Genomic DNA, 288,358 nt, shown 5'->3' with positions numbered 1-288,358 from the left:
TCTCCCGCCATAGCTCGCGTGCAAGCTTCGATCCTTCTCACCTTTCAAAAGTGTCTAGGAACAAATGCCTACAAGATGCAACTCCCTACTAAATTGAAAGTACTTGTTCCTAACACAAACCATATACTTAACGACCAACAAATTGTAATGCCAAGTCAAGGAGTCCTCAAACTTCAATCAAAAAAGATACTTGACATGCAGGAGAAGAATCTAAGAAGCAAAACCCTTAGAGAGTATCTTATCCCAGTGGAAATACTACCTTGAAGAGGATGCCACTTGGGTTGACAAAAATCACTATGTAACCAATATCCCTAGCTTCATTTGAGATAAGGACATCTCAATTCCTCTAAGGGGAAGAGGTTGTGATATTCCAATCGACTTCTCACAATTAGATTTGAAGAACTCTACATCATTAAATAGAGAAAGTCTCGAGCAAAATGGTCCAAGGTTCATAACTTGACATTTTTCCGGATTAATAGGGATTGTAGCCATCTATCATGGAAGTCACCACACGAACACAAGTCACATACCATAAGTCAAAAGTAACCAAACCCATTTTAAACTTAGCAAAGCAAGGTAAGTTTTAAAGCTTTAATCTTTAAAGCTTTAAAGCTTAAGGAAATAAGAAGAAAAAGAAGAAAACAACAACGAACAGGCTGCTCTCCCCTCCCTCCCCCTTGGCTCCCTTTTTTACTTAAAAAATGGTGCATGATGCTCTCAAATTTGCAGATCTAGATTACTAAAGAAAAATCTTGAATTATCATCCTATATTATAGTAGATAACTCCAACAATCTCCCCTTCTTCTAAATTTGATGAGAGGCTTGGATTCAAGTAGTATCATCTGAGAGCCATGCGAATTAGTCATGGCATCTCTGGCAACCTCTCTGGACCTCAAAAATCAAATAGCCAATATCATATTGCATCTTGAAAGCTTCTAGATTACTGATTTGCCAAGATATCCTCCATAAAGAGATCTTCTTCTTGGCCACAATCCTTCTTTCAATTTAGCTATAAATACAAGGCATAAGGAGCTATTGGAGAGTAGCTTGAGCAAGAGAGGAGAGGCCCTTCTCAAAAGTATAAAGCAAAAGGGAGTGGGGCAAGAGAAGCGCAAGGACGAGAATTCTCATCACGAAGACAAGGAGGATACTTCAGGAGCTCTTGGAATCAAATCCTCCATTCCTTCTACTCTACTTCCCTATGGAATCAAGACTCTTCTCGATTTTTCCTAAATTATTAGCAATCACAACCCCCATCAATCAAATTCCCATCAATCCAATTATGACGACCCCAAGCTCTCTTGCCAAAAATCCCCTCCTACGATATTGTGTGAGATTAAAGACCATGGCCTCGAAGAGAAGAAAGTTATGAAGATTGCGAAGACAAGAGCTGCCAATAATGTTGCAAACACAATCACTACACACACAATGACAAGTACTGGGATTATAAACGAAGCTGTGAATACCATCAACCAAGCACTCGTCATGGATTCCCAGGTACTTTATTTTTATAATATAGACAGCTCTAGTAGGTCATCATCCCATGAATTGGCAACAAAAGCTACATTCGTAAAATAGAATTTTATTCATATTTTAAAGGGATTCTTAACCACAAGTTACAAGGGGTGACTTTGGGCTTATACAAGATGTACCAAAGAGAGTACAAGGAAGGTACTGTGTTCCTAATAGAATTAATATTTTTGATTTGTATTGATCTAACGAAACCTATAATGGGTAATTACAGACGCAAATCCTCGGTATATAAAAGACCTTGAGATGGAATTGTCAAAAGAATACTTTTCGTAATAAAAATAACCAAGATTTTTTTTTAATCGCAGACCCAAGACCCACGAAACTCCAAGGGAGTTATTCTCAAAAATAGAATTCTTGTTTAGATTTAGTCCAAACTAGATCCGGAGGAAGGAAAAATCGGAGAAGACTATTGGAAGGTATTACCTTATGTTAAGTTTTGCCATGATATTATTATTTTTGAAAAGAAAATATTTGCCTCAGAAATAAATTTGTTAAAATTTTATGCATAATGAATTCGAAATAAGATGTTCGTGATTGTAAGTTAGGTACTAATCTTTCCTAAAATCATCAAGCTAAAAGATGGATGATCAGGTGTATAGTTCCTCAACCGAGACAGTATCCTGACGAGCACAGAACACCGAAGACTGAGGCAATGTTCTGAATGGCGCTAGACCTCCCCAAGGCCAACGTGAATAAAACCTACTCCAAGGGTTTTTGTTTTTTGTTTCAAGTTAGTGAGTGTAGACCAATCATGACGCGAAAGGTCTTGTTATAGGGAACTCTAGTCGGCAAGAGAAGGTGAGGATACCAGGGGGACTCTGGTCATAAAATCCTTAGGCTCTTACGAATTGCCAACTACCCTTCAAATTCCAGATAGTATCCTAGAAGTTCCAATACTAGTTTAGGAACTGAACTTGGAGAGAATAATATCTTTGGGTTAACATCATTCTAGTTAGAACAGAAAACATTGTAAAAATTTATTTTTCTTAAGGGAACCTATACAAATTTGTATCAGGAGATAATTCAAAGAAGCTATTTTTATATGTTGAAACCAAGGTAGTAGGTAATTAAAAATACTCTTGAGAGAGAAGCAGGAGGATGGAACCTTGATAGATCCAGACCTATGGCTGATGGTCTCAGTAGGTCAAGAGCTTTCTTAATAAGGAATAAAAATCACATTTTTTATGAATTAGAGATCAAAAAGCTTGACTCGCATCACTTTAGAACCATGGGCAGAAGGGATTAAGGTGCTATACTTCCCTTCGTTTCCCATTTTCTTTGAACCTAGTGCAATGCAAGCCCGTTTTAGTAAGCAATTTCTATAAGGGATAGTAACTTGAACTGATAATACTAATAAACCCTTAGTAGTTGATTTGACCAAAAAGACTTAGATCGATCCTTGTGGGAATGGTTGGAACTTGAGAGCATATGCTCAAGCTTGTATCAATCCTCTCTTCTTGATACAAATTTTTTATGTGGCTTTGAGATAGGGCTTGAGCAAGCATACAAAGTTTCCTTAATGGTGTGCTTTAGTTATTTAATTGCCTACCATGCTTATTTTTCAATATGTAAAGGCAACTTCCTTAATTAGACTTTTAGGGCACTAGGTTCCTTCACATTAATTAATCCACAACACAAAGATAGTATTATTTATTATTTTAAAAATAATTTTAAAATAAGAATATTTATCCACACCTTCTCCAAGGTGCAATGCCAATCTAGCCTTTCATCACTTAATCTAGAACTCTTATCCAAATCTCATGGTATATGATCCACTAATCCATTCTTATCCATCATCATCAAGGCCTTCCAAGAAGTCCATCCTCTTGGGCTCATAGGATTTAGACCGACCCAAGGAATTTATAAACTAAGCCCCCCTAGCACCCTTGTTGCCTCCTTATCTAACATCCTCCCTATAAAGGGACCTCTTGCATATGGGGCTAGTCTTAGTCTTCTAGCGTGGTTGAACACTTTATCATGGATAGTTATTGCACAATTTTCTTCATTCTAATCCCATGAATAACCTTTACTTTAGTAAGTGGTTACTCTTTAATACCATTGGTAATTAACTAAATATAAGAATCATTTTTATAAAAGACAACTTGCTTCATTTACCTCTTAGGATCAACATTAGGAGGAACATGGACTCAAAAAGGGCCTCATAAGAAATTGATTAAGAATCCTTAATCTTGGATTAGTCTCTCTTCAATGGTCATCACTGCACGCATTTTTGTCCCTTGGCCCCTTACATTCCTAAGCTCCATCCACTTTTTGTGGTGGACCCTACCTAGAAAGGAGTGGGGCATCCCTTTCTTTTCACCTTAGTAAAAACTAGCCCTTTTCATTCTCACTCTTCCAAAAGTACCACATCAATAAGTCAATTTTTTTTTCCCAAAAATGAATTTTTATAGTTTTTTTATAAAAATTGAGTTTCTTTTCCTTAAAAGGTACCCAATCATATTACAAGTTCGAATACTTACTTTTTATATATATTTTTGCATTAAAGGCCCTCTACATCATCTCATCCTCCTAGAAGGAACCAACACTCTTTCAAAATTGCCACATCAGTAATTTGAATTTATTTTTTCTTTAAAAATAAAATTTTAAAATTTTTCTCAAAAAGTAAGTTTCTTTTTCTCAAAAGACACCCAATAATATTGCAAGTTGAAATACTCATTTTTTATACACTTTTTTGTATGAAGGCCCTCAAAATCAGTTCATATTTTTTAATACCCACACATGTGATATCTAAAATCTTGCAAAAATGTGTGTGTGTGTGTGTGTGTGTGTGTGTGTGTGTGTGTGTGTGTGTGTGTGTGTGTGTGTGTGTGTGTGTGTGTGTGTGTGTGTGTGTGTGTGTGTGTGTGTGTGTGTGTGTGTTCACTACTCCTTCTAATTGCCACATTAGTAAGGAACTAATTTTGATCCCCAAAAGTGATTTTTTTTTTCTTCTCAAAACATGATCTTTTCCATCTCTAGTGATGCCTAACCACATTATATATGCATCAAAGCATTTTTCATTGCTCTTTTTTTTCTTCTAGCCATTCCAAATCAATATTATCCTATGAAAACTTAATATACTCCATTTCCTCTCCTACTCTAATGGAACCACTTAGGGATATAAGCAATCATAAGAGAAAGATGGATTTGCATGTTTATGTAGATGAAGAGTATGCTATTGCAAAGTCCCCTTATAGGAAGTGTGGGGATACAATAACCACTTTCCAATAGAGAAAAAGAAAAATATTGATCTTTGTGTGGATGGTTCCTTGTATCCTAATGATCCTAGCACTAGGCTAAATCCATCTTTCAATTCCACTTCTTTGTTTCTTACATTTGTTGGGGATGGTGAAAATGTTCTACTAGATTATTGTAAATGCTTAGATGAAAATATTTATATACACCATCATTATTATTAATCAATGTTATATAGCAATCATCAATCTTTGTTACAATCCTAGGGTTCTTTAAATTTGTTGCAAAAAGCCCTACAAGATCAACAAATCATACTACAAAAACTTGAAGAAGAATTGAAGCAATATAAAGATAAGACACAATACATGGCAACAAAGACACAGAGAAATTCAACCTTGGGGCAGGAGAATGGTTCATTGAAATCACTTTTGGAGCAAATGGAGAAGGATAATAACATTGGAGAAGTATATTTGCAAAGGTGCAAGCAAAGGCACGTGGGTTATAAGGAAAGAAAATGTCAATTACTTCCAATGCTATTACTATCCTTAAATGGTGGAGCATGGAAAATATGTGTACAAGCATTAAGATTCATAATTTTCTATTAGATGGCAATTTGAATCTACTTTATTCCCTAAAAATGTCCATTCATTGTTAAAAACATTTTCGATGATGCTAGAGGCCAAGGTGAGAGTCAGCAAATGGAGCTTTTAAAGGCATTCTTAAAACACAAGTATCTTATTAGAATTTTGAGAGACCCTCGACATTGAACCCTATGGCTTGCTACTTTGAATGAGGTTTTTATAGATGTTCTTACTAGTTTATCCATAGAAGAATTTCAAATAGCATGTGATACAACTAGGGCTAGTTGGCAAGTCTATGTGTAATACCCCCTCCCCCCTTTCGTGTCCCATAAGATCCCCCCCCCCCCCCCCAAAAAAAAACCTCAATTATTTTTTATTTTCCCTCTATTGACGTCACCAAACGGCAGGAGGGAGGGGAAGTAGAAGTGGAAGAAGAAGTCGGCAGTGACATTGAAGACGATGAGGAGGAGGGGCACATGTGTGCCACCTCCCTCCCCTTACCCCCACTATCTCCTCCTCCCCCCCCCCCCCCCCCCCCAAACTGTTTAAATTTGTTGCAAAAAGCCCTACAAGATCAACAAATCATACTACAAAAACTTGAAGAAGAATTGAAGCAATATAAAGACAAGACACAAGACATGGCAACAAAGATACAAAGAAATTCAACCTTGGAGCAAGAGAATAGTTCATTGAAATCACTTTTGAAGCAAATGGAGAAGGATAATAACATTGGAGAAGCAAATTTGCAAAGGTGCAAGGAAAGTCACGTGGGTTATAAGGAAAGAAAACGTCAATTACTTCCAATGCTATTACTATCCTTAAATGGTGGAGCATGGAAAATATGTGTACAAGCATTAAGATTCGTCATTTTCTATTGGAGGGAAATTTGAATCTACTTTATTCCCTAAAAATGTCCATTCATTGTTAAAAACATTTTCGATGACGCTAGAGGCCAAGGTGAGAGTCAGCAAATGGAGCTTCTAAAGGCATTCTTAAAACACGTATCTTATCATAATTTTGAGAGACCCTTGACATTGAGCCCTTTGGCTTGCTACTTTGAATGAGGTTTTTATAGATGTTCTTACTAGTTTATCCATAGAAGAAGTTCAAATAGCATGTGATACAACTAGGGTTAGTTGACAAGTCTATGTGTAATACCCCCCCCCCCCCCCCCAAAATTTTTTTAAACTACTTCAATTATTTTTTACTTTCCCCTTGTTGACGCCACCAAATGGCGGGAGGGAGGGGAAGTAGAAGTGGAAGAAGAAGTCGGTAGTGACATTGAAGATGATGAGGAGGAGGGGCACATGTGTGCCACCTCCCTCCCCTTACCCCCACTATCTCCCCCCCCCCAAAAAACTTGCAACGACGACTACATGGTGGCACGCTGCTTTTGGCCGCCCAGGTGGAGGGTTGGGAGAAGACCACCATCACCCCCATACCGCCCCTCCTCACTATAAAGACCCCTAGGATGAAATGATACCTCCCCCACAATAAGCTACCTTGAGAGAGAGAGAGAGAGAGAGAGAGAGAGAGAGAGAGAGAGAGAGAGAGAGAGAGAGAGAGAGAGAGAGAGAGAGAGAGCGATCATAGAGACCCTTCACACACCTATCTTCCAAGTCTAATTTTGCCTATGGATATTAGGTGCTACTCACCCAACAATGCGTAAGGTCCATCATAGCGCTAGAAATTCTGCACTGCTTTGCAAAAATTTTCTACAAGCCAATAGCTACCTTGCAAGAGACTCATGTGACGGGGCAAAGACTGTCTTAGGTCCGTGAGCAAGCTTCCGTAATAGTCCATGCGCGCATCTATTGAAGAAGGCCCGAGCTAAATAATGGCTCCAATGCAAAATATAGTTCAAGCGAATGCTAATCCCGCATCAAATGATGGAGCTATGGGTCAAGGAACCACAACACTTAGTAACCATGTGTATTCAAATTAATTTTACTCTAGTAGAAATCATCTTAAAGGAACAATAAATGCAGATCTAAGGGTACACAAGCCTTGTGCTTGTGGACTGGCTCTTGAAATTGGAGATGAAGTTGGGGTGGGCCCTTCTTTGCTGCTGGTGTTGAGGGGATTTTTCCTTTGAAATTGAATATCATGTTGGATAGATCCTTGCATGGAGGGAGGCTGAAGACCGGATCTATTTTTGAAATTGAAGATGGTTTTAGATGGATCTATCTTTTGAAATTGAAGATAGTTTTGGATGGATCCATCTTTTGAAATTGAGGATGGTTTTAGATGGATCCATCTTTTAGTCCTCCCATGGTTGCCTTCTCCTGCAAGCACTGTTCCAAATGAGTGTTTTCATTCACTTTTTGACTGGGGCTGCCTGGGTCTATCTCTATTTTGTTTCGCCTGCATGGTGATATTATCACATAAGATGGCCCCGTTCTTAAGTGGGTGCTGGTTCCAAGACCCTTGATTTTTTGAGCTAGCGAAGGTTTGATGAGAAAGCGCAGACATGTGAGTCGATGTTGATGGGGTCTTAGGGGAATTGGGCTTAGGAAGAACATATAACCCGGTTAAGGTGGTGGAGGCATATTGCATGGATGATGGGGCCTGGTGTACTACCTAGGGGTGTTTGCTCTGCTATGTGGTGCATTGCACTTGTGCTAGTGGAATTAGGAGTTGGATTTGGGTGTTGTCCCCCACCTGAGGACCTAGTGTGTGCATAAGGGAGTGCAATGCGGGGTAGCTTAGGGTGACATGGACAGTTCGGTCAAAAAGGGCTAGGGGGTTAGGCATAAAGCCACCAGCCAACTGAGGCCACAGGATGAGCCTATCTTGAGAACCCCTAGGTGCATTGATTGTGATCGATGTGCAGCTTGTGATGTCTTGTGTGATGCCTCTTTCCATTTTCATCTTCTTTGTACCCCCCTTTTTTTGGTATTGAGTTACATAGTTATGATAGAAGCTAGTATTTGTCACTCATCAGAGTGAGGCAGAGAAGGAGGCTTAATAGACTTGTTAAGGAATTGGTGGCTTTGGAGATACCCCTTGAGGTCTAGGTAGACCTGAAGGGTGGTGGTGGAGAGGAACGGATGATTGCAATGGGTGAAGCAGTTATCATTCATGTTCTCTAGAAGAGCTAAGCAAAACCGAGGGTAGTAGAGTGGCTCGCATCATTAGTCCAACCATCGCGCAACTATCTATAGCATTAGGATCAAAATGGAGGACTGGGAGGCCGTGCTCTTGGGGAGTGGGGTCTTGCCTAAGGATTATCCTAAGTAATCTAAGGTAATTACATGTAGTAATAAAGGCGGGGTCAAAGCATGAAGAGAATTTGTTGATGGAGTGGATTAGGGTATCATACAAATTTTTTGATGTGAAAATGAGGGCATCTTCATATGTAGTACAATGCAGATTATAAATTATTGGGAAGTCATAGCGATTGTGGACACTAGAGTCAAAATCCACTCCCACCCTTCAAGGGTATGGCATGAAAGTTGGGTCGTTCTGCTTGAAGGGTTGAGTGTTGCAAAAGGCCATCCAAGTGTCCATGTTGGCATGGCAGATCCTCCTTCTTCATGTGGGTTGGCATTCATAACTAGGCACAGACCTTGGCACCTCAAAACTTTGTTTTGCCAAAATTTTTCATCTTCATTGCCCCATAGTGTGGGGTTCTGCTCTCTCTCCTTCAACCAATTTTCTTTGAGATTGCTTCTGATATCAATTACCTCTTCCACCACCTTGATTAGTAAACCCTACGCAAGTTAGTGGGGAACTAGAAGTTTAGGTCTCAAAGGGGTTTCTGGAGGTCTCATGTTGTTCCAAGATCACCAAATCAGCATGGAAGCTTCTTGCGACAGTATCATAGGCTCGGTGTGGAATAGGCATGGGTGGCACTTATATCGGTTTGGCATTTGGCCTTCCCCTTGCTTCCTCCACCATTTGTTTTCTTTTTTCCTTGAGTGCGGCTCTTCTTTCTTTGGAGATGTCCACCTGTTTTTGGTCTTCTAGCCGTGGTGGGGAGGGAGGTTGTGGGACTAATTCCTCTTCATGAGGTCCCATCTTGTAATAAAGCATAAGTCACCTTAGTCTAGACTAGGCTAGGGATTAAGTATAAAAGGGGGAGATGTAACTTGTGAGGGATCTTTTTGCCATTTCTCAAGTAATACATGCTTTGAGGTTCCTTCCTCCCACTACTTAAGAGGGTGCATGCTCTTAGCCACCAAGATATGGGGTACATACCATGTCCCACCTTGACATGAGGTGAGTATTCATGTTGCAGTTTACATCTATGATTCTCAGCATTCCATGGCAATACTATTTCGTGCCTAGCTACCTTGGCTATGGCTTCCTTGCAAACATGGTGTATTTCTTGTATTTCTTTGCAAGTATGGTGTATTTCATAAATTTCCAGTTATTTGACTTATTGTGAGAACTAGTATATTACATTGGTATTAGAGCATGGATTTTGATCCATATGGCAAGTCATTTTCGTGGTGGATATATCTAGTCACAGCATGGTTACAGGGTAATGGGAGGCCAAATTTTGGTCACAGGGTTTACACAGTTTAAACCGTGACTAGTGAAAGTGTTCTTCAGCAAGTCAAATAACTAGTAATTTATGAAATACACCATACTTGCAAAGAAATACACCATGTTTGCAAGGAAGCCATAGCCAAGGTAGCTAGGCATGAAATAGTATTGCCATGGAAGGCTGAGAATCATAGATGTAAGCTGCAACATGAATCCCCACTTCCACATGTTAAGGTGGGACATGGTATGCACCCCATATCTTGGTGGCTAAGAGCATGCACCCTCTTAGTTGATGGGAGGAAGAAACCTCAAAGCATGTATTGCTTGAAAATAGCAAAAAGATCCCTCACAAGTTACATCTCCCCCTTTTATACTTAATCCCTAACCTAGTCTAGACTAAGGTGACGTATGCTTTATTACAAGCCACCCCAACCTAAAAGAGCTTTGTCCTCAAAGCGTTGAATTGGGAACAAATTATAAAGATGATTACAAAGATGGCTTGAATAATTTGGAATCATACAAAATTGGCCATATCTTGAGCTAGAAGTGATCGATTTTCACATGCAAGATATAGAAATGTAAAGGACAACATGTAATATCTAGCCATGCCTTCAAAATCCAATTTTGATGCCAATGAAACAATTTACTTTCATGCAAAAATTTAATACAGCAAGTTGTTTACTGCCCTGTTTATGAACTATCCTCTTGCTTAAGCCATGGAAATTGTTCCAAATATGATGCTTGTTGCCATGAATACTCTTCAATAGGCAAATCCTTCCACTTAACTAGGTATTCCATAAGAATATGATTCCTTAGAACCTTCTCCCACTTGCCAATAATCTTCTCGGGCTCATATATGATCAAACCATCATCATCCAAGGGAGATAGTTCTTCAAGAACTTAAATTTGAGGACCCACATAGTTTTTAAGCTGAGATACATGAAAGAGATTATGGATTCTTGTGTTTGAAGGTAAATCTAGTTGATAAACAAGATCCCCAACTCGCTTAACAATACGATAAGGACCATAAAACCTATGAGCAAGTTTGTTGTGTCCTCCTATAAGAGAAGCATAACGTGAAATGGAAACCTTTAAAAATACCCATTCATCTTCCTCGAACTCCACACGTTTTCTTTTCTCATCCGATAGATCTTCATTGTCTCTTGAGCTTTGACAATGTTGTCCTTGCATTGCTTCATAAGGATCTCTCTCTTTTCCAACTTCTCACGGGCTTGTGGATTCACATCTTCATGAAACAATGTGGAGGGTACTTGTACGTTGTAGCCATATAAAGCTTCAAAAGGAGACATTCCAATGCTCATATGGTAAGTATTGTTGTAAATAAACCCCACAAGATGGAGCCATTGGTCCCATGCATTTTGTGTCTCATGGCAAAAGTGGCTCAAATAAACTTCTAACCATTTGTTAACTCTTTTGGTTTGCCCATCCGTTTGTGGGTGATATGCGGTACTAAGAGTCAAAAGAGTCCCCATTGAAGAGAACAAACTCCTCCAAAATCTTCCTATAAACTTAGTGTCGCAATCGAACACAATCTTCATTAGCAAACCATGAAGCTTGAAAATACATTTAATGAATTGTTGAGCTACTTGGTTTGAGTAAATTGGGCCTTAGTAGGGATGAAAGAAATCCCTACAAGCCTTTTCTAAGTCTATTTTCTCTTTTTTCTCCTCTCCTCTTCTCACTTTTCCTATGTAGTTTTCTTCTTCATCTCCTTTCACTGGACTATGCCTCTTGTTCCTAGTGAGGTGGCAATCTACTTGGTGTCTCATCCACTCCTTATCCTCCTTCTTGCCCTTGCCCCAAGACTTCTCTGATGATGGCATTAAGGACTCTACTAAATCCAATGGTTGAGGCCTTTGAAGATGAAGATTTCCTTTTAGCCTTTTTGGCAAGGAATTCTCCTCCGGCGGGCTATCCTCCTATTGCCAACGCCTTTGTCGAGATCTCGATGGTCTTCCTCACAAAACTGTCGAGGTTCACCTTATCCAGCGATCGTATTGCAATGCTATCTAACAAGGGGACATTAATGCGACTCATGATTGTGTTGTACCTCTGACTAGAGAACAACACGTGACCATCTTGGCTTGGAGTTGGATTTCGGGATCTCGAATATTTGCCAAGCTGACACCGTCATTGGTGTGGATCTTCACCTTGTCCATTCCTAGTAAGGCGTATACATCTCTCTTTGGCTTCCTCTCTACTTTGTGTGCCAAGTCCAATGCTTTTTGTACCAGCTCCAGGGTCAATTCAATCTACAATTGATTATTTTCCTCTCCCTCTCACATAATCACGATACTACGGTTCTTGTGAAAATTCTACAAGAACTCTGTTCAATAGATGTAGTCTACCCCTTGTCTTACTGCTTCCATGTATTTTTGCATGTTGCATTGCTCAACGATCTGCCTCATAGCCTGTTCTTCTATGGCCATGTCTTCTAGGTTGAAGACATGCTGGAACTTAAAGTGGTTAAAGGCCCGTGTTTCCACTGAAAGGCCATATTTTGCCTGCTCTTCTTTAGAAAAAGGCAATTTGCATGCCTTTTCTTGGCCTACCATGATGGGTGCCTGTTATGAAGCCATATTCACCATCATTAGTGTTTTTTAGAATAATTACAAGCAAAAGGAAATGACTACATGTTGAACTGAAATGCTTGAGTGTAGAAGTAGACTTTCCTCCAAGTAGTCTATCGATTTCAATTTTTATTGACATTTTCCTCAATCACAAGTTGTTTCATCCTACCATTGAGGTTTCTAATGTGTGCTTTTCCTTGATTTTTTTCCTTGTGTATTTGGTTTGATTCAACTTACCTCCTCCCCCTTTTGAAATGAGAAGAATCCTTCCTAGGATTAAAGGGTTAGAGGATGAAGGGCCTTCAACACATAATCTTAGTGTCTTACTTTCACATGAGCCAAGCATAGAAATTTGAATTATATTCTAAATTTTCATAGCTATCCATATCAAAAGGGTGGATGTCTACATGCGTAATGTAAGTGAGGACATCAAGTGAGAAGTCATTAGAGTCCACTCTGCTAGCAATGAGCAGCTCCTCCTCAGTAAGGAGACAATCTAAATAGGGATATTCCCTAATGTGTTCTTCTAGGGATTGATTATGGATCGTAGTCAACACACTATAGGAAGTTGGAGCTACATAGGTTAGGTTGTATCCTGATGCCTTGATTTCTCATTGCTGCTTAGCATTGGTCATTATTTAGCATCCTTGTAAGCTCCCATTGCAATTAAAGAGTGTACCATTTTCGCAAGAAAGAGGAGTCTTTGTTAGCAAGCTGATTAAACTTCTCAACTTCTTGGTCTGTGTGTGTGAATATATTCTTGTTATACGACGTAATGAGATGTTGTTTGATTGCAAAAGGCCATCCAAGTGTCCATGTTGGCGTGGCAGATTCTCCTTCTCCATGTAGATTGGCAAAGACATCCCACTCGATGAATGCGGTCTCATGCATATCATTAGGATACACTTGCACTTGATTGTATCCAGAGAAGTCATCCAGAAAACTATAGGCCTCTTTGCCAACCACTCTCTTGATGAGCATGTGCTTGGTGTACGGCAATGGATAGTTATCACTCATCATAGCGGGGTTTACCATCTCATAATTGATGCACACTCTAATCTTTCCAATCTTCTTCAATACGATGACTATGGGAGAAACCCAATCCGTGTGCTCAATTTCATAGATGAATCCTACTATCATGAGCTTGTTAATTTCTTCCTTCACGGCATGGGTGTGCCTTGGATTCATGAGATATGGTCATTGCTTGACTGGAATTATGTCAGGTGTCATGGATATATTGTGAGTCACTATACATCAAACAGATGTTGATATGGTCAATTGGGTATACTTTCATCTTCATGTCATGTACCCGCCTTTGATTACGTGACGAGGAACATTTTAATAGTTGCTTGTGGGAGTTTTCACTCAACCGCCAAGACCCAGGACCGCTTATTGTTTCAAGCGTTCCAAGCCGAGCACTAATGGCTACCTCTCACATAGCCGACACGCCATCCATATCTATAGGTGTAGTGAGCTTACCTCCATGCCGATTGAGTTATCTCCTCTCTTGCGCACTCCGGTAGCTCCACGATCCAAGTGCAAGCTTCAAGCAAGTTCCATCCTCAAGCTCCACGCTCCAAGCTCTATCGCCGTGAGCAAGACAAGAGAAGAAAACTTATTCGTCTTAGGGTTAACATTACCCCCCTCCTAGACGAGTGCCAGTCCCATGGCACTCACCGTCGTAGGTAGCAGCCTTTGGCATGCACTGAAGACGTGGGTGGAAGGGACATCGGTGGTTGCCGTAGAGGAGTGTTGGTGGTGGTGTGGAGGAAAGTCGTTGGGGCACATTGGTGGTAGGGTTGTTCTTTGTTGAGGATTGCACTAATGGCCAACACAAGTATTGGTTTGTTGGGGATTCTGCACATGACAATTCTTGGCGGGCTTGCAGGATGATAAAGGATAAGAATTCAGAGTTGGGTGTCGATAAAGAGCAAACGACACTTTCGTTAGAGCCTTCAATACCTGCAATTGAAAACCTCTCATAGGTGGTCTCTCCCTAGGGGTAGTGCTAGTCTTCTCTATCGTGTACAAGACATAGTTCAATTAGTTTGGGAGACAAGTCAAACTCTAAACAAGCTGAGAGTATTATCCTACACTTGAGGACCCAAACTGTGTATATATTTTGGTGCAGATATTAGATAAGTGCTCATGCATACTTAGACATTACATAGTTAGAAGATTGTGGGCTGGTTTCTCGTAACATTGTGTGGAGAAACCAAAGTTATCCATGTGGAGAAGAAGTACACGTGAAGGTGTATGAGACATCCTTTGCATTGTGACTGCACGATGTAGCATAATTGAACATAGGGACACCACACTTTCAATAGCTACGAGCTATTGGAATTTCTTGATGAGGATCGTGTACTTTTCATGGCCATTCGTGCGATGCTTACCACAATTGATTGCAATGGTATTAAGGCAGAGTGCAAGAGGGAATCGTGCGAATGGGTCAGGGTGACAGGTCTAACCATAGGCAAGACAAGCTCCCTAGGTATGTCCTGCCCTTGATGTGCCCTGAACAATTGTGGGTGATGCAAAAGGGCGAGGGGACTAGGGATGAAGCAAGCCGACCAAGGTCACTGGACGTACCTAATTTGAGGACCCCTAGGTGCTGTGCTGTGATTGTGGGTGCTTCTTCTCTTTTCATTCTTTTTTTTTTCCATTTTCTTTTTTGGTTCTTTTTCTTGTTCTTTTTGCTTTCTTTATTTCTTTCTTTCTTTCCCCTTTTTTTTTTTTGGACTTGTCTGAGTACAACCATTGGAATATGTTGAGGGTATCAGCCTTTCAGTGGGTTGGGAAATGTCAAGCTCCGAAGGCTCAGGAAATGGATATTACAGTGATGATTGTGCCCTAGCCTCCTTGTTAGAGAGGCAGTTGTTGAGATGGGGAGATACACTTGAGATATTGCAACCCTCTTTGGAATGTGTGATGTTGGTACAATTGTGGTAACAGCAACCGTGAGTGCCCAGCGTAGAGTGTAACCCAGAAAGAGGAAGTGGTTAAAATCATGCTTTGGGCCATGCAACATGGGCACTTGCAAGTATGATTTTCGCTTTTGACAACGTGGCTTTGTCGCGGCTCTTATGAGGTTGGTGGTCTTGCAGTGACTTGGGCATTGAACACGTTCGCACGAAGACCTACGTCATCCTGCATCCACTTGTCACTTCATGAGAGTATATGCAAGTCGCATGCATCAAGTACAACGAATAGATGCAATACTTTTTCAAAATCCTATGATGCTGATTGTGATGCCTATTTCGGTGTTTGTTAAAGACGTGGCATATATTAGCGATAGGTACGGAAAGTGTGTACAAGTGGGGAGCCTATGACTTTAACCACTTAAAGACAAAAAGTTATAGTAGAATGGCCTTTTTTAAGTTGCTTATATATCATAGGGGCTACTTGATTTGCACGAGGCAGGGTGAGTCCGGATGGTCAGGCGACTGAGGCTCTGCTTTGGTGAGGGGCTCCTGTGAGGTTGGGCAGGGAAGATGTCGGCTAGGACTTGAATGGTGTAGTCCCTGGCCGCAACTGTTTCTAAAATGCTTTTGAACAATGCATCAAATTCTTCCTTGTCTCGAGCTACCCTCTGCGCTTTCGAGCACCTGGTGCCCAAGTGTCTATTGGGGGCCCGCACAACTAGCATCGCCATGCCTCGTGTGCTCCCTTGAGCTCTTATTCCCCTGGCCTGGGGATTTTTCGGCCTACATCCAAGGCAATGTCGCTTGGGGCCTCATTTCTTTGCATACCTTTTGAGACTAGGCACGTAGCGTTCCGGCGGAGGAGCTTGTGCTGTATGCTCCCTTCGATGGCAGAGAGTGTCTTTGCAAGCTAGCTGCATTGGGTGATCCATATCTGCTACATAGGGGGACCTGCAAAAATGCAAACCAAGGATTAGGCCTTGAGACAGGATAAAACCATTCGCATGGAAGGGATCATACAGTGGGTTATCAAGCGCATATGATGAGGAGGGGAGAGGTGAGGCATGCAGTGTTTGTTGTAGAGGGATGGCCCCCATGATGATATTCGTTTTGCCTCTAGATCTTGGCTTATGCTAAGTTGCGTGGACTGGTTGTCATGGAGTGAAGTAGAGCTCATCCCTGGAAGGATAGACTGAAAAAGGGGAAAGGTGTATAGAAAGGGACGGTGTCCCATCGACACCATCATAGATGTTGGTCAAGGCTTCCTATGGCGATAATGAGGGTTGCATGCCCTCTAATTGGAGGCGGGAATGGTCACACGACTTCTAAATGTGTGGTGAGAGGACCTGAGGAGCTTAGTCTGTCAAACCCAACTCTTCTCCCTATGCTTGACTATCATTGCTTGCGTGTATTGATATTATCTATACAAGGTGACAAAATTCATTGTTTATTTATGTACATGTTTATGAATCCATGTCACTTCACAAGGATAAAAACCAATTGTAGAACTCAGAATTGTACTGGAGTGAGGCACTTGCATCCAGTACTCGTGGTAGCCTTCTTAATAACATCAGATATTTTGCAATGTCAAGTATCATGGTACCTTGTCCGAGTCTACTTGCAACATGTAGCTCCTCCTCAATGAGAACCTTATCATCCAAAGAGTTCTCTTGGCTAGTTCCAACTAAGTCCGTACCCTGAATGGCAGTTAGTACTCGAAAGGAAGTTGGCGCCACATAGGTTGGGTCTCTTTGAGACCGCCATTTGGCCAATCGCTCCTCTGAGATTGTCATAATCTGGGCTCCTAGTTCAACCATCACAACATGGCTTTCAAACCAACGTTGTTCAAATTGACTTTGACCCTCTGATTGTCGCTTTAGTTGCTCTATCTCTAAAAGATTTGGTTGGCAAAGCACATCATTGAATGTTACAGTTAAGCATAGTTTGTCGGCTTTCTCGTCAGAGATGAGTCGCATGCGTTCATGAAGGAGCCTGTCATAGTGCTTGTTAAGATATTCTTGCTCTTCCCAGGATAGGAAAAATGGCAATTATTCTCCAAGCTGCTCCTTAGGGAATGCACCCATGTCCACAAGGATGTAGACACGTGCAAACGCCTTGAGCTTAGCATCCAACTCAGTTAAGCATTCAATGATACTTCTATGTTCAACGAGGGCTTGCTCAGTTGCTATCTCATGCAAGGTTCTAGGAGTTTTCCTAGGCTTTAACATAGCTGGGGGCTCAGGCCTAAATGAGCAAGATTGGTCAATGCTAGGATTTCTTATTCTCTCGAGGTTTCCATGTTTCTCCTGAGGCTTTGTTATTGCATCATGGTTCTCCTTGGATGTGACTGGTACAAATTTGTCATCCTGTTGTGACATCATTGTATCCACTCTTGATTGGTCAATGCGAGTTCTATTGTTAGTGGATTGAGTGTTGAAAGCAACCATTGATGGTAACGGTTGCTTTGATTTTTCACAGCATATGGATGTCTCTGAGGTTTCACCACTATTAGGAGAGACATCAATGGGTTCATTAGTGGATGGACTCGATGCTTTATTCCCCAACTCTCCAGCGCTCTTGGTCTCAATGCTCTTGGGGTCCACAACCACATGTAGCTATTGTTGTTTTCGTTGTTTTCTCCTCTTTTTCTTGGTCAGTGAAGATGCATCTCTCAACGACTCAAGACCTTGGACTAGGTCAACCATTGACGTGCTTGGTTGGTCCTCGGCATTCTCTTTCTCTAGTGTGTCCTCATGGGACATAGCCGTGGCCTTCTGAATAAGCCTCGCTAGTTTGTGAGGGTACAATTGCCTCCCTTTTTGGAGAGTCTACCTCTTCAACCAATTCCCTTCTGTTTAACTCTTCCAGCCTAGGCTTTAAGCACTTTGGAAGTGCTGGAGTTGTCAAGGATGCTAGTTGCGGTACCTCCTCCATAGGTAAACTACTAAGGACACGTTCCGCAAGGGGTGTTGTCATGGTGAAGGGCCGTGATTGCTGTGATCCTTGATTGGAAGTAGTAGCAGCTAGTTCAGTGGACTTGCTACTATTGGTGGATCACGGTGTCAAGTCCTTAGGTCAATTGGAAGTGGCCATGTCTTTTGTTGCCTTAGAGCATTCACTTGTGTAGATTGAGTATCAGTTGAGCTAGCCACGGTGGATTGCACAGGCATATCCTTAGGTTGAGAGCTAAGGGTGGTGTCATGTCCTGCCTCTTGGACATTTGGAAGCTCTGATGTAGGTAGAGATTGGGATTGAGTAGCCGCACTTGACAACTATTGTGCTTCTTGTGTCCGTTTAGGGGAAGAGAGTGTAGGAGACTTGGGACTCCTAAGTGGCTTTGACACTGGCTGGAAGATTTGCTCGTGGCTGTTTAATGATTTCTCTATTTGCTTTGTTGAGCATTTAACCTTACCATGAGCAATGTTGTGCCTATGATGCCTACTATCCTCTTGGGGAATCAAAGGCTCCTTGGACACTAGTGGCTTTTGCATATCTGCTTGTCAAGCACTCTAGGTTGAGGATCTACCCTCCGATTGGTCCCATTTGGTTTCTTGATTTCGGCCATGAGGGGCTCGGTCACTCCACTGTTGTTGACTCGAGACTTGGTTTTTCATTTAGATCTCCTCCTATGCTTCTTTGCTCTTGATACGATCTAGGCCTTTAGTCGATAGAGGAGGTTTAGAAGGGGGTTTTGGCACCCAAATTCATCGGTTACTTGCGTAATATCCTTGAGCACATAGCAACACTTTGGATATCCATCGCGGCGTTGTGCTAACCCTCCATCGATGCCTTTGTTTATAAGGCTTGGGCTTCTTTTGGGGTCTTCTACGATATTTGTAAGTCCAAAGCCTGTCCTTGGCATTGTCTCTTGACCTTCTTGTTTCAAGCATGGCCTCACTGACTGGTTCTCGCTGTTCAACCTATGCTTGTATCAACTCTTCCAACAAGTCCTTGCTCTCATTGGCAGGCTTGACTATTATGTCAACACCTTCCTTGCCTTTCCCTCGAGGTTCGATGAGGTCACCCTTACTGAAGGTTGTGACTATCCTCACACCCGATAGTGTCAGGTGTATCCTCTGTGCTACATAGCCGGCCTCACACTTGGTCGCCCTTTTGAAAGGTCTTCCTAGGAAGGTTTCCTTATTGTAATTAGCACTATTTGGAGGAACATGAAATAGGATAGGCAAGCTTTCAGTTTCAATTGTCGCAAGGATTTTGCACTTTCCTATGAGTGCTTGTGGGTGTCTCCCGTAAGGGCTAAGAGTTGCATAGTCAGTGTGAGCTCTAGTTGGCCTAGTAAGGTCCATGATTCATAGGTCAAGATATTGAAATCTGCTTCTTCATCAATCAGAGCATTGATGGTATGCTCTCTTTTCACAGTGAGTTTGACCCTAAGATAAGCAGGTGGTACTATGTCTTCGTCTTTCGGGTCTTAGCTTGTAAAATTAAGCCTTCTGACAAATGTCCTTGAGTCTCCAACTGCACGACCAGATGTGAATTCTCCGCTGGTGTCTTGGATCATCTGTGCAGTGCTATTCAAGGAGCATCTATCGTCAGGACTGTCATATCTAGTCATTCTCGCTGTTGTAGCTTGATGTTGTTGCTTTCCACTTTGACCAGATGTAGTATGAATGCAACACGTATGTGTTTTTGCAGTGTGGCCTTTTTTCCCTTGTTGGCTAGATTGACCCATTGAGGTTTTAGGATATCTGTTTGTCTTTGTTTGGGTATGGGCTTTTGGTTGCTCTTTTGCAAGTGAGGATCCATGCTCGTGTAGAGCCATTACTACACTAGAGTCTATTTTGGAGAACCTGTCACGGCGCGCGTTTTCTCTCCGACCTACTCGGGGGAGGTAGCCCCTCTGCGGGGATCTAGGGGGGGCAGTCCCCCCTAGCCCGCAGGGCCATTACGGTAAACACCATGCGCAATTTGGAGGACCGTTTATAGTCAAATTTTGAATTACTTGCTCTAAGTTTCAGCCTAGTGATCGATCTATGATATGGTTTCGACTCTATATGGTCTCTCGATCAATTTCACTGTCTTTAGGTTAAAATTTGAAAAAAACTAAATTTGGCCCAACGGGTTTGAATTGCAGGGGCCGAATGTTCGATTCGGCCCGTCCGAGGGTCGAGTAGAAGGGCCGAATGTAAGTGGTCCGAATGTCGAATTTGGCCAGTTCGAGTCTGGTTGTCTAGGTGGTAGTGGGCCGAGACGGCAGGGTCGAGGGTCGAATTTCAAAGTTGGTCTGACTGGTCAATTCGGACGGGCCGAGTAGTGGGTGTCCGAGTGGTAGTGGGTCGCATGGTCCGAGGGCCGAGTCGAGTGGTCCAAGGGTCGAGTCAAGTGGTCCGAGGGCTGATTATGGTGGTCTGAGGGCCGACTCTGGGACTCGGCCCAAAATCACCATCACTCAGACACGCGGAGCACGGCGCATTTTTCACCGGACTTCACGAAATTCACCACGCCGAGATTGGAGGCCTTTCCCCTGGTCGAGAAACTCCAGATCCAACCTACTCATGTAGAGGAAGGTGTAGAATTACCTGGGCTGGCCAAATATCTCCCGGATGACAAGATCGAAGCAGATCCACTCAACAAAGCTTTCTTCTTCTCTCCTGCCCTCCTGAAACACTGCAATGCACAATGTTGCCTTTCTTGCCGCTCTTGGCCCCTTATCATCCTGTCCAGGCCTGCACTCACCTCAACATTGCCTCCCTTACTAACATTTAACCCAAAATTTTATTTATTGCCCTTCTTTTCCGTGTTTCAACCTGTTATATAGCAACAGAAAACCCTATTGTTTGCTCCAAGTTTTTCTCCTATCCTTCCTAAATGCAAGATAACATTATAAGAAAGATACCTATACTACTCCATTATGCTTTCCCAAGTCCAAAACAACAAAAACCTACTTGCTAAGGAGATCGAGTATCTCTTCAAACTCCCTCGCTTCCTACCTATCTACCTCAAGCACCAGTTCGGGGAAAACCCTACTTCAATGCTCGATTCGAAGCGCGCAAGCACTCAAGGCTTGAATCCGTTGGTCCCGGCAATGGAACCAAAATGTGGGAGTTTTCACTCAACCGCCAAGACCCACGGACCGCTTATTGTTTCAAGTGTTCCAAGCTGAGCACTAATGGCTACCTCTCACATAGCTGACGTGCCATCCATATCTATAGGTGTAGTGAGCTTACCTCCATGCCGATCGAGTTACCTCCTCTCTCGCGCACTCTGGTAGCTCCACGATCCAAGTGCAAGCTTCAAGAAAGCTCCATCCTCAAGCTCCATGCTTTAAGTTCCATTGCCGCGAGCAAGACAAGAGAAGAGAAGAGAAGAAAAGAAGAAAGGGAAAGATGGAGAGCTTCTCCTCCCCGGTCCCTCACCCTCACACACTCACTTCCTCACACTCTCACATTCCCTCTCTCAAGCACAAGCTCAAGCAAGCAAGAACAAGAAGAAGAGGAGACCCACTTTTGGCCACACACAAGAATGAGCTTCTCATTCACTTTTCAACTTTATATACAAAACCCTAAATCCCTTTGGGCGGTCATCCCCTTTTTTACATGGCCGACCGTGGCCTAGGCTCTTTTTCCCATTGTCATTCTATCTTCCTAGCTTCCTTTCCACTGCCCGTTTATATTTACAAATTGCATGGGTGAGAGCTCAGCGCTCCTTAAATTAAATCACGATGCGCTTGCGCTCTTTTACAAAAGTATTGACTTGCGCTTTTCCTTGTGCACCTTTTCCTTATTTAGGACTTTTCTATGCTTCTCGTGTTTCTAGATTTTTCTTGGCGCGCCTTCGTCTTCCATTTCACTTTGCCTTGGCCTTTGTCTTTTGCTTTAGCTTTTCTAAACTTTTCACCTTATTCGTCTGAGGGTTAACAGAATGATCGGATTTTGTTTGGCTAGTTAACCCTAGGTCTACCTCGCAAGGGAAGAGTCCAGCCATTACCCACAGAGGACTGACCTGAAGATTCCTAATTGACCTAACATCCACCTATCAATAGCTAACTCACATCCGGAGGTGTCCTTGAGATGCTTCTTGTCCGGAAGGAGCAACTGCCATTACCCAATATTGGTTCATGGAGTACAACGCTTTTTTCCAGTATTAGGCTAAGGATATATAAAATCCCTTGTAATGCTCTAGTATAACTGTCGTACCTTTCCCCTAAGATATCTTACATTTCGGGTTCTAAGAACAAACCCTAAGTAAGTCAACAAATCAGCCCTTCCTAGAGTTTATTCCTAGTGTTTGTTTCTAGGGAAATCTCTCGGCTAACCGAGACCACCCTGCCATAGGACTGGACTCATCAGGAATCCATCCACCTGCTTCCCTCTATGGAAGTTCTTAATTATCTAATTACCTAACACATTATGTGAAACATATAAAAATATCTTTATTAATTAATATCCTTATATGCACAGTTATTCGTTTACGTAATTTACTCATAGGCATACAATCAGAATAAAACAATTCATTGATTATTGAGAGCGGAATTTTGGTGCCAAGAAGTGCTTAAAAATAGCTAAAATTTATGAATATCAAGGGAAAAATATTCAACATCGAAGGTGGCGGCTCGATCTAAGACCATTTTAAGCGCCAAAGTGCTTTAAAGGCGCCCGAGCGACACTTGTTGATTTTTCATAATTTTTCAAACACTTGTGCAGGTTGATATGAGTTACTGGCCAATGCGGGATGCCAAGCCGGATGCCCAGGATTTTTCAGAGCTCAATTCGAAGTCCGGACGGGGAAATGGCCACAAAATGGTCAAGATATGAAAAGGTGGACACTTGGGAGGCCAAAATTGAGCATGCCTTTTGAGTTTGGACCCCCCCTCCCCCCCCCCCCCCCCCAAAAAAAAAATTATACCCCTTATGAAAAAAAAAACGTGGAGAGAGAATGAAGAGGGATGGAAAAAGTGGAGAAAACGTGGAGAAAGATGGCGCCCGAAATTTGCGCTTCTTGGATGGAGGAGGCATCATGGCTGTTGCAAACAACCCCCCCAATTGATCATGGGACTTGAATCCCCCCTATCTGTGGACTCTATTGTCGTGCTTCACTCCTCCAATGGCGGTCTCTATGAAGATCTCTGATTTCAGCCTTTCTCTCTCCTCCCTCTCTCTCCCCTAAAGGCAAATTCATGTGGTGAAGAGAAAGGAGAAGAATGGATGATGGATGCTTGCCCAATGAAGACCGGGTTGTTCCATGGTGTAAGAAGATTGAAGATTGCTGAATGTGGACTGTCATGAGCAGTAATGGTGGCTAGAAATCAGTCCCGAGATATGGCAAATAAAAACCTGCAACCCGCAAAGAATGGTAATCTCATTTTTACAAAGGAAAATGGTGTTTTTATGCAATTTGCTTCATGAATTCTTGTTCCCATGAGATGATTATGCATTATAATATTGTTTGCAATGTCTTTCAACTGTTTATGCTCAGAAAATCAGAAAATCATAAGTGTTGTGGATGAAATTAGTAGTGAAAAGCCCGTAAATATGCAAAATATGGGGAAATTGGGTGTGTTTGAGATATCAATGGAAAATATAATAAGACATACCAACTAAACTTGTCTTTTTGCTGCAAATGAACCTAAGGGCCACATCCCATAACTCATTTTGAATTTTCAGTCATTAAATATTGGAAAAATACAATGAAAAATAGGAAAAATAAGGAAAAAATAGGGAAAAATGGATTTTGAGTGCCGAAAATTAAGGAAAAATAAGATTCATGTTTGTGGATGTATAGGGGGTCTGAAGTATATGAGGTTTAGCCTCAGTTCAGCCCTAGATTTTTGTTTTAGTGAGTTTTATGGCTTTTTATGCAATAAAAATGTGAAAAATGAACCCTAAACCTATGCAATATGCACACTCTAAACGGGAGAGGGGGTAGAGTGTATGAAAAGTGTATAAATATTGAATGAAATGATAGAAAGTTTGCTAGTTTTTTTATGCATACCATATAGATCGGTTGATAATTAAAGATTAAGAACCTAGTAGTACGAGGGTTTCTCGATGCTAGGTTCATGAAACGCTGCATACGAGCGATAGTCAAAATCATTGAAAGAAATGTTTTCCACATGTGCACAAATGATGATTTTTTTAATTGTTTGAGCACATGGACATTCACCATTTGCATGAAGCATGAAATTTAAAAGTATAAGGTAATACCTCTTGGATGCATGGCAATTGCTTTCTAGAGACATGACCAATGTTGAGTGAGTAAGGTTGTCCTAAGCTGTAGGCTAGGCGTTGGGTCTAAGGGGAAAGAAAGTGAGAAAGCATGGTATATCTCCTGAAAATATGCGAATCATAAAAGAGAGAAGTTTGTGTGTGAAATGTGATATATGTTTAGTGACGCATCGAGGGGCCAATCCCCAAGGTGTAGGAGAGTCGCAGTGAGGTAGCGGCAGTCAGCTGTTGGAGGACCTCCTATGTTTGTACTTTGCGCTATTCGGCAATGTGTTGGGACTCCCTTTGGGGAGTGTTAATTGGGTTAGAGTTGGACTACAAGACATAGTACAAATGCAAGATGTTTAGGAAGATGATGTATGTGTCATCCATGCTCCTGGCCGCGAGGCCGTGGGGTTGTTGAGTGCATGATAGAGGTCCGGCTAGTGCATGAGCCAGTGTCGGCCCGTTTTAGGTCCCATCAGTGGTGCGTCTGCCGGGAGCTACCGATAAGTGGCGGTCTTCGAATCTTGGTCTCATAAGGGATTTGTTAGTTTTATTCTATTGGTTGATAGCCGCCTTGAAGTGGTGGATATTAAGTTAGTCTGATAAAAACCTTGGTCATCAGTATGACGATTAATCCAAGAAATCCCCAACACCCAAAGGATACTTTGTCTATCTTGAACAGTCTAGTGGGATCTTTGACACGTCGGGTGATTGACTATTTTACCCTTTGCCCTGAAAGTAATACCATGCTTGAGTTTGGGTCACTATGGGAAAACACCCATGGAGCTATCTCTAAGATTAACAGCCCATGGAGGTTAGAGAAAAGGGAAAGTGAAAGTAGTGCTAAGATGACATAGTCATCTATGATAATTCATGATGATAATGTCATAGAAAAGACTGTGACAATGATGGTTAATATGCACATAGGAGGACATGATGATTATGATCTAAAGATACATCCGATGCTAGTGCCCGATGTAGTTCGGTACCGTAGTGTGATTGCCAAGATCCATAAAGCATTGGATAATGTCCATGTGTGTGGAAAACCCTTGTTAGTAAGGAAGATTTCATTAGGACCTATCCTAAGTTCTAGCAAAGTGGTGGTAGATGAGAATAAACTTACTAGAACACCACTAACAGATGATGGGATAGATTCCCTATTGCATAGTGGTGGACTCCCTAAACCACTTTGTGAGTTGGCGAAAAGGGAAGTTCATGGAATTAGTGACTCTTCCACACCAGTAAAGGTGGAAATGGAAGAGATTAAAGACCCTAACACACTGATATTAGGCCAAGAGGAATACGAAGATTTTGATGGCCCAGTCTTGATCCAAAAGGAGAGGATTAAATGTCCTCCTCTTTATAGGGATCTCCCAATGTTTTATGGGTTGCCAAATGAGGATTCGATGATTCATTTAAGAGAATATGACCTAACTTGCATTGCAAGTGGGTTTGACGATATACATCGGATGCTTGTATTCCCAAGTACCCTAAAGGGAGAGGCAAGGAAGTGGTACTGGAGCCTCCCAAGAGGGTCGATCAAATCATTTGAGGAGTCTTGTGATAGATTTCTAGATGAGTATGAAAAGCAGCTCCCTATGATTCAGGTCTTAGGGCAGCTTATGCAGTTTAGACAGGAGTCTTATCCTTCTGTTAAAGAGTATGCTAGAGCCTTTAATAGTATTCTTAGGCTTTGGCCAAGAAGAGCCAGTGCACTACCAGATGATGTGCGATGTGAGCTCTTTCTGAATGGCCTAGAGATTAATACACAAATCCAAGTGGGACTGCGGAATCTTAAGTCGTTAAGGGAAGCAAAACTGCATGCCATTGATTATGAGGGGTATATTCAGAGATGTTGGAAAAACTTTTGGAGTTTACCCTGCTTAGTACAAGTGCATCCTAGCTTCCAACCATTTCTGCAACAAGAAGACAGCTCACTTGTTGATACCAAGGTAGCCTATGAGGGGAACCTTGGTGGCCAAAATTTCAAAGCAGAAAATGGCCATCTTATGAGTAGTAATGGCATGCCTCTCAGTGAACAGGTTCCAAGCCATGTAAGTCCCAGTAGGGCTTGCAACACTTCCACGAGAGATAGTTGTGATGGAAATATGGATCGCACCAATGGGCCTATGAGTGTTGATAAGAATTCTGTGTGTGGTTCTAATTTTGTTGCTAGTAAGGCTCTTGAGAGACCTTTGGTGTTGGAATCATGCTTCCGGGTGGATGTTGTTCCCTCCAGTGAAAGCATGGTTCTTATGGAAAAACATTTGCAGTATGGACGTAAACAAGTAAAAACATCTTTTGTAAAGAGGATGCAAAATGCTAAAAGTCCACCTATGCTTCATAAAGGTTATAAGGATGTGAGGCCATTTGGCCATGGGGATAAGTTTGCATTGAGTTCGTTAGACCAGTGCAGCAAATTGAGGGAATGCAAGAATATTAAGGGAAATGTGAGATGGGTTTGGAGACCCAAAATCTCCAAAAGTATGGCAGGAGTGTCGGATGTAAGGCCAAGGATCCCATCTAGATATATTCTGTTGAACCCCCAAGAGGATAAGACTGGATATACATTTGACAATATACACTGCCTTGGGATACACCCATGTGATGTCCCTAGGCTTGAAGCTCTACCTAGTTTGGGTTGTAGCACTGATTTATGTGAAAACCCAAATAGGGAAGGTTCGAATGAGTACAAAGCTATGATTCTTTCTCCCAAAAGAGCCACTCAGTCGCTTGAACGACCAGTTTATTCCGATTACAATAAATGTGGGACATGAGAGCCCACTAAGGTTGTTCATTCAGCTCATAGTGCCCAAGAAGGAATCGGTCTTATTGATGAGTTATTTGTGGAAAGGCTTGGACTTGTAGCTCTACAAGAAGAAAACCCTAAGATTTAAAAAAAAGAAAAAAAAAACAAGATCAAGCTTTTAGCTAACTTGCATGAGTAGCATGGGGCTAGTCGACTTATGATATGCTATCCTTGGCACCTTGGGTAGTTTGATAGGGAGTGATGTATATGCCAAGGACATCAGTATTACGTGGACTAAAATGACCTTTCTAATTTTAAGCTAGGAAGGCTAGATGCTTTGGAGATTACGTCCAGATCTCGTTAGGCCAAGAGGGCCAGTTTTCTGTTTAGTGCAGGTGCGGTTAATGGTTTCTTGTTGTAGTTCTGTGCTAGATAGGTTCGATGAAGAGCTTGGAAGGAGCCTTTTGTTGTGCGGAAGCTTCTCGAGGCCCTATCCAGGTGATATCCCTCCTTTATGAGTACTGTGGTTTTCATGCTATTTGTGTCTATGTACTTGTAGGGGATTTTCTTTTCTTGTTGGGGACCATCATCCAAGGCATGAAGTCCCAGGTTTAGGTTAAGTATGTTTAAGGGAGGTCTGAGTAGTTGTTGCCTCCTGTAAAGACATTGTCAAGCGTCAAAAGACCTGTTTTAGACGGAAGTCCTAGTGACCCTGTTTTGCTAGCCTACTAGGCAACCGTTCCGGAGTTCTTGTTAGTTGTGAGGCAGTTAGAGAAGCCTACCAGAAGAAAAATAATGATGATCAAGGGAAAGAAACCCTGAATATCTGACAAGAAAATAAATCTATATACAAAGGTGTGTAAAAAGGGGTTCTAACTCCTATAAAATAGAAAAGAAAAGAAATGAAAATGTATAAGCAGTTGATCATTGCCTAGCGAAGGCTTGGTAGGTTCTTGGGGACGAGTTAGACCCGGGGCCGATGCCTTGTCTTCCTAGGGGTGGCATCTTGCTGAAAGAGAAATTAAGGAAGGTTGGAGCGAAAATAAAAGTGAGCGTCAAAAAAGGATTAAGTGTTGCCTTGCGAGGGCTTGGTAGGTTCTTGGGTACCGAGACAGGTCTTGAGGCCGATGCCCTGTTCTCCTTGGGTCACTATGCTCAGCTCCCTCCTTTTTACATATCCGAGTATGTCACTCAAATAAAGCCCTAAAGAAAAAGGTGTTGCATGAAAATACTTCTTGATTAGGCTATAGGAGTCCTCGCCTAGTAGGAGCTCCTAGTTGTGTTGTCCTTAGTTAGGTAGGTAGTTCAGACCACCACTTAGGGCAACCTCTTTGATAGATCTTTTTAGTTTGGCCGTGTTGGAGCAGTTGGTTAGCGACTAGCTTCGGATTTTTATCAGATTATACTAGGCCTACTCCTTGTGGATGTCATGCCTTGGTTTTGTTAGGGGGTAGGGTGAGCATTGTGCTGAGTTTTATTATATATTTGTTTTGTATCGGCTTGATGCTTCTTTGGTTGTTTATGTGTAGATATGTTCGTGGATTCGATGGGCTGAGTCGCCCTATCCCGTGTTCGCCAATGAGAGCAAAATTTTGGCGCCCAGAAGTGCTTAAAAATAGCTAAAAATTATGAATATCAAGGGAAAAATATTCAACGTCGAAGGCGACGACTCGATCTAGGACGATTTTAAGCGCCAAAGTGCTTTAAAGGCACCTGAGCGACACTTGTTGATTTTTCATAATTTTTCAGACAGTCGTGCGGGTTGATACGGGTTACAGGCCAATGCGGGATACCAAGCCGAACGCCCAGGATTTTTCAGAGCTCAATTCAAAGTCCGGACAGGGAAATGGCCACAAAATGGTCAAGATATGAAAAGGTGGACACTTGGGAGGCCAAAATTGAGCATGCCTTTTGAGTTTGGACCCCCCCCCCCAAAAAAAAAAAAATTATATCCCTTATGAAAAAAAAACGTGGAGAGAGAATGAAGAGGGATGGAAAAACATGGAGAAAACGTGGAGAAAGATGGCGCTCGAAATTTGCACTTCTTGGATGGAGAAGGCATCATGGCTGTTGCAAACAACCCCCCCAATTGATCATGGGGCTTGAATCCCCCCTGTCTGTGGACTCTATCGCCGTGCTTCGCTCCTCCAATGGCGGTCTCTATGAAGATCTCTGATTTCAGTCTTTCTCTCTCCTCCCTCTCTCTCCCCTAAAGGCAGATTCATGTGGTGAAGAGGAAGAAGAAGAATGGATGATGGATGCTTGCCCAATGAAGACCGGGTTGTTCCATGGTGTAAGAAGATTGAAGATTGCTGAATGTGGACTGTCATGAGCAGTAATGGTGGCTGGTAATCAATCCCAAGATATGGCAAATAAAAACCCGCAACCCACAAAGAATGGTAATTTGCAATGTCTTTCAATTGTTTATGCTCAAAAAATCAGAAAATCATAAGTGTTGTGGATGAAATTAATAGTGAAAAACTCGTAAATATGCAAAATATGGGAAAATTGGGTGTTTTTGAGATATCAATGGAAAATATCATAAGACACACCAACTAAACTTGTCTTTTTGCTGCAAATGAACCTAAGGGCCACAGCCCATAACTCATTTTGAATTTTCAGTCATTAAATATTGGAAAAATACAATGAAAAATAGGAAAAATAAGAAAAAAATATGGAAAAAATAGATTTTGAGTGCCGAAAATTAAGGAAAAATAAAATTCATGTTTGTGGATGTATGGGGGGTCTGAAGTATGAGGTTTAGCCTCAGTTCAGCCCTACCTTTTTGTTTTAGTGAGTTTTATGGCTTTTTATGCAATAAAAATGTAGAAAATGAACCCTAAACCTATGCAATATGCACACTCTAAATGGGAGAGGGGGTGGAGTGTATGAAAAGTGTGTAAATGTTGAATGAAATGATAGAAAGTTTTATGGTTTTTTTATGCATGCCATATAGATCGGTTGATAATTAAAGATTAAGAACCTAGTAGCACGAGGGTCTCTCGGTGCTAGGTTCATGAAACGCTGCATACGAGCGATAGTCAAAATCATTGAAAGATATGTTTTCCACATGTGCACAAATGCTGATTTTCTTAATTGTTTGAGCACATGGACATTCACCATTTGCATGAAGCATGAAATTTAAAAGTATAAGGCAATACCTCCTGGATGCATGGCAATTGCTTTCTAGAGACATGACCAACGTTGAGTGAGTAAGGTTGTCCTAAGCTATAGGCTAGGCATTGGGTCTAAGGGGAAAGAAAGTGAGGAAGCATGGTATATCTCCTGGAAATATGCGAATCATAAAAGAGAGAAGTTTGTGTGCGAAATGTTATATATGTTTAGCGACGCATCGAGGGGCCAATCCCCAAGGTGTAGGAGAGCCGCAGTGAGGTAGCGGCAGTCAGCCGTTGGAGGACCTCCTATGTTTGTACTTTGCGCTATTCGGCAATGTGTTGGGACTCCCTTTGAGGAGTGTTAATTGGGTTAGAGTTGGACTACAAGACGTAGTACAAACGCAAGATGTTTAGGAAGATGATGTATGTGTCATCCACGCTCCTGGTCGCGAGGCCGTGGGGTTGTTGATTGCATGATAGAGGTCTGGCTAGTACATGAGCCAGTGCCGGCCCGTTTTAGGTCCCATCAATTATATTCCATAATGTGTGTTCTCCCGTCCATATATGGGAAAAATTACAATTTCACGTGCTGCCTCATCCGGCGTATCTGCACATCATGTGCTGCCTCATCCGGCACATCTGCACGTCACCAAGATCAAATCCACCTATAGCTAGCGTTCATAGGTGTCCCAAGTAGAACTCGGGCCATACAGGAAACCGAGTAGTTCCTAGGTACGAAAAAGGAATTTACTAGCCAGAGCCCCCCTGGCACCGTTCCACCTTCTACTTAATACAATCCCTGCTGAGAGACCTCTCGCCATCGGAGCCGGTCCATGCTTTTGCGGCGGTAAAAACATCCCCCCTTGGTATGGGGATTCATCAAGTATCCTTGGGGGAAGTAGGGTTCCTCAATTCTTATCTGTTCCAATACTTAATTCAATCAAGATCTAATTTAGAAAATCACAAACAAGATTGATGTTTGCAAGCAGTTATGACTTCAATCAATCATGCAGCTTTCAAGTTCAAGTGGTGCTTAATCTGGTAGCAATCGACACTTGAGTTTCAAAGTAATGAACTCTTTCCCTTGGAATTTGACTAGAGGTATCTAGAATTTGAGTCTCTAACTTCCCAATTCTTGTAACCAAGTTTCATGACCTTAAGTCACCATTTCTCAAGAGACTTATCTTATTTCTATTGAACTGCAAAACAATCCTATGGTATCGCGGTTGATAAAGGGACGTTATCCACGCATGTGACTCCGTTTGTGACTCATGTGCTTGCAACTCTAAATGTTGCTTCTACGTTAGTAGGGTTATTTGCGATTTTCGCTTCTGAATTCTTTTTCTTTGGGGCCATGATAGAATAGAGATGAGAGTAGAGGTATGATAGAATAGGATAGAGTTCTTCAGTGTTTTCTCTTCTCAGATCAGAGTAAAAGAGGATGAGAGACCTTCAGCATATCTCGAATAGAGTCTTCTCCTTCTCAATCAGCGTCTCGTCCTCGTCAAGATTGCTCTTGTTGCTCCTCCTTCTCGATCAGTGTCTTGCCCTCGTCAAGATTGCTCTTGTTGCTCACTGTGGTCATCCCCAAGCCCTCAATTTATAGTTTTTGTAGGGGGAGGGGGGGGGGGGGGGGTAAAGAGAGGGCGCCTGCTTTTTGGCATTTTTGATGACATCATCGATGACAAGATTTTGTTTTCTTTTTGTCCTACAACTTATTTGGATCATAACTTTGTCGTATGAACTCCAAATATAGACGTTTGGGTACTTAAAACAATCAAAACGCATGTGGTCAACAAGCTAGTGTGGGAAGAATTACGAAAATCCATCAAAATTAGGAAAAAATGATGATTTTTATAAATCACGTTACTTTTATCCATCTTTTGTCTTGGACGACTTATTCTCTTCAAAATAAGTCACATTATATATTTGAATCCATGTAAAGTGAAAATTAAGTAATCTAAACATGATACTAGAAAACTAATCCTGCTTCTTGTAAATCCTGTAGAGATTGTGCAGTTTTTTTTTCCAATGTGTGGACGTACAACATCATGTATACACACCTTAAAATAAACTAAGTAATGGGGACATTACATTCTTCCCTCCTTAAAGAAATCGAGATGTCCTCATCTCGAGAGAAACTGGGGGTATTCTTTCATAAGGATTACCTCATCGACCCAAGTGGCATCCTCTTCAGGATAATCCTTCCACTGGATGAGATATTCTCTAAGGATCCTATTCCTAAGGATTCTTTTTTTACATCTAAGATTTTATCAGGTTGAAGTTCAAGTAAACCTTGGCTTAGCATTACAACTTGTTGATCATCAAGAATATGATCACAATTAGGTATATAGGGCTTCAAGAGACTCACATGGAATACATCATGAACTTTTAGGGTTTCAGGAAGTTGCAGCTTATAAGCATTTGGTCCAAGAGTCTTTATGATTTTGTAAGGTCCACAGTATCTTGGGCTTAGCTTCTTGAATTTTCCCAAGGATAAGGAACTCCTCTTTCGGCGTACATACGGATAAAAACCTTGTCCCCTTCTTGGAAGATTCACTCTTTTCTCCCTAGGTTAGCATAGGCTTTCTGCCGCGATCGTTGGCAGCTTGTATGTCTTGCTTGATGGTTTTGACTTGTTCGTCCATTTCTTCAAGCATATTTTTAGAAGCTTCAACCTTTAAGGTAGGGTCGGAGAAGTTTAGCGGGGTTAGACATTCTTGCCCATATAGAGCTTGAAATGGGGTCATTTGGATGCTCTAATAATAGGATGCATTGTAAGAAAATTCCACCAAATGCAGATATTGTATCCACCTTGAAATGAGGGTTATCCAACTACAAAATCCATACTAATGAATTCCCATTTCATCTTAGGAATATCAAGTGGTTGTAGCTTTCCTGGCAACTTAACTCATTCGGCTTTTATTCGTTGGCAACTCAAGCATTCGATTACATATTTAAGTACGTCACTTTTGAGCTTTTTCCAATGATAGCTTTTCCTAACTACATTAAGAGTTTTGGCATAGCCAAGATGTCTTGCAAATGGGGAATCATGAGCTTCCCATAGTATCTTCTTCTTAAGATATTGACTTGAAGGAATACATAATCTTGTCCTAAAATAGGCAAGCCCTTCGTCAACGGAGAAGTTAAGATACTTTGTCTTAAGCTTAGAGTCTTGTTCTTTATTCTGAATTTCCTTCAGCATTTGTTGATATTTGGGATCATTATTCGCCTTCTCCTTGGCTGGCTCGATGATAGGATTGCTAGGCATTGATATCATTGTAGTTAGTGTTTGAGCTCTAAGAGGTTCTTCTGAGATAAGTGCATTGAGAAACGATTTGCGACTTAAAGCATCTGCAATTACATTCTCTTTGCTTGGTCTATACTTGATCTCAAAATCATACTCTTGCAAGACTTTGATCCACCGACATTGCCTCATATTTAGATTTGGTTGAGTGAAGATCCATTTAAGACTTTTATGGTCGGTTACCAGTGAGAATTTCTTCCCGAGTAGATAATGTCTCCATAACTTAAGAGTGTGGATAATTGCAAGTAATTCCAAGTCATGAGTAGCATAATTTCTTTCATGAGTCTTCAATTTTCTAGAGGAATATGCTACTGGATGTCCTTCTTGCATGAGTACGCATCCTAAAGCAAGAGAGCTCACATCGGTCACCACTTCGAATTATTTGCTAAGATTAGGTAGTTTGAGGATCGGGGCTATGACTAAACTTAGCTTGAGCCTGTCAAAGCTAGACTGTTCAACTTGGTTCCATTTAATGGCAACCTGCTTCTTGAGTAGGTCGGTGAGGGGTGTAGCAATTAAGGCATAATTCTTGATAAAGACCCGATACCATCCTGTTAAACCCAAAAAGCTACGAACTTCACTTACATTGGTTGGAGGCGGCCAGTCTTGTACATCCTTGACCTTGACCGTGACCTTGACCGGATCTATTGAAATTCCCTCTGCTAAAACTATAAACCCTAAATACTCGATTTGCTTCTTGAAGAACACACACTTCTTCTTCTTAGCATACAACTTGTGAGTCCGCATTGTCTCAAGAACTGTCCACAATTGTGACTCATGACTTCCTTCATCCTTGGAATATGTTAAGATATCATCAAAGAATACAAGGATGAAATCATCAAGATAAGGTCTGAATATATATTGCATTAATCTGTTGAAGGTAGCGGGGGCGTTGGTTAATCCAAATGACATTACGATAAACTCGTAATGACCGTACCTTGTGCTAAAAGTAGTTTTGGAATATCTTCTTGCTTGATTCTGTTCTGGTAATACCCTGATCTGAGATCAATCTTGGAGAAAATCTTCGCTCCTTGTAATCGATCAAGTAGTTCGTCGATCCTTGGAATCAGATACTTATTTTTTATTGCTATCTAATTTAGCCCTTGACAATCAATGCAGAGACGAAGAGTCCCATCCTTTTTTTGAAATAACACCGAAGCTCCCCAGGGTGAGTTATTGGGTCTAATTTATCCCTGATCTAAGAGCTGTTTGAGTTGTTCCTTTAGTTCTATGGCTTCTGGAATGGATATTCGATATGGTCATTTTGCAACTAGTGCACCTCCTAGTACTAGCTTGATTTCATAGTCAACTTCTCTTTGTGGTGGAAGTTTAGTTAATTCTTCAGGGAATATGTCAGCATATTCCTTAAGCCACCATGGTTCATCTTCGGCTTCTTTATCCTGCTCAGTTTTATTTAATTTGATGAGGTAGTGAGCCTTTTCTTAAACCTTTAGCGATTCGAGAAGCTTTCGCTAATTGAATCTTCGGTTTTCTAGCTTCTCCTTGTGTAGTCACTTGTTGTCCTATAAGATTCAAGAATGTGACTTGGCCCTTTTCACAATGAATATGAGCGTCATTGGGAATCAAACAGCCCATTCCTAACAGGCACTCATAGGTTCCTAGGTTCATCACTCTAAATTTCATGTTGGTCTGATTGCCACCCAGATTAAACTCCACCTTACTTGTTTGTTGTGTTGAGGAAACTTATTTTCCATTAACTAACTCAACTATCAGCCCAGGCGCATGCATTGTGTCTATGCCTAGTTTTCTAGCACACTTTGGTGATATGAATGAATGTGTGCTTCCACAATCAATCAAAATTTTAAAGGGTTTACTATTATAGGTTGATGGTATTTGAATCACTGAGAATTGTCGATTTTGTCCCTTCTTGTTGAGAGAGGCGTGAATTCTCGCTCTCTCCATGTTGGTTTCCAAGGTGGGACCTTCATCATCTTCTACTTCCTTGAGGGTTATGCCAGCAACTCTTCCTCTATCTATGGCTGTCCAGCTCTGGTTGTTATAGAACTTGCTTTGGCATTCATTCTGCCCGAGTTTTGGGCATCGCCTTTGGATGTGGCTAGGTTCATTACAATAATAGCACCTGAAAGTGTCTTTATTACCACTAGTAAAGTTCTCCACCACTGATGTCTTAGCCTTTTTGCTATTAGTAGATTGCAATTGACCTTGGACTCTTTTTGCATAGCCCCTAATTATATTTCTGTTTTGGAACTTATTATTCCAAGGCTTATCGTTTCTTGGTTTGGACTGGAGTTCCTGTCCAATCGGTCTTGCTCTTATCAATGCATCTTGGAGGTCGAATGGACGCATTGCTTCAAGCCGTGTGTTCAGGGGATCATCTAATCCGTGGCAAAACTTGGATACTTACTGCGCAATGTCCATGGATGGTACATACTTGAGAAGTGTTACAAACTTCGAGTAATAGGCTTCCAATGTCATTCCAAGTCGCTTTAGAACAAGAATTCATTCATCTGTTGTGTGTGGTATGTTGATGGAATATACCAGTGCATCCTTTAATACGTCCCAACTAACAGATGCTTTAGAGATTCCTTGGTCTTTATACCATTGTTTCCACCAAATTTGGGCTTCTCTTGTTAGCTTTAACTTGCCGATCATTGCTTGATTAGCTAGGGTAATTCCAGTAGCAATGAAATAATCTTCCACGGACTCGATCCATATTTCTGCTTTAGTTGCGACATTTTTACCTTGGCCAAGAAAAAAAACAACTCACATCTTAGGCTACAAAACCAAGCTTTTTTATATTTCTTTTCGCTCTGATACCACTTGTCACATACCCGACTTTGATTACATGACGAGTAACATTTCAGTAGTCGCCTAGAGTTTATCTTCTAGCCGTCGCCATCTGTACTCTAACCAGAATGATCGGATTTTGTCTGGCTAGTTAACCCTAGGTCTACCCCACAAGGGAAGCATCCTACCGTTACCCATAGAGGACTGACCTAAAGGTTCCTAATTGACCTAATAGTCACCTATTGATAACTAACTCACATCCGAGGTTTCCTTGAGAGGCTTCTTGTCCAGAAGGAGCAACTGCCATTACCCTTGGTTCATGGAGTACAACGCTTTTTTCCAGTAGTAGACGAAGGATTTATAAAATCCCTTGTAGTGCTCCGGCACAGCTGCCGTACCTTTCCCCTAAGATAATTTACAGTTCGAGTTCTGAGACAAAACCCTAAATAAGTCAACGAATCGGCCCTTCCTAGAGTTTCTTCCTAGTGTTTATTTTTGGAAAAACTTTTCGGCTAACCGAGACCACCCTGCCATAGGACTGGACTTGTCGGGAATCCATCCACCCGCTTCCCTCTATGGAAGTTCTTAGTTATCTAATTACCTACCACATTACGTGAAACATATAAAAATAGCTTTATTAATTAATATCCTTATATGCACAGTTGTTCATTTACGTAATTTACTCACGGACATACAATCAGAATAAAACAATTCAGTGATTATATTCCATAATGTGCGTTCTCCCGCCCATACAGGAGAAAAATTACAATTTCACGTGCTGCCTCATCCGGCGTATCTGCACATCATGTGCTGCCTCATCCAATGCATCTGCACATCACCAAGATCAAATCTACCTATAGCTAGCATTCATAGGTGTCCCAAGTAGAACTCGGGCCATACAGGGGACCAAGTAGTTCCTAGGTGCGAAAAATGGATTTACTAACCAAAGCCCCCCCTGGCACCCTTCCACCTTCTACTTAATACGATCCCTGCTGAGAGACCTCTCGCCATCGGAGCCGGTCCATGCTTCCGCGGTGGTAAAAACATCCCCTCTTGGTATTGGGATTCAGCACCTATCCTTGGGGGAGGTATAGGGCTCCTCAATTCTTATTTGTCCCAATACTTAATTCAATCAAGATCTAATCTAGAAAATCAAAAACAATATTGATGTCTGCAAGCAGTTATGACTTCAATCAATCATGCAACTTTCAAGTTCAAGTGATGCTTAATCTGGTAGCAATCGACACTTAAGTTTCAAAGTAATGAACTCTTCCCCTTGGAATTTGACTAGAGGTATCTAGAATTTGAGTCTCACCATTGATACCCAACATAAGACTTAAGAACTTGCCTCTAACTTGGTGGAATTGGAGGTTGTTGCAATAACATGTGCCAAGAAAAGAGAACCCATAGTTCCAAAAGAGAACGTTTCCTCTACCAAAATGGTGAAGTTGAATCTTTCAAAGGAGAGACAAAACAATATAGGATAGAACGATACAATATAGAGCTGTCGAGTAGTACAGAAGGATACAGAGATAATTACATAAACAAGACTAGAGGTCCAACAGATAGAGGATACAGAAGTACCTATAGTAGTAGAAGAAGTGCAGATGTTGCCACTTCTAGAGGAAAGAGAAAAGATGAAAGTGGGTGTTACCCCATTTTCTATCTGATTGGAGAAGCCCATGGATTCTATTAAAGAATATGACTTGGTCAAAGACCTAGAAACCTTCAAACCAAATCTAACATTTCGATAGTTTTTGCTAATGTTGTCTCCTAGATCTCGAAAGAAATTCAAAAGCATACTGACAAGAAGAAGAGGCCTAAGGGTTGCTCCCACTATTGTCTCTAAGTCCAACAAGGCCCTAGAGCCTGTGAAAGAAGTGGATGTAGCTAACATCTTCTTGGATCCTGGTACTCCAGATATCGACATGTGGGTTAAAGGATGTTTGATAGCAGATGCATTGATTAATGGAGGTTCATCAGTGAACATAATGACAGGTGTGACAATGAAGGAACTAGTCTTGCAAAGTATGTAGCCTACATAGTGGCTTATAAGACTGGCATACCAAAGCAGAATTAAGCCTTTGGGCATTCTCCCATATGTGAAGACAACCCTCGTAGGAAGAGATTATTGGTTGACCTATTTGGCGATAAAATCAAATTCCTATGGGACCTCATATACTTTGTTCCTGGGAAGACCATGGCTTTTTGAAGCAAGTTAAGGACAAATTGGTTCAAAGGAACCCTAACCCTAGGCAAAGGACTTAAAGTTCTATGGAACACAAAAAGATAATGGATCCACTTTCATTGAAGTTGTCACAAATTCTTCCAATGAAATAGTAGATGGCACATTAGGAGACAAAGAAGTTGTCAAATAGATCTTTTTCAAGAAAACAAAGGAACACTCCCTGATATTGGGCACTGTAAGCCAACTCCTGAAAAAAGGAAAGTCTTTGTCAATGGGTGAATATCTCCTATGTGAATCCAAAAGTACTTTTGAAATCAATTTTGACAGAGTGAGATAGAGGCATGGATGTATTGTTCTCCTTGTTACATGGCCATAATGGAGACAAAGATAGAAGTAGAGACAGATGTTGAAGTAGAGGTAGAGAACACAACATAGAATATCTTCTTCTCTTACATAGCCCCTATAGAGGCAGAAGTAGAGTCTGAAGAGGACAATAATGAAAATGCTGTAGAAGAAGATTATAAAAGTGCATTGAAAGGATCCATCTAGCTTGAAGAGGATAAAAATAAGTTTTAGAGGCTACAAAAGACAAATATCCCATGTTGTTAGATAGAATCATTATGGTATCCTTTGGATTGGCTAATGAGTCACATCATATGCAAAATATCCACAAAAAATGGATTAAGTAAAATAAGACTTCCTTCAGCAGTGGCCCTTGTCACTTGAAGTTACTCTTTTCAAGAGAAGATGATGATGATGCACCATGCTAACAACCACCAGCCTAGCAACCCAAGTAGAACTCCGAAGGGTCCTATTGTGTGATGTTCTTGGAGGTATCCTCAAAAGAAGAGTCCTCAAGACAAGAAGTAACTAATTTCCAAACCAAACTCGAAACAACAATGATACCATTTCAACATCCCAAGGAGTCAGCCCACCAACCCTCATTCAAAGAGAAAGTCAATTCTAGTGGAGCATCAAAAGAGGATACCACTCCCTTGAAGGAGTTGGATCTCTACCTAGAAGCATTCCGTGGGACCTTCATCCACAAAGCAGAAGGTGAATATAAATTAACATTCATGGATATTGATGGTACTAAATGTCACTTGTGATGGTGGGTATCAGTCTTCTAGAAGAGGACAGTTGTTGATCCTACATGACCTTCTAAAGGAGAACTTGGATGTGTTTGTATGGTCATACAAAGATCTAAAGGGGATTGATCCCATGGTGTGTCAACATCACATCAACCTAGAGCCAAGCCTGTGAGGCAAAGACAAAGGCGCATGAATCCAAATTATTCTACCCTTGTGAAAGTAGAATTTCTGAAGCTCCTTGAAGCTGAGTTTATTTATCTAGTGGCCAATAGTGAATGGATTTTTCCCATCGTGGTAATACCCAAGAAGAATGGAAAGCTATGAATATGGGTGGACTTCAAAAAGCTAAACTCCGAGACTAAGAAGGATCATTTCCCTACTCCTTCCACAGACCAACTATTGGACACGGTGGCAGGCCATGAGCTCTATTCCCCCTCTTGGATGGATTTGGTGGTGGATACAGCTAAGTACAGATCACATAAAAAAATCAATCCAAAACAACCTTCACAATAGAATGGGGAACCTATGCTTATAGAGTGATGCTATTTTGGGCTCTGTAATGCTCATGCTACATTCCAAACGAGTGATGATGGTTGCATTCCAAAACCATCTGTATGATTTCATTGAAGTATATCTAGATGACTTTTGCATCTATAGCCTAATCCGTGAACATTAGGGACACTTGGAGCAGTGCCTTGACAAGTATCGAGAGTATGGGATCTCTCTCAACCCTGACAAATGTGTCTTTGGAGTCTCTTCAAGAGTTCTGTTGGCCCACATTGTCTTTGCACAGGGGATAGCAATAGACCCCGCCAAGATTGAGAAGGTTGTAGCTCTAATAGCACCAACCAACCTTTAAAAATTGAGGGGATTCCTTGGCCATGTAGGTTATTATAGAAGGTTTATTGTACACTTTGCAATAAAGGTAATTCTATTGCATAAGCTCTTGAGAAAAGATGCAGAGTTTACCTGGACCATTGATTGTGATAAATCGTTTAACATCCTGAAGTAATGTTTAACTAAAGCACCCATCTTGCAGTCTCTTGATTGGATGAAGGAATTCCATGTGCATACTAATGCATTAGTTGAAGGACTAGGTATATTCTTATGCCAAAAAGACTCCTCAAAGTTAGATAAACCTATCTATTATGTAAGCCGAAAAGTAACCGACAAAGAATGGAACTACACAGTGATAGAGCTTGAGTGCTTGTGGCAATAATGTTTGCCTTAGAGAAGTTTCGATACTACCTACTATCGATGCACTTTAAAGAAGATGTGAAGGAAAGAATGATGAGATGGCTCATTCTGTTCCAAGAGTTTGATTTTGAAGTGGTTACTAAGCCTAGTCACTCCTATATCTTGGTTAATCATTTGTTGTGAATCCCTCAGAGTGACGACAAGGAGCAAGATGACCCACACCTTCCTGATGCTTCCCTCTTTCTAGTTGAAATTGTAACCTCATGGTATGCATAAATAGCCAACCTCTTGGCTACTCAACGGTATCCTCATGGTATCTCTAGCCATGAGAAGAAGAAGCTTCTATTGGATTTAGCCCCCTACACCTCGTTAGGCGGTGCTCTATACAAGAAAGTCAAGGATGAAGTACTACGAAGATGTATTGTAGGAGATGAGATTGGAATAGTGCTAAAAGCATGCCATAACAAGCCCTGTGGAGGACACTTTGTAGGAGAAGTGATAGCTAGAAAGGCCTTACTCAAAGGATATTGGTGGCGGAGTCTCCACAAGGATGCCTAAGATTAGTATAAATGTTGTGATGCTTGTCAATAGATAGAAAAGCCTACCAAGACTAGTGTTACGCCACTACATCCCATCCTTCCCCTAAAGCTGTTCGAGAAATGGAAAATTGACTTCATTGGCCCCATTGATCCTCCCACTAGAAGGAAGTAGAACAATAGATACATCATGGTATGCATTGATTATGTTACAAAGTTGTGAAGCCAAAGATCTGAAGTGACATGATGGCAACATTGTGGCTCTGTTCCTGTACAAGAACATCATCATGCATTTTGGCAGTCCCTTAGAGCTAGTAAGTGACAAAGATAGTCACTTCCTTAACAAGATTATGGAAGAATTGACATAGCTGTACAAGATCTACCATTGCCAGTCCACATCTTACTACCCAGAGCCAACGGCCAAGTTGAAGTTACCAATCACATCCTCTGTTTGATCCTGACAAGGATGATTGTTGCATACCACCATGATTGGGATGATCAACTTACAGAGGCCCTTTGGGTATATAAAACCTCCCATAAGGCTACTATAGGATAGTCCCCTTTCCAACTAGTGTATGGCACAAAGACTATCTTCCTCCCTGTTGAATTGGAATTGCCCTCTTTGCACGTGGCTATCAAAGAGTAGTTGGGAGATGACGAGTCCCTGGAGTACTATCTCTTGCACTTGGAATATTTGGATGAGACTTGCAAGATGGCCCTACAGTGTATGGAAGGCACACAATCTCGATGAAAGGCCTATCACGATAGCTTCATCAAGTAGGAGTTTAAGGAATGTGACTTAGTCCTAGCCTATGATTCATGTTTTGGCAAGTTTCTAGGCAAGCTTCAACAACGTTGGATGAGCCCCTATAAGGTACTTGTTGTTGTCAACCCTAATGGTTTTGTCCAAGTGCAAGCTATTGATACCTCTGATGATCCCTTCCTAATTAATGGCTATCACCTCAAGAATTATTTTCCTCATTGGAAATTGTGACAATCACAATCGACCAACCCTTTTCCCTTTGGGCATTGCACTATACTTATTCTCATGCTACTGCTGATAATCATCGTGCTCTTTTTGATAGGTCTCATTCTGCTAGCCCCTCACCATCACCATCACCTCCTACCCCTATTTTGTTCTCTTCTCATCTACTCCAGCGGAGGTGGCAAAGATGGTCCTGATACTCTGTATTCCTTCCATTATCCTTTTTAATAAAATGAAAAAAGAAAAGAAGATATATTAGTCATGAGAGAAAAGGATTTCGATCGGACTTTGGTCCCTATCATGCCGACTTATTCTCCAAGAAAATGTGAAAACATCCTTGAGAGTAGGAAAAATAGAAAAAAGAAAAACAAGAAAAAAAATCATAACTATTATGGGAGAAAATGAAGAAATTCCTTGTCATAACAAGCCTTGTTCCAAGAAAAGGTGGCACACAACCTTGAGCGGGAAGCTAGCTGCGGAAAAGGTGGCAACACCATATTCCAAGATAGTTGAATCACTAGCAAAACTCTTTTAGGATGTAGTGTTGAAGCCACCTCCCTTGGTGTGATGTATCCTACAACTCCATCAGTGCATCTGACTCCTATCGCAAATGATATTTCCAATATGCAATCCAAGTACCAAACTTGTTGGCTACCCCCTTGAATATGCCTCTACATCAAAACCAATACAAGTTGACATCATTAACCAAACAAAGCCAATCTTCATCGAAAATCCTTTGAGTGACGTGAGCTTTCATCCTAACTAGATGGAGATGTGAGTATGGATTGCCCTCTGTATTTATCAAAAGAGTGTGAGACAAAGGGTGGGGTGAGTGACCAATATTTACCCTTTAAATTTAAAAGAGAGATGCAATGTGTGAATGGAGCATTGCATGCATGGGATGGGCCTCTCAATGCACATAGCACGATCTATTCTTGTGGTGGATGGTACTATAACGCTCCCTAGCCTTCCTTCTCGCACTGTATGCCAGCATAGGGCAGGATGCATTACGGCACCATTGATTGCGCAACATAAGGTATACACATTCATATAAGTGGCATTAAGGATTACATCAATGGGTGTGAGAAACTCAGTTGCCCCCTTATATCTATCAACAGAGTGTAAGACAGAGGGGGGGCTAAAAGTAATTGATTTCCCTTCCATCAATTGTTGAGAGGTGAGGATTGAGGGATATTACGAAAATCGGTGTCAGGTACGTTCTCATTTTCCTATACACACATAGGATGGGCCTCCTGCATCATCACTACACATCACTTTTTGCGGTGCATTGCACTACAAGGCCCTCTGGCCTTCCTTCTTGTACCTATGCCAAATAGATTAGGATGCACTGATGCAACATCAATTGTGCATGCTCACATACTCCTTTTGAACCATCCCTCTTGTCGATTTCTAAACCGGGTGTGAGATTTTCGTTTCAATTCTTGTCCATCGAGTGATGTGAGGCATGGGGCGAGGGCCTGATCTATCATCTTCACATGAGTAATTGTTGAGATAAGTGTTGTATTCTTCGTTATTATTGACACCTGAATCGGAGCTTCATCAATAGTGCTCCCCTTGGATACTGCTACATGGTCCCTACCATGCTAGATGAGTGTGATGTGGTGATGAGCCGTGGTACCTCTCCTACTGAGACAACTAGGACACTTCACATGTCAGCAACAACTCACCTTGAACATCTACAAATCAAGCCAAGTTTTTCTAACCCTTACCCTTTTTCTTACAAGTGTCGGTCCCATTTTAAGTGTGGGGACATTAGAGTCATGTTTGTTTTCAAGTCTTAGGTTCCTATTGCTTAGTACTCCCTTATTGGTAAGATCTTAAGTGTGGGGATGCGTCCCTACGCGCCTGTTTTATTTGCCCTCATGAAAATGTCCCCTATCTAATCATTCATGTATATCATGTTCAAAATTTGCCTTGATGAGATCCCTTCCCCATCCAATCGTCCTCTTTTCACTTGTCCCCAGGGCCGTTTCTTACCTATTTGTCTTTACCCTTTCTTTTTCCAATTTTCTAGATGAATGCACCCTACCTTTACCAAAATTGAAATATGATCATACCAAAATGTTCATCCCTTAGAATTGGCCACTTTTCCTTTTTACGGTCCTCAGTTTCGAGCCACAATTCAGGAGCTATTAATTTTCTAAGAATTTTACATGAATAAATGAACACATCTTTTTTGCACCGGAACTGCAATTTAATGTGACAGTCATGATCTCTCCCACAACCCCTCTTTTTGATGCATAGATTGGCCATTATTTATTTTTTGTATTTGTAGCTTTATTTTTATATCGTTTTTCTCTTTTTTCTATGTGAACATGTCCTATTCTAGTTGAAATGACATTTTGTTTAGATATCTTTTGAGCTCTTAGCCTCCCCAGATGGCTTTCCTTTTTCCTCCCCCTTGTTTTGACCATCTAATTTTTTGTTCTTAAATTTTTGGATTTTCAGGGGTATTTTATCATTTTTTCCATATGAACGACGTCCTATTCTCTTCGGACCTGCATTTTGATGGCCACCCGACTCTTCATTATGGATGATTTTCCTTCTTTTCGCATTTCGTTCTGACTGAGGGATTTTGTGGAATTAAGTTTTGTGTGATTTTTCGTGGTCGATTTTTCATCTTTTTCCATGTGAATCCCCCTATTTGCTGCCAACTGTGATAGACACATTGTTCGTGCCATTTTTCCATCACCCTACCCTGTTTTGCTTTTTGCAACATCTTCATTTGATGCCCAGATCTCTTTGAATTAATTTTTCTGTTCAATTTTTCATTTTTGCCTCCCTGTATAGTATTGCATAAACTGTTAGTTTTTGTCTTGATATGCATGCCCAGCTTTTGCCATGTGGTGTTTTGTCCTCTGAATTCTCACCCGCCCCTAGCCATTCTTGTTGGTGCAAATTTTTTTACCCCCCCTTTTTTGTGCACAGGACAAGGGGCATGCTTTACATTGCTTTTTTTGTTTTTTAAAAAATAAATAATTATAAAAATAATTATTATTTAATTTAAAAAGAAAAACAAAATCCTCCCCTCCCAACCATATCATCCCATCCCTCCCCTCCTCTCTCTCTCTCTCTCTCTCTCTCTCTCTCTTTCCCCTCCTCCCTCCTGTCTACTTCTCTTTCCCCTCCCTACCTCCATTCCTTCCTCCCTCCCTCGCTCCCTCCTCCACCCTTTTCCCTCCTTTTCCCCTTCTCTGCCACCATTTCTAGATCACCATCATGTGCCATGTTGCTACTACTCGTCAATTTTCTGTACTGCCCCTGCTAGGCGCTCCTCCCTCCCTGCTACCCCACCAGCTTGCAGTAGCGCTCACCGGTCGCTCGTGTGCTATAGACACATTCTTAATTTATAATAAAATGCACATGCTATCACAAGTGCATGTACTAACAAAAAAAGTACTACATACACATTAATTTGTTTAAAAAAAGACCTTGCATTTAGAGACCCTGAGTTAGGACGTAGCACCGTAAAACTTAATTCGTTTTTTTAAATGAACAGCCATTTATGTAATAAAGTTTATCACCTAATAAAATTTTACTCCTTGTTAATTAATTTGTAAAATGAATATCCAATTAAATTTTCCATTTCCTCTCACATTGCACCATTCCCTTTTTCAATGAAGCGTTCCATGGGGTCGGTGATGTAGTTGCCAGTCTTAGCCCCTCTATTGACCGTCTTAGTCAATTGAGGTTTGGTTATCATATAGTTTTAGTTTGGTTTAGTCTAATTTTTCATTGGTCATTTAATTGGAGTTATAAATACCATGTGATTTGATTATATTTTAATTTGGATTGCTTCATACAAGGATAATGGGTGCCTATTTATATGCATAGCATGAAGCTTTCGGTCTTATAAGTGGAGAGGTCATGCCGAAAATTTTCTAAGACTTGTGTATATGCACCAACATTTGCATAATGATTAGAAGTCAATCCCAAAGTTACATATGAATGCAAATGTGAATATTGATCCCCAACAACTAAATATATTTTACTTCCATGCCCAAGTTTGCTTGCCTAGCCGATATCTTATATTGGTAGAAAGGATGTGTTGCATGCAGTTTTTCCAAAATCCTCCCAAGATTTTTGTAGATAAATCTCTATCCATGGATCGTTTCTGTAATCACCAAGCCTTTTAAGCGGGATCATCTTCATTGATGCCCATGGATATATTTTTTATGATTCATAATTATATGTGTCTTTTGGAGGTGCCATTCAGATGGTTTTTTTGTATTGAGAGAGAGAGAGAGAGAGAGAGAGAGAGAGAGAGAGAGAGAGAGAGAGAGAGAGAGAGAGAGAGAGAGAGAGAGAGAGAGAGAGAGAGAGAGAGAGAGAGAGAGAGAGAGAGAGAGAGAGAGAGAGAGAGTGTGTGTGTGTGTGTGTCGTGTTGTGTGTGATGGTTATTCTGTTCTATGATGGGGTTGTGGTGGTTGGATATTCAACTTATTCAAGAAGCTATCTTTTTGGAGATTCATAGTGATGATGATGGATGCATAGCTTAAGATTCAAAACCTCTTATATCCTTTGTAAGTCTGTCATGCTTTTTTGTTTTAAAGTTGTGTTAATGGATAAAGGTGTTTTCCTTTCATTACATTCTTTCTTAGATGTAGGTTATGAATTGGGGTTGTGTTTGGATGGTGTTTCGGAAGATCAAGCTGAGCTATATTTTGAAATTTTATTCTCTTTTTTTAAGGTTGTGAGAACGCTCCCTGATTAAGTGTGGGGATATGTTGACTACTGAAATGACTATGTTTTTGGTTGATTTTTGTTGCTTTTATGGACTAAATGGTTGATTTTTAATTGATTTTGTATATTGATTAGATGTCTTGGAAGTGTTTAGGAGATTTTTGGATAAGGTTGATTAGTTTTTAGAATCTTATGATAGTTTTTAGTGGAGATATGATGTTCTGACATGTTCTGTTGATGTCCTAATAGCGTCTGATAGGTTTTGTTTAGCTTCTATTTTGTTTTGTTTTCCTTTTGATGGATTTTGAGAGTTTTTGGAAGCTTATTGAATGTTTATTGATGGTTTTAGTTGAGCTAAATGCTTTCTGATGACCCTCTGTTGAGCTTCTAGTAGAGTGTCTCCCTCTATACTGTTTATGTTCTATAGTATGCCTCTGTAAGTGTTCTGTTAGATGAGTGTATAGCTTGGAGAAGTTTTCTAACCTTATAAAGACATGAATACAAGTTCAAAATAGATCAAAAAAGTGAAAAAATTAGTTGTTGAAGACTCAAGTGAAGATTGAAGTGATAGTGATATTGTTGAGCTACGAAAGGACACTATAGTGGCTTTGGTGACCTTTCATATTAGACATACCTCTTGGGAGGGGTATCCACAATCAAAAAGGGATTATGGATGATTATTCTTGATAATTCCAATGTACTATTGAGAGATCACATGTATTTGAGAAAGATAGAGAGTGAGAGAGTGCTAGTTTTTGATGCAAAACAATGTATCTATGAGTGAGAGATCATGAGAGAGACTATGAAACTATTGAAGTATGTGCTGATTTCCATTCAAAGAGGAGCATTCCTTTGTGTTCTCTTGTTCTTGTGATGAAGAATATGAAGAATGTGTTGAAGTTTTATTGTGATAAATCTGTGGAAGAATTGTTGTATGATGCTGCGTGAAGATTTGAGAAGATTGGTGTTGTTTTTCTTCTTGTGGTTGGTTCAATTATGAAGAACACTCTTGTTGATGATACAAGATAGATTTTCTTATAGTAGATTCCTTGTTTTTCTTGATGTTCCTCTTGGGGCCCCAATGATGATTGACATCGACAAAGATTAGCAACAACAACAAAGTACTTTCTCCAATCAGAAGCACTCATTTCGTAAGCTTCCAAAAAAATTGTTACTACAAATGAATAGTTGTGCATCAAAGAATAATAAAAGATATGTATTGGCATATCTCTCACTCTTGTTGCAAGGGGGGCTTTCGAAACTGTGCATCTTGGATTTTTTATGGTGGGTCATACACACAAGAATATAGATGTAATTTTTGGTTAATATTCAAAAGGCTTGAGAATGAAAATAATATACACATTTTTTCATTTGATGAAGGTACAATGAACATCTACATCATTAGCCCCAACCCCAATTTTACTCACACAAGTTTTCAACTTTAGTTTTTGTTGATGAATACCTTTTTTATGAACCCAATGCACTTGTTAGACACTCAAAGCCACTCTACTTTCAATTTTTTACGTAGGAAACTAGTCCAATCGTACAATATAAAGTGCATCCAAAAATAGTCGATTGGATGCCCAAGGATGGGGGTACAGAGTTATGGAAGAAGGATAACCAAGGTAATTTACTACTTCCAAGTGTATGTCTTAAATTGTTGTCAATGGCTAGTTTCGTCAAAGATCATGATTTAGTTATATTTGGAATAAAGATTCATATGAGGTTTTGGCAGAGCACAAGAAAGAGTTATGATATCCATTTTTACTTCAAGCATATTATTGACTATTGGGACAATTTTATCAAAGAGATGGAGAGTCCTATTAGTCAAGCAATGCAAAATTTGGTATCATATATGGACTTTTGGCCAAGGACATGTCAAATGGATGTTTTTAGAATCACACTAAAAAATGAAGACTCCAAAAAAGTGAGAAATGGTTAGGATTAGAGCAATGGAATTATCAGTATTATCGGCCACATTCTTTGAAACCAAAGGAAGAACTCAAGTCATGTATTGATGTGCAGCATGCAAACTTTCCTCCTAGTACGTCCAAACAACAACAACACCTATGCCATTTGGCTTGTAGTTTGCATCATGAATCAAATATTGAAGTGGATAGGACATCACCAAACTACCAAAAAAATTTCATCTAATATTGGGCACCATGTGCAAAAAGAAAGGTTATGAGTGATGCAAAGGTTTATCTTGTGATTGTTGGAATAAGTATTGGATGAAGAATAAGGTAAACCCAAAGTTATGGAAACATGTTAATTTAATTATTTAGGCATGGAAATCAAATGGGCAAGTTCAACATAAAAGAGAAAAGATACCAAAGACTGAGTGGAGAAGGCACAATCAAGATTACTAACCATGTAGCTTTAATCCACAAGCACATGAAGGGTAAGTAACAATGCAGAACCAAAAAGATTATCTCATATGTAGTCCTCTTGGGATAAATTTTAATTAGTAAATGTCATTTTTATTACATTATATTTTATTAATTAATTTTTAGCTACAAAGACTTTTAAATTTTATGGTGTACTTTAGTTTTCATTTAAATTTATTAGTTTCTTTTCCAGGTTCTATTTGATCTTTTGGCTCAAAAAGACTACATGAGTCTAGGAGTGCAACCCAAAACTAGTACTCCAAACTAATTGGAAGGAGTTTTAATAGTGTCTTGAAACACCACCCATTTTTCGTAAGACTTATTACTAAAAGATAGAGAAACGAGGTCTAGCTAGTCGTCCAACACACTTCTCATCATATAATATCATCATTGACCTTTCAATATTAATATTCACTGTAAATAAGAATATTAGCTATTAATAATAATCAAGTGGCACAACCATATTTAAGGCACAATGTAAGCTCTAGTCACATGGCTAAGCTCAAAATCAAAAGAGAGTAAGCACACTACAAATGATACTTCTCAAACTTATTATCCATTCCTAAACTCATAATACTAGTTGACAAATGTTGACCTTGGGCAATTTCAATTGTCCTATAACATGGGATTTTAGTCATTTTATCTAAAATACACTTAGAGCAAGTGCACTACTACTTTATTAATGAAATGGGCTCCTCAATCTCTCACAATTTCTATTGGGCATCCAAACCTTGATATTACTTGTTCCCACAAAAAATTGGTTGTTGTTCTCATATCTTTCTTCCTAGTAGCACATACCTAAGCCTTGTTATATAGTCAATGGCAACTATGATTATATATCTTGCTTGGGAATACTATGTGGCACAATTGATAGGTCCCATAAAATCAATTTGCCATTTTTGGAAGGGTTGGTGAGCGAGCACTGATACAAGCTCCATTCTATCCCTTTTTATGGACACTTTGGTGTGCTGACATTCATAACAATACTTTACAAATAGTTCCACATCCATGAATAGAGTTGACCACCATAGCTAGGATTATAAAACCTTCTCTATTGTGGTTATGGCATTGAAGTGGCCTCCAACTGTTCTTGCATGCAGCTCTTGTAGCATTTCTTTGAACCTTCTTTGTTGTGGTTATGGCATCGAAGTGGCCTCCAACTGTTCTTGCATGTAGTTCTTGTAGAATTTCTTTGATTTCATGCTTACATAACATCTCCTCAACAATCCACCTTGCCCTAGTCTATACAACTATCTTGTGATAAGTTGATAGGGCCTTGCGTTTATGAGTAGGTGTGCAAGGAGATCCTTTTCAATTGGTCATTCAAGTAGTCCATTTGTCAATATGTCAACAATGGTATTTGTCCAATAAGTTGTTAGGTCAACTTTGAAAAGCTTAGCCTCTTGCTAAAGAACAAACAATTGTAAATATAGGAGATTATTGTCAATTCCAACTTCTTCATCTCCACTTGTCACTCTTGACATGTGGTCTGCCATGTTAGTGTTTCTTGCCCTTAGTCAGAACAACATTAAAGTCAAACTCCAATAGCAATGATAGCCATTTAGCAATGTGTGTTGTGGCACATGGCTACCAAAGCATGGCTCCAATAGTGATTTTGGATGCATAAATGTGCACATGGAATGTTAGTCTCCAGTCAAGGCACATGGCTAGCAAAGCATGGCTCCAACAGTGATTTTGGATGCATCAATGTGCACATGGAATGTTAGTCTCCAGTCAAGGGCTCATAGGATAAGTGTAGTAATCAGAGCCTTCTTTAGAGCTTCATAGGGTTGTTGGCATTAATTGATCCACTCCCAATTTACCAAGAGTTTATACAATGGTCTTGTAATGGATGCATAGTTGAGCCTCAGTTGCACATGAAGCATCATAGCAACCTGTGTGTCCAAGTAAGCACAAAAATCCCTTAGTGTTATTTGGTAAAGGAGGTTCCAAAATGACTCAAATATTTGAGGTGTTAGTTGATATTCCATTTTTGGATATGATATGCTCTAGAATGATAACACATCTCATCCGAAACTAACACTTGAGTGGATGTGGGGACAAGTGATATTGCCTACACTTCTCAAAGACAGATCAAAGTTTCTCTAAGTGTTCATCTCATGAGGAATTAACACAAAATTCATTGAAAAAGACTTTGAGATATTTGTGAAGCATGTTCTTAAAAATGGTTCACTTTAAGCATTGGAAGGTCGTTGCCGCATTTGTCAAACCAAATGCAAATGTCCCCATTCAATGGCAAAGGCGGTTTTATGCTAGTCATCAAGATATACTTGCACCTAATTATAGCTTGAGAATCAATGGAGGAATTTTTATGCCTCATTGTCTACCACACACTCAATAGTGTATTCGGTGTATGGCAGTTGGGTCCCGGGGAGTCCACCTTATAGAACATGTAAGGCACCATGTGAGTTCAAAAGAAAGGGTATTATATTTAGTAAAATGTACAAGATTATATTCACAAAAGGGGCTTTCAATTTACAATTTGAAACAAATCTGTAAGTTTAGGAAAGTAAAAGGGGTCATTTTAAGGCCTTATAGCATGTAAAGAAAGGGTATTTCTTAATATCCTTTGAACACACATTATATATATGTTTTCTTATAGGTGGACTCCTCGGGAGTTGGATAATGATTCTTTTTAATGGACATTCACCTTTTTATAGTTGAGATACACTCAAATTTTCCATCTTTCTTGAGCACTTTCACAATGAGAGGTACTCAATCTATGTGCTCTATCTCATAAATGAACCCCACTTTGAGAAGCTTCTTCAACTCTTCTTGCGTGAGATGTCCATACCTTGGGTTCATTGGGTAAAACCTTTGTTTTTTGGGTTTGATATTTGGATCTCTTGGGATGGTGTGGGTGAGCATGTGTGGTGGCACTCCTTTAAGATTGGTCTAACTCCATGTGAACATGTCTTGAAATTCCTTAAGAAGTGTGATGAGTTTTGTCTCATCCTCTTTTGCAAGCTATTGGCAATATATTGAGGGCTTCAGAGGTTCTCCTTTCTCTAGCAAATTCACTTTCTTGAACTTTGTAGCTCCCTTAATCAATTCGCTAGATTTTCATTCATGTTTTGCTCCCAACAAAATGACCATACGGTCTCCCTTTCTGAAGCAAATGAGCCTCTTTGATCATATGGCTTTTTAAAATCATCATCATCATAGCCTCTATTTTTTGAGTTTCTCTTAGCTTTCTTTGCCTTAAATGTAACAAAAATTTCATACTCAATTGTTTGGCTAGAGCTGGTTGTGGGATCTCAGAATCAAAATCCGTGCCCTCGTCTGACTTTGAGCTTGCCTTGTCTAATTCTTCATGTGAACTTGCATTTTTGTTTTATGCTTTTGCAATCTTAGATACATCAAGAGCCCAAATAAAGTTTAAGGGCTAACATCCTAATTTTTCATGATTGAGCACCTCCAAATATTCCAACCATACTAGCTCAAACTTCACTTTCACAACTCTTGCATCATCCACAAGTAGTTCATCCACCTTCTTCAATTTAGGATCCACCATGATTTGTTCTATGGTTTTGCCATCCAAATCATATTCCCTAAACTTGACATCCTCATCATCTTTGCTTTCCTCACTAATGATTTTTTTTTCCAAACTCTCTTTCAACCTCTTAGCTCATTGTCCTTCATTAAGAATGCTACTAAATTGGCATGATAATTGAGCTAAGCCTGGTGCAACCTTGTCTACTTTCAATTGCACTATTGAAGTAGCTCTTTGAATATTAGCATGTTGGCTTTTATAGTCATCAATGATTGTTAGATGAAAATGCACAGTTTAAGTAGGAGGATGACTTCTCAAACTAGAATAGCCAATCCCAACAAGTCAATGTGAAACCTATTAAAGAAAACTCATCCATAAACCCATTAGCCTAAACTTGTCAATGTGAATGTGTTAACATGAACTTGTCAATGTGAACTTGTTAACATGAGCCTCTCAACCCAAAACTTGTCGATCCAATTCATTAAATCAAAATTGTCAATTCAAACCTACCCATCCCAATACACACTAGTTGATTGGCCAGCCAAGTTTAGTAGGTTGGATTGACAAGTTGTCATTGATAGGTTTACGTTCACAAGTTTGGGATCAACAAGCTAGGATTGATCAGTTGGGATTAATAAGTTTAAGTTGACAAGGTTTGGTTGACATGTTGAGGTTGATAAGTTAGATTGACGAGTTTGAGTTTATGAATAGATCGATGAGTTTGCTTTGAGAGGTTAAGGTTGACAACTTGAGATTGATTATTTTGGATTGATGAGTTTCAATTGGAGAGTTCTTGTTGACAAGTTGGGATTGATGGGTGCTAGTGGTGAAGATGCAAGACAACAGCTGTAGAAAAGTAAGATCAATTAAGGTCTATGTGGAGAGCTATGAAGGGCTACCCCGATGAGCTATGGACAGTAGTGAATCGGTAGTCAAAAAGACACATGCTCATATCTATAGATAATGTATGATGACAAATCATTCTATGTGACCCTACACATATGTCCTTTGTGTTACGCCTTCTTGCATACTCTCTACTCTTATGATTTTCTACACGATATCACTAGAAGGTCTTACCCTCGTGGATGGATTGCTGATTCGGCATATCATTCCTTTGACACAAGTTCTTTTGACACAAGTTCGCCAATTCTCTTGCAAACAACATCATTTCATACCCCACCTTGTGCAAAGGAGATTGATGATCACAAAAACACAGGTTCCTCACTAGAGATACCTCACAATCAACCCCTTTTAGCATCATCTTATATGTTGAAGTGTTGGTGGACACTCTCTCTACCAACGTCCTTCCAAGTTCAATTCAAGCCGCCACAATTCCTTTTGACATGACCTTTTTCCATCACCCCACTCTCAATTTTGGCACAACCCAACAAGTGGAAGTTATAGCTGGCATCAATCACTTGGATGTCTGTTTTTATGACAAAGTCATGCTTGAAGTCAATGTTGATGCCACTCTCCAAACCCAGATTGTTGAATGCCACCTTGAACCTACACACCTCATCAACAAGCATGTTACCAACCCGCCTCAATTTGACTTTTCTAACTTGGGAAGTACTTACTCTAGTTTCTTTAAATCGGTTTCTTTTTATACTAATATACCACCACACTATTCTTACAGTCAAGTTGTCATTAGTAGCATCATATATACTCACCACCCATTGCACTAATTCATGATCAGACCCATTTATTTTTAATAATACACACTCTACTAACTTTTATCCTTTTACTCTCTTGAGGGGGAGAAATGTAGGTCAAGCTTGTAAAATGAGAAAATGGTTGGGAGGCAAACAAGTGCTCATAGAAGCTTTCAAAGGAAGTCTATCAAAAGCAGAGAGAAAGATAATCAAGGAGCGAAAACGAAATCAAGCAATAGTGAAAATGAAGACAACAACTAAGCCTTAAGATTGCAAACCAGGAGTGAAGATGAAGACAATTGATACAAATGCACAATTCCACAATATCCCCCCTTATGATCTGGGATAATTCATAATGCACAATCAGTTATGCACTTGTACCACAAGAATGGATGTAAAAATAAAAATTTGTAATTGTAACATTGTCCTTTAGTGACCTTAATGGTCTTAAGGGGGAGTGTAAAAAAGTTAGACCGATCAAGGTCTATGTGACGAGCTACGAAGAGCTGTATACAGCCTACACCGATAATGAGTATTACGAACAGTGGCGAATCGGTAGTCGAAAAGGCGCATGCTCATATTTATACATAATGTATCCAATGCTAAAAGTAATGATAACGAATCATTCTATTGTGTTTGTCCTTTATGTTAGGCCTTCCTGCATATTCTCCACTATTATGATCTTCTACAGTGGAGCTCTATGGTGTGCTAGTGACGGAGTTCAAGGGCGATCGGTGGCATTGAAACTAGCAGTTGGCCACGTGACTAGACTGGCTACAAAGGGCGGTTCGATGCTCCAGGTGGCTCGAGAGCGGAGCTCAAGCGGTTGATGACGGCAACAAGGTCCCAAGGCGGCGTTGGTGGCTTCCAGTACTGCGGGTTTCCACAGCAATGGCAAGACGGCTACACATTAAAGTTGCAGCTCGATGGCGCAAGGCAGCGCAGGTTCCCATAGTGGTGGCCCGCTCGTGGTAGTCAACAGCACTACAATAAGGCAGTCGTGGCATCTCAAGCGGCATGGCCTCTGCTGGCGGCGTGGAGAGGTCGTGTTGGCCAGAAGAGGCAGGGCGAGCGTAACGTGGCACAGACTGGCCTGTGCAAGGCATAGCGTGGCCACCGTGCGAGGTATAGCGTAGCATGGTGGTGGCAGCTTCCAATCCAGCTGCAAGTTGCTAGGCCGATGGTGGTTGGTTGATGGAATGGGTGTTGACAGAGCAGGTGGAGCGTGCGACTGATGGGCAAACGGGTGGCATCGGCGGGGCTATCGATGGCATAAAGGCGGCTCTTATGTTGATGAAGGTCGGCGGAAAGCGTGAAACTTTAGAGCTCGATGCCCAAAAAAGCAACGTTTCTTTTTTTCTTAAGTTTAAATTTTAATTCCACGTATACAAGTAAATAATCTATTTTTCTTCGCTAAGCCCTGGTTCACATGCAACACTCCTCTCTCTCTCTCTCTTCCCTAGAATTTACCCCATGTTCATGAGTGCAGGCTGACAATTTTCATTGGATGCTCCAAGCACGACTGCATTGCATCAAGGAAACCCCTCCTTGTAGCGCCTGCCTCTCCTCTTCATAACCATAATCCCCTTTTTTTATTTCCCTTGGTAGGTGCCCTTTCATGTGCTATTATATGCAATGTATTGAGCATCTCATGCCCATTGTAAAAGTCCATCTCATGATTATAAAATTTCGTATTCATTTGTCTCTTGGTAATCTTGTTGCTTTTTTTTTTCCAATTTTTATTTTTTTAGTTTCTCTTAAGGAAAATAACCAAGTCATCTTATATATGATTCAAGTCAAGCAACCAATGCTATTTCAACCAATGCAAAAGAAGATGAAACCTAGTCTAATTCTTTGCTCACGTTTTAAAGAGGAAAGGAAGAAGAAGAGAATGAGAGAGAGAAAAAGAGGAAAGGTAACAAAGAGAGAAAGAGAGAAGGAGGAAGAGAGAAACGAGATATGAAGGAAGGGAGAGGAAGATAGAAAGAGAGAGAAAAATGAGAGAAGGGTAAAAAAAGAGAGAAATGAGATATGAAGGGAGGAAGAGAGGAGAACAAGTGAGAGAAACAACGAGGGGAGGAGAGAAACAAAGATAGAAGCAACAAAGAAATAGAAATAAAGAAAGAGAGGGGGGAGAGAAAGGGAAACAAAGAGTGAAGGAAGAGGTGGAAGAAAAGGGTGGGTTAAGGAGAGGAAGGAGAGTGAAAAGAAAAGAGAGAGAGGGAGGGGGAGAAAAAGAGATGGAGCTAGGAGGAATAAGAGAGATAGAGAGAACAATAAATAGAGAGCAAGAGAGAGGGAGAGAGAAAAACGTAAACATCGAGAGAATTAAAGAGAATGTAACGATAGTAAAATAAAGGGAGATGCAAAGAGAGGGTCTTTCAATGTTATTGTTATATAAGTTTTTTTATTTTCTATCTTTTATTTTAATTGTAACAAGATGCGCTAAGTGAGAGTGAAGAGGAAAAGAGAAAGAAATAGAGAGAAGAAGGGAGGGAAAGAAAAAGAGAGAAGAAGGGAGAGTGGGAGGGAAGATGGGGGAGAAAAAGAAACATAGAGAGAGAGGGGGTGGGAGAGAGAAACAAAAAAGGATGAAGGGAGGTAAATAAAAAAAGAGAAAGAGAGAGAAAGAGGATTGGGGAGAGAAATAAAGAAGGATGAAGGGAGCCAAATAAACAAAGAGAGATGGATAGCGGGAAACAAATAAAGGGAAAGGGAGAGAAAGAGGAGTAGAGATTAAAATGGAGGAAGATCACCAATGAGGGAAACAAAACCCTATTGTTTGTTGTAACATTGGTGCACAAATCGGATGCTAGATACGTACGTAGTGAGTGCCGAAAGGTCCCCAAGAACAAAAGAACTCTACTAATAGCTCATAAAACAAAAAGGAAGATTTGCATGACATGAAGAAAAGATACAAATTGGGTACAATCTCCCTCCATGCCTTGTGTGAGTGCTTCATATAAATTTATTCATCTCACAACTAAAAAATAGCCCAATTTTACAATTAGCATGCTTTAGCTTTTGTGTTTACTTTTGTCCAAATAAAAAATAAAGCAGTTGAGTAGTCCAAAAGTCGAGCTGTGTCCAAATACAATGTCCAATAATTAAATATTTAAATCGAGCGTCCATGTGCATACAAAATAATAAATATTTATCAAACGCTTCAATAAATAAACGTGTCTAAATAAATATTAGTGCTACATCTTTAATGATACAACACTCACCCATCAAAAATGATAATTTCTTCTAGGTAATCTAAATACACGCTATTGCCCAGTGCTTCCCAATGTCACCGCTGCCTGCTCTACACATCAACTGAAGCATTCACAATTGTTAAAAAATATTAAAATTAAACCGACAAAAGTAAATACCGAGCAGTCTTCAACTACAAAATAAATAAATGGGTTGAAACTCTGTCCTAACCTTAATTTAATACGAATGCACTCTAAACTCATAGATGTCCATTAATTTAAATATGTATTTTGTGGAATTACCCGCTGTGGAATCACCCACCTGCACATTAAATTAACATGACACCTGAAAAGGATATGCATCCTCGTTAACTTCTCGCATAAGAAATCCACCTTGTGTATAAGCCCCAACAAATAAATATAGTTTTATGGAATCCACCGTGGAATAAAAACCTCACGGAATCCATCATGGAATATGTCTATTGGCATCAAACATAGACCAAATGGAAAACGATGATGGTTATGATATCTAAGATCACAAGATGTATCTTAATCAATATGTCATGTTCTTGTACTCAATGCAAGCTAGCAATCAGACAAAAGTGTCGCTTGTCCATAGAATACGTAACAACGGTTCGACAAGTTTCAATTGGAGATCATTGATAGACGATCTCAAACTTTGAGTGAATGGTAAGAAAAGTGTGTATCAATAATTTACATTCGTAAAGTAATTAAATATTATATACAAAAATAATAGGCGTGCCAATGAAATTTGTACAGAGAGGTGACGCTTCATCCCAAGGAATGCACCTATTGTGACCCATTAGAAAAGTTGGTGGGCATATAATAATGGATGGATTACCTGAGCCAATACACCAATTGGAGGGCACGCCACAGACGACACCCTTGATACCAGAGGAGACAATGGGTCTTTGGGGCCTTCCTCCAATCTTCGAACTTGAGATGGAGGCAATGATCGATGCATTAATGCCCATAGATGCCAAGTCATCTAATGATCCATTGAGAGAAGAAGCATCTATACCATTATATGATGGGTGCCAAGTATCTCACCACTTGAAGACGCTGCTTGTACTTCTAAGTGTGCAGATAAAGTACAGGTGGAGTGATGCGAGTGTGACCGAGTTGTTCAGATACATTCTACGCTCCATTTATTTTTTTGACTCTATTATAAAATAAAAAAACATTTCTTGTGCTCTTCAAGGTGTCTTTTGATTTTTTGCCAGGTTGCTAAATTATCATATATTACCATCTAGAAACACAAGCTTGAGTCCCATCATGTGATGATGCACGATTGGTGTTACGAAAGCTTGGCATGGACTACAACAGCATCCATGCATGTGTTAATGATTGTGTGTTGTTTCAAGGAGACTACAAGACTATGTAGATATGTCTAAATTGTGGTGCTCACGGATATTGACATGACTTGCAAGGATAAACCATCTCTCAAAAGATTCTCAAACACTTTTCATTTACACCGCATATATATCACATGTTTCATACGTCACGAGAATGGCGAGCTTGACAATGTGGTATGCATAAAATAGATCCATACATGTAGTCCAACAAATATCAATAGATTTATGCGCATGGAGCCACATTGACTCCACCTTTTCAAACTTTGCATAAGAGCAAAGGAATCTTCAGCTGGGTCTTGCTATGGATGGCATGAATCTATTTGTTCTTCGCTCAACTTCTTACAGCGTGTGGCCTATAGTTCTTGTTAACTACAACATCCCACCACCTGATCCTTAGCTTGCTTGTTCTTGGGCACTACAAAGTCTAGAACATGGATGTCTATCTTCGTCCATTAGTTGATGAGCTCAAGACTCAGGTAAATGGGCTTGTTTAAGTTTGTATTCAAGTTTGTGATATCTATTGCTTGTTCAAGTTTGTGTTGACTAGATATGGGTGTTGTGATAGGTCTGGTTACTTGAAGTTATCATGCATATCCATTGTGTGGGCCATAGCTAGACTCTCAAAGGTCACAAATCATGAAGAAGATAGTATATCAAGGACACACTACTTTCTTACTAGAGGATTATTAGGGGAGTTTTGAGGTCTCAAAAATGCCTTTTAGAAGATAGAGAGAGTGTGTGCTCTAGACCAATAGGAGCAGAGCCTCTGTAACAGAAGTTCTATTTTTAAAAATGCAATAAATTATTTTACTCTATATATATATATATATATATATATATAAAATAGTATTACGACATTGTATTATCAATATCTATTTTTAGCCTCTTATATTCATGATTATGACATTCTTTATATTAATGATATACAGTCCCGACCACTTTTAGTTAATGATATGTTTTGATTAATGAAAATGACATGTTTAATCTAAATTCAAATTAATAAAGAGTTTGGTACTTTTTTTTCTCTTCTTTCTTTTATCTCTCTCGTGTTTTTTCCTCCTTTGTGGTAGCTTAGTCCTCTCTCTCTTTCTCTCTCTCTCTTTCTCTCTCTCTCTCTCTCTCTCTCTCTCTCTCTCTCTCTCTCATATGGATACAGAAATTCAACCTTCAACAAGGCATCCAAGCTCCCAAATCACGTCCATATAAGTGTTTAGCTCATTCCAAAAAGATAGAAGATGGATTCCTATAATCATTAGCAAAGGTACTTGGATCACCATGCAACATGCAAAACATGGGAAAATGCAAAGATATGAGAGCTCCTTCATCTCTGCTTGGAAGGGTAGAATCTGAGGTTTCAAGCTTGGAGTAAATAAGAATAGCATTGTAATGAGCGGGGGACACGGTGTCATGCCACTATGCACACACCGTGTAAAAAAAATCTAGAGTGTGGCTTCCTTTTAGATTTAGAGAGCCAATGCCACTTTAGACATTAGTATTAGTGTCCATGGTTCAAAATATTAGATTTTTTTGGACAAGTTTTTAGTCAATTTTTTATATTCTAGATATTATCTCTTGTAAAAATCCATAAAACTATAGATAACTTCTAGATTAGGAGGACATGCAAAAGAAAGCATGTAGCTTTCAACCAATTTGAGAGGATTTTATGTTTTTAAAAAAAAGATTAACGAAATCGCGCAACGCACGATCACTGTTTTCAGGCAGTGAATAGCACTCCGAAAGTGGGAGATAAAGAAGGAATGATCTGGCAGGATTCTGGTCAGGTGTCATGTTATTTAACCCCCCCTTTTGGAGCCATTGGAAGCATCAGATTGGTGATCTGAGTAGCATAGAGGAATGTATTATTTTGTATACATTTTTGTTTATTAGAGTTATATTTTCTCATAATGCTTAAAGAAACTGACAGGCTTCATCTATGTTAGTATTCTTCTATATTTTCTAATTCTTTTTGGGAGTATTCTTCTACATCTTCAATCTCTTCGAACCCCTTCTCTTCCGTCTACTCCTCTCCTTGAATCTACCTACACCCTACTATCTCTTATCTTCAAGAACTTGGCTTGAAACCTTCAACCCTTCTCTTATCTCTACCATCTCCGAAGTCTAAGCTCTTGAACCCCAATACATTCTTCTCTTGCCAAACCCCTGTGGTGACCTTTAACCCTACACCCTGCAACATTAGTGACTTTGGCACATTCCAGAGGATGTGCAGGTTAGGAGGAGGTGGATGTCATGTCGCTACGCGTATGCCGTGTAAAAAAATCTAGAGTGTGGTTTCCTTTTAGATTTAGAGAGCCGATGCCACTTTAGGCATTAGTATTAGTGTCCATGGTTCAAAATATTAGATTTTTTTGGACAAGTTTTTAGTCAATTTTTTATATTCTAGATATTGTTGGGGTAAAGGTGCCTCCGCCGTGCCGCCCCGTGTATTAGTACACTGATAGTACCCGCCACTGCACACTACAGGTGTGGCGGGCGCCCGTCACATCACTTTATTCTTTACATTCATTTTTTAATGACTAGTAAATAAAGGAAGGCCCGGTCACACATTGTGACTGTTGGAGTTCCCATTTCTTGTCTCTCTCTTTCTTGCTCTTGCTCTCCCGCCATAGCTCATGTGCAAGCTTCGATCCTTCTCACCTTTCAACTGGTATCAGAGCTTGGCTTCCTCTTGCTCGAGCTCGACTCGGTGCTTCTCTGCCTTCGCATTGACTCCCTTCATGCATTGGATCTCCATCCCGGCAGCCATATCCGATCTCCCCGAGCTCCCGTCACTCCCCGGCTTCCCGAGCACCTTCCCGGCCTATTGAGGCACCTTCAAGGCATTGATACTGAGGTATTTGATCACTCTTTCAGGGTTTTATTTCAGTCTATAGGTTGCAAACAGCAAGGGCAGCCATGGCTTCAAACCCTTGAAGCTTATTCTCCTCATATTGTGCCTTACACCTATCAAGGCTCAAAGAGGCTTGTCATAGGCCTTTGATAGGCCCTTCTTGAGCCCCCCATTACCCCCTTTTCAGCCCATGTGGAGCAGCAGCAAGTTCAGCACCAACAAGGCAGATTGTACCATTTTTTTCCAGGCTGTTAGCACTCGTCTACTTCAGCTCCACACTTGGCCATTGCTTCTTGCTCTCTACCTTGATCAAGAGGGCTATAGACTTCATGTTTGATGTCATTCAAGCTTTGGGCATTGATCTTGATCATTCGGGGCTGATTTCTTCAGATTTGGGACTGTCATAAACTGTCATAACAGGTTGAAAACAGGGCTGCACCATTGGCATTACCATTTGTTGCTTATACTCCATTCCGGTTGTGCTATTTGATGCCCGTATGCGGTCTACATGATGCCTAGTGCCTTGGGAATGTATGCACATGATTATGCCATGATTTTGGCCTGAAATATTGGCTGATTTGGGATTGTTATTTACTATTATACAGTGCTAGAAACAGGGCAGCCACACTTGGCATTGGCATTTGATGCTTATACTCTACTCCGGTTACCTTGTTTGATGCCCGTATGCGGTCTACATGATGCCTAATGTCTTGGGAATGTATGCATTCGATTTGCCCATGATTTGGCATTGTTTTTGGGCTGGAAATTGACAGTTTTGGACTGTTTAGAGCTACTGTACATGAGCGGGCTGAAGCTCATTTGTCACATGTATTGCTTCTCTATCGATACCGGATGTATGCTATGGGTTATGTCATGATGTATTACACTTTGGGGATCAATTTCGAACTCATGATCGATTTTCCGGAATGCTTTTGAGCATCGCATTTGCTCCGTTGTTATTGGTTTGTCATTGGCAGTTTGGTCGACTTGACTGGCATTTGGGTCGCTTATGCCTATTGTCTGTACTTGACGGATAAGCTCTATGCATTACATGCTTTGGTCCGTGGTTGATGCCTCTGAGTTCGTCCATGCTTGAAGATATTTTGGAGCTCCGATTTGGATGTTTTGAGCACTTCTGACTCATAGGGATATTGACTTTGGCTTGCTACTGGATGTATTGACTTGACAGAGATCTTGCCATTGGGATTATGTCTTGCTTAGTGGTTGCTACATCAGTTGCTTCATGTATGTCATGCTCTTGGGAAGCGTATGACGCATTGACTTGGTCACTTGTCACTGGTACTTTGTCTTGGGTTGCTTGAGCCCTTAACTCGATTGTACGCCTTTTGTGCCAGTGGGAGCATCTTGCATGCTTACTTGACCTTGAGCACGGATTACATGCTATTGGAGCAGTCTATGTCATTGAGTAGTTATGGATGTATTGAGACTTTGGGATTATACTCCGACAATTGGATGTTGCATTGAGTATATGTCTTGGTTCACAGGATGCTTATGAGCTGAGTCTCAATTTTGGATCCGCTTTCTTTTGAGCAGACACCTATTTGTGTCAGGTTTTGGTAGTTGGTTCTATATTTTGCCTAGATTGTCTGGGGTGTGCCTCTTACTGGCAGATGCTATTTGACATTTCTCGGTGTTATGCTCTTGTATTTTCACTGTCATTTGGCTTTACTTTGTCCTCTTTATGCCGGCTTTGGAGCTAGCATTGTTTAGTTGACATTAGATCCAATTTTGGGACAGTTTGCTCTCATTATTGCAATTCTGAAATTTATTACAGCAAGCATTTATTGGTGGACTGAGCAGTATTTTTTATGCTAAAATATCCTGATTTGGTGTATTGCATCTAGTTCTAAGTGGGCAGCATCTTTTGGCACACTTTTCTCGCCATTTAGAGCTCATTTCAGTGGATTTTGGGCATTTTCTGCAGTAAAACAGCTAGCAGTTTTACATTGTCTGTGCATTTCCAGCCTGCATTATGGCATCCTCTTCGACTGATAATGCCATATTTAACATCACAAGTTGGATGGTACCAACTACTCTTATTGGAAGAGTCAAATTTGGCAGGTCTTGGTGCAGAAATCTCAGATTAAGCCACTTCAGTTGAGTGGGAAGCAGCCTGAAACTATGGACAATGATGACTGGCTTGAACTTGATGAGCTATGCAAGTCCACGATTGTATTGTCTCTCACTGAACAGGTACATTATAATGTATTTGAGGAAGCACAGAGTGCATGGGATCTATAGAATAAGATCAAGAATCTTTATTATAAGAAAAGTCTGGCGAGTCAGATATACTGGTTGAAGCAGCTTATGGATCTGCGCATGAAGGATAATGCGACTATGTCTGCTCACTTGAGCCAGTTCCATGCTATTCTGAAGAACCTGACTTCGCAGGATATCACCTTTGGAGAGGAAGTAACTCCTCTTTTCTTTTTTGGGACTCTGAATGAGTCATGGGATGTATTCCGCACTGCCCTATGTGCCTCTAGTGTTACTCTGAAACTGAATGATGTTGAGAGTGCTCTTCTGCAGGAAGAGGTTAATCGCAAAAACTTGGATGCCTCTCGTGTTGCACATGCTTTGACAGTTAGAGGCAGAAATGATAGGAATGATCGTGGTAATAACCGTGGCCGTGACTCGCAGAAGGGTCGGTCTAAATCTCGTGGAAAGTCGCGTAGTAAGTCGCGTGGGCGCAACGCTAATGTCACTTGTCATCATTGTGGGAAAAAGGGCCATATCAGACCACAATGTCATGAGTTGCGCAATGAGAAGCGCAAGGATAAGGGCAAAGAGAAAGTGCAGGAGAAGTCCTCTGATCGCAGCATAGTACTTGCGAAGTCCAACGTCAAGATTGAAGAAATTAATGTCATGCAGACTGAGGATTCCGATTGTAGTGATGAGTTCATACTTGTAGCTAGTTCTTCTGATGCGTCACACTTGACTGAGATACCTAGTATGTATGCACAGTGCTGGTTATTGGATTCAGGTGCGTCCTTCCATGTGACGCCTTACCGTGAGTGGTTTCACTCTTACCGTACTGTATCTGGATCAGTCAGACTTGGAGATGACAGGTCTCTTGATATTGTGGGCTGTGGAGATATTCAGTTGTAGTTTTCCACTGGCAGTTCCTTTTTGCTCAGGGATGTACGTCATGTACCTGCGCTTACGCGCAGTCTTATGTCTGCAGAACAGTTGGATGATGCAGGGTTTCATGTCTATTTTGGGGATTCTGCCTGGAAGATTACCAAAGGCAGACTTGTGCTTGCTAGAGGCGCCAAGGTTGACAGCCTTTATCCTCTTGTTGTATCTGGGTCTTCTGTAGACCATGTTTTGGCAGTGGGCTCTATCCCACATGTATCACTTTGGCATGCCCGTTTGGGGCATATGTCTTTGAAGGGAATGAAAATGTTATCTGGTTTGCAGTATCTTCCGCCTTTAGACTATGCACGTTTTGACTCGTGTGATCATTGTCTTTATGATAAGCAGAATAGGTCTACGCATAAGAAATCGGGTAGGCCATGCATGAATGAGCCATTGGCTTTGGTGCATTCAGATGTTTGTGGGCCCATGCCGTGTATGTCTATGGGTGACGCGAAGTACTTTGTTACCTTCATTGATGATTTTTCTAGGAAAGTGTGGGCTTATCCCATAAAGCAAAAGTCTAATGTCTTGGCAGTCTTTCAGCATTGGCTTGCTTTTGTTGAGAACCAGACTGGGTATAGGCTGAAATGCCTTAGGACTGACAATGGGGGAGAATATGTCTCACGTGCTTTTGAGCAGTTTTGTGATGACAAGGGTATTAAGCGTCAGTTGACCGCCCCTTACACCCCTGCTCAGAATGGTTTGGCTGAGTGTATGAACAGGACTATTCAGGAGCGTGTCCGCTCTATGCTTAGCCATGCAGGCCTACCACAGAGCTTTTGGGCTGAGGCAGTTAGTACGGTAGTGCATGCCATAAACCGATCGCCTTCTAGTGGATTGGATTTCCAGGTTGCAGAGGAAGTTTGGGCTGGTAAGCCACTCTCTTATGCGCATCTCCGTGTCTTTGGATATGAGGCATTCTGCCATGTGCCCAAGGACAAGAGGAGTAAGTTGGATCCAAAGAGCATTAAATGCATCTTTCTTGGTTAAGGTGATTCAGGAGAGATGGGCTATCGCCTATGGGATCCGCAGGTGTGGAAAATGGTACGCAGCCATGATGTAGTATTCCATGAAGATAAGATGCACAGGCAGCCTGAGAAAGTGGTTGAGATCCGCAGAGTGATCTTTCAAGAGGAGCCTAGAGCTCCTGCACAGCCAGTTGGACAGCCTACAGCTGCAGCAGATGCTCATGGTCAGGGTGTTGGACAGGCAGCTGGGCAGGCAGCAGAGCTTGCAGTGAGACAGTCTGCTAGAGACAGACGTCCACTTGATAGATTTCAACCCTCTATGCATTATATTTTGGTTACAGATGCAGGAGAGCCTTTCACTTATGATGAGGCTATGCGCAGGGGTGACAGTCACTCTTGGGAGAGGGCTATGCAGTCTGAGATCGACTCCTTGCATAAGAACGAGACTTGGGATTTGGTTGCCTTGCCTAAGGGCAAGAAGGCTTTGCCATGCAAGTGGGTGTACAAGCTGAAAAGTACCCCTAGACACCCCAAGCCGGCATACAAGGCTAGATTGGTAGCAAAGGGTTTTAAGCAGGAGCATGGTGTAGACTTTGATGAGGTCCTGTGGTTAAGATGACCACCCTGCACTTGGTCTTGGCTTTGGTTGCTCAGCTTGACTTAGATCTATATCAGATGGATGTCAAGACGGCTTTCTTACATGGAGATTTGCATGATGAGATCTATATGGAGTAGCCTAAGGGCTTTGCAGAACCTGGCAGGGAGCACCTAGTGTGCAAGTTGAAGAAAAGTCTTTATGGCTTGAAGCAGGCACCTAGGGAATGGTATCATAAGTTTGATGCCTTTATGCAGTCACAGGACTACAGCAAAAGTGCTATGGATCCGTGTCTTTACAGAAGAAAGCCCGTGATGGTTTATTGTTTATTTTGGTACTCTATGTGGATGATATGCTGATAGCAAGGAAAGCTCATGATGAGCTAGATGCTCTTAAATCTTAGCTGAAGAAGAGCTTTGAGATGAAGGATTTTGGACAGGCTTCTCACATACTTGGTATGCGCATTAGACGCGACAGGTATCAGGGACTCCTCTACTTGTCACAGAGGGAGTATATTCATAAAGTCCTTGAGTGCTTCCGCATGCAGGACGTAAAGCCTATTGGCTATCCATTGCCTTCTTATGTGAAGGTATCACAGGACGATTATCTGTAGACAGATGAACAGAGGGCCGAGATGGCCCAGATCCCTTATGCTTCAGCCGTGGGCAGTTTGATGTATGCCATAATAGCCACTCGTCCAGATATTGCCTTTGCAGTTGGTGTTGTGGCACGCTATATGGCTACACTTGGTAGGAAACATTGGGATGCCGTGAAGGGTATCATGAGGTACCTGAAGGGCACAATAGATATGTGTATTTGCTATGGCAGCTAGGATACAGGGGTTGTGGGATACACTGACTCCGATTATGCAGGACATGCAGATAGTAGGAAGTCCACACTTCTGGCTATGTATTCACCTATGCTGGAGGTGCTGTCTCTTGGATGTCCAGGGTTCACAAGTGTACGGCTTTGTCTACCACTGAAGCCGAGTATGTTGCAGCCAAACACTGAGGCTTGCAAGGAGGCCATATGGCTAGGCCGTCTAGTTGCTAACCTTGGGATTGATGCTATACCTACACTACATTCGGATTCTATGAGTGCCATTCAGTTGGCTAAGAATCCAGTCTTCCATGCGAAGACAAAACACATTGAGGTGAGGTATCACTTCATGCGTGGTGTCGTGGAGGACAAGTCTGTTGACCTTGTCAAGATCTCCACTGATGAGAATCCTGCAGATCTGCTCACGAAAAGCCTCACTACTGAGCGCTTTGCCTTCCTCAGGAGATTGATGGGCGTTGGATGAGATGTTGCCTTTCCTCATCCCTTGTACCTATGTACAGTTGTACTGTCTTTTTCTTTTCTTTCTCTCTCACTGGGGCAGATTCGCCTTTAAGTGGGAGGTTGTTGGGGTAAAGGCGCCTCCGTCGTGCCACCCCGTGTATTACTACACTGACAGTACCCGCCACTGCACACTGCAGGTGGTGGGCGCCTATCACATTACTTTATTCTTTACATTCATTTTTTAGTGACTAGTAAATAAAGGAAGGCCCGGTCACACATTGTGACTGTTGGAGTTCCCATTTCTTGTCTCTCTCTTTCTTGCTCTTGCTCTCCCGCCATAGCTCGTGTGCAAGCTTCGATCCTTCTCATCTTTCAAATATTATATCTTATAAAAATCCATAAAACTATAGATAACTTCTAGATTAGGAGGATATGTAAAAGAAAGCATGTAGCTTTCAGGCAATTTGAGAGGATTTTATGTTTTTAAAAAAAAGATTAGTGAAATCGCGCAATGTGTGATTGTTGTTTTCAGGCAATGAACAACACTCCAAAAGTGGGAGATGAAGAAGGAGTGATCTAGAAGGATTCTGGCCAGGTGTCCTAGTATTCAACCCCCCTTTTGGAGCCATTAAAAGCATCAAATTAGCGATCTGAGCAACATAGAGGAATGTATTATTTTATACACGTTTTTGTCTATTAGAGTTATATTTTTTCATAATGCTGAAAGAAACTGATAGGCTTCATCTCTGTTAGTATTCTTCTATATTTTCTAATTCTTTTTGGGAGTATTTTTCTACATCTTCAATCTCTTCGAACCCCTTCTCTTGCGTCTACTCCTCTCCTTGAATCTACCTACACTCAGCTGTCTCTTATCTTCAAGAACTTGGCTTGAAACCTTCAACCCTTCTCTTATCTCTACCATCTCCAAAGTCTAAGCTCTTGAACCCCCATATATTCTTCTCTTGCCAAACCCCTGCGGTGACCTTCAACCCTATGTGCTTCGACAACGAGAACATGGCTTGGGAACATACCAGTCACACTGACGGTATATAAGGTGTAAGAGGGTATTCTGAGGTATCAGGGAATTATTGAGAATCTCTCTTTTCACCTTCACAAGCTTTCATGGCTTCTTCTTCTTCTTTCTCTCTTTCCTCTCTTTCTCTCTCTTCTCCCTGTCTTTCTTTCTCCTCCCCTCTTCTTATACAGTCTTTCTTTCTCTTCTCTCTCTTAGTTAGATTAGTCAGGTCTCCTTCATTACAGTTGGTATCAGAGCTTTGTCTTTGATCCTTCTCTTTCCCATAGATTTAGGATTATTACAGTTTCTCACAGTTAGAAAATCCTAGTTATATAGTTTCCACAGGTACAGAGGGAGTACTCAGACAAGCCCTTCTTGAAGACTATGGCAACCTTTCTTGGGGAGCTCACTCGAGGTTTGACCGCACCTAGAGACAAAAGGGCAAGAATGGTAGCTTGTTTTTGGTATTGAGCATGCTCCCAATGGCATCGTTGAGTATGGATGGATCTTTGGAGGCTTCCATCTGCGGTGGTGCGGTCGCAGGCTGCTTGGGTAAGAGCTGAGGGCCATCATCCTTTGTCTAAATATCGTCAGCCCCTCTGACAGCTTGAACGAGTGTCTGCACTAGCTTCCCATTCTTCGTCAGATTATTCAACTGCACCAACAGTAGCTTCTTGAAGTTCAACGATAGGCCTGTCTTGTACTTCTCCTCTACGAATTTAGCTATGGCAGCCTGGCTGGAGCCTGTGCGCTCCTTTAGGGCAGAGATGGCCTCCACAATCATTTAGAGGTAGGTAGGATGCACAGTGAGAACATTGGAAACTTTATGCTTCTTTTCTGCAGTGGACTTTGCAGCCTTCTTGGAAACTGGCTTGGTTTCGACATCTGAGATAGGGGCAGAGAGGGTCTTGATGGCCATGGATGATAGCTTCGGCACAGAAATTGCAATTTATAAGGAGAGAAAAATACACTATCGAATATCAATGGTGGCTTATTGAAGCACTCGACGAGGCTCTGTATGTGCTTCTCGGGCGTGACGCTGTCCAAGGGGAAGGTGGCCAACTTCTCCCATGGCTACATCAGCTCGGGGTGCTCTGCCAAGACTTGCGCTCGCTGCCTGAAGGTGTAGACCTCCTTCTCTCTTGCCAGCCACCTCTTCAACTTAGCCTTGTGGTGCTTCTCCTTTGACGAAAAATTTACAGTATACAGCAAAGATTGCTGATCTTATGTTAGAAACTATGAAATAGTCTACATGGAAGACAAATTGAGATGTGCCTCAACGAATTGGGTTATTTGGCAGCAGCCGACTTTGTAGAGGATTCTTTGGCTCTTTCTCCTTCTTCTCAGCTTTCTCTATTGTCTTTTGGGAAGGAGAACGTTGTGTATATTAGGAAGAACACCGCCATGTGCAATTGTCACTCCTATAAGAAGCTTTCCAAGCTCCAAGCCATTCCTTACAGCAAGCTCGATGTGATGGGGAATAATCCTGTTCTTTTTGTTATCACGTGCAGTGTTCTCCCCGCAAGCTCGAGCATTACCCTCTCAATGTAGACTTCACAAACAGTTGGCGTTGCATAGATGGGTTTGAAAATTTCCACACTAGCCTATTCTAGTTCATCCATATCCTGCACAGTATGTTGGTATCCCTTTAACTCCATTTACAACCAACATTTTTTGAATCTAGTGTGCATCTTCGAGCTATGGCTATGTGCCTACATCTTATCAGCATAGTTATGTAGGAAATGCTAGGTATCCTCAAGCTCCTGGCAATAGCTACAGTCCTGCTGCATCAGCTGGTGCATACTCTCCTGCAAGTGCTACTGCTATTAAGTATTCTTTACCCCAGTACAAGACTGGATTAGATGTGACAGCCATGGGGAGTGCCCCACATGCTGTTGCAGTAGCTGCAGGTTATGGGGGATTTGGTACATCTCCAGTTGGTTTTACTGTTGTGAATTAGGCTGCCTCCACAGGTCCTGCTTCAAGTTACGACGATGTTGGTGGATCATAGTTTAAAGAAAACAATCTTTTCATTATGAGTCAGCAACAGCAGGCAAAGGGATCAACCATCTGGATTCAACGGTAGCAAAATTGAAGACACGGCCATTGTCCCAAGCTTAAGCAAGGTATGTCTCATGGGTCTTGGTCTCTCTTCTCCAACCACTTGTTGAGCCCAACCTCTTGCTTGGAGAGATTAAATAATTATTTGAATTCTTGTTAAGGCTAAAGCTATGGATCACCTATTGATTGTCTTTTGCCATTATGCACTTCTTGAAATGCATGCATGACTGAGTACACTTCAAATTTCTTTCCTATTGGCTGAGAATTTAACTCCTTACCCATAATCATGCTTGGTCTTGATTCTTGATCATTAAGCAAAAAAGCGTTTTAAAAAAAAGGGGTAAGTGATGCAATCAGTGAGTCACTGATTTGCAGAGGTAACCCTTTTCCCATCCCATTTTTCTTATTGATCATGCATATCATGAAAGGCCCAATCCTCAATTTGTAAATGTATATCATGCTGGTTGCTTAATAATAAATGTCTGCCATATATATTTTGGGTAACGAAAAGCCCGATGCTAGGCGAGGTGGCAAGACAAAAGAGGGGTGACCCCCCCTTGCCATCAAAGACCCTGAAGGGGTGCATAACCCGGCCCGGGGGGAACTTTGCCCACCTCTTGGTGATCCGAAGTCTAAAAATTTCTTGTAGGTACAGGTACACTTGAATGAATAGCCCGAGTCCCGATCATTTACATTCCACAACCTTGTAGATGTATTGGTAATGATATGTATCACTTGGGAATGTATGTTGGATGTATCACTTGGGAATGTATGGTGGATGTATGCAGTGATGGGCAGGGTATGCAGTCAAGAAATAGTCTTAGCAAGAGAACTATTGATGCAAATGATGTATGGCTCTATGTGTCATTGAGAACCACCATTGAGGCCCAGGATATCATGGAATAAGCACCTCAGCATTGGGATAATGTATGCTCATTGAGGGAGTTCTTGTAGGGTGTTACAGACAGCTAGTCCCACACAGTCAGCCCGCAAAAATCAATTACAGCAAAGCCTTCTTGTGTGGCTGAGCACAGATCCCATAGCTCAATTTGAATAGGGCATTGCCTCCTTCGATCCGAGCCAAAAATCTCCCCATTCTGCCCTACGGTTTGGGAGATACACCCAATTTTGTGCTTAGAGGTATTGTGGGACAGGCAGCAGTCCTACACAGTCAGCCCACAAAAGTCAATTACAGAAAAGCCTAGATCATTTACTGTCATAGATGTTTTTACATAGCCTCGTAGAGGGGACTGAGAGCTTTAATTTGAATCAGAAAGTTTGGCGATCGGAGCTTCCTAGCTCAAGATATTTCCATTTCTATAACAGGGGGTCTAGTGGACTGCACTTAGGATGGCAGGCCACAAGGAAAAAGCAAAGGCCCAAGAGGACTTCCAGCGTGAAATGAAGGACTCTCGTGCCTCAATGAATGATCCTAGGTCAGCCCAAGAGGATCGTGAAGATATGTTTGAAGATGGTGTCCCCGAGATGGACCGCTTGGCTATGCATAACCATATTCTATGTCAACATGAGACCCGTCATGCCGACCAGCATTGAGAGTTGGAACAATGCCATAGGGAGATGGAAACCCGCCAAGATCAGCATCATCCCGAGATGATGGCCAAGATGGACTTACTCATCGAGCGCATCAGCGCCCTCATCCCCACCATCGCACCCTCCTCGGCTCAGCCCAAGGAGCATGTTCCTCCCCGTGAGGCCAACCGCCCTCCTCCCTTGGACACCGAGCATAGCCCACAAGGTTTTGGTGACACCCATGGCTTTCCCCATAGCACTTATGAGACAGGCAAGCCCTCCACTCGACATGATGAACCCATCCTTCCCTCCCCAATTACGAACCCTTCAAGCCCATCCTTGGGACAGTAGCTCCCCCATAATGGAAGCTATATGCATACTCATGGGAATGGCCAGCAAGGGCCTAATGCAAATTTTGGGCAGCATGGAATGCAAGGTGTACATGGGTAGTATGCACATGGCAGTTTTGGGTAGCAAGGCCCCAATGTTCAGCCCAGTTCACATTTAATGTATGGGCAGCATGGTCATTTTGGATAGCAAGGTCCTAATGTGCAATTTGGTCCTCATGTAATGTATGGGCAGCATGGCCCACATGAAAATTTTGGACAGCCAGGGTTTGGATAGCAAGGCATGTATGGGTAGCACAACATACATAGGCAGCATGTAGCACATGGCATACATGGATAGGAAGGCCAAAATGAGTTGTGTGACAAGATTGTGTTTGCTAAGTTTAATGGGCAGTCCTCATCCCCGACTGAATTAGAGGAATGGACCTCTAAATTGGAAGCTTATTTTCTCATTTATCTCCGTACCGACGAGGCAAATATTATTTTTGCCTCCCTTCACCTAGAGGGTTTTGCCCACACACGGTGGAGATTTATTCGAGCAGTTTCATGATTGGGAAGATTTCAAGATGCATATGGTCCAAGTTTTTATCTCCCCGATAGTAGAGAAAGAACATTTGGCTAGGCAATGGTATCTGTTTGATCAGCGAAATCTCACCGTGAGGGAGTATACCAGCCAGTTTATGAACCTATCCATGTATATAGAGGCCGTCGGTGATGAGGCCAAATTGCATAAATACATTTATGGGCTAGATGGGCATCTTTCAGCTGATGTAATTGCTCAAAAGCCAGCCACTTTCTTTGCAGCCATAGAATTGGCTAAACGGTATGGTCGAAAATACCGTCGCAATGAGAGCATGCAACCAATTTTAGGATAGTAAAAATACCCTACTAGGCAGGCCCCAAATGCTAGTAATTACTGCAGCAGCAGTGCAGGGATTGGTAGCCCCAAAATCCCCACCTACCCCACTTTTAATGCTGAAAGGAAATATGGCAGTTTTGGGACAGCACCCCCTTCCAAAAGTGACCCAAAGTATGCTGAAAATAAGACACAAAATGGCTTCAGTTCTAACGATAAAAAATTCATCCCTCCCAAGGTTGTCAAGGATTGCAAGACTAAGGGCTTGTACTTTAAATGTGGGGATAAGTACACGGTTGATCATGCATCCAAATGACTTGGAGCCCCATGCCAAGCCCATCAATAAACCCCCATATCGGCTCTCTAAATGTGAGCGAGAGAAAGTAGCTGAGTAAGTCAAGGAGCTCACTGAAATGGAATTCATAGAGCCTAGCTCTTCCCCTTATACCTCCCCCGTTCTATTGGTTAAAAAGAAGGATGGATCCTTCCAATTGTGCATTGACTACTGTGATCTCAATAAGATCATCGTAAAAAATAGATACCCCATCCCTCTAATCGATGACTTTCTTGATGAGCACTCAAGCTACCACCAAATCAGAATGAGAGTGGGTGATGAAGTTAAGATAGCCTTCCGGACTGACCGTGGCTTGTACCATTTCCTTGTCATGTCGTTTGGGCTCACTAATGCCCCTACCACGTTTCAGAGCCTAATGAACGAAATATTGCAGCCATGGCTTTTCCGGTTTGTGTTGGTATTCTTTGATGATATACTCATTTACAACAAGTCACTACATGAGCATTGCATGTCAGACAAATTTTTGATATACTAAGAGAGCACTAGTTATTTGTCAAGGAAAGCAAGTGTGTCTTCATGCAAACGGAGGTTGAGTACTTGGGACACATTGTCAGTGAGAAAGGCATCCAAGCTAACCCTAAGAAAGTGTAGTGTGTTTGAGATTGGCCCACACCCACTATCACTACCTCCTTGCGTGGTTTTCTTGGCCTCTCCTCTTTTTATCAGAGATTTATTCGCCATTATGTCACAATTGCAACACCATTAACTGACATGCTGAAAAAAGAGGCATTCTTTTGGGATGCTTTGACTGATTGCAGTTTTTAACAGCTGAAAGAATTGCTCACTTCATCCCCCATCCTCGTATGCTCCGACTTTTCAAAGGAATTTACCATTATGTGTGATGCTAGTGGATAGGGTATTGGTGCAGTCTTGTTGCAAGAACAAGGTGTAATAGCCTTTGAGAGCCGAAAATTGGATGATAAAGAGAGAGAGTTGCATGTCTATGATCAAGAGATGTTGGCAATCATTCATGCTATCAAAAAGTGGCACCACTACTTGTATGGTAGTAAATTTAAGGTGAAAAGTGACCACCGTGTGCTCAAATACTTCTTGACTTAGCCCAACCTCACTCCCAAACAATGTAGATGGGTAGCTACCCTACAGAACTATGACTTTGAGATCACCCACACCCGTGGCAAGGACAATTTAGTGGTTGATGCACTCTCTCACATGTGGGCATGCAAGATTTCATCTATAACTGAACTCCACCATGATTGGATTGAAGAACTCCAAGAGGCTTACTTGCTTGATGCTGAATTCAACCCTCTTTTTCAGAAATTACAGCAAGGTGTTATGGATGATAACTCTCAATATCAGCTCCACAATGGCCTCATTTGGATCCACGGCTGTATCGTGATTCCCCATGCCTCTTCTTTTACCCAAAGGATACTTGAAGAGATGCATTCTTCATCGATTGCTGGCCACTTAGGGATGTTCAAAACATATGACCGCATTTCAAAAAGCTTTCATTGGAAAGGCCTATGGCGAGATGTTAAAGACTTCATGTTTGGATGTGTGCCTTGTCAACAAAATAAGGATAGCACTCTTAAACCGGGTGGATTATTGCAGCCCTTGCCTATTCCCGAAGGCAAATGGGCCCACATTACCATAGATTTCATCACCGGTTTACCTACAACCAAGAAGGGTTGGAATAGCATCTATGTGGTAGTTTACCGGCTCACTAAAGCAACCCATTTCATCCCTATAAAATCTCAGTTTACAGCATCTCAAGTTGCCACTCTGTTTATGGAGCATGTATTTAAGTTGCATGGCTTGCCCCGTGTCATAGTACATGATTGGCACACCAAATTATTGAGTCAATTTTGGCAGACAGTTTTCAGCTCCATGGGGACCAAATTAGCTCCATCTACAACCTATTATCCCCGAACAGATGGGCAAACCGAGCGAGTCAACAAGTGGCTTGAGACTTATTTGCGACATTTTTGTCATGATATGCAGAATTCTTGGGATGTATGGCTACATTTTGCTGAATTTTCTTACAACAACTCCACTCATTCGAGCATTGGAGTCTCCCCCTTCGAAGCATTGTATGGTTATTCGGTGTCCCTCCCCATCGTGATCTTCAATGAAAAGCTCAATCCCCTCAGAAAAGAAGAGTTGGATCGCATGTAAGCTTTACTTCAACAATGCAAGACAAATCTCAAAAGGGCTCAAGAGCACATGAAGCTCCACGCTGATGCAAAAAGGAGACCCCTTGGCTTTCAAGAGGGTGAATTAGTACTCCCCAAGGTCCCCAAGTCCCATTAAGCTACACTCAATGATGGTTCTTGCAACAAGTTGGCACATCGCTACTATGGGCCCTACACAATCATTAAGAAGGTTGGGGAATTGGCCTACCGTCTCCAACTCCCTCCTATTGCTAAGATCCATAATGTCTTCCATGTGAGCCAATTGAAACCCTTCATTGGCACTCCCAAAGATTACGTAGAGGAGCTATCCCCCATGGATGAGGAGGGCCTTATTTAGTATATTCCTGAAGTGGTCATTGGGCAGCGTGAAAAGTAACTCCGTACCCGTTCTATTCATGAATACTTGATCAAATGACAAGGCCTACCAATAGAGGAAGCTTCTTGATGCCCGGCCTCTATCTTGGATGAGTTTCCATACCTCAAGGAGGCCGTATTGACTGGAACTTAACCACACTTGACCCCTATTTTGAGCTGCAGTTTGCTTCTAGATAGCCAATTGTTTTGCACCAGTTTTGGTCCTGACACATTTTCATCCCCACTTCCCGTACATGGCCTAAAAGTACACCTCAAAGGCTCTACGATGACACCTCACTTTCCCCAATCGGAGTTTCCTAGAGAAAGTTATGGCTGTTTTTCTCCAGCTATTCTGTCTTGGACAGCACACTAGTTAGTTCTGAACAACCATTTTTTCTGCAACAATTTTGGTCCTGAATTATTTTCAGCCCCCCCTTCACCTACATGGGCTGAAAGTACATCTCGTGGGCTCCGTAACGACACCTCACTTGTCCCGTTAGGAGTTTTTTACACAAAGTTATGGTTGATTTCCTACAACAGACCCCTACGGGACAACATGCTGTCCACCCCATCCAGGGTCTTCTCTATCATGAAATGGTGGATTATAATGCAGGCGAGACCCATCCTATATGGTCTCCCATACCTCACGCCCTTGGCTCCCCATTTCTATTCTCTGTCCAGCTGCCCTTGCTTATTGCCATTGTATCATGCATAGAGTAGTACTTTGTAGCTCCCACTTTTTCTTTTCTGGTTCGTCCCTTGTTTTTTACGACAAAAACTCTATGAGACGGGATGGTTTGTAACGAGCGGGGAACACTAGAACATGGTATGGAAACATACCAGTCACAGTAACGGTATATAAGGTATTAGAGGGTATTTTGAGGCATCAGAGAATTATCAAGAATCTCTTTTTTCACCTTCACAAGCTTTCATGGCTTCTTCTTCTTCTTTCTCTCGTTCCTCTCTTTCCTCTCTCTCTCTCTTCTCCCTGTCTTTCTCTCTCCTCCCCCTCTTCTTTTGCAATCTTTCTGTCTCTTCTCTCTCTTGGTTAGATTAGTTAGGTCTCCTTCATTACAAGCAAAAAAGAGCTTCTAGTACAACATATATTTATGCATAGAGAGCTATATTTGGAACTTGGAAGTTCAAATCTTCCAATGCATAAACCAATTTGTAAGGATTTGATTCTTAAAGTCTTTCTTTTTTTAAACTTTGTTTAAGGTTTTCCATTATATCATTTGTTCATTTGTCTTGTAGATGTCTATCCCTCTAATCTTGAGGAATGGCAATTGGTCAAGTCTATTGTTGATGTGACTGATGTGATACATGGCTTGATTGGAGAAGAGATGTACAAAGGTAGAAAGAAGACAAAGCTTGCAAAGAATAGAATATACAACATAGGCAATGGGGATCAATATCCCCCCTTCCTTTGTCCAATTTTTCAAGCTTTGAGTGGCATTTACCAAGTCCAGCTACTAGTGAGAGGACTATAGATGTAAAATATTTTCTAAGATACAGAGAGTATTAAAACCTAGTATCTCAAGTAGGCTAAGCAAAGTTACTTTATTCATGCCTATTAATATATTTGTTGACTTCTTTTCTAATTGAGATAAGAAGATCAAAGGCCATGCTTTTAGTGAAGAGACTAACATATGATCATGTTATACAATTTGTTGATGAGGGATGGGACACTAGGACAAAAGGAAATTTTATATGTAAGATAGATCAAGACTCTATAGCTTGTAAATATATGATTGCTACTTAAAATTTCATCCTTAGCTTTTATTATAGTAGATGGCATTATGTTGGTGGTAGTCTAGTTGCTTTAGACCAAAATCTTGATAATTCATCAAGTGAGGATGGATTTACAGAATGAAGATATTGAATTACCATACTCGTTTGTGTTTCAAGTTAATAACAAATGGGTAAGTTTTTATATTATATTATATTCACTTAGATATATATCTGATTTCACTTTCTAATTAATAAACATTTGTAACTTTTTTTTTTACAGATATCAACGAGGAGAGAGAATAATATACAATGCAATGATATTGAAGAAAATATCTCTTTACTATCAATATAAAATACATGTACAAATTTTGGGGCTAATTTTTGTCAGTCATCTCCATGACTTATACACAAGGGCTTACAATCAATGAGGCAAAGCTACTTTTTTAGAGAATTTTTCTTAGGAGAAGGAACATCCTTTCTAGGAGACCTTTTGCCTATCTTTGATGCTTTGGTTGCCTTGGATGTTGAAGGCATAGCTTCACCTGTTGTAGTTACATGCACCTCCTCTCCTTCAATGTCCAAGCCCCCACTATTGTTCATTCTTGTCAGTTGTATATAATTGACCATTATGTGCTTCATGAGCTTTGCTCTTATATACCAAACATGCTCACTTGTATAGCAATCCCTTGTAAACTGTTATACATTTGAAAGAAAAGATGTTTAGTTCATTGTTATTTTTTAAAATTGACTATATTATTATCATTAATGGACTATTTTGTAAAATAAACCTCTATCTTAAAGTTCAATATGTTTCACATTACCTTTATAAGTTTATCATCATTGAGATAAATAAACTGAACCAATCTTCTAGCATTTACAATTACTCTCCAGCCAACAAGAGCAAATATCATCCTGATGAGGACACTTCAATCAACAATATAAAGTAAAATTATGAAACTTGTTTATGGTAGTTTTTAGAATAAAATTTCTTAGTATATTCCAACCATATTAATCAAGACCTTATATTGCATTGCTGCAAGTAAGTCAGAATGCATGGGAGGCTTTTTCTCTAGTAGTTCAATTAATCTTTTAACAGCTTTGTATCAAAAAGGCAATAAAATTTAGAGTAATTATAAAAGAAAGATAAAAATATTTAGAGTACTTGTAAAAAAAAAAGATCAAAATATCAAGGAAACCCTAGATTATATAACTTACAACTTGGCATTTCCATGGCTTTCTTTTATAGAATTGATGAGGAAACATTGCCTCTCCACACAGTCTATTGCAATTAGGCTCCAATGAGAACTAATAACAAAAATAATTCAATAATATAGCAAAATAAGATCTCATAAAATCTAACAAAATATCAAATTACTTAGTTTTCATTGTATGGAATTAGAAGAACCTCCAAAGTTTCAAAGTCAATTGAATTGAACCAATGGTCAAATGCACTTGCATCAAGCTCACTCCTCATATAGTATGAGATAGATGGATCAAGAACCTCAATCTTTTGTTGGATATCAAAGGGGAGCTCATGCATTACACACCTAGCAAAGGAATGGAGATAGTAAGCATCAACATGAAAGTCTATTGCTAGAAAAATATAGTGGAGTTTTTTTTTTTTTTTTTTTTGTATACTATACCTCATCCTAGTAAGAATAATAGAGTCATTTACTTCTCTCACTTTATTCTTAAGAATTTGAACACAATCTGAGTCCAAAAATACCATATTAGATCTTTTGTTAATATCACCAAGTAAAAAACAACAAACATTGAAGTCCTTAAGGTCAGCCCTTTCAAGAAGGGTAAATAACTCCTCTTCAAAATATAGAAGTTGTTTTGCTTCCTTTTCTTCTTCCTTCTTTCTTTTATACTCCCTCCATTTATCTACCTGCTATTCTATGGCATTTTTCTCTTTCTCATGTTGTCTTGTGTCCTTTTCATGGGTGACATCTTCAACCTTAAGACCTGGATAATTTTTCTCCTTTCTATATGGAGGCACATTTAAAATATTGAAAGCCTTCACATCAAAAAGGGGGACTGGCTAAAGGACCTTTGAAAACATGTATCTCAATCTCCTAGGAATTATCATGTCTTTATCCATAAGTGTTAGCCTATGTGCATGAGTATCACAGATATAATAATATTAGAAAAAATCAATCAAAAAATCTTATGTAGCCTCCTGAATACAATTGAGAGCTGCCCTAATCCATCTAAAACTATTAAGACTATGCTTGACACAAATTTCTCTAACAAGCCTTTGAAAATACAGTTTTGGGATTGCATTATTCAGAGCCTTCATTGCACTTCTAATCTCTTTTAGGCATCTAACATGTTGTGAGAACCTTCTCCTTGGCTTTGATTTTCTTGTAAGTTTGGAAGACTTGGAGAACTGATAGATCTTTGAAGCAAGACATCTAAGATCAACTTTTTGCTTCCTTGTAGTGGCCTTAGTTCTAGCCATCTGAAACATCCAAGAAAACAAATAATACAACCAAATTAGGATATATCTCTAAATATATGATATAATGTTATCTACAATCACTTAGAAGTTTAGCAAACAAGCACTAATCACATAGTCTACCTCCAATTTCAATAAAACAATGCAGGCAACACAAGACGTATGAAACATGAAGAGGTCTTCCGGACAAGAGAAGCAAATACCATCTTGTATTTCACACACCACTTATTTTTTGGATACATATTTGATCAAAGACAATTAATGTCATGAAGTTTAACAAATCTCACAATAGAACATTTGTCATTTTGTAAATCTCGCATCTTATTCCCAATGAATTCAACCCTTGAAAGAAGATCTATCTGAATGTTCACATCAATAATATTTAAATATTTTCCACCTAAATCTTATTAACATTAGTGGAAAAAAATTATACTTATGTGTGATCAAGCTCTATTGATCCATGATTCTATTTGAAGAAACTTGCATTCCAAGCAATGTACGAAACATGAAATAACTCTTGTCCATGGAAAGAACCGTAACTAATCATGTTTCATACGTCAAGATTTTTTTGGAATCATTTGGTGAGATTTGTCAAGTGATTCAGAGCTAGGTTATATTTTTCAAAAAACTTACATTTTCAAGGGTTCGGCATGTATGTTGGGCGATGAAACCTTCTTTAGTAGCCTTGTGTTGAAGAATAATTTTGCATTGTGACCAAGTTAGTATTGTGTTGGTGTGATTGAGTATAGAAAGAGCTTTGTCTTTGAAAAAACTCTTTTGCAATTTAGAAATTGGGTTTAAAATGATGTTGGTTTACATGTGTGGCTATTGTAATGCGTAGTTAATTTAACACGTGCAAAGGGCAGACAATTTTTTCCTGGGAAGTTGTGCCACATGTCACTTACTTTTTAGCATGATAGTGCTTTTATGGCTCCACTTTTTAAAGGTAAAATATAATCCATAGCATTGTCTTTTTTCTTTTAAGTACACCTCCTCTAAATTAGTGCACTGTACTTCTTGAAAAAACGTGCAACAATCATTGGAATATATATATATATATATATATGACAACTCAAGGTTGGGTTTATGTTAATATTTCTTTCATGTATCTTGTCTTGTCTTTGACAAACTATTTATCTTGTAAGTATCACAGCCCAAACCAGGTGTATTCTAACAAAAACCATTTATTCTCAACAATAGGGACTGCAAATCTCATGTATCAAACTTTTTCTTGTCATTTTTTCTCTGTAATCCTGAATTTTGAGGCATTGAAGATGATCAAATTTGTAACCTTTCCTGCAAAATGATTCACTAACGTATAAGTCTACGTGATTTTACCATTTACAAAGGGTTTTGAAAGTTTGTTGTCACATTTCATGAGTCTTCAATGTCAAATAAAAATTGATCAATGAAACACGAAACTACATGCTCTCTGTTCTTAAGTAGTCAACTTGCTTTTTATAAGGCATTGTATTTTGATCAATTAAACATGTGTGATATCTTAGGGATTTCAACATGCAAGATGAATGAAATAAGGCATCATTGTTAAACACTGATCTATGTTTGTTGATTTAAGAGGAGAAAGATACATCAGGAACTTAGAAATTCTATAAGGATTTTACTTAGTTTTTCTATCAATATTGGTCTTGTACAAATGTTAAACAATGGGGTTTTGATGTTCTAGATGTATTATTTTGGAAAAAAATTTTGGATGTATAAAATGCAAATTTGTCAAGTTTTTTGGTTAAAGTGACGTGTAAAACACGATTTTATGAATTGTGAAGCTATTTGGATTATTATTTTTGTGTTTCATAAGTCGTAAATGTAAAATAAATTTTAATCAATGAGACGACATAGAATTTCATGATTTCTCTGCTCCATAAAAGAAAAATTCACTTCATTCATCTTGCATTTCTAAATCTCTAACATAACAAACATGTTAAATTTTTCAAAATACAAAAGCAATGCCTTGTAGGTTTTGACTAAAATTTTTAAGCAATCTTTCTTTAGTCTTCTTGATATGAACAAATGTCGATTGGTATATTATGCCCCTAATTTTATTTTTTTATTTTCTAGATTTGGTTTTATGAGTAATCAGGATGACTAAAAGGAAGTTTTCTTTAGAGGGAATGGAGGAGGAGGATCTAGAGGATACCTATGATGAAAAGCTCTTTGATTTTCTTCATGCAACTGGAAATTCATCTAGATTTGTTTACATCAGAGATATGCTCAATGTTCCCTTTGATTTACAAGAGCTCTTGAAGGATCTTGAAGATAAACTGAAGGATTTTAGAGAGTGTTATGATAAACATGTGGAAGGCCTAGAGATTGAGGGATTTGTCCATTATAAACTGAAGGATTTTAGAGAGTGTTATGATAGACATATGGAAGGCCTAGAGATTGAGGGATTTGTCCATTATAGGAATGTAATGGAAGCTACCAATGCTGCTAGAACAACTTTGCAAACAAGGTTTAGCCTTATTGATAAGGAATTCAAGAAGTGAAAAGCAGATTGTCCTTTTCATCAAAATCAACATCAATGTCTTCTTGTACAAAAAGATGTTGGATTTCTTGTATATCTTCAATATATGGATAGTTGTTCTTCAGATACAATACAAGAGAATAAGATAGAGGATATTGCAAGCAAAGACAAAAAAGTTGAAGAGAAGGAGGAAATGTTTTAGGAGGATATTGAGAATCAGTTAGTGCAGGGATTTGATGTTGCTTTGTTTAAAAGTAAGAACATTACAAAAGTGGAAGAAAAGGAGATAGAGTTGAGTGCAGAGATTGAAACAGGTCCTCTTGAATGTGTCCCAACATTTCCTAGTTATCTCATCAACAAAAAGAGATATGTATTGCTAAATGATATTCAACACCTTTTTGATCTTAGAGAAGATTATTGCTTGGCAATCCTTGCAGCATGGGGTCAAAATGATAAGAATTTTATAGGTTATAAAGAGGAATTGCTAGCAACTCTTGGTGTTGAGGAAGAGAATTTTCAAGACAACTCTATAGCCTTGCATTCTTGTATTAATCAAATCGTGGAATATGAAAAGGGGGGATATCTACAGAGGAATAGTTCTTACAAATTCAACAGAGACTTGGTATTGATAACATGGGGTATGAAGAGAAACTGAAGTCTCCATTAGAGAGGAGAAACCAAAAAGTTCAACAAATCTATATGATGATAGTCTTCTTGAAGAAGATAAAAACCCTAAGGTGGTATGAAAGACAATTCTAAGATATCCATTGTGATTTATATTAGAGTATATTATGCATTGTAGACAAATATTATTGGATATTTATCTACTAACATCTTATACTATTGTGGTTTATTGTGTAGATAGAAATTGAAGATGCGGGCAACTTTCTTGGAAGAGCCAAGGGCTCAAGGCCATTGAAGCTTTGGCAAAAGTCAAGGCCTTGGTCATTATATTGGAATCTTAAATAATCAAACAGTTGCAGTTTATCATAGCAAGTTGTCAACCTCTCCAAGCTTACCACCAATAATAGCTTTGAAAGCTATCTCCGAGGTGATTTGATCCCAAGCTTTCAATAGAGGTTCAGATAAGATAGTTTTAGTGGAGAAGAAAGAACCTGTAAGAGTTTTGGCTTCATGCCTAGATACAATGAATCTAGGGCAAGATACTTCGGAGTTCTTGGCTCTTATTTGCTTTATCATCCTTGTTATGCATTACGTATTCAATCTTTGGTAAGAGAGAATTATGAAGTTCTCTTCTGTATCTCATTGGGAAGAGAAATCTAGATCATCCATTGACAACCGAATCAATATGGATTTCCAGTCCCTATAGAAACCAATATCCTAATATGACAAATGGGACTACAATATTTTGTCCATGGTGGGATTCTTTTCATGAAATGGAATTTCTCGAAGAGAATCAAAATATTGCGAGTGACACAAAAGAAATGAGTGAGGAAAAATGAAATTTCTTCTCGGTCAAATCCCCTTGGATCGAAGTTGAAGCTCAGTACATTTGGATGAAGCGTGAAGGTTTTGTTCCCAGTTCGCAACTAGAAAAAGTTTCCCGAATCGTGACAATTGCTTGGAGCATGTAGATCCCTCGACGTATGCCGCAATTTGTTCTGGTTCCACAATGGATCTCGTATCCGATGAGTTTCTCAACTCTGTATTAGTCTCTTCCCCTTCGATAAGGAAAAGGAATTCGAGGAAGAGACTTTCAAAGTATAATCAATCGTTATCAATCTTCTCTTAGGATTCCAATATGTTTCTTCTTTGTCATCCGATTCTTTACTAGAAGTTTCTGGCATATTCCGATTCCTAATACCTGTCACTGCACAACAAATGGAAGGTTTCAATCCACGACTTTCTTTTTCTTTGTGGATTGAAACAAATCTGAGATTAATGGAAATGAGCAAAAGATTTATTAGCTTCTGCCATTCTATGAATTTCTTCCCTCTTTCGTACCGCACTACTAGAATTTTTGGTAGCATCCATTGATTCATCACTCAATCTTAAAGCCATACTTTGACCTAAACATTTTCAACGTGCAACCAATAACCATCTAATAGCCAAAGCTTTTCCTTCTGCAGGTACGACTTCAACAGGAATCCGATAAGTTGATCCACCCACACGTTTGGATTCAGTTACAACATCAGGAGTCACCTCACGTACGAATTGTCGTAGAATAGACAGTGGATTTCTATTTATCTCTCGCCTAATTTGCCTCATAGCCTGATAAAGAATTTGATAGGCCAATGATTTTTTTCCATCCTTCATGATTCGATCAACCAGCATGTTTACCAATCGATTCTGATAAATCGGATCCAATTCCATGGTTCTCTTTTTATTTGCTACGACGCTGCAATGTAACATGAGTTTACAGATGTGTCTTTCGTCTCCTATCCCAATTGACTTTTACCTAAGACTTTATTTTGGCTTTTTGACTCCATATTGTAGGGTGGATCTTCTGGCTACTCGGAGATCTCCCTCCAAATTGCACGTACGACTTTCATCATATGCAGCTTTCCATATGATTGAATAGAACAAATCAAAGTAATTTGAAAATACCTCAAAAATTCATATTGACTTGTTAGGCATAGAATATCCATTTCCTCTTCCTTCTCCTAGCACTATCTACTTATCATTTCTCTAGGAATAGAGAAAGATCAAAGTCTAGAAATAGAAAAGAGAAAATCTTGCATTTCAATCATCTGACTCAAAATATCCGTGGGTTTCTCGATTTGATTACCAAATGCTAACAAAATCTTTGGAGAATCTCCATAATGGTAGTCTATACCCGTTCCAAAAGAGAAAAGACATTTGAAGATCTTCGCGGTGGGAGTCCAGGTGAGACTCAGCCTACTAAAGAGTAAGACCTTGAACACTAAATTGTTTCACACAAATAGATGGATAATCATCCATTTTTGCCATAGCAGGCTTCAGTCCCCTGTCAATACTTCCATTCTTAGGTCAACTATGCGTTTGACATATCAAAACAATTGATACGGAATCATCGCGATGATACAAGTCACGACCGTGTTGTGCAACGCACTAGGATGCCCTTTCTTATGATCCTTTACTCCTACATCATCTAAAGTTCCTCTAACAATATGATATCTTACACCGAGTATGACCTTAACTCTTCTGCCCCTCACAAGGACCACAGAATGTTCCTGCAAATTATGGCTAATTCTTGGTATATAAGCCATTACCTCAAACTTAGAGGTTAACCAAACTCTAGCAACTTTACATAGGGCAGAGCTAGGTTTTTTGGGCGTAGTTGTGGAATGATCGACAGATAGCTAGTTCCAGTGTCACTATACAGAATCGTACATGAGATTCCCACCTCATACGGCTCCTCATCAATCAAAGAAAATTCAGAATAGGATTACAGAACTAGAACTCTCTCTCATTGTTTTTCTTTCTCCATACGAAAGAATCTATGAAATAGGGGGTGTAAAAGCCCTCTCTGTTTCAATCCTTTTCAATTCTTCCTTTTTTGCATTTCACCCTTCCCTCCTTCACTTCTCCTTCTATTGAAATCAGTCTACTAACTCTAGTAAGCATTCTAAAGAAGTAGTGAGGAGAAAGAGATTTCTTTGTTGATTTGAACGTCTTAAACATGAAGTAATCTTCATTCCTATAGATAGAACTTTACTTTACAAATCTGGTGCCTCACCCTTTTGTGTTTGCCGATCAGTTCGAGAGTACTAATATGGGCCCATAATCATTCCCGTATGATATAGAATCCATGGTATTCACGTCATGAATCGCTCCATTTCCAGAAACCAATCGATTTGTGCAGTGCCCGTGATGCTCGCTCCAAGCTCACTCCAATAGGATGGAATAGATTAAGAGATCAAATGGAAATCAAAAGATGCTTAATCAAAAGATAGAAAATTGTCTAATCGAATGAACAATTAGCCAATGATTTTTTTTTGTTTTGTCCTATTCAAGTTGTATTCCACGAATTTGATAGAAAGGAGATTGATGAGTTGGTATGAGCCTATCCATATCACTAATTACTACTTGAAGAGGAACCTATTTTAAAAGGATCTGAGCTTCAATTTGATTGATCAAGCTTTCGTACTTTCTTCTTTTTTTCGCCCCAACAAGGCTGTCTGGTAAAGATTCAATAACCTAAAAAGGATATCCATTCCTATAAGATAGGATCCGATGATGACTTTGGACCCACCCGTATTGTAAGGTTGAAGCCATGACAGTCACTGAAACCAGAGACACGCACGGTAGAGGAAAACTCTTCTATCTTTTTCATGACCCAGTTAACTTGTTTTTTGATTCTCTATTCAAATGAGATACACATCCCAAAATCTTTCCCTCTTGCAGATTAGATCGAAAGCTCCTCAGGTTTTGTGGAAAAAAGATTCTACCATGGGATCAAGAAAGGGGTCAAGTTCTTGCTACTACCGGAAAAACCACACAGATGCTACGCATTCAGTGAAACTCCAATGCTATTTCGAAGAAATGGTGAAGGAGAACCTGTGTCAGTCTTTGTACAAGACTTCGTATCCTTTGCAAGGATTGCCCTTTCTAAACGGTTTTTTGACGATAGACCCCAAGAGCGATAGCTATACCATGTTACCTCCCCAACCCGGGCAGTGGGCCTTCACTCGTGGGGGAGCAGAGTTTCTCCCCAGTACCCCCCTGACAGAGGTACAAAAACGATTTCTTATTGACCTCATGGATGGCAACTCGTTCAAAATCAATCTATTGATGGCCTTCCTGAAGCTTTTGTTTACCCAGAATAACAAAGAGCAGGTGTATTTGTACCTTTGGGGACCTAGAGCTACACGAAAGTCTACGTTAGTGCAGCTCCTTGAGTCTATCCTGGGAGAGTCTTGATGTGCCCTTGATATCCTTAGACTCACTAACAGATTTGAAATGAGGGCACTCCAGGATAAGATTATGCTGACACTTCCTGATATTCCCTCCAAGGTCAATAATGCCCAGTGCTCAGTGCTCAGTGCTCAAAAAGATCATTTCAGGGGATAGAGTCACCTGTGAGGTAAAGAAGGGTCCGATTTACGCAACAGATCCCAAAGGACTCCTGATAGTCACCACCAACACCACGTGGGACGCTCAAGACAGAACAAGAGGGTTTAGGCGCCAATTCGTGTACATACTAACTCCTAGGGTAACCGCGAAGAGAGACCCATACCTGCTAGATAAGCTTTAAAAAAAGGCAAGCGGACTCATTACCTGGACATACTAACTCCTAGGGTAGCCGCGAAGAGGAGATTGCTACATTAGGCAACACGTGGAGGCCCTCAATGAGCTAATCAGAGGGGGAATAGACCACACAGGGATGTTAGACTCGATCTCAGAAAAGGTGTGTTACTAACATAGGAATGAGCTCCTCTTAGGGGCAAGGAAAATCCCCACACTCGGGTCTCTGTATGAATCTTATGTAGAGTACACAGAAGCTAACTGAATTGAACCAATCAACTATTATTCTTTTGGAGAGGTGCTAGACGACTCCATCCGATCTAAAGGCTGTAGGGGAGGTGGTGCAAAAAAGGAAGGAGTGGGGGAGGGTAGTGATTGAGCTGAGCTTGGGCCAATCAGGAGAGCCAATGAAAAACAATGTGAAGTCTCATTTGGTAGAGATATTGAGCAATGAAGAACCTTGGAGGGGGTTTTACAATGACAAGAGACTATTTGAACAAGAGGAGAAGAAGGAGAGGGAGGAATCCTTACCCGCTGAGCCTCTGGTTGATGATCTGGCTGGAGCGGGTGATGGCAATCATGTCCATCTTTTCCTCAAATCTAGGAATAATCAGAATGCCACTAATCATATGGTTAATGCTCTTAGGTTGGTTTCAGAGGAGGTGGAGAGGGAAGCGAAAAATTGGGAAATCTAGAAGACAAGGAAATTTTTGGGATGACCGAAGAAGAAGACCGCGCTACTAGGGAGTTCTTAGTAGAACACTTTGACTTGGATGGTTTGGACCCAATAGAGTGGACGGAGGAAGAAATCACTTCCGGGGTTATTCGGTTAGTTCCCATTAGAGCACCCGGCCAAAGGGAAATACTCACCTTGTATGAGGAGTTTGAAAAAGCCTCGGCTGCCCCGTTAGGCATGCCCGGAAGCTTAGTTCCCTCTACCACTATGGAAGGACGGGTGTATCCCTTGGCAGATGATCTATCGGGGTGTGTGGAATGGCTGAAATGTCTCCCTCATCAATTTCAAGAGCTACTAAACCACCTTAACTGTGACTCTTCTAGCATAGAAAAAGCTAGTTATATGCTATTTCACCTATTTAGGGGAGGAACTACCCAATACTTCCAAAGAAGGTGCCCTGTACAACAGTTGTTTGCAACTTCCTATAAGGATTTGGCTGGTTATCCTAGGCTGATATCCCAGAAGACTGAGGGGGGATCAACAACCATAGCAAACCTTAGGAGGGACCTCAAGGGGACCATGAAAGAGGTTTTAGGGAAGACTACCCTGCCACCAGAGCTGGTTCTCGAGGAATTAGCTATGGTTGCATGCCACATGAGTATCTATGCTGGACTTATGGGCAAGGTGCGGGCACCTAATACGTGGGAAGCTTACCACTCTCCTTCCTTCTAGAAGTACATATTTTCCCAGTGGGGAAAGGATATTCCTAAGCCTTTATTTCTTTATCCGGGTTTAAATGGAGCTAGCTTGACATGGGAGGGAACCCTGCAAGCTAAAGTCAAGGAACCATGTGGGCATTTTGTCTGGGGTGGAGTTTGAGATGACATGCACCAAGTATTGCACCACCCCTTCTGCAAGAGCTATTCCTTTTTCAAACTTCGATAGGGTAGAGAGAGAAGAGTTATTGGCCTACCCAAACGCTCCCCTATTATGGAAAGGAGGAGGAGGCCTCAATCCTAGGTAGGAAAAGGAGTAGTTATCACGAGGGTCTGATGACCTCCCAAGCATTGGCTTCTCACGAGCTTGTCCTTCTCATGTTTATAGTAGAAAAGCTACTCAACGATTGATTTGGGGTACCTATTAGTCTAGAAAATGATGGTCTGCTCTTTCTTACACGAGAAGAGACAAGAGAGGACACACTCAACAACCTAAACTCTTTTTTGAGGGCTTGGAGCCTGGAGTTTTTGGAATTGCCTATCTTATTGGAGAGGAAGAAATAGACCCAAAAAACACAAAAAAAGTGAGATTTGAGGAAAAGATCAACAAGATCGACAAGATTGGCAGGATTGGCATGGCCAGCTAGAGTGCCATGATCCCTCGGTCTCTCTCTTTTTGACTCTTTGTTCCCTCCCTCCTCCTTGTATCTCGTACATGCTTTGAGTAGGCTTTTTCTCACATTTTTCTTCTTTTTTTACCCTTTTTTTCTTATTAGGAGGACATATGGGACTCTTTGCTACTTGACTAGGTGTTTTGGTATATTCAAGTATATCCTAGACCAGTCCGCTCTGGTCTCCCTTCGCCTCCTTTCACAAACCCTTGAGAAGGCCATCTCTAATCAAAAGAATCTACGACAAGAAGACCAGCATCGCTTGCTTGTCGACTTAGCTACTGAATTGTGGGTCTCCAAGAACCTGAAATGAGATCAGCCCACCAATTTTGCCATTCGCATGGGACGGGGGGTACAATCCCTTTATCTTTACTTCGTTCCCCAAGTCATCCATTCAGTTCAAATTCTATTTCAACCGAATACAATATTTTTCTTCCATCTCTTCAATTTGATTCATAAGGGAATGGTTAAAAGAGGCTCGTGGTATTGACACGAACTGATAGGGATAGATATACTGGGGATGAACCTCAAGCTAATAAAATAGGAAGTGAAAAGATTCACCTTGATCTTGGCACTTGAAAATAGAATATCTTCTTCCGATTTCTCCACGGCAATGTTGAATCTTCCTCCTTTGCAAAAGGAAGAGCTAGAAGAGCATAAGAAGCTATAAGTGATGCAACTACGAATCTTATGGAGAGTTTGATCCTAGCTCAAGATGAACACTGGCGGCATGCCTAACACATATAAGTCGGACAGGGAGCATCCTCGTGGTGTTTCCAGTGGCAGACGGGTGAGTAACAAGTAAGAACTTGCCCTTGGGAGGGGGACAATAGCTGGAAACAACTGCTAATACCCCATAAGCTGAGGAGCAAAAGGGAGGAATCCGCCCGAGGAGGGGCTTGCATCTAATTATCTAGTTGGTGGGGCAATGACTCACCAAGGCGACGATCAGTAGTTGGTCTGAGAGGATGATTAGCCACATTGGGATTGAGACACGGCTAGACTCCTACGGGAGGCAGCAGTGGGGAATCTTTCGCAATGGGCGAAAGCCTGATGGAGCAGTGCTGCGTGGAGGTAGAAGGCCCATGGGTCGTAAACTCCTTTTCTCGGAGAAGAAGCAATGACAGTATCTGAAGAATAAGCATCGGCTTCGCAATGGGCGAAAGCCTGATGGAGCAATGCATCATGGAGGTAGAAGGCCCACGGGTCGTAAACTCCTTTTCTCGGAGAAGAAGCAATGACAGTATCTGAAGAATAAGCATCGGCTAGCTTTGTGCCAACAGCCCTGTGATAAGACAAAGGATGCAAGCATTATCCGGAATGACTGAGCGTAAAGCGTATGTAGGTGGCTCTTTAAGTCCCCTGTCAAATACCAGGGCTTAACCTTGGATAGGCGGTGGAAACTACTAAGCTGGAGTACGGTAGGGGCAAAGGGAATTTTTGGTGGAGCTGTGAAATGTATAGAGATCAGAAGGAACACCAAAGGTGAAGGCACTCTATTGGGCCGACACTGACACTAAGAGATGAAAGCTAGGGGAGCAAATGGGATTAGATACCCCAGTAATCCTAGCCGTAAATGATGGATACTAGGCATTGTAGGTATTGACCCGTGTAGTTCTGTAGTTAACATGTTAAGTATCCCGCTTGGGGAGTACGTTTGCAAGAATGAAACTCAAAGGAATTGACGGGGACCCGCACAAGCGGTGGAGCATGTGGTTTAATAGGATGCAACGCGAAGAACCTTACTAGGGCATGACATACTGCGAATCCTTTTGAAAAAAATGAGTGCCCTCAAGAACGTGGATACAGGTGGTGCATGGCTATCGTCGGCTCGTGCCGTAAGGTGTTGGGTTAAGTCCCGCAACGAGCACAACCCTTGTGTTTAGTTGCCATTACTCAAATTGGAACCCTAAATAGATTGTCGGTGATAAGCCGGAGGAAGGTGGGGATGATGTCAAGTCAGCATGCCCCTCATGCTCTAGGCGAGACATATGCTACAATGGCCAGGACACAGGATCCCGACCCCGTGAGGGCAAGCTAACCTTAGAAACTCGGCCTCAATTTGGATTACAGGTTGCAACTCGCCTGCTTGAAGCCGGAATTGCTAGCAATCGCCGGTCAGCCATACAATGGTGAATCCATTCCCAAGCCTTGTACACACCGCCGGTCACACTATGGGAGTTGGCCATGTCCGAAGTCATTACCTCAACCACAAGGAGGGGGATACCAAAGGTAGGGCTAGTGACTGGAGTGAAGTCGTAATAAGGTAGCTGTACTGGAAGGTGCAGCTGGATCACCTCCTTTTCAGGGAGAGTTCATACTTATTTGACACTTCGATTTTCTGCTCACTCTTCCAAGTCTTGGAAGAAGTGGTTTACACACCCCTAAACGGGTTTTTCTTTTCTTGTCTTAGAGGTGAAACAAGACCTAATCCATGAGCTTGTTCCCTTAGGTCAAAAAAAATTGAAAAGAATCCCATCCTTCCTCGGGGAAATCCGGGGGATGGGGATGGGCTCCCTGCTTCGGCATGGTAGGCCTCTCTCACTCCTTATGGACTAGGGGAGCCTACATGATGGGCTATTAGCTCAGTTGGTAGAGCGCGCCCCTGATAATTGCGTCATTGTACTTGGGTCGTGAAAACTTTCAGACACATGGGTAGTTAGATGTGCCCATCAGCGCCTAACCCTAACATGGATATAATCCAATTCTATTACCAAGGAACATTAGCATGGTGTACTCCTCCTGTCTCGACTTTCAAGATCAAATTCTTTCTTGGGAGGATGGACAAGGCGATTCACGTGAAATCCTATGGGGATCCAAATTTCTATTCAACCATGGGATTCGGGTGAACTAGGGAGGACCACTTACCCCCAAAGGCTCCCCTCGAGAATCTATACATTCCTTATCAGTGTATTGATGACTATCTCTTGAGCACAAGTTGAACAACTTTGGCTTAGATGTGAAAGAAGGAGCACCTAAGAACACTAATTCACGGACCAAGAACTACGGGACCACCCTTCTGATTGGGGGGTGGCGGAAGGATCATACTATTCGAGCCTCTTCTGCTTTACTCATGGGTCTATAGAAGCAACAATCAATTTCAATTCCTAGGTTCGAGGAGCCCTTCAACCAAGAAGGACTACTCAGAAAGGCTGGGAGTTTAGACCTATACACAGAAGGAATGTCAGGTGACAATTGTTCCCCAATATTTCAGTCTATCCACATCAATTGGGTATTTCGGGCGACCCCTAGACCAAATTGATACCTTGAGAGAAATGTCTTTGTTTCTCTCTTTTGTGATAAGAGCAGGTTCGAAAAAGGATCCTAGAGTGTACAGACCAGAGTTAAGCGTTGATGAAAATCTCTCGATGCCTCTCTTTTTTTTTCTTTTCCAACAAAACTTGTTACTAACGACGAAAGAGGGAGGGGAGACTCCACGCAAACTTGGAGAGCGCAGTACGACACGGAGTTGTACATTGCGTTTCGAAAGGAGAATCATTCCTAAGAGAGAATTCAGATATGATCTCGGTGTAGGTGTGGTGATTCACTTCACGGGCGAGGTCTTTGTTTCAAGTCCAGGATGGTTCAACTGCGCCAAGGATAAGGAAAAGAAGCATCAAATCTGTTCACATATATACTTCACTTGGCCAAAGCATAGGGGTTGGTAGAGCACCGCCCTTGCAAGTGGGTCATTGCGCTTATGGGTTGGGTGCCTAATCATTTAGGCGGTGGTGATAGCATCTCCTACCAGAACCGGTGGCTAACTTTCTCCCTAGGAATGGGGGAGGGAGGACCAGAACATGCCACTGAAAGGCTCTATTGAAACAAGTATGAGCTGTCAATAATGTAGGGGGAGTAGGATGGGTGGTTGGTTAGATTCGGTATGGGTCGTACATGAGCATTGATTGGAGTTGGTGGCTCTCCCAGATCTAGTAGGGATCCACGGGGAAGAGAATCGAGTTGGCCCTTGCAAACAGCTTGATGAACTATCTCTCTTCAACTACCTAAGCATGATGCAGCAAAAAGAAGATCCATGGACCGATCCCATCCCGTAGGAACTACGAGATCACCCTAGGGGATGCCAAAATCATCTGGGGGTCACAGACCGACCATAAAACCTGATTAGAGGAGTAGAATGCATTGGTGTCTGCTCTAGTTGGCGATAAGGGTCGGAGAAGGGCAACCACTCGCTCTTGAGGCAAAAGAGTTGATAGAAAAAGAAAAGGAAAGGCCGGCCAAGAGCCTCTTCTAGTCTGGTTCCCCCGTAGATCGGGAGTCTGAACTACGAGAATGCCTAGCACGGGATCTCCCTTTGGAGCCTTTTCATTCAGGGGGAGTTGCTCCTCAGAGAGCACGGTACAGTGAAAGTTGTAGGCTGTGTTCGGGGGGAAGTCATCGCCTATTGTATGCCCCTGATGGATCCTTCCATCAGGTAGGCCTAATAGGCGATGGCTTACCCTGTGGTGGATGCCAACGGTTCGAGTCCTGTGATCCAAGTCAGTGGAATCACACACATTAGTTTGGTATGGAGGGTTCTTGGACCCAATGGGCAGGTTGACTCACGATCTATTCGTGATAGACATTGATAAGATCTATGTGAATACGCAAAATAGCACCTCAGAATGACATGTCATCCCATTAAATGATGAGGTTCAAATAAAGAAGGGCTTATGGTGGATACCTAGGCACCCAGAGATGAGGAAGGGTGTGCTAAATGATGACATGCTTCGGGGAGTCAAAAATAGGCATAGATCTGGAGATTCTCGAATAGTTAACCTTATGAACTGTTGCTGAATCAATAGGCAGACAAGAGATAACCTGGCAAACTGAAACATCCTAGCAACCAGAGGAAGAGAAAGCAAAAGTGATTCCCATAGTAGCGCGAGTGAAATGGGAGTAGCCTAAACCTTGAAGACAGGGTTGTGGGAGAGTGAGGAAAGACCTTTGTGGCTAGGCAAAGTGGTTGAGTACTACAACCTAGATGGTGAGAGTCCAGTAGCTGGAAGTACCATTGGCTTACGCTCCAACCCGAGTAGCATGGGGCACGTGAAATCCCTTGTGAATCAACAAGGACCACCTTGCAAGGCTAAATACTCCTGAGTGATAGATAGCGAAGCAGTATCGTGAGAGAAAGGTGAAAAGAACCCCGATCGAGGAGTGAAATAGAACATGAAATCGTGAGCTTCCAAGCAGTGGGAGGAGAATTGGATCTCTCCACGTGCCTGTTGAAGAATGAGCCGGTGACTTATTGGCAGTGGCTTGGTTAAGGGAACCCACCGGAGCTATAGCGAAAGCAAGTCTTGTTAGGGCAATTGTCATTGCTTGTGGACTCAAACCTAGGTGATCTATCCATGACCAAGATGAAGCTTGGGTGAAACTAAGTGGAGGCCCAAACCAACTGATGTTGAAAAATTAGCAGATGACTTGTGGTTAGGGGTGAAATGCAACTCGAACCGAGAGCTAGCTAGTTCTCCCCAAAATGTGTTGAGGCGCAGCAGTTGACTGGACTATCTAGGGGTAAAGCACTGTTCCGATGCGGACTGCAAGAGCGGTACCAAATCGAGGAAAAATCTAAATACTAGAAATGATTCCTCGAAGGATGAGGAGGTAAGGGTCAACCAGTGAGACGATGGGGGATAAGCTTCATCGTCGAGAGGGGAATAGCCCAGATCACCAAATAAGGCCCCTAAATGACTGCTTAGTGGTAAAGGAGGTAAGAGTGCAAAGACAACCAGGAGGTTTGCCTAGAAGTAGCCACCCTTGAAAGAGTGCGTAGTATCTCACTGATCAAGCGCTCTTGCACCAAAGATGAGTGGGACTAAGTGGTCTGTTGAAGCTGTGAGATGTCAAAATACATCGGTAGGGGAGCATTCCGTTCCAGAGGGAAGCACCAGTGGGAGCAGGTGTGGACAAAACGGAAGCAAGAATGTTGGCTTGAGTAACGCAAACATTGGTGAGAATCCAATGCCCCAAAAACCTAAGGGTTCTTCTACAACGTTTGTCCACAGAGGGTTAGTTAGGGCCTAAGATCAGGCCGAAAGGAGTAGTCGATAGACAACGGGTGAATATTCCCGTACTATCCCTTGTTGGCCTCGAGGGACAGAGGAGGCCAAGTTAGCTGAAAGATAGTTATTGGCTTAAGGATGCAAGGTTGATGTATCCATCAAGGATAAAAATAAGGGGTAGAAAAAATGCCCCAAGCCAACATCCGAGCACTAGGCACTACGGTGCCGAAGTAACCCACGCCACACTCCCGAGAAAAGCTCGAACGACTTTCGAAAAGTGGGTACCTATACCCGAAACTGACATAGGTGGGTAGGTAGAGAATACCTAGGGGCGCAAGACAACTTTCTCTGAGGAACTCAGCAAAATGGCTGTGTAACTTCGGGAGAAGGGGTGCCTCCTCACAAAGGAGGTTGCAGTGACCAGGCCCAGGCGAGTGTTTACCAAAAACACAGGTCCCCGCAAACTCGTAAGACCATGTATGGGGGCTGACACCTACCTAGTGCTGGAAGGTTAAGGAAGTCGATGACCCGATAACGGGAGAGCCGGCACCCAAAGCCTCGATGAACGGCGACCATAACTATAACGGTCCTAAGGTAGCAAAATTCCTTGTCAGGTAAGTTCTGACCCGCACGAAAGGTGTAACGATCTCGACACAGTCTCAGAGAAAGACTTGGTGAAATAGACATGTCTGTGAAGATGCAGACTACCTCCACCTGGATAGAAAGACCCTATGAAGCTCCACTGTTCCCTGGGATTGGCTTTGGGCTCCTCTTGCACAGCTTAGGTGGAAGGTGAAGAAGGCTCCTTTCCGCGGGGGCCCGAGCCGTCAGTGAGATACCACTCTAGAAGGGCTAGAATTCTAACCTTGTGTTAGATATGGGTTAAGGGACAGTCCTGGGTAGAGAGTTTCTATGGGGCATAGGCCTCCCAAAGGGTAACTGAGGCTTGCAAAGGTTCCCTCAGGCTGGATGGAAATCAGCCTTCGAGTGCAAAGGAAAAATGGGGCTTGACTGCAAGACCTACCAGTTGAGCAGGGACGAAAGTCGGCCTTAGTGATCCAACGATGCCAAGTGGAAGGGCCATCGCTCAATGGATAAAAGTTATTCTAGGGATAACAGGCTAAACTTCCCCAAGAGTTCACATTGACGGGAAGGTTTGGCACCTCAATGTCGGCTCTTCGCCACCTGGGGCGGTAGTACGTCCCAAGGGTTGGGCTGTTTGCCCATTAAAGCGGTATGTGAGCTGGGGTTCAGAATGTCGTGAGACAGTTTGGTCCATATCCGGTGCGGGTGTTAGAGCATTGAGAGGACCTTTCCCTAGTACGAGAGGACCGAGAAGGATGCACCTCTGGTGTACCAGTTATCGTGCCCATGGTAAATGTTGGGTAGCTAAGTGCAGAGCGGATAACTGCTAAAAGCATCTAAGTAGAAAGCCCACCTCAGGATGAGCGCTCTCTTCTTCTTACGTACAAGGTCACGGCGAGACGAGCCGTTTCTCATCATGATAGGTGCCAAGTGGAAGTTCAATAATGTATGCAGCTGAGGCATCCTAACAGACCGGAAGATTTGAACCTTGTCACCGCATAACTAGATCGAGTCGATCCGGTTATGCCCTATGGTTTGACCGTCTAACAACATCAGCTTAGAAGCTAATTTAAGGAATAGATCCGGCCCACTTATCCATCCATACAAGGGATGGAAAGGTGAAGCAGGGAATGTTCTCTACTTGCTGGAAGGAGCACCATTCTTTTTCTTTTCCAGAGTGAGGTACCTCCTAGACCTTAATCCTAGCCTTGTATGTAAACCCGCCGACGTGTCTCCTCCTCTGCCCTATGCTCCTTTTTGTTCACGGGTTGATATTTTGGTGTCTCAGGCATGGAGGAACCACATCGATCCATCCCGAACTTGGTGGTGAAACTCTACTGCAGTAACGATACTGCAGGGGGAGCCCTCCCGGAAAATAGCTCGATTCCAGGATGAAAGAAAGAAAGAATGAATGAATGACTTTTGTTCCCCCTCTCTCTTTTGGGACCCATGAAACGGGTACCCCTTCCTCTCCAATTAGAGGAGAGAGTCTCTCCTTATGAGGAAGGGGGATTCCCAGCCTCTGTATCGCTTCATTATGACCCATCCAAAATGAAGAAAAGGAGGGAATTGAACCCATGATTTTCTAAAACAAGAGGGTTCCTGGAATGACAGATCCAGTGTAGGCGAGGCCTGTAGCTCAGTGGATGAGAGCATGTGGCTATGAACCACAATGTTGGGGGTTCGAATCCCTCCTTGCCCACAAGAATCTCCCATTGCTAAATGTTCCTTCTCTTTTTCGGGGGGGGGAGAAAAAGATCCTGACTCCGAGCAAAAATGCGTGAATCCAAGGGTCAACCCGATCCCTTCTCATAGATGCTCGGAGGATGATACTCGTACCATTTTTCCTGCTCTTCCCTCTTCTCTTCTTCTTTCCCCCTTCTCTTCTTCCTTTTGCTTCCTCCGAAATCGCACGAAATAATGCTAGGTGTCACAAGGTGCCCAGGGTTTACGGGCATAGGAAGCGCCGGGGATGTTGGGGTAGTGGAGAGTCGGTAATGTCAGTGTCTCCCAAAATTCGCAGAGTCAATGCTCGGAACCCCTTTGTCGGAACCGTTCTCACCACACCATAGCCTACCGCTCCTTTTCTTCAGAATTTGCCGCATATATGGAACCCTAATATGTTCTCAGTTGAAGATTTCTACTTCCTACTTCCTACAAATTCCTACTTCCTACAAAGCAAAGATTCTTCATGGGATAGTATAGAAAAAAAAGATGTGCATCTTGCCCCGAAGGATCTGGAGCCCTTGACTTCCAGAAGAGTGGAGTAGGATTACGGACCCTACTCCCTTTCCTGTTCAAGCCCAAAGAGTTATTAGATAACATTTGCACAACTAGGATTTAGGGTCCTATCGGTGATAAGTAAGATATTAGATAACATTTGCACAACTAGGATTTAGGGTCCTATCTAGGATTTAGGATCCTATCGGTGATAAGTAAGATATTAAATAACATTTGCACAACTAGGATTTAGGGTCCTATCTAGGATTTAGGGTCCTATCGGTGATAAGTAAAGAGTCTTTTGACTCGTGGAGATCTAAACAATCAAGATCTCCATGCCTCAGGGAAGATTGATTTGAACCTCCATGCCATACAACAAGCAATGGATTTGGGACCTAGAGCATTTACCACTTCACCCTCGAGGCAATGGACCTCAATCCACTCGCTGTGGCCCCAAGGGGGTGGATGATCCACCCTCATCTGAAAATTTATTTCTCAATTTAGAATTTCTAGTTTTGGTTAACATCTATTAGGATTTAGGGGACTCCTCGGGGTTTGGGGTCCTGGGGTCCCTCAAGAGAGATCCCGAGGGGATGGAATGGGCCACTCCATAACCACTTGAAATTTCGAGTTCGAGTAGTACTCCTCATCTTAGCCCTAGCTTGGTTAGAAAAGGATTGGGAAGTAACATAGTTATTCTAGCAAGATTCGTTCGAGATGTCAATACCTTACCTTCAATTAGATCATTAATGGACTCTACGTTTTGTCCAATTTGGATTAGATTAGCAGGCATAGGAAGAAGGTTCCGCATGAATCACTCCATCTTGTTCTTTGAGATTGACAATATCGATATTGATATGGCCAATATCAATATAGTCTAGAGTGATCATTGCAGGATTTTAGATACGAAAGGAAAAATACAAGCTAGGGGGGAGATAGAACAATACCTCGTGACCCATCATAGGGGCGAACTAGTTGTAATGAGAGGATTAGCTTGAAATGGAAATTGTTCGGAGGGATTCCATTCTTTCGTGCGACAACCCGAAGAGAGTCTGGAATAGGGTATTCTTGGAAATTCCAATAATGGGGTCGATTGATACACCCGACGGGATTGATGCTGGTGCACGAACAATCATAGCTACTTCGATGGAACTCTTCGAAATTGAAGTAGATGAATAAATTAATGGATTTTGTGTATAAATTTTTGATGCATTATCTCCCCCAGTGAACATTAATTTGATAATCTTTAGGTAATAATAGATAGAAATAACACTTGTTAGGATCCCTGTCAAAAGAACTGATGGGTACGAACCAGCCTTCCATCCATGCCAAAATAGGTAGAGTTTACCGAAAAAACCTGCCGGTGGGGGGATACCCCCTAGAGATAGTAAACCTGGGACTAGAGAAAATGTTAAAACATGATCCTTCATGTATAGTCCCGCGTAGTCCCTAATATTATCCATTCCAGTTCACGAACCAAATGAAATGATACAAGCAAAAGTTCCTTGATTCATGTGTATATGAATAAACATATAAGTTATTATGCTTGCATAGCCATTCTCGGGATCTGCAGCAATTATTCCGATCATAATATATCCCATTTGGCTTATAGAGGAATACGCTAGCATATGCTTCATGCTTGTCTGAGTCATGACAATCAAATTTCCTGATACCATACTAGAGTGGCCAATACTCCCAAAACCATATGCCACTCATTAGAGAGATGTGGAAAAAGAATACCGAAGAGTCATGTAGATAAAGCTAGAGCTGCTACTTTAGAAGTCACAGAAAAGAAAGCAACGACTTGTGTAGGAGAGCCAGAGTCGGAAAGAAGATTCTCAGTCTTCTTGCTCATTCAGAACCATGCATGAAGTTCTTACTTCACACAGCTCCTGGTTCAGGTCTTGAACTATTTTTGCTCCCAGAACCTCCCTCGCATCTGTTTCGAATCTACTCTTCCCTAGAGTCTCATATAGGAGATGCCAAGAATTTGAAGCTCCTTCCAGGCTATAGGAAACAAGATTTCTTGAATTGTAGAGGTCTCATCGAGTGGGATGAAACAAAAGATTCCTTTAGAGAACCTAGTGAATTCCTTGAAACTAAAGACATCAAAGTTAGACTAAAAGATGTTAAGGGTTTCTTGAAACCCATCTTTTTCCATCTCTTTGTCTAGTTTGTAACCATTCTAAATATCTTTTCTTTACACAAGAATTTACATATCCCTCTTTTCTTATTTGGGTAACAATAGATATAGTGCTTACCAAGATGATGTATTACATGATGCGGTTGTGTCTTTGAGCTTGAACTTGTGCCAAATTATTTGTAGAACCATTGAAAGACCTCTAATAAATAGCTTTCTTTGTATCTTGCACCTCCATGTCTTGTGTGCCTAAAGTATTTTGTTCTTGCTGTTTAATAATGTGATTTTTCCATACCTTGGGTTGACCACATAGATAGATAGCCATATTTCTTGATAAAATATGGAGCATGGTTGTATAAAATATGTTGCATAGTTAACAAATAAAGATATTCAATTAGAAAACCCTATATGGTTGTATAAAATATGTTGCATAGTTAACAAATAAAGAAATTCAATTAGAAAACCCTATATGAGTCACCTTTTTAAAAAGGTTCAATTGGTTTTTGAAGTCTTTGAGAACATCATTATTCCACTTAGTTTTATCACAATAAAAGAATACTTTGTCTAGTGTTTCCCAAACATTGACTTTTCTATTCTGAGCTTGTCCATTATCAGCATGATCCTTAACTACATTATGTAGGCACTTCCACTGATTGTATCTAATAGTTGAGCCACCATTCCTAAATTTTATCTTACCAAGTTTCCCATGAAAGTATAGGAACCTTCTAGCCTTCACTCCACCAACAGATGGCTTTTTGGGGACACAATTGCCATCCTTAGACTTTTGAAGATGTGGTTCAATAACAATATTACCACCACGCAAACAAGTTGCATATAAGACTTTTCCAATCTTTGTTATAGCATCTATTCTAGCTGATAATGGCTTCAACTTCCATGCAAATCCTATATAAAGATGAAAAATATTTTCAATTATCCTACAAAGCGCATGAAGTGTACAGATATGGGCATTCACTAAAGGAATATCTAGGATTGTCTTAAATTGTGGATACTTGTTATGCCTAGAGGGAGCTCTATTCCAATTGCTTGAGTTCAACTCTATGGCTGGGGACATGCAATATAGGCAAAGAAATCTCGAGTTGGCTCCCTTTGATACATTGTACATACATTTAAGTGTCTTTAAGTCACCAACTATGTGCCACTCAATCTTATAGTTCCCAAATCCTTCAACAAATAGCTCTTCTTCTGCTTGTTGTCTCTTAATAACATCAAGTATTGGTGTTCGATGAAAAACCCAATACAATATATCAAAATTCTCTGTATCTACTTTGAATGCTCCTATCCACCAGATATTGTGTTCCAATTGAACACTAAATGACATTAAGTGATTGCAAACTTTCCTCTCTAGTTTTGTACATTTTAGAATCTTACTTTCATCAAGTTTAACCACAAATCTAGCCACTCCTTGTGCCTCTTCTAGTGATAAGTCATAGAATCTATTCATTAAATATTGTAGGCTGGGCAAGTTAAGGAAAATATTGTTAAATTCATTGAATACAACTTCCTTTTTCTTGCCCTTGAAGCTAGCTGCCTTGATATGGAAAGGCTCACCCAAAATCTCCATCACTTTGTTATTCACTCTCTATCGTCTAATAGTTTAACCATAGATGGCCTTGGATGTATGCAATTACATACTTGTCCTTGCTTCATATTTGACTGTAAAAGTTGAAAATGTTGTATACAAGCATCTTAACTGATAGCAATATTATCTAGTGTCTTCTACACCAACTCAGTATCCAAAGAATGATCCTTTACAAATGACTCCAAGCATTGTTTCTTTGCCTTATTAAATTTCTTCTTCATTTTGAAACTAGTGAAAGAAGAAGATTATAATAAAACTAAGATGCTTTCAAAGAATCTCTTTCACTTACATTCAGTTGAATAAGAGACCTAAATAAAATGAACATCACAAATCAATACAATTAATGATAAACAAAGTCATATTTCATATTTTTAAATTAAAAAAAAGTACCTTGATGCTTGCATTCTTTTACTACAACCATCTCCTCCTCGTCTAAGACTCTCAATATTTCTAAGATATTTTTGTCAATTTTGAAGGCCTAAAATAGTTTTCTTTCATTGATAAGATTTGATGTGTTTCTCCAAAAAATGAATCCTTTGTTGATAGCCCTCTAGCTTCTATAGTAACTCATTATTATGTTGTGATAAAAGATTGTTCTCCAATTTGAGGACATCCTTTTTTGCAACCAAGTTAAGTGTATAACCTACAAACCCATTATATCCATCGCCAATGAACCTCAATAATAAAGAGCTATCATAGAAATGCAGAGTGCTATTTTTACCAGGATCTTTGAGATATAGCCTACCACATCTAACCAAAGATCAAGATTCTTCTTTTCTTCAAACCTGAGTATATATTTCATAGACTCTGTAAAAGTAATGGGTTTTGTTCTCTTCCTTATTGGTTCATACTCACTATCCAACTCAATATGAAGATGATAGAGATGTCTTTTACCAGAGCTATAGAGATCATTGGATGGCTGATCCATAGCTAAGGATGTGATTAGAAGATTGGATTGAAAACTATTTGAATTAGAAATAAGAAGGAAAACAAAGAATAAACTAGTAATGATGGGAAATAAAAAAGAGAGTGAGAATGGAGGAAGTAATCAAACGTCGAACAAATTTCAAATTGAATATTAGTTTTCACTTTAATGAGGATGAGTAAGATCTTCATTATGACAATCTTTGTCACCTTTATGGCAGCCTAGATTTCTAGGTTTGATGTGACCACGAGAATATCACAACAATGACTTATTAATAAATTTTTATATATTTACTTACCAAAATATAAAATTTTTTACAAATCTAAAAAATGATTTTATTTCCTAAAATATTTTCTCTCTCTAGGATCGCTTACAGGGCATTTTCAAGACCTCAAATCTCCCCTAATGCATGATTCGAGGAAATGTTTTCTTGGATGACCTCTAGCACGAATGAATCCCAAAGCTGGTACAAGTTGAAAATGGTCCACAAGGAGTCACATCCAAGTAGAGTGTGACAATTCTCAATTTTCCACGAGTTGTTGTATTGGACCTGCTTAATAGATCAACCATTTGTTGGATCCCATGCATATTTTCAAGAATGTGGGCAGCTTATTATGGGAGCACATCACATGAAAGAGAGACAATATAGGGGCATGAATGGATTTGAAGGAGGTAGGCAAGATGGAGGCACTTTGGCCATAGTCGAGCACCCATGGTGACTTGCAACTATCTCACGCTTGTTGGGTCATGTCCTCTAAAGAAGAGCACATCGTGAAGCAAATTATTAGGTCTATCCGCACCCGAATGGGTATGATGCATTTCCTCAGTCTGCTTTCTCTAAAGACAACCAGCTACTACTATCAAGGTTGAAATCCCATGATTGGCATAAGATATGTCTAGTTTATCTTGATATTGATTGCAAGTAGCCTCAATTATTTAGTGTCTACTCGATGTTTGTAATGCTTTTCCATTTGTGACAGTTTATACTACCGATCACAATCGCAGAGTGCCTCACTCCAAAAATACATGAGGTGATTTACATGTTAAATTTAGTGCAATGGATCTCACAGAAGGAGCTCAGACATCCTCTATTGAATCTACAAGGCAGGGAGTGGTGGAGACGGTCTGTCTCTTTGAGAGGTACCTACCCACAAGCATGCTCACAATATAAACTCGCCTCCTCATGCATCTCATAGATGAAGTGGAGATTGTGATACCTGTCCATGTGCGATGGATGTTCTTCTTGAAGCACTTCATGAAAACCTTGAAGGGCTTTGTGCGACAATGAGCTCGACCAGAAGGTAGCATGGTTGAAGGTTGGCTAGTGTCTGAGGCATTAGTGCATAATTCAAAGTGGCTATCAATGGTGGATTTAGACAATAGGATGCTATGATCTCGCTAAAGGATGATGATAGAGTGCTGACCGGAGATGTGGTGCATGAAAATGGAGTAGAAAAAAGGATGGATACTACCATGGAGGAGAAAGTGAATCGTTTTTGTATGTTACATCATGCATCCATGGAGAAGTGACTCACTAGGTATGAGCAGGCCAGAAAAGACCCAGAAGAAGCGCAATTGGAATTTCGACACAGTACATGCCATAAACTAATTTGATATCTTAAGGGCATGGAGGAGATGCCGCAGTTTATGTCTATGCGGTGGTTACATGAAGCTTTGGGGTAGAGGTCTCTACTGAAGAGTTGGAATTCTCGAGGGGATGTAGTCCGAAAGGTGACCGCATGCTTTATTTGCTGTCATATCTAGGTTTCATGTGCAACAATAATCTAATTGTTTCGGTGTACAATACAACATTTACAATGTAGTGTGGTCGCGTTGGTAACATTTTCATGTTGAGTGCATCAACAAAATGTGATCCACAATGGATTGTGGTGTCATGGCAAAGTTCAAGCAAGAGAGCTGACAGTGGGCTATGGATTTGAATACCGTGCTATATGAGATGGAGTATTTTGAAAACTTGCAAAGTGTTATCTCAGTGAATTACTGTAGCTTCTCCATGATTATATTCGATGTACAGTGGTTTAAAGTGGTGTTGGAAGGAGTTGGGGCAACCATTTGCACGAGGTCCATCTGCATTTCTATAGATTCCGAGAAAAGATGGCCGGATTTGCGTGACATGTTTGTCATGCCGGGTCATTGTGAACAGGTGTATGATCTATTTTTTTAATTTTTCAATGACACAAAATAAATACAAATATTGATTCACTCTTATATGTCATATTGAACAAGTAATCTTCTATTCAAATCCCCAACAACCTCGATGGTGGTATGTTGTGCCATCAACTCCTCGGAGTGTGTGAGTGTATGATGAAAGCAATGTTCGCAGCATAGACGAGAAGAGTATGCTGGTGGAGGGGTCGATATTGCGGGGGTGAAGAGCGAAGAGGGCTTGGAGCGTACAGGGGGGGAGGCATGTATGGGTAATGTACACAAAGAGACAGGAGGCCAATATTTTTTTGAGAATGAAGTCGGATCCTCTTTCTGTGGTGACCTATCTATAGAGCTTCCACTATATACTGAGCTTTGCTAGGAGATTGATATGGGGCCATAGGTTGACTCATATTTACATCCACTTACTTAATTCATTGATGATTCACTTTAAGGATACTTTAGTATACACGTTTTAATTAGTAGCATTTTTTTCAGAGTTATATTGTTGTGCTTTATCTAAATCTTTATACTTATTATTCTAATATTATTTTTCACCTTTGTGTAGGTTATATTTTATGATACCCAAAGAACAAGATGAGTTGAGGGATGACCGATGAGAAGCTGCGGAAGATATTCATGCGTATGTATCTAAATTAGATGGTTTGATTTAGAGATATGGTGGACTAGGAGTTGTCACATGGACATTGTCAGGCCATTCTGTGAGGTCTACTTTAGCATGCTCTGATGCTTCAATTTCCAATAGATGAGGTCAATGCTCTATATTGGCCCCGGATGGAGAGAGTGATTCTGAGGGGTGCTATAGAGATGTGGATATTGTGAGCCCGCGATCAGTTCCACAGAGGGTCGCTACTCCTCGCTCTCGTACCGGTTCTAAAGAGGGTGGCTCAGGTGGCTGTTGTGGAGACACTGATGTAGTGTCTCCATCTCCTCGATCTAATGGATAATTGTCACCTCCAAGATTTGTTACACCTGTAGGGACATCTACTCCCATGAATTCGGGTTTTACTCAGCCATTTGTAGTAGGTGGCACCCTTATGGATGTTACTCTGAGATATACTACCTTTGCTATAGGCACGCCAGACATATTGAGGTCTCCTGGTTATGTTGATAAGGGGTATGGTCGCAAGTGGGAGGGGGCACATGTTAGACATATCCCATTAGGGTGCATCTATATCGTAGATGATAGAACAAGTGATGTAATCATGAATGATGAGGGGAGGAGGGTGATATCTTACATGAGGGAGTTGTGCCAACAAGTATTTAGGCACAATGTTTTGGACCATTCAAAGAATATACCAGAGGGGAGAAAGGTCTATGTAGTAGCATCCTTGCACGATGAGTTTTTGGTACCTACGGTGGCAAAGAGGTTCTCCACTAGGTGGATGATGGAGTGTATGTATGCATCCATGTCACATAGAGGATCAAATGCATGCAAGGCAATTAAGAGTGGTGCCTCAAAACCCGAGTGACTAAATGTAGAGTTTTGGTGGAGACTCAGGGAGGAGGCCATAGATTCTCCAAACAATGGCAGCAGCATAGCGGGAGGCAATGAGGATATGATTGGAGATAGGGGTCGTGCATCATCTAGGGAGTGGCGGGGCCACATGACTTATCTGGAAGACTTTGTAAGTTTTCTTTTGATTATTCTCACTTTCTTTTTTGAAATGTCACTTACACTAATAATCATGTTTCTAATAATGCTATTCTATTTTCTTTACAGCATTCCATCACAAATTGTGATCCCACAGGTTTAGAGACTCAATATGTAGAGAGACATAATCTCACTGTACTTGTCGATAGATTGTATGTGCGCAGCGGCCCAATAAGTCAATCCTCTTTCTTGTCAGTAGTCACTAGTTTTTTTTAATGATGCATTATGTATAGAGGACTAATTGTCTGGTTGTTCATTTTATAGAGTTTGTTCAACGCTACTTTGCGTCGGGACGAGATTTCAGATGTGGCGAGGATCTATAGCACACACTTGGATTCGTGAAGCGCATGTAATCTTCTTTTTTGGTCCTATGATCTATGCATGCCTCTCCCATCTCCCATGTAGTATTCCTTTGATGCACTTATCATCCTTTGTATAAAATCACACTTTGCGATATTTACCTATAGATTTTCATGTTTGTTTTGGCTCTCATCTCCATGGTTCCATGTAATTTCATGAGTTTTCATCACTAGTATTGTATGAATTTTATGAATTATCAGTCTTGTGTTTTTAAGAAGTTTTTGCACCCGTCTTGACGATGATTGTGCATACAACATGTAATTTCTTTGTAGAATATTACATTGTACATGGTGCTATGGGTGGCAGGGCAGCTTGTTGCCCTATCACAAATTTTTTTTCTCTGTAACCGTCACTATTTGCATCACGAATTGTTGCATGCATCACTATTAGCGTCACAATGAGCATCGCTATTTGTGTCACATTTGTGATGCTAATTGCGATGCTAATAGTGACACCCTTCTCTATGACAATCTTGTAGAGACACTTATAGTGACACTTTTAGCAATGATGGGGGTAATTTTTTTAATGAACATTTGTGTTGCTTTGAATGTCAGTATGAGGCATGTATCTTTTGTGAGAGAATGATCCAATAGCTTCTCACTTGATGTCTATTTCAGCCCCAAATCTATGTAGAATGCATAACAGGAATGAACTGCCTCGTACACAAATAGACTGTACTGCTTCAAGGAGTGTAGAAATTACATAATATTGTATCAAGAAATCAACCAAAAACTAAGATACAATGATATACAAACATAGAAGCATACTCTACAATACTAATAATGACAAATCAAAGATAGAAATTAGAGTGTATGCTAGAAATAGATTAGAAATATAGAGAAACCATGGCACCAACTATCAGATCTCATGTAATATCATGAAAGTCCATCATACAATAGGTCATAAGCATTAGGAATGAGTAAAAAACATGGGACACCCGCCATATCTCTTGAGGTCACACCTAAAAACTGCCTATATAACTACATTTCATGAGGCATATAGCTTCATGATGCATTTTAAAAAGTCTATTTCATATAGGAAATAGTAAAGACTAAGGCTCTATGCTAAGGGCAAAGATAATGTGCAAGCCAATGGCTAAGACCTAGCACAACCATGACTCAAACCTTTGCATGGCATAATGTCAAATGCGTTATCCAGAACTGACATATCTAAGGAGTAAAATTATGTAGCCTTACTCGCAACCTTGCATCGTGAAGTAAGCCACAAAGAGTAAGGATAAGTAGAGCCTCTCCAATAGGATACTTACAACCCTGTATTGCAATCGCATAATTCACTTAGAAGAAAGTCACAAAACATAGCCATGCATAGCATAAGTATTATGGAAAAAAGAAAGGCAAAGAATCTCATGAGTTGTGAGGCTCATGAGCATCATGAGAATGAGTGATAAAATGTTCTTGTACATGTTGCTCATGCGATACAAAAGGTAAAACATCAACTTCATGAATCCTATCACATGTAAGCTCCCTTATCTTAACCTACTGATGACTGATATCATGCAAAACTTTAGTAATATTATCATTCACAACATCATTTCCTAGGACTGAATTTTAGTATTATCATGCTAATTGACACTTTGCAACTTAGTAATCATATCCAAAAGTCTATTGTACTCAACCTATATACGTTCAAGCTTCTCCTTGAGAAAATCCTTCTCATGAATTAAGGCTTCCAAATTTTCTGAGACAGATAACTACTACACAATTGCATATGGCCAAGATATAACCTAAGACATTCTCCCTACAATGACAATCCACTAATCATACTTACATAACTTTGACCAAATCATTCTTCATCATGGTAACAACAGTCTGCATAAACACTGATGTATCAAGATCTACATCCAAATCTAGTAACATCTGAACCCTTTCATCAATATATAGACATTGTTGCATGAAATTGATGGTTGCTTGCTCCAAATAGCTACTTTGCTACATCAAATAGTGGGACTTTCCTAGATTAAATCACTATTTACATGTATCAGGTTAACTCTCACCTATAGTAGTAAACCTGTTGTCTACATCAGTAAACTTGCCACTTGCAGTGGTAACCTTATTTTTTGTTGACCTTGTTTTTTACTATGGTAACCATATTTTCTATATTGGTGTTGCAGTCTCCCATAGCAAGGTTGCAATTGCCTTCATCAGGACTATGATTTCCATAATGTCCATAGAATTCCGCACTATGTTGCTCAAGCATTACAACATTAACTTGCATAAAGTTGATTTCCACTACTTGCTGGACCTGTGAATCCTTCTATGGCTCATCATAATCAACTTGAATTATTATTTTGAGCCTAAATCCATTAATTTCACGTACAATGTCTCCTTGCATTATAGCTAGAATGAAAGTATATGGAATTGCTAACAGATAATAAGCCATAGTTCTATAGTACAACCATTTCAATGCAATATGCCAAGGCTAAGAACTCATCGTATACAATGACATCCATAATATATCATAAAGAATGAAGTTATAAAACCATAACAGAATAAGTAGATTATTGCTCCAATTGTAAAGAATAAACACATTGACTTGAAAATATATCGATGATGCTTTCACATTTTCATCATAATAAATGTATCCCAATATACCACACAATTTGGATCTTGGATAAGACATTGTATCCTAAAAGAAATATGTAAGATAATCTACAGTAACTTGTATCTAGTGATTTTCAAGTACTCAGAACCAGTAATCATCATGCGGTTATCGTATTTGCTATTTTTGAGTTTGTTGTAGCACTTCTAACTATTTTTTAGCTTGTTGTAGTACATTTTGTTGCCATAAGAAGTGTAAGAATTTAGCTTGCTACTATGGGTACTATAGAAATTCAACTTACTGCTATAGGTACAGGAAAAATGCAAACTATTGCTATAGGAAATTTGATTGCTGCTACAAGAATTCAAAGTCCTACTATAGGAATTGCTGAAATTTTGATTCTTGCATATCATTATGAAGCTTTCTTGACACAAAAAAATGTAACATACTCTTGCTATAAGCATTCACCTCGTATAGAATCATCAGTATCATGCTCAAAATCGAATCAACATGAATAGCATCAACCATTCCTACGAAATTTACTTACCAAATCTTTAGCATGAGCTCCCACGTGGGAGAGATGCCATGGAGGAGAGCTATCATGGAAGGATCATATTTTTATCCTTACCCACTCTTCTTCTCCCCTTTTCAAGCTCAATAGAAAGCCAATTAAACATCTCAATTGGAGATTGAATCATAGAGTGTATCTCATGAGGAACTTCAGAAAACCATATAAACTAATTGTATTATGCAATTATTCATATTCAATCTACTCTTGCAAAGAAAATGCAGTGACAATGTTGTAATCATGCTCTTCTTGCAAAGAAATTACAGTGCTAATCTTGCAATTCTGCAATTCCTGTAGCAGGAACACTAACTTGTTCTTTAGATTGAGTAATGTAATGACCTAAAATATTATCTTGCATGCTGAAAATATGGGTATCCTTCATAAATACATCCAAAGATGGTGCATTGTGCACTAGGAGTAGTAGCACTTCTTCAAGTTTTTGCAAAGTTCCTTCATTGAAATCCAATTTAATAATGGCATTATCTTCCTTAGCATCAATAAGAGAACCAAGAAAATCATCCACAATGACATCCTCATTGCAGAAATCATAATCCCCAAACTTATAATCCATAATAGCATCATATTTTTGAATACATAACTGATCTTTTTTATCCAATTTGATAATCTTCATTGTTCATAACTTCTAGCTTGGTTTCTTCTTGATTAAAGTTGATTGGAGATTGATTATGGCAATTTGCAAAATACCAAAATAGGAAAAATACCTTGAGATTATTGATGCAAAGTGTGTGATGATCCACTCTCCCATTGGCAAGTTCCTCTATTGGGTTTGGGGCACTCGAGGATGGTTGGCTTCTTTGGCTCATGTCCTCTCTTGCTCCCTTTACCTCAATCTTTGGCAAGACCATGGTTAAAGAGCACCAATCATCATCATCATCACTTGAACTTAAATTGGAGTCTGAATTGGAATCTTAAAAATCTTGATATCTCTCCTTGAGCTTTTCAATAGTTGTAAGCAATCTCCCAATATGCTCAATACTTGAACAAGGCCTGACTTTTATGCCTTCATGATCATCATGCTATTCATAAGCATCATGTAAAATATCCTCAAAAGAATCCAACTTCTTCCATGATTTATCCATATTTGAAATTGAACCCTTCTTTGCTATTGTTGCTCATGAAAACTTCTTGCAAATACCATCAAACTCATTGCATAGATCAAACATGCAAAAATACTTGTAGGATTCTCCATCATGGCAAGACCCATGAACATAAGGACAATTCTTTGAAGAATGTCTAGACTTAAAACAAACATTGCACCTCTTTTTCTTCTCCTTTGATTTACCCATTGCAATTCATCAAATTGAAATTTAAAAGTTCACAACTGAAAATGAAACTTGACTACTCTCTCGTTAATCCTACATAGGCTTTCTATAGTAAGCAAAAGATATTGCTTCCTCTTTCTTAGTAGATTTAGCCAAAGTTTGTTTAGAGAGGGTATTCCTACAATAGTGCTTGCATTTTGAAAGTTCTCTGTGAACAACATATCTTTATTTTCATCTAGGATTGAAAATTTTCATGCTTCTCCTCCTGCATTCTTAAACTCTTGTTATTGTTGCTTTATGAATGGTTTTTGCAATTTTGGAGACTTGCTACTAGATAAAATAATAGAGTAATGGTCTGTCATACAAGCAATATGGTGAAATAAACCCAATGAACTATATCGTCCTACTTTAGGTAATATATCATTGCTTTAGGCAATTGTCACTACTTCAAGTTGTGACAAAATAATTCAAATTTTTGGCATCAAACAGAGGAATTTTTAGTAAAGCTGTAAAAGCAAAGGCACATGAGAGCAGCGATGATAGAATTGCAGAATCTTATTGTATGAAATGTACCATTGCTGCATGCAAGAAATTCAAAATTGCATACAAAAAAATCAATTTTTGCCATTTGAACTACATATAGCAATTTTTTTTTCGTCAATAAAACAAAGTTGTTTTTCACAAAGCTTCACACCAAAGGTTCAGGATGACAATGGTAGGATCGCTAAAGTGTTTTAGCCCCAAATCTATGTAGAATGCATAATAGGACTAAATTGCCTCATACTAGAATAGACTATACTACTTTAGGTAGTGTAGAAAATACATAATGCTACATTAGGCAATTAACCAAAAACTAAGATACAATGACATGCATACATAGAACCACACTCTACAATACTAATAATGACAAATCAAATATAGAAATCAGAGTGTATGATGGAAATAGATAAAAAATATAGAGAAACCATGGCGCCAACTATTAGATCTTATGTAATATCAAGAAAATCCATTATACAACAAGTCGTAAGCATTAAAAATGAGCAAAAAACGTGAGACACCCATAATATCTCTTCAAGTCACACCTGAAAACTGCTTATATAACTACACTTCATGAGGCATTTTAAGTCTACTTCAAACAAGAATTAGTGAATACTAAAGATCATGTGTCAAGCAAATGTCGAACATCGTCCCTCACTCTTACTCTCACTCTCTCCTTCAGCCTTACTCCATCTCCCTCTTACAAGGAAAGATAGCACAAGCATGCAGTCCACAAGTTTGCACACACATGAATAGCCTTTTCCTATATCTCTTATCCCTTTCATACAAAAATTTAGGGTTTCTTATATGGTACTCACTCAAAATTTTCGTTGCACATCATTTATGGAAATTTTTACTCCTTGATATGCTTGCTTCATTGTGAGGTAAGAGTTAACACCTCTAGATTGTTAAAAGTTTTTCCACTATAGTGTGGAACCTTCCCAAGCCTTGCCTTTCTCTAGTGCTACAACACCTCCAAGGATGCTTGATGTGCTCTAAAACTATTGGTAATTGTTCTCATTAGTGGGTTCTTGAGACATATGCTCCTTCTACTCAATATGATCATGCATAACATATCTTAACCATCCCATCACATGGATCATGTGAGTAGCAAATATCAAAGCTACAATCATTGTGACGGAATCTTGGAAATATTCGCATGTTCATTCTCCAATTAATAACTTCACATTTGTTCAAACCATCATTTCCTTAACATAGAGTGAACCTTTGAGAACTGAATTGTCAATGAGCTTAACACTATATGGCATTGTGTTTATTGCATGGGTGAATTGCACTATTTTATGTTGAAACCTTGGTGCTCTTTTATATGGAACACTAAACATCACCATAAATCATAACAACTCATTTTCACATCAACTAGAGTTGTATGTGAGACTTGATTTTAAGGTTGAGGTTCATGCAATACTATTGGCTCAATATTAGAAAACATGAAGCAAATTTAACTAGAGTTCCACTATCTTAATGGACATCGACTAGAGCTTCAAAGTGTAAACGAAATTATGCTCAATTTTAAGATCAAGCCATGTGTAACATCATTGGCTCAATCTTAATGTCGCAAGTCGCGATTGTAAGATTGAGCCGGATAAAATACTATTGTCTCATCTTAATGCAAACTATTGGTTGAAAATCAAGGTTGAGCCTCATGCAAGCCTACTAGATTATCTCTAGCAATTACTATGAGATTCTCTATATTACATTTTTTTCCACAAGCTTAAGTCACAATTTCAAGGATTATAACCATGAGCTCGAACACCTAGCATAAGAGGTCCATGATGACTCTACAAGAAGTGCTTGGGTTCCTCTTTCCAAGGTTCACCATGTTGGAGCAACAACTTGTTATCCATTAACTAGCTACAATTTAAGATGAATTTTAAGATTGAGCCTCATCTATTTTTGTATCATGCAAGAATCTTGGCTCAAATTTGGGATTGAGCCTCATTGAAACATTATTGGCTTATCTGTCAAATTTGATATCATGCTCAAAGCACAAATTCCCTTACTTGATTCATTTCTATTCTAGAGGCCCAAGCTTTAGTTCCTTTACAAGGGATTTATGTGATCCTTGTAAAGAATCATTAGAATGAGTAAATTCCTTGATGTTAATTCTTTGTTATACTAGATTGTAAAATACATTAAACATACCCTCATTATACTATTCATTCTTCATAACTAAAACTAAGACTATCTTGAATGAATTATTTTTGCTAGATTATATGGGGAATCATTACATAAGTTTCATCATATTGGTACAACTTCTTAGGTTTGTTTAAGATGGGAGTTGAATAATGCCAAAATTTCTAAACACTAGTAGAAGCTGATGTGATTTGACCTTTGGTGTTTGCACTACTAGAGCATAAATGAATTCGTTATTTCAAATTGTGTTCACACTGAAAAACCATGGAGCTAGCTATTTTGTGAACTACTTCAAAATCAATGTGTTCACACTACAGTGTAAAAAACTAGTTGTTACAAGGTCAAAAGGTCAGTTTCTATGCAACTTTCAAGTGCCAATTTGAAGGGCAAAAATTATTAGAAATATTCCAAAAATATTATTGTGATTTGAGCTTATCATGGAATTTATTCCCAATAAAAATTTATAGAAATGCAAGAGGAAAATTTGTTGATTTTAGACCCATATTTTAATGTTTTTCGAGCAATATGAGCATCATTTGACGTCCTTTTTCAATCTTTCTTGTTGGACAACTGATGTATGACATATAGGCATGATGTATGGATGTGTTTGACAACATTTAGACACATTTATGATAGCTATATCATTGGAACTCGTTTTACACTTATTTTTGTAGGTATTATTCATATTTTTTTGTCTTGAATTTGAGTGGTTGATACTCGGGACTTGTTCATCTGCTTGAATATGGTTTGGCATACTGTATATTGCTACTTTTTTTGAAATTGCAGAAGTCGTAATGTTAGAAATGGCACAAATTACTCAAATTTTTGGTGATAAGTTGACAAAAGGTAATTACAGTGTATAGTCCTATTGCACGGAAAAATTTCTGAGAGAGAGGTCTATGGGATGTCCTAACAAGTTTAGGATGGAAAAAATAATACCTATAAAGATTGGGTAAGTAAAAACGAAAAGGTTTTGTCTTGGATTTCTATATGCATTTCAGGGACCTTGATCCCGTACATCAAGAAGACTAGCACATGTAAAGAAGCTTAGGAGATTGTGGAGAAAATGTATGGCACTTGCACAAAGGCAAGAAAGATACAACTAAAGTAGAGAATGCATGGTGTATGGCATGAAAATCAAAGTTTAGTGATTATGTTGTGGAGGTAAAGCAGATTTCATAGGACTTTACTTCAATAAATGCACATGTAAATGATGATTTGATTTCTCTTACCTTGAATGAACTAGACCTATATACAAGTCCCTTAACACTTATATTTCTATGAGAGAAGGTTCTATGGATAATTTTGAGGATTTTGCTACCTTATTGCTTAATGAAAAAATATAGTTGGGTTTGAATACATCTAGTAGCGAAAAAATTGCTAGTCATAACAATGTATTCTACCATCAAAGAGGTTGTGGTAGCTCATCTCAAGAGCTAGAGAATCTTTATATGGTAGTGTAGATAGCTTTGCTCGTGGTCGTAGCTCTTTTGGTTGTGGAGACTTTATGGCTAAAGAAAGAGGGAGATCCTTTTCTAGAGGTAGAGGATGTTCTAGCCCTCCTAAAGATGGTGCTTGTCATTATTGTGGACAGTTTGGCCATTTTGAGAAGGAATGCTATTATAAAAGAATTCAATGTCTAAAGGTTGTAGAAGGACACATTATGGTCATTCTCTAGGTGGCTATGGAGGCATATGCTATGGTTGTAAAGGTGATATATCACCTAGAGATCATCTCTTTGCTATGGACCATGCACTTGGTAGCATGATATATCCCCCTAGAGAGGATGATTGGTTTTTGAATTCAAGAGCTATGAATTATATGACACATCATGCAAAATGGTTTAACAAGAAGAAATGAATGCAAAGTGAAGAGTATGTTGATATGGGAGATGATACTTTACATAAGATTACACACATTGACAGTGCTCCATTGGTGACTAGAGATAGGGATAGACAATAAGCTTGGAGATATCTTGTATATGCTTATCAAAATAAAAATTTAGCTTAAGTTGAAAAAATGGTTGATTAAGGGCTACAAGTAAGATTCAATAAATATGGTTGCTTCATTTAAGAGTTTAAAAATGGAAAACCTAGTAGCTTGATTGCTCGTGGCCAAAAGAAAGGCAAGTTGTTTGCCTTGGATCTAGATACTCATGTTATACAAATTTCTACGTATGTGGAGACTGGATCTGGACAAGACAAGAATGTTGAGTTATGGCATAGATGAATGGGACATGTTAACTTGGAAAGGTTGAAACAAATGCAATCGAGATAGGTTGTTCGTGGCCTTCCATGTTTGGCTATGTCAACTATGATCATGTATGTAAGACATGTTAGTTTCGTAAGTAGTCTAGACTCCCATTTCCAAAGAGGGGGAGAATCAACACTTATCCTTCGACAATGGCACATTTGAATATTTGGGATTCATGTCAAAATGTTTCTTTGACAAGCAACATGAAAGTGAGGCTTTTGAAAAGTTTTTAAAATTCAAAGCTATGAAAGAAAAGCAGTTTGAAAGTTACATAAAGTATTTGATATTGGATAATAGAGGTGAATATGTATCAAATGAATTCTTTGACTACTTGAGATATCATGGGATTAAGAGACATATTACATGTAAATATACACCATAGTGTAGAATGGTATTGTAGAAAGAAAAAATATAATTATTGTTGAAGTTGCAAGAGCTATAATAAACCAAATACATATACAAAGGACTTATTGGACAAAGGAAATATCTACTACATTTTATATTATGAATATGAAGCCTAGAGTATTAACTCATTACATGTCACCATTTGAGATGATGTATGAAAGAACACCTATAGTTGTATATTTCAGGGTGAGTAGTTGTGTATACTATGTTATTAATGTCTTGAGGATGAAAATGGAACCAAAGGCTATCAAATATATTTTCCTTGTCTATCTAAATGAAAAGCAGGATTATAAATGCTATGATTTTGTCACTCGAGAGGTCTACATAAATAGGGATGCAAGATTCAATGAATATGAGTCATGGTATAGACCTACAGTTGTAGTTAAGATGGATATTTATGAGACAATGATTATGATGATCATGGAAAGAAAATTACTGCAAATAACAATCAAAGAAATCAACACATTGAGGATGTGTTTGTCCCTTAAGACAATGAAGAAAGTAATTGGAGTTACAGCCCATGGAGTGACACGTTGAGAAGTGCACAAAAGAAGGCAGAAATAACATAAGGAAAGAAGCCTATGGGTGAGAGTTTAGAGGATGAGTCTATGGATGATGAGTCTAGGATACCTTGTATTAGAACTCCAAGAATAAAAAGTGCAAAAAAGTGTGTACTACCACATGCAAGAACGGTTGAGATGTCTAGTGCACCTCAATTGAGAAGATAGAAAAAAGTAACACATAGTTGACAGATTGACATATAATGGCTTTATGAAAATACATTATGTGTACATAGTATCTTATGTACAACATGTACATCCTACTTACTTTCAAGAAATAGTCAAAAGTAAATATTGAAAGAATGCAATGAATGAGAAAATGGATGCATGGACCAAGAGCAAGACTTGGGACTTAGTTGAGTTGCCTTATGACATGAAAACAATCAGTAGTAAGTTGGTTTATAAGGTTAAAGTGTAAGTCAGGATGGTACTTTGAAAAAGATACAAAGCAATTTTAGTTGCAAAGGGTTATACGGACATATGGATTGAACTATGAGAAGACTTGTAGTTCAATTGCAAAGTTAACTACAGTTAGATAAGTGATTGCCTTGGATTCAATTTATGACTAAAATTTATATCAAATGGATATCAAGAATACTTTCTTGAATGGTAGATTGAAAGAGGAAGTATATATGAAATAGCTTGAAGGATATATGTATCATAAGTATTTGCATTATATATGCAAGATAAGGAAGGTATTGCATGGATTAAAGCAAGCACCGAGCTTGGTATAAGAGGATTAGCAAGTTTCTATGCAACATGGGATTTCAACAAAGCATAGTTGATTACTCACCCTATGTTAGACATATGAAGGATGAAATGGTGGTGATTATCATCTAAATTAATGATCTTATCATAACAGATACTATTAAAAGAGAAATTGTTGAAGTAAAACATTATTTACACAAGGAGTTTGACATTAAAGATCTTAGAATGTTAAGGTACTTTTAAGCATTGAAGTAATTGGCACTCTACATGGAACTCAGTTGGTGCAAAGTAAATATTCATTGAAAATGTTAGAGAAGTATGCAATGACAACATGTAAGCCAATTGATACACCGTTGAATCAATAAAGATAGTTGATCATGGACAATATGTTTGAGGATATTACTATGTTTATAAATATAGTTGATAGTTTGATCTACTTAATTATAATAAGATTGAAATTTAGCTATTCAATGGGAGTGATAAACCAATTTATGCAAAGTCCATGAAAATCACACTTGTATGCAATGAGAAGAGCGTTGAGATATGTCAAGACAATTAGCTATGGTTTATTCTATGAGAAAGGGAGCAAGCCTACATTGTTTAGATGCGCAAATATAGATTGGTCAAGATGTGTTATGGATAGAGGATCCACTAATGATTATACTTTTTCATTTGGTTTGACCATGGTGAGTTGGAGCAACAAGAAACAACCCACATTTTCTTTGTCAAGCATGGAAGCAAAGTGTAGAGAAATGGCATTGATAGCATGTGAGCCAATATGGCTAAAACTACTTCTATATGATATGGGAATTAAGACAAATTGAGTTATCATGTATTATGATAACATTAGTAGCATTATGCTTGCAAAGAACCTAGTCTATCATACAAGAATAAAGCATATTAAAATGCACTATATTTCATCAAACAAAAAGTCATGGATGAAGAGAGAGACTTGGTATACATCAAAACCAATTACCAAGCCGCATATATCTTTAACAAAGCATTCAATAAAGATAAGTTTGAGTACTTTAAAAGCGCACTTTGGAGTATTATATTTGCAAGCTTATTCTAAGCTTGAGAGGGGAGTGTTGAGAAATATAGCATAAACTAATTCATATCCTATGGTTGTATGAAATGTAGAAAAGATTTATGTGTAGAGTATCATAAAGTCAAAGTATCTATCCACTTTGGGAGATGCTCATTATGGTCATTGAGAAATGAGAAGGATGATAAAGAAGGAGAAGATGTATTATTGAGCCTCCATATCTTGTGTGCTATCTCCCTTCCGTTACGCATCTAAAATGAAAAGTGATTGCTACAACCTTGGAAATAAAGTTAGGACTTATACCTCACTAGACATCCATTCCTCAATGGTCAGTTAGTTCATCTTATGCCAAATTAGCATAAACAAGATGCCATATAGGAGGGTGCCCCATTCTAGTTTGGATCACCCCACAATGAATGTAACCTTAAAAAACCTATTAAAATTATTGTATATCCTAAACAAACTAGAAGCTTAATCGTATTTCTTGATGAAATCTAGGGTATGCATCTTTGAACCCTAGATCCAACTTCACATCATGTTTGCCTACAAGCACGAGTGCATAACCTTGATCTTAATGCTGGCCTAATCCATCGTGGCTTGCTAGCACCAGTCATAATGGAAAGAACCCTCTACATGGTACCTCATAGCTCTTGTTGTCAGCACAATCAAGGTTAATAGAAATATAAAATGTACCCAAATCATCCTTTCCAAATGATTTAATAAGCATAGATGATGTTTCACAAAAGTTGTATTTGGCAACATGCTTTGAATTAAATTATTAACAGCCATACATGGTGTTTGTAAGAGAACATGCATTCACTGAGGTAATAACAAACACATGCAATTGCACAAAATGTTTACCATGGAACTAGTAAGTAGCATGTTCAGAAAACCATGAAAAATAAGACATGAACGATACTTTGCACAGGAGGTTCTAAAGGTAATGCCCCCCCATGTATCTGCTCTAGAAGCAAAAGCAACAGGGGTGCCACTCTTACTCTGTTGAGCAAGCATAGTGATGGAAAACGTAAGACATACAATTAAAATCAGACCTCTATTCATGAGAGGGTAAATCAACACAACTTGTTGATGCGAAACTCTGTTTAAGAGGTTCTGGACCCCAGACACGAATGATGGTCCAGGATAGCAGAGAAGTTCACAGTAGATACATTTAAGATCGTATCTTATGGACAGAAGTATTGCTGCATCATCACGAGTCCTGACGCCACCATCATGGTCACTTCAGGAGGCGCTCAGTATGAGATGGAAAAGAGCCACTAGAACACAGGTTAGGAGAACCATGTGACAACACCCTAAACTGCATTTGTAGTATATGCCACAAGGCTGCTCGCGTACATTTCAGGTGCACGGTGGGACAACACTCTGGAAAAGAACCACTAGCACACAGGTTAGGAGAACAATGTGACAGCAACCTAAACTGCATTTGTTGTGAGTATACACCACAAGGCTGCTCACATACATATCAGGCGCAGGGTGGGGCAACTCTCTTAATGTATTTCACTAAGACCTAAGAGGTTGTAACTTGATACTTGGATGCTTTAGCTCTCTGTGCCTCAATCTCTAGCTAGTTAAGTGCAGTAGCCATTCTCTTTCATAAGTACTCATATCATTTTCAACAAGCATGCATCTCTGATACTGAGAGGCATGTCCCCAAAGCAATGATTGGAAAAAATAAATCATAGATCCTTCCTGAAAGGCACACACCCATCACCTTAGACACCAGTTGATATAGTACAACGGTATCCCTTGTTACATTCAAGCCTTGTGCTTTGTCTATGATTCCAGATAATGTACTGTTGACAATATTTCTTTTACTTTTGCAACAATGATCTTTGCAGTTTGACAAAAGCATGAAGCTCAAAATTCTGAGTTTTGTCCGGAGTGTAGTCCCTGTTTAGCCATCATAAACTAATTATATCTCGTAGGGAACAGGCAATGATGTTGACTCAAACATCAAACTAAGTAAGCATCTTTTGTCCATTGGGTCCAGCAAGCATGAACCCTGTATAACACGTGGTAATGTCTTTTATTAAGTAAACAGCTACAAGACTAGAAATCCCTGCAAAAATTTTCGATATCTCTTCTCACTTCAAGAAGAGCAGAAGCTTATAATCATAAGCAACAAAGAATTTAACTGATGACTTCGAGCTTGGAGACTTCATCAATTGGCATTCTATGTCAATCGTTGTCAAACTAGTCAACTTCCTCCGAAATATCTGACTCGTCTCCATTCTCAGCTGCCATCAGCTCATCAAACTGACTGGATTTTACTAAGACTATATTAATCTGAACCGGAGGAAAACAGAAATGAGTATTATTAATACTCACATTGAAATAATACTTGATATGTTTTATAATGCATGGATTTCGAATGCATGCATTGCAACTTGCAAATGGAATAAGGATCACCTTTGCTTTCTGAATCATGCGTTCCCTTGTCTCATCTTTTACAGCCATGGTTGAGGTTGAGATTTCTGCAAGAAAACTCTCCAGTTATAGCTGACACGTGTATAAGTGGATTGCACAATCATGTGCACAAACGCACATACATAGTTTAATATTTTGCCAATACTTTTATTCTTGTACAAGGCATTTTGAGAAGCTCTCTGCACCAAGACACATTGAAGAACTAGCAGAATAAGAATTTCAAAATCAGTCTAGAAGCAAAGGGCAGACTGTTCTCAGTAACCACACAGCTAGACCCAAAAATTGCCCAACTAAGTTATATTCTACTAGGGTGTGAATGGATGTTTCCTACTGTGTAGTTTAAAAACAACAAAGTTTGATCAGCACTGGGAAACCACATCAACATGCTTTCATAATATTGATCAATCATCAGAGGACTCTCACAAAAGCTCACTTCTGGCTTGACATTATTCATTTTGTGGGTGAGAAAGTAATTTGTGCACAGCATTTTGCCAATCATGGCTTGCTTTTAGCAAACATTTACCAAGCAGACTGAATAAACTTCTCGAAGGCATACGGCAAAAGATTCAACACGCTTGGAGACAAGTTTGATGAATGTTCCATCATGGGCCTTCCAAAGATGGAGACTGCTTCATTCGGCCATCTTTTCTGCATAGAACTGTCTACAGCCATTCTTGTTTCGACATTCTTCCAGCATGGCAGAAGCAGCCTTTCAGCCCCTCATCTGGAGATCTTTTATCACACTTCCCTTAATGCTACACTGTGCATCAGGATAGTAACCACCCAACCCAGCTGCTATTCTATCAGCATGGTGACATTTTTGCCACCTGCCTACTAGACACTCTCCAATGCCTTCATGTGCCACCAGAGATGATTGCAAAAGTTTGGGCAGGCAGCTTGATCAGGTCCTAACGATTGACTTGGTTAGAGATATTTTGGCCTTTTGGCACTTGACACTCTTGATGGTGCATCTCAATAAGCCATGTTTAGTTTCAATTCTTGAGTCTTGACATTTTCCTCACCCTCGGTAATTCTCATGGATTAACTCTGCAGAGGGCATGGATGCAGCTCACTCCAATATGACAAGGTACAATGACCATAGCCCCAATTTGGTAATCCTGATCCCTCTTGGTGTCATTTGTATTGAAGTCCCCACAAATGCTTATAGAGAGTTCTTAACACCCCTCAACAGCTAGAAATCCCTTTCCATTCACTAGACACAGCTTCATTGGCAGGTGTTCTTTATTTGACGTGGGCGCAAATTTCAGCCTCAAACAATTTCCATGCCCTTTTAGTTGGGGGCATATTGCAGCTGCATAAGGCCTCTGCCCCAGAAGTCATTATTGAGAGAGACCTCCTTGAGATACCTTACCTTGTCATTGCTTCTGGAATTTGCCTACACTCATGCAGTATACACAAAGATGGTTTAGTGCACTGATATTCTCTGCATTATCACTTCCTGTTTTTTTTTTGGAGTGTGTACCTGTCTGGCGCAGGCGGGGGGATTGGTGCGTGGGTGTGATTCATGCAAGAGGCCGTCTGGCCAGTAGGTGAAGTCCATATACACCATTGGAAAATCAAAACCCCAAAATACACAAGGTCTACAGCCCTTGAACACTAAAACTATCCAACACTGTCATGCATGAACTGTGATTAAAGTCACGTGAAAACTCTCTAAACAGGGAGCACTTACATCATGCAAGATACCCTTGTTTATAGGCCCTTTTGGCTTCTTGCAAACATTTATTAATGATTTCATCTCTCTCCCTGTCCCCCAACCCCATGCAGGTCCAACATGGTTCCAGCACCAGGGATTATGTACTGGGTCCCCCCCATGCTTACTCCTCATATTGAGGATCTAATGGTATCTCCATGGCCCATTGGAGTAGATGTGGATCATGCTTACCTATCATCTACAGTGGATTTTCAGTTCACACAGGGAAAGATCCCCGACAATTTCCAGGCACACAAGACACTACTTCTCCAAAGAGAATGAGGGTATTTACTCCAGAGATCTTCAGATTGTTCACCCATCCCCACTATTTGAGCTCATAGAACATTTCAACGAGGCCTTACATGCAATAGCATGTATGGCCTTCCCTCTCCCACATCCCACACAATGACTTCCCTCAAGGCTGATGCTCTCAAATACATGGTAGGCAGACAGCACAGATCATGTCCATTACATCTCTTGACATGGGACAATATGCAGCCAGTCTTTATATAGTAGCAGATCAGCCTTCTCTCCCTAATCCGCCAGCACCCTACCCATAGATAGGTACCTTCTTCACAGAGAGTATGGTTTGGACAGCCACTATGGACTTTGCATGGGTAAGGCATAGGATCATAATGACTTGGTAGCCGAGCACTTGAGACCTGCTAGAGATATGGTGGCAATAGTTCTTTCATGCACATTTGATAGAGCCATGTGTTGAGGCTTCCTAGAGCTGGAATACTAATGCTATTGTGCCTATTCTCAAGCCAAGTGATCCTACTTTACCTAGTAATTATGGGACTATCATAATTGGCCACACATTGGCCAAGTTACTGCTGCTTTGTGAATTTCTATAAAGCTTTTGATACAGTTCCAAGAGCCACATTTAATGTGCATGTTATATGATATGGGAGTGGTTGGAAAGCTCAATTGGGGCATTCTCGCATTGTAAGAGGGTGCTTGGCAAAGTATGGACACTTGAGGGTCTTTCGACCCCCATTCACTCCACCAGAGTGAAGTGGGGATGTCCTTTTTAAGCTAAAAATGGTGTATTGCACATTAAACCTTAATTAGCTCATTAAAACAGCCCCAAAACTTAAAAATTACCAAAGTTTTTTGATCCCATAAGCAAACACCCAAATTGTGGGAGGATCTAGATCTATAAATAGGATGTTGCCCAGCTACTTGCTCCATCCCTTGTTTTGCAGGTTACCGCAGTTCATCCCTTGTCATTATGTGACTGCCAGCTCCTCTTTTGCTGTTGCCCATCCATTCCTCATCACCTCCAAGTGCTACCATGATCATCCAAAGGCTGGCCACACCTGCATTTGGTTCCAACTCGCCATCACTCCAGCCCTCTATTCTATTATTACAGCCCTTGTTTGAGTGTTCACAGGTCCTCTCCTAGTCATTAGGACCTCATGGACTGCTGCATTTTCATCCTTGCAGGCTGGCTTCTTGTTGCTCATCATCTGATGTACTTTTCAGCATCATCCTGATCTACATTTGCATTTGCAGCAGATCATTTTTACATTTTCAACGCTTTTCTTCATCATCTCTACTCTAACTAGTGGTTATTGCACTCCACATTCATCTCCAATGGACAACACAAATTAAAACCTCCCTCAACCCACTCCCGCAAGAGCCATCAGCTGTTGGATAGCTTTTCCCTTGAGCATTTCGTACACATTCATTCATTATTCCGTACTTTTCATTTATTCATTCATTTTGTATTAGATTCACCCAAAAAATCACACCATCCACAGCTATGGGTATTCTATCCACACCAAAGTTGAATCCAATTCCAATTCCCAAACCAACTTCAACTCCTTTCAGCAATGGTAGTGCCACTCCAAGGAGGTTGAGAGGGGGCCTTCCCTGAGGAGGTAGTACAAATTCTCCACCCCCTAGTATATGTGTTCATCAATGACTAGCCCCATTGGTGTAGTGAATCTTGGATCTTCCCCTCAATCGGTGCCTTATGGCATCTCTGATTGGTTCAATTATTACCTCCCACTAGACTAGTTTCTTAAAAGTCTAGGTCATCCGAAGGGACCTTAGGCTAATGTTTCTTTAACTTGCATTGCAATCTGAATGGAATACATTGAGATTCCTCGAATATTCTTCACTCTCCACTAGCCCCTTGCTATCAAGGATGTCTAGCAAACCTTCAAACCAATTTTCCCTTGGTTTGCTTGGTTGATTGGTTGTCAACTCTGCTCCTTGGGTGACAAATTCAGCTCCAAATGTCTATTGGCCAAATAGCCACTTGAATCTCCTGAAATTGCCCCTCTTTCGGTGACTGAAATTCAAGTCTCCAAGCTTAATTCTGAACGCACTTCCCGAGGTGGCTGTCAAGACCCTAATTTCTGTTGTAAATTAGGGTTTATAGCAGAGATTAATCAAAATCTCCACCTCCAATGGCTAATCTTGCTGGAAATTGCTAAGGAAGAATGGGAATAGAATAAAGGATGAGGGAAAATGTTGGAGAGAGAAAATTTTGATTTTTTTTACAAGAAAGGAGAGACATTGCACACTGTCCTGGAGCCTTCTACGACAATGGCTAATCTTGCTGGAAATTGCTAAGGAAGAACAGGAATGGGCTGAAGGATGCCAAAGAATGCTGAAGAGAGAGAAAATTATGACATCGAGTGCTGTCACCTGCTGTCCTGGAGCCTTCCACTACAGTCGCCAGCCCCTGTAATGTACCAAAGCTATCATCTAGAATTCTGAAGTTATAAATTCAGACCTCCTTACAACCATCTTATATATCAAACCATTCTCAAGAATGCTCACAAACAAGATGTTAAGACTAGTATGTTTTTTCAAGTCAGATAAGTTAGTAAGATTCTTAATAATTGGCTGTCAGCAAAACTAGGAGCTTACGATTAATAGGACATATAGTTTTTAATAAGTTAGTAGTTAGGGAGTTTTAACTCAGTTATATTAGTAGGGTTTAAAAGGTTTAACAAAGTAATATATGAAGATAATAAGTGTTAAAACATGTGGAAATTCTAGGTTATTTAATCAATAAGTTAGTTAGTCTAAAGGTAGGTTAGTGATAGGTAGCATAGATAGGTTAGATGCTAGTAAGTTAGTCTAAATGAGAATAATAACTTAAGAAAAAGAGTACAGACAAAGACATGGGAGAGGGTGACAGCCCAATAGGCCACCAATTAGAGCAGGTCTCCCCCACATCTCTCTTCCACATTTGCAGGATATCTCCTCTCCCCATTGGCATCATCTTCACTGCCTTAACATCTGCATCAGCCCTCAATCATTACCGTCATCGGGTCACTCTTCACTACATTGCCAAGTCCATGGTTGTTGCCCATGATTGGCATGATTGCTCCATGACTGTCAGCAAAGTAGGCAGCCCTTTCCTTCTTTTGAATCCATCTTCTCCTTGGCTACACTCATAGGTGGCATGGTTGCCAGCAAGACTGATGATGCGGCCATGATGCTGACCCATTCCCTTATCCCAACTATTATATAAGCCACACCCTTCTTTAAGGGGGCATGCTCGCACCTTCAACTAATATTCTCTTCCTCTCCTTATTATTATATGACAATGCACCACTTGGAATGGGCTACCTATTAGGCTAATAGGTGTGTTTGGCCTATATAGGGGGGAGAGAGAGAGAGAGAGAGAGAGAGAGAGAGAGAGAGAGAGAGAGAGAGACTCGCTGGCTGCCGTCTGACGCACGTCGCTTGTCCGTCTAGTCGCGGCTCCGTCATGCCTGTCACGCCTCGACTCCCTGCAATCGTTGCTTGCCGTTGGTCGTCGCTGGTGCTGCCTGCTATCGCTGTGGTCAACGCTGGACCTGCCTTGATCTTGCCTTCCGCTTGTGAGTTGTCGTCCATAACCCACAAGTCTTGTCGACTGCCTGCATCAGAGCTTGTCGCTCGACGGCCACACCCTCAGCAGCTCTGCTGAACCTGTCTGTACCTGCCGTTGCTGCGCCCGTCTGTACCTGCCGTTGCTACGCCTGTCGCAGTGCCCTTCAACTCTGCACCGTCGACGCCTGCCCTGTGCCTGACCCCTTGGCGCCTGCCCCGTCGACGTCTGACCTGTGCAGAGTGCTCCGCCTGTGGTTGACTGCTCTGCGTCAGCGTGCAGGGCTGACGCAGCCCCGTTTAAGCCTCCTGTGTTTGACCCGTTACACGGCGCCCCGGTTCATCTGCGCGTGTCTGTCCTGTTCTTCGTTGCAGTCCTGTTGCTGCAGCCGGGTGGTGCACTGATTTTGCAGGTTTGCGGGACCTGCAGAGCGAGTGAGAGAGAGAGAGACAACGAGAGAGAGAGAGAGAGCGAGAGAGCTCGCCCTCTGTGTGAAGACAGCAGTATGGCTGGCCTGGATTTGGATTTTCTTGACCGGACGGTGGCAGCCCTTGGCCCTGATTCCGATGCAGAGGAGCCGGAAGATATGGTGCCATGCACGGAGGAGTTGCCGCCGAGTTCTGAACAGCCGCCTGCCGGCAAACGCTCCAAGCATACACCTGATGAGCCAATGAGTCCTCCGGAACGCTCCTATGCGCAAGTGGCCTCTGATCCTGTGGATTCGCAGGAAATCGACTGGGAGCATTTGCTGGACTTCGCCAATACTCTGCTTGGCGATTATGTCCAGCATAATACCGAATCTTTTTCTGTTGCGGGAACGGATGATGTGCTGGAAGCCACGGTGGACCCCAAATCAGTCTTGCGATCCTTCTCGGTGTTCTATGACCGTGCAGTTATACTTTTCTTCACTGGCAGGATCCCAGTGCTTTCGCATATTCGCCAGTGGCTGCACCATCTATTGCAAGGGGAGTCTGTTGAGGAGATCTTCCTTGGACCTCGCGGGTTTTATGAGGTCCTGCTGAAATCGGAAACGCATCGCGCTGAGCTCCTGTCCAAGTTGCCGCCATTCTTTGATCGCCGCTTGGTTCATGTTGTGCCATGGCGCCCCATGGCCGACTTCCAGCGTCTGCTTCAATGCGAATGCCCGGTGTGGGTAGAGGTGGAAAACTGTCCGGTGGTCTATTGGCCCATGTTGAAGGATGCGATGGCAGTTGTGCGAACAGTGCTGGTTCCCCCAAGCCTCAGGGCGATGAACCGCAACCGTTTATGCATGCTATGGGACACGGCCAGGAAAAGGCCCGCGTGGCTTCGCCTCAATTGTTCGGGCATGCATCCTTTGTATTTTCGCTTAAAATGGGGCAACTTTGCGGGCCACTGCTTTTCATGTGGTAAATTGGGGCATTTCATGGCCGAATGCCCTGAAAAGCAATCGTCTTCGGAGGATGCGCAGGTTGTGCTGCCCAAGGACGACATGGTGCTGGATGCCACGCCCCAGGAAGCCCTTCAGTCTCCTCATGTCATGGATAAAGGCAAACAACAGGTCCTGAGTGTGGATTCCCGTCGCACTGACTGGATTGAGGCACGTCCTAAAAAAGGTAAAAAGTTGGATGCAGGCCTGGCAGATCCTGGGCCTCCCGCTTCCCAGGATTCCGTGCGCACGTATACGCGCCGGAAAGAAATGGCCACTTCACAGCAGGCTGCGCGTCCTATGGCCCCGTCGGGCCCCCGCAATCAATCTCCAAGGAGAGCCTATACCGACGGCCCCAGAGGCCCACCTACCAAGCTGGCATTCGATGCCAAAGGAAATGTTATTACACCCTGGGATCGGCGTTATCCCCGCCCCTCTCCCAAGGCAGTGGATTTCCCTTCTACCTCCAAAGCAGGTCGCCAGAATTCTTTTGCAGTATTGGCTGATTTTCTGGATGAGGGTGTCCTGGATGCTCTCGCGGAAAAGGTGAAATCGAGGCAGCAGGTGCCTCGTTCCTGACTTCCTTCTTTGAGGATACATGAAGATAGCCACGTGGAATGTGCGAGGCATTTGCTCTCGCCATAAGCAACATGCCATGTGGACCGTCTTGCACGAGAACCAGTGGGATGTATTGTGTGCAGTTGAGCACAAAAGTCACGGTGAAGCAGGAAAAGTGATGGATTGTCATGGATTCCGTCTGTTTTATGCAGGGACCCATGCTACGCACTATTCGGGCGTGCTGATGATTGTCCATGAGAAATATCAGCCTGTCCTTGTTAAAAATGATGTGCAGGGCCGCTTTCTGGTGATCGAAGTCTTATTTGAAGGAGAGATTTTATGGCTGTTGGGCCTCTATGCTCCGAATGATCCCGCATCCCGACGGGATCTTTGGTCCACTTTGCAGGGCTCCATGTCACTCGGCCGAAGGGGGTTCTTGATGGGAGATTTCAATATGTGTGTTGACTCTTCTCAGTCCACTTCAGGGCATTCGGTAATGGATACGCCGGAAAGCCGGGTGTGGAGTTCCTTTGCTTTGCACGTGCTCAAGCAAGATCTTTGGTCGTGGCTTCACCCTTCTTTTTCAGGGTTTACTTTTCATTCCGCACAATATGCAACTACCTGGTGGCGACTGGACAGAATGTATATCATGCAGGGCGATGATTTTCTTCCCGAGATGCTGGAAATGAAGGTCTTGCGGCAATATGCGTTGTCGGACCATTTCCCCCTCCAGCTTGAGATGCGGGCACACTCTATTGCACCTTTTGTGCAATTCCTGGATAGGCTCCCTTTACGTTTCAACTCCTCTTATTTGAAGCATTCAATTTTCTAGGGCTATATGCAGCAGCTGATTGAGAGGTTCTTATTGGACTTCGCCTCTGAGGGCTGGCCTTCATTTGCACGGCTGCTCTCTAATGTGCAGCGGGTTGCTCGCCAGTATGGGATCCATCATGCCTCGCTTTGCCGCCGACGTCGACATGCAGCAGAAGACTTACTGGCTTTGGTCCGTTCCTTGCTCCTGGATTCCCCTGATGATGATTTTCGGCTGTCTCTGGAGAGGCGGTTGGCCCATCTTATTCAAGTGTTTCAGTTGAAATCTTATCAACACGCCAAGCTGCACAACTTGATGGACACAATGCAAGATAGCGCCTGCCAGTCTCATAAGTTCTTTCGCGCCTTGCATGCGTCTCCGGCTCGCGAAAATATGACCAGACTCCAGGATTCGGAAGGTCGCATGGTCACGGATCCGCAGACCATTGTCACTATGTGCAGAAACTATTTTATGGAACTTCTTGGTTCCTCTTCCTCGCCTTCTAGCCAGGTTACGCATGCCCGCTCGGTCTTCTATCATCTGGTCCGCCAGCAGGTTCCAGTTGATATGCAAGCCGCTTTGGAGACGGATATTTGCGAGGAAGAGGTTATGGACGTTTTGTTGCACCTGCCGAATGATAAAAGTCCTGGCTGGGATGGTCTCACTAATGAATTCTTTCAGACCTCGGCCACGCAGTTGGTGAAGCCATTGGTGGCCATGTTTCAGCAGGTGTGGGAAACGGGGGTCATGCCCTCCTCATGGAAAGAAGGCCTTATCAAACTAATTCCAAAGGTCCCTTCGCCGTCAAAGTTGCAACACTGGAGACCAGTCTCTTTGATGGGCTCCATGTATAAAATCTACTCCAAAGTGCTGGCGAATCGGCTCCACAAGCACCTTCCAGCTATTGTGCATCCTCTCCAATATGGTTTCATTAAGGGCCGCAACATTCTGCATAATATCTTAAATGTGCAAATGGCTATTGATTATGCGTGGCACTCCGGTTAGGAAGTGGTATTGATCCAATTGGACTTGGAAAAGGCGTTTGATTATGTGGACTGGTCTTTCATTGCAGACCTCATGTCGGCTATGGGCTTTGGTACCCGAATGTCCCGATTGATCTACACCATTAGTGCTGAGACTTCCTCCAGAGTTATGCTTAATGGTGGAGTTACAGAGCCATTTGTCCTTGCACGCTCGGTCAGACAGGGTTGTCCTTTGAGCCCTCTCTTCTTTGCCCTGGCGACTCACCCGGTCCTTTCAATGTTATCCTCCATGGCAGCCTCTGCTCAGCTGGCCGGGCTGTCTCTTCCGTTGGGTCAGCACTTCGTTAGCCAATCTTTGGCTGATGACACCTTTATGATTTTGCAGGCGGACAGGGACAACATTCGAAGGGCATTAGATGTTTGGACACTCTTTGGTCAGGCCTCTGGGCTTTGCATCAATGCCCTTAAGTCAGCCATTCTCAGTTGTACGGAGCCTGATTTGCAGTCCTTAGGCTGGCAAGGCCAGGTGGTTTCCCGTGGCTCCATTGTCAGGCATCTTGGATACCCATTGGGGGTGGATGTACGGTCAAAAGCCCTGCTGGAGTGGATTTCACAAAAAGTGGCGGCGAAGTTTATGTATTGGAAGTCGCAAGCGTGGCCATTCCATGTCCGCCTCAAAGTGGCCCAGACAATCATGCTTCCAATGCTAACGTATTTCCTGCCTTTGTTGCCATGGACGCCTACTACTTTGAAGGCCCTCACTCATCCCATCCGTTTCATGCTATGGAAGAAGGATTCACTACAGGCCGGCATTTCCTGGATTTCATGGTCACACGCATGTACCCCTAAGCGCATGGGTGGAGGAGCTATTTTGGATGCATACACTCATATGTTAGCTCTCCGTTGGTCCCTTTTTCGTGCCATGTGTGTGGATCATCACCCATGGACCATCATAGCCCGTTATTTTCTTGAGGACAGCGGGCTCCGCCATGGCAACACACGGCTTCGGGCCTCCTGGTGGCATGTCCTTAATGCTGACTCTCGTGTTTCCAGTCCCTCTTCCTCTTTGTTACTGCACTTGGTCGGCTCTTGGAAAGTGGTGCTCCAAAAGGCCCGTTGGCACCCAGTAGGGGACCGCTTGCAGACTAACTCCTTTCAGCTGGAATTGTTGGCAGTATCGAGACTCCTTTCATGGGAAGATAAACATCAACTCAGACCAAGATTTAATCGCATGGCCCGTTTAGGTGTGACGTCGGTTGCGGATGCTACCCTTGCCACTCACAATGTCCTCGTATTATTTCGGACTGCTCGGCGACTCTTTAAGATCCTGCGTGGATACCGTGATTTGTGGGAGCAGCTTTCGTTGAAGCTTCAGGGTCGGCAACCCTTTCCTACCTTGACTGTGGATCGCCCTTGGCAGGACTGGGACCTTGCAGGCCGCCTGAGTCTGGAAAAGGCCTCTACTAATCAGGTGTATCATCTTCTTGTTCAAGATCACCAATGGCTGGGAGAGAAAGCTAACACTGTTTGGGGACTGCGGAAATCGCTGTCATGGTGGCACAAAACGCTGATGGAGGGCTGGCTAAATAAGACACCTTTCAAATGCAAGGTTTTTCTTTAGCGGGTGATGATTGGTGGTCTTCCTCTGGCCTCGGCCCTTGCCAAGCGTCGCATCTCGAATGGCAATTGTTTCTTCTATACCGCACCGGCGGAATCGGCCCGACATCGTTTTCTCTCTTGCCCGCTCGCCGAGAATATCTGGTCACTCTTGTTGCACATTTGGCGCGCGGTGGTGGGATCCTCGCTAACTCCTTTCGACTGGGTTTTTGTGCGCCCGAAGTATCCCGCACCGCCACAGTTGCATGAGAAGATCTTATTTCACTTTTTCAGATATTGGGGATGCTGGCACATTTGGACCACGCGCAATGCTTTTCTCTTTGATTCGGCCTCTAATGTACCCCGACATATTGCCAGGCTTAAAGGGCTCTTGCATTGGCAGCTAGATATCATCCGACACTCCGACTTGCTCCCTTGGGAGGATTTGCATCCGTGGCATATGGCAATTGCCTTTGGGTCGTTGCCATGATTGGTGTAACCTTTTCAGTGCATTACTACGGGGCTTCCCCACCCGTTGGCCTAGGGCCCTCGTGTATCTTGTAATCAGAAAAAAGAGAGAGAGAGAGAAAGAGAAAACCTCTTCACATGATGGCTTTGTGTCATCATGAATCTTGTAATCCAGTAATCTTGTATTTTTTTCGTAATTAATACAATTACCTTTTACGAAAAAAAAAAGAGAGAGAGAGAGAGAGAGAGAGAGAGAGAATCCTCCCCCTTCATCCATCAATTGACACAAAGTCGTATATATCATCCCCCCCCCCTTTCGTCTGTCGATTTGATCCGAATATATATATATATATATATATATATAGAGAGAGAGAGAGAGAGAGAGAGAGAGTTAGGAACTCCAAGATTATTCTCAATTTTATGATTTGGACATTGAAAGATGACTTATCAAACTTAATATTCATGAAAGAAAGAGAACAGAACAAAATGAGATACTACCCTGCCTGCACTTCTGTCTGGCGCCCCCCATCTGATGTGCTACCCCTGAGGTCGCACTAACCTAGGGCCTGCAGCCCATCCACCATGCTGTCCTCAGTGGACGCCTGGACCAGCACACATTGAACCACAAGGTACTGTGACCTGAAGAAGACGACCTGCAGTAGAGAGAGAGAGAGAGAGAGAGAGTTCCAGCAAGTGGAAGAGGTACAATGGATAGTAGCTAAATGTTGGGGCCTCGTGCCATGTCAAAGCTCAACACGATCTTCATAGATCAGGTGGTGGATGCCTTGGGGCCTGATTTGGATGATAAAGAGCGGGAAGAAATGGTTCGTTGTATGGGGATGTCTAACACAACCACGAATCCTTTCCAGCCTAGGATAAAGAGGATGTTTTGGATGCTACCATGGATACCAAGAATATATTGCACTCTTTTCCGACCTCTTATGAAAGAGAGGTCATCCTCTTTTTCATCAGTGGGATTCCAGCACTCTCCTGGATCCGCCAACGATTAAACTCCATTTTGCAGGGAGATTGTGTAGAGGACATTTTTGTTGGCTCACGTGGCTTCTATGAGATATTGCTCAAATCGACAAGCACTCAAGATGATCTTTTGGCCAAAGTCCCACTGTTCTTTGACAAAGGCATGGTGCATGTAGTGGCTTGGAGACCATTGGTGGACTTCCAACGATAGTTACAGTAGGAATGCCCGGTGTGGGTTGAAGTTGAATGCTGTCCTGCAGTCTACTAGCCATTGCCTAAGGTTGCTATGGGAGCAATTGGCATGGTATTGGTTCCCCCTAGCTTGCGGGTTGCCAATCGCAACTACCTGTGCATGCTATGGGATACCATGCGCAAAAGGCCCAACTGGTTATGCTTGAATTGTCCTGGGGTGCCTTCATTACAATATCGTTTGAAGTGGGGAACCTTTTTAGGGCAATGTTTTTCATGTGGACAACTCAGGCTTTCATGGCTGAATGTTTGGAAAAGACCACTACTATGGAGGGGGGTTTGGATTCAGTAATCCATGATGCTCAAGCTTTCATGGCTGAATGTTTCAAAAAGACCATTGCTATGGAGGGGGGTTTGCAGGCCATTGTTTTTCATGTGGACAACTCAGGCTTCCATGGTTGAATGTTTGGAAAAGACCACTACTGTGGAGGGGGGTTTGGCTTCAATAGTCCATGATGCTCCTATGCTCGATGGCCCTCAAGCAAACAAGGCCCCAATGCACCCTATTCTAGATCAAGGGAAACAACCTATACAACATTTGGATTCCCCTGACCAGGACTGGGTTGATGTCCTTGCCAAAAGAGAGAAAAATTCTAATGTGCACTCGGTAGCAACTATGCAGAGCACTTCACAAGAACCCATGCGCACTTACATGTGTCACAAAGATAAGACATTGTTAGTATGTACTGCTAATGCCGTAGTCTCCATGAGCCCTCAAAAAACCTCTGCTCCAAAGCCCTTTGCTAACCATTCGCGGGACCCTCCTACGCGGCTTGCTTTTGATCCCCATGGTAAAGTGATCACCCCTTGGGATCATTGATACCCAAGGGCTGCTCCAAAACAAGGATACCCTCCACTTCGTGTTAATTGCAAATAGCAACAAGGATGCAAGTCAAAAAAGAGCACAATGTGCCAACATTAATTTGGAACAGATTATAATTTCCAGATTGACATACAATAATTTAGGTGCAATGATCTACAATGTGCAACAAAGCAATTGCATTTATTACTTTGTAATCTTAATCCAAGAGCCGGGCTCACTCTTGTGCAAATTGTATTAGTTTTGATAGACTATCGCCTTCTTGTCAATCTTCTCTCCACAAGGCATTCAAAGTTGGGCATGAGGATGTGGATTAAACCAAGGAGCTACGCGTGGATCACAGAATATACGATAAGCCTTGGGGCACAACTACAACAAAAAGGTAAGTCATTGCTCACTCCACTCAAATATCTGTTTGCATCTATCTTGCTTGAATAGAAATAGTAGGTGTGCAATCAGTTTGGAGTTTAGTCCATGTAGTGGTTATGTGAAAGATAGCCACCGATGCATATGTGTTGAGGCTCCTAAAGAAATAAGAGTTTGTCCTTGAGTCCTACATGTTGCACATGTGAATCACAACATTTTAGTTCCATTGTCAGGACCAAGGATGGTTGAAGCACAAGGTCACTCACACTCTCACCACGTAGTAGAATAGGAGGCCATCATCACATGTTAACTCTAAAATATTTCTGGATAGAATAGGAGAATGTTTGTTGATTGGACAAAATCATCCAAGAAAACCTTCTTTTAAAGAAAAAACATTAAGAAACTTGAAAAAGCTGAAACTTTGGTCTCTCTACATCTCCTAAGCACGGGAACAGCAAGATACTCATTCATTGCATTTTTAAAATGTTAGAAGGATCCATGTTTTTTTTTATAAATTGCTCTAAAGTAATCATGGATATTTTAGAAGCAGAGAAATGTTAGAAAAAGTGCATACTTTCTTGTCAGATGATAAGGGATCGAGGGAAGAGCTTCGTTTTGTGTGTTTGCTCAAAGACATAAAGGTAACCAAACATTTTGAAGAAGAAGAAAAAAGAGAGAAAAGAATAAGCAGAGAAGAGTGCTTTTGTGTCGAACTAGAGAAGTAGTGTTAAAGGAATTTTTTAAAAAGAAAGCATCACCTGCTGCTCACATTGGGTTAGTCTCTTTGAGTAACAACCAGGGACGGAATCAAGGAAAAAGGCATCACATCGAACAAAGAGGAGCAAGAGTTGGAGACAATGCATCATCATCCTCCTCTTCGCAATCTTTTCCATCCACAAGATCATCAAACCCAAGTACAAGCCCAAAGTTTGATTCATTCCTTCTTGTTTTGTAAGCTTGTCCTAGGTTTTTGAAATTGCATGCTTGCTAATAATGTGAGGATAATAGGCCGTGATAAATGAATAGGTAGATAACCTCTCTAAAGGAGAGAATTGTGCCTATTAAAGATGATTAAGTGCCTTGTGCCGAGTATCCTCTCTGGCCTACTCACCCATCATGGTCATCAGCTATCAGGGTTTCCATTTACATCAATCATAATCAGCACGTTCATTTTTAGGGCTCACACCTCCACTAGCAGCATGACAATTCACATGGTCCTCTCAACTACATAACCTTTAGCCCAATCGCCCACATTGTCTCCAATGACAAGCTTGACTTAATCGCTATGTAGATGCATGTCAATTCAATCTAATTCGGTCTTTGTTGTCGAGCCATGCACATCAAGCATGGATCTGATTTGATTTGTACACTTCAGTTTTGTGCACACAAATTATCAACACATCAAATTCGAATCGTTGTCGGATCCCTAGGACACTCGACTATAGTCTACACTCGACTCCAACTCTAACTCAATGATCACCTCCACTCGACTACAAGCCACACTTAGCTACAAGCTGGATTCAAAAGTCACCTCCACATAGACTCGGATATGATCTCCAACCCTTTGCCTACTTGATTAGTGCAGTTGAGACTCAAGTACATTATCCATTCGGGCGCATGCTCACTCAAGTGTAGTAGCTACAAGTGACTCAAAAACAACTATATAAACTCGAGCACAACAGCTACATTGACTCAGCCACAAGAGTCGTCAAGGCTACATGAGCTATCAAAGTGGAATCACCTGCATTAGATTGTACGTGAGCAATCAAAGTCCAATCACTTCTACGTAGCTCAGGTACATGTTGCAATATTCAACAACACGTCAATGATTATGTGGAAATATTCAAAACATCTAGGTGAGTCTTATAAGAATATGATAAGGCGGCTCCACCTTTTTAATAGCCAATCATGTGGAAACTGCACTTCCACCATTGTCCAACCACTATGTCAAGGAACTTGTTGAGAATCTAAATTCATGTAGAATTAATACCTTTGTTTGACAAGAATTTTGCCATGTTCTTGTAAACTTGTCATTTGTAAGCTTTTGTCTCACATGGATTGTTTTAATTAGTCCACAAAAATCAATGTAAAGTGTTCATACCCAAAGATAAGTGCACTATCATCTGCAATGTGAAGTTACAATCTTTAGAAGCACACACACGTCTAGGTGCACAGCATAGTTCATGAGTCCCACTTGCTTAGGACACACACACCCATAGGATGGGATAATAAGCAATTTAGGGTACAAAGCATGCATAAACACTAGTCCTTAGGCATTCATTTATGCACAATCACTCCCCATATTAGTGCATAAGATAGGAACCCATCCCTCTAGACATACATATTAACCTCTAGCACCCCATTCCTGCTTAGGCACAAGTACACCTTTAGGGTAAACACACTCCATTCACATTTAGCACCCACAAGGCATCCTTAGTAAGCATATGCACACTTAGGGTTGCATCAACTCTCACAAAAATCATAGACTAGGTTAAACTTTATTCTTGTAGTCACAAGTCTACACCCACCTTAGGATTCTCTCCTTAACTCTTTTACACCTAAATCACTCATGCAGGGACCTTAGTCACATTGTTAGCTTCACACACTAGTACCCATTCACATTGACCCAATTTGTAGGACAAGTTTAGATGAACATGGGTTAGGGTCGATTAGTTGTAGAAACACCACCTAGGCCTAACCTACCATGCTCTTATTACACTTAGGCATTCAATTGGTATAACCTTAGGCTAGACACATCCTTTATATGCACGCTTCCTTAAGCACGACCCTAGAGCTAACTTAGGCCTTCAAAAGTCTCACACAATAGGAACACACACTAATCCTTGGAGCTGGACTTGGGAAAATCCTTCATAGTTGCACTCCGCAAAGTACTGTGTAGCCAACGGCCGTAGCCTTAGGTCAACCACATTACAATTAGATTTGCTAGATCTCCAAGCTTAGCTCGACATACATTTCCTTTGCACAAAGTAGGTCTCAAGATTTTAGATGCATGCATAAGCCCTAAGATTTTAGACACACGTTCCAAACCGAACACCATTCACCCATTTCTCATCCTTGCCATACACTAAAAGCCCTAGATCCACATTGCTTAGGCCACTTCCATTGACACCATGCATAGGGTCTTAGGTGCACTTTTAGTTCCAACCATATCTTTAAACACACCTATGATAAGTTCCACATAGGTGCACCATATTAGAGCCGTTGAGTCCTAAGAAGTACCTAATAGACAAAATCCTAGCTTACCTCCACTGCATTTTATCACAACATATTAGGTTTAGACCACTAGGTCCTCACCTCACCTTGCACTTTAGGATTTTTTGGGTCAGCTGGCATCACATCTCACACCATTTATGCACCTATACACTAGTCACTTGCATTCAAGAAGATACAATCAAAATAGATTGCCAAGAATATAGGGCTGAATTGCAACATCATTTTTGAGGAAATGTCCAAGAGTGCATAAAACCAAGGGTGAGCTTAAAGCCAACATTTGAGCCACAATTCCACCAATCCCTAGAGAGTTGCAAATTGACTAGCCAACTTGTTAAGATCCCTTTATATTCTTGAGCGAAACTCAAGTGAGTTTACTCACTTTATTAACCAAGATTTGTTGAGTGACCTTGGGAGAACATTAAGCAACACATTCAATTGCATATTGACCCAATTGGATTAGAAGACCAATTGTTAGACTCAAGGATGAGGAAAAAAAGTGCTATGGGACATTGAGCACAAGCACATTTGAGCTTACAAGAGGGATCCACAACTATCAAGAGAGCATGGTCTAAAGAGGATCAATTATCCAAGGATAAGGACACTGGTGAGAAAGGCAAAGGATGCTTACACTTAGCATAAGGTAACAAGGAGAGGCCCACAAAGAAAAGGACATTGAGTCAAAAACTAGAGAAGGTTGCACTTGAGAGATAGATGCCTTCAAGAGAGAAACAAAGCATTGAGAGATCAATGACACCAACACCTTTGGTAAGCTTCTTGACCACACTTGGAACATGCAACAACAATTCATGGACAAGCAAGCAGAACTTGATGAGATATAGAACATAATGATGAATGTGGGGACAACATGGTCATCTAATAATATCCTGACAAATCTCCTTCACCGTAGGGATAAGGATCTTGTCACAATAGAAGAATACAAGGGTAATATCCCAACTCAAGGAGATCAAGCCAAGGTTCCCTTTATAGCTAAGAAACTTGATAGCTACCGGAATTGAGGATGATACTCTAAGCTTGTTAGGACAAATTAAGAAAATATATGAAGCTAAAAACCTCGCTACTATTGCAAAGCAAGTGCAAGCCCTCTGATTGTGCTAGGTGCAAAAGAAAGGGCATGGGATACAGACCTATATACCACCAAACAGTCATCCTTTATAGCTCTCAAGGACCTCTTTATTGAGTAGTTTGCCAAAGTTAGAAAGGGGACAACTTCATTAGTCAACTGACACACATAGATGCTGAGTTAAAAATGCATTACAAATTGTTTAAATCTTTAAAACAACCCCAAAACATGTAAATTACCCAATCATAAAGCAGTGCACAATCCTAGAGAGTATCTGTGCCATAAGCCAAACCCTAATTTGGGAGGATCCAATCATCTATAAATAACAGGCTGCCCACCACTTAGCTTCATCCCTTGTCTTGCAGGTTTTCAACCATCCTCTCTCGTTCCATTGTTTTCCAACCCATAGCGACTGCTGCCACATCAACACCAACCCCCACGCACTGTCCACTACTATAGTGCACGCATAGTCTACATCAGATTCACCTTCTTCAGCTACCACACAGCCGCCTATTGCTGCATGTGACTAGCTACGCACTCCTTCAGGCAGTATATTGCTGCATTTACCAGTTCCAGCCCTAGAGACTGCTGTTTTTGGTTTCCAGCCTGCTGTCCTTCCACTTTCAGCATCATCTCAGCTTTGACAGGTGGTTAGAGCACTCGGGATCCGTCTCTAGTGGACATCACACTCTAACTACTCCCTTAGCGTGCTCACATGAGAGCCATGGGCTGTTGTACAGCTCTACCCTTGGAGCATCTAATATACCCTTTCCTTCATTTCTAGCATTCGTTCATTTACTTCAGAGTTTTCTTCTTTGTTTGTGATTCTGCGTTTTTGCAATTTGCATTTGTGTTTTGAGTTCTTTGTGTTTCAGTCGTGGTCCTACACTGGATGTTTTCTTTTGCAAACCCTAGCATATCTCCACATGGTATCATGGTCGGTGCTCTTCTAAACAATTACCTAAGGCTATCATGGATTGATTTGTTTGTTCTTGATTGCATTATACATCACGTGTTGATTCACAATGGCTCAGACCGCTCCATCAGCGAATCCTGTGATGTATTCTTAGATGACCACTTCAATGGAGGCTCTATTGAGGCATTATGGTCTTGATGTGGAGGACAATGCTCCATCTATCAATAGTATCATTCATCAAGGCACAACTCTTCATCATCTCATATTGATTCACAAGGTGCATCTTAGTTGGAGCACTCCACTGGTGAGATTGATCACCTCTCAGTTGAGGAAAGACTATCCAGTCAGGACACAACCGAAAGCTTAAACTCTTCATAATCAAGCCTAGTGGTAGACTTGTACAATCTAGTGCAATTCTAATCCACACTCCTCCTTCAATTATGCACGAACCAACTATAATTCACCTAGGAGACCCAGTTCGGTATTAGTATGGATTTGAAGAAAACTCTATCTTCATGTTTCACAAGGTAATCCTTCATCCTCTCTTTCGTTTGAGTATGATTTTGGTGCTTTTATTTCACCTTCACATTTCCTACCCTTCCCTCCCACGCTCCCTTCACACTTAGATTCATCTACATTCAATCTAGATCGTTACTTTAGACCTACAACAAATTATCATGTCTTAGCTCATGTTGTCTTTGATGTCCATTTAGGTTTTAGGTCATCATTAGACACTCAAAGGTGTAGCACTTTGCACCCTAGTGCTTTTTTGCGGGGAACGCCACCCACATAGTATGCACCTTTCCCATATCTGCAAGTGTGTCACTCTTTCCTCTAGCCATTCCCCTACACACTATATCACCCTCCCCACTTGCTCAAATGGATGAACCTTCTTCTTGTGCTGATGAGTCACATCCTTCTTTGAAAGACTCAAGGAGTGGACAAGAATTTCCTAACTACTTAGACCTAGTCCCACACTCCCTAATTGATCCTAAACACGGAACATGCTCCGATGCTGATGCTCGATCTCCTTCTTTGAAGCAAAAAGGGAGTGGTAAAGTCCAAACCTCACAAAGACCCTTTTGGCATTACTTGCCTAAAAGAATAGCTTGTGTACATTTTGCCCAAAACCTAGCCATGTTGATGAGTCGATGACAACTGTCACTCAAAGGCCAAGGGTATTAAACCCACATCCAAAATCACCCCATCCACGGACCACAGCTAAGAGTATTCTACCTGCACCAAAGTTGAATCCAATCCCCATTTCCAAAAGAACATCAACTCCTTTCGGCAATGATAGTGCCACTCCAAGGAGGTTGAGAGGGGGTCTTCCCAAGGAAGGTAGCATAGTTTCTCGACCCCTTGGTACCTGTGTTCATCAAAGGCTAAACACTGGTGCAGTAGATTCTGGATCTCCCCTCCCCCTCAATTAGTGCCTCATGGTACCTTGGTGGTTGTGCCTTTGCATTCTTGATTGGCATAGGAGACATCTCCTGAGATCAAGTTTCAGGCATACCTATGACAATTGGTTAGAATTGGAGCCATCTCCCAAGATCAAGTATGGGCAGATCCCGACTACCTTGGTAGCTAACTCTTCCCCTACTCTTCTAATTGGGGAGTATCGGGTCTTCCTTCTTTATTCATTAGATTTGTTTGTATGGTGGATTGCTATCCTTTTGCTTCTTGACTAGCATTGAGCCTTCTCCCAAGGTTGAAATTTGGGCTTGCCTACGTCAATTGGTCACCACAAGAGCCCTCTCTTGAGATCGAGCATGGGCATGTTCCACGTACAAGATGGTTGATTCTCCTTTGGCCCTTCTAGCTAAGGGGTTCATCATCAAACTACATTCTTCATCATGGTTCTCAACACCACACGAATACCGACATTAGGTTTCTCTTTCTCCTCCGACATCGACGTCCATGGTCGAGAGGGGATTCCTATCCTTCAGTTGGCAATAGGTACCTATACATTTTGGCATTTGTCTTCGACACAACCTCCCTTACTTATTGTACCTACCCTTTGCATTGGATGATCATCGTTATCTTTGTAAAAGGGAACTTGGACAAGTGAATAATTTCCCCACGAGCAACATTGTCCAAGTGGCACTTTCTACATGCGCAGTCTCATCATGTAGCATTACTTTATGCATCTCATTGGGCACAACACCCCTAGTGGATCCTAAGTTGTTTCCACCAGCTATATATTTACCACCATACCATCAATACCACTTTGTATTTCATCATTGATACCCATGGGTGGGGTTGGGATAGCTTTTTTGTTTAGCGATGTGTTGGATCTAACCATCCCTTTTTCTCCCCCTAGGACACAATACTTAATAAGCCACAAACCATATTTCAACCAACCAACCCAAAAGAAAAAAATGGTTCAAAGTGGTTCAATCCACCTTTGGAAGTTCTGGTAGGCCATTGAGCAGCCGAATGAGCACCCTTTGTTCAATGCCTTGGCCTCTATGGGGTGATCCTTTGGGCTCCCAATGTAAGATAACCATTACATCTGTAGTCTTGATAGGCCACTAGGTAGCCAACGTGCACCCTTTGTCCTTTGCTACTTTGGGGTGGGATGCATTAGGGTAATTATGGGCTACAACTACGCTTGCAATTCCTTTCTGGTTCCAATTTTGGGCTTGAGAGGGGGTGTTGACCTACAAATGCATTATAAACTCATTAATTCTTTAAAACATCCCCGAAACATGAAAATTACCCAAAATTTCATTAAATGGTGCACCGTCCTAGAGAATGTTTGCGTCCAACCTCTTCCCAAGCATCATATAGCTTGTGTTCACTGCAGTGCAAGATCAATATACATCAGATTCACTTTCTTCAGTTATCACCTAGCCTTCTACTACTACATGTGACCGGTTGTGCACTCCTTCAAGCAATACATTGTTGCATTTACTAGTTCTGGCCCTAGAGACTGCTATGTTTTGGTTTTTAGCTTGCTGCTCTTCCACTTTCAGCATCAGGGATCTTAGCTTTGACTACTGGTTACAGCACTAGGGATTCATCTCCGGTGGATGTCACACTCCAACTACTCCCTTAGCCCACTCCCACAAGAGCCATCAGCTAATTGGATAGCTCTTTCCTTGAGCATCTTGTATACTCTTTCCTTCATTTATAGCACTCATTCATTTACTTCAAAGTTCTCTTTCTTCTTTGTTTGTGTTTTTGCCTTTTTGTGTTTGAGTTCCTTGTGTTTCAATCATGGTCATACACTCAATGTTTTCTTCTACAAAACTTAGCATATCTCTGGAATAAAACAATAGGAAAAGGAAGACGCACCGTCACAATGTAAGATTGTAAGGACTCTTTAAGGTTGTCTCAATTGGATATGAGAGCACCCTCAACTTTGAACAAGAAACCAATAGTGTTTCAAATGACTAAACCTAGAAAAAAGACTGCGCTCAAGAACATGAAAGTCCTTGTCCAACTTCACAACAATATGGTACAAATACAACTCAAAGTATGGAGAACATCTATCACAACCACACAAACTCATGACTTGTTGGAACTACCATCAACTAGGCCATGTGGCCCACTACTATCCAAAGCAATAAGAATCCGCCCAATGCAACACAAATGACCCCCAATGTATCGAGTGCGGCTTCGTGACATGTATCAAGATTGTACCGAATGTAAGGCATCCACTAGCACCCATCTAGGTCTATCAAGCATGATACCCCAGATTGAAAGGTTGAAGCCACAAATATTGATCCCAAAGATGAAGAACTAATACCACCCACCTATCTTATGGTCAAACGGGTCACAAAATGAGAGCATGTCATTGAAGCTCTCATCAACAAAGGAGCGGACTTTAACATCCTACCCCATAATGCATGGACCAAGATCAAACAATCGGAACTCATACCGACAAATGCAGCTATCAAAATTTACAAAGGATATCCATATTCCCTCCTAGGCAAATGCAAACTCTCATGACCACCAAAACTGAGAGTACACCCATCATGTTTTGTGTACTTTTGAATCAACAAGATGTGTGTAAGAAAGTCCTACTTGGAAAAACTTTCAAGCGCACCATCAAATATGATATGGACTATGTGTTGAGCCAAAAAATGCATTATAACTTGATTAGCTCTTTATTACAACTCCAAAACTCAATTATTACCAAAGTTTCATTAAATGCGAGCTTCCCTAGAGAGTGTCTGTGTCCCATAAGCCAAACCCTAATTTGGGAGGATCCACAGTTCTATAAAAAGACAAGCTGCCCACTACTCTGCCCTAATCTTGTTTTGCAGATCGTTGGTGCCTGTCTCTACTATCCACACCCCGTCTATAGTGGATATCTCAACTAGAGCTGCTATCTACTAATGTCTACCAACTTGCGCCTACATCGAGACTCTCCTTCTACTGCCGACTATTTGTAACATGTTGTCCATATCAAATAGGCTACATGTTGAGATACCAAATTCATTAAGTGCATTGTATTCCATTAATTCCTCTTTTAGTTCCATTTATAGCCCCAAAAAAGGGTTTATTTGTATCATCTAATGTCAAGGCGAAACCCTAGAGCATTTAGTGACTTATGTGCCTATAAATAGGGCATGGGCATTTATCCATCTTCACTCTACACTTACTCTCTCATTCATTGTTCGTCATTCTCCATTACACTTTCAGCCTCAGCCCTCTATCATTGCTGTCCACACCCCTAACCTCGCAAATATCTCAGTTCGTACCGTTGTCCAGCTGATCATGAGACCTTACCAATTGGCGATTTCACTCGAGGTCTTCTTCAAATTGCCATTAGCTCCAAACATTCTAGATTGCTACATTTGGAGTACACACAACCTAGCAATCTTGTTACATTAATGAATGTAACTGATGGGGAAACAGCACAAGAGATGACCGTCCGGGGGCCTTGGGCGTCCGTACGGGGTTTGGGGGGCTTAGGAAGTAAGTGGGAACAAGGCCTTAAGTAAGTGAGTTATAAATTAGTATAACTCTTGAGAATTTGACGGCTGGTAGGAGAATACGCTCATTTCTTCCTACATCTTCCTGAGCAAGGCTGGGAGGTGAATCGAAAGGCTCTCGTGCTTGCCTACAACTTGGCTATCACAAATTGGGTTTCCCAACACTGGTATCAGAGCAATTCAACACCTGTCAGATGTGAGAAGAGCAGTAAACAGCAAGTCGATTTTTGTCCAGGAGGACGAATTTCCCGTGGAAGCTTTCTACAGCCTTCGACACCACACCGGTCAGCAAATTGACACTCCCTCAAGCAATTTTCAGTAGGGGTCTGCAAATCGACACTCCCTCAGGCGATTTTCAGTAGGGCGATTTCTCTTGGAGGCTGAAATTTGAAAAATTGACCGTTTCAGGGCAATTTTGGAAATTTTCTGCAATTCTCTGCGCTGGGGACAGAATTTCAGGAATTTCCAGCATGCTGAAAACTGAAATTCAGCGTACCCATCTTCGCCCTTTGCTCAGGAATCAAGCGGACACAATATAGGGAAGTGCCCCACCTTTGTCTGCGAATTTCTTACATTTTCTTTCCAATTCCAGTGTATAAAAGGAGGGAAAAGAGAGAAAGGGGGCAACAGAAGACTCTAGTCCTGGGGACCACCCTATGGTTGATCCCCATGAAACTGAAATGCAAGAAGAACACTAGGAATAAATTTTTTGCTACACGAGAACAATTTGATGATTTAATTGCTCATGTGCAAGCACAAGGGGTTCAAATGGAGTTGCTAACTCAAGTACTCACTGAAATAAAATCCCAATTAGCCTTATTGTTAGAAAGGGCCGAAAGGGATAAAGGTAAAGCAGAGGCCTCAAATATTCCATCTTCATCGAAAGATGTAGATGTGACTATGCGAGACGTAAGGGAACCCCACCAAAAGCTGAGGGTTAGTCCAGTGTTAAAAGACATGAAACCCCCTCAGTTTCAAGGGGAGGAAAAAAATAGAAACAAAGACACTATCTTTAACTTCCTCCAAAAATGGGAGGATTTGCACAAATTAAAGAATACTCCACCACATCTTCAAGCACTAGAGGCCAGTTTAACCTTGGGGACAAAGGCATATAAATGGTGGAGAACTTTAAAGGAGGCAAATAAAATACCTGAAACTTGGGCTCAATTTGTATCGGTCTTTTTGAAAGAATTCATTTCTGAGAATGAAATGGAAAGAAATTGGGAAGATTGGGATTTTGTCAGACAAAAGGGAAAACCTTTGTTGACATATCTCGAGGAGTATCATGAGATAATCCTCAAATTGGAAGGAATAGATAAATTTCAAAAGACAAGAGGATTTATAAGGAGACTAGATAAGGCTTGTAAACAGGAAGTGAAAAGGAGTTCGCCTAAGACGCTTAAAGAGGCAATTAAATTTTCATTAATCCATGAGGATAATACGTGTCCAGGTGCACTCACTAGTCCCACAAACAAAGAGCCCAAAACTAAGGCCATTCCGTAAGGGTAAGAAACAGCCCTTTAAAAAGAGACAATATGTATGGCCGAAGCTAAGTCAAGATGACTTTGATAAGGCCAAAAAGAAAGGCTGTGTTTCAATTGCCTATCCCCTAACCATGTTGCTTGGAATTGCCCTCAAAGAAAGAAGGGGAAAGATTAAGGATAGGATAAGGACAAGGGCAAGGAAAAAGAGAAACAAATCCATGTAGTGCAGACCTTGGAATTAAAGGGGCATGAAATGTATAAATCTTTACAGGTCTTGCTCAAGGATGTACAACACAGGTGTTGTATGTCAACTTTCATGTGGCAACCTACCTTCGGGCCACATGATTTACTTAGAGTGCATGGATCGATAGGTGGGAAGAGGGTTAGAGTCATGATTGATGACTCTGCCACCTTCATAAGTTATGCACTTGTCAAAAAGTTGAAACAATCCTAAAAAAAGAGTGAGCATCAATATATTATTCGTATGATGCAAGGTCAGGATAACAAAATATGGGATACAATGGTTTCCAATTTGGAAATTGAGATCCAAGGATATAAAGATAAACTTGATTTCCAAATTATGAATATGGAAAGGGCCGATATCACTCTAGGGAGGGAGTGGCTATGGGGATTGGAACCATCCTTAAAGCGTAGTTATCATCATAATACATTGGAATTTGAAAGGGATGGTAAGACTTTTGTGATTCAAGGTGAACATGAAGTATTTGATAACCCTTTGATGTGTTTCCTTGAAATACAGAAGTTGATGAAGAAGGAAGCTTGCAACGTATACATGTTACGGTCCATCCCTGTACAGGACACTTTTACTTCTTGTAATATAAAACAACAATTTTCGTATGCTTGTGAGTTGAATGTAAATAATGAATTAAGTGGTTTGTTAGATGAATTTAAAGATGTGTTTCTATCTGACTTACCTAGTGGCCTTCCACTAGATAGGGGTGATGTAAATCACCCAATTGACATAGATAGGGATACACACCCTGTCTCTAAACCACCTTATAGGCTAAGTGAAACACAGCACCAAGAAGTCAAAAGACAAATCAAGGATTACCTTGATAAGGGATTTATATAACAGCAATTCACCTTGGGCTTCGCTAATTTTATTGGTGAAGAAAAAAGATGGCTCTATGCGACTTTGTGTTGATTATAGAGCACTTAATAAGATAACGGTGAAGATTAAATTTCCTATGCCCAGAATGGAAGATCTTTTTGATCAATTACAAGGAGCAAATTTCTTCACCAAGATTGACTTAAGATCAAGCTATCACCAAGTAAGAATTAAGGCCCGGGATGTTCCTAAGACCGCATTTCATACTAGATACGAGCATTATGACTTTTTGGTGATGCCTTTTGGCCTCACAAATACACCAGCTACATTTGTGAAGTTGATAAATAGTGTGTTACGGCCCTATCTAGAACGCTTTGTAGTAGTCTTCTTGGATGATATCTTGATCTTTAGTAAATCAAGAGAAGAACATTTGGAACACTTACGGTTAGTATTCCAATTGTTAAGAACCCATTCCCTTTATGCGAAGAAAACTAAATGTGAATTCTTCGCACAAGAGGTTAAATATTTGAAGCATATTATCTTGAAAGAGAGAATCAAGATGGATCCAGAAAAAGTAAGGGCAATTATTGAATGGCCATCTCCAAGGAACCTGGAAGAGCTGCAAATCTTCCTAGGTTTATCTATATTTTATCGTAGATTCATTCAAGATTGTGCCAAGATAGTTATTCCAATGACGAACCAACTTAAAGGGAAAGAGAAGACCTTTAATTGGGGAATAGACCAAAATAAAAGTTTTGAAAAACTTAAGGTGGCTATTGCTACAGCTCCAGTACTATTAATTGTGGATCCCAATAAACTATTCGTGGTTGAAGCTGATGCCACTGACAAGGCAATAGGTGCGGTCTTATTACAAGAAGGTCGACCGGTTGCTTTTGAAAGCAAGAAATTAGACCGTGCAAAACGGAATTTTTCCATTTATGAGAGGGAGCTGTATGCAATAGTACATGCAATGAAAAAATGGAGGCACTATCTGTATAGTGCTTAACTTTTGATCTTGTCGGCTCATGAAAGTATTAAGTGGCTTAGTGACCGCGACCGCATCTACAAGGGCATAAAGCCAGATGGACCGAACTCCTCCAAGAGTTCGACTATGAGATAAGATATAGAAAAGGAAAGTACAATATAGTGGATGATGCGCTCAGCAAAATGCCCATCATAAATGAATTCTGTTCTAATTTGCTTGAATCCTTAAAAGGGAAATGCCAAGTTCATCTAGCATATTCCAACATATGGGAGGCAATTTATAATGGGGATCCAAATGGAAGGGCCTCCATTGAGGAAGGAACATCTGAGGATGTTCAACAAGGAAATGGAGCATCAGGGGTTGCTTAAATGGGATTCAAGTGGAAGAATTTTGCCATTGATAATGGTTATTTACTCTACAAGGGTAGGATATGTGTCCCGAAAGATGAAGAAGTAAGGCACCGGATACTCTTTGAGTGTCATAATGCCCCTAGTGCGGGACATCTAGGAGTTAATAAGACTTATAGTCTTATTAAAAGGCAGTTCTATTGGCCTGGAATGAATAAGAATGTCCTTGACTATGTGATCAAATGTAATAAGTGCCAAGTTAATAAAGCTAAAAGATTGAAAATGGGAGGACTTCTCCACCCAGTAGAGATTCCTTCGGGAAAATGGGAGAGTATATCCATGGACTTTATTTTCGGGTTACCCAGGACACAGAGGGGGCACGACTCTGTGTGGGTGATTGTGGATAGGTTAACCAAAATGGCTAGGTTTATTCCAACTTCATCTGATGTTAAAACACTAGAATTGGCTAGATTGTTCATAGAGAACATATACCGATCGTATGGCCCTCCGGCAAATATAGTTTCTGATCCGGATAGAAAATTTGATAGTCAATTTTGGCGTGTTGTATTTAAAAAGTTGGATACTAAACTTAGCATGAGTACGGCAGAGCATCCGCAAATTGATGGGCAAACTGAAAGGGTTAACCAAATCCTTGAAGATATATTGAGAGCATATGTAAGTAAAAGGAAAACTAATTGGGAAGAGTATTTACCGATAGCAGAGTTTACATATAATAGTGCCAAACACTCTTCCACTAGATATAGTCCATTTATTCTAATGAATGGGTTTCAGCCTAGAGCTCCTCATGCAATAGGACTGCATAAGGAAAAGGCTTAGGCAGCAAAAGATTTTTTGGAGGATATGAGTAGTATGTTAAATTTTGCTCAAGAAAATATTAAGAAATCTCAAGACCGAGCTAGAGCTTATGCAGATCATCACCGAAGAGACATCTCCTTTGAAGAAGGAGAATTGGTCTATCTTAAAATGCCTGGACAAAATTAACCATGAAAACGGGACAATGTCCAAAGCTTTCACCTAGGTATTGTGGTCCTTTCACAATACTTAAGAGGATGGGGTAACAAGCTTACAAGCTCCAACTACCTGCTGGTAGTAAAACACATCCAGTTTTCCATGTAAGTAAGATAAGAAAGAAGATGGGTGATATGGATAATCTGGTCTTAAATGATAAGATTGAGGAGCTATTCAGTGACCAATCTATTCCACATGAACCAGAAAGAATTTTAAATGTTCGTAATAGACGAACAAGGCATACTATTTATCAAGAATATCTGGTAAAATGAAGAGATTGTTCAGAAGAAAGCTCAACATGGGAGCGAGTAAGCACTTAAAAAAAAGGGTTTTTCCAATTTACAGTTAGACCTTCCAAGTATCATTTTCGAGGACGAAACCGATTCTTAAGGGAGAGGAAATGTTACATTAATGAATGTAACTTATGGGGAAACAGTTCGGGGGGCTTAGGAAGTGGGAACAAGGCCTTAAGTAAGTGAGTTATAAATTAGTATAACTCTTGAGAATTCGACGGCTAGCAGGAGAATACCCTTGTTTCTTCCTGCATCTTCTTGAGCAAGGTTGGGAGGTGAATCGAAAGGCTCTCATGCTTGCCTACAACTTGGTTATCGCAAATTGGGTTTCCCAGCAAATCTATTCCTTGTTCTCCTTTGCAATTTTCTTCTGTGTTTTTCTCTGCTGTCCTTGTGATCAACAGTTTATTTTAGCATTTGTTTATGCTTCCATTGCTACATCCACTTCTAACATGGTATCAAATTTCAGGATCTCCGCTCCTACTGAGCTACTATTTTCTGATGATTGCAGGTCTTACACTACAGCTCGTTGATTTGTCATGACTGCCGCCACCTATCTACGGCCTAGCAACAGCTGCCTGCTGCCAATCGCCCTGTTTCCAGCCTTCTGCAGGCTGCGTTTTAGGTCCACCAGGCTGGGTTTTCAATTCTGCATTATTTTATTACTGATCAGTCTGTATTTTACTGCACAGCTGCTGCATTTATTGAGTTTAATGCATTTGCAGGCTGGGGGACAGCAATTTCCAGCTTTTGACAATGTCTGTTGGCTATAATCCATCTCTTTCCTGTGTTTTTGCAATCATTTTGGTGATCAAATTATGGAAACTGTGTGCGAACTCTGTTTAGATCAATGCTCTTGGTTTGATTGTACTCTCTCCCCTCCTCTTTGTCCTTTTATTTCTCTTTCTATCCTCTCTAGATGGCTCCTCACTGTTGTTCCACTGATGACAAGTTACATGGCCTTGATTACCTAACATGGCGTCTGTTATGAAAGCATGGTTTGTGCAGAAGCAGTTATGGTACATCATTTCTAGAGTTTTTGAGCATCCTACTCTTCCAGCTGATTTTGACAAGGACAAGTACACAAATCATCGTCATCGTTATTGTGTGTCTCCGACTCTTGCTACCACCCAAGCACCCAGGTGACATTTCCAGTGATTAGTCACTTTATGGAGGCTCTATTTGCAGCAGATTTGGGCCATATGCAGCATGGTACACCCTCTTTATCATCCCTACTTCAGATACCTGCGTTTTTTTGTTTTCTTTACTCCTGAAGGGATGCCCAACAATCACCTTGATAACAGCCATCATCTCGAAGAGATCTCAACATATCCTTCATCTCCAACAACTCATGAGGACTATGTTTTGCTCCCCCACTCCATAGAGCAACTCTTTTCCTTGTCATTGACATCTTTGCCTTAAGGACTACATTTAGCTCCTCCATAATGCAAATACTTTACAAGTGATGTTGTTTGATCAACCAAGATAGTACAGTTATCTCCAAGCTCTGCTACATTGTATCAGCATGATTCATTCAGCACGATTCAATGTTCACCATTCTTCATTCTTCTTCTATGTCTATGTTTTGAGTTTTCTTTGTCATTGTATTCGTCATACACTCTAGTTCTCCCCACAAACCCTACCGTCTCTTCATATCGTATCAAAGCATACCGTTCTCTCTCTCGACACTCTGTGCTTCTCCTTGCAAACCCTACCATCTCTTCGCATGGTACCGTCTCTTTGTCAGTGTTTGTTGAACACTTTGTGTTTATCCGCGCAAACCCTCCAGCTCTTCACATGGTATCAAAGCATATCGTTCCCTCACTCAACACTATGTTTTGTTGTTGTTCTATCTGTTCCATCCTGCGTTCTCCGCTATGCAACTGTCGCTAAGTGCTGATGTCATCATTCAGATCTGTGTTTTCTGTCCATCCCTACCATACCACCTGCCACATCATCATTGCAGCTGCATTTTGCTGCAGCAGCTATTGCATGCCCATTCTGGACTGTTTCTACTTGTTGCATTTTGAGATCCATCAGAGTATGACACACTCAACAGCTGACAGCTGTATTTTCCTGTAGATCAGGCCGTCCAGCTGCCACCCTGCTGCCATGTTATTCTCAAGCTGCAGGTGACCTGTTTTCAGCCGCTTGTTCAACAATTTCCAGCATCAGATCAGCTATGTATTGGTGCTGTCCAGACTGCTTTGGCTGATGTCATCGTCAAGACAGTCTGCATGATGTGTTTTCATCAGATCTTGCTGCTGGCCCACTTCCCAAAATTCCCAAACAGTCGTGTTTTCTCCTCCAAAGGCTGTGTTTGCTGCTGTTCACTCTTATGGGACTGCTACAGCTGCATTTTCATCCTCTCCAGCTGTCATTGCATCCTCCGACAGTTGAGCTTTGGTGGTGTCTTACTTCCAAATCATCTAGAGGCTGTCGCCATCAACTCCTTTAGCTCACCTTGCTCCTAGAGAGACTAGGGCTTGAGTATTTCTCTGCTCTTTGGGCATATATTATATTATTAATCTCATTGAGTTATTTCTTCACTCAACACCTTTGTGTTTTGTGTTTTTTTGTAGTTTCTCTTTGAGTTTAGTAGTTTAATTGAGTTCACACATATTTTGATTTTTCTCTACAAACACTAAGGCATTCTCCTCACATGGTAGCAAAGCACTTCTAATACTAGGGGTTGCACAAGCGAACTTCACTAACTTTTGATACCTCAGCCTAATAGTCCCAAAACCTCTGCGAGAGCCCTCTCTTCTAGTCCATCTGTTTAGGTTTTGAGAGATTTGTAATCATCTTAAGCAATGAACTCATGATCTCTGAGTTTTCACTTTAATAGGCCATCTAGAAACAGCACATGGTCAAAAAAGGTGGTTCAAGGAAATCTAGATTCTTCTTCTATGAGAGAACAAACCACCATGGACCAAGAGGGACATCCAATGGCCACTCTAGTCCCGTCAAGTTTGCATGTTTCCTTCATAAAACATCTCTTTCATCAGCTTACGTGCAGCCAAGCATAAGTTACAATGAAAATTTAGAGGCACAAAACTATGTGATGTGCAACAAGGTAGGCGCTTGTCAGAACAAGTATTTCTCTTGATTCACAAATACTACTTCCAGCTATTCTTTATTGATTGATGCATCTCATTTAGCATTCACCTGTGCTTCTACACAAACTTACGCTAGTCTTCCTATTCCTCCCTCTCATCCCATTGACTTGGGATACCCTACCCAAACTTTCAATCCCACACACATAGGAACTTTGGTTCCATTGCACTTTGCCCTAGCCATGTCCGCGACTCTGCCTCTATTGGTCATCTGGTTTCCTTGAGCATGACTGGGAGCAAAGTTTATAGTGCTTCATCAGGTGGACTCTCAACTCTTGTGGATGTGACTTATGGTAAAATATTGGGTGTTCCAATGATCCAATAGTTTTGTGATAGGAATTCCTTTGAATCAAAGCCCATACATGCACATGGGCAATTAAAATCAGTGACTCTTAATTCTTGTACCTAGTGCATTGTCAGTCTTGCAAATGGTTAGTCAATTTAGTTAGTTGTAGCTTCTTGAATTGCCCTTTGATACAACACATGTGGCTACATTGCCCTCCCTCATCCCTCTATATCAGTTCCCCCCTTGGAGCATGCATTCATCAAACATTTGAGATTTCATCTTCCACCTGACTCAATATTTTCTACCCTCAAGGGAGGCTTGCTCCTTCTATTGTGAGTGTTCCTTTGAGGTTCCTAGAACCTTCGATTTTTGTCTTCTCTCATCCTTTGGGTCTCCCAAGACCGTTTGGTTCCAATTGTCCATGCACTTCTAGACTTGCTAGTGTGAATATCTCTTCTCCTTTAGGGTTCCCTAGGGCTTGTAGTTCTAGTATCCCTCGTTTGGGAACACCAGGAGCTTCAAGGTGAAGTTCTCCTTTGGGGCTCACACAACACTCTTCTTATTCATTGAGCACACATACTCCTATTGCTATTGCTAAAAAAGTTTCCATTGGCAAGACGAGATCAACTTACACCATTTGGTCCAACCTAGTTCAAAGATCTGAGCCTTGTCCTTCAACTATCCTAACTTAGTCCACTTACAAAAAGTTTGCAATGGTACAATAGTTGTTGAGCTTATGTAGGGGTCGATGCTAGAGCTTTTGTCAACTCTAGCACTTTCCTCTTGCATTAGACTGCTTGGCTCACCTTATGGACCACTATGCATGGCTCTGGGTGGGAAAGGTAGAATTAGCCTTGATTATGACCTACAACAGTTTTCCAGTTTAGAGGGGATGTCTTAAGTCAAGTTAAATGAATATCTATGGTTACTCGTCAAATTCTCCACCATTTGGCACACCTAAGTGAGAAGAAAATTGAGTTTCTTGTTTTTAAAAAAGCTAGCTCCAAAGCATTTTGCTTTCTTTTAGCATATTACTTCCTTGCCTCATATGCCTTCCTTATATGACTTTGAATGCCAGCTCTTATGCTTTGTAAGGCTACATGATCAGATCCATAAGAAAAGTACACTTTCTTCAAAGGTTTCCTAGTTTCTACCTCTCAAAAGGGACAATCAGGTGCTAGATCCAAGTCTAAAGAGATGCAATATGCCACAAAATAACAGCCCTGAAGTGGACCCTAAGAAGTCAAGTCACAATGTGCTCAAGAAAGACCACTTCTATGCCCATTGCTACAAGGCAAGCCATGGGGACAGGTGTCATGCAAAGGCCAAAGAGATCATCCCTAGCATTTCTTGTTAGACCTTTGCTTCACAAGGGTAGACACGGGGGGGATGTCATAACTCAACCTCGCAATCAAGGTACTTGTAACAACCGATGGTAGAATGCTGGCCCTGCTGGTAATGCAGCTCATGGAAATCCCTCTCACTCAATACCTTTCAAACTCCTAAGGGTATGTCTAACTGGCCAACTCAACCTTCAATGGACCTTGGTCCTCGAGCCAATTCAGCCTTCATTGAGAGTGTAGGGGATTCTAGCTTGGTCCAAATAATGGAGTTCTACACAGTGAGTTGAGGCTCACCCCACTGTAACGTGTCTGCCTATCGGCTATCCATACACGTTTTTAGTGGTCCATCAAGAGACGAATCTAAGCGACGCTGCTTGGCACTCCCATGGAATGTTACGAGGTTTGTCGCCTAGGGTTTCTCGAGTCTGCCTCGCAACAGAATGTTCGCAGCCGAACCCACCGGGATCGACCTAAAATTCGGGTTCCTAGTAGTGAATGTCTCCTGACAACATCCTAGTGTCAATCTTGGATATCCTACTTTATGCAGAGCAAGGTTATCTATGTACGTAGTACGAAAAGATCCATACGGTACGGTACGGTACGTATCCGTGCGATTTAGTATGAAAAAATGGGCACTGTTTGGCCACTCTCCTTTAAGTCTACAACTTTCTTTTTTTCTTTCTCCTTTCTTTTTTTTTTCTTCTTTCTTTCTTATTTCTCCCCCAAGCCTCTCTCTCTCTCTCAAGCTTCTCACACCCTCTTTTTCTCTCAAGCCTCTCCTCTCTCTCTCTCAACCTTCTCTCTCTCTCTCTCTCTCTCTCTCTCTCTAGCCTCTTCCTCTCTCTAGTTGCACTAGTACCACGTACGAAAGGTTTGATACTATGCCATACTTTAGGTACCATATCTTACGTATTAGTACCATAAGGTACCAACTTAATGGATTCCCATTTCAACTGCACTTTGGGACGGGCTAAATGCTCCTTATATTAATATGATTCTCCAATGAGATTAGGTTATTTGAGATTCAAACAATTTCTCTCAACCTTCACTCTCTCAAGCCTACACTTCTCTTATTTGTATGATCATGCATGTATGATGTATCCACTTCTATCTATGTACTTATAAGTTGTAGGTAGCAGTAGCATATGTTGCACATGTAGCATTAGGTTTTAGCATGTTACCCTCAAGTACTCATCTTATATACTCTAATAGCATTGCTATTTAGACTTGAAATAACTATTCTATTATCTTTAGTCCAAAATAATCAAGTTTTTTTTTTTCGTACTAATATCATACCGTACCTTATAAAATCTTAAGGTATCATTTAGTATCGTATTTATCGTACCATACCGTATCGTACCTTTCGTACTTGACAACTATGATGCAAAGATACCCAAGCTGAGGGAGATCCATGCCGCACTTGGTTCAAAGAGAATGGAAAACAAGAGGGGTTCATCGCTTAACCTCTCTACCTGTAGGGCATAGTCCCATTCTAGTCCCCCTAAAACTGCATGAATCGGGATTCTAACCTAACAATTTCTAAGGATCGGACGTCGGTAAAACCTTGTGAGAAACCTCCCAGTTCTCTGGGACCACCTTGCTAGTAAGGCAGACCCGTTGGGAGTTCCACCCACCTGCTTCCCTCAATGGGCGTTCTTTAGTTATTTAATTAAGTCCTACCACAATTATGTGTAGCATTTAAAATCAACTTTTTTAATCAAGCCTTTTAGGGAACAAGGTTCATTTGCGTAATTTCCAGTATAAACACGAATACAAAGCAAGGAATCCTTTAACAAACAAGTTTAAACAAGCTCCTTAGCTTATCTTCAAGCTAATCTTTGTCTCCTGCCCGTACAAGAGAAATAGGATCTTCCAACGCCATAGACGTTAGGGCCACTAAGGTTTTCAACTCCATTCTGGACTTGGCAAGGGGTGTCCACAGCTCCACCTGACCCGCAAGCTGCCTAGGAGTGAAACATTATTCCCATGGTTGGCCTTTTCACCACTTGACCTTCGGCCCATGAATCGAGCAATGCCCTTTTCGGGTTGCGATCATGGAGGTGATCCACCCATGCAAAGAACCTTTCTTTAATTAAATCATTTAAGAATCAAGCACAATCAAGGCAGTCACCCCTAATATCATCTTCCAAGAAAACATTCCTTTATCCCCATGCCCATTCGTCGTCATAGACTCTCGCCATGAAATTATATAACTAGTCAAATACTTGGACGATTGTCCAAAAATGCAGCCAATAATTAGTTTGAAAGCTCAATCTTTGAAAACTCAATCTTTCGAATATTTGAGAGGAAGTTTATCATTTTCAATGAACTATTCTCATGTAGTATAGTTCGGAACCTAACGTATCTCATACGAGAGTCAAAGCAAGCATCTATCAATTTGGAAATATCATAGTTACCTGGAACGGGGAACGGGAACGGGAACCGGACCCCTTGGAATGGGGGGAACGTCCAAGGTCAGGGAACAGGAATGGGGGGAACGGCACATGTCTTAAGTGCCATAAATATGCCCTGCATGATCCAAATTTCCCCAAAGAATGTCCCTCTAATGGCCCCAATATCTGTCAATGCATGAAATTGACCCAAATGTCCCAAAATTGACTCGATTACCCCCATAGCTCCAAATTACCTTGAATTGCCCCAATTATCCCCAATTTCCCTTGAAATTAGACAATATAAATGGATGAATACCTTGGAATTGAGGATCGGCTGAAATTTGATTCTGATTTGCAAGAGTTCATAATGCATCAAATTTGAACTCTGCATGGACTCCTAATTAGCTTGTGGGTTGTCTTGACACTTTGAATCTTCAACCCGAGAGAGAGAGAGAGAGAGAGAGAGAGAGAGAGAGAGAGATATTAGTGTGTGCACATTAGGCAATGGAGATGGGTAAATATGTGGTAGGACTACGACCCAAGCAAAAAAAAAAAGGAAAAAAAACGTCAATTTTCAGTCAACAGGCCTGGAACGGCAGGGAACGGCAGGGAACGATAGGGAACGGCAAGAAACGTTCCCTGGCCGTTTCACCTCCTTGGAGGGTTTGGAACACGTTAGGCCGTTCCTACAGGCCGGAACGGCCGTTCCCTGTTTCTATGGGAAATATATTTCTTATGTCCGGTATCGTAGTTGGATTGAGAGTGATGCCCTCGTCCGAAGCTTCGTTGCTCGTTGTGGAATTGCCACCCATACACGACATTCTTCGCTTGGGGGCCATTCTCGATCTTTGTCTCTTTAAGTGCAACCCCTGCAAGGACTTCAGCAGCCTCTTACTCAAATAGGGGGGGGGGGGGGGGGGGGGGGGATAGGGGAAATAGGCTCACGGAGTAGAGGGAAAAGGGAGGTGCATGTGGTCACCCTCTAAGGAGAAGAAGAAAAAAAACCTTCTAGAATGTTCTCTCTCTCTCTCTCTCTCTCTCTCTCTCTCTCTCTCTCTCTCTCTCTCTCTCTCTTTCACACTCTTGTTCACATTCTCGTTCACGCTCACGCTCTCTCTCTCGCTCTCATTCGCGTCCGACTCTCATTGTGTTCGACTCCCATCTCTCTTTGGCGTGAGTCACGGGATGGTGACGAGACGGAATGTTGGCATGAGTCACGGGATAGGGAGGAGACGGGGTGGTGACGAGACGTGTCTGAGGTGAGTGACGGAATGCCGGCGTGATGGACGTGTCTGGCACGAGTGACAAGAGCTGACGTGACTGTCATGTCCGTACTACAAGAGGCGGCAGTCTGGTGGGAGCAATGGCAGTGACAGTAGTCTAGCGGGACTGGCGTGAGTGTTGACCCGAAGGAGCTACTCTGTAAGGTCATGACTCTAGATAGAGAGACAGCCACTGTCTTCCAGGGACACGAATGTACTCAGAATGATATGAATGCTAGCCTGTCTTCTATGTCTTGGTGTGTAACATGTCTACCTGTTCGTTTATAGGACACGTCTTAGCAACCCATCGGGAAGAGAGTCTAGAAAGCTCTGCCCGACACTCCCATGGAATGTTACGGGGTTTGCGATCTAGGACTTCCAGAGTCTGCCATGTAGCGGAAGTATTCCGGCCGTTCCCACTTAGGACCGACCTAAATCAAGGTTTCCCTAATGGTCAATTTCCTAAAACGGCAGCTAGCGTCGAACCCCAGGCGAACTACTTTATGCAGAAACGTCAGGGTCGAAGCGGATTCATGCTGCACTTGGTTCAAGGAGAATGGGAAACGAGAGGGATGCAAAGCTCGACCTCTCTGCCCATAAGGCATAGTCCCATTCTGTTCCCCTAAAACGGCATAAATCGGGATTCTAGTAACCTGAACTCTAGGTCAGCGTTGCCTGCTGTCATTTCCTTCGAGAAGGGTTCCTTGCTGTCCATTTCACTTGAGAAAAGTTCCCGGCCAACCGGGACCACCCATCCGTAGGACGGACCCATGGCCACATCCACCGCACTTTCCTCAGGGTTGCTTTAGTTGTCTAATTATCTACCACATTAGTTGGACATGCATCAAACAACTTCCTTAATTAGCCAGTTAGACACCGGTTCCTTCACGTAATCTTAGCACTTGACATAGAAAAACAATGTCAAACAAGTTTCTTTTCAATAGGTTATCTTATTTATCTTTGGAATATATCCATATAATCCAACCCGTAGGCTAATCCATTATCCGCCAAAAGGCTATCCAGCAATCCACAGGGATTACTAATCCAAGATTCCGCCCGTAGACTAGTATGCGGGCCTTGAGATCCAATCCCGAGTCACGTTGGCCTTTTGTACAGGGCCCGGAAGGTAAGGGATTTACGGCCAAAGCCCCCCTGGCACCCAAGCGTCCTCCTGCTCCAAGTAGCGCTCAACGGAGAGACCTCTCGCGGCGGGTTCGGTCCACGTTCCCGGCGCGGCAACAACCCCCTTGATTAGGGTCAGGCAGACAGTCGGGGGTAACTGATGCTGCCTCTCCCTTCAGACCTTCAACCTGAAGCATTAGTTATCTTTCCATCTTTAGTTCCTTGAGCAAACAATGCAAACAGTGCTCCTAAACTATTACAAGCACAATCAATCCAATGGTTGTTTATTTGGCCAACTACTAAGGAGTAAATCCTTATCTCCGAATGCATCCAGCACTCGATCCGGGATCAATTTGTGAATTGGCAAGATCCCCAAGGGTTTGTTTGTTCACCCTTTTGTCCTTGGGTTAGGGCCATACCCTATTAACCCAACTTAACCATTACCTTAGGTTTTTCTGTAAGTTAGAACAGTGAATCTTGGCGACCATGTCGCTCTAACTTGATTGATCCTTTGCTTACTAAGCAAAACATAACTTCCCTTAACTTAGCAAGTCAGCCCAAGAAAGGTGATGTAACATGATGACTACTCATCCTCTTGCAAGTTAGACTTGTGCTAGAAGGTGCCAACCTCATTCCAAGGAATGGCAAATCTATCTTGTGATTAAACCACAAGGCCGTGCGACGTTGCAACTTATTGCACAAGTGTCGCACCTAACTCATGGGATCATTTCACCCATAGAACGGCGTTTCCTGGTCAAGGAATTTTGTTTAGACGAGATGCAGGGTTTGGGGTGTCTTCTTACCATCCCAACCCTAATTGTACTAGGCCGACAACATTTGGTCCTAGGGTTTCCAAACTCAATCCAAGTTTTAGCATAAGGTCGAACGATCCTTAGGGTAGAAACCCTAGATCATTGTTCACAAGAGCGTCCAATTGACCCAAACATTCCGTGAATGTGGGTAGGACCTTTGGATTTGAGGGCTTCAACTTGGCATTCAAGTACGATACTTGGCTGCATTTCTAACATGCCAAGCCCTAGCTAGTACTTGAGATCTTTATCGTATTGGCTAGTTATGCCTATACGAAACCCTAACCGTTATAATACCACAAATGATTTGGGTAAATTGACCTACTTGTCTTACGACAAGGACAATCCTTTCCTAGAGATGCTAAACTAGTTTGCAAGACGTCACAATACATGTAAGCATGCGAATCATTACTTCTACGTACCAAAAGGTTTGCAATAACCCTAAATTTTCTTGCTAAAGTCATTACGCATGATAATTTGGAGAGTAACTTACCTAGGGCCTACTAGGATTTACATCAAGGAATAATGCCTATGTCTAAGCATTTGAGTTTCATGCTTTGATAAGCCATGCAACCTTTCCTTAAATGCAACTCTTGATGAATGAAATTTACGAATATGTAACATGCGACCCTTGGATACAACATTGTAAATGAAGTTCATGCAAAACTAAGGCTAGTATTGACTTAATCCATTTCCAAGCATCTTTTGCATGCAACTTACAAGTCCGTGGTTCCATTCCCAAACTATGCAATTGTCTAGGGTTTCATTTTTCATGCCGTGCAACGGACGTTAATGATTCTTTTCATAAGAGTCATAACAAGAAGGTTATTAACTAAATGCAAGATACTCTTTTCCTTCACGGCCAATGCACTTGATAATTTCCTTTTTAACCCTAGGCAATATGCGTTTTAGACTTTCACTTTGAAATGCACGACAAGGCAACATGCAGCTATTCTCCTAAGACGGACAAGTAGTTTATATTTACAATTTGGAAAATGCAAACGATCCAATTGCATGACATGCACCAACCCTTGTCTATCGTTCAAAGAGATAATTTATCAAATGTACTTTTATCACTACCACATGAATTAACGATAAGCGTAAAATGCATTATCCCTATGGAATTAAGCGTGCTTAAAACATTTCTTCATGTGGGAATAAATTCGTGGAACTTGGGCTTGTGGATCCGCGGTGATGTCCACGTGTAAGTTCGGGGAGGAACCTCCCATGGGTGCGCCTTGCAACTTCTTGGAGCCATCGTAGACGTGATAATGGACTCCGTGGATTCCCTCTAGCCTTTACTCTCGCTCTGTGAGACTGCCTGGAGGTTGATACCTTCTCCTCGCGTAGGAATAGGAGCTTAATGCACCCGGTTTTAAAATCGGGGAAGGGCACGTAGGAACAAGGCCTATGGCCCTTATCCCTTCAAGAAGCTTCTGATTCTTTTGAACAGAGTCAACGTGATCCCAATGATTGGGAAGAGGAAAGGATTTGATGACTGGGGGGAGTGATTAGGACGATGGCAGGGGGGAAAAATAGCGGCAGCAGTAGGCGTATGAGGGCGGCGTCCTCCTGGCGGCGGCGTCTCCAGCACGGCGGCCTATCCCAGCACAGCAGCGCTCTCCTTTTTCCTCACTTCTCCCCAAGGCTAAGGGGGGTTTATATAGAGCTTAAGGGGGGGGAGAGACTCCACACATGTGGAGCACCCCCATGCTTCCCTCTTCTCCCATGCATCTCCACCTCAACAAACTCCCCATACTCTTACTTACTCTTCTCCTACTCCCTCTCCTCCAGCCATGGATCGGCTGGGGGAAGGGATAATTAGAAAAAAAAAATCATAAATTTACATTATTATCCATTTGCCCCTTCAAAAAGGGTGTTCTTTCGCGGGTTTTTACGGTGTTTAACCCCGGTCTCGATTTCACAATGCGTAGGCCTCATTTTTGCCCGTGCGGGGTACGGATTAGGCTGCTGGTAATTACGATGCTGGAGATAACTTTGCACAGGTTTTACACGACGTGCGGGGAGTCAAGTTTAGTAATATTTTTTGAGTGGAAATATTACATTCTCTCCCCCTTGGAGGAATCGAGATGTCCTCATCTCGAGAAGAACTGGGGGTATTGTTGGTTGAGAGTACTTTCATCTATCCAAGTGGCATCCTCCTCGGGATAATCTTTCCACGGGACGAGACATTCTCTCAAGGTTCTGGATCTCAATTATCTCTCCCTAACATCTAAGATCCTGTCAGGCCGTAGCTCAAGGACTCCTTGGCTAGGCATTACAACTTGTTGGTCATCAAGTACATGGCTAGGATTAGATACATACTTATTCGGTAGACTGATGTGGAATACATTATGAATCTTTAGGTTCTCAAGGAGTTGCAGTCTATAAGCATTGGATCCTATGCACTTGAGGATCTTGTAGGGTCCAAATACCTTGGACTTAGCTTCTTGCAATCTCCTAAGGATAGGGAACTCTTCTTCGGGCGTACGTGAACGAAGACCATGTCTCCTTCCTCGAAGGTTCCATCTTGACGTTTCAAATCCGCGTATGCCTTCTGTCTATCCTTGGCGGCTTGGATATCCTGTCTTATTGACTTCATTTGGTCGTCCATATCTTCCAGCATCTGCCTTGAAGCTTCAACCCTCAAGGTTGAATCCGAGAAGTTTAAAGGACTTCGACAGTCATGCCCATACAATGCTTGAAAATGGATCATCTGAATGCTTTGTTGGTAAGAAGCATTATAGGCAAACTCAACCAGTGGCAAGTATTGAATACACCTTTTTGGTTCATGGCAGCAGTGTGCCCTTAGCATATCCTCGATGACTTGGTTGACTTGCTCCATTTGACCATCGGTTTAGGGATGGTAAGCTGTACTAAAACAGAGTTGAGTCCCAATGGCTTCAAAGATAGCTCTCCAGAAGTGTGATGTAAAGAGGGAATCACGATCACTAATGATTTTTCTGGGCAACCCATGTAGCTTGAATATCTCCTTAATAAATAATCTTGCAATGTCAGAGGCTTTATAGTTTGTCTTAACAGGAATAAGGTGCGCAACCTCAGTGAGCATATCGACCACAACCATAATGGAGTTGTATCCTCCCTGAACTTGGGGTAGGCCAACAACAAAGTCCATACTGATGGATTCCCATTTCATTTGGAGAATGTCAAGTGGTTGCAACTTTCCTAGCATTTTGACATGTTCAGCTTTAATACGTTGACAAGACAAACACTCAATGACATATTTGAGAACGTTACCCTTAAGCCTCTCCCAATAGTAGCTCTTTTTGACTGCATTGAGGGTCTTGGCATAGCCAGGATGTCCTGAGAAAGAGGAATCATGAGCTTCCCAAAGTATCTTTTGCTTAAGTGACTGGCTTGCCGGTATACATAATCTCGTTCATAGTAGACAAGTCCACTATTAATAGAGAATTCCTGATACTTAGCCTGTAGCTTCGGGTCTTGATCCTTGATAGGGATCTCCCTTAGCATCTTTTGATAGGTTGGATCATGGCATGCTTCTTCTCTAGCTAGCTCAAATATTGGGTTGTTTGGCATGGATACCTTTGTGGCTAGAGATCTAGCTGTTGATGGATTTTGCAAGATTAGAGAATTAAGGAATGCCTTGGGACTAAGTGCATCGGCAACTACATTCTCCTTTCCAGGCCGGTATTTGATTTCAAAATCATACTCCTTCAACACTTCAATCCATCGACGTTGCCTCATGTTGAGTTCGTTCTGGGTAAAGATCCACTTGAGACTTTTATGATCCGTCACTAGGGTAAACTTGTTACCCAGCAGGTAGTGTCTCCAAAGCTTGAGAGTATGGATGACAACTAACAGCTCTAGGTCATGGGTAGCATAATTCTTCTCATGGCTCTTCAGTTTCCTTGAAGAGTATGCTACAAGATGGCCTTCTTGCATAAGCACACATCCTAGGGCAAGTGTGCTAGCATCAGTTACTACTTCGAACTACTTACTGAGGTTCGGAAGTTTCAAGATAGGTGCTAATACCAAACTTTGCTTAAATCTATCAAAGCTAGATTGTTCGGCAGTTGACCATGCAATCGATGTTTGTTTCTTCAGTAGATCGGTCAGAGGTGTTGCAATCAAAGCATAGTTTTTTATAAAGACCCTATACCATCCTGTCAATCCAAGAAAACTGCGTATTTCTTCGACAGTTGTTGGTATTGGCCATTCTAGAACATCTCTGACTTTGGTCGGATCCACTGAGATTCCTTCCGCTGATACGATGAATCCCAGATATTCAATCTGACGTTTGAAGAATGCACACTTCTTCATCTTGGCATAAATCTTGTGTGCCCTCATTGTCTCAAGGACAATCCAAAGCTGGGGTTCATGATCTTCTTCCTCTTTGGAATAGACTAAGGTATCGTCAAAGAAGACGAGTACAAAGTCATTAAGATATGGCCTAAAGATATCCTGCATTAACCTGTTGAAGGTGGCAGGTGCATTCGTCAGCCCGAATGACATGACTAGGAACTCAAAGTGCCCATATCTTGTGTTGAATGCCGTCTTTGGGATATCTTCTTCCTTGATCCTTATCTGATAGTATCCAGACCTGAAATCAATCTTGGAGAAGATCTTCGCACCTTGAAGACGGTCAAGAAGTCCATCTATTCTTGGAATAGGATACTTGTTCTTAATGGTTGATTGATTCAACCCTTTGTAATCAATACACAGCCGAAGCATTCCATCTTTCTTCTTCTAGAACAGCACTAGAGCTCCCCATGGCGAACTGTTGGGACGGATGTAGCCCTGATCTAACAGTTGCTTGAGTTGCTCCTTCAGCTCAATCGCTTCCGGGATGGACATCCTATATGGCCTCTTTACAATTGGCGCAGCTCTCGGCACTAGCTTAATCTCATGATCAACTTCCCTTTGAGGTGGAAGTTCTGTCAGCTCTTCAGGAAATACGTCTGCGTACTCCTTTAGCCATAAAGGTTCCTCACTACACTCCTGTTTCTGATCTAGCTTATTAAGCTTAATTAAGTAGACAGGTAGTCCCTTTCTAACTCCCTTTATTATCTGAGATGCTTTGGCCAATTGAATTTTCGACTCTCCAGCTTCCCCTTGAGTTGTGACCAATTCCTCTTCAGATTTTCGAAAGGAAACTTAGCCCTTTCCACAATGAATGTAGGCGTCATTAGGTTTAAGCCAATCCATCTCGAGCAAACACTCATGGATACCTAGGTTCATGACCCTGAATCTGACCGAAGTCGACTTTCCTCCCAGAAAGAATTCCACCTTAGCAGTTTGTTTGGTACAAGTGATCTCACGACCATTTCCTAATTCCACAAGCAAGGTAGGTGCTTCTATTGTGGCTATTCCTAATCTTCTTGCATAAGCTAGTGAGATAAAGGAATGTGTACTGCCACAATCAATCAAGGTTTTGAAGCCTTTACCTTGATAATCCGATGGTGTCTGAATCACCGAAAATTGGCGATTCGGGCCTTTCTTGTGAAGGGCGGCATGGACTGTTGCCCTCTCAAAGTCTGCTTCCATGGTCGGGTCTTCTTCTTCGCACATTTCCCTATTGGCAACACAGGCGGTTCTTCCTCTGCCTCGGGTGGCGGCTCCTTGGCCACGGGCGGTTCCTTGGAATGGTCCTTGACATTGTACTCCGCCAAGTTTGGGACATTGCCTTTTGAAATGACCAGGCTCGTTGCAATGGAAGCAACAGAGATTGCGGCCATTACCTTGGGTAGGGACAAAGTTATTGACATTGTTGGTCCTTGCTTTCTTCCTTTGTCCCCGGTTTTGACCTTGAACTCTCTTCGCCTGGGACCTATATGCTCCTTTGTTCTGATCATTATAAGACCAAGTCTTGTTACTTCTTGGCATGGCTTGCACCTCCTGAATTATAGGCGCAGCTCGAATGAGTGTGTCCTGAAGATCTGTTGGGCGCATTGATTCGAGGCGGGTATTTACAAGTGGGTTTAATCCGGCACAAAATTTCGGCACTTGTTATGTCATATCCATTTGTGGCGCATACTTCAGAAGTGAAGTGAGCTTTGAGTAGTATGCGTCAAGGGTCAGACCAAGCTGTTTCAGCTCATAGAACTCATTCATCTTCTGCGTGCGATACGCAGGTGGTAAGTATCTTCCTTGCACAGCTTTTTTCAGCTTTTCCCAGGTAACATACTCTTCTGAGATTCCTTGGTCTCTGCACCATTGCTTCCACCAAAGTTTGGCTTTGCCGGTGAGCTTCAGCTTGGCGAGCATTGCCTAGTTGGCGGGTGCAGTACCGGCTGCTTCAAAGTAATCTTCCATGGACTCGATTCAAATCTCAGCATCAACTTGGACAGTCCTTTCTTTCCCGTCAAATTCTGACGGCTTGATCTGCTTGAGAAGAAACTTCTTCTCCTAAATCACAGCAATACTTGGTGTAGGGTTTGAACTAGGAATTTGTACCTGGGGTTGTGCCTGAGTAAAAGATTCTTAACGTTAACAACTCGCTAATCGTTACTATTATACTTCATACCCAATTCAACTTTCAGCTAAGAAACCTAACCACTTAACTTTTTATCAGTACTCATAGTTAAGGCAATCATTGATAAAAACAAGTTATATTTCATTCATATGGGCATAGCCCTTTCGGAGTACAATATTTATTGGGATGGTAGAGTAATCTGATATATTAATTCGGGGAGAATAAGGTTGTGTTACATTCAGCTACGGGAACTGGGTAATAGTATGGATTTGGGTCATGGATCTTCAGGAATTGATTAGTCATTGGAAGATTAGGGTATCCTTTCCTTTGGTACCCATTCTTCTTGTAGCGTCCCAACACCTTGATCCTGTCAACAGGGATTATGCGGGTCACTTCCTCGTACACATATGTGTTCAACTTGACCTTCCGACCCCTGACATGTAAGGTTATGTTTACATGAGCCTCAACAAAAATGAACAGCTCCACGATCTTCAGGTCCTCCAACCACTTGATTCTCTTTAGGTTGGTTCGAAGGTACGCAAATCGGTGGGCAGCTATGTGATAGATTCCTGAATCACCTGTCCATCTCCGTTCCACGTACAAAGGCGATGGATTGTAAATGCGGTCTAGGATGTTCATCATATCGATCCTTCGTCAATAATCCGAGGCATGCATCGCGGTCATAAACATGACCTGGAACACCATGAACCTGTTCCATGCTTCATGACTCTACAAGATAGCATCGATAAATAAGGAAATGTTCTTAACAGCAATATTTGCTTTGGTTCTTCTTATTAAGTTTTCTTATAAAGACAGATCCTTCGTTGGTTCGCTCTGATACCAACTGTAACGTATCCACTTGTTCGTTTGCAGGACACGTCTTAGCAATCCATCGGGAAGAGAGTCTAGAAAGCTCCGCCCGGCACTCCCATGGAATGTTACGGGGTTTGCGATCTAGGACTTCCCGAGTCTGCCATGTAGCGGAAGTAGTCCGGCCGTTCCCACTTAGGACCGACTTGAATCAGGTTTTCCCTAATAGTAAAATTCCTAAAATGGGAGCTAGCATCGAACCCCATGCGAACTACTTTACACAGAAACGTCAGGGTCGAAGCGGATTCATGCTGCACTTGGTTCAAGGAGAATGGGAAACGAGAGAGATGCAAAGCTCCACCTCTCTGCCCATAAGACATCGTCCATTCCGTTCCCCTAAAACAGCACAAATCGGGATTCCAGTAACCTGAACTCTAGGTCAGCGTTGCCTGTTGTTATTTCCTTCGAGAAGGGTTCCTTGCAGTCCATTTCACTTGAGAAAAGTTCCCGGCCAACCGGGACCACCCATCCATAGGACGAACCCATGGCTACATCCACCGCACTTTCCTTAGGGTTGCTTTAGTTGTCTAATTACCTACCACATTTAGTTAGACATGCATTAAGCAGCTTCCTTAATTAGCCAGTTAGACACCGGTTCCTTCACGTAATCTTAGCACTTGACATAGAAAAACAATGTCAAACAAGTTTCTTTTCAACAGGTTATCTTATTTATCTTTGGAATACATCCATATAATCCAGCCCGTAGGCTAATCTATAATCCGGCAGAAGGCTATCCAGCAATACACAGGGATTACTAATCCAAGATTTCGCCCGTAGACTAGTATGCGGGTCTCGAGATCCAATTCCGAGTCAGGTTGGCCTCTTGTACAGGGCCCGGAAGGCAAGGGATTTACGGCTAAAGCCCCCCCTGGCACCCAAGCGTTCTCCTGCTCCAAGTAGCGCTCAACGGAGAGACCTCTCACAGCGGGTTTGGTCCATGTTCCCGGTGCGGCTAACAACCCCCTTGGTTAGGGTCAGGCAGACAGTTGAGGGCAACTGATGCTGCCTCTCCCTTCAGGCCTTCAACCTGAAGCATTGGTTATCTTTCCATCTTTAGTTTCTTGAGCAAATAATACAAACAGTGCTCCTAAACTGTTACAAGCACAATCAATCCAGTGGTCGTTTATTTGGCCAACTGCTAAGGAGTGAATCCTTATCTCCAAATGCATCCAGCACTCGATCCAGGATCAATTTGCGACTTGGCAAGATCCCCAAGGTTTTGTTTGTTCACCCTTTGGTCCTTGGGTTAGGGTCATACCATGTTAACCCAACTTAACCATTACCTTAGGTTTTTTTAAAAGTTAGAACAATGAATCTTGGCGACCATGTCGCTCTAACTTGATTAATCCTTTGCTTACTAAGCAAAACATAACTTCCCTTAACTTGGCAAGTCAGCCCAAGAAAGGTGATGTAACAGGATGACTACTCGTCCTCTTGCAAGTTAGACTTGCGCTAGAACGTGCCAACCTCATTCCAAGGAATGACAAATCTATCTTGTGATTAAACCACAAGGCCGTGCGACGTTGCAACTTGTTGCACCAGTGTCGCATCTAACTCATGGGATCATTTCACCCATAGAACGGCGTTTCCCGGTCAAGGAATTTTGTTTAGACGAGATGCAGGGTTTGGGGTGTCTTCTTACCGTCCCAACTCTAATTGTACTAGGCCGGTCCTAGGGTTTTCAAACTCAATCCGAGTTTTAGTATTAGGGTTTGGGGTATCTTCTTACCATCCCAACCCTAATTGTACTGGGCCGATAACGTTCGGCCTAGTACAATTGTACTAGGCCGACAACGTTCGGTCCTAGGGTTTCAAACTCAATCCGAGTTTTAGCATTAGATCGAACGATCCTTAGGGTAGAAACCCTAGATCGTTGTTTGCAAGAGCGTCCAATTGACCCAAACATTCCGTGAATGTGGGTAGGACCTTTGGTTTTGAGGGCTTCGACTTGGCGTCCAAGTACGATACTTGGTTGCATTTCTAACGTGCCAAGCCCTAGCTAGTACTTTAGGTCTTTATTGTATCGGCTAGTTATGTCTATACGAAACTCTAACAGTTATAATACCACAAATGATTGGGGTAAATTGACCTACTTGTCTTACGACAAGGACGATTCTTTCCTAGAGATGCTAAACTTGTTCAAACGTGTAAACAGTTGCAAGATGTCACAATACATGTAAACATGTGAATCATTACTTCTACACACCAAAAGGTTTGCAATAACCGTAACTTTTCTTGCTAAAGTCATTACGCATGATAATTTGGAGAGTAACTTACCTAGGGCCTACTAGGATTTACATCAAGGAATAATGCCTATAACCTTTTGTCTAAGCATTTGAGTTTCATGCTTTGATAAGCCATGCAACCTTTCCTTAAATGCAACTCTTGATGAATGAAATTTACAAATATGTAACATGCGACCCTTAGATACAACATTGTAAATGAAGTTCATGCAAAACTAAGGCTAGTATTTACTTAATCCATTTCCAATCATCTTTTACATGCAACTTACAAGTCCATGGTTACATTCCCAAACTATGCAATTGTCCAGGGTTTCATTTTTCATGCCGTGCAATGGACGTAAATGATTATTTTCATGCGAGTCATAACAAGAAGGTTATTGACTAAATGCAAGATACTCTTTTCCTTCAGGGCCAATGCATTTGACAATTTCCTTTTTAACCCTAGGCAATATGCGTTTTAGACTTTCACTTTAAAATGCACAACAATGCAACATGCAGCTAATCTCCTAAGACGGACAAGTAGTTTATGTTCACAATTTTGGAAATACAAACGATCCAATTGCATGACATGCACCAACCCTTGTCTATCGTTCAAAGAGACAATTTATCAAATGTACTTTTATCACTACCACATGAATTAACGATAAGCGTAATATGCATTATCCCTATGGAATTAAGCGTGCTTAAAACATTTCTTCATGTGAGAATAAATTCGTGGAACCTGGGCTTGTGGATCCGCGGTGATGTCCACGTGTAAGTTCGGGGAGGAACCTCCCACGGGTGCGCCTTGCGACTTCTTGGGAGCCATCGTAGACGTGATAATGGACTCCGTGGATTCCCTCTAGCCTTTACTCTCGCTCTCTGAGAGTCCCTGGAGGTCGATACCTTCTCCTCGCGTAGGAATAGGAGCTTAATGCACCCGGTTTTAAAATTGGGGAAGGGCACGTAGGAACAAGGCCTATGGCCCTTATCCCTTTAGAAGCTTCTGATTCTTTTGAACAGAGTCAACGTGGTCCCAATGATTGGGAAGATGGGAAGGATTTGACGACTTGGGAGGGGGGGGGGGGGGGGGGGGGTGATGATGGGGACGACGGCAGGGGGGGAAAATGGCGGCAGCAGCAGGCGTATGAGGGCAGCGTCCTCCTTGCGGCGGCGTCTCCAGCACGGCGGCCTATCCCAGCACGGCAGCATTCTCCTCTTTCCTCACTTCCCCCCAAGGCTAAGAGGGGTTTATATAGAGCTTAAGGGGGGGGAGAGACTCCACACACGTGGAGCCCCCCCATGCTTCCCTCTTCTCCCATGCATCTCCACCTCAACAAGCTCCCCATACTCTTACTTACTCTTCTCCTACTCCCTCTCCTCCAGCCATGCATCGGCTGGGGGAAGGGATAATTAGGGAAAAGAAATTGCATAAATTTACATTATTATCCATTTGCCCCTTCAAAAGGGTGTTCTCCCATGGGTTTTTACGGTCTTCAACCCTGGCCTCGATTTCACAATGCGGAGGCCTTATTTTTGCGTGTGCGGGGTACGGATTAGGTTGCCAGTAATTACTATGCGGGAGATAACCTTGCACAGGTTTTACGCGGCGTGCTTGGAGTCAAGTTTAATAATATTTTATAGGTGAAAATATTACATGGTGACTGTAAACAGTGTGAAGGCATTCGGGCTCGTAAAAGATTACGGGCTTGCAAAAATTTAGTGAGGGGTTAGGAAAACCCTGGAAATTTGCAAGAATCACAGAATTTGCTCTAATTTTGGCAGTACAAAGTACAAGCTGAGTGGCTTTGCACACAGAGTGTGTGAGAGATGGATAATGTAGACAAATGCAAGCATCAAACCATGGAAAATGAATATCTGGAAGACGAATCTGATCAAGAACTAACACAACCGTCCATGGAAGCAATGTTGAACACCCCTTCTAAGAACACACGGTACGAGACGTATGGTTGTAGGGTCCGTGATTGGACCGTCTCCCTAGCATCTGACAGGCATGGAAAAACCTCACGCACATGAATGAAAAGAAATACGAAGAAATTCATCTCATGATTCGCTCTGAACTATGAATTATGAGACAAGAATTGGAGAGAGAAATACAAGAGCAAGTCAAAGCCGAACTGATAGAAAATCAGAGGGCAGAAATGCAAGACATGCAGATAAAGATTAAGAATGAATTACAGGCACAAATGCTGTCCGAAATGCACACACTGAAAATTAAAATACTGAAAGTGGTAGATGCCTACAAATCTGAAATCTGAGAACTGGAGAAAGAATTGAATACATTTAAGAAAAAAGAAATGAACGTGCAAGAAGAACTACAAAAAGAGAAAGAGGCGTTGAAGGCATGTGAAAGGGAGGTTCACTCATGGGCAGAAGTGGCAAAGACAACACTGAAGCAGATAGAAGAAGCCAGCCCATGCATTGAGGTAGTAAAAAAGAATAAGGGAATATCCATGAACAAGACTGAAGTAATGAATGCTACCTTGGAATAAGAGGCTAGGAGACGGGCTAGGGTTTTACACGTACGGGTAGTAGGATGGGAGGAGAAGAGCAGCCGACAGAAAGATGCTAAGACACTTGCTGACAAAATTGGTCCTCATCAGTGCTTGGAGAGTGGGGAAGGAGGACTCTAAGTCCAAGGCTCTAATTCTTCGCTTTGGGGACATAGAGAAAAAAAAGGTCTTCCTCTCCAAGAGGAGAGCCCTCAAGGGTGAGAAGATTTATTTGGATGAGGACCTTACCTCAGCACAAATAGCACATCGCAGAGAACACATGTCCAAAGTATTGGAGGCTCGCAAAGAGGGAAAGTGGGTTGTTTATAGGAATGGACGAGTCATCATCACTGACAAAAGGACTTCATGACGATACGAGGCCTATGAGACACTTCGAATGTCAATATGGAATTGTAATGGAGCCCTACGCTTGGATGCTAGTTACTTTGAAGATAGCTTCTGAAACATAGATATAGCAATGTACACAGAAACACACCAATGTAAAGGTAGCCGACAACCAGACGTGCGAGGATACAGGTGGGAAAGTGCATTTCGTCCAGTAGCTAGAAAACCAAAAAGCACTAGGGGTTCTGGAGGTGTGGCAATACTATACCGGGAAGACCTCAAAGGGATAGTGTAAGTAATGAAAAGAGATGATGATGCATGATATTTATGAATTAGGATACATGCAGGAAGACCACGGGATATATTCATCCCAATATGCTACTTTCCTCCTGCAAATTCTACCTATGCCACACGTGATGGATCTCCCTTTGATGTACTTTATGAGGATATCATGAGATATGCTAGCACTGGGGACATATTATTAGTAGGTGATTTCAATGCACGCATTGGAGATAGACAGAGTGACTTTTATATGCATGATAATGCCATTTTCAAAGAGATCGACATAGATGAAATAGGCCTATGCAAGAAAGCCCAGGATAAAGAAGTGAGTACCTATGGGACACACCTATTGACTTTGGGAAGTGCACACAAACTAGCCGTCTTTAATGGTCTGCCACAATGGCCAGGATCTGACAACTTGACATGCTAGAATCACAAAGGAGGGGCAAGAACTGTGGACTATTTGATGGGCTCACCAGTATTGATACAAGACATCCAAAACTTTAAGATATCTAAGAGACCAATTGGCATAGCAGCCGATCATGCTATTTTGACATTCATGCTCTCTTGTGTACATATGAAACATGAAACACAATGCCTCCCTAGAAATCCCAAATACTACTTTACAGAAAACACCTCACACATCTACAGTGGTTCTCTGCAAACCAGTTTACATGATTTGGATTTGAGCAGATCGTTGAAAGAATGTACAAGGGATTTAGCAGAGGCCATACATAAATCAGCCATGTATGCATTCCCACACACCTTGCCCTGAGGTAGACCCACACGATCTACTGCTCCCCAAAATAGCTGGTATGATGATGAGTGTAGAGTCACCCGAGCTCGCTTACAGAGAGAAGTGGAGCTTGTGAGAGTGGAGGTAGGATCGAAGCTCAGCAAAGAAAACAGTAGACAGTAGAGAGTGAAGCATGACACCCAATGCAAATAGACTGAAAGAGTGTAAACTGAAAGTACAAGGTACAATCCTTAAACCTTAGGGTTATAGGGGGTGTTCACACCCGAACATGGTGAGTGCCTATAAGTGTGTGTCATAAGCACATACAAAATAATACCATAAGTCTGGGGGGAAAAACCTCTCCTACCGAGAGTAAAAAGTGCCCCAGTGTCCTACTGATCACCAACACTTCGATGTGAGCGTAGGCGTAAGTGAGGCGTGAGTGAAATACCCAACAAACCCCCCCGGGAGTGAAGAATGATCAAGAGTACAAGGATCATCCGCCACCAAAGGAGATCAAATTTAAAGCATGGCGAAATGCTTCAAATTTGTCATGCGGAAGAGCTTTGGTGAAGATGTCTGCTACATTACTGGTGGTAGGACAATAGACAAGGCTGATATCACTTGCATGTAGCCTCTCTCTGACAAAGTGATAATGTATCTCAATGTGTTTCATGCGTGCATGAAACACTGGGTTCCGTGCCACTGCAATGGCACTCTGACTGTAAGTGAACAAAGGAGTAGGCTCCGTAACAGATACATCCAGATCAGCAAGCAAGCGTCTAATCCATACACATTCAACTGTGGTAGTGAAAGTTGCCTTGTATTCAGCTTCACATGACGATGTGGCAACAGTGGACTGTTTCTTGCTAAGCCAAGATATGCAAGACGAGCCAAGAAAGAAACAATTGCCACTAGTGGAGTGACGTGAATCATAATCACCAGCCCAATCAGAATCACTGTAAGCATGTAACTGCAGTGGTCCCCCCTTGGCATAAAGCAATCCAAGAGATCCAGCACCCTACAGCATAGAGGACATGTATTCCCCCCCTCGATCCGAACGAAGAGTCTTTATTTTACAACCAGATTGGTTTTCAACAAGTGCAATAAAAGCCAAGAATGCATCATACACTTCTGACTTTTTGACCATCGAGTAGACCCAACAAAATCGAGTAAAGTTATCAATAAAAGTCACAAAATAGTAACATCCTCCCAATCACTTTGCTTGCATAGGTCCACATATATCTGAATGCACTAACTGCAACCTGGCTCTTGCTCTAAAAGCAACATCACAGGGAAATGAAAAACGATGCATTTTCCCCAAAATATATCCTTCGCACAAGTGCTCAAGAGGTCTCTCCAATAGAGGTAATCCATCTAGCTTCTGCGTACACTGTAAGAGCATCAAGCTGCCAAAGTTCACATGCCCCATCCTAGCATGCCATAACTCTGCCTATATCATAGCAGGAGTAAGAGTAGATGTCAAATATGCTAACTGATCAACTGAAAGAGCATCCAACTCGTATAACCCATGACATAAAGTGCCTGTCAAGACCAAAGTCATGTGTTCTTTGTCTCTCACCATGCATTTGTCATCATCCTATATGACCTGCAATCCATAACGTGCCAAAGAAGAGATAGAAAGCAAATTCTTCTTTATGCTTGGCACAAATAAAGCATCCTGTAGGCGGAGAGTAGAGCCATCAATGGCTGTGAGCACAATTTCCCCAATACCTCTAATAGGGTATGATGCATTGTTGGCACACCGTACAGACTTGCCAATTGGAGTTCCACAAACAAAAGCAAATAAATCTCTGCGGGATGTAATATGCCTAGAAGCACCACTGTCAAAAAACCAAGTGCGTGCATCCTCAGTAGAGTTAAATGCTCGATCAGCCTAAGAAGTATCATAACTGCATGTGTAAAAGCAATAGTACTTTGATGCGAACTCAATAGCAATGGAAGGAGCATCATAAACTGACATTCCTAACTCCTTTTTCTTCTCTTTGGCAATGCGCTTTCTGCACTCAGTGATATAGTGGCCCGGCTTCTTGCAATAATGGCATTTTCCTTTTTTGGCTTGTGTGTCCCCTTGTTTTTTGTTTGCTTATGATATGCTAGAAACCCCAGAACTCTGCGGAGTATGCTTCACTTGGCTGCCTTTGCCCTTCTGTCTAGCCATAAAAGCCTGCTCAGAGGCTATAGCATCCACACCACTATTCCTCCGTGTTTGCTCCTCCTCTAGAAGCAAACTGACTAACTAAAGAAAAGTGATTGGCTGCGCGGCAATCCTCATTGTGAGGTTTAAGGCCGTATGAAAAGCCAAGTAAGAAGGAGGTAATGTGTTCAAAGTGGTGGATATCATCTGTGCATCCGAATAGTACTCATCAACATTCATGAGTTGCTCTCGCAAGTCCTGAATTTTATTCAAGTGATCCTAAATAGAATCACCTTCATCTATTTTCAATGTCTCTAGCTCTTTCTTTAAGAAAGAGATGCGAGTCTCATTCTTGTCTGCAAACATCTGCTCCAAAGTTAGCCAAGCTTCTCGTGAAGAAGCTGCTGGACGAATGTGAGGGATGATTAACTCCCGCTGAACTACCAATGCAATCAGCGACAAAGCCTGTGCATCCCTTGTATCCCATGCTTTTTAAGCTGCTATTCTTTGGGTAAGTGGCTGAAGTGGAGCACGCTGAGGTGCCCGTGGTGCACGTTCTCCTGGAGGAGGAGTAGCTGGAGCCACAACTCGAGGTCGGGCTTCTTCTCCACTGACATAATCCCAAAGATTTTTGGCTACAAGTACATTCTTCATCATGAAGGACCAACGTGAATAGTTATTTCCAACCAATTTGTCCTCCTTGGATACATAGGTAAAAACATCTCCTCCCTGATTTGCCATGATTTTTCAATTACCGAAAATGCAAAGGATCAATGTCGAAGCAAAACTTCACTAGAAATCTGAAAATTTTCAGAAATTGCAGGAAATAACTTTCTGCAATTAGTGTACAGAGGTGCACTCTGTCAAAACTGTCTGTTATGCACGCAGTCCAACGTGCAATCAGTGTTCAGCAACACTGTACCAGAAAAATCCCCAAAATTTCTTCCCTCAAATGTGTTCAAAACAGTCTTTCTGTGACTATAGTTGCAGTTCATATGCCAATGTCCTCAAAAAACATAAAAGCCCCAAAATGTCTGATAAATTTGGCCAGAAATTTGCATTCAATGTGTCCCAAACACGTTACTAAATGCTGTTCCTGCTGCTGCGTGGGAATCCCCTCTTCCAAAATTTTACTGAAATGAAAGGATTAAGAAATTTTTTTAATAAAAAAAACTGACAAGCTGTCATTGACGTGGCGCAGCAGCACACGGCGGACAGGAGGCGTCAAACACGGCACTGAAAAGAGGCGTGCTGTCATTGACATGGCATAGCAGCACACGGCAGACAAGAGGCGAGCTGGTGTGGCGAGCTGACGTGCCGTGACGAACAGCACAGAAGCACAGTCGACGGGCAGCTGTCTGGCGGCGCTTCAGACGCGAAGTAGCTGACGGCTGTCCGGTGGCAATTCAGGCGACTGACTGGTTGACGTGGCGCAGCAGTTTGGACTGATCACAGACGCAGGCAAGTGAAGACTGGCAGGGCACTGGGGTACCAAGCTGGTGCTGGGCGTGATGAGCAGGGTATTGATGATCCAGGCAGAAAAGCAGGGTACTCTTGAAGGTTGAGGCTGGACCTGAGCAGAGAGTCCCGAATGCTGAATGGAGCTGAGCTAAACAGAGCCAATGCTGCTCTCATAACAAATGTGACAGTGGAGGTAAAATCAAAGCTCAACACAGAAAACAGTAGATAGTAGAGAGTGAAGTAGGACACCCAATGCAAATAGACTGAAAGAGTGTGAACTGAAAGTACAAGGTACAACCCTTAAACCCTAGGGTTGTAGGGGGGTGTTTACACCTGAACACGGTAAGTGCCCGTAAGTGTGTGTCATAAGCAAATACGAAATAATACCATAAGTCTGGGGGAAAAAACCTCTTCTACCGAGAGTAAAAAGTGCCCCAGTGTCCTACTGATCAGCGACACTCCGATGTGAGCGTAGGCGTAAGTGAGGCATGAGTGAAATACCCAACAGAGCTAGGCACTCAGACACATTGCCAAGCAAAGGCGTTCTTCAAATGCCTTGTGTGAAAGAAGAAACGAGACTACTTAGTGAAAGCAGAAGCAGAGATATATCAGCTATTTTTGGGGCGGGATAGCAAGAGCGCATGGAAGATGTTTCATGAAAGACAGCCCCCCATACAGATTACATCACCAGATGCTTGGCTTGACTATGGGAGACAACTGTATGACCTACCAGGACAGCCACCTATGCAGCCCCCACAAGCTTGTAGGCCAACACACTGGTCTTTCTTCGCATGGAAAATGGTTAGAGATGCAATTTATAGATTACAAAATGGGAGGGCATAGGATGAGGATGGACTAGTAGCAGAACATTTCTCACATTCTTGTGACATATTAGCACCCATATTCACATATGTTCAATAGAGTAGTATGTGAAGGTTTCCCTATGAGTTGGTCAAACAATACTATAATCCCGCCATTTAAAAGTGGTGATCCCCTGATTCCTAGCAACTACAGGACTATCATGATCGGTCATTCTTTGGCCAAGATATACGGATCTATATTGGAGCATGAACTCAGTGAATGGGCTGAAATGCAAGGGAAGAGAGCACAAGGACAGGCAGGTTTCAGACGAGGATATACCACGCTGGACCACATTCTCACACTTAGAGCCATTATTGAGGAGGGTCGAGCCCAAGACAAGAGGATCTATTGTTGCTTTGTAGACTTTCGCAAAGCTTTTGATACAATGCCTCATACACGTATCCTGCAGAGATTGCAAGACATTGGATCACCAGAGGGTATACAATGGGGTGTCTATGCATTATATGAGGCAGTGACAGGTCATGTACGAGCACCCAGGGGGCTATCAGAGAGGGTTGACAGTACCATAGGAGTGAAACAAGGATGCCCACTTTCACCCACATTATTTGGTCTATACATAGATGAAGTGTCTAATTACATAGACCGAGGAGGAGGAGCTGGAGCCAGCCTGGCAGGGGTGCTGATACCGATATTACTGTATGCAGATGATTTTGTTCTCATTTCAGACTCACCAGAGGGATTGCAGTGCCATCTAGACGCTTTGCACATCTTTTGTAGAGACAAAGACCTCATAGTGGACCTTGGGAAGACCAAAACCATGGTTTTCAATACTTCAGCAGCATGGGTGACTAGATCTATGTACCAGTTCACATTTGGGGGAGACATACTGGAGCATAGGTGAGGAAATATGTCGATTTGGGAGTCACCTTCTCTGGCCCACGTTTTTCGTTGAGGGAAGCATTAGAGGCACGTTTGGCACGTGGATACGCAGCACTAGGGGCACTTGAGAGTCAATGTGCTCACATACAGTTCCATGAGCCCTGCACCAAACTCTGGTTGTTTGACACCCTAGTCACACCTACATTACTATATGGAGCAGAGGTATGGGGTTGGAGCTTGTACCACAGGCGTCTTAGCCCACTCACTAATCAGATTGGAGTAGAGAGGGATTATTATGATGGTTGGGATAGCATGGAAAGGCCATTGATCATGATGATAGCACGCATGATTAGGAGTAAGCTGTCCACCTCGCATCCCATTGTCAGAGTAGAACTAGGGGCAACACCTATAGTTACGAAGGCACTCTTTAGGGCACTGACCTTTTGGTATAGACTATGGGAACTTCCACACCATAGATACTCTAGATTGGCACTAACCTCATCTAGACAACTAGCAGCAGGAGGCAAGAAGAACTGTTGGTTTTCACAGATGGCTATTTGGATGAGCCTACATGGTTTGGATATTGACCGTCTTCCACCTTTGGATTATAGCCTTGACTGCCCTACACTTTCTCTCAACTGATCAGAGCTGAACCAGGTGATCAGAGCTGATATCTTGAGGATTGAGACAGCAAAGACATGGATCCATCCACCACTCCCTCTAGGATCGAGGATGGAGTTCTACAGGAGTCATTTATTGTGTCTCTCTGATGATGGTTTCACTATTCGGCCAGCATATATGGACACCCATCTCTCCCATAGCGTACGGGTTGCTATCAGACAGATTCGCACCTCCTCACATAGGCTTCAGATGGAGACAAGCAGATGGACAAATACCCTAGCAGAGGATAGGACTTGCCAGCTTTGTGGTCGAGAGCTTGAAATGGAGGAGCACTACATATACAGATGCACGGTATACTATGACATACAAGGACGGTACCATTGCCTCTTCCGTGATGGATTTGGACCTCTTCGTCGCGTCATGGAGTACGAGGACCAGAGATGCCTAGGTCTTTTCCTCCTAGAGCTCGGGAGGCGCCGAACTGCACTACTACAAGACAAGAGGCCAGCTCATCCAGAAAGACACACATAGAGAGCAGTGACAGACTTCTTCTACAGAGCCGACCCTACTGACACTACCAGCCTAGCAGAGACAGAGCCACCCAGCCAGACACCTTACAGGCCACACCGTGGAGTCACATTGGATAGAGCCATTTCCCTTCATCGACCACGACGACCCCGTCTACCAGGACCATGTCCGAGAAGGCCACACCACAGTCGAATCAGAGCCATTATCATGAGACACCGAAGACTCACCACCAGGCATATCAGTGAAGCAGCTAGGGACCGCATCATAGCTGAGATCATGTGCAGATCTTGAGATCAACTACAACCTATAGTCTCCACCACACTTTTTGTACATGGCTCTATCAGATCTGGTTCTCCTTTCCTTTTTTTTTCTTTTCTATCGATGGAATAACACTACACATGGTTCAACCCTAGTATAGTCCCACCGTATAGTTATTTTCAGTATTGTTTCATAGGCCACCCACTTATTTGTAATGTTATCTTTACCTTACTGATGAGATGACATTAGACATGGATGTACTCTGGATTTTGTCTCATAGGCCACATTGGCCTTATGTAGACGTTAATATATATTTCTTTCTTTCTTCTGTGTGTGTGTGTGTGTGTGTGTGTGCCCGTCAGCACAACAGGTTGAGGCATCATCCTCTCCTTCCATTGGGAGGGGGGGTTATAACGAGAGGGAGGTGGGAAAGTGGTATCGAGTGGTGGTGGTGGTGACTCCCCCACCCACCACCTGTCAGTGTGCACGGCGGCGAGGCTTCTCCACCATCCAAGTGGCCGCAAGGACTAGTTGAGAGGGCCAGGGGGAGGGGCCTACCCCCCTCATCATCGTCATCGTCATCTTCTCTTTCTTCGTCGTCATCTTCTACTTCTTTCCCCTTAGAGAACTCAAGATATCGTGAAACCAGTCTATGACCCACATAAAGCGGTAGTTCCTTCAATTAACACCTGGTCTTTTCACACACACACAAAAATAGAGACCTTACTCCCTCGCTCAACACCAGATTGGCCCCGAAGACCGGCGCCCCTCTCGGTATTTCTTTATCAATTAAAAGATGGAAAATAACAAAAATGAAATGTTCCAAAATACATAACCTGTGAACAGTTGGTTTTTATCTTTTCTGAGTAAATCCCAGCTGCATAAGGACAGTAGCATAAGGACAATTCAGCATGACCAGATCAACATCCCTTTTAGGAAAGCATTTTCTGTAACCATAACTCAATGATTCATGTGCAAAATTGCATTCTCTTGCAGAACTCTGAATTCACTGTTCTTATTATCCACCATGTCCAGAACAACATCCCTTTTAGGAAAGCATTTTCTGTGACCAAAACCCAATGATTCACGTGCACAATTGCAGTCTGCAGATCTTTGAATTCACTGTTCGTAGTATCCAGCATGTCCAGAACAACATCCCTTTTAGGAAAGCATTTTCTGTGACCCAAAACTCAATGATTCACGTGCAGAATTGCAGTCTACAGATCTCTGAATTCACTGTTCTTACTATCCAACATGTCCAGAACAACATTCCTTTTAGGAAAGCATCATTCCAGCATTACAACAGTCCCACAAACAGCACTAAATCAGAGCTGAAAAAACTTTCGATGGAATCAGCCCATCATGTAGAGCATTTCCTCTTAGAATAGAGAGAGAGTTGACCAGAGGGAGCAAGCTCTACCTCCGTACATGAGTCAGAGTCGAAGAAGTACTCTCCATAGCTGATGTTCTTGCAACAATCTACCCTTAGCTCCTCAAAACTTCATTCTTAGATCTACCCCTTAGGCATATAACGTTTCTTTTTAATGCTCTCTCTCTCTCTCTCTGTCTCTCTCTCTCTCTCTCTCTCTCTTTCTTTTGGGAATGTGTGCCACATGGCATACATGTAACAATTTTCCCGTTTAAATCTTCCAGTCTAAAATTCTCCATGTTCGGTGCAAAATTTGACCTCGGCACAGACCAAAGAATTAATTCTCCTACAAAAACGAAGATAATGACGCGAACAGATTCTGGGGTCCAAAAATAGTAACTCCCTAAATTTTAGGGATGATGATCCCTGCATTCCCCAAGTTGTTCTGAGCAACTTTTATCATTGCAACCACATCAAAAAGTGTAATGTGGCTCAGTTATAGTGACTTTTATTCCGTGAGCATTCTTACATATGCATCTTCTGTCTTGGCCAGGCTCATGGGCAATAATATTTTCAATTAATCTACCAAGTATGGGCAAGTTTTCAGCCAATCAACAGACTCTTTTAGACATGCCACTAATGAAGATTTTTATGATCCCATGGATGGATTTCCATTTGATCCAGGTGGTACTCATGATTCTCATGCTTCCTTATGTACCATCTCACATGATGCATGGACTAGTTGCAAAGGGGAAAATACACTTGGATTCAAAGGCTTCATTAATGGCAAGGTTGCACATATTTTAGTGGGATACGAGCAACACTCATAGCTTCGTCACACCAAATCTTTGAATGGGCTGAAGTTGCTACCCATTGATATGGATTCTTCCCTGCAAATACAAGGCCAATGGTGCATAAGAGTCTAGTAAAGAAGTGTGTCCATGCACTTCAATTGATTTATTGCCCTCTTGCACACTAAACATAGACTTGATCACTTTGGATATGGGGCCGATTGACATTGTCATTGAATGTAATTGATTGAAAGAACTTGGAAATTTTGCCTTAGACTTGGAGCAAATGCAAATGGGATTTAATTGGCAAGGACAGCACATAGAGTTGAAAGGCGTAGACCACAAACAAATATAACTCATCTCCATGAAGAAATTGCGAAAAGAAATCAATGCTAAGTCATGCATCTTCACTCTTTTGGCTCATATTGAATGCATTATGAATTTTCCAATTCTCTTCCGTCCATTTGGTATCCATTGGTGACTAGTTCTTGAACTTCACCAAAAATCTTCTTATAACTCTACCTTTCACTTTCCTATCCTTATATGCCAGGATCTGCTGAGGAACTAGAATCTCATCTAATTCCTTTACTTCAAGCTGTTTCTCTTGAACCATATCTTCTTGCACTTCACCAATAAAAGGCCTCAATAGGCTCACATGGAATGCATTATGAATTTTCCGATTCTCTGGCAATTTCAGCCTATATACCACATCATTGATCTTCTCTAAGACTTGAAAAGGGTCATAGTAACGCATACTCAGCTTTGGAAATAAACGTTCCTTGCCCTTCTGTTTTCTCAAACGTGCCTTTTCAAAACGCAATAAGACCCAATCATCCTTTTTGAACAAGAGTTCTCGATGATGACTATCAACAGCTCTTTTCTGTTAGGCTTGTGACTTTTCTAAGGCATACTTAATCTTTTTATATGCTTCTTCCCAATGTTTTACATAACGATCTGCTTCAAAAATGTTATCTTTTGTCTGCAAAATGGAAGGCAGTTTCTTTCCTCCTTCCACAATCTCAAAAGGTGCTTTGCCAATAGATGAGTGCACTATATTATTATATGCATACTCAACCAATGGCAAGTAGTGTTCCCAAGAAGTCTTATGATCTGAAACATAACACTTCAGTAGATCTAAAACAGTTGAATTTGCTTCTTCAGACTGTCCATCAGTTTGTGGATGGAAAGAATATGAAAGTAGTGCCCATGTTTTCAAACAATGCTTTCCAAAACAAGCTAGTCATTCTTGGGTCTCTATCACTCACAATTGACCATGGCATTCCATGGTACTTGAAGATATTATGCATAAATATTTTTACCATGTGTTTTGACTTAACCTTTTTCCTTACAGGAATGAAATTGTCTATTTGCTGAATCTGCAAATGATAGTCTAGATTCCATCATTCCTTCAAGAAGTTCTTGGAAGATCAAAAATGAAATCCATGGCAATACTTTCCCACGGCCTTTCTGGAATAGGCAGTGGTTGCAATAACCCTCGTGCCTTCTGTCTATCAAATTTGACCTTTCGACATACAAGGCAAGATCTGACATATGCATCAACATTAGATCTCAAGGCTGGCCAATAGAAAAAAGTCTCTACCACTTTGACTATAGCATCAATACCACGATGTCCTACATACGGTGGAGTATAACTTTCTAATAAAACTTTTAGCCTTAGCTGTTTTGTAACGCATAGTCTTTCATGCATCATGATAAAGCCTTCTTTGAACACATAATGATCATGATGTTGGCCATTGATCAACTCTTCATAGATTTCAGAGAAATCTTCGTCATCAGCATACTGCTCTTTCAAATCATCCAATTCATGGTGATAAGAAATTGAAACAATTAACACATGTGGTTTGCGAGATAAAGCATCTGCAACTACATTCTTCTTGCCTTCCACATGCACTATCTGAAAATGAAACATAGATAGGAAATTTGCCCCACGCATGTGTTTCTCTAACAATTTAGCATGTGTGAGAAAGTATCTAAGTGTTTGATGATCTGTTTGCACTACAAAATCAGCACCAAGCAAACAGTGCTTCCAACTAGAAAGTGCATGGATCACAGCCAATAACTCTTTCTCATAAATTTGGTAAGTCCTTTCAATGGCAGAAAGTACTCTACTCTCATATGCCACAACTCGGCCATTCTGCATTAATATAGCACCAATGTTGTTTCCACATGCATCACACTGCACTACGAATGGCTTAGACAGATCTGGTAAAATAAGTATTGGATCTATAGTCATTTTTCCCTTCAAACATCTAAATGTTGATTTCTCTTTGTCAATCCATTGCCATTTGGCATCCTTCTCTTCAAGCACATGTAAAGGAGAAGCAATCTTTGCAAAGTGTCTTACAAATCTTCTATAGTAAGAGCATAGACCAAGGAAACTGCGGACATCATGAACGGTTTTCAAGTCTGGACAAGAGACAATTGCTTCTATCTTTGCAGGATCCATCTTCACACCATCTCTAGAAACTATGTGCCCAAGGAAGTGAATCTCTTCCAAAAAGAATTCACTCTTCTTGCCATTAATGAGCAATCTATTACGCTTAAGCTCATTAAAGACTGTAAGTAAGTGTTTTCTATGCTCCTCTTCTTTGTTTGAAAAGATAATCATATAATCAAAGAATGTGCCAACAAAACTTCGATAAGGGCGGAAAATTCTATCCATCATCCTATTAAACGTAGCAGGAGGATTGGTCAATCCAAACGGCATGACTAGAAATTCATAGAGACCAAATGTCGTTCTAAAAGCAGTCTTATGTGGCTTGATTCTGATACGATGGTATCCACTTTTCAAATCTATTCTGCTAAACATTCCTACTCCCTGTAATCGATCAAAAATGTCATCTATCCTTCGAATCGGAAACCTATTCTTAATCTGTTCTTGTTCAAGGCTCTGTAGTCAATACACATTTACCAAGAGTTATCATTTTTCTGAACTAGCAACACAAGTGAACAAAATGGAGAACTACTGGGCTGAATTAGTCCCTTCTCTAGAAGCTCATTAACCTGTGTCATAATCTTTCTGCTGCACTGCACTGACCCTGTACGATGGCCTATTGGGCGGACTAGTCCCTGGAATAAGATCTATGGTATGATCTTTAGGCCCCTCAGGGGGTAACTCTCTTGGTAACAAATCTGAGAAATAGTCACTAAATTTATCCCAGAAAGCCCTTCTACTTTCATCTGGTACATATACATTACTATCAACTTCATTAACTTGCTTTGCAAAAACCAATTATGCAGAAATATGATTTTTCATTACAGAAGTAATTGCAAAAGCAGAAACAACTGGGACAGACTCTCCTTTAAGCTTCACATCTAACACATGAGTCTTGCCCTTATGTACAAGAGTAATCGTTCTATTGTAAGTATCCAAGATAGCATGCTTCCTATGGCACCATGAAATACCCAACAGAACATCACAGCCCTCAAAGGCATAATATGGAACTCCTCTGTGTCCATATAGCTCTGAATATGCATACGGAGTTTGCCAAGAATGGGGGGTGACAGGTTCAGTATGTTCTAGGCATGCCAAATCAGCCTGTCCAACTGGTCCCATTTCCTCGAGACGTATACCCAGCTTAGCTGCCACGGTGAGATAAAGTTTACACGAGCTCTAGGATTAAAGAAAATAAGCACTGTGGAATCTCTGATCTTTCCCCAAGCTCTGCACAATTCTGTAGCATCATCAGTTGATTGATCTCCCACCATATCAGGCACTAAGCCAATGCTGGGCTCCTTTTTACTGGGCGCATCTTTATCCTCCGCATCTTTAGAATATTGCTATGGGCACTTAGAAGCAATATGGCCTTTTTGTTCACATATAGCATTTCCTAGCCATCATTAAATCCTTTCTTTCTTCAAATGATTTGCCAAAAAGTGGCCTCTTCTATCATTTACCCAGTTTAAAAGAAGTGTGAGGTTGCCGCTGAAATCTTTTCTTTCAAAAAGACTTCTTTGTAAAGCTGGTCTTTTCCGAAAATTGCTTCTTATTCTTGCTAGGATCCTGCTTAAACTAAGAATCCTTCTTTTCAGTGCCTTTAAAGCTATCAGCTTTTCCTTTCAACAATGCATTTGCCACACCAGTATTTTCAATTAACTGTACCATATTTGTAATCCTAGCCTTGGTACAATAATCCCTGATGGCTTCAGGCAAACCGCAACAGTACTTTTCAACTTATTCTGACAGGGGCACTGTCCTGTAAGAACTCACGGGCAAAAGTGCTTCCCAAATTTTCTTATTCTAGTCTTCTAAATCTGCACAATTTGCCGCGTCCAATTTATGCCATGCAGTCATGACATCTACTTCAAACGTGGTTAGTTAACCATAAGGCTGCAAACAACTGTTTGAAATGGACCCAAGTGGCAGGTGCATATCCTTGCATCAACAATATGTTCCACCACTGCAAAGCATTACCTTTCAAAAAAGTTAAAGCCTTTTGCACCTTAGAAGTCTCAGTAAAATTCCCTGCAGTGTAAGCTGCATCAAACTGCTACATAAATGTCAAAGCTTTCAGCTTACCTTGGATAAGACTGAAGGTTTCAAACTTTAATGCCTGACCACCCTCTTTATAGTCTTTAGGCTTTGCAGCTTTTGGTGTCAAGTTGTCATAGACAGGTGGCTGTAAAAAGGGGAGTCCCTTAGGTGCATTATCAGCATTCATTTCACCTGTCTTAACTGCCATATGCCCACTAGGCTGAAAAAAACCAGCCGCTGCATTTTGTACTCTAGGCATCAAATAAGGACTCTGCAAAGTCTGATAACCGGGCTGTAGACCAATATTAGCATGAAGTGGGTTCACTGCCTCAATAGGCATCATTCCTGGTGGCCCTCTGGGCAAGTATCTGTGATAACCAGTGGGTTATCCAGCCATTGCTTGAAAATTTGACTCGCCACCAAAGTAACCACGATAAGTAGCAAATTGAGGAATAGTCTATTGTGCCACTTGTGCATAACTGCCTTAACCATTCACTCCCTGATCCTGTGCTTGTGCTTCTTGTTGCACTCGACCTATCTCCATGTTTGGTGTCTTTTCCACGTGCTCACGCACATCAAAGGTTTGCCTTTTTGAGTGCTCCATGGTATGATGTGATGACTCAGCCTGAGAATCCTCATTATGTGACTTCAAAGATTTTTGCATCCGAGGATTCTTTACAAGCTATTGGAAAGAGCCAACCATACTGAGAAGTTGTGCCATAAACAAGTCCTCCTGTTCTTGCTCCTCATCCTGTGGTTCAATGTTGGTTCTAGAAGGTGCTAACACGTGTGCACTCTCTTCTTCATGAGGGAGTTTTCCTTTGCCTTTATCCATGTCTGCCATCTCTCTAGTCCTATAATCTTTGTAAAACCTGTGTGTATGGCCTTTTCACCCAAAATTGTCCGAGCTTAAATTCTTACAGAAAGAATTCAAATCCCGAGGATGGAACCATGAAACCGGTCTATGACTCACATAAAGTGGTAGTTTCTTCAATTAACACCTGGTCTTTTTACACACACACAAAAACAGAGACCTCGCTCCCTCGCTCAAGACCAGATTGGCCCCGAAGACCGGCGCCCCTCTCGGCATTTCTTTATCAATTAAAAGATAGAAAATTACAAAAATGAAATGTTCCAAAATACATAACCTGTGAACAGTTGGTTTTCATCTTTTCTGAGTAAATCCTAGCTGCATAAGGACAGTTCAGCATGACTAGATCAACATCCCTTTTAGGAAAGCATTTTCTGTAACCATAACTCAATGATTCATGTGCAAAATTGCAGCAAATTTGCAGTCTGCAGAACTCCGAATTCACTATTCTTACTGTCTAGTATGTCCAGAACAACATCCCTTTTAAAAAAGCATTTTCTGTGACCAAAACCCAATGATTATGTGCAGAATTGCAGTCTGCAGATCTCTAACTTCACTGTTCTTACTGTCTAGATCTCTGAATTCATTGTTCTTACTATCCAGCATGTCCAAAACAACATCCCTTTTAAGAAAGCATTTTCTGTGACTATAACTCAATGATTCGTGTGCAGAATTGCAATCTGCAGATCTCTGAATTCACTGTTCTTACTATCCAGATCTCTGAATTCACTGTTCTTACTGTCCAGCATGTCCACAACAACATCCCTTTTAGGGAAGCATCATTCCAGCATTAAAACAGTCCCACAAACAGCACTAAATCAGAGCTGAAAAACCCTTTGATGGAATCAGCCCATCATGCAGAGCATTTCCTCTGAGAATAGAGAGAGAGTTGACCAGAGGAAGCAAGCTCTACCTCCGTACATGAGTCAGAGTTGAAGAAGTACTCTCCATAGCTAATGTTCTTGCAACAATCTGCCCTCAGCTCCTCAAAACTTCATTCTCAGATCTACCCCTTATGCCTATTACGCTTTTTTTTAAATGCTCTCTCTCTCTCTCTTTTGGGAATTTGTGCCACATGGCATACATGTAACAATTTTCCCATTTAAACCTTCCGGTCTAAAATTCTCCATATTCGGTGCAAAATTTGACCTCAGCACAGACCAGAGAATTAATCCTCGTGCAAAAACGAAGATAATGACGTGAACAGATTCTAGGGTGGTCCAAAAATAGTAACTCCCTAAATTTTAGGGATGGTGACCCTTGCATTCCTCAAGTTGTTTTGAGCAACTTTTATCATTGCAACCATATCAAAAAGTGTAATGTGGCTCAGTTATAGTGACTTTTATTCCGTGAGCATTCTTACATGTGCATCTTCTATCTTAGCCACGCTCATTGTCATGCACCATCTCCAGTGGCTAAGCACACAATCCCAAACCACTGGCATTCTATTCTTCAGTGCACATTCAATACGGAACCGGTCCTAAGGCTCAAACAAACCATTAGTCCAATTTGTTCCATGGCTACCTCTTCTGGCCATGCAAAGATCCCGGCTTATTCCAAGAGAACTCTGAGGGAAAAAAGCAACAGCACCTAAAGAAAAGAAAAATAAAATATTATATAAGTAAATAAGGAAAACAACTGCAAAATGTATCACAACCTGGTGACATATCCTCATCTCGAAAGAACCTGGGGGTTTCATTTTGGAACCTGTGGGGTAGGACCCATCACGCATGCGTTGCAACATTTTGACCACTTATAAGCATGCGGTCTCTTAAAACACGACTTATTGTATTTGATATATCCAAGTCTGGATTACAAGAGAAAATTTTATTGTAGTTACATCTCATGAATATCTTCTAGCTTTTTCCTAAGTATCTTATAATTTCTTGGTAAAATCTGGATCACTTGTATAACTTCATTCCTTAGTTCAAGTTCTCTTTAAGCCCTATTGGGACAATTGACATGGATATGTCCAATATTGTGGCACTAGGAGCATCGGTGTTTAGGATACTTTGGACATTCCCTTTTGAAATTACCTAACTCCTGGCAATAGAAATAGTGCGAAACTTTATCACTTGGGATTACAAGATTCTTGGTTGTCTTTGGCAGGATTTTCTTCTTTAGACCAAATTGCCCTAGGATCCTTTTAGCAGACCAAAGTTATCTTAGAAACTTTGTTTCCAAATTGTCCTCTTTTTTTATCTGGACTGAGATCCATGGACAATCGGCTTTACTTGTAATACTAAAGAATACTCCCAAGCTTTGACATTCTGGTAAGACCCAATCTCTATTAGTTGAGAAGGAACAACTTAAGAGAAATTCATTGCAAGTTAGAACTATCATTCCTTCGTAGAGCATCTCTGATCACTTGTAAGTTCTAAGCTCAAAATTGATACAACTCATATTACTCGGGTTAACTGTAGTTATAAGAGTAAGGTTTATTTCAACACAAGTTGTATTACATGTCGATAAAATCTCTAGGATTTCTAATCATCCTAAAGAGGTGTAGTGGACTCTAGATCTTCGTCTTCATCTGATTCCTCTATATATCCAAAGATTGCACTTGTATAGCTTCGTTTTCTTGGAGGCTCAATATCTTTTGATTTAAGTCAGGACAGTCTGCTTGGGCGTGCCCTAGCTCATTGCAGTGGAAGCATCAACGATTGGGACATCTCTTATGAATGTGCCCTATCTCTCCGCACATGTGGCATCTCTTGTCCTGATCTCAGGGATCATCTTTGTCACAATTGCCTGATTTAAGTTTTTGGATGATCGGCTTTTCTCGAAGTAATGCATCTTGCAAGTCTGTCGGACGCATTGCTTCAAGACGATGGTTCAGAGGAGTGTTTAAGCCATGGCAAAACTTGGATACTTGCTGCACAATATCCATAGATAGTGCGTATTTTCGTAGGGTTACAAACTTTGAGTAGTAGGCTTCCAAGGTTAATTCCAGCTACTTGAGCTTGAAGAATTCATTCATCCTCAAAGTCTAGTAGGTTGGCGGAAGGTATCGTCCCCGTACAACATCTTTTAGGTGAACCCAAGTGACAACGGCTTCAGAAATACCTTGATCTTTGCACCATTGCTTCCACTATATCCGAGCCTGGCCAATTAACTTAAGTTTGGCTATCGTTACTTGATTGGCTGAAGCAGTTCCTAAAGCAGAGAAATAATCATCCATCGACTCAATCCATATCTCCGCCTTTGCTACGATATCTATTCCTTTTCCACCAAACTCGGGTGTCTTAATCTGCTTAAGAAGGAATTTATTATCTCGCATGTCAGTATTCGTGGATGCAAAAGGTACTTGACAATCAAGCCATACCACTTAGGTTATTCTATTTAGAATATGTCCATGAACCATACATTAATCAATCACATATCATTACGAAGTTTTGCTCTGATACCAACTGTAATGTGCCTGCCTATCAGCTATCGAGGCACATGTTTAGCGGTCCATCAAGAGACAAATCCAAGACTCGATGCTAGGATGCTATCAGAAGACCTTGACACTAGGAACCCAAATTTCAGGTCGATCCCGGTGGGTTTGTCTGTCACAAGGCGAACTCGAGAAACCCTTGGCAACAAACCCGTAACATTCCATGGGAGTGCCAGGCAATGTCACTTAGATTCGTCTCTTGATGGACCGCTAAAAATGTGCCTGAATAGCTGACAGACAAGCACGTTACACCCACTCTCATGGTCATCCATTCCAACAGACTATCAACAATGATGCTACTCACTATATGACCCCTATCTACAACATTTTCATCTTACAAAAATCCTCAATTGGATCTGCCTAAAGCATTAATAACTTTAAGACAGAAATTCAAAGTGTTGATCTAATGCTCTTTGACATCGACCAAGGTCCAAATCAACCATGGTCAACAATGTTTACTTTGTCTCACAACTTGGGTTAAATCTACTCTCAATCAGTCAGCTTTGCTAGGATAAGCCATCTTTTTCACCAAAGACACCGTTGAGCTCATTGACAAGTCTATGGATTTGATTGTGGCTCGTAGCACTACTCATCCAAATGGCCCTATTGTATGATTGAGTTCTTGTCCATAGCCACTCCTGAGAATTATGAATTCCATCAGGTGTATGCCCTCGTGACTCAAGGCCCCTCAAATTTGGAGTGTTTATGGCATTATTGTCTCAAACACATATCACATGATACTCTTCACGGGTTATTGTGAGATAAGCTTGTTGATGGCATTCCTCACCTGAATTTTGCTAAGGATGTCCGCAGATCATGTCAATTGGACAAGCAACATCAAACCCCATTCCCATAACAAGCTCAACATCACACTGAAGGCATACTTTGACTGGTTCATACTGACCTTATTGGCCAATCATCCACACCATCTTTAATTGCTGTGCAATACTATATGCTGCTTTTGGATTATTATTCATGCTACCTGTGGGTCTATTTTCTAAAGCAAATGTTTGAGGCTTTTGCTTATTTTGCTACATGGATGCAGCACACCACTAATCATCTGGGCACCTAGCTAGGAATAGCCCGATCTGATAAAGAGGATGAGTTCTTTTAAATGAATTTGCTTAGTTTCTGTGGCGATATGGTAATTGAGGTGCCTAACTAGGAATAGCTCAGACTGATGGTGGAGGTGAGTCCATTTCAAATGAGTTCACTTAGTTTCTACAGCAATATAGTATTCAGTGAGAGTTATCTTCTATCAACTCCCCCTCACCCCCATCTTCATCAACAACCAAAGTGCCATGGCCATTGTAGCAAACCCAATTGTATCCCTCAAGACAGGGCATGTGGGAACGCACTTCCAGTTCTCCAACTAGTAGGTTGAGGTGATCCATTTTGACCCATCTGCATAGAACCATGCTAACACCCTCAAGTAGGCGGTCAACCGACCAATGCACCAACACTTGCACAACAGCATTGGTGTAGGTCCTCCCTCCTCGCCATCAAGTTAGGGGGCCAGGTCTTTTCTCTTCTTTCTCTATGGATATCAACTTTTTGTAGGAGGATGTTAGCCTCTTCTCTATTGTACTTTGAGGGTTTGGTTTGTTCTCTCATGGTGATGGGAGATGGCAATCCCTATCCCTATCGTACATTACTATTCATGAAACTCCTACAAGGGCATCACTAGAATGAACTTTGTTGCACGATCATGTGTGTACTTGTATACACCTCGTATATATGTTTTGTGCACTTGAAAGTGGGACATTTGTATTTATAAGCCCCTTCTCAAGTGAAACACTATGCATTGTGAAGGATACTTTACCCTTTTACACCATTAAGGAGAGATCCCAAGCAGCATCCATTGACCTCGAATTATCACTATTAGATTGCCACCACTGTCCCCATCCCATATCTTGTCTTCGACAGCCTTGCAAGTGGTTGGGTAGGTTCCCAATTGATAGGCATGTGAGCTAACCATCCCTTGTTCCCACCGGACACTCATTAAAAAATATTCGGGGATAAAAGATCAAAAGAAAAGGAAAAGAAAAACCTATAAAAAATAAAATATATGGGCACCCAATGGAAGATAACCATCACTCTATAGGCTTGGTAGGTTCTTGAGCAGCCAATGCACACACATTGTGACTAATGCCTAAGCTAATTTGGGGTGGGACCACTCTAGTTGAAATAGAGGTACTTCCTCATCACCTTTGTAGGCTTCGTAGGCCATTGGGCAACCAACATGCACCCCTTGTCTGATACTCTAGTTCTTTGGGATAACACCTCTTGAGCGAGCTACGCTTCATGGTCCCTCTTTGCTTGGGTTTTTGGACTCAAAGGGGCTGTTAAGAAACGAAGGGTTATTTAACTTTATTCCCCTTTTTAAAGCTTATTAAACATCCCCAAAACTCAAACATTAAATGTACCTAAAGTGTCCAGGCACCCACATTTAATGCACCCCAAGTGGCTGGGCAGCACTTGAGACAGCTCGGGCACCACCCTAGACAATTGGTTGGCCCATGTGTCTAAATAGGGATCTGTCCAACCAGTCTGCACACCCCGAATCCATCATTCTACAGTTGCTAGCCATCACCATTGCTGTCCACCTGCTGGCAATTGCCCCCCCATCTTCTGCAGTGCCTCTGACGTATCATCACCAAATAGCTAACACCTGTGTTTTCTTGCATACTAGGTTGTCCTACTGCCACCCTACTGCCACATCATCCTCCAACTGCAAATGACCTGTTTTCAGCCCCCTGTCTGGAGTTTCCAGCATCATATCAGCTGTGTTTTGCTGCTGTTCAGAAGGCCCTGGCTGATGTCATCATTCGGACAGTGTGTAGGCTGCATTTTCATCAGATCTTGCTACTGCTTGCTTCCCAGGGTTTCCAGATAGCTGTGTTTTCTCCTCCAAATGCTGCATTTGCTGCTATTCACTCTTTTAGGACTGCTAAAACTGCATTTTCACCCTCTCCAGTTGTGGTGGGCATCCTCCAACATCCAAGCTTTGGTGGTATGCTACTTTGGAATTGTCTGGAAGCTGCCTCCACCAACTTCCTCCGCGCCCATTCATAGAGAGACGATGGTTTTTTTTTTTCTCCCCTCTCTGGACACATATTACAGTATTCAGTTCATTGAGTTATTCCTTCACTCAACATTTTTGTAGTTGTGCTTTTTGGGATTCTCTTTGAGTGCAGTTATTTAGTCGAGTTCGTATACATTTTGTGTTTTCTGTGCAAACCCTAAGGCAACCTCCTCACACACTTTCCTTGAGAGGCTACACTCTGGCCCATGTTACATGATAGATAGAGAAAGCCTTGCAAGTTCTAGTCTACGTACACATTACCAATTCAGTGATCACATTGGAGTACATATCATGCTTTCACCTGTCAACATTTTAACTGGGTGTCTTCACTAGCAACTGCATTGCCACCCATTGATTGGCAACAATATTATCCTTGGCAACAAGCGGTTAAAGGATTGTGCTTCTCGCACAGTTTGATGATCTATATGACATTCCACCCAAGCTTTTGCCACCAGAGCTAAGCAACCATAACTTTGAACAGCATCTAGTAAGGAGCCCCATGGACTTCCAAATCCTGATGGCCAAGCTGCAGATGCAATCAGCATAACTGCTTAGTGTTGGGTTAACAGACCTAACTATTTTTGCATTTTCTGCCCCTAATCCTTTTGTCCAGAAGAAAATCTGAAGTATCAGATAGCCCAACTATGTGTCTCAAACTTACATAGCCATTATGTCTCTAGCTAACACAATCACACACCATTAGTTGCAAACATCTAAACTCTGGACCAAAATAAACACTAGAGAGTATGAAACAGAAAGCCAAAGTTGCAGTTTCTAGGAAGTACATTGTGTTCCTATAGATGGGAAGCGAAACTTCCTCTAGAAAACAAGAAGAAACATACTTGCCCAGAAGTGGAATGCTATGATCCCATATGATTATTAAAGTTCAACACAGCTTCAGTTGAAGATTGTACAAAGTTTAACACTGCTCAGATACTGTCAGTCACCGAACAAACTTTTATGCTAAGCATCCTTCATTCTGGCATAGATGATGCAAGTAGGACTTTCACAGCACTACTCAGCATGATCTAGAGATGATTATAAAATGGAAGAAATTGAAGCAAGAACACAAGAATTGCCTGCCACCCCAGGCTTGCTGCTCCATAGGATAGTCAGGTTAGCATGATCTAGAGATTTTCATGTAGAACAACCAAAAAAAACATTTTAAAGACTCATTTTACTGCTAAAATATGCAGGCAAATTCACAGTAAGTTTAAAGTCATTTTGTTCTTGAAGCAATTGTGCTCTCAGCTCAAGACAGGTAGTCATAAAGCCACACTTGCAGTCAATGCAAGTTGGACACCAAAAACACAGGATCTTTCAGTAATTATTTTAGTAATTTTGTCATTTATGCAAGGCATTACAAAGAATCAGGGCTTTGAAAAAAAGTTGAGAAACAAACTTTTCTCAACAGCAAGGCGATTGTTCTTCAGTATCTCTGCCACAGTAACCAGAGTGGTAATAGCTGGAAAGCCAAACAAAATAAGAATGTCAAGAAACGAGCTAAAGGATCCAATGAGTCTAATGTAACCAAAACTTATAAACGAGAGCATTGTCAACATTTTGATGAATTCAAAAAGGTAGAACTTGTAAAGTAGCAGGACACATACAATTTCTATGCCTTTTTATTATGTGCTATGAGACTTCCAAAAGTAAACAGCATTGAAGTCATCAAATTAACAAGGTTCAGTCATCTGATCTATGGACTAAAATTAGATTTTTGAGATGCTTGTGGAATAAGCTTATAGATGAAAGCTAAGTGAACAATTGAATTCAGGACGAACAAGAGAATTGTATTAATCAAGAGACTCATTGACATTTCTTACTTACTTATGATGGAAACAGCCTATGGCTACTCGCATGCCCTTTGATTTATACGGGAACTCAGAATTGGTGTGAAACCCCTCGATTGAAGGGAACTACTTGCTAGGGGTGAGGAAACTTTTTCATTTTAGGAATAGAAATCCCTCTCACGTAAAATGCCCAAAGAGCTATAAACTCGCTGGGTGTGTACAATAGAGCTCATAATAAAGGGTCATCGTGTGTTGAGTTGATGGTCTGCCTGCCTAGAAAGTCCTTGTAACCTAATGTTTCACACAAGGAAATGCAACATGCTAGTGCTCCTCAAGTGACTCTAATCTATTCGTGTATCCATAGAAGGCCATCCTATGAGCTACAGTCTACTTGTCATATCAAGGGCCAGTCCTGTACACAAAGCCTCCAAGTATCTATGACAGCCACATTTGGAACACCCAAAGAAAGGCGGCTTCACAATCAGCAGTCCTGTGTAGGCCAACAACCAAATGATAAATGGTGATGCCAAAAGTCATCCAACACTTATATCTATACTAATTCTATTGTGCACAGTCAAGATGCTTGCTTTCAAAGCTATTGGTCGACTTTCTTGCAACAAGACTGCACCTATTGCAAACATACTTACATTAGTTCCAACAAGGATTTATTGGCATCCACCATATCCAAGATTGGAGTTGTATCAATAGCCATCTTAAGCCTTTCAAATCTTTCTTTTTGTTTTGTTCCCGATTTAAAGCCTTTCCCTTTCCATTTGAGCCAATCAGTCATGGAAAAAACTATTTTGGCATATTCTCAAACAAATAGACGATAGAACCTAGATAAACCTGGAAAGATCTACAGCTCTTGCATGCTTCTTGGGAGGTACCACTCCAAAATGATCCCATTCATGATCCATCTTGATTCCCTTTTTCAAGATAATATGTCCCATTTATTCAATGCTCTATAATTGACGCAAAGTCAAATAGATCCATCTTTTTTTCCCACCAATAAATTGATGAGGCCCATGGCAAATTATTAGGTTTCATAAACTCCATTTCAAGGTATCTCTCATATTTTCTTTCACTTTTTTATGTTGGGTTTCTCTAAGCCCTTAGGATGTCTTTGATATCGAGTGAGCATCACTAATTTTATTATATTGGATTGGATGATTTATATTGCCCCTCTTAGTTGGCAGTCCAACAGGCATCACTAGGATACACCTCTTTGAATTTATTTAAGAATTGAGCTAAATCAATTTTAACATCACATTTGATTCCAAACTAGAGGACAGGAGGAGAACTCAGAAAATGCATCGATATTATCAGAGAGGAAAGCAAGCAGCTTGGGAATTTTATCTTCCAGACTAGGGATTGGGACACTTGATTTATGGTAGAGTCTGGTAGATCGATAAGGTCAAGATTCTTAGTCAACTTCAATGCAACGAGGATCTCAAAGAGGCAATTAATAGACTTTGGAGGGCAAGGCCCTTTCAAAAGTAGAAGGTCACTTAAGAATTGGCGGAGTGCTTACAAGAGATCAACTGTCCCTTTTTTTTTTTTTTGGAGGCTAGAAGCGAGAGAGAGGGCATCTTACAAAGATAGAGACAAACACACAGGCATGGGGGGGGAATAAGGGTATGGACTTTGTAGCTATATCATGGTATTGGAGCCAGAAACATCTATATAAGGAGTAGTAGTGACTCTGAGCTCTACTTGATTTCCACTCTACATGTGATTCCCTATACTCAGTGGTGGTGAGCCCTCACATGTGCGTCGTCACGAGGGTGTAGTCCTGAGATATGCCTCAATGTTATCATGAATACAAAAATTCCTCATTGATATATCTTGTGTGCCATTCTGCTATGCCTTTTCATGCCTCATGACAGATTATGACTTGAAGCCTTGTGAAGGTCCGTAACACTTGGTATCAAAGCAACTCTAGCATGGAGCATACTAGCTCGAGAGGGGAACAGGCTCACGAACACGGAAGAGATCCTACTATAACACATCGTGCAACGCGATGTGACGACCCCGACACAACGCGACGTGACACGACATGGTGTGATGGTCCCCCCAAACATAGTACCTTCTGAAACCTAGAAGAGAATCTGATTTTCCTGTGGCAAGTAAAGATAGCCTGAGACCTCGACACGGAGCTACAAAACATCTATATAGGGAGTAGTAGTGACTCTGAGCTCTACTTGGTTTCCACTCTGCGTGTGATTCCCTATACTCAGTGGTGAACCCTCACATGTGCAGCGTCACGAGGGTGTAATCCTACGATGTACCTCAATGTTGTATCTTTCGATATCATAAATATAAAAATTCCTTGTTGATATATCTTGTGTGCCATTCCACTGTCTTTTTGTGGCTTGTGAGAGGTTATGACTTGAAGCCCTATGAAGGTCCGTAACACTTGGTATCAGAGCAACTCTAGCACTGAGAATTTTTGCTCAAGAGGGGAGCAGGCTCACGAACGTGAAGAAGATCCTACCATAACATGTCACACAATGTGACACGACGACCCTAACATGACACAACATGACACAACGCAACACGACACAACACGATGCAACACGACATGGCGCAACTGTGGTACCTACTAGAACCTGGAAGAGAACCTCATGTGCTAACAAAGTTGAGAGGGAGCCGGCATGAGAGAGACGCACAGCATACCATTCAAAAATATCTTGGAGGAAGCTGATACTGTGGGAGGACACTTTCTTTGAAGAGGAAGACGAGCTATGTCACTAGCTCAAAATCACATACAAGAAGAAAGAGCTACGGCTCAAACTGATCAAGCAGACAAAGAAGACCATCAAAGCGCTAAGGAAGACCCACAAAGAAACAGATGTGCTGTGCAATCTCAAAGAGAAGGCTGAAGAGCTGGATGAAAACCTGGAAGAGGTTGACTACCAATTGATCATGATGTGAGAGAGAGATGACCTATGGTAAGGATAGCCCGAGACCTCGACATGGAGCTGCAAAACATCTATATAGAGAGTAGTAGTGACTCTGAGCTCTACTTGGTTTCCACTTTGCATGTGATTCCCTATACTTAGTGGTAAACCCTCACATGTGCGGCGTCACAAGGGTGTAGTCCTAAGATGTGCCTTAATGTTGTATCTTTCAATATCATCAATACAAAAATTCCTTATTGATATATCTTGTGGGCCATTCCACTGTGCCTTTTTGTGCCTCATGACAGGTTATGACTTGAAGCCCTGCGAAGGTCCGTAACACTTGGTATCAGAGCAACTCTAGTGCGGTGCATACAAGCTCAAGAGGAGAGCAGGCTCACGAACGCGGAGGAGATCCTACCATAACATGTTGCATGACATGACACAACGACCCCGACACGACACGACACAACACGATACAACACAACACGACACGACATGGCGCGATATCCCCCCAAGCATGGTACCTGCTGAAACTTGGAAGAGAACCTGATGTACTAACAAAGTTGAGAGAGCGCCATGGCGCGATAGGGACGCGCAGCATACATTCAAAAATGCCTTGGAAAGAGCCAATGTTGTGGAAGGACACTTTCTTTGAAGAGGAAGACGAGCTATGTCTCTGGCTCAAAATCACATACAAGAAGAAAGAGCTATAGCTCAAACTGATCGAGCGGACAAAGAAGACCATCAAAGCACTAAGAAAGACCCGCAAAAGAACAGATGTGCTATTGCAATCTCAAAGAGAAGGCTGAAGAGCTGGATGAAAACCTGGAGAAGGTTGACTACCAATTGATCATGGTGCGAGAGAGAGATAGGCTGTGGCAAGTGAAGATAGCCCAAGACCTCGAAACGGAGCTGCAAGAGAAAATCATGTTGAGGTGGAATTGGGAGATTGCCTCTGGATCTGAGGGAGCCAAAGAGAGGGCAGAAACATACTTGAAGCAGATGAGAGCCAAAAGGGCTAAAGAAGGGAGCAAAGCCAGCCAAAGAAGAACCAAGAAGCCAAGAGAGGAAGAAACAGGTGAAAGAAGAAGAATTATGGTCAGATAAAGATGAAGATGAAGACCTGGGAGAGGATGAGCTCAGCCTAGATCTTTGAACACCTCATCCCCAACCGATGGCTACTACCTTGAAGACTACTACCAAGAAGGCTACCCTCAAGACCAATACCTCTACAACGAATACCCTCCTAAAGGAGATGGATACTACTACCTTGAAGATGTTCCCATCGACTACCGCCTAGAAGGAGAATACCTCTACATGCAGTGAAATCGCTCACGCCCATCACGTCGCAAGCTGTCCCCGCTCCGTCTGATCGCGCCCGCCCTAGATCGATCGCGCCCGTTCGTTAGCTCACCCCCCCCCCCCCCACGCTGACTCCCCCCCACCAAATGGCTTGCAACACCCCGCCCCGCCTGCCCGTCTTTCGCCCCCGCCCTGACAGTTCAACCCCCCCCCCCCCCCCGCGCTATATCTTGCCATATCGCCCCCGCCCCGACAGACCGTGCCCTCCCCACCTGCCCGTCTTTCGCCCCCGTCTTGACAGTTCGCCCCCCCCACCCCCGACGCGCTACCTCCGTCCACAGTGTCCAATACCCCCCCCCCCCCCCCGCCATTGTTCCCCCCCACCCTCCAATTGTTCCCTCTATCTGCAGCAACTTTCCCCCCTCAGGTAGCACCATGACGTGATTGGTAGTTTTCTCAAAAGGGACACACAATGGAAACCTTTGGTCAGACACCGGTGCACTCAATGAGTGCCCCCCAGTCAAACACCTTGCGTGTCGTCCTCTCTAAGGAGCAGCTCTTAGCCGTCTGAGCTAAGGAGCTGGAGCTAAAGGAAACAGCGATTTATGGTCAGGTAGTAGGAAATTCCCTAGCCAGGGCCCAGCTTTGGGACTGGCTTCACTCCACACTGCGCATTGGCATAGCGCAGATCGTGGAGGCAGTCCTAATGGGCCAAGGGATTTTCATGGTCAGGCTCAGCTCGGCAAACGCAACTCGCAAGTTGCTTGCCAATTCACCATATGCCTCCACGAAGGGGGTCATATACATGGTCCCTTGGTACAGTGGCTTTACTGTGGAGACATTTGCACTCCACAACAGGTTTCTTCAGTACCCGGTCACCCTTCTTTTCCTCGGCCTGGCGCCAGTTGGTGGAAGACTTTGGACGGCTCTTCGGCACTATCCTTCCCGTGTCCTTCACGAATGCAGTGATAGCTGCAGGAGTTGCAAAGGTACAGGTGGCAATGAAAGAGGTCAAGAATATCCCACAGTTCCTAGAGATTGAGGCAAGCGGGCACTCCTTTATGCAGCAGGTCATTGTGACGAGGCAGCCAGGGCAGTGCTTGAGCTGCCACGACTTTGGGCATCAGGCAGCAAGTTTCACGCGTTTCGGAGCCAAGGTGGCTACGCCGATAGGCCCACAAGTAGACGTTAACGGCTTCACACGAGTCCAGAGACAACAAAGAGAGAGACGGCAGGGGGCGGCGCAGCCAGCATCTCAGACCCAGCCTCGGCAGCAGGGAGCAAGTGGGCGAGCGACACCCCCTCGATAGAGCGCTCCACAACCCCCCCCCCTGTCCGCCCCACCCGGCAGGACCGCAGCCCCCCACATCCACCACCTGCGCCACAGACTACCTCTCCTGAGTCCCCACAGCCCCCACACCCACCTCCCCTAAAATCCCATGCCCCCCCCCTCCGCTAACCCTGGCCCACAGCCCCCCATTTCCAAGGCCACCAGCCCCCCCCCAACACCCGCCATATACCTCCGTCCATCCCACTATCCCTCGATCATCCTCCCCCCCACCACCCCCCGTACCGAGCACCCCCCCCCCCTAATCCACACCTGGTTCAAGTGATCCCCTCCGAGACCCACCCCCCCTCCCCCCACAGGAGATGATGAGCCACACACGTCTACATCCTCCTTGCACCAGCAATCCTCCCTGTGACATTAAAAGTGACATTTAATATAACGTTAAGGTCACAAATATTGAATGTGACATTAAAGTGACATTTAATGTGGCATTAAGGTAAATCTAGGGGAACATGCACGAGAATGACCGTCCGGGCTCTTGGGCGCCCGAACGGGCTTAAGGGGAGCCTAGAGAGTAAGAGAGTCCAAGAATAGTAGGACTCACCAAAAGTGGACGGCTGGCAGAGGAAACGGGGAGAGAGGTGCCAGCACTTATCTAGGCGTGGTTGGGAGGAGAAGGATCACTCGTGCTCACCGATTAGGACTGTTAATTTTTCTCTTCTAGCTTCATCGTTTTCTGTCTTTGCCTGAGTCATCTTTCATTGGTATCAGAGCCAGATCCCTCATCCGCTAGGTCGTCAGTCATCTGCCAAGTCGTCAGTCATTCGCAAGGTCGCGTGTCACCCGTCATAGATGAGTACTGGCCGAAAAGAGACGCCGTGAAAGCGTGACGGGCCGTGAAGGAAAGAAAAAAAGTGAGACATGCCACGTCACGTAAATGTGACACGTTACGGGCAGAAGAAAGGTTGAGGCGAAACGACCAGGCGTGTGATCGTGAGGCGAAACGTGATCTGATCGTGATCAACGGAGGCAAAACGTGAAACGTGACACGATTGTTGTCACGACTGCTGTGCGTGAGGCGACTGCTGTGAGATGGACAGAAAAACGTCATGGAACGGACGGAAAAATGTCATACACGACTGAAGTCAGGAAATTGAATTTCCAGCATGACTACTTCACTGCTCTAGTCCGGGAAGATAAAATTTATTCCTTACTCTTCGGATTTATTTCCAAACCAGCAACAACTGCCTGCCATTAAAATCAGGGAAGTACTTTACTTTGTATGCAAATTTATTATCTTTGCTTTCCAATTCCAGTGTATTAATGGCAGAAAAAGGGAAAGAAAGGGTAATGGAAAGCTCTAGTTCTGGGGACCAACCTATGGTAGATCCCCATGAACCAGAAATACAAGAAGAACAACGGGAAGAATTTTTTGCTACACGAGAGCAATTCGATGATCTTACTGCTCGTGTGCAAGCTCAGGGGGTTCAAATGGAATTTTTAACCCAAACACTCACTGAAATAAAATCTCAATTAACTTTATTGTTGGAAAGAGATAAAAATAAGATAGAAACCTCGGATGTCCCATCTTCATCGAAAGATTTAGATGTGACTAAGCAAGATCCTAAGGAACCCCAACCTTACCATAAATTGAGGGATAATCCAGTTCTAAAGGATATGAAACCACCTCAATTTTACGGGGAGGAAAAAGATAGGAATAAAGACACAATCTTTAATTTCCTCCAAAAATGGGAAGATTTACATAAACTAAAAAATACCCCACCACATCTCCAAGCACTGGAGGCTAGTTTAACTTTGGGGCCCAAAGCATATAAGTGGTGGCGAACTTTAAAGGATGCGAATAAAATACCTGAAACTTTGGCTCAATTTGAATCTGTCTTTTTGAAAGAATTTCTTCCTGAAAATGAAATGGAAAGAAATTGGGAAGGTTGGGATTATGTCAGACAAAAGGGAAGACCCCTACTGACATATCTAGAGGAATATCGTAAGATAATCCTCAAATTGGAAGGAATAGATGAATTCCAAAAAACAAGAGGATTCATTAGGGGACTAGATAAAGCCTGTAAAAAGGAAGTAAAACGGAGTTTACCTAAGACGCTGAAAGAGGCAATTAAATTTGCATTAATTCATGAAGATAGTATGCCTCCACGTACACTCACTAGTCTCACTGATACGGAGCCCAAGTCTAAGGAATTGGAAACCTCAAAATTTGTGGGCAAATTTAAAAGGAAAATGCCATTCTTTAAGGGTAAAAAACAACCTTTTGAAAAGAAACCATATATGAGGCCAAAGTTAAGTCCTGATGACTTTGATAAGGCCAAAAAAGAAAAGTTGTGTTTCAATTGCCTATCCCCTAACCATGCTCCTTGGAATTGCCCTCAAAAGAAAAAGGAGGAAGACAAAGGAAAGGATAAGGACAAGGGCAAGGGAAAAGAAAAACAAATCCATGTAGTGCAGACCTTAGAATTAAAGGGCCATAAAAAGTACAAATCTTTAGAGGTCTTGCACATGGATGTACAACATAAGTGTTGTATGTCAACTTCTATGTGGCAGCCTACTTTTGGGCCACATGATTTACTTAGAGTACATGGATTGATAGCTGGAAAGAAGGTTAGAGTCATGATTGATGACTCTGCCACACATAATTTTATAAATTATGCACTTGTCAAAAAATTGAAACTTCCCCAACAAAAGAGTGAACATCAATATGTTGTTCGTATGATGCAAGGCCAAGACAATAAAATATAGGATACAATGGTATCCAATTTGGAAATTGAGATTCAAGAATATAAAGATAAACTCGATTTCCAAATAATGAACATGGAAAGAGCTGATATTGCTCTAGGGAGGGAGTGGCTATGGGGATTGGAACCATCCTTAAAATGTAGTTATCACCATAATACATTGGAATTTGAAAGGGATGGTAAGACTTTTGTCATTCAAGGTGAACATGAAGTATCTGATAATCCTTTGCTGTGTTCTACTGAAGTTGAGAAGCTGATAATGAAGGAAGTTTGTGAGGTATATATATTATGGTCTCTTCCTGTACAAAACACTTTTACTTTCTATAATATAAAGCAACAATTTTCTTATGTTTGTGAGTTGAATGTTAATAATGAATTAAGTAGTTTGTTAGATGATTTTAAAGATGTGTTTCCTTCCGATTTACCAAGTGGCCTTCCACCAGATAGGGGTGATATAAATCACCCAATTAATATAAATAAGGATATACATCCTATTTCTAAACCACCGTATAGGTTAAGCGAAACACAGCATTAAGAAGTTGAAAGACAAATTAAGGATTACCTGAATAAAGGGTTTATTCAACCCAGTAATTCACCTTGGGCTTCACCAATTTTATTGGTAAAGAAAAAAGACGGTTCTATGCGACTTTGTGTTGACTATAGAGCACTTAATAAAATAACGGTGAAGAATAAATTTCCTATGCCCAGAATGGAAGATCTTTTTGATCAATTACAAGGGGCAAAATTCTTCACAAAGATAGATTTAAGATCAAGTTATCACCAAGTAAGAATTAAGGCACAAGATGTTTCCAAGACAGCATTCCGTACTAGATACGGGCATTATGATTTTTTGGTGATGCCTTTTGGCCTCACTAATGCACCAACTACCTTTATGAAGCTGATGAATAGTGCTTTATGGCCCTATCTAGGACATTTTGTAGTAGTCTTCTTGGATGATATCTTGATCTTTAGTAAATCAAGAGAAGAACATTTGAAACACTTACAATTAGTATTCCAACTGTTAAGAACACATTCCCTTTATGCAAAGAAAACTAAATGTGAATTCTTTGCACAAGAGGTCAAATATTTAGGGCATATTATCTCGAAAGAGGAAATCAACATGGATCCAGAAAAAGTAAGGGCAATTATTGAATGGCCACCTCCAAGGAACCTGGAAGAGCTGCAGATCTTCCTAGGTGAACCTGGAAGAGCTGCAGATCTTCCTAGGTTTATCTGGATTTTATTGTAGATTCATTCGAGATTATGCCAAAATAGCTATTCCAATGACTGACCAACTTAAAGGGAAAGGAAAAAGTTTCAATTGGGGAACAGATCAAAATGAAAGTTTTCAAAAACTTAAGGTAGCTATTGCTACAACTCCAGTACTATTAATAGTGGATCCCAATAAACCATTTGTGGTTGAAGCTGATGCCAGTGATAAGGCAATAGGCGCGGTCTTATTACAAGAAGGTCGACCAGTTGCTTTTGAAAGCAAGAAATTAGACTGTGCAAAACAAAATTATTCTGTTTATGAGAGGGAGCTGTATGCAATAGTACATGCAATGAAGAAATGGAGGCACTATTTGTATGGTGCCAAACTTTTGATTTTATCGGATCATGAAAGCATTAAGTGGCTTAATGATCAACCGGATTTACACGGGCGTAAAGCCAGATGGGCCGAACTCCTCCAAGAGTTCGACTATGAGATAAGATATAGAAAAGGAAAGTATAATATTGTAGCTGATGCACTCAGCAGAATGCCCATCATTAATAAATTGAGTTTTACTCAATTCACTTCCAATTTGCTTGAATCTTTAAAAGGGAAATGCCAGGTTGATCCGGCATATTCCAATATAAAGGAAGCAATAAAAAATGGGGATCCAAATGAAAGTGCTTCTACTGAGCAAGGAATATCTGAGGATGTTCAACAAGGAAATGGAGCATCAAGGGTTGCTCAAATTGGATTCAAGTGGAAGAATTTTATCATTGATAATGGTTATTTACTCTACAAGGGTAGGGTATGTGTCCCGAAAGATACAGAAATAAGGCGCCAGATACTCTTTGAGTGTCATGATACCCCTAGTGTGGGACATCCAGGAGTTAATAAGACTTATAGTCTTATTAAAAGGCAGTACTATTGGCTTGGAATGAATAAGGACGTCCTTGACTATGTGGTCAAATGTAATAAATGCCAGGTTAATAAAGCTGAAAGACTGAAAATGGGAGGACTTCTCCATCCACTAGAAATTCCTTCGGGAAAATGGGAGAGTATCTCCATGGACTTTATTGTTACTTTACCTAAAACACAGAGGGGGCACGACTCTGTGTGGGTGATTGTCGATAGGTTAACCAAAATGGCTAGGTTCATTCCAACTTCAACTAATGTTAAAACACCAAAATTGGCTAGATTGTTCGTAGAGAACATATACCGATTGTATGGCCTTCCGGCAAATATAGTTTCTGATCGGGATAGAAAATTTGATAGCCATTTTTGGCGTGCGGTATTTAGGAAATTGGATACTAAACTTAGCATGAGTACGGCGGATCATCCGCAAACAGATAGGCAAACTGAAAGGGTTAACCAAATTCTTGAAGATATGCTTAGGGCATATGTAAGTAAAAGGCAAACTAATTGGGAAGAGTATTTACTGATAGCAGAGTTTGCATATAACAATGCCAAGCACTCTTCCACTGGATATAGTCCATTTATGTTAATGTATGGGTTTCAGCCCAGAGCTCCTTTTGTAGTAGGGCTGCATAAGGAAAAGGTTCAGGCAACTAAAGACTTTTTGGAGGATATGAATAGTATGTTAAAATTTGCTCAAGAAAATATTAAAAAAGCTCAAAATCAAGCTAGAGCATATGCAGATCCTCACCAAAGAGACATCTCCTTTGAAGAAGGAGAATTGATCTATCTTAAGATGCCTGAACAAACTAAAACTATGAAAAAGGGACAATGTCCAAAGCTTTCACCAAGGTATTGTGGTCCTTTCATAATACTTAAAAAGGTGGGAGAATTGGCTTACAAGCTCCAACTACCTGCTGGTAGTAAAATACATCCAGTTTTTCATGTAAGTAAATTAAGGAAGAAGCTGGGTGATTTGGATAATCTAATCTTAAATGATGATATTGAGAAGCTATTCAATGACCAATCTAATCCACATGAACCAGAAATAATATTAAATGTTCGTAATAGATGAACAAGGAATATTATTTATCAAGACTGTTTGGTTAAGTGGAAAGATTGTTTAGAAGAAAGCTCAACATAGGAGCGAGTAAGTACTTTAAAGAAAAGGTTTCCCGATTTACAGTTAGACCTTCCAAGTATCGTTTTCGAGGACAAAACCGATTCTTAAGGGGAAGGAAATGTGACATTAATGTGACATTAAAAGTGACATTTAATGTAACGTTAAGGTCACAAATATTGAATGTGACATTAAAGTGACATTTAATGTGACATTAAGGTAAATCTAGGGGAACATGCACGAGAATGACCGTCCGGGCTCTTGGGCGCCCGAACGGGCTTAAGGGGAGCCTAGAGAGTAAGAGAGTCCAAGAATAGTAGGACTCACCAAAAGTGAATGGCTGGCAGAGGAAATGGGGAGAGAGGTGCCAGCACTTATCTAGGCGTGGTTGGGAGGAGAAGGATCACTCGTGCTCACCGATTAGGACTGTTAATTTTTCTCTTCTGGCTTCATCGTTTTCTGTCTTTGCTTGATCATCTTTCACTCCCCCTCCCATACAACCACCAGCTCATCCAGCCCTGCCACCCGTCACACTTTCCCGAGACAGACACACCTGTTGCCACAGGAGTTCTTCCGCAATGGCACATGGTCCTACTTGAGAGTTGCGGAGTGTGGAGAGTTCCCACTACCTCTAGAGGTGGGGATCTTCGTGGTTCGTAAGTCAAGGAGGGGCAAGGTCCATCTACTAACACCACCGGATGGACCAAACTACGCCTTTTTTCTTCAGTCCTCTCACTCAGGGGAGTGGACGACGACACAGAAAGAGAAAGAGTTGAAGAGTCAAGTAGCGGACCACACCTCCCAGTGGATGGAGAAGGACTAGCATTGTTTGCACAGCAGTGGCCTGGTTGCATGATGGATATTAACTGGTGGGCTGGTGCCGAGGTCCCTCACCTGAGCATTATCTTTCGAGCCCTTCCACAATGGAGAGCTCCGAGGGCCGTCACACTTTCCCGAGACAGACACACCTGTTGCCACAGGAGTTCTTCCGCAATGGCACATGGTCCTACTTGAGAGTTGCGGAGTGTGGAGAGTTCCCACTACCTCTAGAGGTGGGGATCTTCGTGGTTCGTAAGTCAAGGAGGGGCAAGGTCCATCTACTAACACCACCGGATGGACCAAACTACGCCTTTTTTCTTCAGTCCTCTCACTCAGGGGAGTGGACGACGACACAGAAAGAGAAAGAGTTGAAGAGTCAAGTAGCGGACCACACCTCCCAGTGGATGGAGAAGGACTAGCATTGTTTGCACAGCAGTGGCCTGGTTGCATGATGGATATTAACTGGTGGGCTGGTGCCGAGGTCCCTCACCTGAGCATTATCTTTCGAGCCCTTCCACAATGGAGAGCTCCGAGGGATGTGATCGAGTGGCCCCTAGCACAGACGGCCCGTTTCTACCAGTGCACAGAGTCCCAACTCTCAACATGGCTGATAGATGCATTGATAGTACCACCTGGAACATCTATAGCCCCTATGTTCCGGCCGAGGGCCACCATGGGGGATTGAAGTTCGCCGTCCAGACCGGCGGCAAAGCGTACTTGCATGCCTCATAGCTTCTCCTCTTCATCAGCAGCCTCCACACCAAACAAATACCAGTTCGGTTAGTCATAGGTTTCCCCATGAGTGTTACACCTTGCATCTTGGAATGTGAATAGCCTCCACTACAGTGGAGCATGTGGTTCCAGAAAATTGATTGTTCGGCAGGAGTTGCAGCCTGCCCTTGCCGAATAGATCGACATCTTACTTCTATATTTTACTTATACAGGAGCACAAGCTCACCCCCACCCAGGCCCAACGGGTAGGAAATGTACTCCCAGGCAGCTCGCACACTTACTGGGAGCACGCCATAGGTGCCCATGGCAGGAGTGGAGGCGTATGCACCTCTATTGGTCTAAGTCTTACCACTTGTGTACGAGACCACGGGACGATAGTGGCAAGAAGGGTGCTATGGATCAGACTGGATATTGGGGACTCGTGCTTTGGAGTCCTTAATATCTATGCCCCTACGAAGGTTAGGGCACATAGCAAGTTCTGGGTGGAGATCGCAGAAGGACTCCGAGAGGTGGACTCCTGGATTGTTGGAGAAGACTTCAACAACTTGGAGGCTTTGGAGGACCAGCAAGGCAAAGGGAGAAACTACCAGGGCATAGCCGGGGAGGAGCAGGAGGCATGGAAGGTCTTTCTACTGGCAGTAGGAACACGTGATGCCTGGAGAGACCCTACCTTCCACAGGAGGGAGAGGTCGCTGGACTTCTCTTGGGGATACAGGCGGCTAGGTGGAGTCCTGCTGGAGCGGTTGGACAGGTTTTATGTGGGAGAGTGGGGAGGCTCTCGGTGAGGCCAGATTGAGCAATTGGCGGGCACCATGTTGTCCGATCATTGCCCGGTTCTCCTAACACTAGATCCCCCAACATCTGCCCTAGATGCAGGATCTTTTCGGATCGCTGACTCGATCTATAGGAGGGAGGAGGTGATGAGACAGATAGAGAAAATTTGGACCAAAGAGTGGGGGAGGAGGGACCAGATCGCAGAGGAGGTTGCAGAGGTCCTAGCTGAATCGAGCAGAATCTGCAAGAGGCAGCCGTACAGGCCAAGTAGCAGAGCTGGGAGGAGGAGAGAGCACTCCGGCGGGACTTTGCAGCCACGCAGAGATTATTACAAGAGGCACCAAGGGATCCCACTCTCCACGCACAGGAGGTGCGCGCGTGAGCAGCCATTGCTGGCCTAGAGGACAGGCACTAAAAGTTCTCTTTCTGCACCTCAGCAGCTTTCTAGGCACAGAAGGGGGACACGATGTGCAGGGAGTTTTTCCAGGTGCACCAGCCTCGCACCTCAAGAGAGCAGATACGCAGCCTCCAAGATCAGTATGGAAGGACCCGTTCTAGCCCAGACGAGGTGATGGAGATTGCCACCGACTACTACAGTCGCCTCTTCCTGCAGGAGATAGCCTCAGCTAGAGGATAACGATGTAGACAGTAGGTCTGGGATAACATCCTGTCCCTCGTCACAGAGGAGATGGGACGCTCTCTCCTAGTCCCCTTCACAGAGAAGGAACTAGAGGAGGCTTTCCATACACAGGACGGGCAGAAATGCCCAAGAGAGGATGGCCTCTCTAAGGCTTTCTTCACTACCTTCTGGAAAGTAGTGAAGGATCCCCTACTGATGGCCTTTCAGGAGATTTTCACTTCAGGACAGATGCCAAGGAGTTTTTCGGCAAGCCTTATCAGTCTTCCCCCCATAGGGGGAGACCGGTTGGAGCTTTCCCAGTGGAGACCGATTACCTCATTGCCAGTGGCCTATAAGGCGTTGGCAAAGATGATTGGCAGGCGACTACGCCCCGTACTTCTAGACATCATCCATGACACACAAACAGTCTTTGTCCAGGATAGGAGCATCCTGGACAACGTATTCACCTTCTTTGAGGCGACAGGTGGGCCCAACACAGTGGGCAGAGACTGGCCATACTACTCTTGGATTTGGAGAAAGCCTATAACAGGGTGGACTCGGATTTCCTAGAGGGCACCATGGTGAGGTTGGGTTTCCCGCAGGCTTGGATTTGCGGGGTCTCCGCACTTTACAGATCGGCCACCAGCAGGGTTCTCATGGGAGGTAGGCGGGGGGGGGGAGTTTCGACTGGAGAGATCGGTCCAACACGGCTGCCCCTTGGCCTCGTACCTGTTCCTTCTCTTTGCAGAGACGATGTCTCGCTTCCTCAGGTCATGTGTGAGCGGGTTACGTGGCCTCCAACTTCGAATAAGCGAGGAGACCGAGTTGTTAGACTCAAAGTATGCAGATGATACAGCGCTCTACATAGAGGATGACAAGTTGATGCTGGAAAGAGTGAGGCGTGGGATAGACCATCAACCGATGATTTGGAGCCCCCAGGTCAGGGACCGAGAAGGGGCACAAATTGGCAAGCGCCCCCACATCCAATGGACTGGTTGGGAGGCTGGCCGGCTCGTACCATCAAGGCATGGCGGGAGGTGTACAGGATGGCGGACGAGGAGGTGCTACAGCAAGTATCAGGCTGCTAGCGAGGAGTAGAGCTGAGGAGAAGGGAGATAGACGCAGCGATGCCTCAGGAGTGGCTTGCTACCCCGATACGAGAGCCGATAGAGCCCGGGGAGGTATGGGCTGCTAGGTTTTCACCAGCAAGCATCCCCCTATAGGTGGCAGGAAGAGTGGGTGGCACTCCACCTGGGACCTTTTTCATAGTGCAGGAGGGGGGGTGTCTGGCTCTTAACAGAGGGCAGCAAGATGAGGGGATAGCTGTCCTTTCATGGAAGAGGATCCAGGTGATTGGCCTTCAAGGGAAGACATGGCAGTTGGACCCTTTGGTCTTTTGGCAGGAGCTCAGGGAGTGGCGCCTCTGGAACTGGGAAGGAAGGCCACTTGATGAGCTGGAGTGGGATCCGGGAGAGTGGCTTTGGCCGGCCACTGTGGTTGCCAAGAAGCCACCAAGATTCCTGGAGTACACCACTAGGATTGGCAGACACGTGCTGATGCAGGAGGATATGGGTGATACAACATGGCTGGTCTGGATATGGCTTTTATCAACCAAACGGTGGCAGCCCTTGGTTCGGATTCTGATACAGAGGATCCAGAGAATATGGTTCCTTGCACAAAGGAGATGCCTCCTGGTCCTGACTTCCAGCCTGCGGGCAAACGCACCAAGCATACTTCGGAAGAGACAATGGATCATCAGGAACGTTCTTATGCTCAGGTTGCCTCTCATTCTGTGGATTCTCAGGATGTTGACTAGGAGCATTTGCTGGAGTTTGCCAACACTCTGCTTGGCGATTATGTCCAACATAATCATGAAGCTTTTTCTGACTCTGGAACTGAAGATGTTCTGGAAGCCACGGTGGACCCAAAAACAACCCCAACCCCAACAACCAACCAAACCCTCAAAGTTTGATGATAATAGGCTAGGAAAGGAGTTGAAGGAGAGAATCGCACAAATATGGGATGAGATAGAAGAAGATGATAGGAAAGAAGAAGAAAAAGACTTATTAGATGGAGCCATAGAGAAGATCAAGGAAAAGATGAAACAAGAAAAGAAAATAAAAGAGATAGAAGAACAAGTAGAGTTAGCTAGGAAGAAGCTAGAAGAGGAAAAAAAGCTAGAACAAGATGTGTGGAAACAAGTAGAAAAAAACAAGAAGAAAAAAGTTAGGAAAAAGATTGAGCAAGTAGAAAGAGGTGGAAGAACCAAATTAGAAAAAAAAGTATGGAGAGCTAGAAAGCCAAAAGAAGAAGAGAAGAGGCAAAGTAGGCCGAAAAGACGAAGAAAAGAGAAAGAGAGAGGAGAATGAGAATGAGAAGCAAAAGAAGGCAAAACTAAACACCAAGAAATAGATGCAGGCCGCTAGAGCCAAGATGAGAGATGAGAATGAAGATGCCTCCAAAAGCCACCAAGCTAAACGTGTGGCTAAGGACAACGAAGCAAACCAAGCTTTTGATCCAAGGCCACAGCCCATCCCAGCCAACTCGGATCAAAGTAGGAACCAAGTACACTTCAGCAATGGAGTTATTGGCTACGCCCTTGAACCCCAAGAGGCAAACCCTTATGGGCTTGGACAGCATGAGTCAAAGGACAAAGCCTCAAAGAAGGCAGAGCATAAGGGACTGCTCGCAATATGGTCCAATCCAGGTAACTTAGTGCCATGGAAGGGAACCTTGCTAGCCAAGTCTTGGAGAACTCTCCAAATCACTCTTAAGATGAATGTCTTTGAACTATGGAACCCATTGGGACCATACTCAATGGTGGTAAAGATTGAGATCTCTCGGCATTCAAGCCGCAAGCATTACAAGGAGTTGTCATCCCGATCCTATGGATCCGTGACATACCAAGTACCACACTTATGGGCGCCACCCCAAGGACTTCAAAGATACCTCTACTTCTACAAGCCAAAATCTAGTCTTAGTGTAACAACTTAGTCCATTCCTCTCCAAGAACTTCAACTCTAAACAAGACTAAGAAGAGCCAAAGAGGTGCCATGCACCAAGACCGCACCTTCCATGCGAGAAGGCAAGTTAAACCAATTGGTTTGTCTAAGTTCAAGGCAAGAAAGAAAGATCCGGAAAGGAGACCAAGGAAAATAGCCCAAGTTCTTGACTTGGCGATGAGGGCAAAGCGTCTTGGCAAACGAAACAAGAGACCCAAGTCGAGTCCCAAGGTGATGGCACGAAGAAAGGAAGGGGTGATGGGAGGAGCAATGAAATGGACTGCCTCCCTTAAGGCGTGGCACAACATGGTACAACCGCACCACCACGCCTTGACCCCAACAGCACAAAAACTTGGGATCGTGCTAACAAAGCTTGGCATGCAAAGCCATAAATGCCAAGCCACATCAAGTTAGGACTATAAAGCCTCCACTCCTCAAATGTAATTGAGTCGAGGGTGGATTGGAATGCAAAAGAATAAAAAGAACTAAGTCTAGATGGGTAGACCCTGGCCAGCTTTTGATAGAATAAGCTATGTTAAGACCCCCAAGTCGTAGTGCGGCAGATACTAACCAACTTGATAGAAAAGGTTGAGTTAAGACCCTGCTAAGGAGTCAAGTCCTAGACTGGCAGACATTGACCAACTTGATAGCATAAGTTGTGTTAAGACCCCGAATATGAGTCAAGAAACCACCCTTAGATTGCTGAGGATAACAATCCATTAAGCGGGGGTGAGTGTAAGGATATGGGCTTTGTAGCCATACCATGGCATTGGAACCAGAAACACCTATATAGGGAGTAGTAGTGACTTTGAGCTCTGCTTGGTTTTCACTCTACATGTGATTCCCTATACTCAACGGTGAACCCTCACATGTGCGGCGTCACGAGGGTGTAGTCCTGAGATGTGCCTCGAATGTTGTATCTTTCGATATCATGAATACAAAGATTTCTTATTGATATATCTTGTGTACCACTCTGCTGTGCCTTTTTGTGCCTCATAACAAGTTATGACTTGAAGCGCCATGAAGGTCCGTAACAAGGGGGGAGGGGGTTGTGCAACTAGAGGCAATAGTTTAGAGAGAGGACAAAAGGATTTGAGGATGCAAGCGGGTAGCTGAAAGGATGCATGCCGCCAAAGCAAAGATAGATGCTATGAAGGAAGCCGGATCACAATACAAGTATCATGCAAGATCTTCTTTTTGGACATGAGATAAAGTGAACAAGGATTTCTCCACACTAGAGGCTCTAGACATTCCAGCCACAGAGTCATGACTAAGGAGAGACTAAGGTGACTAAGGAGAGTAGACAGGGAGTCAGGTAATGAAGGATAGGGAGTCAAGTAGGCCAAGTGGACAGGGAGTACTATATCACCTTGGTAGGCTCCATGACTAGACCTCCAAGTTATGAGAAATAGAGAAACTATTTGACAAAGTACCCAGAGAGTGGTCATTGAGAGTATGAGTAGACATGTGATTGCTCCTTAGTGCGTGGAGTAGTGACCTACAATCCACCACGGTGGATTATATTTAACTATAATATGGTCTTAATAACAATATCAACAACAATGAAGTTGAGTATTTTTTATTTGTTCTCGGGTCTCAAGAAAAGTTTGGACTTTGGTTTGGTCATGGCAAGTCGAGAGAGATTCTCTCAAAGAGTGGTATTATAAGACCCAAAAAATGAGGAAACAATATGAAGCGATCCACTTCAAGGCTCAAGCATGTAACCAGGGAAAAGAACAAGGAGACAAACACTTTGGTGAGTATCAAGTCACAAGTTGCAAGCTATGCTGCAAGCTCTTTGGAAAGACTTTCCAAGATGTGGGGCAATTCTTGGAATCAAGAATCTTGATATAGTCTATGACCGATTGAGCTTTTTTTTTTTTAATCATCAAAATTTGGTCCAAGTATTAACTTTAGATGCAAACATGAGTACATCTTCCCTTGCAACATAATTTATATTTGTTCAATATGTTGAGAGTCATTGAAATGCTGCTCATTTTTCCAACTAGGCGTTGATACTCATCAAATCACATTCCTTCTTTTCCCTTTGAAAGGGTCATGTGATGGAACTAAACAGAGAGTGTTCTTATAGCCATGAGGACAAGCAGAAAATGGAAGGTTTGTAGCTCTAAGAGCTTGTCACGTCATCTTTTTGAGCTGCACTTGAGGCACTGCCACAAGGGATGATTCACCTTTCAAACAATGAGATGAAGATCCCTCAAAAATGTTGCTCATGAGTGTGCAGGTTTGAAGGTGTTCAAGTGAACATTCTAGTATGTGTGCATGTGTGTGTGTGTGTGTGTGTGTGCGTGTGTGTGTGTGTGTGTGTGATTTTTCTCTCCACCGTCAGGGATTTTGTAAGGTCAAATGAAGGGCCACCCTCTTGACTCCCACAAGTATTGGCTAGGTCATTGCTCATGCATCTATTGCTCTACACCTGTCCTTGTGGCATTGCAGTTGGACATAGCTCTCAAACTACTCATATGGCACCACTGTTTGGCATCAACCCCAGGCTGCCCACATGGCACCATCCCCACTAGTTGCCCATATGGCATCCACCACCCAAGGCTAATGGCCTATGGTGCTAACCAGACAGCTCTACCAAGACATCTACCCATGTATCTGGCTACCTTTCAAACATGGCTAATGCCTTTTGGCACATACAAACTCACTGCCACGGGCCTTTGTTCACAACTGTGAACATGGCTGCTATCATATGCAGCCATGCGTCTCCCACTGGGCATGTGCAAAGATCTTTAAAACTATGAAAAGCTACCCTAAGGCAGCTGGCGTCAGCCTCCACACACAAGTATAAGGAAAAGTCACACCATATTCATCACTTGCTTGCACGTGACCTCCATGTTCACATCTACTAGGAGCATCCCATCCCACCCTAGAGTGGACCTATTGGGCTGTCAAGTGTCAGTGTCCAGCTCCAAATCTAGACACACATTTCGCATTGTAATATAATGTCTACATGAATTTTTCCATGTACACAGCCACAACCATTTCAGGTTGACCACATTTCAGGACCCGGGTTGACCATATTCATGTCCTTCTAGATCATGCCTATTTATAAGAACATTATACATACTTCATTCAATCATTCAAAAACTAAGCACCTGGGATTCACAGCCTAAGTCGTTCACCATTCTACCATTTTCATTGGCTTCATTCTCCTTCACAATGTTCACCCTGGCCATTTATGTTCCCATCCTGGTACCAGAGAACAAAGTTCATCCTCACAATTGAAGCTTTCATGGAAGGTGTTAGCTAGTTGTTCGTGGTAGCATTGCAGTCCAATCCTGTGTTTGCTGTGACAGAAGACTCCACGATTGATCATATTTGCTACTGCTGCAGCACCAGCGGTTTCATCATCTCCAGCAACCACTGGTGACTGCAGGAAGCTGCCTTTGCAGCAGTTTTCAGATCTGCCCTTATCAAAGCAACATTCCTGACATGACTGACAACCCTCCCAGCATGATTAACATGTTGTACTGACTCCCTGCAGCTGGTGTCTAGCCATCCACAAACCCTGTGTTTCAGTAGCAGCTGGCTGTGTTTCTGCAGTCCTACAATAGCAACAGCTTTTCCAGCATCAGGCAGTCCTCCCCCGCCCCTGTTGTCAATGTTCAGCCTGTGTCTTGCGGGTTTGACATCAAATCTAGAAATTCCAACCTCTAATGATAGCATTCCTAGCTGTGTTTTGTTTTGCAGCCTTTCTTCTCTGTGCAACCATCAGTACCAATAAAACTTGCCTAATGTGCCATGTCCAGGGACATTTTTCCATGTGTGCAATCAGCCAGTTTCCTAAATCATGATTTGTAGGCAGCCTACATTGTACATACTTGATTCAATCAGTCAGTATTTTGATCACCTGGAATTCACAGCCTGGGTCATTCATCATTCCGCCATTCTCATTGCTTTCATTCTCCTTCACGCTGTTCACCCTCCCTTGCACTGTCATCATGGGCTTCTAAGGATTTTAAGCAATCTCGACATGCAATTTCAATAATAATAATAAGGATGATACAATGAAGGAAAGCAACCTGTTTCACCAAAGAGTCAACTGCTACATCAAAGCCATCATACTGATACATCCAATAGACCATATCACCTCTCACTCAAGTTGGGCTAGCGTTAGCAATGCCAGAAACATACTTTCAGGTCCATAAACAGGACATGCTATTATCCACCCCCTACAAATCCGTGCACAAGGAATCTGAATACGCAACACTTAAACCACAGTGTCTGTCAAACTATCCTCCAGGATGTCCTTTGCAGTTTTCAGGATGGGTGAGAACCAGCAGAAAACTTGGTAATAAGAGAGATCAACTTCAGCAAAAAAACAGTGAATATGACATGAAGGTGCACACCCGACTCACAAAACAAAACAAAAGATCAACTTCAGCAAAAAAACAGCACCAAAAAAAAAGTATGATATTTTAGGTCAATTTGCCAAATAAACTTTCTAGTTGAAACAATAGATCCTTAATGAAGGTGAAGACAGTTTTGATCTGCACACTTCAGAGCAGCTTTCAACAAGTCCCTCAGGGATACTTTAACTGAGTAGAAGCCAACCTTCGAAAAGAAAAATCAGACCTGATGTGGGGTAATGGAGTAGGATTCAGGATGGGAGAGCAGGGACAAGAGGCAGGCACCAAGGCATGATAGAGACCTTTTCGTGCCGGGAAGGCCAGCAAACAGGAAAAATTCAGGTGACGGACAGGAAAAAATGGATAATGAAGAAGAAAAAGGGAAAAGGAGGGACAAAGAAGAAGAAAGAAAGACCAAGCAGGGCAGGAGAAGAGAGATTGTCTATGAAAACAAGAACTAAAGGGTTGCCTTTTTTCTGCCTCTATCAAGACAAATACATAAACTAAAATCCACTTTTGGCAATACAAACACACAACCGAAGTTCACAAAAAGAAGGAGCTACTCATGTCCTCAAATCTTCATTCAATATCAAGACCAGTTGGGAAAAGGATCTTTCAGAAAAAAAGTGAAGCAAGGTTTGTGCAATATTGGCTAACCAAAAGAACATTACCACATGCTAAGAATCTACTCACATATTACACATAATCTGTAAACCAATGTGGACTATGCAAGACAGTTTATGCAACAACATCCAAATAGTGACACTTGAATCTACATTGTGCACAACAAAGTAATGTATCAAATCATGCATACCAGTCCCTAATGCTGACAGCTCCACTTCTTCATGCTGTTGCAAATATCTCTGCAAGGAAAACCAATTCTTAATCATGATGAAGCACAGAAACACTAACCACCATACAACTTTTGCATGAATACATCCATAAACTGCCTCCCAGGTTGATCTTGGAGTAGCCTACATTTAATGTAGTCTAAATATTCATTGTGTATACAATCTGAATGTTTATTGAATACTTGCACAAGACATAGAATTCAGACAATACTGCACATCGTGTAAACAAAGGTTTGTGTACATATAAACATGTGCAAAACGGGGAGGGCTGGACTAAAATCTGAATCAGTCGCTGTGAAAGAGAAAATGCAGGCCCTAGGACCTAGACAAGGAATGGGAGGGTTGTTAAGCTGAAAAAGGTGCATTACACACATTAAACCTTCATTAGCTCATTGAACAGCCCCAAAATTCAAATGCACTGAGTGTGTTTCTGTGTCCCAGAAGCAAACCCACACACTTTTGGTTGGTTCCGTTCCTATTAACAGAGAATGTATCAGGTTACTTGCATCCCTCCTTATACCACTCAATGAGACTTGAGCTGCTGCCATTATTCACCATCACCTTCTTCAGCCTGTATGACTGCTTCAGCACCTATTCGACACACTCTAGCAGCTGTCATCTACCTCCAGACTGCTGCATTTGCTGTCCAAGCAGGCCAATCTGCTGTCGCCACCTCTGGAGGACTTCTTCATCTTTGTTTCCATCCTTCAGCTGCCACCCTAGTTGCTGGTCACTGTTGCAGCCTATTGCTTGCCATCATCAGGTCTCACTGCTGTGGTTGTTTCCAGACCCTGTTCATTAGCGCCCAGCTGCTAGTTTACTCTGAGAGACTGCTGATCAGAGGCTGCCCTGAGTGCCACAGCATCATATCTACTGCAGCTGCTGCATTTTTTAGCTTTTGGCATCAGTTTGACCTGTGTTTTCATCTACTGCAGGTCAATTTTGCATTTTCAGCACTTTTCTTCATCAGCCTCTACTCCAACGAGTGGTTATTGCACTCTAGGTCCCGTCTCCAGTGGATGACACTCTGACATCTTCCTCAGCCGCTCCCATAAGAACCATTGGCTATTGGACTGCTCTACCCTAGAGCATTGTGCACATACATTCATTCATTCAGTTATTCATTATTCACTGCTCTTTAGTTTATCTTCCTTCTTTAGTTTTACTTTTTGTGTTAGTGTCTTTGTCCATTGTGTTCCAATCGGGTCATACACTATGTTTCTTTTGCAAATCCCAGCATATCTCCACATGATATTAGAGCCATGCACTTCTAAAGACTATCAAGGCTATCATGGATTGTAGGGTTTGTTCTTGACTACACTATACATCACACACTGACTCACAATGGCTTGGACTACTGCATCTTGGGATCCTTTGGTATTTTCCCATGCCACTCCTTCATTGGAAACCTTGTTGAAGCATTATGGTCTCGATGCAAAGGACAATGCTCCATCATCATTTTCCACTTCTTTTTCTTCTAGGGATCATTCACCAAAGTCCAACTCTTCTCCTTTTCATATTCCTTCACAAGGCGCTCTTGAGTTGGAGCACTCAGCTAACGGGACTGATCACCGCTCAATTGAGGGAGGACAATCTACTCAAGATACAATCAAAAGTCCAAAGTCTTCATCACAACTAAAACCCAAACAAAACAAAGGATCTTTCTGGCATTACTTGCCTAAAAGGAATAGGTATTGTACATTTTGCTCGAATCCCAACCACATAGATAACATTGTTGCTCAAAGGTGAAAAGTCTTAGACCCACACCCAAACTAAAACAATCCATAGCTAAGGGTATTCTACCCACACCAAAGCTAAATCCACTACCCATCCCAAAACCAACCTCAAACCCCTTCAACAATGGTAGTGCCACTCCATGGAGGTTGAGATGGAGCCTTCCCAAGAAGGTAGGGTAGTTTCTCCACCCCCAACTAACCGTGCTCATCAATGGCTAGCAAATGGTGCAGTGGATTCTGGATCTCCCCCAAGTCAGTGCCATGGCCTATCTGACCAATTCAGTCATTGTCCATCATTAGGCTAGATTCTTAGGGTTACTTGGTCACTCTCAGGATTATTAGGCTGGTCAGGTCATCATTCTTTAGAATACGTTAGGCTCATATTTTTGTATGCAAACTTGCTAGATCTTTAAGCCAGTTTAGACTACCATAGGCTAAGTCTTACTTTAGCATCTTTTTATTCGCCTTCCACTACATGCTTATTTACTTACTTCATGACTATTTCCTCCATATTCTTGATCAGCACAGAGGCAAGGATAATGTCTTCTCTTTTGAGATCTGGTCTTGGGTAGCATTTCACTTAACATAGCAGCCGTTTTTTTTTTCCTTCCAACTCAGGTGTTTTCATCATTTGACATCATTTACTACTCCATTATTTTGTTTATTGTCAAGTTAGGTGGACTACTACCTTGGTGGTTGTGCCTTCGCATTCTTGATTAGCACAAGAGCCATCTCTTGAGGTCAAGTTTTTGGGTACACCTATGACACTTGGCAGCACGGATCCTTCTCTCAAGATTGAGTGCAAGCACATCCCAACTGCCTAGGTGGCTAATTCGCCCTCTACCCTACCAAGTAGGGAGCCCTCGATCTTCCTTCTTCATCCATTAGATACATTGAATGGTGAATTGTATCCTAGTGATTCTTGGCTGACATTGAAACCATCTACCATGGTTGAGATTTGAGCTTGCATATGCCACTTGGTCAAGCATGAGCCCTCCTCTCCCAAGATTGAATACGGGCATGTTTTAAGTGCCCAAATGACTGATTCTACATCTAGCTCATCCAACTGAATGTTGTCTTTGTCAACCTTCATCATCAGGTTACTTTCGGCTTTATCATTTCACAATGGTTCTCCCCACCGCTAGATCAACATCAAGCTGATCCTCCTCCTTCTGCATCAATGTCCATGGTTGAGAGGGGGTTCTTGGTTTGCCCATTCCCAACGATTGGACATCACTAGAGTGATTCATTCAAGGCCTCTCCCCTCCCATTGGCCCATTCTGGCCTCCTGTTTGATTGGACTTTGATTTGGAGAGGGGGGTCATACTCCTTGGTTGGCATTCTCTATCAATAGATTTCATTGGCAGTGGTACTCTTCTTGCCACCCTCAAATCCATTCCATCTCTTTTGTCCTTCCACGACATCCAAGATATGAGGGAGGGTGTTAGCAGTCATATCTGTCTTATACGGTTATCTCCTGCCTATAAGCCTCAAGCCTCAGATAAGGACATTAAGAGCTTTAACAGTGTACTTGTCCATTAGTTCATTTGTCCCAAATATTTTGGATGGCAATCCTTTCCTATATTTGTCACTGTGCAGCCTATTTTCCTCATTTCTAGGTAGGCATTTAATGCCATGGGGAGGGCAAACTTTGTCAGGCAGACATGCAGCATTTATTGCTGCATTAATGGTATGGGCAGCGCTTATGACAGGTCGGCCTGCTAGGGTCAGCCAGTTTCATTTACTTGGCTATTTAATGTTTATTTGCTTCCCCTACACTACACCGTCGACCGTCCGTTTCATCACCAACCCTCCCCACCATTCAGTCTTCATCTTTCTACCTCCATCTAATGCCATCACTGATGATCCATGCTACATGCAGGTACTGACTGTTGTAGCCTTGTACTTCCAACTCTTATCAATATTGTTCCTTTAGTTTCACTGTGTTCCTCTTGTCTCCATCTTCTCTATTCACTCCGAGTTTGTGTTCCTTTTTGTTGTACACTCTCACAGCTATCAAGGTAGGGCCACAACCTACAGCAGGGAGCAAAAACTCTCTGAGAGAGGATGGTAGGATCGAAGCTCAACACAGAAAACAGTAGACAGTAGAGAGTAAAGCACGACACCCAATGCAAATAGACTGAAAGAGTGTAAACTGAAAGTACAAGGTACAACCCTTAAACCTTAGGGTTGTAGGGGGGTGTTAACACCCAAACACGGTAAGTGCCCGTAACTGTGTGTCATAAGCACATACAAAATAATACCATAAGTCTGGGGGAAAAAACATCTCCTACCGAGAGTAAAAAGTGCCCCAGTGTCCTACTGATCACCGACACTCCGATGTGAGCGTAGGCGTAACTGAGGCATGAGTGAAATACCCAACAAACCCCTCTGGAGTGAAGAGTGATCAAGAGTACAAGGATCATCCGCCATGCAAAGACCCCAAGTCTGACATGTCAAAAGTTTGCTGCAAATTTTGTTTAAATGCTGAAATTTGATCAGCATGTGCCCCTGTAAGCAAGAGATCATCAACATAAAGACAAATGATCAGCATGGATCCCCCCTCTTTACATACGTAAAGGGTAGACTCAGATGAGCTGTTAATGAACCCTTGGCTAAGCAAGAAAGCATCTATCTTTGCATACCAAGCTCTAGGAGCTTGTTACAAACCATACAAAGCTTTTTTCAACTTCCAGACCAAGTGTTCCAAGCCCTCAACTGCAGGTCAGCCAATGGCTGATTTTCTGCATTTTCCAAAGGTGTAGCTAGCTGAACATTGAGTTCACTTGCTGAAACTCCAGCTGAATCACCAAATGTAATGGGCAGCAGCCCTTCAAATACATCACGGGCAGCCTGACATGTGTCTAAGCCAGCCAGGGACAATTCTGATTTTTCATCAAATAGTACATCCCTACTGACAAACACCTTTTTCGAAACAGGATCATAGAGTCTGTAGCCTTTGCTCTCACTGCTATATCCCATAAAAATGCATTTGACAACCTTGTTATCCAACTTTTTTCTGAGTACCTTTGGAATATATGCATATGCAAGGCACCCAAAGGTACAAACGTGTCCAATAGAAGGTTTCCGGCTGTTCCAAGCCTCAAAAGGTGTAATTTTCTTCAATGCTTTGGTGGGGCATCTGTTCAAAACATGGCAAGCACACATGACGGCTTCCATCCAGAAACTGTGAGGCAAGCTCTTTGCCTTCAGCATACATCTGTCCATCTCCATGAGTGACCGATTCTTTCTCTCTGCAACCCCATTCTACTGTGGAGTATAAGCAATAGTGTACTAATGGACAATGCCCTTCTGCTTTAAAAAGGAATTCAGCATAGAGGATATGTATTCCCCCCCTTGGTCCGAACGGAGAGTTTTTATTTTACAACTAGACTGGTTTTCAACAAGTGCAATAAAAGCCAAGAATACATCATACACTTCTGAGTTTTTGACCAAAGAGTAGACCCAGCAAAATCAAGTAAAGTCATCAATAAAAGTCACAAAATAGTAACATCCTCCCAATGACTTTGTTTGCATAGGTCCACATACATCTGAATGCACTAACTGCAACTTGGCTGTTGCTCTAAAAGCAATATCACGGGAAATGAAAAACGATGCATTTTTCCCAAAATACATCCTTCGCACAAGTGCTCAGGAGGTCTCTCAAATAAAGGTAATCCATCTAGCATCTGCGTACGCTGTAAGAGCATCAAGCTTCCAAAGTTCACATGCCCCATCCTAGCATGCCATAACTCTGCTTCTATCATAGCAGGAGTAAGAGTGGATGTCAAATACGCTGATTGATCAACTGAAAGAGCATCCAACTCGTATAACCCATGACATAAAGTGCCTGTCAAGACCAAAGTCATGTGTTCTTTGTCTCTCACCATGCATCTATCATCATCATAAGTGACCTACAATCCACAACGTGCCAAAGAAGAGATAGAAAGCAAATTCTTCTTTATGCCTGGCACAGATAAAGCATCCTGTAGAGGCACAGAATGGAGCCATCAATGGCTGTGAGCACAATTTTCCCAATACCTCTAATAGGGTATAATGCATTGTTGGCACATTATACAGACTTGCCAATTGGAGCTGCACAAACAAAAGCAAATAAATCTCTGCGAGATGTAATATGCCTAGAAGCACCACTGTCAAAAAACCAAGTGCGTGCATCCTCAAATGAGCTAAATGCTCGATCAGCCTAAGAAGTGTCATAACTGCATGTGTAAAAGCAATAGTCCCTGTCTGCAACAAAGAACGTGGACTCAATAGCAGTGGAAGGAGCATCAGAAACTGACATTCCTGACTCCTTTTTCTTCTCTTTGGCAATGCCCTTTTTGCACTCAGTGATGTAGTGGCCTGGCTTTTTGTAATAATGGCATTTTTCTTTTTTGGCTTACGTGCCCCCTTGTTTTTTGTTTGCCTATGATGTGCCAGAAGTCCCAGAACTCTGCGGAGTATGCTTCACTTGGCTGCCTTTGCCCTTTTGTCTAGCCATAAAAGCCTACTCAGAGGCTATAGCATCCACACCACTATTCCTCCGTATTTGCTCCTCCTCTAGAAGCAAACTGACTAACTGAAGAAAAGTGATTAGCTGCGTGGTAATCCTCGTGGTGAGGTTTAAGGCCGTATGAAAAGTGTTAACCGTCAGACGAACAAGGTGGAACCATCAAACGAACAAGCTGGAAAATCTGGAATATCTAAAGTAGAAGACAAAGGCCAAGGCAAAAGTAAACGGAAGACGAAGACGCGACATGAAAAATATGGAAACACAAGAAGTGCAGAAAAGTCCTAAATAAAGGAAAAATGTGCACAAGAAAAAGAGCAAGTCAATACTTTTGTAAAAGAGCGCAAGCGCATCATGATTTAATTTAAAGAGCGCCGGGCTCTCACCCGTGCAATTTGTAAACGTAGATAGGCGATAAGAAGGAAGCTAGGAAGATAGAAGGACAATAGGAAAAAGGGCCTAGACCACGGCTAGCCATGTAAAAAAGGAGATAAGAGGATGACCACCCAAAAGAGATTTAGGATTTTATATATAAAGTTGAAAAGTAAATGAGAAGCTCATTCTTGTGTGTGGCCAAAAGTGGCTCTCTTCTTATTATTCTTCTTCTTGTTCTTGCTTGCTTGAGCTTGTGCTTGAGAGAGAGTGTGTGAGTGTGTGAGGGAGTGAGTGTGTGAGAGTGAGGGACCGGAAAGGAGAAGCTCTCCATCTTCTCCTCTCTTCTTCTCTTCTCTTCTCTTCTCTTGCTCGCGGCAATGGAGCTTGGAGCGTGGAGCTTGAGAATGGAGCTTGCTTGAAGCTTGCACTTGGATCGTAGAGCTACCGGAGTGCACAGGAGAGGAGGTAACTCGATCAGCATGGAGGTAAGCTCACTACACCCGTAGATATGGATGGCGCATCGGCTATGTGAGAGGTAGCCATTAGTACTCGGCTTGGAACGCTTGAAACAATAAGCGGCCCGTGGGTCTTGGCGGTTAAGCGAAAGCTCCCACATTTTGGTTCCATTGCCGAGACCTACGGATTCAAGCCTTGAGCGCTTGCGTGCTTCGAATGAAGCACCAAAGTAAGGGTTTTCCCCAAACCGGTGCTTGAGGTAGATAGGTAGGAAACGGGAGTTTGAAGAGGTATTCGATCTCCTTAGCAAGTAGGTTTTTGGTTTTTTGGATTTGGAAAAGCATGTTGGAGTAGTGTAGTTATTTGCTTTGTGATTTGGGTCCATTAGGGTAGAAAAAAATAAAGAAAAATAAGAAAAATAAGCATCAGGATTTCTGCTATCATAACAGGGCATGAGGGTTTGATTCGGTTGCCGATTTGTATTTTGGAGTTTATTGGCCCCTGCAATTCGGACAAGTTGGGCCAAGTATGGACTTTTCCAAATTTTCCAAAAATTTGACCAGACCCAGCTAGAGCTCAACCGCACAACCTGTCACGAGTCCTCCTGACACTCAGAACTTAATTCTGGCCCAAGAAATAGGCAAAATCGTAAGGCGCAACCACTTAGCAGCTTGTGTAGGCTGTCGCGAGACCTAGAGTCCTAGAGACAACCCGCTGAGCCACAAACCCCCGGGACCCCCGCAGATGGGTTTGCCCCCTCCGCACCTCCCTCAAGTAGGCTGGAGAGAAAACACACGCCGTGACAAGTCCTCCAAATTAGACCCTAGTGTAGTAATGGCTCTACACGAACATGGATTCTCACTTGCAAAAGAGCAACCAAAAGCCCATACCCGAACAAAGACAAACAGAGACCCTAGAACCTCAATGGACCAATCAGCCAACAAGGGCAAAAAGGCCACACTGCAAAAACACGTACATGTTGTGTTCGGACTGCATCTAGTCAAAACGGAATGTAACAACATTAAGCTACATTGGTGAGAATGACTAGATATAACAGTCCTGACGATAGATGCTCCTTGAATAGCACTGCACAGACGATCCAAGAGATCAATGGAAAATCCACATCTGGTCGTACAGTTGGGGACTCAAGGGCATTTGTAAAAAGGCTTAAATTTACAAGCCAAGACCTGGAAGATGAAGACATAGTACCACCTGCTTATCTTAGGGTCAAACTCACCGCGAAAAGAGAGCACACTATCGATGCTCTGATTGATGAAGGAGCAAATTTTAATATCTTGATCTATGAAGCATGGACCCTACTAGGCCAACCAAAGCTTACACCGACTAATGCAACTCTGATGCCAGGAGGCATATTCCACGGTGGATTCCGTGCCACGATGGATTCCGTGCCACGGTGGATTCCGTGAGGTTTTACGGTGGATTCCGTAAACTTAGATGACCGGGGCTCATACACAAAGAGGATTCTTTATGCAAGAAGTTGATGGGGACGCCTGTCCTTTTCGGGCGTTTCATTAATTTAGTGTGTACATGGGTGATTCCATAGCGGGTGATTCCGCAAAATGCATATTAAATTAATAAACGTTTATGAGTTTAGAGTGCGCACTCCTAATAAATTAAGGTTAGGATTTATTTCTAACCAGTTGATTTATTTATGTAGCTGAAGACTGCTAGGTATTCACTTTTGTCGGTTTAATTGTATTATTTTACTAACGATTGTGAATGCTTCAGTTGATGTGTAGAGATAGCAGCAGTGGCGGAGGAAAGCATTGGAGTCTAGCGGGTATTCGACCTTTGGACTATATTTTGATAGGCGCCACGCCTATATTTTGTTATGTCTATTGAGACATTGATTATTGATTATTATTTTGTATGCGTCTATGGGCACGGATATGTTATTTCTATTTGGACATTGAGATTGGGCGTGCCAGACTCTATGGGCACCGTCCATTAGCTTTATTTTCCTATTTTTGTAGAAAGCAAACTCAAAAGCTAAAAGCTTGTCATATTTTTGTAATTGGGCTATTATTGAGCATGAAGATTAAAATATACATAAAATACATGCTTTGTGAAGCGCTCACACAAGGCATGGGGGAGATTGAACCCAATTTGTCTCTTGCCTCTTGTCGTGCATGCTTTTACATTGTTTTTTGTGCAAAAAGGTAGAGTTCATTGTTCTTGGGGACCTTCAGGGATTCACTACGTGAGCTATCTGCGACCGATCTGCGCACCAGTGGTATCACAGCGGAGCAGAGATCAAGAGCTTCCAATCGCTACCAATCTCGGGCGAAGGCGGAGCTCCAGGAACAAACGGGCTCTACAGTCAATCTCATCGCGAACCGTCGATACAGGCAGACTTCTGGCGATCAAGAACCCCTGTTTCCACTGTCAGATCGCGAAGGACCAGGCTCTGCAGGCGGAGGACCACGCATACATCTCCATCATCAAGTCGTTGAAAACAGAGATAAGCTCTTCTCAAATTCAAGTTAATTACTTTATCAAAGCTTAATCTTAAGCTTGAAGCTCCACAAAAATTCAGTCGTCATATCAGAAGAGGCCTCCAAATTTTTCGCGCGGGCAAAAAAACGCCCCCCCCCCCCCAGGAAATTTCACGCCGCCCTGCTAGTCCTCCATTAAGCTTATTAAGCTTAAGCTTAATCACTTAAGCTTAAGTCATTAAGCTCTCTGCAAGTCTGACAAGACACACAAGTCGATATACTCCAGGTCCTGCGCTGCCAAAGTCAAGTTCTACAAGTCAGGTGGAATCAAGTTCTGCAAGTTCTGCAAGTCGGCCTAAGTTCAGCAAGTCAACAACTCTGCAAGTCTGCTAAGTCTGCAACTCTGCAAGTCAGACTAAATCAGAACTGACTAGTGCTTAAAAACTCCTAGAAGACTTGTTCGTATGCAAAAACTCTAAACTGAAAAGTTGTTCGCAGCAAGCTGTTCTACCTATCTACAAGTTCGTTGAAGTACTTTCAGCAAACGGATACAGAAATATTGCAGATTTTCTGAAAATATACAAAGAAATACCCAAAAATACATAGCCTTATAACCCCGAATTTGAGCTACGCTCATCCCGCTAACCTGATTTTGAGCGAGAAAGGTTTATTGAGTTTTACAGGATGACGACCCCACATATGGATGATCCTATGGCTGAAGACGACTTACCTGAGCCTACCATGGAACAAAAGCTGGATCTAATCATGCTGCAATTGGAAGAAGAGCGAAGGGCTAGGCAAGCACTGCAAGCGCAATTGACAAAATTACAAAGAGCATCCACCGATAAAGAGGAACCTCAAGCTGAAGATTTGATTCAACGTACCATCGACGCCACTCTTGAAGCACAAACCATTCGCAAGGAATCCAAGATAAGTAAACGAAGTTTCAAGTTTCGCACTTTCAATGGCATACGAGAAGGAAAGACTGTTTTATCATTTATTAGCCAGTTTGATGACTATTTCCATGAGGAAACTTATCCCGAAAAAGATAAAATCAAGTGTGTTACATCATCTGATAGACAGAGCATCACTTTGGTGGACTGTAGTCTGTAAGAGCATAGAATGTCCTGCTACTTGGGAAGATTTCAACAGCGAGATCGTGAGCCTATTCCACAGTATACAGAGCGTTTTTGGAATGCACTCCTACAGCTACGCATGCTTGAAGACGTACCAGAGACGACGCATAAGCGGAAGTATATGTCTGGACTTCTTGGACATTACTACGCTGAAGTGAACATGTTCAAGCCTGCTACCCTTGAAGACGCCATCTCCTTAGCTCACGACACTGAAGATAAGTTACGCGGAAGAGACAGACGACCACAGCAATTCCAAGCCAACGGTAATTATGGATCTAAACAATTCAATTCCAATTTAAGAAGGTTTAATCCAGGTCGTTTCTCATCACCATCTTTCCGCAAGAATTGGCCTAAACCACCTGCATCACTGTCAATCCAAATCCAAAGCCTATTCCACAAGCAAATCCAAATGTACCCAGACTTCCAGCCATTGCAAATAATGTAACCAAAGCCAAGCCAATAGTATGCTACAAGTGTCACCAGCCAGGGCATCTCGCAGCAAATTGTCATTCAAAGAAGCCACCAGCACATATCAACTATCTTGGAGCCATGGACGAAGACGAGCATGAGGATATGCCGGATTTCACTGAAGATGAGGATGATCCTACTACTACTTCCGACACTTTACCAGGTATGCCTACTCCACATTCATTATTAACTATGAAATGTATGGTACATGGAAAGGAAAGAACTATCTTGCATGATGACGGTAGTACCCATGACTTTATTTCAGCAAAATTGGTAAAGGAATTAAAATTGCATACTGTACCTACGCATTATCGCATAAAAGTTGCATTTTTAGGCACTAGGTACAATGGCACACAAGAAGTACAAGATTTAGAAATTCAAATTGGTGCATACATTGAAAGAAGAAATTTCTTAGTTGTCCCATTACAGTCAAGCGACATTATTTTAGAAATGCCATGGAGACACCAGCATAATCCAAATATAGATTATTCCACACACACAATGAATATTAATTTTCAAGGAAAATCTATTACATTATATGGTATACATTCATCTCATATTTTTCCACTGCTTTCGCATACTCAAGCAAAACGTGCACTACGCAAGAATACTAAATCATATCTCATTTGGGTGAATGAATTGCACGCAAAGGAAAATCATATGCACCCTAGGCATAAGGAATTTCTTGCATATTTTAAGGACTGTTTTGCAGAAGACCTACCACCAGGTTTACCACCTTCACGTCCAGAAGACCATAAGATTGATCTAATACCTGGCACACAACCACCTTGCAAAGCACCATATAGGCACAATCAAATAGAGCAAAAAGAAATCCAGAGTCAAGTTGAAGAATTACTAAATAGAGGCTTAATTCGACCTAGCAGTTCCCCATTCGGTGCACCTGTACTCTTAGTCAAGAAAAAGAATAATATCTATCGTATGTGTATTGACTACCGAGCATTAAATAAAATCACTGTAAAGAATAGGTATCCTATACCTAGAGTTGATGACCTTATGGACAAACTGCAAGGATCTTCTATATTTAGTAAAATTGACCTTAAGTCTGAATATCATCAGGTGAGGCTAGATAGATCCGACATATTTAAGACTACATTCAGAACACAGTTTGGCCATTACGAATTCTTAGTCATGCCATTCGGATTGACTAATGCACCTGCTACTTTCAGTAGAAAGATGAACCGTATCTTTCTGAAATATCAATATTGTGTTATTGTTTTCTTTGATGATATTTTGGTGTTCAGTCAAAGTGAAAAAGAGCATTATGAGCATTTATCATTAGTTTTTCAATTACTGAAAGAAAATCGATTGTTTGCAAATCCTGAAAAGAGTGAGTTCTTTAAGACAGAAATAGAATATTTAGGTCATATTGTATCAAAAGAAGGAATTAAAGTTGATCCTAAGAAAATTGATGCAATATTGCATTGGCCTGTTCCTAAGAATGTACATGAATTACGCTCATTCCTTGGTCTTGCTAGTTTCTATAGGAAGTTTGTACGTAATTTCTCATTACTTGCTTTACCATTGACCAAACTTCTTAAGAAAGGAATTGTTTATCAATGGACTAAAACTCAGCAGAAATCCTTTGATTTACTGAAACGTGCATTAACTAATGCCCCTGTTCTACAATTGCCTGACTTTAACCGACCATTCTTTCTAGTTGTGACCGATGCTAGCGGATCAGGAATAGGAGCCGTATTAATGCAAGACAACCATCCAATAGCATATTCTAGTTCTAAGCTGAAACCCTCTGAGCTCAAATATTCCACTTATGACAAAGAACTATTAGCAGTAGTACAAGCATTAAAACAGTGGAAGCACTACTTAATGGGGTCAGAATTCATGATAAAGACCGACCAGCAAAGCATTAGACATCTACTTAGCCAACCCCAAATTTCTGATCGTCATATCAAATGGGCTTCCTTCATTCAAAGTTTTCATCCTATCATTCAATACCAACCTGGAAAAGAAAATGTAGTTGCTGATGCATTGAGTAGAAGACCTGCAATTCATAATATTTCTATCATATCTTTTGATTCTTTGAATGCTATGAAAGACACATATCACCAGGATATTACTTTTCATTCTGATTGGCAAAAATTAGTTCAAAATAATTTCATTCCTGTTGATTCATTATCATATAATGATGGATTTATGTTTTTTGAAAAGAGACTGTGTGTTACTATTCCATTCCGATCTTTTGTTTTGAATGAAATTCATTGTCCCCCATATCAAGGTCATAGAGGTATCATTTCTACATTACGCATGTTAACTGAAGATTTTTATTGGCCGCATATGGATGTAGATGTATCTAATTTCGTTTCTGAATGTTTGATTTGTCAAAGAATAAAGAGACATCATGGTAAACAGTATGGATTATTAATGTCTTTGTCTATTCCATCTAAACCTTGGGAACATATATCTATGGATTTCATTACTGGTTTACCAAATACTAAATCTAACCATGACATGATTTGGACAATTGTAGATAGATTTAGTAAGCAAGCATATTTCATTGCATGTAAGAAAACTTTAACAGCATCACAAGCAGCACAGTTATTTTTGAAAACTGTTTTTACTAACCATGGATTGCCAAAAGTGATTATTTCAGATCGTGATTCTAGATTTTGTAACAATTTTTGGATTACACTGTTTGCAAATCTAGGCACAAAGATTGATTTCTCATTTGCATTTCATCCAGAAACAAATGGACAAACAGAAGCCACAAATAGTACCATTTTAGATCTTTTACGTGCATACACTATCTCTAAACCTCAGACATGGGATACTCATTTGCATTTATTACAGTTTGCATATAACAACACACTGCACACATCTAAAAAGAAAGCACCTTTTAAAGTCATTTATGGATATAGATTATCTACACCTGTTGCATCTTTGTCTAATAGAATTCAGAGTGCTGATGATATTGCTACTATGCATAACAGTATTTTTGATGAGGTTAAGGATATGATTGCTAAAGCCCAACAATCATATACCAAACAAGCCAACAAGAAAAGACAAGCCATGAATTTCAAAGTTGATGATTATGTTTGGCTTAGAATAGAAAAGCGTAGACTGCAAAGTGTAGATAGACATCCAGTTGTCAAATTAGCTCCTAGATTTTATGGACCATTTAGAATCATTCATAAGATTAATGATAATGCATTCAAGTTAGAATTGCCATCTCATTGGAAAATTCATAATACATTTCATATTAGTTTATTGAGACCATTTAGAGGCTAATTACCTATCCACCCTGTTTATGAAAACCCACCTTTATTAGAGGAAGAGACTGAAATACTTGAACCAAAAGCCATCATAGACACTGACTACATGACCACTAGAACTGGCCGAAGGTATTCTAGATACCTAGTAAAATTTAAGAACCATCGTGTAGAGGAAGCACAATGGATGCACGCTAGAGACTTAAATGCTTTCCCCACTCTGTTAGCTCCACATTGAGCTAATAGCAATTGAGGTCAATTGCTATCCCACCCCAGGGGTATGATGCCAGGAGGGATATTCCACGGTGGATTCCGTGCCACGGTGGATTCCGTGAGGTTTTACGGTGGATTCCGTAAACTTAGATGACCGGGGCTCATACACAAAGAGGATTCTTTGTGCGAGAAGTTGATGGGGACGCCTGTCCTTTTCGGGCGTTTCATTAATTTAGTGTGTACATGGGTGATTCCATAGCGGGTGATTCCGCAAAATGCATATTAAATTAATAAACGTTTATGAGTTTAGAGTGCGCACTCGTAATAAATTAAGGTTAGGATTTATTTCTAACCAGTTGATTTATTTATGTAGCTGAAGACTGCTAGGTATTTACTTTTGTCGGTTTAATTGTATTATTTTACTAACGATTGTGAATGCTCCAGTTGATGTGTAGAGATAGCAGCAGTGGCGGAGGAAAGCATTGGAGTCTAGCGGGTATTCGACCTTTGGACTATATTTTGATAGGCGCCACGCCTATATTTTGTTATGTCTATTGAGACATTGATTATTGATTATTATTTTGTATGCGCCTATGGGCACGGATATGTTATTTCTATTTGGACATTGAGATTGGGCGTGCCAGACTCTATGGGCACCGTCCATTAGCTTTATTTTCCTATTTTTGTAGAAAGCAAACTCAAAAGCTAAAAGCTTGTCATATTTTTGTAATTGGGCTATTATTGAGCATGAAGATTGAAATATACATAAAATACATGCTTTGTGAAGCGCTCACACAAGGCATGGGGGAGATTGAACCCAATTTGTCTCTTGCCTCTTGTCGTGCATGCTTTTACATTGTTTTTTGTGCAAAAAGATAGAGTTCATTGTTCTTGGGGACCTTCAGGGATTCACTACGTGAGCTATCTGCGACCGATCTGCGCACCAAACTCTTAGCCCTTATAGGGGACACCCACAAGCACTCATAGGGAAGTGTAAAATCCTTGCAACAATTGAAACTAAAAGCTTACCTATCCTATTTCATGTTTCTCCAAATAGTGCTAATTGTAGAAAGGAAACCCTCCTAGAAAGACCCTTCAAAAGGGCGACCAAGTGTGAGACCGATTATGTAGCACAGAGGATACACTTGACACTACCAAGTGTGAGGATTGTCATAACCTTTAGCAAGGGCGATCTCATCGAACCTCGAGGGAAAGGCAAGGAAGGTGCTGACATAACAGTCAAGCCTGCTAACAAGAGCAAGAACTTGTTGGAAGAGTTAATAAAGCACAAGTCGAACAACGAGAACTAGTGAGTGAGGCCATGCTTGAAACAAGGAGATCGGAAACCAATGCCAAGGATAGGCTTTGGACTTATAAATGTCATAGAAGACCCCAAAAGAAGCCTAAGCCTTATAGACGAAGGCATCGATGGAGAGTCAATACAACACCGAGATGGATATCCAAAGCCTTGCTACGTGCTCAAGGGTATTATGCAGGCAACCAATGGATTTGGGTACCAAAACCCCCTGCTAAACCACCTCTATCAGCTGAAGGCCAGATTGCATCAAAAGCAACAAAGCACAAGAGAAAATCTAAGAGAAACTCCAGGTCTCAAGGCAAGAAACCAAACATGAGTGTTCAAAAGAAAGAGCCTCAGCCTAGCATGCTTAATAAGCAGATGTCAAATGTAACCATTGAGCGTGCACAAAGACCACTAATGCTCAAGGAGCTTTTGACTTCCCAAGAGGATAATGAGCACCAAAGGCACAACGTTGCTCCTAAGAAGGCTGATTGCTCAACAAAGCAAATGGCACAATCGTCTAACAGCCTCGAGCAAATCGTTCAGCCAATGCCAAGTCCACCTAAGAGTCCCAGATCTCCTACACCCTCTTTTCCCAAACGGACACAGGAAGCACAACAGCAGCCGTCAAGGGTAGCTGCTCAATCCCAATCTCTATCTCCATCTAAGCTTCCAAATGTCCAAGAGGTGGGACATGGCACCACCCGTAGCTCTCGGCCCAAGGGTATGCCTGTGTAATCTATTGTGACTAGAACAGCTGAGGCTCGAACTGCACAAGTGAATGCTCAAAGGGCAACAAAAGACACAACCACTTTTAATCGGTGTAAGGACTTAACACCGCAATCCACCAATAGAAGCCAGACCACTGAACTAGCTACTGCTACTTTCAATCAAGGATTACAGCAGTCACAGCCCTTGGCCGTGACAATGCCCCTTGCGGAACGCGTCCTTAGTAGTTTACCTATGGAGGAGGTGTCGCAACCAACTTGCTTGACAACTCCAGCACTTCCAAAGCGCCTAAATTTTCAGAATTAATTAATTTTAAAAATTAATTCAACCCTTAATCCATGCCCAAAAAATTGACCTTGCCTATCCAAAAATTAATTGGCTAGGCCATTTGCAACCCAAAGTGGTTCCATGCATTAATTGATCCTTGGACAAGCATTAATCCATTGATTAATGCCTAGTCCCTAGTGTCACCACTGACACTTAATGGCCAATTAATGATCCTAGGGGCAAACTAATACCAAAATTCACCTAGAATCTAACAAATGTAACTTGTTACAACTTTTGCCTTTGACACCAATCTTTTTCACAGGGTCCTTCGGTCTTCAACTGTGAGAAAGTAGCTTGCACCTCACATGTGCAACACATGTGCATCTTTTAATTGCACATTTGATTAATCCTTTAATCAAATGTCAATTAGACATAAGCAAAGCATCAAATTTTCACATCCTTGTGGCACATATTACATCCGCAGAGATTTATTTGCTTTTGTTTGTGCAGCTCCAATTGGCAAGTCTATACAGTGTGCCAACAATGCATCACACCCTATTAGAGGTATTGGAGAAATTGTGCTCACAGCCATTGATGGCTCTATTCTCCGCCTACATGATGCTTTGTTTGTGCCAGGCATAAAGAAGAATTTGCTCTCTATTTTTTCTTTGGCACGTTGTGGATTGCAGGTCACATTTGATGATGACAAATGCATGGTGAGAGACAAAGAACACATGACTTTGGTCTTGACAGGTGCTTTATGTCATGGGTTATACGAGTTGGATGCTCTTTCAGTTGATCACTCAGCGTTCTTGGCATCCACTCTTACTCCTGTTATGATACAGGCAGAGTTATGGCATGCTAGAATGGGGCATGTGAACTTTGGCAGCTTGATGCTCTTACAGTGTACACAGATGCTAGATGAATTACCTCTACTTGAGAGACCTCTTGAGCACTTGTGCGAGGGATGTATTTTGGAAAAAATGCACCGTTTTTCATTTCCCCGTGATGTTGCTTTTAGAGCAACAGCCAGGTTGCAGTTAGTGCATTCAGATGTATGTGGGCCTATGCAGACAAAGTCATTGGAAGGATGTTACTATTTTGTGACTTTTATTGATGACTTTACTCACTTTTGTTGGGTCTACTCTTTGGTCAAAAAGTCAAAAGTGTATGATGCATTCTTGGCTTTTATTGCACTTATTGAGAACCAATCTAGTTGTAAAATTAAGGTTCTCTGTTTGGACCGAGGGGGGGAATACATGTCCTCTATGTTGAATTCTTTTTTGAAGCAGAAGGGCATTGTCCATCAGTACACTATTGCTTATACTCCACAATAGAATGGGGTTGCATAGAGGAAGAATCGGTCACTCATGGGGATGGCCAAATGTATGCTAAAAGCAAAGAGTTACCACACAGTTTTTGGATGGAAGCCGTCATGTGTGCTTGCCATGTTTTGAACAGATGACCCACCTAAGCATTGAAGAAAATTACACCTTTTGAGGCTTGGAACAGCCGAAAACCTTATGTTGGACACTTTCGTACTTTTGGGTGCCTTGCATATACACACATTCCACAGGTACTCAGAAAAAAGTTGAATAACAAGGCTGTCAAATGCATTTTTGTGGGATATAGTAGTGAAAGCAAAGGCTACACACTACATGATCCTGTTTCTAAAAAGGTGTTTGTCAATAGGGATGTACTATTTGATGAAAAATCAGAATTGTCCCTGGCTGGTTTAGACACATATCAGGCTGCCCGTGATGTATTTGAAGGGCTGCTGCCCATTACATTTGATGATTCAGCTGGAGTTTCAGCAAGTGAACTCAATGTTTAGCCAACTGCTCCTTTGGGAAATGCAGAAAATCAGCCATTGGCTAATCTGAATTTTCAGCAAAGTGCTAAAACTGAAATTCAGCAAGAGCTTATGCACAGTCAAGAGGCAAGAAAAATGCCTGGATGGTATTTACAGACTATAAAAGATAGTCATCTAGATGCACCCATGGTTGATCGTACTAGAAGGCAAGCTCATATGCATGATATTGCACATACCATGGAGTTTGTTATGGCAGCAAGCACACTTGATGAGGAGGAGCCTGAATGTTTTAAGGATGCACAACATAGTGTGCATTGGATGGCAGCAATGCAAGCTGAATTGGATTCTATCACTAAGAATCAAACATGGGATTTGGTGTCTTTGCCCTTTGGGAAGAAAGCCATTGGAACAAAATGGGTCTACAAGCTGAAGCGGAATGCAGATGAATCCATTGACAAATACAAGGCAAGGCTTGTTGCTAAAGGCTATGCACAAAAGAAAGGCATTGACTATGAGGAGACATTTGCTCCTACTTCCTGCATGACGACCATCAGGTCTACGGTTGCTTTGGCTCCTCATTATGGATGGACTATGCAATTAGTTGGATATTAAAACTGCATTTTTACATGGGAAACTTCATAAGGAAGTATATGTACAGCTGCCCATTGGTTTTGCAGTTGAAAGATCGGAGCACTTGGTTTGCAAGCTGGAAAAAGCTTTATATGGTTTGAAACAAGCTCCTAGAGCTTGGTATGCAAATATAGATGCTTTCTTGCTTAGCCAAGGGTTCATAAACAGCTCATCTAAGTCTACCCTTTACGTATGTAAAGAGGGGAGATCCATGTTGATCATTTGTCTATATATTGATGATTTTTTGCTTATAGGGACACATGCTAATCAGATTTCAGCACTCAAACAAAATTTGCAGCAAACTTTCAACATGTCAGACTTGGGGTCTTTGCATTATTACTTGGGCATTCAGTTCATACATGATGCTAGAGGTATTGGTTTATCACAATCAAGATACATTGGTAAACTTCTTGAGAAGTTTGGCTTACAGGATTGCAAGTCAGTCTGTACACCAATGGAACCCGGACTTAACCTGTCATTACATGATAACAGTGATTTGTTTTATATACACACATATGCTCCAACAGTTGGATGTCTTATTTACTTATGCAACATTAGGCCGGACATACAGTTTGTAGTTTCAGCCCTGAGTAAATATAAGCATCAGCCACATATGTCACATTGGTGAGCTGTTAAGCATGTCTTTCGTTACTTGCAAGGTACTAGATCTCTTGGATTGCTTTATGCCAAGGGGAGACCACTGCAGTTACATGCTTACAATGATTCTGATTGGACTAGTGATTATAATTCACATCACTCCACTAGTGGCAATTGTTTCTTTCTTGGCTCGTCTTGTATATCTTGGCTTAGCAAGAAACAGTCCACTGTTGTCACATCGTCATGTGAAGCTAAATACAAGGCAGCTTTCACTACCATAGTTGAATGTGTATGGATTAGACACTTGCTAGTTGATCTGGATGTATCTGTTACAGAGCCTACTCCTTTGTTCACTAACAGTCAGAGTGCCATTGTTGGGTATTTCACTTACGCCTCACTTACGCCAACACTCACATAGGAGTGTCGGTGATCAGTAGGACACTGGGGCACTTTTTACTCTCGGTAGGAGAGGTTTTTTTCCCCAGACTTATGGTATTATTTTGTATGTGCTTATGACACACACTTACGGACACTTATCGTATTTGGATGTGAACACCCCCTACAACCCTAAGGTTCAAGGGTTGTACCTTATTCTTTCATTTTTTACACTCTTTCAGTCTATTGCATTGGGCGTTGTGCTTCACTCTCATACTGTCTACTAATTTCTATGTTGAGCTTCAATCCCATCTTCATCTCACAAGAACCTAAAGAAGAAGGTTCTAGAGTAGCCTAAAGAAGAGAAAGAGCGAACGCTCAACACCCCTTGGGTAGAGCCAAGAAGAGCTAGATTGAGAATCAACCGCTTCATGTGCTAGTCAAATGTGGTAGGCATGCCCGAAACTCAACCTTAAGAGAGAGTTGTGAAGATATGCTAGGGTTTGCACAGAGAAAACTCAAAATATACAAACATGGCCAAAACACAATAACTCAAACAGCAACGCAATGAATGTAAAACACAAACACAAACTAGGAAGAAAGAGAACTTTGGAGTGAATGAATCAATGCTATAAATGAATGATAGAATGTACAGTATGCTCAAAGGCAAAGCTGTCCAACAACTAGTGGCTCTCGTGGGAGCGGGCTGAGGGAGGTGTCAATGTGTGTCAGCCATCAGAGACGGATCCCAAGTGCAATAACCACCAATCGAAGCAAAGGGTGAGGACGAAAAGTGCTGAAAACACAAGAACGACCTCTTGTAGATGCAAATGCAAATCAAGGCGATGTTGGACATGGAAGGGCAGCAAGCTATTGTTAGTGGTTTAATCAGCTCGTGAGTGAGTCTAGTCTTGTGCAACTCTAACTGGGCATTGGTAGTTTTTATTGTCATTACTATGGTGATTTGGGCCATTTATTGCTAGCCAACTGCATGTTGATCCTAGCCGACCTATTTATTATTTGGCATTATTTTATGCCTATATATCATGGCCCCCTCCTCAATCATTATCATTATCTACTTGCAAATTCCCAATGCAGGTCCTATGGGAGACAGGAAACCGGTGCTAGTTCCCATGCAACTAGTGACTCACTACTGTACGTAATTGTCTCATGTTTGGTATATGGATTTCATTTCCCGAGCACATCTTTGAGTTCTCCCTTTGCCATGTTCTTTTGATTTCTTCTGTTTTCTCTTTTCTCTTGTGTTGTGCAGTCTATTACAGCAATCTTCTATGCTTCCATCGCTGCACCCACTTCTCGCATGATATCAAACATCTGTGTTCAGGCTCTGGGTGCTATTTCCTGCTGTGGACAGTCTGCTCTCACACCTATCTGCTGTTGATCAGCCTCCAGCTATTTGCTGCAGCCCAAGCAACCTGTCCTTGCTGCAAATTGTCCTGATTTTCTGCCCCTGTAGCCTGCATTTTTCATCTCAGCTGCCTGCACTTTCTATTTTCTATATTATTTTAATGCTAAAGCCTATATTTAATGCTATGTCTGTCTATGTTTTGACATGCAGCCACTACATTTGCATTTAACACTTGTGCAGGCCAGGCAAAAATGATTTCAGCCTTCGAACAGTGTTTTTTGACTGTTTTCACCCTTATTATCTCAGATTTTGCAGTCATTTTCTAATCAGCTCCTATTGTCACTGCATGTGAGCTCATCCTCCATGTAATTTGTATTGTGTTTGACTGTACTCTCTCTCTATTCTTTATCTTCTCTTCCTATCCTCTCCTGATGGCTCCTCCATGCTGTTCTACTGATGATAAACTTCACGGCTCTAATTACTTGACATAGAGCGTTGTTATAAAAGCATGGTTTGTGTAGAAGCGATTGTGGTACATTCTTTTTGGAGCTATTGAGCATCCTCAACCTCCCACTCCTCTTCTAGATGATTGGGACCAAGACAACCACAAGAAAGCTATGCTTACATGGGATTCCCATGATGCCCATGCATATTTCGCTCTTCTCCGATGTATCTCTAAAGAGGTTTTACCGGTGGTCACCTCCTGCAAAACAGCTTCAGCGATATGGGTGAAGCTTCAGATGTTGTATGAGGCTCCCTCAACCATGCATGCCATTACCCTCTATGGACACCTCTTGCAGATCAAGGTTGAGCCAAAGGATACTATTCAATCATTTTTGCTTCATGTTACATAAGTACAAGATCAACTTCGTCACATGCAGTCTACCCTTCCATAGGCTCATCTTGTGGGGACTGTGCTCTATAAGCTTCCTCTAGAGTTTGATGGAGTCACCAATGCTTTGCGTTTGCGGGCCCACACATTATCAACACCACTGAGCTTTACATATATGTTCTCAATGTTGCTTCAACATGAGGCATCTTTGCGGTTACAGGAGAGGCTTCCATCTTAGTATGATGGCTCTAATGAGGTATTTTCAACTTCAGAGAAGGGTGACGGGAAGAAGAAATTGAAGGTTCAATGTTATCACTATTGTAAGTGCGGGAAAGAATGTGAGAATGACAATACTTTGAACTTAACCAACTTAATCAATTATCACCATGAAAAAGTAGAAGATAGAGAGACAGAGAGAGACAGAGAGAGAGAGATGAGCCGACACCACATTGAGAGGGGAACCGGCCCCTCTCCCTTTTCAAGAATTTATTCAAACAAAACCACAGGCACCAAGTGCCTAAACCATATACAAAAGGACTGATTTATTGCAATTCTAAAAACTAGGGTTTTGAAACCCTAATTTCTGTAAACTCTAAGCGGCAAGTTGATTCTCTTCTTTATGCTTGATTAGATCAAGCTAACTAGAAGATGTTTCTTGGACAAGAGATAGATCAGAGAGTACAAAGCATACAGCTAAAATTTCAGCACAAGAGCTTGTTTCAAATGAAAAGAGAGTCCTCCGATATATAGGTGTGGGTGAAACCAGCCTTCCTCCTTCAATAGGATAGCAAATAACCTAATAGACACTATTTACGACAATTAACAAATTCACAAAACTGAAATGCACACTTTACCATATAATCTTGGACATTGGACACCCTGTTCGCCTCAAAACTGGCACCCCTTTTGGTATTTATTTAACTTAATTGAAGAAGAAGTTAATGTGCTCTGGGATTCTCCCAATCCCTTTCGGTATTCCAACTCCCCTTGCTGTCCAAATGACCAGCAAGTTTTCAATCTGATTTGCCCCTTGATTCGGGCAATCAATCGGCCTTTACCTACTTTGATAGAGATGGAAAATGCCCCAAATTCATTGATTTGCTGGTCCCTCCACCTGAATTTGACTGAAAACAGCTTCATCCCTCTTGAATCCAGGTCTTGGAGCTTCCAATTTCTAGCACACTTCCTGAGGTTGCTGCTAAACCCTAATTTCTTTTGTAGATTAGGATTTACGGCAAAGAAATCTGAATTTTCTAAATCTCTAGTGATCTTAATGCTGTAATCTTTGAAGCAAGGCTGTAGAAAGGCTGGGAGATGAGAGAGAATGCTGAGGAGAGAGAAAATTCAGAATTTCTTTGCAAAGAACTGAAAAAAATATATCATTTACTGTTGCTGCCCTATCTCAACAGCTTGTAGATGCAAAAATTTGAAGAAAATCAATCATTTATTGCTGCTTCCCTATCTCAACAGCCTGTAGATGCTGTCACCTATTGTTGATTGGTCTTCTCCTATCCCTGATTGCCTCAAAAGATCCTCCAATGGCTGCAAATCAGACCAGCAGCATCTCCTTTTCCTCTCTTGTAGGTTGAATACACTAAAATGCCTCTCTCCAGCCTCCAAAGACGTTCTTCACTCTTGAATGGACATTTTTGACAAGTAGCAGCCTTCTCAAATGGTTTTTTCAACATTATTCATAATTAAATATTAATTTTTAGTCTTTAAATACTGAAAATTAATCTAATAATTATTTCAATGCCCTAAAAAATAATCTGACTAGCCAATAATTAAATTGGCTCGGCAACTTCCATTCTGGAGTGTCTTTGCGTCATCTTTGACCATCAGATTGGCGTTAAGTACCATTAAACGCCACTTCTCTAGTGTCAGCAACTAATATTTATGGCCAAATGAATGACCTAGGCTAATAATTGGCACCAGATACCACCAAGTACCTGTGTGGCATAACTTATAGCAATTTTTGCCTTTGACATCCCATGATTTCCTTGGATCTCGAGCTCGTAAATTTACTCTAATCCCAATTACACCTCACATGTGCAACATTCACTTAACCATGTGATTAAAAATTAATCCACATATTAAGTGAGATTATAAAAATGCATATTCTCATAATAGTAGGGCTTGGATGCTCAAAAGTGAAAAGTATAGGCTACAAATGATAAGTGTTTGTTAAAAATAATAAGTATAGAAATGCTTGTCTCTTCAAAATGATACATGTCACTTTTCCACAGAAAAAAGCTTCCAAACCTTCTACTCTAAAAATCTCTCGAATGGTTAAGAATTTGAGATAGCTAATGAAGACAAAATTATTCATTATGGAATTCTGGAGCCTTTAACACAAACAAATTTTCCATTTGAGCAACTTCCAAAAATAGTAACCTCTTAAATTCAAGATTTGCCAAATTTAGCTTTTGGAGAGCTTGACTATATAAGTTCACCAGTTCATGGTTTGTATCTTCAATCATAAGCATCTAATTTCACTTTTTGAAACCGCTCATTATATAGGCTTATAGTCAATGTGAATATTTAGGTGTAAAAGTCTTAGTCATCTAAGCTTTTTGGTCAATCTGACCGCCTAACTAAGACTTTCAATTTCTATTGGGCATCTCGTTAATGACGACCCAATTATAATTATAGTGCATTCTCGCCATTGGCCACTCTTAAATAGAAAGATGAACATTTAATCATATGTTGAAATACTTAAATAATACAAATCGCCTTTCAAAGTACATGAGCATCAAATTGAATTGAAATCATTGAGCCAATATGTCTTGGTAATAATTGGTATACAAAAAGTTTGTTACAACTATGGTAAGAAGGGACACTTGCACAATGATTGTAAGGAGTTAGCAGCTTTGAGGAAGAAGAAGAAGAAGCAAGCAAGTAGGAAACAAACTCCTCCACTAAGCCATCCTCCTCCTCTAAATCTAACTTGGATCCTCTTGCCAAGGCAAAGGCCAAAATATGGAAAAGGTCATGTTCTTCGAATCAAGGGAAAGGCTTGGCAGCCCCTCATTCTACTACTTTTTAGTACTAGTGATACAATCATCCCTCATGACTCTCTAGTGTTGGAGAGGGAGTATGAGAGAGTGGTGAGATGGGGCAAGTGCGTCTAATCTATACAAGTTTATAGGTGCAAAGAATCCAAAGAGGGACTTTCCTTCTACATCAATTGAAGTATGGCAGGTTTTGAAATCCTAGAGCTGGAATTGACATCAAGGTTCATGATGGGCTATTTCCTGATAGAGAGTGGAATTGGCTCCTAGTTCAAGCTCACAAGAGGGGATACTTTGGCGATCTATATTACGGGGATGTGAAATTTTTCAAATGCTTTAATCTTACTACTAACATTTGATTAATTCAATAATCAAATGTGCAAGATTGTAAGACACATAGATTGCACATGGTAGTTATTTCATGGTTGATAGCCAAGAACCCCAAGAAGTCAATAGTTGTCAAAAACAAAAGTTGTGACAAGTTATGCCAGTTGGGCTTTGGTTATCAGTTGGTATCACTTTTGACCCTAGGACAATTAATTGACCATTAAGTATCAGTGGTGACAGCAGGGACTAGGCATTAATTGATTAATTAATGCCAAACTAAGGGTCAATTGAGCTTGAGGACCACTCCAGGTTGCAAATGGCCTAGCCAATTTCATTATGGATGGGCACATTTAATTTTGGGCTTCAAAAGGGCTGAAATCATTTTTCAAAATTAATTAATTTTAAAATTAATTAAATAGCTGAAAATTATTGGAAAATGGGATTAGAAGGCTGCCACTTGGGGAAAATCCCCATGCAAGTTGGAAAAACGTTTTTGGGATAGGTGAAAAGGAATTCAGTGCATTCAACCTATGGGAGAGAGGAAGACGCAGTAGTTAGTCTAGTTTTCAGCCATTGGAGGACCTAGGGCAAAAAACAGCATGACAAAACTACAGATTTGAAGCTCCCGGGTGCAGGCGACAGCAACCAAGAGCTGGCAACAGCATCGCATGCTCCTCCTGGCAGCAACAGCAGCATTTGGGGCTGATCAAAGTAGGCAGCAGTCAATTTCAGGATTTTCCTGCAAAGAAAATCAGGGATTTTTCTCTCTCCAGCATTCTTTCACCTTCTCCAGCCCATTCTCACATTATCTCACCATTTCTCATCCATTTGGAGAAGATCACAACCAGATTTGGTGGACAGAAAGAGAATTTCTGCCTATTTTATGCCTATTTATTCTGTGGCCCCTCCTCCCATTCATTCATCGTCATTCTTCAAGTGGTCTTCCTATTGGAGAGAGGAGGCATTACCAATGCCCACATAGTCAATGAATCACTATTGTACACATCATTCTCATGTTTGGTATATAGATTCTATTTCCCAAGCACATCTCTAAGTTCTCTTCTTCTGCACTATTCTTCTGTTTTCTTTTTTTTTTGTCTTGTATTTCGCAACTTATTTCAGAAATTTTCTATTCTTCCATTGCTGCACCACTTTTGACATGGTATCAAATTGCAAGATCTAGGTTCCTGCTGCAATTTTTTTGCTGATTACAAGTCCTTCCCCCTATTTATCAAGCCTACATTTTTCATACCAACAACCTGCATTTTCAGCCTACACCCGGATTCAAGCCTGCAATTCTCAATTTGATACATTAAATGCCCAACCAGCCTGCATTTTTCATTTTCTACCCCTAAATGTGGCTGAAAACTATTTATACATGCCATTTTTGCCGATTTTGGCAACATTTCCTGGTTCTTTTCTTCATTTTGCAACAGATGCCCTTCATTTATGATCAAATCTTTTGTTACACTTGCATGTGAACTCTCATTTTTTGAAGTTTCTACTATTGATTTGGGAGTATTCCCTCTCCGTGTACCCTCTATCCTCTATCTTCTCTTCTTATCCTCTCCACATGGCTCCTCCGTGCACTTCTACATATGATAACTTACATGGACTTGACTATCTTACATGGAATGTTGTGATGAAAGCTTGGTTTGTGCAAAAGCGGAGTTGGTAAATTGTATGTGGAGCTATTTCTCGGCCTCAACATCCTTTTCCTGTTCTCAAAGATTTTGATAAGAACAACCATAAGGAAGCACTACTTACATGGGATTCAGACGACATACGTGCGTATTCGACACTACTTTAGTGTAGTTCTAAAGAAGTCCTACAGACAGTTATCTCCTACAAGGCATCTCTTGGAGTATGAACGAAGCTTTAAGTGTATACGAGGCACCTTCCACCATGTGTGCAGTGACCCATTATGGCCAGCTTCAACAGATGAAGTTTACGCCTAAAGACACTATTCAATCATTTTTGCTCCATCTTACATAGGTACAAGACCAACTTCGACACATGCAGTCTATCCTTTCAGAGGCCCATCTAGTGGGAACGGTACTCTACAAGTCCCCCCCCCCCCCCCCCCCCGCGCAGTTTGATAAAGGGGCCAATGCTTTGCGAGCACAGACATCCTCTACACCGGTAAGCTTCACCCATATATCCTCGATGTTGCTTGAGCATGAGGCATCTTTGCATTTACTGGGGCAGCTTCCATCTCATTATGGAGGTTCTAGTGAAGCCTTTACAACTTCAGAGAGGGGTGACAAGAAGAAGAAGTCAAAGGCCCAATGTTATCATAGTGGTAAGAAAGGACACTTGTGGAAGGACTGCAAGGAGTTAGCAACCTCACGGAAAAAGAAGGTGACGAACAAAAAGTGAGATGTGGACTCTTCCGACAAGTCATGATCCATGTCAGACTCCAACTCTGATCCTCTCGTTGCCAAGGAAAAGTCCGAAGGCACGAAAGGGATCCACTTCTTTAGATCAAGGGAAGGGCTTGACTGCCCCTTCCTCTACTGCTTTCTAGTCTAGGTGATGCAGCCATCCCTCAACTCTCCAATGCCAAAGAGGGAGTGTGAACGGGTGGTGAGATGGGGTAGTTGAGCCTCATCTATACAGATACACAAGTGCAAAGGTTCCGAAGAGGGACGTCCCTAACGCATCGACTGAAGTCTAGCAGATTCAAATCCTAGAGCTGGGATTGACATCTAGGTTCATGATGAGCTAGTTATTTGACAGAGAGTGGGATTGGTGTAAAGAAAACCGCTAGGGTTTGCACTGAGGACACACACAGTGTACGACCATGACAAAAACACAAAGAGGCAAACACAGACATAGAGGGCAAAACTCAAACCTAAACACAAACCTCAAAAACTCAAACCCTAAATGCAAAACTCAAACACAGAACTCAAGCACAGAAACTCAAACACAAACAGAAGAAGGGAGAGAGAAAACACAACTCTGAAGTGAATGAATGCTGTAAATGAATGTAAGAGTGTATAGTGTGCTCAAGGGTAGAGCAATGTCGGAGTGTGACGTCCACCAAAGATGGATCCCAAGTTTGTGACCACCAGTCAGAGTGTAGAAGTGCTGAATAGTGAATGGCAGCAGGCTGGTCACCAAAATGCACCAGTCTGGAGGCTAGAAACTGGTAATAGCAGCAGTGTACCACCGATCAAAGGCTGGAAACTGTGCACAGTTTGCTGTAAATAACAGGCTAAAACAATGTCTAAAGAGTGTTAGGGCCTGCAATGTTGAAAACGCAAACTGGCTAACCCTGGAGATGATGGACAGCAGGCTGAACAGCAGTCTGGGACAGTTTGGAGCAACCGCCAGCAGCTAAGAGCTGTCGCCTACAGCAATGGACAGGCTGAAGATAATGTGGCTGCAGTCCATGATGGCTGGACAGCACACGGAGACGGGCTGCAGGCTAGAAACTGGGTGCCAACAATAGCAAAGGATGTGTGGGCTGGTGTAACCTGCAAACAAGGATAACGGCTGAATGGGAGCAGCCGTGTCTATTTATAGATGTGGAAGGGCGCCCCAAAAATTAGGGTCTTCACTAAACTCTCTCGAACCACTTCCCATTTTAGGGTTTTCACTGAACTCTCTCGAACCGCTCCCTTTTTTAGGGTTTTACTCTAAAAGAGCATTTTTAGTGTGTTTTGGGGCTATTTCAGAGGCTAATCAGCAAGTAATGCATATTTCAGCTCAACACCCCCTCTCAGGCCCAAAACTGAGCTAAACGGTTAGGCCAGCCATTGTGATGTTTATGTACCCCAAGGCGTCTCACCCCAAAGTAGCTAAGGCATCGGACAAAGGGTGCACGTCGGCTGCCCATTGGCCTACCAAGACTACAGAGGCGATGGTTATCTTACCCAGGGAATCCAAGTCGACACCCCAGAGAGGACAAGGCATCGGACAAAGGGTGCACGTCGGCTATCCATTGGCCTACCAAGCCCTACAAAGGCGGATGGAACTACATTGAGTTTTTTTTTCTTTTTTTTGAATAAGTGAAGTAAATTTGATGGGATGCAGCCAATTGAGTAAAAGTGACCCAGAAGACGGGAGTAGAGAGGGTACACCCAACATATCACAAAACAGTACAAGCTAACCCATCTACTCAGGGTATCGATGACAAGGAAAAATAGATGATGAGGTATCCATGTGATAAAGAAGGATGGTGGTGTGGTAACAACAGCCGCCAATGGAAACAGCTTAGGATCGGCGCAAGTGGTGCTCTGCACAATGAGATCCAAAGTATACTACATACTAAAGAATGCTCATGCAACAGGTGCCACTTGGACAATGTCCCTCGTGGAAAAATTGTTCACTTGCCCAAGCGCCCTAGTACAAGGATGATGTAATCATGCAATGCAAAGGGTAAGGTACAACAAGGTGAAGAAGCGGATGTCGAAGACAAAGTGCTGAAGCCTGTAAAATACCAAGAAGGGTAGGAACCCCCTCTCAACCTGGATGTAGATGCCAAAGAAGAAAGAGGAGCCTGATATTCGTCTTCATATGGTGCCAAGAACCATAAGGAATGAAAAAAGATGAAGTGGATGAAGCACCCCGCTAGAAAAGCAAGGTAGAAGTCACCACCATGATAGCATCGAGAGAGATGTTGCACGATCCGCCTCAAGAGGGGAAACCGCCATGCTGGAAGAAGAGCAAGCACTCCTAGGATGATGAAACCATGAAAGGAACGGTGCACATCCCCACGTCTCTAGCCCTCCCAGGGAGGACCAAAGCAATCTGCAAGTTAGCCCTACACTGAAAAACAAAACCTTGCAAAAGAGCTAAGAATCTGCAAACACAAAGGTTAGTGATGCAATACTCCAAAGCAAAGCAAAATAGAAAGAAAATCTAACTCAAAATCAATGCAATGAATGCGTATGTGTGTGAATAAATGCAACAGAAGACAAAAAAATGGAAAAACTAAGGATAATGAATCCTATGGGCCCGACTCTAAGAGTGCGAAAAATGAATGCTAGACTGACCTAGGGTATCCGAAAGGACCGAGAGGCATGCGAGTCTAAGAAGGTGGCTACCATCGCATATGTCCGGTAGCAGGGCTCTGCCAAGGGAACGCCTGACGAGGTGGAGAGGAAAGTGAGATGGATGCATGAAGTGCAACGGGATCAAAACCTGCAGACCAATCAGCCAATCCCTCAGGGCTAGTGAAAGAGATGGGCCGCTGAGGCTGTACTTGAGCCACATGTCCAACAGCAACAACAACGCATGCTAAAGGAGCAGATAAGCAAGAGCGGAGGGCGTAGCCCCACTGGACTGTGCAGTCGCAACGGTCTGCGGAGGCTTTTTTGGTGGAAGACCTTGGGCCATGGAGCGATACTCCTCATCCACATGGCCTCCTCTCTGGCAATGTGTGCAAAACCGGTTTTTCTTAGGGAGTTGCTGTCAAATAGACCTAGATTATTTGGTTCCATCTAAGGAAGAGAAGTCACCCTTTGATTGGCTTGCCTTCGCATCTAGCGAGTTCTTGCCACTAGTGGTTGTCCCTCCCGAACAAGAGGCAACCAATCCTCTCTGCTCTGAATAAGGGTGTGATGAGGATTTTTTGTAGAATTGATCATACAGCCTCGCATAACGCAAAAACTGACACTCAAACTCGTAGAAGGTTGGCAATCTAGGTTGGGAGATGATGTGTTGAATGAAATTGAAGTACTTGTCGGGCAACTTATTCAAGAAGAATGTAACCTGATTCTCATCTGACTTTGGAGAGCCAATAGTAGTGAGCTCAGCAAGTAACCACCTATATTCAGCCAACTTGACTTTCAGATCATCCCCTTGCTTAATACAGAACTCTTGAAACTCAAAGTCGAGATTAATGCACCGAGTACGATCATGAGCCGCATAGCAGTCGAGAAGGTGACTCCAACGCTGTGATGCGAGCGGGAAGTGCTGCAACTGAGAGTGAAACTCAGGAAGCAATCCCTGCATTAGCTCAACATTGTCTATGGCATTGCGAGCTCTCCATTGACGGATGTAATCAGGGTGAGCTAGTCGAGGGTCCGGTATAGGCTCTAGACCAATGACGAGGTCCCAAAGACCCTGAGACTTAAGCACTTGTTGCATGAAATTAGACCAAGTGGTAAAATTTGACCCGTTAAAACATGTCTTATCCGTGAAGGCATTCTTGGCCATTGCAATAGGAGTGGTAGTGCTCGAAGATGGATAGTGTAAAAAAGTGTAGTGTGGGTAGGATGGGGGAGTGGAGTACACTTGGGAATGGGCCCCAAAGTGTGAACCAGGCATGCGTGTAGTGTGCAAGGTGGATCCATAGGTAGGGATGGGTTGACTAGGCATGGGCATGGCAGCCACATGAGGAACCCAAGGAGGTGGAACGGGAACACAGTGAGCAAAAGATGGGAATCCCTGCGTAGGTGTAACCCAAGGAGAGTGTGAAGACACACCATAAGCTGAGGATGGAAACCCCTGCGTATGAGTGGTCATGGGAGATGTAAAGCTAGGGATAATGAGGGGGATGCCCATCATAGTCGTCCCAAGAGTTATGGGTGTGCTCATGTGCTGAAAGGTGAGAGGCATTGTTTTAAAGGGTGGCTTCTCCCTAACGAAGTACCATGGTGCAAAGAGATAGAGAATGGGGTGGAGAAGGAAAAGGTGCGAGGAACGGAGATGGAAGATCCAACCCCTAGGGTATGTGATGCAAATGTGGAGTGTAATCCAAAGTTTTGGAAAGATGATGAGAGGTTTAATATAGAAGAGGGTGGGATAGGAGGGAAGTGAGAAGTGTGTGTGATATGCTCAAATGAAATAGAAGTTGTAGATGTACCTGAATTTCGTCTGCTTCGTGAGCCCCCTCTATTGAAGTTCACATACACAAAGCCATCCAGATCCTATACCTCAAAAGAAGAAACGGGTGAGGATTTTGATTCATGCAACACAAAAGAATTGTACAAACCTGACACTGGACCTGGCTGAGATGATGAAGATGGATCGCCAGACATTCCGAATGCCGTATGTCCTCCATGATCGAAGAGGTGGCCAGCCTCACCAACCGGTCCGGATGTGGTAGCAAAACTGGTAGGAGGGGTATAAACATCACCGTACTTGTTGCGATAGTACTCCTTAAAGTCCTCCTCTATCATGTTAGTAAAATCTGGTGAAGATGGAGTGTCGTCCTCCTCATGGAGTCCATAATGCCGTCTCAGGGCTGCCAATGATGGAGAAGCCTGATAAGACATCATAGAAATTGGAGAAGAAGGTATGTGGGACATTGTGATTCGGTTGCGAGTCGTATTGTGTGCCTCGCACAAAGACTAGCTCTCCACAATATCCGCAGGATACTCTTTACAAGAGCACCAGCTCTGATACCATGTGAAGGAAACTGCTAAGGTTTGCACTGAGGACACACAAAGTGTACGACCATGACAGAAACATAAAGAGACAGACACAGACACAGAGGGAAAAACTCAAACCCTAAACGCAAAACTCAAAAACTCAAACTCTAAACGCAAAACTCAAAACTCAAACACAAATAGAAGAAGGGGGAGAGAGAACACAACTCTCAAGTGAATGAATGCTGGAAATGAATGTAAGAGTGTACAGTGTGCTCAAGGGCAGAGCAATGTCAGAGTGACGTCCACCAAAGACGGATTCCAAGTCTGTGACCACCAGTCGAAGTGTAGGAGTGCTGAATAGTGAATGACAGCAAGCTAGTCACCAAAAAGCAGCAGTCTGGGGGCTGGAAATTGGTAAACGCAGCAGTGTACCACCGATCAGAGGCTGAAAATTGTGCAGAGTCTGCTGTAAACAGCGGGCTAAAACAGTGTCTTAGAGTGTCAAGGCCTGCAATGCTGAAAACGCAGGCTGGCTGACCCTGGAGATGATGGACAACAAGTTGAACAGTATTCTGGGACAGTCTGGAGCAATCGGCAGCAGTTGAGAGCTGTCGCCTACAGCAATGGACAAGTTGAAGATAATGTGGTTGTAGTCGATGATGGCTGGACAACAAATGGAGGCAGGCTACAGGCTGGAAACTGGGCGCCAACAGCAGCAGAGGGTGTGTGGACTGGTGTAACTTGCAAACAAGGATAATGGTTGAATGGGGGCAGCCTGTCTATTTATAGATGTGGAAGGGCGCCCCAAAAATTAGGGTTTCCACTAAACTCTCTCGAACCACTCCCCGTTTTAGGGTTTCCACTGAACTCTCTCGAACCACTCCTCGTTTTTAGGGTTTTACTCTAAAAGAGCGTTTTTAGTGTGTTTTGGGGCTGTTTAAGAGGCTAATCAGCAAGTAATGCATATTTTAGCTCAACAATTGGCTCCTAGTCTAAGCTCACATGAGGAGACACTTTGGCAGTCTTGGCCAAAGGTGGGGAATCCATGGTCACATATGTTCAAATGCATTTTTGACAAAATAGTCTTGTATGCTATTACAAGGCATTGTTGACAGACACACAAATCTATTATGACTCTTCTTTACGTTCAAGAGCTGGTACAATCGACATCGATATCACGTTCTCTAAGGCGCCTTGGTGGTGGCTTGATTACCCACTGCTTGGGTATCCATGGTTCTACTCTAGTGGTTCTTTGTTGTATGGATTATGATTAGCCTTTATCATTGTACCATTGTATCATTGTATCGTATCAAACCACCCATGATCTGAGAGAGGGTGTTAGCAGGTTTGTCAACTCATGTGTGAGTCTGTGCATGTCTATCAAGGCTAGGCACATTGCCTTTTATTTAGGCATTATTTTAGTGATTTTTGTGTGGCATTTTATGCCAATCAGCCAGCATTAAATGTTAACTGTCTAGCTGCCATTTTAAGCCTATTTTATGCCTATTTATTTTGTGGCTCCTCCTCCTTCCATTCAATCATTATCATTCTTCAGGTGGTCTTTCAGAGCCAATGCTGATGTCCACACAGCCAATGACTCACTGTTGTACACATCATTCTTGTGTTTGGTATACGTATTCCATTTCCCGAGCACATCTCTAAGTTCTCTTCTTTTGCAGTGTTCTTCTGTTTTCTTTTCTTTTTGTCTAGTGTTCAGTTTCTTTTAGCGCTTGTCTATGCTTCCATTGATGTGCCACTTCTGACATATATATTCTGGCTCCCTCCTCCTCAATCATTATCATCATCCACTTGTAGATTCCCAGTGCAAGCCCTATTGGAGAGAGGGAGTCGGTACCAATGCCCACACAGCCAATGACTCACTATTATATGCGATTGTCTCGTGTTTGGTACATGGATTCCATTTTCCAAGCATATCTTTGAGTTTCTCCTTTGCAATGTTCTTTTGTTTTCTTCTATTTTTTCTTTTCTCTTGTATTGTGCAATCTATTATAATAATCTTCTACACTTCAAATCAATATATCCACTTCTAACAATTGGAAACCAAAATGCAGTAGCCTCAAGGACTAGAACTAGTTAACGTAGCAATGTAAGCCCCTAGAGATGATGGCAACTGATCACCTGTAGCAATGGGAGGCTCGATGGTGTAGACCACGTAGTAACAGTCGTTGGGGGCTAGACAACTAGTGAAAGAGGGCTAATGGCCAAAACCTACAAGACAAAGATGGATTGAATGGTAGATAACCTGTCTATTTATAGATTCAAAAGGATCCTCCCAAATTAGGGTTTTGCTTATGGGACACATAAAACTCTCTAGGACCACGCACCTTTAATGAAACTCTTAGTAATTTACATGTTTTGGAATTGTTTTAAAGAGCTAATTGCTTTGTAATGCATTTTTAGTTCAACACCCCCTCTCGAGCCCAAAACCAAGAAGGGATTGGAAGAAAAGCTCAAGCCCATTTTAGCCCCAAGGCATCCCACCCCAAAGCAACCAAGGCATTTAACAAAGGATGCATGTCGACTGCCCAATGGCCTACAAAGACTACAGAGGCAATGGTTATCTTACCAAGGGAGCCCAAAAGAGTGTGAACTATCTCTATCCAAATTGTCAATAAAGACTCCCCAGTGAATATATCCTAAAGATCAATGACCTGACTACATCTCAAGTCCATAAGAACCAAGCTATAATGCAGAAAATAAATTCCCTAAAAGTCTGAATTTCGTCTTTCCACAACATTCCCTCTTATCCTCCAACCGATTCTCAACTTCCCTCAATAAATTCCAACAATTTCAGCTATTGAAGGTGGAGAATTTGAAGATTCTCTACTATAAAACCTAGCAGAAATTAGGGTTTGATAGCCAACTTAGGAAGCATGCTCAAAATGTAAGGTTTAGAACTTAAATTTCAATAACTGAAATTAGAAAATTTCAAGAGATTCAAGAGGCCTACCTGTCAACATTGAATTTGGGGATTAAAGTTGTCATCCAAGGAGCACACTGAAGGTAAACCCCCAAGCAAATCAAGAGGTAGATTGGTTTAAAGGCTTGCTAATTACTCATCATGACAACAAGAGGCATTTGGTTAGTGGAGGAGATTGAACAAATCTCAGTGTACTCCATCCAACTTGCAATACAAGTTAAAGAAATATTGCAAGGGGCACTACTTTTGGGCCAATTGGGTGTCAAATATCCAAGATTAACTAGTAACATTTCAAATTCAGTTCGTGAATTTATTACTTGCTCTAATGATGCTAGGAGGCATATTCCGCGATGGATTCCGTAAAACTAGAGACATATTCCACAGTGGATTTCGTGAGGTTTTTCGGTGGATTCCATAAAACTATATGTATTTGCTAAGGCTCGTACACAAGGTAAATTCCTTGTGTGAGAAGTTGACAGGGACGCCTATCCTTTTCGGGAGTCAAATTAATATAATATGCACGTGGGTGATTCCACAGCGGGTGATTCCGCAAAATACAAATTTAAATTAATGGACGTTTATGAGTTTAGAGTGCACTCGTATTAAATTAAGGTTAGAATAGAGTTCCAACCTATTTTATTATTTTGTAGCTGAAGACTGCTAGGTATTCACTTTTGTGGGTTTTATCTTATTATTTTCTAACAAATGTGAATGCTTCAGTTAATGTGTAGAGCAAATAGTGGTGGCTTTAGGTAGCACTGGGTGTTAGCGTAAGTTTAAGCATAAATTTCATAATTATGATTAGTTATCTTAAGTATAATATATAATATTATGTATTTATACGATATTGTATTGTTAAAATTATTACTCTACTTGCAAGTTGTAAGTTTAAACTTCTTTAGTAATAATTAAATCATTGTCCTTAGTACTATTAATTTATTTGTTTTTAATATAAATTATTTTAAAATATGAGATTTAAGACGTGCTTTTATTGAAATAAGTTTTCTTTATGGAATACCTTCCTATTTTCTTAATGTGGTTAGGTTTAGAAGGCTTTTCTAGCTTTCTTTATAAAAGCAACAGGACCGCACGCAAAACAGAAAAAAAAGAAAGAAAACTTATTTTTTTGTTTCTCTCTCATTCGGAATCAGAATTCAGAGCTTCAAGAGTCGTTTTGGGAGCTTTGGCACGCTCCGGACGCAATGGTGATGTCAAAACGTCAAGATTCAGAGCACACAATTTTCTGCAGCAATTGTAGCATGTTACAGGATGCTCTTAACTCTTAAAACTCTGTATTTCAATTGATATGTGTACTTTCTTTGTAATTATATGTAAGATATGAATACAAATATGTAAAACTAAAATATATAATTAAGGATGGCAAACCATGGCTTTTGCTATGGAGAAAGTTAGATCCAATCGTGCGTTTTTCTCGTCTTTCTCAATTTATTGAGTTATTCAAATCCTCTTATATATTATAATGTTGTTTGTATTTAATAGTTGAGATGTTTGATTTGTTACATTTTTCCACTAAGTTCTATTATGTGTGTCATAACGTTGTCTATGATTGAGATTTGATTTGCTAGATTTGCCACATGCTCCGCTTTGTACCATCGGTATCAGAGCCTGGCTACACTTCGAGTTTTCAATTGTATGATATCAGTATATAAAGGTGAACACCGTGGAACAATTGCAATCTACAAGACAAATCACTACAGATGAATATTGCAGCTGCATTTCTCATGTTTTGGGCAGCCTTATATCCACAGCTATATAGAAGAGGCACTGGAAAGTACTCAGCTATTGCATATGCTTCACCATAAAAATCCTCTCAAACAACTATTTTTCAAGTAATGTAACTTTTTACTAGTTCATATTTTGAGGATGGTGTAAAAACAAAAGTTTTAGTCCTCAAAAAGATCTACAATTGTTAAAAGACACATATTTTACAAATTTTGAATATTTAGCGAGTTATTTGAGTCCTAAAGTGACCCTGAATGCAAATTTCACAACAGTATACAAAAAATTATGTAGTAGCCAACTTTGAGCCCTATTTTTAATGACCTTACCTTCAAATTTGGTAATCCATCATAGATACATAAATTGTAGACCTTTTTGTTGTCTACAAGTCTCTAGTTATCATCATGACCCGATTCTATCTACAAAGAAAGTTATTTATCTTGAAAGTAGGTCTCGCAGTTAACCCAGACTTGGTGAAATTTGTAAATTTCAACCTATACAGACATCTAATTTCCTAGTAGGATAGCTTTTAATCCATTTGGAATTTGAGTATACTCCCAAAAGAAAATGTTTTAGCCTGAACAAATATCTAAAACTTATATTAGACATGGTTTTGTCAAAAATTTGCATATATTAAAAGATAATCATATCTAAATACGCCATAGAACTTGAATATTACGATCTTTTACTAAGACTAGTATTTTATCCAACTTTATTTAGCCTTATCTTCAATATGTTTCTTTTTTAATTTTAGTCTTAGTCATAAGTAAATGTTTGTTAAAATTCCTTATAAGCTCCAACTCTCTAGTTATAGACTAACTTGATTCACAAGAAGATATAAGTTGTTTTTATTCAAAGTAGGCCTTCAATATAATTCTCACTCTAATTTTTGACGATTATAGTATGCATTTAATGTTGTTATCTTTTGATTTGATAAACATTAAGACTAATAAATTTTTCTTAAAAGTACTTTGGAAAATTCTTCAACTTCCTAATTCTGTTGCGAATTCACGCTTTCTAGTAAAGATAGAGATCTCCAATCAAGGTAAGATAGGTAAATCTTTTACTATTTTTTTCTAGAATTCTTAGTTAATTTTTACTTAATACTAAACTACAATAACAATTTTATTTATTATTGTCGATGCTTTGAGTATGAGACCTAGCATTCATAATATTTATGTCTTATCTTTTGACTCTCTTACTCCCATGAAAGGCATCTATGGCACTAACACTAGTTTTTAATCTTATTAGAATCAATTGTTTGCTAATAATTAGACTCCGATTGATTCATTGTCCTATACTAGATACTTTGTAAAATTCAAAAAAAAAACTCATTCACTTGAAGACGTCTAACGGATAACCGTCCACGCCCTTAGTGCTTATCCTATACTGCTAGCTCCACATTGAGCAGCTAATAGCAATTATGGACAATTACTATCCCATCCCGGGGATATGATGCCAAGAGGCATATTCCACGGTGGGTTCCGTGAGGTTTTTGCAGTGGATTCCGTAAAACTAGAGGCATATTCCACGGTGGATTCCATGAAGTTTTTCGATAGATTCCGTAAAACTATATGTATTTTCCGAGACTCGTACACAAGATGGATTCCTTGTGTGAGAAGTTGACGAGAACGCCTGTCCTTTTCCAGCATCAGATTAATTTAATGTGCACGTGGGTGATTCCACAGTAGGTAATTCTGCAAAATACATATTTAAATTAATGAACATTTATGAGTTTAGAGTGCACTCGTATTAAATTAAGGTTAGGACAGAGTTCCAACCTATTTAATTATTTTGTAGCTAAAGACTGCTAGGTATTCACTTTTGTGGGTTTTATCTTATTATTTTCTAACAAATGTGAATGCTTTAGCTGATGTGTAGAGCAAGTAGCAATAGCTTTGGGTAGCACTGGGCGTTAGCGTAAGTCCAAGCGTAAATTTCATAATTATGATTAGTTATCTTAAGTATAATATATACTATTATGTATTTATATAATATTGTATTATTAAAATTATTACTCTATTTGTAAGTTATAAGTTTAAACTTCTTTAGTAATAATTAGATCATTGTCCTTAGTACTATTAATTTATTATTTTTGAATATGAGATTTAAGACATGCTTTTATTGAAATGAGCTTTCTTTATGGAATACCTTCCTATTTTCTTAATGTGGTTAAGTTTAGAAGGCTTTTCTAGCTTTCTTTATATAAGCAACAAGATTGCACGCAAAATAGGAGAAGAGAGTGAAAATTGAGTTTTTTCGTTTCTCCCTCATCTGGAATTGGAATTTAGAGCTTCAAGAGTCATTTTGGGGGTTTTGGCACACTTCGAACGCAATGGTGATGTCACAACGCCAAGATCCAAAGCACACAATTTTCTGCAGCAACTTACAAGATACCTCTTGACTCTTAAAACTCTGTATTTCAATTGATATTTGTACTTTGTTTGTAATTATATGTAAGATATAAATGCAAATATCCATGTAAAACTATAATATATAATTAAAGATGACAAACCATAGCTTTTGCCATGTGGGAGGTTAGGCCCAATCGTGCGTTTTTCTCTTGTCTTTCTCAATCTATTGAGTTATTCAAATCCTCTTATGTATTATAATGTTGTTTGTATTTAATAGTTGAGATGTTTGATTTGTTAGATTTTTCCACTAAGTTTTATTATGTGGGTCATAAAGTTGTTTATGATTGAGATTTGATTTGCTAGATTTGCCGTGTGCTCCGCTTTTGCACCATGTAATTAGTGTTAAAACAGGTTATCACCACCCTTTTCTCCAAAAGGAAGGTTGATTTTAGGCTCCATGCATAGATCATGCAAACTCATTACAAACCCCCCCTGAAATGCTCCTTCTAGAATTGAGAAAGGAAATATCAATTGAATGGAAGTGCACATCATTTCGGATTTGATTCCGAGTAGAGTACCCCACACAATTTTTTAATATAAATGTGATGGAAAGGTTTTAACACATACGTATGCATGGGATATTTTTTAATTTTTTGATGGGATAAGAACCCCTTCGATATTGATGTCACCCGCTTGCGATGGCGCCACCAAGCAAATGTAATTGGTGACACCTACCACAAAGTTTGAGCACTTGGGAGGGCTTGGAAGTGGTATGTGGGCCTCATGTGTGGCTGGCCACCAAAGGTGCAGACATCATGATGCTACCCATCTAAAAAAGTTGATGTGCCCCTTTTGCTTGAAAAGCACGAGAACGGGCTCTAAATACACAAAACTAACACTGAATAATTGAGTGATATCAAAGTACAAAGCTTCAGGCCTCAATATATAGGCCAACGTATGCATCTAAATCTTTGACCCTTATATAACGCTAGGTGGTGTGAAAGTTGTTCACACCTAATCATGCACTCTTACAATATTCTGTGTTCACTGAGTGGAAAAATAACTAATATCAGCTATCACAGCAACTGAAAAGCAACCCACCAGCAAGAGGAGAGGCTGGACTACCAAACACGTGAAAGCATTGTAAGAGAGGGCAGCTGCTGGTAACAATCATATGTCATGCAGAAACGGTGCTTGTGTAACAACAAAATGAAGGAGACGACCTGCTGATAGAGAAGATGACCTGCTATTAGTGAAAATGACCTATTGTAGGTAGAAACAACCTGCTGTAGATAATGATGATAGGTGGGTGAGGTGTCACAAGGCAGTAGCAGGTGGCAACATGCTATGGAAGATGGCAATGAGCTGAAGGCAGGTGTCAGAGAAGTTGCAAGAGCAGTAGGGTGGTGAATTGACCAATAATAGGGCAAGGAGTAACCAGCAGCAGCAGGGTATGGAGTAACTAGCAACAGTAGGTTGTTGAGATGGGTTGGATGGTGACAACTCAAATTGAGCAGCAAAGGAGCTGGATGTAAAGTTAGGGTTAAGGTTAGGCTAGGAATAAGTTGGGGTAATTAGGGTTAGGGTTAGGAATAGAACAAGTGATCTGATGATGACCCCCTTTATAAAGCCACTTTGCCTTAACATGTCTTGTGACTCATGTTTTAGTAAATAATTGATTGAAATAATATTTTTGGGGCTGTTCGAGAGCCAACAAAACAGCCAATAAAAATGTATTAAATTAAATTAAGTGCTAATTATGTGGTTTAACAATCCCCCTCACGCTCCTGACAAGATCTTGATGGAGATGGACTCATGCCCAGAACAAAAGAGGTCCCATCCCAACAAAACCAAGGCATCAGAACAAGGGTGCCACTCTATGCTGCCCAAACCCACACCAGGATCTCAAAGACAATGGAGAGCTTCTTTTTGGCCTTGTCACTCTTTAGGGAGTTAGAGATCAGGCCCATTAAAGGGTATCACCATGCAAGTCCACCACCCCATGGTGTGGGTGAAGAGATATCAATGAGGGGAAGTGTTGCAGAAGTGACCTTTGGCCACTCTAGGAACCATATGTGAGCAATATGCCACAAATGGCTTGCTGATAAGGTAAAAGAAAAAGATGCTACACATTGCATGGGTTTTCATTTGGAGAGATGCCTACTCTCATAGGTTTTGATCCATTCCAAAGGTCCAATGCATACATATATACAATGCCAGTGCAAGGGGTAAGAAAAGGGAAACAAACAAATGCTATTGCAACAAGTGCCACTTAAGTAGTGCCCTCAAACAAGCATTCTTCACTTGCTCAAGTGCCCCTTCATAAAAATCACTAATGCACACATAGGTAAAGGGTTATAGTGAAGAACTATGACAATCTCTCCTAATAAAGGTGGTCAAATGTGAGTGCTTGCACTAAGGCATTAGTGTTGGTTTTCCTCCCCCTTGTGCGTCAACATGGGGGCGTGCCCTCTCCCCTTTTGGCTCCTCCTCCAACATCAGCCTCATTATGGTAGGAGGGGGATTGCTTCCTCTCTTTGGACCCACAAGGTTGAGTCAGTAAAGTCATCCTAGAAGATACGAATACCATCCAAATGGTACCTGCCTCTACCTACTCTCTAAAGAAGTGGAGTTGGAGCCCCACATGCTTAATCCTAGGAGACACGATAGGGTTACCAACTAGTGCAATGGCACTTTGGTTCTTGATAAGGATGACAATGGAGAGTCCATAGAATATACATCTTTGCTAGGAACCTGCAAAGATAAACAACCTAGATTGTAGCATCAAATAAAGCTCTATACTCAATAACAATTGTAGAGGCAGCCACAATCTCCAACTTCCTACTAATCCAATCAAATGGAGCAAAACCAAGAGAGGAAAAATACTCACCATGGGACTATCTAGGATCCAAATCACCAGCCTCCTCAATATCAATGATAACCCTCCAATCTTAGCCCATGACAGTCCTCCTATCACAACTCCAATGAGAAGTTCTAGGTACATTAACATATTGTGCAAGGACAGCAATAGGATAGGCAAGGTCAGGTCTGTTCAATTTCCCATTTAACTGTTTGTAGTCATTATCCTCGTGAGGCAATTCATCCAAGTTCTTTGTTAATTTGAGAGCTAGATCCAATGAGGTCACCATTAGAGTAGCCTTAGCTAGTGGGAACTACTCTATTAACTGAAGAGCATACTTTGTTGTGGCACAAAGATGCCTCTTGGATATTGGACTCCATCAATGCCCAAAAAGCAGGTAAGAAGACCAAGGTCAATCATCTTGAAAGTAGATGAGATCTATGCCTGAATAGATTGTGTGTGTTAATTGGCAAAGTCGGTAAGAATAAGGTTATGCATACCCCCTTTGAATCATGGAATATGTAAAGATTTGGATTGAAGGGAGAGGGTCAGAAGGACTGATCCTTGAAGATTTGATCAATCTGATGGTAAGAAACACAAGGGGCTTGCTTCAGCCCATATAGAGCTTTGTGCAAGTGAGATACCTTGTCGTCATTGCATGGAATCGCAAAGCCCAACAGGTGCACCACAGCAACATTGTCCTTCAAAACACCATTCAAAAAGATGCGGACAGGCCAGCCTTGATGAGCAGCTAAGCTCAAACGCAATCTGCTCAACATCAAGCTAGGGTGGGTGTGAAGTCATCCTCATAATTGATATCTTCCTTTTGGTGAAAGCCTTACACAGCCAACCGTGCCTTATACTTATCGATAGTACATCTATCTTAACTTTGTGCAAAAGATCAATTTTATCCCGATGACTTTCTTGTTGCTTGAACAATCTACAAGGCTCCAAGTAGCATGTTGTCAATCTTTATTCATGGTTATACACCACTCAAGAATCTCAAAAGCCTCCTATCATGTAGTTGGCTCACTGTGAGCAATATAGTCTTATATAAAGACCAAGGAAAAAGACGTGGAGGGAGCAAGCTGGATAGACCACCTTGGGCCTTCAGGACCAAGCATGTAGATAAGATGTCTAAGAAGCATGGACTGTTGGTACCAATAAGGAAGCATGTCCCTGAGAGACTGTTGTGAAGACCACAGGTACTAGAACAGGCTCGAGAGTGGTAAAGGCACCAAGCTCTGAAGACACAAAAGAAGGAGCTAGATCAGGTAAATGCAACACAACCAATAAGATATCCCTCTCATCAAATACCACAACTCTCTGAACCGAGACCTTGTTTGCCTAAGGGCTGAATAGATGATAGGTCTTGGCCTCGAATGAGTAGCCTACAAAGAGCAGAAGCTCTGATCTGGTGAGAGTTTTGCTTGCTTATCATTCCATCTGTGCATGTGTGCAAAACAAGGCAACCCATCATTCTGAGCACAGCCCTACCTATGCTAAGCTCATCACTATTATGACCAGTTTGCTAGCTTGTCCAATTTGTTAGTCAGTAATATGCTGTGGTGGAGAGCCCACAGCAAAGTAGGGGTTGTGCATCCAAGCAGAGTCACCAAAAGCACAAGGCTGATCTCTTCTTGTGAACGATGTGAAGGGTTCAGGAAGGCAAGTACATGTGCTTCAAAAAATTGTAGACACCAGCTTTACAGGAACATGAAGGCTATGTTTGATATGTTAGCTGGGCATGTTCTGCAAGCACATTATAATCCTCGCGCTACCATGACAATGTAAGTTTTCTCTTCACTTTTGATTCCCTGATCTGTAATAATCATGCATTGTGCCAAAGGGCCATTGTCACAAAGGTCATTGTGGCAGGTTTAAAGTTTCTAATGCTGTGGTCTTTAACTAAGAACAGAACAACCATCCTTTGTTGGACGAATGTTTCTCTGGCAGCTTCATAAAAGGCACGTGGACACTGTTAATAACATTTCATGGCCGATTTAACTTGGCTATCATTATAATGACTGTCAGTGGCTACCATCCTGTGATCAGAGTTCATGGTCAAATCAACATTGGCTACCATTACAAAGCCCAGCAATGGCCATGGACATCAATACCTCTCATAATGTGAAGATCCAATTTCACCAGAAGGAAGCATTTGGTTTGTAACCACCCAGTATATGGAGGAAAGACATTCAGCTGACTTTGGCTTTGTGATAAGGGCAAGGGCAGAAAATAGATGGAAAACTGATGGTTAAGACACGGAAATCCATTAACAAGACTAAGGTTATTAGGAAATGGCACACAAATTCAAGAAAATTTTCAAAGCTAAGAATCAAACAAAGGGGACACTTGCCCATCTTCAACCCTCAACTTGTCTCTATCTCTTCCATTTGCCTATGGCTGTAATCTGTCTCTAAATAATTGTCATATTCAACCTCAATATAAGTGAAATGATCAAGGATCTGATCTCTGAGGCCCCCCCAAAAAAAGACCACATAGACAGGAATGAGATTCCACCTTGGCAAGGTTGACATAGAAGAAAAGGGGCTTCTTGATGCTGGAAACCTGGATGCGATTCTTCTTCTGGTCGGTCAAATCCCCCAAATCGCCGTTGCTGCATTGATCGATGGAGTCTCCCGCGACAGACTGGAGAGAGAGATCTTCACTAGACTCTCCCATGGCGTGGCCAAGCACAAACCCCCCTTTCCCTTCTGTAGTCTTGGAGAATAAGGAATCCTTTCAATTCGGCTGCAGAATTATGCCAGTAGGTCTTCTTCTTGTTCGGATTTAAGAGGCTTCTGATCAGCAGCTCCTGCTAGTGCTCTACATGTGCTGTGCAATGAGTGCTCTCTCTCCACCGCTGCCCCTCTCTCTCAGCCCCAAGGGAAGCTTGTTTTTTGACAAACGAGTTGATGAAAAAGAAAGATGGTTATATGGTGGTAGGGACGTGCAATGGCTTGCATGGAGTGGTGGGGTCCTCCTAAGGGTGGATACACATGCATCCCAGATGGCGAAACTCCATCACGGCACCCCGGATCGATAGAGCCCGCTGTGGCATCGCTAGGGGCCAAAATACGAATACAAAAAGAAAAATGCTAAAGCTTGACAATAAGCCTCATGATAAGCTTGATGATGATTTATTATAAGTCATTTGCTTTTATATACTAACAACCATAAGCGAAACGGGCACTAACAAGTCAAAATCATCTTACTTTTCAGAGACTAAGTTAATTAATACTAGCATTCCGCGCACGCACAGAACGCTTGCCTCGAAGCGGCAAGTGCAACTTCGCTCAACAATCTATTTCTCATCTTTCTCTCTCCTCTTTTTTATTCTCCCCAAATTCTCTATATCTAATTTTTTCTCTCTCTCTTTCTTTGCCTTCTATTTTAGTTTATTTTTTCTTTTCTCTTGGTTCTCTCTCTCTCTCTTTTCTCTCCCTACTTTTCTTCTCTACCCTCTCTCCTTTCTTTTCCTTCTCTCACCCTCTCCTCTTTTTTCCTTTTTTTTCTTCTTATTCTGTCTCTCTCTTTCTCTATTCATTCTCTTTTTAAATTTTTTCTTTTCTCTCTCTCTCTCTCTCTCTTTCTTCTCTTTGCGCTTTTCTTCTCTCTCTCTCTCTCTCCTGTCTTTCCTTCTCTCTTTCTCCTCTATTTTTTATTATCTCTCTCTTTTTATATTTTATCTCTTCTCTCTCTGTATTTCTCTCTACATGTTCTCTCTCTCTTCTTCTTCTTCTTCTTCTTTGACTTTTTTTCCTTCCTCCCTTAGTCTCTCTTAAAGTATGTAAATTTTATCTTTTCTCTATATATAATTCTCTCTTTATGTTTATATTCTCTCTCTTCTCCTCTCTCTCTCTCTCTCTCTCTCTCTCTCTCTCTCTTTCAAAATATATTTATATTTTAAAAAGAATTTTCTCTTTTCTCTTTTTTCTCATCTCTCTTCCTCTTTTCCTCTTTCTTCTTCTTATTTTTCTTCTATCTCTCTCTCTCTCTCCCCTCTCCTCTCCTTTTCTTTTCTCTCCTCTTTTTCAATTTTTTTCTTCTCTCTTTAATTTTTTTCCTTTTCTCTTTCTTTTAAATTTTATATTTTCTCTCTCTATAATTCTATCTGTGTTCAAATTCTCTCTCTTCTTATTTTCTTCTCTCTCTCTGTCCCCCCTCTCTCCTCTCTTTTCTTTTTTACTCTCTCTCTCTCTCTCTCTCTCTCTCTCTCTCAATATATATATATATATATTAAAAATAATTTTCTCTTTTCTCTTTTTTCTCATCTCTCTTCCTCTTTTCCTCTTTCTTCTTCTTATTTTTCTTCTATCTCTCTCTCTCTCTCCCCTCTCCTCTCCTTTTCTTTTCTCTCCTCTTTTTTCATTTTTTTCTTCTCTCTTTAATTTTTTTCTTTTCTCTTTCTTTTAAATTTTATATTTTCTCTCTCTATAATTCTATCTGTGTTCAAATTCTCTCTCTTCTTCTTATTTTCTCTCTCATTTTCTTCTCTCTCTCTGTCCCCCCTCTCTCCTCTCTTTTCTTTTTTACTTTCTCTCTCTCTCTCTCTCTCTCTCTCTCTCTCTCTCTCTCTCTCTCTCTCTCTCTATATATATATATATATATATATATATATATATATATAAGAATTTTCTCTTTTCTCTTTTTTCTCATCTCTCTTTCTCTTTTCCTCTTTCTTCTTCTTATTTTTCTTCTATCTCTCTCTCACTCTCCCCTCTCCTCTCCTTTTCTTTTCTCTCCTCTTTTTTCATTTTTTTCTTCTCTCTTTAATTTTTTTCTTTTCTCTTTCTTTTAAATTTTATATTTTCTCTCTCTATAATTCTATCTGTGTTCAAATTCTCTCTCTTCTTCTTATTTTCTCTCTCATTTTCTTCTCTCTCTCTGTCCCCCCTCTCTCCTCTCTTTTCTTTTTTACTTTCTCTCTCTCTCTCTCTCTCTCTTAAATTTTATATGTTCTCTCTCTATAATTCTCTTTCTCTTTGTTCCCCCTCTCTCTCCCTCCCTCTCCTCTTCTTTCTTTTTTGCTCTTTGTATATTTCTCTCTCTCTTTGCTTATTTTAATTTAAAAAAAGTTTCTCTTTTATTCTTTTCTCTTTCTTTTAAATTTTATCTTTCATTTCTCTATAATTCTCTCTCTATGTTCAAATTATTTCTCTATAGTTCTTCTTCTTATTTTCTCTCTCATTTTCTTCTCTCTGTCTCTCTCTCCCCCTCTCTCCTCTCTTTTTCTTTTTTATTTTCTTCTCTCTCTCTCTCTTAAATTTTATATTTTCTCTCTCTATAATTCTATTTCTTTCTTTTAAATGTTATCTTTTCTCTCTCTATAATTCTCTCACTGTGTTCAAATTCTTTCTCTTCTTTTTCTTATTTTCTCTTTCTCATTTTCTTCTCTCTGTCTCTCTCCCCCTCTCTCTTTTCCTTTTTTCTTTTCCTCTCTCTCTCTTTGTCTTAAATTTTATATTTTCTCTATCTATAATTCTCTCTCTGTTCCCCTTCTCTCTCCCTCCCTCCCTCTCCTCTTTTTTTTTTGCTCTTTCTCTCTCTCTCTCTCTCTCTCTCTCTCTCTCTCTCTCTCTCTCTCTCTCTCCTTATTTTAATTAAACAAAGCATTTACATTAAAAAGTTTAATCTAACGGAGAGAGAGAGAGAGAGAGTGAGAGAGAGAGAGAGAGAACCTAGACCCTATGCATGAGAGAGAGGGGGAGGGGAAGAAGAAAATTGTTTAATTTAAAAAAACTATTCTCTTTTCTTTTTCTCCCCCTTCTCTCTCTGTCTTCTTCTTTTTATCATTATTATTATTATTATTCTTCTTCTTCTTCTTGTTCTTATTCTTCTTCTTCTTCTCTCTCTCTCTCTCTCTCTCTCTCTCTCTCTCTCTCTCTCTCTCTCTCTCTCTCTCTCAAAGAGTGTGAAAAACTATGTTCGAAAAAAAATAAATTAAGAAAAATATTTAATTAAAGAAAATTTTAATCTAACTGTGAGAGAGAGAGAGAGAGAGAAACTTTTGATTTAAAAAGAAATTTGATTTAATTAAAGGAGAGAGAAAAAAAACATAGGCCGCCCTACACACAAGAGAGAGGGGGGAGAGGGGAAGAATTTAATTAAAAAGGGGATGGGGAAAAGAAAGAGAGAGATTATAAGTGAGAGAGAGGGGAAGGGGTTTTAATTAAAAAAAGGGAGGTGGGGGGGAAAGGCTTTAATGAAAAAAGGAAAGGGAAAGAGAAAATGAGATATTGCACGAGAGAAAGAAAGGAGGGGAGGGGGTTTTGATTGAAAAAGGGAGGTTTGGAAAAGGGGGTAGGTTCGCGAAGCCCTCTGGAGGTTCGGGGCTTTCCGAACCTATAGCTAAAATAATATAGTAGTAAGATTTACCGCACTATGGTTGGTACAATTATGACCAAAATTTGAAGGTTACTTTACCCTTTAAAAGGGGCCTTTATGTTTCACAAGAAGTGCTAAAAATGGGACTACACCCTTCTTATTCAAATTTCATCTCTAGCAAACAACTTAGCCAATCTTACATGGATTTCACTTTCAAATAATATATTAGAGTGCTAAGCGACCATAGTAAGACACTATGGTTTGTACAATTATGGCCAAACTTTAAAGATTGCTTTACCCTTTAAAAGGGGCCTTTATGTTTCACAAGAAGGGCTAAAAATGGAACTACACCCTTCTTATACAAATTTCTTCTCTAGCAAATAACTTAGCCAATCCTACATGGATTTCACTTTCAAATAATATATTAGAGTGCTCTGAATAGCCAAGCAGCCATACTAAGATGAGCAATCTTATTGGTGAAAAGGACTTTTCAAGCAAAATAAGGCATAATAATTCTTCGATATATAAAAATTACTGTGGTATAACGTACAAAATGTGAGTAAAGAATAGAGAGTACATAGCAAATAAGAGAAGAATAAAAACTTTTTTAATTCCAAACAAAGTGATACAAAGATGGCTTTGTCTCTAGAGGGGTCTCCCATTTATAGCCCACAAAGGTGGTCAAGTCAACCTATCCAACCTACCATATTATGAACCTTTCCTAATTGGCTAGAGAATACTCCCTTTATCGTTAAGCTAAGGGCATTGCCCTTATAGGCCTATCAAGGAGACCACCCACCCACCCAACGGTCACCCCCTAACCCCAAAATAGGGGTTTTTTATAACTCTCACACCTCACAACTCAATGCATGTGTACTTCAAGTTGCTATCAACATAACTACTTTATCTAATCCAAAGGCTAGACCCACAAAGTTCACTTTTTGCCAATCAATGCCTTACAATATCAAGCACCATGGATTTTTTTGTGGCACCTTACAAGGATGGGGCATTAAGCATATCTAACACAACATGCGTATGTGAGCCAAAAAACATAAGTGTAATAATAATTACTCATTTTCATCATTATACCTCATGTATATAAGGTATCAATGTATGACAAATGTATAAAAGTAGTAACTAGGGTATATTTAGCCTCCAACACATTGAGATGTAAATAAGAGAGTTAGCTACAATTACATATAGGACAATAAATGAGTTTTTGGGGCCTACATGATGTCAAAAAGCACAACTAAATAATCTTAGATGATGCTTTTCAAGTTAGCTATTTCATAATACATGACCAAAAAACTAGGAGGAGGTTGAAGAGAAGTACTCTACTTTAGAAAGATGAATCGAATTTTGTTGAAATTTGAGGACATTTCAACGTTGCATTAGGGGAGATTTTGAACCAAAAGGATCCTTTAAGGATTTGGATTAATTTTTTAAATCACATCTCAACTAGATTAAAATACAGGAGAAAGGACACCTCATTAATTGCTTGATTTTCTTTAATTTTAGGGTTGAATTAGTATTAAATAAGGATGGCAACTCTCTCTTCTCTTTCTTTCCTTTACTTTCATGTTTGATGAGCCCATTCTCAAAAATTTTGATTAGGAGATTGAAAAAAATACCCCGTTTCTCAAGAAATTGTTGGAGGTTAAAGGTCGCTTGTACTTACCTTATACTTGATGCTTGTATACCTATACATTGCAGGTGGTGGCTACCTATCAATGCCATCTTTATTCCTTATTCTTTACTATGATAGAATAATAAAGAGAAGGCAAGTCACACTATTGGAGTTCTCACACATTGGTCTTGCTCTCTTGAGTTTAAATCTCTATAGCTCTTGCTCTTGATTCTGCTTGTGCTCTTCTCTCTCTCACTTCTATTAACCCTTTCAACTAGTATCCAAACAGGCATTCAAGGAGCTTGAGAGGCGAATTTAAAGGCACACTTTTCAAGATTTTGGAAAATTTTAGATAGATCTCCAAGACATTTGTGAGTGAAAACGAAGATTTTAGGCTCTAAAGTGGTCCGTGTGGTGCAAAGCGGTTGAGGCATAAGAGACAATATTTTGAAGTTTGAGATACAATAAAGCACAAACTTGAGTCCACAAATAATGAAGAAGCATCAGAACATCATTTGGGCATTAATTTTGTACATTTGGGGTGGAATTTGAGGCTGCAATACCTTAATTTATGGAGGAACACGGAGTGGGTAGCCAAGGAGACAAAAAAAAGCCCAAAAATCAAGTAGATATACCCAATTTGAAGGGGCACTTGGGTAGGCTCAAAGGGCACAATTTTTAAATGTACCTAATCATTTTAAAGAGGTGAAGAAGAAGAAAAGAGGTGCATAAAATGAAATTATGGCACTTGATTTATTGCTCTCCTCCTCGCGAATCTTCACCATTTTGCACTTTTAAATACATGATCATAGCCTACTCATTGAGCTCTACGTGATGATACCAGTCTCATGTGATGAATCAAAGAAATAAGAATGTTGGTTTTTTAGTCTTTCTCTCTCTTCCGCATTGCAATTGTTCTCTCTCCTCCCTTTTTACACATATAATAGCAATACTTATAAGAGAAGGCGGATGGGTGAAAGAGAGGGAGAGGTGAGAGTTATGTGAAAGAAATGGTTTGTGGCATATTGTTCGTCTCCATGAAGGGCTTCTCAAGTGCATCAGTGGCTTTGGTAGTGGCCATGGGAACCACTCGACATCTGGTTTTCATGTCACAACATGTAGGCGATCAACAAAAGTAAGTGGCCTAGTTTTTATAACAAATAAAATCCAATTGAGAATTTATTTAAGAAGAGTATAAAGGAAGGTATAAATATAATTATAATTATCAATGCTTAATATTGTTTTTTTTTGAGTTTTTTATTTTTTATGAATAATATAGCTAAAAATTAATTAAAAAATAAAAAATAAAAATCATAATATAAATATATAAAATATTATATTTTGAATATTTTTTAAAATAAAGTTTTTAAGGACGAAACATGTGTATTAGTAGCATAGGGTTGGCTCTAATGCCATGTGTGGTGATCTAAATGAAAGAACATGTTATTGCATATCATATCTAGGGTGATTATGTATGAAATATGTACCAAAAGTAGCATGAGTGAGAAAAACTCGGTGCTTTTGGGATTACAATATCGATGTAATTCATAGTTAAAAGTCATGAAATGATATAAAGGCTTGTTTGTTGCACCCATTTCTTATTTTCTCACATTAAAATTATTTGTGCACTCTCATGAACACTATGCATTGAAGCATTATTATACATACATTAGTGCATAACAATTAGTTCCTATATTGACAACTGGGTGAGGAGATCCAAGCTAATGAGTCTCAAGAGTTCAATGGGGTTTCTAGTGAGCATGAGGGGAGAGTAGTAAGTGTTACATTTATGCTAAAAGATGAGGATGGACAGGTCAAACCCCTAACAAGATAGGTCACTCATATCTAGAGGCCTTAGCAACTAGTCTATTGCCAGTCACTTATGGTGACAAGGCCGTGGGGGTTGGCCTTGTGAGGTCTATTGCTAGTCACTTATGGCGACAAGGCCATGGGGGTTGGTTCTTGTGAGGTCCATGGTGAGCTTGAGTGTGTGTGAGAGCCAGTGTCGAGCCCACTTTACATCTTGACAAAGCTTTATCTATTCCACTTCAGCGTGGGATAGAGAGCTTCAACCCCAACTTTCATGGCAATCATGTATTTAATCATATGAGGTAAACATCCACTCCTCACATCCTCTAGCTCATTTCATAGCTTCAAGACCAAGTGACCCCAAAAGGTTAGGAGCAATAAGCAGGAGCCCATGACAATATTCCATAAATTTTGATGCATTTTTAGGGAAGTTTATCCTACTCAGTTGGCACAAGGCTTTTGGTTCCAACACTTCTGCTTCTTGCTCAACTATCGGGCACTTCTATCAATGCTTTTGGCTCCATCTTGGGCATCATTTGAGGAAGATTCATTAGCCATTGATTGTCATTTGTGGGATAGACCTACTATTCACAGTTTGGGACAACAAGAATTTGAATGTTTTTTCTTCACTGATGATTATTCACTAAGATTTTAATGTTGGGATGATGTATTAATGCTTGGGGATGCTCTATGGATTGATTAGAACTCATTTTGCTCGACAATTGGAATGATTTTTGTTGTCGTAAATAGTGGACAACAAACATATGCTTTGAATATCAATGCAATCTATTCTTACATGCCCTTCGAGAAAGCTCTTTAATAATATACATGATTGGCACTACCAATCATGTATGGATATGCTCTTCTTTGAGTCATGAGCATTGATTATAAGCTCTCCTACATCCATATTTTCAAAGGTTGCATGGTCCAATGACTACTTATTTATGGACATGGATACTTATGATATTAACATGCTCTTAGATGTATTACTTAGTATATTTAGGCTTTTGAATGTTACAAAATAGATGTATTGAGCTTGCTTTGCTCTTAGGTACTTTGATTTGCTTCTAGTGGGAGTGTTTTCAGACTTCATTACTAAGCTTGGATTTCAGGGATTGTGAGAGTCTCTCATATATGCTTGTTGTTTATGCAGACATTGACTAGCTAATTTTCATTTGATTTTTTGGTTATCCATTACTTCCCCTTATCAAACGAGTTGTTAGTTATGGATACATGACTTTATTATATATTGAACTTCACTATTAATGAGAAATGAGTTGGTTACAACTTGGTAGATCTCACTATTTCTTGGAAATATCTTATGCACAATTAGCTTATGTACTTAGCGACCCTTGGTTTGGAATGCATATATGTATCTAATACTCTAGTTCTATTATAGTATTTTGATACTTAGAGTTATATGCTCTTCATTGGTCATTTTGCTAGTTGCATTTTAAGTTCAGTTGCTATCCAAACTTCCCTAGCAGTGGGAGCATTTATATATTGGATATTTGCCTACAATTGAGTTCTCATTTACTATAATTTTATGGACATCATTTATGTACTTCATCTTTGAGCTATTTTAATGAGGATAGACACTTGTTTCAAGCACTTTAGTGCTTCTATTTTGTGGACAATGGTATATTGATTTGTACTCCTCCTTTTGCATATACTTTTGGCTCAAATTTTGGGCCTATTTTATTTTATTGAAACTATAGTAGCCCATATTCTCTTTATTTTGCAGTCATGATGGTCAATACTTCTAATGGTTTTGGGAACAGTGCTATTTTTAACATTGACAAGTTGGATGACAATAACTTTAACTACTAGAAGACATAGATTTGGAAGGTCTTGGTCCAAAATAAGAAGGTTAAGCCATTGAAATGCAAAGGCTTATAAGATAGAAGACCTTGATACCACTTGGGAGAAGCTTGATAAGCTATGTAAGTCCATGATCATTTTGTCTTTTTCTAAGAAAGTATAATGTCACTAAGACTATTGATGGTGCAACATGGTAATTATGGAAAAAGATATGTGATCTTTATGATAAGCAAATCTTAGTTTCATAGTTTTATTGGTTTGAAAAGCTTGTGGACCTTCATATGAAGGAGGTACTCCTATGTTTACTCATTTGAATGAGTTCCATTCTATTTGCAAAAACCAACTTACACTGTAGAAGATTGTCTTGGCTGACAATATTAAGTTTATGTTATTTCTTGTCACTCTTCTGGAGTCATGGGACACATTTCATACTACCATTAGCACTAATGCTCTTAACGATGGTTTTACATGCTTAGATGTAGAGGGAGTTTTACTCACTAAAGAGGTTAACATAAAGAATATTGATGTAGCCCATGGAGAGAGCCCATGCCTCCCCTGCTCTCACAGTTCGAGATAGGAATGATGTTTAAGGTAGTTATGATCATCATGGTAGAGACCCATAGCAAAATAATCTAAGTCTTGATCTCTGGGCAGGCTCACAATAAATTCTATGGTCCTAAGTCTTCACTTGCATACTGTTATTGTGGGCAATAGAGACATATACAGCCACAATGCCATAAGATACACTAAGATAGATACAGTACAAGCAAAGGAAAATACCAGATGATGCTAAATCATTGGATGATCAATGCATCACTAAATCCAATGTCAAGATTAAAGAGATTAAAATGCATTGGAGTATAGTTTAGATGACTACATATTGGTTGCTTCTTCACTTGGTGCCACACTATTGAGTTCTTGTTCTCTGAATGTTGGTTACTTGATTCAAGGGCTTCCTTTCATGTGACCTTACATTATAGTTTATTTCATACCTAACCATTTCAAATTCCATAAAATTGGGAGATGATTATGTATGTGATATTATTGGCATTACTAATGTTTGTTTGCAGTTTCCTAGAAATACTTCTTTTACTTTGCATGACATACGTCATATCCGTGCTTTGACAAAAAAACCTTATCTCTATTGGATAGTTGGATGATAATCCTTATCATGCCTCTTTTGGTAATTCTTCTTGGAAGATTAATTGTGGCAACCTCATTTTTGATAGAGGTGCTACGGTTGGTATTTATTCCTTGCTTGCTTCCAAATCTATGGATTGTATGTTGACCATTTCACTAATCTTCATCGTATATATCTCTATGGCATCATCACCTTGGGTACATGTCACTTAAAGAAATGAAATTTTCAACTTGTTTGAGATATCTCCTGCCCTTTGACTACTCTTGTTTTGATTCCTGTGATCATTGCTTATATGGTAGGTAGACTCATAATACTCATAAGAAATCTAACTTTACATGCATAGGTGAGCCATTGGCTCTTGTTCATTTTGATATTTATGGTCCTATGCCCTATTAGTCTTTGGGTGGTGCTAAAAAAAAATTCACATAAAGTCTAGGCGTATCTCATAAAGAAAAATACAGATGTTTTAGCCAGTTTTCATCGCTTTGTTACTTTGGTAGAGAACCAGTCTATGCATAGGCCAAAATGCCTAAGATCAAATAATGAGCATGAATATGTATCCCATGTTTTTGAGTAGTTTTGTGATGACTAAAGTATTAAGTATCAGTTGACCACTCCTTATATCCCGCCCCAGAATGGTGTTGCCAAAGCACATGAATAAGGCCATTCAGTGAGGGTCCATAGAATGCTCGGCCATGTAGGCTTACCCCATATGTTTTGGGTTGAGGTAGTTACTACTGTAGTTCATTTGATTAACAAATCCCCATGCACTGCTCTTGGTGGAAGAGTTGCAGAGGAGGTATGCTTTGGTAAACCTCCTTCATATGCACATTTGAAAGTCTTTGGATATAAGACATTCTTTGTCGTATTCCCAAATGCAAGGGTAACAAGTTGGATCTGAAGTTGATCAAATGCATCTTTCTTGGATATGGTGATGCAAGTGAGATGGGCTATCATCTTTGGAATTTGTAGTCTCGAGAAGTTATCTATAGCCATGATGTTGGGTTTCATGAGGATAAGATGCATAAGAAAGCTGAGCAAGTAGATGCATAGGGTGGACTTTTGGAGTAACATCATGTTATTGTGTAGCCATTCCCCATTAGGAAAATTATAGTTGTTATTGATGCTCCAGTGGCCCAAGATCCTCCTATCATGCAAGATCATATTGATGTTGGACAAAGAGGGCATGATGTATCAACTTCATCATGATAGAGTCTATTGAGCCCCTTACTTTTGAGGAGGCTATGTGTAGAGATGATAGTTTTTGTTAGGAGAGGGCCATGTAGTCTAAGTTTAACACATTGTAGAAAAACCATATGTGGGATTTGATTTCCTTGTCTAGTACAAAATATGTGTCACCATGCAAGTGGGTGTATAAGAAGAGTACCCTTGGTCACCCTAAGCTAGCATATAAGGCTCATTTAGTTGCAAAGGGTTTTAAATAAGAAATGAGAGTTGAATTTGATAATATCTTCTCTCCTGTGGTCGAAGTAACTACTTTGTGGTGCTTGGGTTGGCCATGGTTGCATAGTTAGATCTGTACTTATATCAGATCGATGTTAAGTTGGTTTTTCTACATGGAGACCTCCATGAGGATATTTATATGAAATACCCTAAGGGCTTTGTGGAAAAGGATAGGGAACACCTAGTATGTAAAGTTGAGGAAGAGTCTCTATGGACTTAAGTAGGCACCTAGGGAATATTATCATGAATTTGATGTCTTTATCTATTCATAGTCTTACTCCCAAAGGGCTATGGATTCATGTCTCTACACAAAGAAGGCCCAAAATGATAGCCTTATTATTTTGATACTCTATGTTGATGATATGCTAATTGTTGGGAGTGCTCATGATGAGCTGGATGCTTTAAGACTAAACTCAAGAGAGAAGCTTTGAGATGAAGGACATGGGATATTCTTCTCATATACTTGGTATGCATATTATGTGTAATTCTCTAAGGCACTTCTCTAATTGCAGAGGAAGTACATTCACAGGATACTTGTGTGGGTGGTAAGCCCATTGGTACCCGTTTACCTTCTCATGTGAAGGTTAGTTAGGTAGATTATTCCCACTTAGATGATGAAAAGACCTGGATGACTAGGATTATATATGCATGCACGATGTGTAGCTTAATGATGTATGCCATGTTAGCCACTAGCCTTGACATAGCATTTACAATGAAGGGTGAGGCCTGAGTGGAAGGACAAGCAAGTGGAATCAAGATAGATGCGAGCTATGGAGAGAGAGAGAGAGAGAGAGAGAGAGAGAGAGAGAGAGAGAGAGAGAAGATGTGGGAACTCCAATAGTCACAATATGTGTGATTGGCCTTCCCTTATTCAATAGTCACTAAAATAATAGAGAATAAAATGACAATGATGGCACCCATTGTAGGAACATGAGAATACATCATACAAGACTAATAACAAAAAATTTGAGACATGAATAAAACAATATGTGAGAAATAGATCATGAATACAATGAAAGATATGGCTCCAAACTATCAGATCTAATGTAATATTAGGAAAATCCATCATACATTAGGTCATAATCATCAAGAATGAGGAAAATCGTAAGAGACACTAGTAATACCTCTTCAGGTCACGTCTAGAAACTACCTAAATAACTATAATTCATGAGTTATCTACTTCATGAGGCATACAAAGACTACACACATGAAAATACTAAGATTAAGGTACCAAAGCATGCTAAGGGCAAAGATAATGCATCAATCCATGGCTAACACGTGGCACAACTCGCTGGATGACTCGAACCCTTGCATGTCATGGTGTCAAATGCCTTATCAAGAGTAGACATACATAATGAGATAAATTATGCCTTACCCACAACATTGCACCATGAAGTAAGCCACATAGAGAAATGATAAGTAGAGCCTCTCTAGTAGGATACTTATAGCCCTTTATTGAAGTTGCATAAGTCACTCAAAAGATTATTAGAAAACATAGGCATACATATCATAAGTATGATGGAAAATACAGAGTCTAACAATGAATAGCAAAGAACCTCCTGAGCTGTGAGGCTCATGAGCATCATGAGCATTAGTAATAGATTGTTCTTGTGCATGCTACTCATGTGATACAAAAGGTATACCATCAACTTCATGAAGCTTATCAAATGTGAGTTCCCTTATCTTAACCCGCTTACAAATATCGAATAGTACTTTAGTGATATTAGTCTTCAAAGCATCATAATCCAATGACTGATTTTCAGCTTCATCATGTTGCTTGACACTTTGCAACTTAGAAAACATAACCCAAAGTCTATCATATTCAGCTGCCTACAATCCATCAAGCCTTTTCTTAAGAGCATCCCTCTCATGTATTAAGGCTTCTAAATTTTTTGAAACAAAAGCTTGCTACAAAACTGTATATGGTCAAGAGATTACTTGAGACATTCTCCCATTAATAGAAACCCACGAATCATGCACGATTTTGACCAATGCATTCTTCATAGTGCTCAAATCTTTTTGCATAAATATAGAACCTTTTAAGTCCACTTCTAAATAATTCAAAAGTTGCTTTTCAATCTTCAACAACGGTTCCATCTGTGCATCTAAAAGAATCCTCTTAGCTTTGAGCTTAGCATTTTCCTATGCCACCAAATCAATCTCAGGTTGAAACTTATCTTGCATAGTGACTGTCCAATCTTTAAATGAAATTGAGGATATCTTGCATTCTTGAAGCATATCACCATACTCATCAACCCACCTTTTTAATGCATCTACTTCACTTGCATGCAACTATTTCATCTTGCCCATTTTAATAATCATGGTATCCCTTTTTATCTTCTCAGAAGACAAACTCGTCCAATGATTAAACCACATCTAATGTAATTGCACCACTTGCATTCATATCAAGCATAAACTTAAGCAAACATGTCATAAGAGAACATGCCTCTTCAAGATTATGTGGAACATAACCCGCAACTAGTGATTTTGTGTCACCATACATAGCATCTACTTGTTGCACCAGATTCGATTTCTTAGGCATAATTTCCATCTTCACTTTAGAAAATTTGAACTTTTTCTGTATACTTGTAATGACAACATCATCATGAATGATATCTTGTTTAGAATCATCATTCAACCAATTTGCAAAATCTAAGGGCATAGTGGTACCAAGAGTATCGCCATGTGGAACATCATGCAAAACAAATCTCATATTCAACAGAGAAACTGGCTTGCCTCCATGATCAATCTTACTATCAAGCAATGCACTAGAATGAGCTAAATCTCTAACATTTACATCAATATTTGGATAACCAATTTCTACTTCTTGAAGGCATTAAGCTTCTCACCTTTATGTACATCCCATAGAGATGATTGCATAGTAGGACATACAACTTGCAGATGTGCATACGAAGCTACTAACACCAAGCCTATCTGACTTTTTTTGTTGTTATTTCTTGATAGTAGGAACATGAACCTCTTGCATAAGCTTATCATGGAGTGTCCTTGGCCAATTAGGAATTGCCACATTCTTGGCATACCACAAGATACCAAATGTGTCCTTAGTGATGGTGTTAGTCTTTATAAAGAGAAGAAAGCGTTCGATGAACCACTTGATAAAATATCTCTGCTTAGGGTCAACATGCTTAAGTACATATTGATTTCTAGGACCTTAGCATTACCAAATTCTTGATGCATTGCTTCTTTCATGCAACATCATTGCTTAACCAGATCATTTAATTCTAAATAAAAAAACATGAGATAAAAGAGGTGGGGTGATTTCTAGTTTTCCTCCAATCTTCCTAGTTTCACAAAGAATAGCAAGTGTTATTTCTCATGAGGTACTCCCATGGCAACTCAACAAACCTCAATAACCCAATTTGCATTAACAACCCCCTTGTGTCAGCTTTTGATGTATCCATATACAACACACAATTGAACAATGGTGTCGATAACTCACCATCTTCATCACTTGACATAATCAATGCAACTGTAGGAGTTGATTGCTTTCCTCTCACAACCATCAATTCAAGAGGACTATCACTCCAATAATCTTCATCAACATGTGCTTTTCCTTAGGCTATTTCCGTTTCCTCTTTATAGGCATCTTCTATGCCTTCTTGCCCCCTAGTTTGAACCATGGCTTCAACGACAACACCTGGCTGCAAATCAATCGACGGAAGATGCTGAGAATTCATGAAGAGATGAAGGCAATGTAGAGAAAGATGGTGCCAATCATTTGGGCCTACAAACACATGGGCAAGACAATATGGTTGCCTTCTAGCCATATCCCCCTTTTCCAAACTCACAATCACTAGAAATCCACAAAAAGAGGAAGTGATCTACACATTAATTGCATGTAGTGCCTTCTATTGCTTTGACAGTTGACTTTTGGCCCTTCAGTTGAACCTCAGACAAGTGAAACTTCAAGACTTCATACAATTCTGTTGCTGAAATTCCTTCAGTTGGAATCAACTGGATCCAATGTTCCATCAACTGTGACTTCATAGCTAGAAGTTTAAAAACTATTTAAAGAGCACTTCACCCAATCATGATGGTTTGTGAAAAGCCTTTAGAAATATGTTTTCCATGGCCTAAGTTTCCATGAACAAGTGTTAATTGCACAAAATACCACAACTTCAGAAAGTCTCTCACCACCAACATTAGGACTACGGAAATATCAAAGACATCTCGCACCTCACACAACAAAACCAAGACTTGTTTGGCTTCTAGGTAAGGCTAAAAATTAAATTGAAAGATAAGGACATCAAAAACCATCTCATAATAATATAGTGATACTTCATGTCCATGGAAACTTGCAAATAGCCATAAGAGTCAAAAATTCATAGACTACCACTTCAAGTAGAAAAGCATAGCCTATTGTATCAAGTAACATTGTTGAAGGCTAAACCAAATTAACTGCAATGGCCTACTTCCCTTGTGCCTCTTGAGATAAGTTATCATAGTTTGGTTGCACTAATCTCTACAATCTAAATCCATTAATCATTGGCTTATAATCTCGCATTGCAATGTGGCCAAAACAAAAATTCCTTGGCCCACATCCTTAACCACTTCATATGGACCTATATACAACGACTTCAACTTCCCTGGATGCTTGCCAAGCTTGGAATTATATGCCATCACAAGATCTCCTTACTTAAAAATCTTCTTTTGAATGTGCCGGTTGACGCGTGCTTGATGTCTCGAGTGCATTATTGTTGATAGGTAATGAGCTATAATCCAATCCTCTTCAAGCTGCATTAGCCACTCTAACCTATCTTACTAAATCCTCCTTAGATAATCTATGAGTTATTGCCACTCTCAAGCTATGAACTAAGAATTCCATTGGAACAATTGCTTCAAGTCCATAGACTAGCTTAAATAGAGTTAAACATACTATCACCTTATAAGGTGTGTGAAAAGACCGTAGTGCTAAATCTAGTTTAGTGTACCAATCCTTATGATTATCAATCACTTTATAAGGCGTGCGAAAAGACCACAGTGTTAAATCTAGTTTAGTGTCCCAATCCTTACAATTATCAATCACTATCTTTTTCAGAATCCACAACAAGATCTTATTAGAGATCTCAGCTTGCCCATTTGCTTGAGGATGGTAAGGTATTGAATTTTTGTGCAAAATCATATGTTTAGAAGTCAACTCCCTATTAATTCATTCAAACAATATTTATTGTGGTCACTTACCAACTCAATAGGATAGCCAAACCTAGTCATTATATTGGTATAAAGAAATTGAGCTACACTTGCTACATTATTATCCCATAAAGCTTTAGCTTCAACCCACTTAGTGCAGTAATTTGTGTACACCAAAATGCACTGATTTTTACTTTGATGGGCTAATTTTTTAATACGACCTACAAAGCTAATGCCCCACTTCTGAAAAGGTTCTGGAGGTAGAACAAGATGATCTTACATCCTATCCCTAGGCTAAGGTTGACCTTCCTACATATAGATAGTGCACTCCTTCTCACACTAATGAGTATCTTTGAGCACCATTGACCACCATAAACTAGCTTAAAGGATCTTCTTGCCTATGATCTCATTGAAGAAGTGTCCTCATGTCTGTCCCACATGTGCTTCATGCAATATAGCAGGTTATTCTTCAACAATCACACATCTTCTCAATACATTACCAATGCCCCTTCTATAGAGCACTCTCTTATAACTTGAAAGTGTCTCTTTTGTAATGCCAACCTTATGCAATGATCTTTAGAAAATTTTATAGGCATCACTTCATCGAGTAAACAAATTCAACATTTGATCATCGAAAGAATTGAATTGATGTACCTATACATTGAATAGCTCTCCATTAGGTAACTAATTGTTTAAGCCTTGTATAGGGTCTACTAACTCAATCCTACTTAAGAAATTGGTTGCAATATGGTCTTTTCCCAGTGTATGCACTATTTTTAATCAACAAAAGAAGCATCTATCTTACTAATCTTCTTATAAGCTATGGCTTATTAATGAGATACATAAAGCCTAATGATCAACATGAAAAATTACTTGATTCTCTAGTAAGTAATGTCTTAACCTCTATAATGCAAATAACATTCCAAGAGCTTCTCTCTTAGTCATTGTGTAATTCTTTTTAGCTACATTATGAGCCTTCTACTAGCATAGTAGATAAGTCTAAATCAGCATGCAACCTTTCCTGTATCAGGACTGCACCATCACAATGCCAGATGCATCAATAAAGACATGAAATGGAATGTCCCACAATGGGGGTTATAAGATACATGCCAAAATGAGCATCTTATTTAGTATAGTAAAAGCTTTTCCTTGATCATGTCTCCATACAAACTGGACTTCTTTCTTAGTGAGGAAAGGGAGAAGAGCACATATATGAGCTAAATATAGAAGATACCTATAGTGCCACTTCTTTTGGCCCACAAAGTGCATCACTTCTTGAATTTTCATAGGTATAGCAGCCTTCTAAACAGCTTGAATTTCCTTGGGTCTATAGGCATACCTTTGTGTGAAATAATATGGCCTAAAAGGACTCCTCTCTTGGCATCAAAAATTGATTTAAATGGATTAAGAGACATCCCAAATTGACAGCATCTTTCAAAAAAAAACCTGAGATGTTGAAGGTGGTTTGCCTTCTTACCAAACACATAGATATCATCTATGAAAACTCTCATGAAAGTAGTGAGATATGGATCAAAGTCTTTATGTGTTTCACTTTGAAACTTTGGTGGTCCATTCTTTAACCCAAAATTCATAATAGTACTCACAAATGCTCACCATTTCATTATAAGTGTGTCTTGTCCATATCATCTAAACATTATATTTTGACAAAATATTTTCAACATCCACCTCAAAAAAGGGTACAATAGTAGGACTAGCTTGTAAGAACATTATCTCTTCATCATCTTCTATTTTGGGTGCAACATTTATTGTTTGAGCAACCAATGGGTGGCATTTAGGTTTCTATACTACTTGATTGGCAGTAGATAGCTTTACCTCCTTACCACCATGGGAAATGATTACTGTATTCACACCCCAATCTTGCTTCAATTTGAATAGTCTAAACGAAGGCCTTCCCAACAACATATGATATGAATCTCCTGGACCTTCCATGTAGAGAACAATAAATCTTACCTTAAACTTCGTCCCTATAACTTAAATGAGTTGATTCTTCAAAATCCCCAAAGGTTGAGGCCTTCACTGGTCAACCATCTTGACTTGAAATGGTGCTAGTACAAGTCCCTATAATTTGTGTGCAAGATACAACTCTTCAAGTATAATGTTTACTCTTGAGCCTCTATCTAATAATAGATCATCAGATGTAATGCCCAAGTAATCCACTTGTATGGTTGACACTTTTTTTAATCCACCACTTTAGACCATGTGGGGATTGGAGGATGACAGCTTGACATTCAAAAATCTCCAACTTGTAGCATATTGTTTCTAGACTTTCCCTTGATTCAACATAATCTTTGTGCAAAGTTTTTCCTTGAATCCCAGAATCAAATCAAGGATATGTTCTAAAGTTAGTTGTAACAAAGATCTAGCTAATGTAGCAAATAACTCATATGAACCTTGGAAATATTCACAGCAATTCGGACTTTGTTACTAGCCACCAAATTGTAGCCCTGTTATTAGTGGTAAATCCTATTGTTTTTTTGCCTATTGCAGCTGATTCCCTAGCACTTCATACAATGGATTCTTTTGCAACTTTTGAATTTCTTTGGAGGCTACTTTCCTAGCCTTCTCCCAGTCATTCCAAATTATCTTATGCTTGAATTTGGTGCTAGTTATGGCTAGACTGTCCTCTCACCTCTGGACGATCTTCCACAATTATAGAATTTGAACATCATAGCCAAACCTATGACTCTAACTGATGTTTTCTTGCATTTGAAATACCCTTACTTGGCACATCTTGTCACAGAGCATCCTTCATCTTTTTCTCTAGTTGCTAGCCTACTGTGTGGCCCTCTGTGACCTCTCTAGTTATTTTGATTAAGACTATGGTTGCGGGTGCTAGTGGTTGTTGTTCACGAGAGGAATCTTTACTGCTATTCTTCTTGGACTTATTTTTGCCAAGTCTTTTCTCCACTCTTTGTGCTGCTTTAGCTAGCACATCTGTAGTATTATTTCCCTACACTTTGACATTAGCAATTTCTCCAACAATGGTTTTGTCCAATCCCTTTACAAAGTATGAACATTGCAAATCTATAGAAGGTCTATCATTTGCATTCAACCTCTTCATTAATTTTTTAATTTTTAGGCACAATCCTATACCAACATTGACTTTTTTCGAATTTGCTTTAGCTTCTTTAGACATCTACAGCTATCTTATGCTTCCTAAATCTACTTAGAAAGCATTCTTAAGTTTGTCTTATGTAGTAAAATGTCCAACATCATAGGTATTGTACTAGTCCTCCATGGCCTTACCTTTAAAGGTTGCATCGAATTGTTGTAGCTTGACATGGTTCCTAAATATGTGTTGAAACCCTAGCTATCCACCATGTTTGGAACTATGTGACATGGTAATTTGAATCCCCTTTCCTCTTTCTAGAGAACTTGGAGACTTTGAGGTTAGGATTCATGACTTTTGGATTTTGCTTCTTCAATGGGGGTAGAGGATTAAAATTGAGTGCCTTCTTTGTGGGGTGACTACTCTACTCCTTGACAACACTGTACTTCCTAATACTAGATGTTGCAATCTTTTAGCCACACTACTATGAGGAGTTGATTGATCTTCAAAGATAGACAATTCATCCTCTCTTTTTGGAGAACTTAGAAGAGATTCGTAGATGTAGGAAGGGAATGATACACAATAGCGGTACTTGCAGAGATACTGGCATCCTAGGACTCCTCTTTATGCGATAAATTCCTCTTCATCTAGGATGCCAATTCCAGCTACTTTACCACCATCATTTCATGATATCCCCTATTGTTGTCATGCCAATAACTCTCGTAATTCTTTGGACCTGCTCCACGTCAAGATGACATTGAATGGGTGGATGCAAATAATTGTGTGGCATATATGCATAGATACAAAATTAAACCTTTAGATCGCATCATCCTGCTTCAAGTAGTACACTGCTACTTCATGTAATTGTCACTCTTTAGGTTTTGACAAAAAAATTCAGATTTTTGGCATTAAACAAGGCTTTTTTTTAGTAGGCTTTGAAATCAGAGATGCATGGCAACAATGGTAGAATTTCATCATCTTGCTATAGGAAATGTATCATTGTTTCATACAAAAAATTCAAATTTCTACCATCAAACATTGCAATTTTTGCTAATGTTTCAAATTAGAGATATAAAATAGCAATGGTAGGGTATATACTTAAAAAATCCTTGAAATTTCATATAGGAAATTTGATGTTCTTCCATAAAACAAAGTCATTTTTAGCAAAGCTTCAAACCAAAGGTTTAGGATGAAAATGGTAGGATCACCCAAGTGTTGTAGCACCTAATCTATGTGGAATGCATAATAGGACTACAGTGCATAATGATGTATCTAGCAACTCATAGAAAATTCAAAGACAATGGCATAAGAGCATGAGAACACATCATACAACACTAATAATGGCAAATCATAGACACAAATTAGAAAATATGTTGAAAATAGATAAAAAATATAGAGAAAACCATGGTGCCAATTGTTAGATCTCATGTAATATCAGGAAAATCCATCATACATCGGGTCCTAATCATCAAGAATGAGCAAAAACATGAGCGATATACTTGAAAACTCTTAAAATAATGTGAAAGATACTAGTTCATGAGACACCTACTTCATGAGGCATTTAAAGACTACTTCACACATGAAAATACAAAGACTAAGATACTAAAGCATGTTAAGGGCAAAGATAATGCATTAATCCATGGCTCACACCTACCACCTACAATATAGAGGTATGTGGTCACAATATATATAGTAAATATAGGGTGGTGCAGGCAGCATAGGTATCTTTACCCCCAAAAACCTCCCACCCACCACCATTGTCCAGACCTTAGGCATTCAGTGTATACCTAGACTAATTCTAAATAAGGGTAAGCCAATATTGAAA

At 41.2% G+C, this 288,358-nt stretch overlaps 1 protein-coding gene, 1 non-coding gene and 2 pseudogenes across 11 annotated transcripts; 3 read left to right on the top strand and 1 right to left on the bottom strand.

The window, feature by feature from the left end:
* Window positions 1-80,652: 80,652 nt before the first annotated feature.
* LOC148040555 (uncharacterized protein At2g34160-like) lies at window positions 80,653-267,171 on the bottom strand. 10 transcript variants are annotated; one of them, XR_015694980.1, is made up of 6 exons: window positions 266,644-267,153; window positions 221,022-221,070; window positions 197,992-198,054; window positions 122,869-122,933; window positions 122,595-122,745; window positions 121,474-122,461 (listed from the first exon to the last, which is right to left on the bottom strand). XR_015694980.1 is itself a non-coding variant. In XM_087700836.1 (6 exons), the coding sequence occupies exons 1-5, from the start codon at window positions 266,803-266,805 to the stop codon at window positions 122,900-122,902; spliced, it is 345 nt and encodes a 114-aa protein (XP_087556962.1). In that variant the 5' UTR covers window positions 266,806-267,163; the 3' UTR covers window positions 121,474-122,461; window positions 122,869-122,899. The 10 variants fall into 10 exon arrangements, 9 of the variants coding, with proteins under 9 accessions (XP_087556924.1, XP_087556962.1, XP_087556970.1 ...); XM_087700836.1 differs by lacking the exon at window positions 122,595-122,745 and adding an exon at window positions 127,262-127,298 and having other exon boundaries at window positions 266,644-267,163; XM_087700844.1 differs by lacking the exon at window positions 122,595-122,745 and adding an exon at window positions 127,262-127,298 and having other exon boundaries at window positions 121,474-122,349; window positions 266,644-267,163.
* Window positions 95,485-98,257, top strand: LOC148040558 (25S ribosomal RNA; annotated as a pseudogene).
* TRNAH-AUG (transfer RNA histidin (anticodon AUG)) lies at window positions 98,909-98,982 on the top strand. The gene has a single exon. It is a non-coding gene; the product is annotated as a tRNA-His (tRNA).
* On the top strand, window positions 180,678-182,572 carry LOC148040556 (uncharacterized; annotated as a pseudogene).
* Window positions 267,172-288,358: the final 21,187 nt, after the last annotated feature.

The sequence above is a fragment of the Lygodium microphyllum genome, chromosome 2, assembly GCF_053477565.2.
Source record: "Lygodium microphyllum isolate KBCC chromosome 2, Lygodium_microphyllum_v1.1.10, whole genome shotgun sequence".
Taxonomy (NCBI): Eukaryota; Viridiplantae; Streptophyta; class Polypodiopsida; order Schizaeales; family Lygodiaceae; genus Lygodium; species Lygodium microphyllum.
This window is presented reverse-complemented; position numbering and strand designations above follow the sequence as displayed.

Excerpts from the sequence above, each read along its gene's own strand:
- LOC148040555 (XM_087700798.1), bottom strand. The coding sequence starts at position 266,805 with ATGGGAGAGTCTAGTGAAGATCTCTCTCTCCAGTCTGTCGCGGGAGAC. Across the intron at positions 221,071-266,643 it reads TCTATGTCAACCTTGCCAAG|AGATATTTGCAACAGCATGA; the intron begins GTGGAATCTCAT and ends TTTTCCTTGCAG. Across the intron at positions 80,962-122,868 it reads GCATGATTCAGAAAGCAAAG|ATGGCTAGAACTAAGGCCAC; the intron begins GTGATCCTTATT and ends TGGATGTTTCAG.